The sequence below is a fragment of the Festucalex cinctus genome, chromosome 19, assembly GCF_051991245.1.
Source record: "Festucalex cinctus isolate MCC-2025b chromosome 19, RoL_Fcin_1.0, whole genome shotgun sequence".
NCBI lineage: Eukaryota > Metazoa > Chordata > Actinopteri > Syngnathiformes > Syngnathidae > Festucalex > Festucalex cinctus.
The window spans coordinates 11,010,338-11,218,118 of NC_135429.1; the positions used below are offsets into that span (position 1 = coordinate 11,010,338).

General features: G+C 38.0%; 11 protein-coding genes across 22 annotated transcripts in view; 7 read left to right on the top strand and 4 right to left on the bottom strand.

Annotated features, from left to right (window-relative positions):
* Nucleotides 1–18,957, top strand: part of calcr (calcitonin receptor) — a 40,260-nt gene extending 21,303 nt beyond the window's left edge. For both annotated transcript variants that reach the window (XM_077508043.1, XM_077508042.1), the window contains exons 4-22: nucleotides 19–120; nucleotides 472–557; nucleotides 645–780; nucleotides 866–973; nucleotides 1,046–1,158; nucleotides 1,625–1,697; nucleotides 1,790–1,900; nucleotides 2,561–2,673; nucleotides 4,421–4,580; nucleotides 4,668–4,778; nucleotides 4,852–4,964; nucleotides 5,294–5,385; nucleotides 7,411–7,537; nucleotides 10,712–10,865; nucleotides 11,190–11,250; nucleotides 11,359–11,425; nucleotides 11,553–11,771; nucleotides 12,642–12,683; nucleotides 15,384–18,957. In XM_077508043.1, the coding sequence (XP_077364169.1) occupies nucleotides 19–120; nucleotides 472–557; nucleotides 645–780; nucleotides 866–973; nucleotides 1,046–1,158; nucleotides 1,625–1,697; nucleotides 1,790–1,900; nucleotides 2,561–2,673; nucleotides 4,421–4,580; nucleotides 4,668–4,778; nucleotides 4,852–4,964; nucleotides 5,294–5,385; nucleotides 7,411–7,537; nucleotides 10,712–10,865; nucleotides 11,190–11,250; nucleotides 11,359–11,425; nucleotides 11,553–11,771; nucleotides 12,642–12,683; nucleotides 15,384–15,602 (2,207 nt within the window). In that variant the 3' untranslated portion in view covers nucleotides 15,603–18,957. The remainder of the gene's footprint in view (nucleotides 1–18; nucleotides 121–471; nucleotides 558–644; nucleotides 781–865; nucleotides 974–1,045; nucleotides 1,159–1,624; nucleotides 1,698–1,789; nucleotides 1,901–2,560; nucleotides 2,674–4,420; nucleotides 4,581–4,667; nucleotides 4,779–4,851; nucleotides 4,965–5,293; nucleotides 5,386–7,410; nucleotides 7,538–10,711; nucleotides 10,866–11,189; nucleotides 11,251–11,358; nucleotides 11,426–11,552; nucleotides 11,772–12,641; nucleotides 12,684–15,383) is intronic.
* The window catches only part of LOC144008010 (putative acyl-CoA dehydrogenase 6), an 81,869-nt gene extending 58,435 nt beyond the window's left edge, over nucleotides 1–23,434 (bottom strand). The window contains exons 1-4 of the mRNA XM_077508045.1: nucleotides 23,339–23,434; nucleotides 22,839–22,913; nucleotides 19,584–19,765; nucleotides 11,119–11,219 (exon numbers count right to left, since the gene is read on the bottom strand). Of these exons, the coding sequence (XP_077364171.1) occupies nucleotides 11,119–11,214 (96 nt within the window). The 5' untranslated portion in view covers nucleotides 11,215–11,219; nucleotides 19,584–19,765; nucleotides 22,839–22,913; nucleotides 23,339–23,434. The remainder of the gene's footprint in view (nucleotides 1–11,118; nucleotides 11,220–19,583; nucleotides 19,766–22,838; nucleotides 22,914–23,338) is intronic.
* A 4,524-nt stretch (nucleotides 23,435–27,958) lies between these two features.
* On the bottom strand, nucleotides 27,959–105,914 carry vps50 (VPS50 EARP/GARPII complex subunit). 2 transcript variants are annotated; one of them, XM_077507694.1, is made up of 29 exons: nucleotides 105,768–105,914; nucleotides 103,981–104,049; nucleotides 96,613–96,735; nucleotides 95,807–95,878; nucleotides 91,853–91,906; nucleotides 86,331–86,401; nucleotides 85,123–85,240; nucleotides 84,969–85,004; nucleotides 84,040–84,122; nucleotides 77,409–77,451; nucleotides 76,591–76,689; nucleotides 74,042–74,182; nucleotides 70,116–70,248; nucleotides 64,475–64,566; nucleotides 64,306–64,400; nucleotides 62,108–62,206; nucleotides 61,770–61,860; nucleotides 60,750–60,935; nucleotides 57,329–57,447; nucleotides 55,139–55,245; nucleotides 54,530–54,651; nucleotides 51,871–51,948; nucleotides 51,370–51,450; nucleotides 38,046–38,194; nucleotides 37,175–37,271; nucleotides 36,123–36,281; nucleotides 32,692–32,813; nucleotides 29,412–29,601; nucleotides 27,959–28,137 (listed from the first exon to the last, which is right to left on the bottom strand). In XM_077507694.1, the coding sequence occupies exons 1-29, from the start codon at nucleotides 105,798–105,800 to the stop codon at nucleotides 28,018–28,020; spliced, it is 2,982 nt and encodes a 993-aa protein (XP_077363820.1). In that variant the 5' UTR covers nucleotides 105,801–105,914; the 3' UTR covers nucleotides 27,959–28,017. The 2 variants fall into 2 exon arrangements, with proteins under 2 accessions (XP_077363820.1, XP_077363821.1); XM_077507695.1 differs by lacking the exon at nucleotides 51,871–51,948.
* A 1,449-nt stretch (nucleotides 105,915–107,363) lies between these two features.
* hepacam2 (HEPACAM family member 2) lies at nucleotides 107,364–133,071 on the bottom strand. Of its 6 annotated transcripts, none has more exons than XM_077507256.1 (13): nucleotides 132,478–133,070; nucleotides 129,448–129,531; nucleotides 126,069–126,166; nucleotides 118,524–118,606; nucleotides 118,271–118,341; nucleotides 112,847–113,206; nucleotides 112,475–112,762; nucleotides 110,521–110,820; nucleotides 108,615–108,740; nucleotides 108,495–108,516; nucleotides 108,390–108,424; nucleotides 108,208–108,281; nucleotides 107,364–108,134 (listed from the first exon to the last, which is right to left on the bottom strand). In XM_077507256.1, exons 5-13 carry the CDS (start codon nucleotides 118,326–118,328, stop codon nucleotides 108,024–108,026), a joined length of 1,374 nt encoding a protein of 457 aa, XP_077363382.1. In that variant the 5' UTR covers nucleotides 118,329–118,341; nucleotides 118,524–118,606; nucleotides 126,069–126,166; nucleotides 129,448–129,531; nucleotides 132,478–133,070; the 3' UTR covers nucleotides 107,364–108,023. The 6 variants fall into 6 exon arrangements, with proteins under 6 accessions (XP_077363382.1, XP_077363383.1, XP_077363386.1 ...); XM_077507257.1 differs by having other exon boundaries at nucleotides 126,069–126,193; XM_077507260.1 differs by lacking the exon at nucleotides 118,271–118,341 and having other exon boundaries at nucleotides 118,436–118,606; nucleotides 132,478–133,071.
* Nucleotides 132,549–163,542, top strand: cdk6 (cyclin dependent kinase 6). Of its 3 annotated transcripts, none has more exons than XM_077507262.1 (8): nucleotides 132,549–133,329; nucleotides 134,130–134,474; nucleotides 137,427–137,562; nucleotides 143,203–143,370; nucleotides 153,231–153,340; nucleotides 159,620–159,670; nucleotides 159,761–159,896; nucleotides 161,105–163,542. In XM_077507262.1, the coding sequence occupies exons 2-8, from the start codon at nucleotides 134,251–134,253 to the stop codon at nucleotides 161,255–161,257; spliced, it is 978 nt and encodes a 325-aa protein (XP_077363388.1). In that variant the 5' UTR covers nucleotides 132,549–133,329; nucleotides 134,130–134,250; the 3' UTR covers nucleotides 161,258–163,542. The 3 variants fall into 3 exon arrangements, with proteins under 3 accessions (XP_077363388.1, XP_077363391.1, XP_077363390.1); XM_077507265.1 differs by lacking the exon at nucleotides 132,549–133,329 and adding an exon at nucleotides 133,597–133,845; XM_077507264.1 differs by lacking the exon at nucleotides 132,549–133,329 and having other exon boundaries at nucleotides 133,887–134,474.
* A 645-nt stretch (nucleotides 163,543–164,187) lies between these two features.
* On the top strand, nucleotides 164,188–167,313 carry fam133b (family with sequence similarity 133 member B). 2 transcript variants are annotated; one of them, XM_077506904.1, is made up of 11 exons: nucleotides 164,188–164,355; nucleotides 165,031–165,128; nucleotides 165,325–165,403; nucleotides 165,486–165,605; nucleotides 165,685–165,714; nucleotides 165,846–165,920; nucleotides 166,072–166,170; nucleotides 166,265–166,306; nucleotides 166,424–166,495; nucleotides 166,751–166,801; nucleotides 166,878–167,313. In XM_077506904.1, exons 1-11 carry the CDS (start codon nucleotides 164,332–164,334, stop codon nucleotides 166,971–166,973), a joined length of 786 nt encoding a protein of 261 aa, XP_077363030.1. In that variant the 5' UTR covers nucleotides 164,188–164,331; the 3' UTR covers nucleotides 166,974–167,313. The 2 variants fall into 2 exon arrangements, with proteins under 2 accessions (XP_077363030.1, XP_077363031.1); XM_077506905.1 differs by having other exon boundaries at nucleotides 166,268–166,306.
* A 360-nt stretch (nucleotides 167,314–167,673) lies between these two features.
* On the top strand, nucleotides 167,674–169,045 carry LOC144007718 (progranulin-like). The gene is made up of 5 exons (XM_077507582.1): nucleotides 167,674–167,809; nucleotides 167,898–168,035; nucleotides 168,211–168,387; nucleotides 168,578–168,724; nucleotides 168,844–169,045. The coding sequence occupies exons 2-5, from the start codon at nucleotides 167,898–167,900 to the stop codon at nucleotides 168,976–168,978; spliced, it is 597 nt and encodes a 198-aa protein (XP_077363708.1). The 5' UTR covers nucleotides 167,674–167,809; the 3' UTR covers nucleotides 168,979–169,045.
* A 234-nt stretch (nucleotides 169,046–169,279) lies between these two features.
* LOC144007887 (uncharacterized) lies at nucleotides 169,280–172,576 on the top strand. Its single transcript, XM_077507830.1, has 7 exons — nucleotides 169,280–169,517; nucleotides 170,158–170,262; nucleotides 170,371–170,403; nucleotides 170,485–170,637; nucleotides 170,722–170,847; nucleotides 171,007–171,039; nucleotides 171,137–172,576. Exons 1-7 carry the CDS (start codon nucleotides 169,295–169,297, stop codon nucleotides 171,706–171,708), a joined length of 1,245 nt encoding a protein of 414 aa, XP_077363956.1. The 5' UTR covers nucleotides 169,280–169,294; the 3' UTR covers nucleotides 171,709–172,576.
* Nucleotides 172,577–172,921: 345 nt separating this feature from the next.
* LOC144007366 (serine/threonine-protein phosphatase 6 regulatory ankyrin repeat subunit A-like) lies at nucleotides 172,922–195,891 on the top strand. 2 transcript variants are annotated; one of them, XM_077506929.1, is made up of 29 exons: nucleotides 172,922–173,410; nucleotides 179,828–179,911; nucleotides 181,047–181,125; nucleotides 182,854–182,924; nucleotides 183,008–183,208; nucleotides 183,276–183,363; nucleotides 184,517–184,659; nucleotides 184,727–184,834; nucleotides 184,918–185,022; nucleotides 186,385–186,463; nucleotides 186,540–186,654; nucleotides 187,662–187,744; nucleotides 187,824–187,887; nucleotides 187,960–188,028; nucleotides 188,107–188,247; nucleotides 188,324–188,435; nucleotides 188,551–188,577; nucleotides 188,865–188,939; nucleotides 189,797–189,998; nucleotides 190,110–190,197; nucleotides 191,414–191,531; nucleotides 191,639–191,858; nucleotides 191,935–192,022; nucleotides 192,105–192,188; nucleotides 193,199–193,347; nucleotides 193,433–193,515; nucleotides 194,671–194,753; nucleotides 194,826–194,917; nucleotides 194,981–195,891. In XM_077506929.1, the coding sequence occupies exons 1-29, from the start codon at nucleotides 173,384–173,386 to the stop codon at nucleotides 195,277–195,279; spliced, it is 3,177 nt and encodes a 1,058-aa protein (XP_077363055.1). In that variant the 5' UTR covers nucleotides 172,922–173,383; the 3' UTR covers nucleotides 195,280–195,891. The 2 variants fall into 2 exon arrangements, with proteins under 2 accessions (XP_077363055.1, XP_077363054.1); XM_077506928.1 differs by lacking the exon at nucleotides 172,922–173,410 and adding an exon at nucleotides 176,407–177,299.
* Nucleotides 195,892–200,177, bottom strand: btd (biotinidase). The gene is given in 7 exon segments (XM_077506934.1): nucleotides 195,892–196,235; nucleotides 196,238–196,247; nucleotides 197,326–197,844; nucleotides 197,977–198,154; nucleotides 198,218–198,369; nucleotides 198,442–198,591; nucleotides 198,935–200,177. Coding segments are annotated over 7 exon segments (1,485 nt in total). The 5' UTR covers nucleotides 199,154–200,177; the 3' UTR covers nucleotides 195,892–195,978.
* On the top strand, nucleotides 197,983–200,414 carry LOC144007371 (distal membrane-arm assembly complex protein 1-like). Its single transcript, XM_077506955.1, has 3 exons — nucleotides 197,983–198,372; nucleotides 198,504–199,891; nucleotides 199,968–200,414. The coding sequence occupies exons 2-3, from the start codon at nucleotides 199,687–199,689 to the stop codon at nucleotides 200,030–200,032; spliced, it is 270 nt and encodes an 89-aa protein (XP_077363081.1). The 5' UTR covers nucleotides 197,983–198,372; nucleotides 198,504–199,686; the 3' UTR covers nucleotides 200,033–200,414.
* Nucleotides 200,415–207,781: the final 7,367 nt, after the last annotated feature.

The following is a 207,781-nucleotide window of genomic DNA, read 5'->3' on the forward strand; positions in this document are numbered from 1 at the left end:
TGTCATCTCTCTTTTTAGTGGGTACCTTCTGTGGAAATATGTGGGATGGCTTTTTGTGCTGGGAGGAAACACCAGCAGGTACATCTATAACACAGAGATGTCCCAGTCACGATACCGCGGGTAAGATTTCTCACATTGGTTCAAATGAACTGGAATTTATCGGAATAAAGTCAGTTTTCAACCAAGTAGCTGTGAAAGGCCAGTAGCTGATTTGTAAACCAACTTTAGATGTGCTTTAGTTGGTGTTCCAACTGCAGTGGTAAAAGGCGGAGTTGCACACTGCAGTCACTCCCTTGTTTATGAATGGTTGTTTAGGGCAAGATGGAAGTTTCTACTGATGTGTTCTGATGTTTATGCCATTGAATGTAAAACTTTAGAGAATCTCTTCATAATTTCGGAGAGTTTTTTTTTTGTTCATAAATCCTTGACTTCACTAAGTTTCACTAAGATACACCTATTATGTATTTGCAGGAAAAGTGACAAAATATTGTGACCAATGGGGTAAATGGCTTCAAACAGGACCCCCTTGCAGAGAAGCCTCAAAGGACATAACTGAGGTGTTTGTACATGAGTTGACATGGTTCAAAGTATTGAAAGAAGAAGCCGCTATCATCCTGTGACAACTGTTTTTTTTGTACCTGCAGGATATTGACAATGGTTTCAAGGACGTGAAAGACGAGCCAACGATTGAACATATCACAGACTTAGAGAAGAAAATACTTGAGAATAAAGATAAATGCTTGGTGAAAATGAAACAAGATCCACCTCAAAATATAACAGGCAATGTATTTGTAGTGCACTTCAAACAACTATGTAAACAATGCCTCCATAATATAGTTCTGACTTCAGCGTTTCAATGTGATAGGGTTGTTCTGCAGTCATATTTGGGATGGTTGGCTTTGTTGGGATGACACGCCAGTGCAAACCTATGCCACGCAGGACTGCCCCGAGTTTCTCCACTTTCAACCCTCAGGTGAACATTTTAAAATCTCATACTCAATGTTATGCAGATATGAAATGAACTAGGAAGGTTTTTCATCTGAAGGAAAGGCAAGTAAATACTGTGGAGAGGGCGGAGAGTGGTTTCGCCATCCAGAGAGCGGCAAATTCTGGACCAATTACACCCTCTGCACCAGCAACTATGAGAAGACGTCAAGGGTGATGTCTTGATCATATTATACTCTGCATTCATTCAAGGTCACCTCTGCTAATGCAACACCGTACAATGTCACTGTACAATGTGTGAGGACAGGACAGTTATAAAGTCCATTAAATATAAAGATACACTTGCTAGTAAGTCAAGGTCCATTTGGATTCTAAGCACGTAACAGAAATACAAAACGATTGCAGTGCAAATACATTTCCCATTCATTCCACAAGAAATAAAAGAGTTAAGACACCAAAGTTAGATAAAGATTTTTTCAATCGTTTTTGTGTTCATTGTTTGACTTTGACGTCATGGTTCCCGTCAGAGGCTATAATGTTAAGTCGAAGTGCACTTGCCTTTATCTGCACTTTTCCAGGGAGCTATTGATTGCCGAGCTTTGTAAAAGAACAAGAATAGCTCGAGAGGAATTCATCATACTTTATGAAAGATGTATACCTTTTGTTTTTAATCCAACAGAAGCAAAAGCTGCTTGAGAGTGAATACAAATGTCTTCTGAAAATGAGCCAAGACCTCGCCTTTAATGAATCAGGTAACAAGCTGCTGACGTGGCATGATGATTAATAAGTGTTTGTTATAATTTGAAGAGCACAAACTGCATGTTGGTTTTTATTGGTGCTGTAGGTCTGTACTGCAGTCGGAACTGGGACGGATGGCTGTGCTGGGATGATACTGCAGCAGGAACCTACGCCACCCAAAACTGTCCAGATTTCTTGTCGTATGCAGAACCCGCAGGTCAGTAGCAAGTTTTTCTTTTCCGTCAGTCCTTTAAATTTACAATTATTAATCTCTGATTACAAGTCCTCGTAATGTGTAATGGGGAGACTGAGCATTACAAGGGAACACTTTTTTTTTTTTTTTTTTCCTGAAGTCAAGAAACAGTTCCAAGCAGGTTAGAAAAGGTGAAAGTGTCAGGTGATTTATGTGATAGAAGATTCTCTGCTTGGACGAAGGCAGCCTTTGCAAGACAGACATTACCGCATCACTGAAGAGACGACAGGAGGCAGATTTGGATGTGAAGAAGATGAAAATGTTAAGGGTCTCTTTAGGATTGACCAGGAAGGATAAGATTAAAAAAAAGAACTCAGAGGGACAGCCAAGGTCAGACATCTTGGAGACAAAGTGAGAGAGACCAGACTTTGATGGTTTCAAGACATTCAGAGGTGAAATCGTGTCTATATTAGCACAAGTAAAACCCAGCGTTAATCTTTTGATTGCCCAACTGAGGCCACGCAAGATTTGCCAATTTTGAAACTTAAATCTGTAACAACTTTAGAGGCATATTTTCCCAAGAATGTTGGATGAATTCGGAATTATTTGACCTGAGGGCAATCCTTAATTTAGGGTTCCAGTTCGCTGTGTGACATGTTTAATGCATTATGGCGCTCTCTTTAGAAAAGGCGACCAAGTACTGTGGTGAGGACGGGCAATGGTATCGCCACCCAGTTTCCAACATCACATGGACCAACTTTACACTCTGTGCCATCGACCTTCAGGAAAAGCTGGAGGTGAACTATGTATAGGATGATTAGCATGCTTACTATAAGTTTGTAACTGATGTTCTCATGGCATTGAATCGATCGCAACTGGACTCCTCAGACTTCATCAGTTAAAGCAACAGGCTAGATAGAATAGCTCTACCCCAGGGGTCAGCAATTCCTGACCTCGATAGTCGCCGTCATGCCTATTTTAGAGGTTTCCCTCTTCTAACAAACTTCATTCAATGATCAGGATCGTTATCAGGCTACTACAGAGCTAACTGTTGAGCTAATCATTTGAATCAGGTGTGTTGGAGTAAAAAGGCATTTAAAGGTCTATACACCAATCCGACGTCGGGAGTCGCACAGCGTTGGGTCGACGGCATGCGCAGTCTGATCAGTGTATAAATTAAAGTCATAAAGTCGGACCGTTGACTTCGTCTCTTTGGTGCAACAGAGACCGGCATTGTATGATATTACCGTTAAAGAATATGCCGACAAAGGTATGAAAGCCAAACTATGGCATGACATGGGGACACGACTGGATATAGCAGGTAGGATTTACTTTTATATACACGATACTGTGCAGAAAATCAGAGGGTTTCATTCACGTGGGAGGACCTCGTGAGAGAAAAAGTATCCGGTATGCATTGTTTACATTTTTATAACCCGCCCCCGTAAAAAGGTTTTCAGTTGCCTTTAGGAATAATGACTACCGCCGCCGATGGTATGGAGGAGAATTACTTCTTCAGCATGTTCTGACTGTATGTAATTGCCTGGGTCGGTGCGGTGTGCATTTACGTCATTTTTCTACACGACGTGCCAATGTCTGGGCCGACGCCCCAGGGGGTAGGCCTACGGACTGGATTGGTGTATTTAGGCCTTAAAACAGGCCACAAAAGACAGCGCAAATGTATAGCAACTGAAAACGTAATCATAATAAGGGAGATAAAATTGTATAGCAACTACAAGCTAAAAGTGACTATAGAAAATAAGGGTGGCAAATACATATTTCACCATAAGGGACATAATACAAGACCATAACAACACAATGACCCCATGATCCAACCCAAAAACAGTTATAACAGACCCTCTGCCAACTACCGACAATCATTTGTGTTGAATTAGCCTTGTTGATTTTCCATTTTGTTATAAAAATGGTTGTGGAGGCACCTGAAGGCCAAACATTGCCGTTTGCTATTGTTATTTGTCAGAGGCTAATTATTGAGTCTCTTTGGAAGCGATGAAAGGATGGCATTGTACGTGGGAGATTGGCGGTGTCGTCAGCACTCTCCTCTGTCAACAGTTTCTCATCCTTTGATTGCCTCTCTCAATCATCTTTCACATCATCCACCTTCTCTTCCCGGAATATGTACATTTATGTCCAGAAAGAGTTCTGTTTCTCTTTGAGGACTCGTGGTGACATGCACAAGCTCAGTGGTAGTTTGGGTTTCCCACTTCACAACACAACAGATTGTCTTTCTGGGCATGGGGTGTCCAGTCTTTGGGGTGTACCAGTCTTTGTCTCAGGGTTGCTACCAGGTTTGAAGCATCCCAGAATATTATGTCAGCTAAAATATCTAACAAATAATTGGATAGTCTACAGGCATTAACTGAAACAGCTTCTAAGACAACTGGTCAAGTTACGATCGATTTAATTCCCTGAATGACGAATAAAATGATCTGGATGAATGAGAACATTGAGAACCATATCTGAGGTTATTAATACTGATTGGACGAACGTAGCCTTTGTGTATGATACTGGCTGACCACACAGGGGGCAAGTGCACAGCTCTCAGGGGACGTGGAGCAAGACTTTGCCAACGGGGCTACAGTGGTGGACGCAGAGGAGCAGGATCTTGGGAGGAATAAAATCCTTGACAGCCAGTATAAATGCTTTGAGAAAATGAAGAACGATCCTCCTTATAACAAATCACGTAATGACCTCGCTGCTCTCCATATCGGTAGCCTATAAATAACCTGTTTCAAGATTTATTTTTTTCCCCCTCTCTTTGGTGCGTCAGGAGTGTACTGCAGTCGCAACTGGGATGGCTGGTTGTGCTGGGGGGATACGCCGGCAGGAACCTACACCTCCCAAAATTGCCCCAATTATTTTATTGACTTTGACCCTACAGGTAAACAGTATGCCGGGATCAGTAATTGTAGTGGTAAGATTGTATGTCAAATATATTTTTTATATATGTGCAGAAAAGGCAACCAAGTACTGTGGGGAAGATGGGCAGTGGTTCCGACACCCTGACACCAACAGAACCTGGTCAAACTATACACTCTGCAATGAAAACACTAAAGCAAAGTTGAAGGTACCGCAATACGTGAACTTCTACTTATAAACTGTGCGCGAGTACTTTTGACACATCAAAAATTATGTCTCACACTCACAGTCAGACCTCCATATTAAAAAAAATAATAATTCAAGCTGGTGACAGTTCAATATCAAAATGAAATATATGGTAATATGAAGGACCTTCAAATCATTTTATTTAGCATGCCTTTCATTTTCATTTCAATTTATACAAATTGACGTGTTTGAAAATGACTACCAAAAATAGAGTCAATTGTACCTTTGGGAAAAAGCCTCTTTTTCAGTGCTGTAACATTCAATCATATTTGTTTGTGTGTTTGTTTGCAGTCAGCGTACATCCTGTTTTACATGGCTATTGTCGGTCATGCCTTATCGATAGCCTCCCTGCTCATCTCTTTGGCCATCTTCTTCTACTTCAGGTACCGTGACTCTCCTGACAACCCTCCAATATCAGATATCTTTTTGTGAATGTACCCTTTTTTTTATGAATGTACCGCTAGCTGTGGCACTATCAAGATGCAGTTTGTCATAATGTTGAGATGATAATGTGAGCTTTGACCTCGAATGCTTGCTTGTCACTTTCCTTGCAAGGATGTGACTTGTTGGTCGCCAGCGTCTTTTATATTCATAACCAAGTACCGTTAAATTATGTTGATGTCTAACAGGAGAGGTTAGGAATTGTTAATTTTAGCTGACCCACATCACATGATGCTTTACTGCCTGCGCTTTATTTTATTTAGCTACTTAATTTAATGGCAACTGGGGTTCCTTTTGTTGTTCAGTAATTCATTTGTAATCGCTCTCCATTGGCCCTGCTATTATTGAACTCTGCACTTATAAGCTGTTTGTTGACATTTTAAAAGCAGCGGTTATGGAGTCTGAGAATCCTGCACGACACCCTCAGTGCGCTGCAAAACATTCGACACCATCATTCACATCTTAGCAGATGCGGGATCACTAATCATCGGACCTGCTTAGGGAAAATGAATCAGCCTGACAAGTTGGAGCGAGGCTCGTTTCTGCTTTCTTCCAACTTCAGCTTTCTTTAGAACAGAATCCTTTCAAGTATCGGAGGCCTGATGTTAGGTTAGAGGATCCAGATGTGAGGCTTACGTAGGAATGTGGAGGGCTGAAGCTGAAGTTTGCTCAACATGTACATCAATGTCAAGTGTCTTAGGTGGACACATACAGTTTGTTAGTTACAATGCTAGTTACTTAAAATACATTTGGGCCCGTTGAAGGCTATTTGGCAAGAAATACATTAGAGATAGACCGACATTTTTTATTTTTTTTCCAGGGCCGATACCGATGCCAATTATTAGTAGCCAAAGAGGCGGATAACCGACATTTGAAGCCGATATTCATTTTCAATAAAAAAGGGGAAAAAAATATTGGCATCAAAATTTTTTAAAATACAAATGCCAATCTTGACTTTGTTGTAATGTCTTAAATCATTAATGCGTATTGAACATTTGTCAAATTTTTCAGAACGTAGATTTTTTTTTTTATCTTAGACCATAAAGTTCATTTTAAATTTCTAAAAAAATTAAATTTAAAAAAGTCCAGGGAGCTCCCAAGGTTATCAGTAGGTCTTAAATGTAAATTTAAATTTTTTTTTTTAAAAAATAAAAGGTTTCAGAAGGTTCCCAAGGGTCAGCAGCATCCCATAAAGTTAACTGAAAATGTAAGTAAATAGTTCCCTGAGATTAAAATAGTTTTAGCTTTTATCGGCCGTCAGATTTTGAAAAAAGGCTGATAGATATTCGTCAAAGTGCCCAATATTGGCGCCGATTATCGGTCTATCCCTAGAATACATTGAATAGGCTCATGTTTTGACGAGTTGCAGTTGTGAAAAATGATCAGAATCGGATTTATTGGCCAAGTATGTAAATGTAAACAGCCCGTCCGAGAACACGAAAAATAAGTGACCACCAGAGGGAGACAGAACCAGAAGCCTGGCAGTTCCCCATTTAGCGCTCCTAGTTTCTTAGATGGAACAAAAGTGACATGGGGGGGGGGGGGGGGGGGGGGGGGGGCAAGGCCCAATCTGTGCTCCTACATAATATAACGATATAAATGTAACTTTCTTTTTCTCTAACTTTCTTTTTCTCAAAGAAGTTAATTTGGGTTAGTTGTAACAGTTCGAGGACAGAAATTGTTGGTTATTTGTTTTTTCATGTTTAACTCAATACATAATGTGTGATAGTGTCATTTTGTAGTAAATATTATTCCACTCATAATCCATCAAGGGCAAATTCAAAGGTGAGCCAATTGACAGAATCGTGTCTTTGGCAGTTTAGCTCCAACGACATCCTTCAGTATTCACGCAATGCTCCAAGCTCAGATAAGATTGCATCCCTGTAAATATATGCTGCAACTGCATAATTCTGTCCTTAGATGTCATCATGCTGACATTATCAATCTTAATCACGCCATCAACGCAGGAGTCTGAGCTGCCAAAGGATCACGCTGCACAAGAACCTTTTCTGCTCCTTCGTACTCAATTCCGCCCTGACCATCATCTACCTAGTCGCTGTGGTCAACAATCCTCAAGTCGTGGGCAGAAATCCCGTGAGTTTCACCAGATATTGAATATTGTCACGCAGCACAACGAATGCCACTGTCGATAAGGAAGATTAGTTCCACCGTGGGAAATTAGGTGCAACGTATTCATTATTCATGCTGGAAAGAAAAATGATGCTGTACAAGCATCCGTGTATTTCCTGTTCTGCTAGTCCTCAATAGCGTTGTGGATAACTGGAGCCTATCCCAGCTGATTTGAGGCGAGGTAAATACTGGACTGGTCACTCGACAATTTAAAACATACACTTACGTTCACAAGAATGGTCAATTTTGAGTAAGAAAACAACAACAATAAAACTGGCATTTGAACGGGGGTGTAGACTTTTTATATACACTGATAATGATAAAAATGATTAAATTTTTATATGTTAAGGACAAATAATAGGATGAGTAGTTTTGGTTAATTGTTTCTCGCCTGTAAAGTGCAACGTTTTTGCTGTGTGTCATTGGATGTCCTTTTCGGAAAATCCCCGGATACTTTATGAGTTATCCAAATCTCCAAAGTACTTGACGATAAATCTGTCTTGCAGGAATGCTTCTCTACCAGGACAGAACATAAATAAAACCTTTTAGGAACTAATCCTCTTTGGAATAAGCAAACGACGTTAGCCAGCTCTCAAACTCATCTTCGCTTTTCTTTTTTCCTTTCAACTGAAATTAAAATTAAAAAACATGACTATAATCATAAATAATAGTAAAATTAAGTCCAATACTCGAATGCAGATGTGAGAGTCAGGGATTGAACCTTCGCAGAAAGCCCCACTGAATCTTTGGCCAGACAAAGACAAACAACTCGACAGCAGATGCATCTGGGTTTAAAACGAAAACCGGCCGCTACAATTTCATCATATCTTTAGCCACAATGTTTTTCGAAACAAACTTGAAGCACTTAGGATCACTTCTCGGCAGGAGAGGCTCCAGTTCAAGAAGCCTATTTGCATTTAGAAGCAAAAAAAAAATGAAATTAGGACGCCTTGTTTTCTCTTCTTGCGACTCGGAACTAGTGATTTGCGGCAGCGCACGTTTTCCTTCTCTCGCCTATGTTTTGCTGCGAGCGATCCGTCACAAATTTCCAAGCCAGCAGTCAGGACTCTGAGGACACGAGGAGAATAGATCGACATGATCCGCGGCGGCTTGATTTGCAAAGCGGAACATTGGTTGTGGCGGCAGACAAATCTTGCTCATCTGCAATTAAAAAAAAACGTTTCAGAAGGGAATATCTGCATTTTGTTTGAAGTCCACAGAAATGTGATAAAGTGAGGAGGACATTTGTGTAAAAGGTTGGCGTAGGTTGAGTAATTGTTGTCTATTTTGGACACACACACTCACACACACACACAAAAAGACCCTTGAGAGAAGCAATTAGTTGTGTTGTCAGAAAAAGCGGAATCAACCGTTGCTCAAAGTGGAGAGCAAAACATTCAACTATCCATTTTGTGAAGCACTTATCCTAACTGGTGTCTTGGGTGAGCTGGAGTCTTTCCCAGCTGACTTTCGGGCAAGTACATGCTCAACTGCTCGCCAGCCAATCACACGGCACATATCGAAAAACAACACTAAAATTCTAGCCATGGACAATTTATAGTTTTTAATTACATTAAGAAACAATGTGTAAACACACACAAGCACTGAGAGAACACATTTCCTAATTGAGGAAACCAGCAGGCTTCCCTTTGTAACTCCCTCTGTTGGTCATTTTTTTGGTGATATTCCATACTTGGCCAATAAATCTGATTCTGAACTGCACACTTGAACTCCCAACATTAGAGCTGTGGGGCAGATGTGCTAACGTACTGCGGCAATAAGAGCGCAAAAAAAACAAACAAATCATTACGTACGACAATTTAATGTGATCCAATCCAAGAAGTAATTTTTCATCGACAATATCAGAGTAGTGCTGTCAGTATCAAATATTATATTTTTAGAATTATTCAATTGATTAATTGACTAATTGGATTCATTTGAATTTTGCATTAAAATATATGACAAAAGCAGAATTTCCCCTGATTACTGATTAGATTTTTATTGAACATATGAACAAGCAAACAGCAGAAAAAAAAACAAATTAAAAGAAAAGAAAATCCCAATGAAATCATCAATCAATCATAGTTTACATGTTCAAAAGGGAGTAGGAAGAAGTTAAAAACTTAATCTCGTCCTACCCCTTTTACTTTATATATTTAAACTTGTTTCATTATTAATACTAATTTACTATTTTTTTTTAAATAAAATGTATAAACCTAGTTATACAAGTGCACTTAGACATGCGTGCATTTGCCAAAAACATATATACATGAATTTCCTAGACATATACCATAATGCCTATCTAAATCATATACACGTACTCAAACATACTATTTATTAACCGGTGGTTGGTGGTTATTTTGTACTTTGTATTTGTCCAGTGATTAAACAAGGGAGATTGATGTTGTACTATGTTACCAGTTTGGTTTAGTTTTCCAAAGTATAAACAGATGTGTGCAAATGTCTTGTTTTGATTAAACACAAGATAGTCTTCTTTCATGAAGCACTACAAAAATCAGTGAACAATTACTGTTGATATGCTGAGATCAGAAGATTTGGACAATTGAAAAAAAAAAAAAAGGCGCCAAGTGATTACTTAATTATTAAAATAGTCATCAATTAATTTACAAATCAATTACTTGATTAATTTGGACAGCTCTATATCAGAGGTGACAAATTAAAAATCCGTTTATTAGAGAGGTGTTCTTAATATTTTGGTCTTATTTAGCAGTTTTGCACCACTATAAATTGTCCTAGTTGAAAATATGTGTGATCATTCTCTCGGCTATCAGTAAAATCCACTTGATATGGATCAAACAGTAAATTGGAAAAATTCACAGAAATAATCCTCCGGTAGAGCGCAGTCAGATAAGACTGACGTGACAATATGCCACCAAACCATCAGACTTATAACGCTTCTTAGGAATAAATAGGAAATAAGTCTACACACCCCCAATTCAAATGCCAGGTTTTGGTGATGCAAAAGGCATTAGACAAAAATAAATTATTTCATTTCTCTCTTCCCCCAGCCATGTGAACTATTATATACAACTCAATTAAAGCACAGAAAACCAAAAGATATTCAAACTGAACTGCCCGACAAAATGCTTTACACGTCTGTGTGGGCCATCGTTGCAGGTCGGCTGCAAGGTGTTGCACTTCTTGCACATGTACATGCTGGGATGCAATTATTTCTGGATGCTGTGTGAAGGGATCTACCTGCACACGCTCATCGTGGTGGCCGTGTTTGCCGAGGAGCAGCATCTGCACTGGTACTACCTCCTCGGCTGGGGTGAGTCGACCTCTTGTCAGACTATATTACGTCGCCTAAGGATTTTTGTTTTGTTTTTAATAATATATCTTGTTGTCAAATTGCTCTCTTGTGGACTAAAAATGTTAACATTTTCCCTTGAGAGGAAACTGTGTAGCGTTGTTGGGTTTGGAACATTCAAAATAGAAATAAGATACTACTACTTTCTCAGGGTTGCTTCATTATTTCCGCAGAATGCATAAACACGTACAGTTGATGTATGAAAAGTACTTACTGCTGCCTTGATGACAAATGGAGCCATTTCACTTGAGCCCTCATGTGCCTGCCATCTTTTCATTCTCCAAGGTTTTCCTCTCGTGCCTGCATCCATCCATGCTGTAGCAAGAAAAACATTTTTTGATGACAAGTGAGTATGTTGCCAAACATGTCAACCTACAGTACACACTTCATGTATGCTTTGGACTTCAGACCTCAGTGACTGATTTTTTTTTTTTTTTCTTTACTCTTTCGGTAGCTGTTGGATGAGTGTGGAAACTCATCTACTTTATGCGGTCCACGGTCCTATAGTGGCAGCTCTCCTCGTAAGTCGACTGTTCTATTTATAGCCCCGCGTCGCAGTGCACTGTCAAAGAAACGCATGCTGGCTCCTGATGACAATTCATTTGCATTTTTTGTGATTCTCCGTAAATGTCCCCCTTTCTCGTGCAGGTGAATCTCTTCTTCTTGCTCAACATCATTAGAGTGCTGGTCACCAAGTTGAGAGACACGCACCGCGCTGAGTCCAACATGTACATGAAGGCTGTGAGGGCCACGCTGATCCTGGTGCCCCTTCTGGGAATACAATTTGTCATTTTTCCCTGGAGGCCAGAGAACAGGCTGGCGGGGGAGGTCTACGAGTACATCATGCACATACTCATGCACTACCAGGTATGTCGACCTCTAAATGATGATTAATTGGCTGAACAATCGCTAAGCGATATGCCTAAAAGGTGTGTAAATTAATCTTGAAACAATCCGTTACGCACTCAATGTCAAAAAGGGAGAAAATCAATGAAGTCGTCACGCCCTTTACATTCACTTAAGCAGGGTATCGATTTTGCTTACTACCAAGTGTGTTCAATTTTGATTTGGCTGAAAAAGTCCTTTTGGGGTGCTCGAAAAATGAGTTTGAATGTATGTCATGGTGCTCGAAAATATGCTTGAGACAAACGTGCTAAAAATATATGCCGTTTCCGTCCTTTACCATTACAAAACAGAATTGTGTATGTATAAATGGATTAAATTGTTATGATGGGGGTGTGATGGGTGGATCCAAAAGCGGAGAAACACGGCAGGGAGACAAACCGGAAGGACAATATAAGGAACTTTATTGACAAAGAGGGTGACGGACAGGACGGGAAGGAGCGTGTGACATGTGAGGTCCCCCAAGGGTCAATCCTTGGACCCCTTTTGTTCAGTCTGTAGACATTAAGTTCCAGAACATCAGTGTTGGCGATCATGGCTATGCAGATGACACACAGCTATATTTAACAGTGGCTCCAAATGACAGTAATGCAGTTCAATTAATGTGTCGAGAGCTAATTAACTAGATGAACCAAAATTTCCTTCACATAAAAGAAAATCAGAGGTAATTGTTTTTGTCAATAAAGAAAAACTAATTGCTATTTACCACAATTATAATGCACTGGAGAAAACTTTAGTTGTTTGTGTTAGTGTTGAGATGTTAACTTAATTAGAAAAACCTTGCATATTATGATTTGTAATGTAAAATATTAAACAACTGTAATTGTTTTGCAGGGTTTACTAGTGGCAACCATATTCTGCTTCTTCAACGGAGAGGTGAGTAATAGCCATCTGAGCAGGGTGTAAGGCTTCCATTAGATCAGTAAATGGAGGGGTAAAAAAAAAAAAAAAAAAAAGAATAAACTATACACGCCTAAAATGTAAGGAAGAAGCATACCCCCCAGTTTTGTTGATAAGCTCATAGAGGAAGGCAATAAACATTACCCAACATTAATGAACAGGACAAAATCCACATCCTGCCACCACTCAAATTAGGCCTTCTTTTTTTGTGTGTGTGTGTGACCACGTCTGCAATAAGTGTGGGGAAATTCCAGTTATCTCGAGAACATCAGCCCTAACAACTGCGGTCATAAACTAGTTCATACATATGATGACCTTTCAGTCAGGAAGTCAGTGGGTGCCATCTTCAAGCTTGACACATTTAGGAAGTTGAGATTTTGCATTTATTTGTTTATTTATGTTAGTTTTAGTTTTATTTTATTTATTTTTTTACCAGTTCTGCTGTAACTATTATAAAACTGTTACCAAACTATCAAATGTGACCTACTAATCCCCTCAAGTCACAATAAAAACAAAACAAAAAAACACAAAAACCAAAAAAACATCCAGCTACCAGTTTAGCACCTAGCGATGCTAAGCTAACATTAGTATTGCAAAGAGGCAGACGTTAGCCGTGACTGTTATGTCGCTAGCATGGCATGCAAGTTCGTGCTACCATAATACTGAATGTTATTGGCTTGAAGCTGTATTTTTTTTGGGGAAGGTATCATTAAATAAAAATCAAAGAGTCAAGCAGAAATGTGGCTAATTTCGTATCGCTTCTGATTAATTCCAGATGCCTGAATCTCTTTGCTAGTATTACGCAAAGTTGTTGACAAATGGGTCTATAAAAATATCTATATATTTTAAATATCTCAGGTGGATTTTAGTAGCACGCTGACTAAATGTATCTATTAAACCTGAGCACAAAGTGGTAATGACCTTTAAGGTCTGCACTAAGCGTCACATTGTAGGCTTCGTCAGCTGCTTTCAAAATCAAGGTTTCACTGTAAATTAAATGTGGTGAGGCTTACGGTAGTCACACGATCAGTCCGAGTATTTGAAAGTGAAATAGAGTTGTAAGAAAAGAATGCAAGGACATGGTAAATGTTCCGTGTAGACAACGATGCAGGGAGGTACGGATTTGAGTACGCATGTTCAATTAAACACAGAGTGGTCGTGCTCTTGTCTGAAATGAGGTCAGGTTCTCATCCACGCGTATAACAAAAGCCCCTCCTCTCATGAAACAGCTCGTGCGAACCAACGTTTGAGAGACGTGTCTCTAGAAGGTCGACCCTAAATGAGATTGATCTAACTCACCAACTGTCACCATGGAATCAAACTGTTTGCTTTAAATGACCAATTGTGACCTCTTAATCAGGACATGCCACTGTCTTTTATTTATTTATTATAATTTTTTTTATTATTATTATTTCAAGGCCAAACTGCATAACCAGCATTATGTCCACAATGGCGCCTTTGTGGTGCGAGGTCAGGCAGACAAACAGCGTTCACGCTGTTTTTGTGATGCCAAGCGCAATGCTCTACATGGACGTCCTTCTCACTCTTTTTGCTCATTATAACAATTAGTTTGGTCCTTTTTAGAATTAGATCGTGTTTGTTTGCAAGAGTATGTCCATGTGCCATCAGAGGATTAGGGTCAGTGAAGAAGAAGGAAAAAAAAAAAAAAAAAAAGGCTGTCAGGATTCTAACTTCTTTCTCAGAATTTTGACTTTAAAGTGAGAATTCTGACTTTAATCACAGAATTGTCACTTGAGAATTCTGTGATAATTGATTCTGTGATTCTCACTTGATAATTCTGACGTCAATCAAAGAATTCTGACTTTAAAGTGAGAATTCGGACTTTAATCACAGAATTCTCACTCGGGAATTCTGCGATTATTGATTCTGTGATTCTCACTTGATAATTCTGACTTTAATCAAATAATTCTGACTTTGAAGTGAGAATTGTGACTATTTTGACTTTAATCTCGGAATTCTGACTTCAAATTGAATAATTTTAAGTGAGAACTCTGACTTTAATGTCAGAATTCTCATTTTAAAGTCAGAATTCTGACATTAAGTAAGAATTGTCACCAAGTCAGAATTTTTCCTCCTTTTGCACTGGTCCTAATCCTCTTCCATAGAAATGACAGCACTGCAGATAATTAACATTTTGCTCATGGAGGATTGGCGATTCCTATCAGAAATGCAACTAAATGCATCTAAAATTTCAAATTATATTAATAAAATCATGGTCAAATGTTCAATTGCTCTGAAAAAAAGCAAAACAAAAAACAGATACCAGTATTAGTATACACATACACGTATCCAGAGATCTCATGAGATTCACTGAACCGTATGTTTTGTGGCTGGCCATATTAAACAAATAAACAAATACGTCTCCCATTTGAATAACGGCTGCATCTCTAGTGACTCATTTCCAACCCTCCTCACTCTTTAATGCTTTAAGCATAACCTAAAAGTGGTTCTCATACCGCTATATTATAGAGGATCTCAATTGTCTAAAGTACAAGAGTGAGGACGGAGGAGCTCTCATCAAAGAAACTCTCGAACTGAAGCTATATCATAGAAATGGCCATGACAAGTGGATTGGAAACAAAAAAGAATGTCACAAAATGATGGTTAAAATGTAACTTCTATAACTGTTCAACTAATGTGTACGTTTGTGCGCAGGTGCAGGCCGCTCTCAAGAGACAGTGGATGCAGTACAAGACCGAGTGGGGTCAAAGACGGAAGGACCACTGCTCGATGCGTTCCACGTCGTACACGGCCACCTCCATCACAGAGGTCCCTCCATATATGTACCATCAAGACGGCAACAGCGAACACTTGAACGAGCGCCACACGGACGACTCGGAACTGGTGGCGCTGAAAGTGGGCGAGATCCCCTGAGCGGTACCCCGGCTAAAGAACATACGCGACATGGTCGATGCGGAATCTCAGAGGCTAAATTTGTTCGGCGCTCTGGCCGGAATGTGGACGAGGTGTTCGGAGAGTGATTGAGTCACTTCTATCACTTTATTGCAGCTGCTTTGTGACAACGCCGATGCTAAGTTGTGAGACTTGTGTCACGCTGGTGGCGGGGAGACGGAAATAACTGTGATGACGATGTAATCTGTTAGGGAAGACGTGATGATGATTTTGAGGTGATCGTGACGATCGTTAACAGCAAGTGAGCGACGTGATTGTTTTTAATCTCACCTATTTAGACCAAATGGTACAGGATGCGGGTCAAAGACTCGATAGGGACGTTTTGTGTCCGAATGAGCGCATATGTGGTACCCTAACACACACAAACACACGCATACAGTGGGTATAAAAAGTCTACACACCCCTGTTCAAATGCCAGAATTTTGAGATATAACAAATGAGACCAAGGAAAATATATATATTTTTTTTTCACCATTGTGAGTGACCTATAAAATTTGTACTTAAATCTTTTGGAAGAAGTAAAAATAAGAAATAAATGTAGTTGCACAAGTGTGCACACCCGCCAAACTGGGTCTGTGTTCAGAATTAGCCAAATCACATTCAAACTCATGTTACATAGCAGTAAGCACACAATTTAAAGGGCCTCTGATTAACCCTAAATAAAATTCATATATTCTCATAGGCTTTTTGTTGACTTTTTGGGAGTAAAATATCTCCCAAATACACATGGGAAAATGTGTTTTAAGCCGATAAAACTATGATTGAACGTTTCGGCCGTGGTACAAACAACATTATGAGCAGTCACAAATAGCAGTCAGTGCGAGCACAAAACCTTCAGGCATCAGGTAGAAATAAGAAAAATGTCAGGAAAAGCCTACTGGTAACATCAAAACTCTATTTGAGGTTAATCAGAGCTACTTCAAATGGTGGCAGGTGCGTGATGACTCCCATTTAACATGACTGAATGTAACTTGTTAAATCTGAACACAGCCACATCCCCAGTTAGAGGGTGTGCACACTTATGCAATCACATTTCAGTGTTGTATTTTTATTTCCCCTTTGAAAAACATTTTTTTTTTATGAATTGAGACATACAAAGGAAAAGTGGGGAAAAAAAATATCTTGGGAGATTTGACAGGGGTGTGTAGACTTTTTATTCACAGTGCAAACAACACAAACAGGAACAATATACCAGCATTACCAGTCTGGTCACATGCCACGAAAAGTTACCAATTATCATCTGTGTTTGAAGCTCTGGAATTGTGTACATAGAAACTCGATTTAAAAATGAATATTTTTGCTTTCTATGAATATTTTATCATCATTTCTCATTGAGTGTAGTGCTCCACGGCTGCACACAAAACTGTTCCACTGTTTCGCGGACGCGCAACATCCCAGGCCTGAGAAGCAAGCAGACGCTTCATGTGCAAAAAGCATTTAATATATAAATATACTGTCCTCCAGGAGAACTGGAACAGTGAGGCCAATTTCTTTATTTTGGGAGTAGAGCGAGCATGTTTTGGTTTCGACTTGAAAAGATATTTATGAGGCAAAGTTCAACAGTTCAGCTTTTATTTCCAGGTATTTACATCTGGATCCCATGCACAACTTAATCGGAAGGCCAGGCTGGAATTTGATTTAAAAAAAAAAAAAAAAAAAGTACAGGGGCGAGCTTGTGGGACGTTTTATGGTCTGATGAGGTAATGATGAACGTTTACCGAAGGGATTGAAAGGCTAAGATGGGTAAACAAATTTAAAAAAATGATCTTAAACATATACAAGCTTAACTGTTAAAACTCAGTGGAGGTGATGTGTCATGGCTTGGACTTGATCTCACAAATCTCCACTGATGATTTAGAAATCTACAAGAAGTAAGAAAAGGACCCAAATCACACTACCAAAACAATAAATGTCAAAATGTCAAATGGTGGCAAAATGTCAAAAATTGTAGACTGGCTTTATCAATCTTCAGACTTAAACCCAATAGAACATGCTTTTTTTTTTCTTTTTTTTTTTACCTGCAAAGGCTAAGACTTGAGAGTAAACAGCCTAGTAAAGAATCACAAACGGTGAGCGATGTCAAAAGATGTGCAAGTCACATTGGCAGTTCTACGCTTCCGTAGTTTTCCGCCCAATAAAAAGACTTATCTTTTAAGTGTGTAAAATCCAGATTTATATGAAAGCTAAACTGTTGTTATTTTGTGTCATACTCGCCATTTAATAATGTAAAAGGCTACAGGAGATGTCCTTTAAAAATGCAGCGGTTAAAAAAAATATTTTAAAAGCTTTTTCATGGAAATGTTTGCTCTATTTCCAATACTCGTGTCTTTTGTTGCAGGTTAGAAAGAAAATAGTGACAATCAAATGACGTTCATTCTGTGATGATAAAGTACAGTACATTTACTAAAGTATTTATTTTAGTATATTCTCACTCATTTCTCAAATAAGGGTTCGTCCGAGATGAGCGCTTTTGTGTACATTCTCTGTATTTGTGGAAGTTGCCACGCTTTTTAGTAAATGCCAAAATGCATCAAGTATATGATTTCTGCACTGTGACACCAGTTTGGTGAATTCTTGTGGCTCGTTTTGTGTCCTTGTCTCCCTCGGCTTTGATTGACATTTTGCAAATGTGATGTTTAAAAAAATATTTTGTAAAAGCTTGACTGAGTGATGTTTTTCTGCCCCATGTATTTTGCAGAATGATATGACATTTGCATTTTTTTTTCAGTGCTGGTTTTCAGCCTTTGTCGAAGAGAGGAAAGAAGATAGACGTTATATTTGTCGTGTAAATTGAAGTGGTGATGATTAGAAGGGCTATTTTTCACTATTGGTCATTTTTCTACCACAGTACAGTGGTGCCTTCAGATAAGAGCTGAACCAGTATGATCTCAAATCATATTTCCCCATTGAAATAAATGGAAATGACATTAATCCGTCCCCCCCCCCCCCCCCTCCAAAAAGAAAAACAAAAAGTTTTTTAAAAGGAGAATGGCACTATAATTTTCTAATTTAACTAACTTTGTATTTTGACTTGATTTTCTGGTTCTTTGACTTGGCCACTGGGGGCAGTAGAATGCAGTCATAGACACAACATAAGATTTTCACAACTATTGCAACTGTTGTGAAATCGCTATATGAATGAAGTTGAGTTAATTATCACAGAGCATAAAGAATACACGCCTGTGAATATTGTTTTATTATGTTTGTGTCCAAATATTTGTTGCTTACTGCCACATAGATGTTATTCTTTAGCCTTTAAGCTAGCAGACTTTAATGCAAAGTTATGCGGATGTTTTAAACACACAATGTGTAAATTTCTGTCTTATGTTTAGTTTGACATTAAACTTCCAACAGAATTGTTGTGCTTGTGAAAACAAAAAAATAATTCAAAGACGGACGATGGCTCGTCACGCGTGTCTCAAGGCACCACTGTACTTCACTATTTATACTTTATTTGTAGTTCCAACCACCATCTGATGGCTAATACAGGTCAGAATTGACTGACATTTCTTCGAAGCACCTCAAGTCACAGTTGTTATCATACTTAGGGCGCCACATTCACTCCTTTTATGCCAATAATTTCTCCCTTGCTCGAGATGCCAGTGTAAAATATGCAATTTCAAGCTCTGCTGCATCCTAATGACGCCGCCCAAAAGAAGAAGACAAACCGTCCTCCTTTGAATTCATTCACTGGTGCAATGAGCTTGATGAGGTGATGATGATGATGATGGTGATAATGATGAAGTTTGACGCCTGTGGAGCTGCGTCTTCATTCCTCTGATAAATATTGTCCCTTAACTCTCAACATAACAAAAAATCCGGGAACAGATCTTATATAATAAAGTCAAAATGTATGCAAAGTGTTATGAGGGCTTAGATGGAGGACTTGTGCGACAATGAGGACACAACGAGGAGGAAATCTCCATAATTGCATGCACATACCCCTTCGTCGTGTTTTTTTTTCTGCTCAAGATGGATGGAGGAGCGGAATGGCATTCTGCAGGAAGTCACAGCTTGGAATAACCTCCGCGTTGTTGTGAGGCAGACTTGTGAAACTTCATTGAAATGTCAGCGCTCTGCAGCCATTTGATGGAGGCTCCTGATGGCTTCAGCGTGGCAGCAAACTGGAAGAAAATTGGCAATAAAAGTCAGCGTGAGTCGGTAAAACAAGTGCTTTGAAACAAGAAAAAAAAAAATAAAATTTTAGCAAGCAGTTCTGTATCTCACAAAAGTTTGTTTGCTAGTTTATTTTGGATCCCCATTAGCTATTATAAGCTTCATTAAATCAAAAATAAAACAAGCATTAAATTAATTCCATTAAATATGACACATTCTGGTACGCATATTACACATTTTTCAAAAAAATAAAAAATAAAATAAGAAAATAAAATAGAATACACAAGTGATTACACCCCTCACATTTTACCATATACGGTATTTAATCTTTTCATGGGAGAATTTAAGAAATGAAAAGTAGTCACTTACAGCATATTTAACAGGGTAAAAACAAGCAGACTAAGGAGATGGTCCTGGATTACTGAAACAATGTCCTGCGGTCTGATGAGACCAAGATAAACTTATTTGATTCAGATGTGGACTAACAGGTGAGGAAAAGAAAAACAAGTGTGTTTTGTGCAGTTCGTGATATCGACATTTTGGGAATTTTCACTTAGGGGTCTACCCACTTTTGTTGCTGACAAATGCAATCAATGTAAATATTTGGAGGAATTTGTTGTTTTGAGCACAACATAATAAAGATCTCATAAGCCAGCAAAATGGAAAGAAACAAGTTAATATGTAGAAAATATTTTTGGTCTAGTTTTTCTGAATAATGTACGTTTGTCCATTTTTATAAGTATTTTTACTAATTTTTGACATTAAAAAAAAAAATCAGAAAAACAAATCTGACAAAAAAATTACTATTTTTTCTGTTTTAGGAAAAAAAAATGTAAAAGTCAAAAGCAACAAAAATATTACAGGAAAAAAAAATCTAAAAAAGTACAGTACTTTTTGTGCCTCTCTTCTTTTCTGTTATTTGGAACATTAAAACAATTCTGAAAAACAATTTGTTTGGTTCAGATGGTGCCTAGCATGCATGGCGGCAAACAAGTGAGGAAAAGAAAAACAAGTGTGTCTTGTACAGTTTGTGATATTGACACTTTGGGCATTTTCACTTAAGTGTCTACTCACTTTTGTTGCCGACAAATGCAATCAATGTAAATATTTGGAGGAATTGGTTGTTTTGGGCACAACATAATAAACATCTAATAAGCCAGCAAAATGAAAAGAAACAAGTTAATATTAGCGGAAAATTAGCTTCTGGGTGCATAATTTGTGCCAACAAGCAAAATGACCTTTTCCAATATACTGCAGATCTAATTAGACACTGGATGGCCAAGAATTGAAATGAGGGCAGAGCACAAATGAGTTTATTTGGTTTCAAGTCAGCGTGTTGTGCCCACTAAAATGATACACTGCAATGTATAGATAACAATAACCGTGTCGCGTATAACATCTAAAATCATTTTAAGGACATTAAAGTCACAATAAAGATCCCTCACATATCTAAAGTCTCTAAAATAAAAAGATAATTTGTTGCTGGCGTAAATGCGCAGTGAGAGACGAGCTCCCCTGCTGGGTTCGGCGCAGCCGCTTCAAAGAACACAAAATCAAACCATCAAACTCTTCCCTCACTCGGCCGCTATCTGCTCGCGAGAGATAGTACGACTGAGTGTGCACTTAATCGTGGCTGGGCGCATTCAAATATAGTAGTATACTGTACTGGCCTCAGACAAGTGTATGAAATGCATTCAGTTTCCATGGGTGAATCATTACTTTGCGAGTGAATGTTACGTGAATTCATTTCTCGTTGCCAAAAGGCCAAATCCACAAAGCACACCACAATCAATATTTTTGTTGCATTTTTGAATTGAGCTTGACACGCTCATAAATAATCATCCTAAATGAGCATTGTGTGTCCAAACCCCCAATGTTGTCTCTATGATCATCATCTAAAGTTTATTATGATGCCCGCAAGCTGATTGCGGATCTGCCATATTCATCTTACTCTGCATTGAAGCAGACGAATCACACACCCGTGGCATTCTCACAGTCCCAAAGTGGATGTGGCAGAAATGAAGAAAAAGGCGCTTTTGCTCAAATGGGGATTTTTTCCAACTGTCTGAGGAGGAGAGCCGTGGCAGTGAAGTGTCAAGCGCATACAGCACAGCACCTTCAGGTTTAATGTGCCCGGCCGGCAGTGCAGACAATTTTCAGGGGGATGTTGCTAAAGGCCTGCGATTGGCTGGGAACTAGTCCAGGGTGTACCCTGCCTACTGCCCAGAGCCAGCTGAGATAGGCTCCAGCATCCCCCCCACGACCCTTGTGAGGAACAAGCAGTCAAGAAAATGGATGGATGGAGCTAAAGGCGGCTGTATTTGTCATGTGATGATGTCATTTAGTACTTATGTAGAACATATTGTAGTTTAGTTTTTCTGAATAATGTATTTTGTCTATTTTTCTCAATATTTTCTATTTTTTTCATATAAAAAAAAAAAAAAATCTGGAAAACAAAAATATTACAAAAAAACAAAACTGAAAAACAAATCTGAAATAAAAAAAAAATGAGTATCGTTTTTATCTGTTTTAGGAACATTTAAAAAAAAATCAGAAAAGCAAGAATTACAAACAGAAAAAACAAATCTGAAAAATAAAAAGTACAGTATTTTTAGTTCCTTTCTTCGTTTGTTATTTGGAACATTAAAAATTAAGAAAAACAAAAATATAAAAAAAAAAAAAATCTTTTGGAACAATAAAAAATAAATAAACAAACAAAGAAAAAAAAAAATTCCAAAAACAGGGGAAAAAAAATCCAAAACAGAAAGCAAGAGAAAAAACAAAAAAACAGAACTGTGTGAGGATTCATACATTTTCCTGTTCAGGTTTGGCTTTGTACATCATTGAGCAGATGAACTCCTCCATCACATCTTTCATTCAGCACTTTCTCCCTTGTTACAAGCTAATGAGATTTTCAAAGCAAAATGCTAATTATCTGGGCCTTGGAGCAGTGGCTTGTTGGTGAAGCTTTTCTATGAAACAATTTTAACTCACAACTTTCATTATAAAAAAAAAAAAAAAAAAACAGGCGAGTTTTTATTTCATGTACATGAAACATGATGGATGATACAGCTTTCTTACCTTCTTTTGTGTTGTTCACAAACTACACAGGCTAAAGTCGTCACCATGCCTAGCGCAGAATTTGAAGAGTCAGGCCTTTGAATAACAAGAAAGATACATGAATAAACTATATGAGGCCTACTTAAATAATGAAAAACAAAACAAGTTAACATGCTACAAAAGGCGCTATTGGTTCTCCAAATAGCTGAGGAATGACAACATATGGAGGTCCATTAGTCCAAGAGCCAAACTCTTTCTGAGCTGAGATTAAACCAGCAAAATCAATAGTAGCTATACTGCATAATGAAAGCTATTTTTAATCTAGTAGCATCAAGAACCATGAACATTTTGTCCTCCATTTTGAGCTGATGACATTAGTGAACACAGCAAATGTGCACATTAGTGGCACACATTGGAGCATCTTCAGGCTAGAATTATTTATTTTAAGTGTTTTTATTTTTAAAGCTTAATGTACAACTCTGTCTTTTGCTTACTGTATACAAAGATGTAAAATGGTGTACCTTCAAGCCTTTTGTGTTGTGGCCAAACGGTGTTCTGCTTCTCCTTCCTCACTTTCAGCAGCAGCAAACAGGTGTTCCTAATCACCTGCAGCATGTGTGCGTTTTGCCTCTTAACGAGTGCTATTGAATACATCCAGTGCAGCTCATCCTGGTCACTGGAGTGAAGAAATGTGTTTACAAAGCCAAGATTTTTTTTACAGTGGGAAAAAAAAGGAATAAATCCAGATAGTTATATATCCATATATTTGGATGGTCACATTTGCTTTATTTAAATATAGCATAGAGATGCATTCGTTATCTTCTGCAAAGTGTGACAGATTTTAACAACAGATTCTTGAGTTTTTCCTTGCTTCTGAACTGTCTATCACAGGGGTGTCCAAAGTTTTTCATTTGAGGGCCACATACAGAAAGTCAGAAGGACGCAAGGGCCACATAATGTTATGAAGAGAAATTGTGTTTAGTCCTAAAAATTGTACAAATCATTTATTTGTGCTTTTGCATATTTAGAAAAATGCTACAGAACATAAACCAATTTATTTGTAATATGGCAGTAGGGTTATTATAGTTTTGGAATTTTTCATTTTAGTTAGTTTTTATTAGTTTCCAGGGTGGTTCTGTTAGTTTTTATTAGTTTAGTTCTGTAAACAAAATAAAAAAAATAAAAAATGCTTTTAGTTAGGTTTGTTAGTTTCAGCATTAGTATTAGTTTTTGTTTTGTTTTTTAAACAAAAATGTGTATTACTTGTGCGCAATATTTAAAAAACACCATGGGAGCAACGTCATCTGAAGGTGCTTTTCTATTGGCTGCTGCTACATGACATCACTTCTGTGTGACATACTTTCAAACGTCATTATTCCGCTTTATATCAAAATAAATCTACTAAAAATTACATTTAAAATCATCCCCAAAGGCTCATGCATTAAATGAATTACCAGACATGTTTGCTATAATTATAGTTAGTTTCAGTTTGTTTTCGTTTTTTAAAAAGCATTTTCGTTATTATTTTATTTCAGTAATAGTTTTTTTTTTAGTTTTAGTTTTTTCATTAGTTTTAGTTAACTAAAGTAACCTTTTTTCGATACCCTCCTTTCTTACTTTGACCATCTCCAAACATTTATTTTTTTTTTTAACCGAGTCAAATGCCATTTTTAGCATATGTCAAGGGCCACTGAAAAATGAACGGCGGGCCGCAAATGCCCCCCGGGCCGTAGTTTGGACACCACTGGTCTATCAGGATGTTTGCGTTATACTGCCCCCAATTGTAAGTGCATTATAGTGACAATTTCTTAATTGGGGAAAAAAAAAAAAAAAAACTTGTGCAAAAAAGTACACTTTTCGGCATCAATATAAATCATGTTTGTCAAGTCATGTTTGTTTGTTTTTTATTTTATTTATTATGAATTACTGTATTATTTTTTCCCCTATATTTTTTTTTTTTTTTTTTTTTTTTTACAATTTAGGACTCAACAACCAGCGTAAGTTTTTGTCTTTTCAACTTTGAGATTGATTGTGTTGTTTGCACTCACAGTGGTGTTTTGTGATGTCTGAGAGACACCATGTTTCTCCCCAAAATTGGTTTAATCCACTTTCTTGGTCTCTAATGGAGAGAAGCCAAGATTGGTGATGGTAATTGTCAATTAAAGACAAGATGTCACAGTGGCAGGTGGGCTCAGATTGTGTTAAACCTTCAATTGACTTTCAGGCTTCTTTCAACAAAGTGCAGGTTGCAGCTTTAGCTTTTTAGCGGTAATGAAGCTAGAAATGCAAAACAGTACCCGCTCACTTTTCAAGGTTTCTCTTGGGTTCTCTGTAATTTCTAATTTATTAAAAGATATTAGATTTTTGTAATAACACGTGTGAGTGTGGCCATGAATCTATTGAGGACAAAAGAAAATAGATGTCAGGATGGGAACAAATGAACCACACAGCTATTTGTTGTCTCTATTATCCTGTTTGCAATGACGATGAGGGGTCACAACATTGACTATTATGTGGAATTATTATTTGTGAAGAATTGTGAATGGATTTGATTCGCCTGGTATGACCCACTTCCTGTTTTTCAAGAAAGTGGGTGTGGCTTGCCGGGCTAAAAATTATAATCATTACGGAAAAAGGAATACAAAAATGAGTCACCAGTTTACTAAAAAATTAAAAATTAAATAAAAAATGGCATAGCGTCGAGAATGTTATGATGGACCAAAATAAATAAATAAAAGCATTTTCAGTGACAGTTTCAAGGTGGGAAAACTTCCCAAATTACCAACCGTGAGGAATCTCTTCTCCAGTTGAACCTGGAGTGTTTTCTCGTGTTGTCAGCGTCGACTGCGCCGCTCTGCTCATGTCATCGAGCGCACACAACATTTGTTCCGCCCGAGCTCAGCTAGTCAGGCAGCAAATTAGCAGCGGCTTCTTGCTTGGAACAACGATCTCAAGGCGCTGTCTTCGCAGTTGAAGCGGCACATCCAATTAGCTGTCTTCATCTCTAATGTCAGTCAACAAGATAGGGAATTAGTACCGGAATTAGGTTATTGAAATACAACTAAATAATGTTTATTTCATTAACCAGAACTGTGTCTGTGTCTAACTTGAACTAGTGTATGAGGCAGTATACACGTCCTGAACTGCTTGTTTAGCGGATTCAGCTAAATGGATTTGCAAAATAAAAATAAAAAAAAGGCAGAAAATCTGGACCAAAATAGTTAATGCCTGATTTTGTGCGGTATGACACCACAGTGAAAATTAAATATCAAACGTTTTCTTCCAACTGCCATAAACAACTCCCAAATGTTTACAATGGGCTCGACGTGTTATTGCCAGTTATTGCTGTGAATGCGAAGAAGGCGCATAAGTCAGCCTTTATATTCTCCTGAACGTCGAGCGGTGACAAAGAGTTGGTGAAGTGCCGCGAGTGTCTGGAGATATATATTTGCTTGAGACTGAGTATAGATTGAAAGCGTGAGGGTCACAGGTGGCGACGTGGTGAGCCACTCAAGATGTGCGCCATGAATCATGCATGGCCTTCTCCGTCATAATGGATGTGATGACCTCTGCAAATTCTATGTGTGCCTCTTCCCGTTTTTCAGACTGATAAAAGCTTTGACTGTGCAAACAACTGGGAAATACAGTGTGGGTGGTGGAAGAAGAAAGTTGCCCATGTGATTAATCGCATACACGACGGAGGACCAAAAAGGCCAAAAATAATCAATCAATCAATCAATGAACATAAGAACAATTTCTTATATCGTGTACAACATGAACAGTGGTCCCGATAAAGGCACACACAAACAAAGGCCAATACAAGACAGTATAATTTTTTTAAAAATAAAATCGATTTTAGGACATTTTATATCGATTCATAGTAATTGAGAATTGTGATTCTTAAGAAAATCTTAGGAAAAAGTCATTTTTTGTCATTTTTACGTCTTTGGGATGAAACTGCAAGCAGTCCCAAAAATGTAAAAAACGTAAAAATTGAAAAAGGCCAAAGGTTATCTAAGCAAACAATTCAGTGCATTGTTTGTGCATTACTACTGTGTTTATTATGGTAGAATTATAATTCAACCATGATTGCAGCACTGACAAATTGTGTGATAGATAAGTACGATTTGCATTTGTTTTCATTTCATGAAATTCGTGATAATGAAACAGCAGCACACATCCTGGTTGTTACGTAAAACACAAAAAGCCAGAAATAAATACAGACATTGTTGAAAACATTCACATTTGCATGATTCTCCTCTGAAGATGATGCACGATCAGGAATACATACATTTATAGATTATTTTTTTCCTTCCATCTGCAGTGTTCCACTGCAAAGTCAAATCACATCATTCCTACATAATAATGAACACAATCAATTCTAAGTGGTACATATATACAATCTACAGTGTGTCAAAAAAGTGAGTACATCCCTCACATTTCTGCAGATATGTCATTTTCTCTTGGTCTCATCAGACCACATGGCATGGTTCCAGTAAGTCATGTTAGTAATGGACTCCTAGTTGTTTACATAGCTCACGTTAATAAAGTCATATGCGCCAGTCAGCCAATCATCATTGTACTTCATCACATGGGTTAAACAGCCAATCGGGTGCCAGCAATGTAAATACAGGTACCCGATTGGCTGAGACTTTGTAGCACTAACGAGTCACATGACACCGGGGAAGAAAATGACTAACTGTGCTTAATGTGGACATTTTTCACAAAGGGGTGTACTCACTTTTGTTGCCAGGTGTTTATCTCTTAATGGCTGAATTTTGAGTTATTTTGAGGGAACAAATTACAATTATATTAAAGATCCTTTCACAAAACAAACAAGAAGACAAGCAGGAGCCATTCGGGCACAAATATGTAGTTCTTATTAGTTGGAGTGCTTGTGTAGCAAGTAAAACTATTTTTTTTTAAAATCTGAGCCATCATGTATTTTATTACGCAGTGAATTCCAGTGATCCTGGTAGTGAACTGGAAAAACTGCAGTGAAGTGACACGATATTAAAAAAAAAAAAAAAAAAAAAAAAAAAGACAATGAGCTTAATGAGCGTTGTGGTACGGATATGAAATATACAGTAAGTTATACTACATCCATCATACAAAGCATTTGGTTAATGTCAGAGGATTCATTTGTTTGACTGTTTTTTTTTTACATCTCATCAAGCTGCTTGGTACGTTTGGATGTGGTCTATCTCTTGGGCCTGTCAATGTCATCAATGGTGGCCAGAAGTTTCTGGCGGGCCTTCTTGTTTATGTGGGAGCCCAGACAAACGTTCACCAGGTTCGCTAGCTGCTTCATGGAGTACTCCTAAAAAGAAAATAATTTTTTTTATTTATTTTTTTAGGCCAAGTCATTTGGAAATAAGATACAAAATAAATAAATAAGATGGCTAAAATGTATTTTTTTTTATAATAATAAAGGCATAGAATTAACAATAATTATTTATATTCATTTAAAATGTACAAAAGCATCTTGCATTCACTTGAAAAAAAAAATTCCGTTTATTAGTTTTTTTTGGGGGGGGGGGAGCTTTCTTTTAGCTTTTGTTTTTGTTTGTGTATTTTTTTAATTTTCTGTTTATATTTTTTTCTTGCCATAACAAAATTATTCAGAAAAACAGAAAAAAAATATTTGGAGAATTGGGGGAAAAAAAACAGAAAATATATTTCAAAAACAGAAAAAAATACTCAGAAAAACAGAAAGAAAAAAAAAGAAAATACAGGAAAATATATGCAGAAAATCAATGAAAATGTATTTTAAAAATCCTTAGAAAAATAACAAAATCTGAAAAAAAAACTGGAAAAAATATACTATACAGAAAATCAATGAAAAATATATTTAAAAATACTCAGAAACACATTAAAAAAATATTAAAGGGATCTTTTACTGATTTAGCCATTTTTGGCAAACATTAATATTTTGCCTATAATAAATTTTATATTTTTATTATTTTTCATGTACAATTAGTACCTTTAAAAACACATTTTGTAACTTGCTGTCGACTGAAAATGACATCACAAGGGCTCAGGTAACCAATCACAGCTCAGCTTGTGAATGTCACATGACCAAACCTAGAAAAAAGGTGAGCTGTGATTGGTTACCTGAGCCCTTGTGATGTCATTTTCAGTCGATAGCAAGTTGCAAAATATGTTTTTAAAAGTACTAATTAAAAGTGAAAAATAATGAAAGTATCAAATTAATTATAGACAAAATATTAACTTTTTATTGCTATAATGGGCTAAATAAGTGAAGTATCCATTTAAATAAAACAAAAAGACAAATACAAAAAAAAATAAATACTGAAAAAAAATGAGATTTGTTTTTTTTCCAAGTGAATGCAATATGATTTTGTAGAAATGGAATGTATATACATTTTTTGTTCGTTTGTTTGTTTTAAGTATTTTCTTATTCAATTAATAATTAAATGGAAAATAAAACAAAAGAACATTCACGCGCCATACTTAGCCTACCCCTGTACCATATAACTTTAGCATGAACCTATTCACAAGAGTGGTTGTCAGCAACATGCTTAAAATTGACAGCCAAAAATACATATTCAAGCATGAGTGCAGATGCGTCACCCTGTGGTTCTTGATGAACTGCTCCATATCATTCTCCGTCAGGTAGTAGGCCTTGATGTAGGTCTCGACAAACTCCTTATCTGGAATGGGCCTGAGGTCAGTCAGCTTCTCCAACTTCATCAAGAACTGTTGGAAGTCCAGCTGCATCAGCGCTCGGCCCTCGTTGCTGCATTTCTTCACGTTAGCGTAGCTACAAAACAGGACAGGAAATAGGAAATTCACCCGTCTGGCCGCTGGAGAACGTCATCCTCGACTCGGGCTCGCCAGCCGCATTTCGCGGCGCTCGCGTTGCCAGATGGCACGGCGCTGCTTTCATTTTCAAGCGGCAAATCGCAGACCCCCTTGTGCCATGGAGGCGCCACAAGCCAAATGGTGCTCGGAACTCGCGGCTGAATCTCATCAGAAGGCTGACATTAGCCAAACCTGGAATGGCTGCGCTTGACTGCAGAACAATTCCACTTGGTTCTTTTAATGTGGCAAATGCAGAGGATTTAAGGTTTAAAGGGCAAACGTTTGAGAAAGGTGAATGTTCTTTTAAAGTTTAACTTGACATTAGGAATCTATCTACTCATGTATATTCTATGCATATTATTGCAGGTACTATCCCAATTTTATTAAAGATTTAATTACCGTTTTATTTTTATTTTTTTAAATTATATATATATATATATATATATATATATATATATATATATATATATATATATATATATAGTTTTTTTTTTTTTTGTAAAATGTTCTATGTGGCCCCATCAGCCTAAATTTAGTATTCTGATTATTATTGTGTGAACATGAATTCAGCAGAAAAATCCACCAATTTTTAACCCGTTTTTAACAATCTCAGGGGGTGGCCAGCATACATTTTGATATATTTTCACTCATGGTGTGTAGTTTTTTTTTTTTTTTCTTCGTCCTATTAAAATCTTCAGTGGTCTCATTAGGGCATAAAAAAAGTTGTTTTTTTTAACTCATTCAATCCCAAAAACGTGTATAAACGTTTTTAAAACACGTTGTCCTTCCCTCCCAAAAACGTGTTTACACGTTTTATGTTTCGTTTTTGTATTTTTTATTTTATTTTTTTAATGCAAGAGCATACAGAAGGCTTTGATGTAGCTTCTGACATGAAGAGGTGGCTGAAAGCAATTGTAGTTATTATGGTCGGCCGGTGGCAGCAGAGTATAAGAGAACAGCCAGGGCCATGTTATAGCAAGCTCTTTTTGTCAGTGTTTTTACCAGGAATGTGAATATGGATGAAATTTAGCTATACTCTATTACTAATTGCTGCAAGACGGAAACAGATAGAAATGTACTTTTTTTCCTGGTGAAAACAGAGACTCTAATCTTTCTTTTGGTGTGTTCCGTGTTTTGATAGCAATAGAACAGAATATTCTGTGGGCCTTGCAAAATCAGCCAAAATCCAACAAAACAACAGGAAGCAAACGGGGTTGCTTCAGTGAAAATGGCTGGGAGTGAATGAGTTAAGATAGGTGGGGGATAAGGTACCATATTAGGGAGAAGAGGTTATAATTTCATGTTCACCGCTGCCGTATCTTTTCAAGTTAAAATAACTCGGGATGACTTTGACCTTGCTGCGAGCATCACCGGATGCTATCTTTGATCAGCATATGGCCTTTAACGCCTCTCAAGGAAGAGCTTTGATCAGCTTGAGGGGAAATGGAGCAAAATGGTTATCTGTTGCAGGAAAAAAAATAAATCATCTGCAGCATTTTTCTTTGCTAAGAGAAACATTTGAGCGTCAAAAACAGGAGGCAATGTGAATGCAAGCACACACTGACTGCCTCAAATGTGAATTTACTAGTATGGGTCCAATTTTCTAATGCAGACTTTTATGCCAATGACCCACTTTTGTTCTTTTGTTTTTTGTTTTTACCTTAACTTTTGAAAACACCCGTCACCATAGGAATAAAGCCCTTCGAAACTGAGGTTGGCTGCAGCCTCTCATCATCATCAACCTGGTATAGACTCAGAAATGTTGTGCCGTGAGACATGAGAGGGCTTCATCACACCTCCGATGTAACGAGCCACTCCACACATCCACTCAAACACGAGGACGCAGGTTGTGTGTGAAAATAAAAATAAAAAAAAACACGCAGACCTTTCCTGTCACCTATCAAAAGCCGTATCTGGTGCTTACGAGTGAAAAAGTGATGAAATGCAGAGCAAAAGGATGTGTCAAGAGCATTTTACAGTTAGCGCGAGTGGCCCGTGTCATGCAATTCCCGAATGAGTCTGGAAGAGACGGCATCCGAGCAAAGCAGAGGCGGGATGAATGTAGAGTTGTTTTGTGAAAGGAACCCTGCAGAGTGAGTCTGCACCACTCTCGTGTGGGATGGACGAATACTCTTATGCATTTGTGTTGGTGCGTGACAGCATTGTGTTTGGGAGGAATCTTGGATCTATGTCGCGTGGATGTTAATTGTTCTTTTGCCGAAATGGAGGAACAAAAATTCCAATAAATAACTAAATAAAGTGAAAATAAAAACAGATATAAAAAAAATAATTCAAAAATGAAATACAAGCAAATAAATATAAATGGAAATAAAAACAACGAAAAAAGAAATACATACAAGTAAAAATAAAAATAAAATTCCAAAAATAAAAATAAATAGAGAATTAAATGTGGACATAAATACATAAATAAATATATAACTACAATTAAATGTCAATCAAAAAATGTGACCAATTTGACCATATTGGTAAATGGAGTGCACTTAACTCATTGACGCACAGCCATTTTTACTGAATCCCCTTCACTCCTGGCTGTTTTACTAGATTTTGACTGCTTTTGCAAGGCCCACAGAATATTGTGCTCTTTTGCTATAAAAACACAACACCTAACAAAAGGAACATTGGAGTCTCTTTTTTTTCATCAGGAGAAAAGTACATTTGTATCTGTTTCCGTTTTTCCGCAATTTGCATTAGAATATAGCTAAGTTTCATTATAGCTAGGTCTGCTGCCACCTGCTGGCCGTGCTACCATGGCTTGAAGTGACCTTTTCAGGTCAGATGCTTTTCCGTATGCTCAAGCATAAAAAAACATAACAAAAAACAAAACAAAACAAAAACGTATTAATACGTCTTTGGGACCATGGCAATATTTAAAATAGAACGTGTGTATCCGTTTTTGGGAGTTGAAGGTACTAATGCAACATGAAAGATAATGAAGTTATCACACTATAACTACAGACTTCTTACTACTAAACATGCTAAATGACTCAAATATCTCTTTAATATGATACAAACGAAATGGCTGTCTTACCCCTCTACGAGAGTCCTGTTGGCCAAGCGGATGCAGTGCTCCCACAGTACGTTGGACACAGGCAGTGGGATGCGCACATGTCTGGAGACGTCACTGAGCCGCTTGTTGAACATCTCAAACTCCTTTCATGTAAGGATAAGAAAATAGACATCAAAACACAAAATACGCTAAAAAAACAAACAAAAAAAAACCCACTAAATGTAAAGGAAACCCCTTTTCCCTTTTGCGTAGTCTTATTAGAATAGAAAAGGGGCTTCTTGAAACTGTTCTCATTAATTAAAAGTGTCAGGTTTACCTGTTTGACATTTATTAATAACAGCAAAAAGGAGAGAAGACATCAAGTTCAAAGCTTGCAAGGAGAGAGGAGAGGAACTGACTAATACAATTCACTACTGCACTCTCTGAAAAAATCCCCTCCTCACCCTCTCTTTTTATTTGGTTTCCACACCCCTAGTTACATAGGTGTTCCAACAAAACATAGTTGGAACACGGTGTACTAGTCTATGTGAATGTGAGTGTGCAAAGCATTCTTCATTTGCAAGCAGAAGCATTTCTTCATTGCAGCAAATGTATGATACCATATTTACAATTATTCCTACAAGAAGATTTAATGTACAGTGTTTGCTGATGTAATTTGCTGAAAAACGCACATATTTGCGTGTTTTTTTTTTTGTCAAGTAAAAACATATTGAATTGAGTTGAGGAGCTTCATTTAGACATCATAATGCAATTATGAACGTTGAATGTGAGGTGTCAATTGCTCTCAGATTTTTGCTATTACGACGAATAGCACGATAAACTGCACTTTACTTCTTACACACATAGTAGCTTAACAGTTCAATACAGACTTTTTTTTTTCTCTAGCGAGAATATTTCCCCTTCAACCTTCTTTTCCAATTAAAGCAGTTTAATGGAAAAGCAGTTGGGTGCACGTTATGCCGTATTACAGCATTTACAGCAGGAGAATGCATTCACTTGCAAGAAAGAACCCCTGCTGTACATCCTCATCCATTTATTTATATATTCATAAATACATCTGGCAACCGCAATATTCTTCTTTTTAAGGCTTTAATATGAAAGCATGGCTGTGTAGATTGTCGGTCATTCAGTTGAATCATGGTTGTTTATGTTTTACCCTTAATCCAAAATGGCGGTCGCCAGCCAATCACAGGGCATGTATGGACAATCATTACATTCACATTCACACCTAAGGACAATTTAGTCTTCATTTAAGACACAGGACTTAGTCCACCAGAGCTGGATTCGAACCTGAGTCCACTACAGCACAACACAAACAATAGCAAGACGGAAATTTGACAGCTCGCAAAGCCAACTGTATTTAATTTGGCATCCTCAAATGATATGTTATTCACTCTTAAACAGCCTCACAATCCTTTCTTACTTCAGCATTTTCTCAATGAAGTAATTTGGAGGCTCCGGCATCTCCACGCCACTTTATATGCAAATCAATGTCATTGTTGAATGCTGGTGATAAACCTGAATTCATGAATAAAATATCTCTCTGCATGCAGTATAACAAAAAAAAAAAAAAAGTGGCACGCTCGTTTCAATCAACGCACACGGCGCAACGTGCATGCATTATGTGTATCTGACAAGTTGTTAGAGTGGGTTATTAGCGCCCGATGGGGAAAGCTACATGCTAGCTGTAATATGCACCTTGTCAGTCCATCAAGTGGACCATTTTGACACCGTAAGGGTTTAATCCCGGGGATTGCAATTTTGCTCATGAGCTCAATTAGTTTGGCTTAAGTGCAGCACTGCCAGACCCGGACAAAGATCTGTGAGCCATTCAAGAGGTGAGTTCAAGTTCTTTTCAGGGCAAAATACTTTTTTTCCTCTGAGTAGAATGTTTTATTATGTATGACTCCATTCATAAATACATAATCCATGGACATTTGGGTGGATATGTGATTTAACACGTTCCTGAACAGGGATGTGGGTTCTGTTCACGACTGCACACACTGCCGACCTTTTGTGACCTCTCAGTTGAACCCATTTCAATGCAAAATGCATGATGAGCATGCAGAGATGTATATTTAGTAGGATACTTTCACATACACAAAAAAAAATGGCAAAAACTTTAGAAGAGCTCTTTGTTCCAAATGGTTCAAAACGTTACAAATAATAGTAAATAAAAGTCAACTTGTATCGCACATTTTTGCTGACTTTTGTCCAAGTCGGCACATGAACAAAAACCGCGTGGGAAAAAAAACTTACATTTCATGAAAACATGTTTTTGTTTTTTTTATACTCGTATATTACAAAAAAAATAAAATAAAAATAAAAAAATAAAAAAAATAATAATAATCAAAGAAAGAAAGTGTTTGCTCAGCACCACAGATCAAATTTCCAAGTTTTTTCTGCCAGTGTGACAGAAAGAAGCTGAAGGAGGAGAATGGCTACATTACAGCAAACATAATAGCTAATGCACATTTGTTTAAGAAATAATAATAAATAGGGATGTTAGGTGGCTAAAATTTTCAATAGTAAACTCAAAATTAATCGCAAATGTTATAGCTGTTCTAAATGTACAATAAAATATTTTTCCAAGTTTCTTTCTCAACATAAACATAAATATATATACAACAAAAATAAAGAAATATTTTATCTTTTAGTCATTCATGCAGTAATTTCATAATAATTAATAAAATTGAGTTAAAATTAAAAAGATGTGTGATTTTGATTTGTGTTGAGGTCATTTTTTCGGCCACTAGATGGCATAATTGCATTTGTAAGATGCTGGTGACAGCTCAGTGCATTTTTCTTGTCATATTAAGAGCTATCTAATCTTTCACATGAAGTAACTTGTGAGATTCTGCATTTTTTAAATTGTAAAATACAACTTGACCCCAGTTTCCACAAATATATGCATTATTATGACATTTATTACTGCAAAATTTTGACGTGCTGCGTTGCGACAGGAATTCACCCAGTATAGGCTTTCCAATTAGGGCGCTCATTAATCACGTAAAAAAATTAATGGCATTAACGAAACTTTAAATTAACTCAAAATTAACGTACACATTTTGAAGAAAAAAAAAAGAGAGAGAGCAATGATGATATGTTGAATCGGTAAGACTACCAAGTGAACAATTCTGAGCTCTCTCTCTCTCAAAAAAAACAAAACAAAAAAAACCCTACAAATTTTGACCTCCCCCTAAAAAAAACAAAAAAAATCAACTATATTTTATATATTTCTTTTGGAATAATCAAATCTATGCTGAGGCTTTCCTGCTTTGCGTGTTTTATTTTGGTTTTCTGTCTTGGTCCCACATTTCAAAAACAAGCAACTTGGCGTCAATGGCCCTCCAAAATTAGCTGGGATAAATTCCAGCTCATTTGCGCCCATATTGAGGACACAGAAAATGGATGGAATCCACTGTGGGACACAATAATGTTCGGAGCATTACCTTTAAGAGCTCATCCACATATATGTTATGCTGGGACATGATCTCTTTAATGTCCCATTTAACGCCAGACATCAGGAGCAACATTTGCTCGTAGTCGATGGCCTTGGCTGCCACGATCCAGTAAATGGGCTTCCGCAGTTCACTGGCTGTAGACACAGTCTGGAAGAAGGAACAGAGAACTGTCAATATGTACGTGGTCAATTTAAATACAATCAAACTTTATTTATATAGCCCGTTTAATACATTCAAATGCAACTCAAAGTGCTGAACAATTAAAACATCTATAATATAATAAAAAGAAAAAGGGACCCCTCCCCCCCATTTCCCCATGATTGTACCCACAGACACACATGCAAATCACAACATGGTGGGGCACAGAAGAACCCTGTAAGGAAAGGCACCCAGGAGTAGTTACAATTTAATATACAATTTTAATGTATTTTTTTGCGACATTTTTTATTTTCTTTACAAAAATAAAAATAAAATGCTAATTTGAGAACCCCAAAATTAAGCAGCACAAAGCCATTTCTTTTCATGCAGGCAAAAGGTCTGTATGAACGCGATAACATTGTCATAACATGGCATTCAATCACGATTTAAACATCTCAAATGTCAAGTTCCTGCAACAGGAAGTGCCAGGAAAAGAGCAGCTGGCTGATTTTTGAATGACAGATCGTAGAAATTGGTTCCTTGGGAATTGCTGAAAATGAATTGAGTGCCTCGAGAATACTTCACGAGTAACTTCCAAGTACACCATGATAAGGGTTTTTAAAAATGGACCTAATCATCAAGATGTGATCTGTTTCATTGTTATGTATGGCACAAAAAAATTACAAAAGAACAGAAAATATCGTAAGGAATTATCACCTCATGTAACAATAACCTGCTTAGACATTTAAGTGTCGAATCTGTCACATTTGATCACGACTGGAGGTTTGGTTGGTCCCACTGTTGTTGCATAAGCGATTTGGATCACCTCATCTATTACTGACAGCGACAAATAACATTTCTGGTAATTAGACAAAAAAGGTGCAGGCTGTTTTGTGTTCTACCTGGGAATAAAACTGCTGCAGAAAGGGCTTCTTGGCAGCAGGCATCATCGTGTCCAAATGGGATTGAAGCGACTCAAACTGCTCAGCCAAAAACACACTGAGAAAGAAGACCGGAAATTTTATGAGAAACGCCAGTTGTCTCTCTAACTGAAAATGATTCATTCAAATTATTGATAATCACGTTCTGATTAATATTAATTTTGTGGAATATGAGTTATGAAGCAAAATCCAGCCGTTTAGCCACTTGCGAAGCTTCTCAGAAAACGACCTATCACAGCGCACCTGTTTTCTGAAGCTGAGCTGTGACTGGTTGTTACCTGAGCAACTGTGATGTCATTTTCAGTCGACAGCAAGTGGCAAAATGGCCGCACCAAGATGACTAAAAATGGCTGGATTTTGCTTCATAACTCATAGGGATGTCAGGTTGATTTCCATTTGTGCAGTTCTAGAACCCTCTAGTGGCTAGTTCATTAATGCAGTTTAATTTTCATTAGGGATGTTTTGGCCTTCTATGTTTAAAATCTATGCTAATTGTCAGATGAAAGGGAACCTAATTTGCTTGCGAAGCGATCAATGTGTGCTTGCATTAGCAAGTAAGTGCCTCAGTATTGTTATCAGAGATTGTAGGTTGTTTATATGCATTCCTGTTATGTACAAAAGCACAATATTGTGATTTTTTTTAGTATGAGCTCTTATTTTCTTACAATATTGTGATCTTTTTTAATAACGCTAACCACCCCACAATATCGTGATAATTATCGTATCGTGACGTTCATATCGTGATGTTTGGATTTCGTTACATCCCGAATAACTCATATTCCACAAATGTTCTTTAACATAGGTTGCTTACATATTTGGAGGGGATACTTACAGAGACTCAGTGGCGACCACTCTCTGTGCCAGCCCGTAAAGAGTGCCGCTGTTGGTGAGGACCACCATTTGGCTGAGGTGGGGGCTCGGCACCTTCTCCTTCCTGTCCTCTGTGGGACCGTGCATGCCAGTATTTTCACTGCCTGCCTCCTGCAAGACACAGAGATGGATGCACGGATTAGCATGCAGCCAAAAGTCAACATACGTTTTTTTTTTTAATGCTTTATTTTTGAGCTATTCAGTGAGATACATTATTTATTTGTACAGTATAAATTGTGCTATGGAACATCATCGTCTTATTTGACCAATGTGACAACAGTGCTAACTTTGCTAAATGTAGCTGCATAGTCATGAGCAAACATGTATTCAAAGTGCAAATAAAAAAATAAATAAAAAAAAATCCTAACCAAACCGAATCCCCTTTGGTTTCACTCTGCAAAAACTCATGAATACCATTACATTAAAAAAAATAAAATAAAAAAAGTCAACCCACCTGCTTCCTATTAACATACATTGGAATTATCCAGAGAAATACTGCCTAGGAACCCAGTGGGGTGATAGGCTGATCCCGTGTTTGTGAAGGATGAAAATGTTATAGAAAAAAAATATTTGATGAGAACATGGCAAGACATGTTAAGTCGCTTTCAATGTGTAGTGATGTGGCAGCGCCATCTACAGGGATGTATTATATTAGTCATTAAAGTGGTTCACAATCCTGAATTTCTTGGACGAGCCTCCACGCCTACCTAATGAAAAACATACTTTATGACCATACTTGTCGTGGTAGTTAGTGTTAATTTTGTCAACGAAAATTTTAAAAATAATCATTTAGATTTAGACTAGACTAAAACCCTCATTAATAAACAATAACTGGGACTAAATCAGTGTGGATTTTCATTGACTAATGAAGACAAGATAAAAATGTATTTCCTTTAATAAAAACTGGATCAAAATCTATGGACATTTTAGTTCATGAACAAAAACAAGACAGAAATTACTTGATTTTGTAAAATCTTGCCTCTGCTAATTTGTCACTGTGACACTGTCATGTGACACACAGCTAGCGAGTACAACATGCACAAACACATGAGACAGACAGGAAGTGGATTCACGGTGAAAGGTTTAAAAAAAAAAAAAAAAAAAAAGTAAATTATAGTTATAACGTAACATTAATCCAACGGCTATAATGTTCCAACAACAATGTTAATCTGACCGCTAACGAATGCTGGCTAACTTGCTAGCTCATAGCATTGAGCCATAGTAGCCACTTGTTGATATACTGTAACTGTGTGTCAAGATTTTTTTCATCATATAGATGAGAGAAAATTTTGTGTGAAATAATTTTAAGATTCAAAATGTTCAGCATAATCTGCTGACAAAAAAAAATAAATACAGGGGTTAAATGTTTAAAATGTTAAAACTGTCTTTAATAAAACTAGACTAAAATGTTGACAGTTTTTGTTGACTAAAATTAGACGAATAAAATTATGTTTTCTTGGACGAAAATAAAGACTAAAACTAACAAGCGGGATAGAAACTGGACGATAAGAGACTAAATTTAAAAATGCTGGATAAAATTAACACTAGTGGCAGTAAACTTTTCATCCATGAATTTATATTGAAAAATGGGGAAGAGGACGATCTCACAAGGGGAATTAGACCACACAGAACAGAAAGCTGACACAAGAGGGATTGAGGATGTCAGCCCTGTGGGAGGACCTGCCCATATAAAGACAGAAGAAAAAAAGAACATTGAACCCATGTACATTTTTTCCCCCGCTACGAACCTGAAACAGCCTCCGGCAGATCGATGTCAATCACGCAACTAATAAATGACTGTGAGCTCCGCTGCTATCGCTGTTCCATATCATCCTCTCACAAAGCGCACTCCGGGGCATTGCGGCTCTAATGCTTCGGACGGCCACTATGAATTCATAGTGGAAGGCTTTTCAAATAAGAAAGTGGACAAATGAACGGATGATTTCATTTTGTAAGATCATTTTGCAAACAGGAAACAGATTAGTATCGCAAGTGTTCAAAGTCACGACTCATCAGACACTAAAACTGGAGCTGAAACACAAAAGTAATTCCACATTTATGATTATTGCCTATACAAAAACATGGCTTTTTTTTTTATGGAGTATCACTTATAAAGACAATAAGCCAAAGTCTACTTGATTTATACGAGGCAGCTGCTGGAAATATCACATAACTTTAGTTCTTTGCTTTCCAAGTGACATTTTTTCTATAAAATATGTACATTTCCAATTTATTCAGATCCATCCCACTTACTTTGTGTGCGACTATGCTCAACATAAATACACCCCCTCTGGAAAGTTAAGTGTTTTATTCATTTCTCAGGGAAGAAGAGAAACATTCTCAGAATTATGATGATGATGACAACCACCTCCAGTTGAACCTTTGTGAATTTAAACAAATTTGCGGCAAAATGTGATTTTTAAATTAAATATTTTGTGTTAAGAATCTCATTAGAAGCTACAGAAAATATTGTGCTGATTTATTTTGAGCACAATATGTTGGAAAGATAAATATCCAAACTGAGGGAACAAAAATCTAAAAGTAACAATTACAACTGCACAGGAGACACGACAGAGTTAAGGAATGATTTAAGCATTCAGTTTCAGACACATCTATGCAATTATTGTAATTATGTAATCAGGACAGGGAGTAGCAGGGGATCATCACTGATAAGAAGAACAATGAAGAATAATCTTATTCTTATGTTGGAGTCTGCTCTCACTTGAACACTTTCACAGAAAGGAAATTTAATGTTTTTTTGTTGTGTTTTTTAAAATATAGTTGAAAATGGGAACAGTATGGGAGTGGGAGTAGTTTTCACTGGGCAGGATTTTTTTTTATGTATGTATTGTGGGAATGCTGAAGCAATATGTTATTGTCATTTTTATTCTTCACATTTTTTGCCGCGTAACAACTAACCACATAATACTTCCAATTTTCATTGTTCAAATTTCAACTAGCTTAAAAAATTCACGCCTCCCCAGATATATATCATCTGATTCCACAATACTTACAGTATTTGCACAATATCAATATCAACTTTTCCCCATTCATTTTCAATGGGACAGACATACTTTTTCTAAGTATCACGTTCCACGCCCACTTCCATACATATAACTGATCATCATTACCAGGTGTCTGATACTGCTCGGTGGCACAGTTGGTAAAGCACATTGTCCAGTAACCAGGAGGTTATAATTTCATAATTTATCTCTAAATTTACTTTATAAGCATTCCACATTCTTTCAAATTTTAGCATTCAGCTATTAGCATTCAGCTTTCAGCATTCCCACGCAATTTTCCCAGAAATTGCACTTAGTCTAGTTTATTTACGGTCTGGGACTAGGATGGGACAGCGAGATGGGACAGGTGTGAAAATCCACTCCCGTGTCACCCTCTAGCTTACATGCAAGTCAACAACTCTTTCAAAACCTGAATATCGCCAATATTCAAGTTTCTAAAAATGTAATCAGATCCTGGGGTCATATAAACGCGTATCAGTACCTCCTTTGAACGGAACTTTATTTTTGTGTTTTACACATGCTCTATTCGCACGGCATCGTGGTCTGAACTACCGGTACTTGTATGCGCGGCGGCCATCTTGCGTTGCCACTTGCTAAATGTGGCTAACTTGAATACATTAATTTCTCTGCAATTTTTTTTTTATGTTATTTTCTGTCTCTACGGTGGAAAATGCCACACTGTGTATCTATATAGTCTTCTGTAAAGAATTCTATATCTCATCTTGGAAGCGCTTGCCTGAATACCGCATCAATATTCTTGAAGACATTCATATTCAGTGGACGTACAAAAGGGAAAGTTGTTTTGTTTCTGTCTGTAGGTATTAATGCCACACACTTCTCCCATGTGGACCACCAGCACTGTAAAAGATGAGGCCATCAAAGCTTAGGAGCTTATCGACACTTGTGTAATGATTTCAAAATAAGGGATTGAATTCCCATTGGAAATAAAGGATACATATGGAAAATGTGCTGCTATCAATTTCAAAACGGGAATAAAGGACGGATATCAGACATGGGATCAGAGTGGATGCCTGTTTTTCTCTTAAACTGATCAAAAGATAAAGCAGGAGGATTTGCTCACTTGAAAATGATACTTTGAGTACAAATGTGCAATACAAGAAAGCAACAGCTTTCTGACGTGCTTTATGGTATCCGCTGGATTTGGATTCTCTTCCTCATATCGCTTTTGGTACGATAAAACAGGAAAGCCAGGATCAAGATGGACGTCATCAGCTATAATTCTGTATTCAATTCCAACTGCATTTTGATTTCACATGAGGTTGTTAATATTTCATACAACAGAACAAAGTTAGTGAGCGACAAATTCACGGATTTTACCAAATCAGCTTCTCAAATTTGGAGGAGTTTATGTGCTCAGCTACCGAGTGACGGGAAAAACCTGCTGCAGTCTTTTGTAAAAGTTTTTTTTTTTTTGTTTTGAAAATTTGCCATTTTATGTCGCCATTTTGTGAGCTTATTTCTCATAAATTTGCGAGATTTACGGAGAAATTTACAGGGAAATAAACTCGCAAAATGGCGACATTATAAAGTGGCAAATTTGCGAGAAATTTTTTTTTTATGAGAAATAAACTCGCAGATTTGCTTGAGTTTTTTTCTAGCAAATCTACAAGTTCATTTCTTGTAAATTTACAAGTTTTTTCCTCGCAAATTTTCCACTTTATAATGTCGCTATTTTGCATGGTTATTTCTCGGAAATTTACAATTTTTTTCCTTGCAAATTTGCTACTTTATTAAGTGGCAAATTTGTGAGTTTACTTCTCATAAATTTGTGAGTTTTTTCTCGGAATATTAACTCCCCTCAAAAAATATATATTTATACGAGGCCTTAATATGACATTGTAATATTAAGTTGTCCACAAAAAAAGCATTTATTTATTGAGTGAGTACTAACACTTGTAGCAGGTACCCGGCCTTATTTCAAGTTGTCGCTACTCGCGGCAGTGACTAACCTCGAGGCCGTTTTATGATCAAGAACTACAAATTAGAAATATAGAAATTTGCCGATTATTTTATGGAAAAATTTTACAGTACATTGGGCTATATAAGTCATTCTTTAAAATGATCTGTCACTGTGTTTTGGGGTTTGTTTTGCATATTACACGAATATTCTCATTCCTCAAGATAGTGAATTGTGAGTGCAAGCTTTAATCATCCAAAATATCAAATCAAAATATGAAATATTTCACACACACTTTGGGATTATCTCCCCACTGTAATGAATCAAACATAGCTGGTGAATGAGGGAACATGCAGAGAAGATGCTAGCAACTTCCACATGGACACTCACGTTTTTGCCATTTATTTCAAACAAAAATAAAACTATTAACTACATTCAAACTGCATCATCACTGCTGTAATAAATGAGGCTTTCAGTAGGGATTATAAACATGATTTTGGGTGAAGTGTCTCAATCTATCATGACTGACTGCTTATTCCTCTCCATTACATCCCATGGAGATTCGCGGTCAGCTCGAGTGGACTGGCTGCAAGGCAATTACTGTCAAGTGGATCTTTTTACACCTCTTTGTCACACAATTGCCCAAAAATTTTGTTCTCATTAGATGCATGTTAAATAGATGGCCTTCCTTTGTTTGGTTTTGACAACCACTTGGCCCTTCGGAGCCATCTGAGCTGACAGATATTTAATGGAATCATATGACGAAAATGACTTGTTTGAGATTGAGAGACAACCTTGATATCTGAACTGTCATACGTATGTTTGCCATGAATTCAGGTAACTGTTTCAAGAAGAGCAGAGCTGTCTCGGGATGAATAAATAGCGCGAGAGTTGAAAATATTTAAATTCCTGTGCATTTCTGCACAGCGGTATGTTCTTCCCACGGGAGCCGTGATGAGTCACCAGTGAATGAAAGAAACTGAGGGAACTGAAGAGACCGAAAGTGGCTCCAGGGGGATCAACTGTCTCCTTATCACAGCCAAGGAACATGACCTGCTGCTGAACCTTTCAGTCAGGACGCTTTGTGCTCTCCACTCAAAAAAAAAAAATGTCAATACTTGGATATTCTGACAAATGCAGTCGTACCGTAGAGCTTAATTATGATCCATAACTGCTGTCAAAAGCCGGCTGGTTGGATCATTTACTAGAAGCGAACGAGCAGGCCACAACAAAGACACCGATTTCGACAGTGATGCGCTCTGAAAGGCGACGATCCAATTACTGGGGGCAGAGTACAACCTGTGACCGAATACTTGTGTGTGTATATGTATCTACTCTATATAGTTTGTATTTGAAAAACAGGATGTGCTTTCTATGAGAGGCAGCTCACCATTCTGTCAACTGTATCGACCCACAAAATATTACTATCACAAAATAAAGACAATTCCACAAGACATTACAAGTAATGCTGCATAAGGTACTGAATACTTCCTATTTTATACTTCACTCTAAAATCAGTTGGGTCAAACAAACCAAATTGGGTCCAAAAAAGGACCGACCCAACTTTTTGAGGTAAAGAAAAGTTGTTTGGGTCAAATTACCCGTGAAGCAACCCGATTTTTGGGGGGTTGTTTTGCAGGTTATTCATTTGATCCAACTTTTTGTCTTACTTGAATAACCCAATTGAATTGGATCCAAAATAGAGCTGTCAAACGCTTATTTATTTTTTTAGCAGATTAATCACAATTTAGAATTTTGATTCGTCACGATTAATCACTTAATTAAAAAGGCTTTTTTAATCAACAATTTTTGCCCGCCAAATTTAAAGAGCATTTATGTTAATTTTTTCGACATTTAATGTTATGAGGATGTCTTCAATTTTTTTTTGTCTGTTAACTAATTGCATAATTTAAAATGGGGAAAAAAAGGACCCCAATAGTTTGATAGTTTGAACAAATAGTTTGATTGTCATACGCAAACATTTATTAAATACTTTAACCCAAAAATGTGGGTCAAATTAAATTAACAACCAACAAAGCAGCTCATTTTTTTAGGTTGCTTTGGTTATTCATTTGACCCAACCTTTTGGCTGAATTGAACAACCCAATTGAATTGGGTCAAAAATACCCCAAAGTTATTTAACCCAAAATGTTAGCTCAAATTCATTAATAACCCACAAAGCAATCCTTTTTTTGTGGGTTATTTATTTAACCCAAATTTTTGGGTTAACTCATTTGTATAATGTATAAATGTATAAATACATTCTATTTTAAATGTATTAAGTGTCCCAAAGACGTATTTATACGTTTTTTTTTACGCAAGAGCATACAGATGTCTTTGATGCAGCCGCTGAACTGAAGAGAACGGTTGAAGCAATGGCTGTTATTACAAAACGGCCAGCAGGTGGTAGCAGAGTATAGCAGATCAACCAGGGCCATGATGAAAACAAGCCGTTTCCTCACAGTTCTATGCAGATTTGTGAGTAATGATGAAACTTAGCTTCTAATGCTAATTGCTGCAAAACAGAAACAGATAAAAATATACTTTTTTCCCCCTGATGAAAGAAGAAACACTAATCTTTCTTTTGGTAGTTTTTAAAGCAATTGAACACAATTTTCTGTGGGCCTTGCAAAATCAGTCAAAATGCAGTAAAATCGGGAGCGAAGGGGGTTGCTTCAGTGAAAATGGGAGTGAAGGAGTTAATTGAATAACCTAAAAAGTTGCATTGGCCTTTTTTTGACCCAATTTAAGTTAATTTTGACCCAACTCTTTTTAGAGTGTTTGATTGAAAAAACAACAATTAATCAGAAGCTACTCAAGTTACTACAGTACGTAAGTATTCTTTGAATACTTACTCTCAATTACTATTTTTTTTTTTTTTAGCTATGAACTTTTTACTTATACTTAAGTTGTATTATTCAGCAGGCCTACTATTACTTGTGTACAATTTGTGGCTACTTTAGCCACCTCGAGACAGGACCAATGGTACAATAAATGTCATCTCAATTAATCACAAACTGCCTCACCCCAAATTGACTAGGGGAAAAAATGTGTACATGGCTCTCATAACCACAGTTCACTGACTCTATTACTTTAAAAAAAACTGCTGTGCCCAGCATAACTTGTTTTTTTTCGAAGCAGTATTATAGGACTTTACAATATGTGAAGTTGGTTTTACCGTAATTTGCATTCCAGTCTCTTTTGTGCTTGCTACACATTATTGTGTGCACCTTACTTTCACCCAGCAAGCCTGTCCAGCTTGTCTACATTCTTCTGTAATATATATTTAATCTCACCTAATAATAAAATAATACATGCTATGTAACCATATATTACCATATGAAAGCAATAAAAGGAAGACATGACAATAAGAAATAAGCAAGAAAAATGGTCACACTGATTGAATGGAGAAAAGGGAATACTGTCGTGCATTTGCGCTGTTCATTGAAAATCCAAGTGTGACATTTCTAAATGTTGCCTACAGCAACATCTGTCACAGCTGAACTTTCAACCAGGGACAGCCGTGGACACAGATGGGTCTCGGCCATCAACTTGATATGGTGCTGTCATCAAATCTTGTGAATGAAACAATTCACAATCTCTTTAAATGCAAAAGTGTTAAATAATAAAGATCTTAAATAGTGATAGACCGATATATTGTTTTTCAGGGCCGATGCCGATACCGATTATTCGTCGTCAAGGAGGCCGATAACCGATATTTCAAGCCGATATTCATTTGCAATAAAAGAGAAAATAATAGCATAAAAAAAATTCTTTGAATTTTAAACATATAAACAATAGACATGTTTAATTAAATTTTTTTTAAGAGAAATTGTAGAAATTGTAGGGAACTTCCAGGGTCATCAGCATGTGTTAAGCTAAATTCAAAACTAAGCAAGTAAATAAATAAACAGTTTTCTACTGTAAATAATGTTTTCCAAAATTTCAACATAATTTCGAAATTTATTCATTTTTTAATTATTTTTTTTATATATATATATAAATTAAAAAGTTGAGATGAAATGAGATGGTAGCTCGCCACCGCTCATGTGGGACTCGGAGTCATTACCAGCACGCTGGCTTTAGAATCAAACCGCTGCGACGTCAAATCAGGGGAGCACAACCGCAAGGATTTGACAGCTCGATTGAAATGCTGTGCATAATTAACTTTATAATCTGTTTATAAATGAGGTCCAGCCTGTCCAATCTCTGGAGGACGTGGTGTGTGCGTTTGCATGCAAGTGGGTGGAAGTAAAGTCACCTCGACGACAAAAGGACATTTTGTGTTTTTTATGCCAAAAAAAAACAATTAAAACAGGAATACTTTGTGATCACAAGATTTTTTTTTCTTCTCTCCAGGCATTTTATTATTTTACACAAAACCCACGATAGTTTGTTGCCATTTTCTTTCTTTTTTTTTTTTATATACTTCTACCTACTCTGGAATTGGCCACTAAGTGCACTAAGAAAACACACAAAAAAAAAATAAAAAATGTTTACTGCCTGTTGAGAGCTCACTCGCACTCAAAGAAATCTTTCCATCTCAGGCAATTACTTGCCATTCTCAGCACGGCGGCGTAATTCACAAACAGTACAGCGTTATTTGTATTCTAAATTGGTGAAGGAAGTTTTGCTGCTTGCTAGAAGCTTCGTGTTTTTCTGTAATTTGCGATAATAACTTGAAATGATTGAAACTTTGGTCAAAGCAGGCTCGTGCAACGAACACACAAATGAACCAGGCCTTCATTGTTCATTTAGATTGCTTAAAGGTGCTAAAAATGCTTGCCATAAATATATATATACTTTTTTGTCAAATACTATAGTTGTTATCTTACAGTTCTCGATAGTCTATAAATTTCAGCAGTCAGTTAATTACTGAGGTAAACATCTTGCATGTCTCGTGAGGAATGAAAGCATCTTCACGGTACGCTCTTGCTCTGTTTTATTTATTCAGCCAATTTAACTTTTCTTCTTTTTTTTTGTTTACAGCCTCCTCCTCAGGGCATCCCTGAAGATGTGAATATTCCAGCAAAGAAGTTCACATTGCTATCACAGCAAAATGCCATTGTGCTGCACTGTCAAATATGTTTGTTTGTTTGTTGTTTTTTAGGTTTTTTCTTTTTTATAGGTCACTCCACATTCTATACTTCAGCAGGCATGCATGGAATTTTAAAGCATTTTTTTTTCCTTTTGTATCTTTGTATTTCTTCATGTTGCACTTTAACCTTGTAATTGCAATGTTAAGCCCTTCAGACTCGCATTTTTTTTTTTATGTCGGGCAATTTAATTTATTCATTTATTTTTACTGATTTTGAATATTTTCCCACATAAGAATAACATGGAAAAAAAAAATTGTGGTGATCCAATCATGAACCAGAAGTGTTGACGTTATCCAAATTATGCGTTTTTAATGGTTTAGTCACGCAAATATGTCATGTCCACCGCAATCATCTATGAAATATGAACACTTCCAAGACTTTTTTTTTTTACATTACTAATATTAATTAAAACTGATAAAATGCACTCCAATAGATTTACAGCAGGTACAAAAAAAAATAAAAAATCCATATGATACGACACATAACGAAGTTTGACAGCTCTGACGAAAGCTGGAGTGACAACCGAAACTGATAGCAAGGTAAGAGGATTTTTTTCTCTCTTTACATGAAGAAATAATTTTAGTCTGGCAGAAAAAAGAAACTTTAAACTGTGAAAAAATGCTGAGAAAAAAAAAAATCAATTTTTAAAAATTGTCAAAACATATTCAAAATTTAAAGGTCGAGAGAGCACAATTTGCATAAACTTTTTTTTCCTAATTCAAGATTTGTATTTCATTCTTTAAAAAAAAATAAATGAAAGGGGACAGAAAGAAGTGAAACTTGTGATATCTGCCCCTGATAAAATAAATAAAGATGAAATAAAATAAAATGAGAATGAAACAATAATAATAATAATAATAATAATAATAATAATAATAATAGTATTAATAATCAACACAAAATAAATGACATTAAGCAGTCAAGATGCTATTATGGTAACCAACAAAATGTTTCAAGAGCACGACCTCCAATAATTGAGAATTTATACATTTTTTAAAAATACGAATGGATGAAGATTGCTCCACAGACTGTCGTTCTTTTTATTTTGTTCTGAATTTAGGTTTGAAAAAAATATGTTCCTCTTAATTTGTACTCACTTTCCCCTTTTCTTTTTTTGTTTTGTTTTTTTTTTTAAATTTGATTTGCATGTTAATTGGTAAAATTTAATGATGGGCTTTATACATTATTTTAAGGCAGTTAAAGTCATTAAATTTGAACGTTTTAGTTGTATAAATAATGGATTAGTGTGGTCTCTGCATCCACATCCAGACACGACATGAATAGTAGAGGTGTGCAAAATTTCCGATTCTTAGATTATTCACGATTCGGCCGTGGAACAATCGAGAACGATTCACAAACGTCCAAATTCCGATTATATAAATATGCCAAGGGAAGCGAAACTAAAGTGACCGGAGCGAAAAGTACGCGGAACTGAAACGCAGTAGCGCGCGCGGTCTTCGGGACGCTTAATGGGACGGACCGAGAGTACACATCCACAACTCACGCCTCGACATTCAAAACAACAACAAGCATGGCTGAGCTGACCAACCCACCTCTTCGTCAGATCAGACCTGCTCCGAAAAGGCAAACAACTTCAGGCGGAAGTATCAGCTAGCTGGCTGCAGTGCGTCGGTTAGCGTTCTACAGGGCGCCGCGCAGTGATACGAACGAATGAACAGAAAAGTAGTGGCTGGCGGTAATGGCGTCTGACTTTATTCAGAAAAGAGTGTGGTGGAAATGTATCACGCTTTTGAAAACAAAAAGTTTTTAGAAGAAAAACGCTTTATTTCCGAGACCCCAGCCAGCTTGGTGGACTATTTTCCTCTCGTCCAACGCCGAAGTCAGCGCTGATCGCACACACGGGAGGTGAGGATCAAATTGAGATTCATGTTAAAAAAGCCGAACGATCCCATTAATGTTTACACGTTCATGTTTACACAAGTTAAAAAGCAGAAAAGCACTTGAGTTTTTTTTTTTTTTTTTTTTGTACCTCTGAGAAACTTTAATGTTTACATGTTCATCTTTACACAACTTAAAAAGCAGGAAAGCACTTTTTTTTTTTTTAGGCATTTGTATTGAAGTAGTAGTTCACATTGTCTTTCATTTATACCTCAGTGCACTTTTGAGTGGATAAAAATAATATATTTTTGCTCAATGCTATGTTTTATTCTGTTGAAGACTGAATATACTTAAAAGCTGTTGTTACAGAATGAGGACTTGAGTATTTTATTTACTGTTTTGAACTGTTAACTTGATACTGAAATAGTAGTTTGTTTAGGCCTGAGAGGACTTTTGTACTATTTTTGTAACTAATGTACGAAACATTAAAAGCACCAAAATACATTGTTTTTTTTCTGCTGCCTGGGGGGGAAATCAATAATCGTTTTATAATCGAATCGTAGCCTCTGAATCGTAATCGCAATCGAATCGTGAGGTGCCCCAAGATTCCCACCTCTAATGAATAGCGCGTTTCTGTAAAAGAAAAATGGGATCAGTGTAGGTTTTGGCTGTGCACCACCACACTTCAATGCAATAGGTCAGGTATGGAACAATCAAAATTAGATTTGACATTTTATTTGCGCTTTCCATGTTAAATGTGCACCAATAATAATACCTAAAAGTTTTATTTAATTAGCCCTTTCTATTTCTATACCTTTTTTTCAGTATTGCTACATCATCTTACATCACTCAGGAGACCCTTTTTAGATTCACCCCAGAAAGGTCATCAAAAGTTTCTATTTTTCTGTGGGGAAACAAAACTTGAGCGGCAATACATCTCAGATTAAAACCCGGAAAAATGGAGCTAACTGAAAAGGAAAAGTGGAAAAAAAATGGCATTGGGATCATCATGGATCAGACGAGCCAGGGTGCAAGGGGGGGGGGGGGGGGGGGGGGAAGCTCTGGTATCATGAGAGTATGGACCGCATCAGACTAATTGTCATCATTGAAGCCCCTAATGGAACAGCACGTACGAATCCGGCCTGCTCTGGTCACTTAGAGAGAGCGAGATATGCGTGTGAGTGACCACTAGCCACATAATGACGACCCATAATGTATTTGGTGGCAACATAGGCTGCGGTCTCTCTCGGCATATGGACCGGATGCTGAGAGAGAATAGAGGGGGGAAAAAAAGCATTAAAAGGAGCGAAATGGAGAGGCCGTAGAGGCGAGAGCATGTTTGTGTCAGAAAATGAGATAATGAGCAATTGCAACGGAGAAAGAGGAGACGGCGCGCTGCGGTCGTACCATGTCAATGAGGCTCTCCTGGATCCGGTTCAGCGTGGTTCTCAGTCTGCTGCTGATAAGGCCCAGACCCGACGATTCGTACTGTGGAACGCACACATACATTCGCACGACGTTAGCGTCAGCAACACCTTCCTGTTTCAGAGCGCACACTTCAGGAAAGTGTGAAGGCATGCCACACGCATACACATCTGGGCTCATCTCACGTCGTCCGAGACGTGAGAGTCTTTGGGTTTCAAGCTGACCCTTTATTTCAACGAGGGGTAACTACAAGGGGCACACGTCAAAATGAAACATTCGCACAAACTATTGCAGAGGTAAAAAGAAGAGGGTGGAGAGGCTGGAAGCACTACCAAAAAAAAAAAAACGTCAAACACCTCTGAAGTTACTTTCAGATGCACTTGGGTGTCAGTTGAGGAAGCAGATCACGCACACCGTCAAATCACCATACAAGTGCTGACAAGGGCGTGGATTCGCAAAAGGCAGGCCTCATTCTACGCTTACCAAACAAGCAGGGCCCACCATGCGGGCCGTACCCGACTCTCTGCCACCATGAGTTGGCAAAGATGGGCTTGGGACCGGCTATAGATGACATATGGACCACAGAAATGGGGAAAAAAAAAGAGAGTAAAATTAAAACATTGAGGATGAAATCAGAACTGCAAAAAAATTCAATGGGTGTGCCTGAGAAATGGCAATCACAAAAAAAAAAAATACACTGTTGCCGTGGCGACACGCTGTTCACTATGAAAAATCACACTAAAAATATTTCCCTTTTTTACAAGCTGTCATTTAATATGACCCAACACAATCATTCATTGCCAAATTTACCAATAAATTGAAGCATAGGAGGACAAACACAAGAAAATCTTTAGCTGATCAAAAGTACAGCTGAAAATGGCAAAGGTAACACCAAAGCAAATAATGATTTGAATAAATAGAAAAGAACCATAACTACTAATATATTTTATGGAAATTCTGAACTTCATTTCAATTCTTAAGTGCTTGTATTCTGCAGCATTGTGGGATTCCCTAATTTGTCTATTTTAGTGACGCTTCCAAGTCTGAAATATGGCGTCCAAAACGGTCTTTCCACTAAGTCCAAACAGATGAACGCCTGATTATTTATGAAGCCTGTTCAGGGAAAAATAATGCATCTTTAGCGTATGTGTGACAGACTTACTTCAGCACTTTTTCCGAGCCAATATAAACACATAATGGGGTATTCACCCTTTTGAATATTAATATCCGCCTTGACTCTTCGACCGGAGAAGTCAAACGGATCCATCTTGGTTACGGCAGAGTAAAAAGAGTCATTCCTGGGTCAATATAGCAGCATATGTGCATAGCATAAGGGCTTTTTAAAGATTCATGGGATGATTAGCCTTTTACTGGAGGTGCCAATCTAAGTGAGACGAATAATGAAACGGGATAGATCATAAAATGGTGCTCAATGACAGCTGATAATGACGGAAACAATGCTTTGCAGTTGGTGGAAGATGGACAGAAGCTTAAAGATGCAACTAAGGTAGTAAGCTAGCTTCTTTTACCTCCACATGACACGCACATAGACGCGTTAATAATATGTATTAGAGTAACCCCTGTGGAGCGTTCATCTTCTATATCTCTTTCAACTCAATAGAAGTCATTTTCCTCTTGCTACCATTTCATTTTCCCTCAAGGGTGACAACACACAAATGTGTTTTCTTTCACTGCGAAGCACATTATATAAGACAAGGATACGCTGAATTGGGGGTAGACCAGGGGTCTGCAACCTACGGCTCTGGAGCCACATATGGCTCTTTAGCCCCTCTCTGGTGGCTCCCTGTGGATCTCTAAAAAAATATGTATATAATAATAAAAAAATTACATTAAATTAATTTAAAAATAAACCAAAAAGAAGAAAAAAAAATAAATTAATTAATATTTTTGATGTATATTTATTTTTATTTTTGAGATAAAATAGTCCTTAAATTACTTCCTGATTTTGATTTTAACTCATTCACTGCCATTGACGGAAAAAGACGTCAAATGATGCTTTTTTTTTTGCTGGTCTGGCAGTGAATGTGTTAAAAAATAACACATTTTTAAGTTGTCAGAAAAAAAGAGACACATTTTAATTACTTAAAAATGTCCAAAAAGAAAGTGGGAATGCAAAAAAAAACACACAAAAAACATAAAATGTCCATGAAATTGCCAAAAATGTCAGTGAATGTAATAATAATAAAAGAAGGTAGAAAAATAAACATTCAAAAAGCAACCATAAAATATCCAAAAACAGAAACAAGGCAGAAAATCACCATAAAATGTTTTTTGAACTGCCAAAAAAAAGTAAGAAAATTGATTTTAAAAAAGGTGGAAGAGAAAACGGTCAAAAAGTCAAACTATAAAATCTCCAAAAACAAAACGAAATCCTAAAAATTACCATAAAAGTCCACAAAATTGCCAATAACATCAGAAAATTGATAGCCATAAAGGTAGGAAAAAAAGCCATGAAATGTCCAAGATAAATCAGAAGGGAGGAAGAAAATGACCATAATATGTCCATAAAGGTATAAAAAAAAAAAAAATGTGAAAAATTACCAAAAAATCTGAAAAGTAGAAGAAATTGAATCTCTATGGATGCTGCATATTTTTGTGTTGTATTGAAGCTCGAATTAGCTCTCGGGCCCTGAGCACATAAGACTAACACACCGTTTCTTTCATCACAATCTTCAATTGTTTTGAGGCTCCAGACACATTTTTTATTTGGCCTAAAATGGCTCTTCTGACAGTAAAGGTTGCTGACCCCTCAGGTAGACTAACTTCATTCAGATAGAATTTGCAAAGAGAGAGACCGCCCTCCATTCATTTTTTTCTACTGAATATCCTCTTCAGGGTCACAAAATGCTGACTGGAGTCACCAGCTCCATTTAAGAGGGAGTAAGAGTTTTGGAATAAGGGAAACCTTCACCCATGAGATCATAAATCTACAATTCTCTCACTCCTGCAAGCATTCAACTCCCAGCGGGGCGACTGTTGCTGTTACCGCAAACTAATCTGTCAAATTGAGGGAGAGCCTTCAGGTTACTCTGGCACAATCTCAGCCAGTGGTGCGGAATATTCAGTTCACGCTACCCGACCACTCAAGTGTTTTTACAGAGGAGTCCTTATAACACTGTACCATGTCATTTCGTCCAAAGAAGGTGTAAACGGCGTAGAGGTAGTAGTCAAAGAGCTGTGACACACAGTGGATGACATCGAAGGCAATCGGCTTCAGGATGCTCATCATCTGCATGTATTTCCCTGACAGGACGAGACACAAAAGGAAAAGCAGTTTGAAAGTCTAGACATTATTACGACGAATGTTGCGGTGTCCCAATACTTTTGTCCAAATATTGCATCCCAATATCAAACAGGAGACATTTTCCAGGCAAGTCAGTCTCATAAATGAAAAGCTCCTGCTATTTAATACATTTTTCAGGAGCTTAAAAGTGTGAAATTACAATAAATGAAATCCCAGTCGAACCACGAGGACCGTCGCTGGATCACATTACATTTGCATACTGTACTAATGTCACGCGGACATCTAAGTACCTCTTTCGAAGTGCAAGGGCAGCGCTCAGGGCAAAGGCTAACCATTATTGCTGCTTCTCAGTCACACGCGCAGCAGAAGAGAGCACAACGTGCAGATGCGCAAAAGACTTAATTAGTGAGAATATCGAAAACCGCTGAAATAGATCTGTCGACACTCGTCCCAAGAGCACGCTAAACATATTACGCGCGGACTCACCAACAAGCCGGATGACGTTGAGAGTTGTGTTGGTAAGGATTGGGGCATTGGTCTTATTCAGGTTGTAATCTGACCTCTTCTTGCTTCTTATAGTCTCGCGAGACACACTGGGACAGAAGGGGACATGACAGGACAAAATAGATTCAAGTCAGCGGGGAGTGGAAATTGTTCTAACTGATCCATCAGAACCCATTACACAATGCCGGAAAGACAGAAAGACCCTTTGGGTGAGGTCTCTGAACTGGTAAGCATGAAGAACTCGACCCCATCATTGAGCTACATTAACCAGCAATCATTACATGGGGCGTTTAATTACCGGACGTGACCACACGAGCCGGTTCATAATGGACCATTAGATATTCCGGTTTAAAATAATGGGATATTAGCATTTTAGTGGCTTTGGGCCAATCGGGTTCAGCGATGATGAGCGCCTGAAGAGAACGGGAGTGTGTCGTGTGAAAGAATGAGATTCAACTCTGAGCGCATACATAATGGTGCAATTAACACATTCACCGCCAGCCCAGCAAAAAAAAAAATGCATCATTTGACGTCTTTTTCCGTCAATGGCAGTGAATGAGTTAATATGTGAGTTTACATTTCCTGACAGGACATTTTCAATGGAATATCCCATAACAATGCCTCTGAATACATAATACGATTCACATTTTATTCGCTGCAAGTCTGTTAAAACCAAGCAAAAATGTATATAAAATGACTGAACCCTAACATAAGAGCTGCTTTTGTAAATATACCATCAAAGCTAATTGTGGAATCTTTTAGTTCCTATGCGACTACGCACATACTGGACAAGGATCATAACAGTTTCAAAATCACCTCAAACATACTTTCAATTCCTATTTCAAAGAAAAATGAGGTAGAAATGTTGATTATAGAGGTTATGCTAGTTGACTATTCGCAACTAGTCGATCAGGTCCTATGTAAATTGCACCAGCAAGGAGCTGCTCTTAAATAACCATCATGAACTTGCAGCTTGAATCCGTTAAGATATGTGCCAATTACAAATAAAGACAATTAACTCTTTCACTGCCAAAAACGTTTAATAACGATTCGTAAAATCACGACGTATGCCGCCATAAACGTTAAATAACGTCAACTATTTTTTATTTATTTTTTTATTTTTTATTTTTTTATTTTAATCAATGGGCAGTGCAACATCTAAGTGCAGCGCTGCCTGGTCAATAGGTTGTGGAATCAATAACACTCACTAACTATGGCCAGTAGATGGCAGCATCTCTTTTCAATGGGCTGCCGGCGTATGAAATTACAATGAAACAAGACGAAATCTGATGAAATAGAACTTTTTCAAGGATGATGTGAATGATCAAAGCCTTTGTCATATTAAAGTTTTTTTTTTGATAACGTGTGGCAGTAAAAGAGTTAAGATGATAGTCTATTAAACTTTTATTCAAATTTATAGCTTGTACCAGCATGCCTGGCAGGTTTATAAATGATGGTGCAATTTAAATGTGTGCGACTTAACATTTATATCTGTACAATGAAACAAATACAAAAAGAAATACTGGTAAATGTATTTCATTCTCAGGCATCAAGTTTGTTTTATTTGATGTATTTTATTTGATTTGTTTATTTTTTGGAATGTAGAAGAAAGAAATCAGACAAAAAGGTACTGCGCTAATGGAAACTAAAATAAAGGCTTGCATTGGGTTTTATTTTATGTTTTTATTTAACCATTATTCATCCAACGTTAGTTCAACCAACGTGTGAAAACCTTTTCTTTTTCCCCCCCCCCCAATTTTGCTGACTTTTTGCGTGTAGGTATATCATATCATGGAAAGTCAAATTCCAAAATTTCAGATGGATCACATCAATGGTTTCTGAAATATCGCAGTTTGATTTTTTTGTTTTCCACTTTTTTTGTGAAATGCACTTTTGACAATAAGGGAATGCCCAACCTCAACAACATTATTGTAAAGAAACTTTTTATTATAGGGTTATTAAAAAGGAGTGGGTGATTTGATGACTTGAAATAACAACAAAACTTATCCTCATTACAGTCACGGCTGAGTTTAATCATTAGGTTTTTTTTTTCTTTTGAGTCTGTCAGCAAACGTCAAACAACTGGCAGCAGAAATGATGGACACCTGAACTTATTATGAAACTCCACTTGTGGCCCCCCGTGTGTCCAACGTGTCACCCAGCGCGACTGACCTCTTGAGGGGAACGTCTCCCGTCTGCTCGTCAACGTAGTCCTGCTTGAGCTCCTCGGGGACGTCGCTGTCGCTGTCGTAATCCTGATAAGCGCTCTTCTCCAGCTCGTCGGACTCGTACTTTCAAAACGCAAAAAGAATATGACGGGAATAAGATGAGAGAAAACGGGAGCAAGGGGAATAACACTTGTGAACTAGAATCACATTCATATAGATCTGGGGTGTCCAAACTTTTTTATTTGAGGGCCACATACAGAAAATCAGAGGGACGCAAGGGCCAAATAATGTTATGAAGAGAAATTGTGTTTAGTCCTAAAAAATGTACAAATAATTGATTTGTGCTTTTACATATTTAGGAAAATGCTACAGAACATAAACCAAATTATTTGTAATATGGCAGTAGGGTTATTATAGTTTTGGAATTTTTTGTTTCAGTTTTTATTTCATTTTGAGTTTTTTTTTAATTCAGTTAGTTTTAATTGGTTTTCAGGGTGGTTCTGTTAGTTTTTATTAGTTTTAGTTCTTTAATAAATGCTTAGTTTTAGTTTAGTTAGTTTCAGTATTAGTTTTAGTTTTTAAAAAAAATGTGTATTACTTGTGCGCAATATTTAAAAAACACCATTGGAGCGATGTCATCAGAAGGTGCTTTTCTATTGGCTGCTGCTAGATGACGTCACTTCTGTGTGACATACATTCAATAATCATTATTCCGGTTAATATAAAAATAAATCTACTAAAAATCACATTTAAAATCATCCCAAAATGCTCATGCATTAAATGAATTACCAAAGACTAAAACGAAGGACATGTTTGTTATAAATATAGTTAGTTTTGTAAACATAAAATGTAGTTTGTTAGTTTTCGTTCTTTAAAAAGCATTTTTGTTTTTATTGTGTTAACAAAATTCTTATTTCGTTAGTTTTCGTTAACTAAAATAACGTTTATAATGGCACCCGTGTTTTTCGACACACTCCCTTCTTACTTTGACCATTTCCAAACATTTTTATTTTGTTAATTTATTTGAACTGAGTCAAATGCCGGTTTTTAACATATGTTGCGGGCCACTGAAAAATGGACGGCGGGCTGCAAATGGCCCCCGGGCCGTAGTTTGACACAACTGATATAGATGACCATATTGTAAATAAATGGACATTTTCAGGGCTTTCTCTTCTGGCAGTAAAAGCATAATCAAAAACAATTTACTAAATGTGTCATTAGTAAAAATACAAATCATACATCCTGTTGGCATACGACAGCAAAAATGATAAGCTTCTGCTTTGAGAGGATAACCAAAAAAATGAAACACCTTCCAGATAAGAAATAGTTGAAGCTTACCGTACATAATTTGATACATTTATTTTTTTGTCCTCCTTAACTGTGAGCTCAGGCATCACAACAACTCGAGTATTACAGGCTTAAGCACAAGGAACGCTTGAGGCTTTGAAAGCCTGACACATTAGATAAGGCAATATGGCTTTAAAAGGATAATATAGCCATAGAAAAATAACCGGTGTAATAGAAAGAGAAATGGACTATCATTCACAAATAGACCTTGGCAGAACAACTGAATGCTTTTTTTTTTTTTTTTTTAAGGAGGCGGTAGAAAATTGTGACCACTAGACCTGTGTGGCTCTATTAGTGTGATATATGGCCGAGAGAGTGTACAGGGAACCAATCACTGATCAGTGTGCTCGGCTCTTTCGTGTAGCTGTCAGTTGTACACTGAAGGACAACTATCCTGTCCCTCCATCACATGAGAGTCAAAATAACCATAAAGTGTCTTTGGTGTCCTCATCACAATCACTCAGTCATAGTGAACATCTCTTAAAGGGGAAGTCAACCCATAAAAAAAGAAAAGAAAAATGGAGTGCATGCCAGATCCATCACACCAGCATCTATTGAAATTCAAACAGAATTTGCTTCTCGCTGAATCAGTGGTGTCTCACTCTGCTTCATCTCTCCTTCCCTCCTTCCTTTCTTTAGTTTTTCCTCTGGTCTCTTGAGATCTCCATAATCTGTTGGAATTTAGATGTTTCTGGGGTTGGTGTAAGATTCTGGTTTTGTAACCATGTGGGTGGCAAGTGGTGTTTAGTTGGGGCTGGATTTCACGGAGATTCATCTTTCTTTCCTTTGACCTTTCCTCTGGTCTCCTGACATTCACGACTCTGGCGAGACTCTGAAGTATATCCGGTTAAGTTGAAGGGTAATGGGATTTTTATTAGGTTTCAGGTGAACTAATGAGCACAAACCCACACCCACAAATGCGCACAAGGCTGTCGAATAAACAATTCTGAGCGCTCTAAAAAATAATAATAATAATAATAATAATAATAAATTGTGACAAAAATATGTCTACACAGCCCGACCAGTCCAAACACATTATCCCGGTTAATATTGCGTGTGAATATGAGTTAAGCAGTAAAATCCAGCCTTTATTATCATGTATCAGTATCAGAAGGCGGCCATTTTGCAACTTGCTGTCGAGTGAAAATGACACAGTTGCTAAGGGCTCAAGCAACAACCAATCACAGCTCAGCTTCTGAAAGCAGGTGAGCTGTGATTGGTCGTTGCCTAAGCCCCGAGCAACTGTGATGTCACCTTCGGTCGACAGCATGTGGCAAAATGGCCGCCCCCTGAGATGGATATAAATGGCTGGATTTTGCTGCACAAGTCCCTCAAATGTAATATTAATCAGAATGAATGAAATGATTTATTTTTTTAGATTCTAAATGAACTTTTTACACGGTTAACAAAATACAAAAAATGCACAGGAACTTCACTTGTATGCATTTCTACTTAACACAATCAACTTGAAGTTCAGTTCTCTCTCGATTTTTTAGATACCAAAGCTTGACATGCATGTCATTTAAAGTTTCAACAGTCTGATGCAAAGCCCCACAGTGATTGTGTGCCAATTAATCAACGTGTCTCTTTATCAACACTGTGGCGTATCTCAACAGGTAGCCTCATTAATTAGTCCTATCCATCTCACTGATGTTGATACTGAATTAGAAAGGGATGCTGTCAACACAAGATGAATATCTGTACAGTGTATACTGTACATAATGGATGATGAACAATCATATGATGTTTATATAAATCATGTACAGTATATCATTCTAACAGATTATTCTATCATAGAGGATTTGGGTTGAGCAACCCAGTGATATAGTCAATGAGCGGAGTGACGATCTAATTTGCACAATTTTGCATCTGGTTGGATTGTTGGGGGAAATAGAAAAACAAGCCACAGGAAACTAGACTTTGTTCACTTCAAAGTAAAGTTACTGTCAGAGGCCTTTTCAGAACCCTTTCAACTACAAAAGAAGAATTCATTGCTGTTTTGTTCCGAGACCACACATTGTTATTTCAGTGACCACTGCAGGGTTTCCTTACTTTTCTCAATCTCTTTTGGCACTTACCCCATTAGATGCCAGCACATCCTCCGTCTCCTCCTCTTTCTGCTCAATGTGCATCTCAAAAGGGTTTCCCTCTTGCAGGTATTGCTGGAACAGAGACAGTTGCTCTTGCATTTGGATGGCAGAGGACGCACCCTGTCTGCTCGGGGAAAGCGGAGGGGAGCGACACTGGTCCATAAACTTGAACTCCTGTTTTATTTGTGACATGGAAAAAATATAAGGATTGAAGAATTAAAAAAAAAAAAATAAATTATAAAAAAAAAAGTGAGGGGTGAATTAAAAATGAAATAAAAAAAATAAGGGGAAATACAAAGTACGAAATAAACACCAATTACTGGTTAACTCTTTTGCTGCCACATGTTATCAAAAAAATACATAAAAATAATATGACAAAGGCTTTGATCATTCACATCATCCTTGAAAAAGTTTTATTTCATCAGATTTCGTCATGTTTCATTGTAATTTCATACACCGGCAGTCCATTGAAAAGAGATACAATGCTGATACAATGACTGTTTTTGATTCCACAACCTATTGACCAGGCAGCGCTGCACTGCCGTAGTTGATGTCATTTAACGTATGGTGGCATATATCGTGATTTTATGAATCGTTATTAAACATTTTTGGCAGTCAAAGAGTGAATAAAGAGGAAAAATGCTTAGTTGATTAATCAACTAAATAATTGATATATTAATCAATTCTAAAAATAATCGACAGTGACAGCACTACAGTTGAAACTCGTACATCTGAGTAAATCTTGCAGGCATGCATTCCGGATTGCACTGCAGCTCATTCATATTCCCATACAGCAGGTGGCCTTGGCGATGTCCACATAGTGAACACGAAATTTGGCAGTTTGCAGCATTAGAAACTAGAAGCTCACTTTACTATTTTGACAGATGTAGTCGTACAGTACTTTTTTAAATGAGACATTTGACAGCCTTTAAATTCTATGACACATTGTTTACTGTGTTATGAATGAACCACACAACTGGGAACAAGCAAGGAAAGAGTTAAACTCACATGGAGCTGTGAGATATTGAAGTTAGATTTGACGGGGCAAAGTTCCCATGTTTCATTCTCCAGAAACATACGCAGCTCCTCCAGCCGTGCCCTACGAAATTGTAAAAAGAAAAAGGAATGAGTCACAGCTTTTCAAAAAGTTTTAACAGCCTACACAGTCAAAACAGATAATACAATGTCTGGGGCATGAATTTCAAAAGTTATTCAATTAGCGATTTTTCAGTTATCTCGAGGGGCTTTGAAGGAGAAGAAAGAAGAAATTTCTCAAAGGCTGAAAACATATGGACACAGAGTCCAAAAACATTTCTCATAACAGTAAGAAATCAGAATGATCTCACCTGTGATAGTTTTTAAAGTAGTTGACACTCTGGCGTTTAATTGACTCTTGTAAGACCTCCGATTTACTTCTACAGAACTCCTCGCCCACTTGTATCAGCCTTGGAGAGAATACAGAGTTATGGACAACAATAAGAGGTGGGAGGAATAGAAAACGAATTGTGAACTAGAATGAAAACATGAATTTGGTCATGTCACGATTGCGCATTGCAGCAAAAGGTCCAATTTAGGGTGACTGACAAAAGTGAAGATGCAGATGGATGCCCAACATTGTTTTGGTTTGAGTGAACCCGATCCTAGTGTGAGTGCCACATTCAGTGTAAAATAACAAATATTTGATGATGTACAATCGCAGAGGGAGCGAGTGCACGGCAGGATTTTGTGCTGATTGACAGGCTACAGACATGGGTGATATTTGCGAGCTGTCACTCATAAGACCGAGGAAATGGTACAAATACAGTGCTTCAGACTATATCAATTTTTTTTTTTGTATTCCTGTCATGTACACCATGCCATACATTACACATAATATGGCGTACATCAGATTAAATGCCAACTTTTTTTTCTCTATTTGTTCCAAAGCTACAAACATGAATTCATTGAATACAAAGCGTATTCCCAAGAATGCTGACTCCTTCCGCGCACTCATCTCATAACACGCTTGACCAATTTTTTAAAACACACAGCAGATGTGCCTATTTCTTTTCTGTATCAGTTAAAGCTAAATAAGGTTATGTAACAAATAATTACAAGGCTTGTATGGTTGGATTGTTGTTTGAATTTGGGCGCAAAGGTGTTGTGAATAAATAATAGTGGGAGTGAGGACCGGAACAAGAAAACTCACGAGGAAAAACAGCACAAGTGTGTAAGCATATAAATACTGTAAATGTTTTTTTAATTACTTTGAGTTAATATCTGACATACTGAAAGGGAGGTGGGCGGGTGGGGGGCTGTGTGTTTGCATTAGTCACATGACTATGATATAGAATGGAGGATCAAAACTGCCAAAATAAAAAATTAATTATTTATAAAGCATGGAATAAAATCAGTCGTGCGATAAAGACAGATAAAACAAAATAACACAAAATTAGTCAATAATGAATTAATAAATAGTACTTCAGTAATTAAGTAAATACAATTAATAAATTAACAACACAAGAAGTAGCAAGTAAATACAACAAGTATCAAGTAACTCATTCACTGCCATTCATTTTTTTAAATTTCTAAATTTTCAATAACCACAATATTGTGTTCAATAATTAGATATACACCTAATCTGGCAAATGACAGAATGAACCCTAACCTTTATGCTTTTTTTTTTCGTTCTTTTATAATCAACAGTAGAAAATGTAGATTGCACAAAGTTCAGCCATTACTCCCATGGACTCTCAAACTGTTCATTTTGTATAAAATGGGGCCATCTACTGGTGGTTGTGCATCAGTAAAGTTGTTTCCGAGTTTGACATTTACAGTGGAGCATAATCTGATTCTCTGGCCTAGTTGAAAAAAAAAATAGTAATTGACAAGTATATTTGTCAGTGGCAGTGATTACATAAAATACAGCAGACATAGAAACTGAATAATAACAACAATAATACATAAAAAATAAAATAAAAGTGACAATAAAAATGGATACATAAAAAAACCCTCATTTGAATAACATTTATGAATTTCATGTTGTCCATAGCATGAAGGAAATATTTCTTTATTTCACATTTATTTTTAATCTTTTTTTGTGTGTGTGTGTGTATTCATTTTTACTTCTATTTATGTATATATTTTTGTTGTTTTTATTTCCATATATATTAGTTTTTTGTATTTAATTTTTGAATTACATTTTTATACCAATTTTTATTTTGATTTCCATATATTAATTAATTAATTAACACATTCACTACCATAGACGGTTTTAGACGTGAAAGATTTTATTTTTTTTCCTGGACTGGCAGTGAATGAAGACTACAGATTGAAATTAGCATTTTGCTAAATCTGGTGCAGCCATCTTTTTAATGTTACTGCACACTGTCCTTTTAATAAACCAAACTCAAACTCAATGAGTTAATTAATTCATTCATTCATTCATTCATTTATTTATTTATTTTGGCAGTTTTGTTCCTCCATAGCATGGTAGGTTTCACTGATGAAATACAAATCGTCAGCAAGTAAGCGCTACCTGCACATGCATTTAATGAAACAATACCTGCTGATGACGTCCAACACCACGATAAAATCATCATATTTGAAATTCGACATGTCGGTCCCCAGGATATAGGCCTTCACCTTTAACTGGACATCCTGATAAAAAGAGGACAAAAAATGGCCATTTGTCGCAATAGAGATTAAAGGTTTGAAGAGATTCGTCAGCCAACCTGCCAGATCCGTGTCAGTCCGTGCTCCAGCTTCTTCTTTACATAGCTGCGATCTATCGCCAAGTCATCAGACTCTGCTGCTACAGCATCCTCTATGCATTGAAAAAGAGAACAGAGAAAGGCTGAGGAATAAAACACATTTCCTCTTTCCTATTGTTTGGTTATGTCTTTTCAGCATGACCGAATGAATTCACTATCATTCTTGGGCATTCAAGTATAAAGTCCTTTCAGATTGCAAAGGAGTCCCAATTTCAAGTTAAACTTTCACTGAAGGTAGCCGTCAATAATGGAGGGGAGCGAAGGATGAAATGTTCAACACTGGATGACAGTCACCTGTTTGTCAGGTGGTGCAATGAAACCAACTTCTTAGCTTTGCCCACCACCTCACGTCAGCTGAGTACACTCAGAATGGAGAGCAAGAAGCAAGTGATTGATGAGAGGATCTGGAGATGGGCCTGCCAAGGTCATTTTCAATAGGTAACTTGCAGACAAAAGAAAAAAAACTGATGAAACCTTGGTTCAGTAGCGATCAGTGAGTATGGATTTGTCAAAGCCCACAGGAAACCATCAGAGGCTACGAGGTTGTTCTTTTACGCCAAGACACACAAAAAAAATATCAATTGCACCACTAAGAAGCAGGTCATTGCTTATATTGTGTTGGAGAAATGCTCTATATACAGTATCAAGGACATAGGGAATAACCAAAATGATCTAAAAAACAAAACAAAACAAAAAACATAAAATAGAATACATTAAAGTAAAGCATTAAATACATGTTTACATATGACATTCAGAATATCATTCTTTCTTCTTTTTTTTCATTTTTAATTATCCAAGTAATTAACTGATTGCAAAATGAGGAGGATGAGAGTGTACAGTGGAAAAAAATAACATTAAATGTAGAAAGAATTAACACATAACAGGTGCTCTTCAAATGTGGTGGGCAAAAAATGTTGATAAAAAGCTGTTTTAATGAAGTGATTAATCATGATTAATGACATTTTTAACATGTGATTAATCTGATTAAAAAATATAATCATTTGACAGCTCTATTTTAAATTCAATTATGCGAAGGCAGTGACTTAGTTTATTTTTGTTGTTAAAAGTGACACGTGTGACTTGGGTTACACAAACTACTGACTTCAGCCAGGATGAGATGAAAATACTATTTTCATAATTGTAATGCAATAATTGGAAATAGATTCTGAATAGTTTTAAAGTGCAATAAGTTGGATCTCTCATAAATGTAAAAAAAAATACTTTTAAATTCCCTTTTAAATTGAACATTTCAAAACAATATTTAGGCTTTTTTTTTCTTTTTTTTTTCAAATTTATGGGAAAGAGACATTAAATAATCGATTTATGGCTTTAGGAATCATCCTAGTTCTAGAAATTAGAATGCAAAAAAAAAAAAAAAAATCAATTAATTTCATGGAATTTGAGGAAAAAAAAAACATTGATTGGTCGTTACCTACTTCCTCAGAACAGGTGATGTCATCATCAGTTGACAGCAAGTAGAAAAAATACTTTTTTAAGGTATTAATTGTACTGTACATGAAAAATAATGAAGTTACCACATTAATTATAGACATTTTTTTTTATTACTTTTTACTGCTGAAAATTGCTCAATGAGTCAAGTATCCCTTTAAGTTCAATCACACTATCAACTAATATGCACATCCGTAATCATTTCTCACAGAGAGTCCATCAAAGCAACTTCAACTTGCATGGGAAAAAATCTTCAAGGTTCTCTTGCTTCACATATGTTCACAGTGTGGTTTATCATGTATGAGCACACCCGTGCAATACCCGCCAGACCAGAGTTAATCTCTCTGTGAGGAATACAATTAACAGAAGGAAAGCTTTGCTGCGCCTTCCTATACATTTTACACCAAATTACCAAACTAAGCGAAGTACGGGAAGGGAGTCTCAAGAGGATTCAGTCTGGAATAAATGAAACTATTTAACATCAAGTCTGTCTAAATTATGCTATTCCATTTATCTCATCCTAATCCATACAAATCGAATTTGTCGGTTTCAGTTATTTACATTCATGTATCCATATAAGACGTTTTAGCCATTTTCTGTTTCATCATTCAACAATAACCTATGGCAGGGGTGTCCAAACTTTTTCATTTTGAGGGCCACAGAAAATCAGAAGGACGCAAGGGCCACATAATGTTATGAAGAGAAATTGTGGTTAGTCCTAAAAATTGTACAAATAATGTATTTGTGGTTTTGCATATTTAGAAATATGCTACAGTATATAAATCAATTTATTTGTAATATGGTAGTAGGGTTATTTTATTCATGGAATTTTTCATTTTAGTTAGTTTTTATTAGTTTAGGTCTTTGTTAGTTTCAGCATTAGTTAAAAAAAAAAAAAAAGTATTACTTGTGCACAATATTTAACACCATGGGCGCAACGTCATCTGTAGGTGCTTTTCTATTGGCTGCTGCGAGATGACTGACTTCTGTGTGACATATTTTCATGCATCATTATTCCAGTTTATATCAAAATAAATTTACTAAAAATCACATTTAAAATCATCCCCAAAGGCTCATGCATTAAATTAATTACTAAAACGAAGGACATGTTTGCTCTAATTATTCCTAGTTTTAGTTAGTTTTGTAAACATAAAATGTAGTTTCAGTTAGTTTTCCTTTTTTAAAAAGCATTTTCATTTTTATTTTGTTTCGGTAACAATGTTGGGGGTTTTTTCATTTTAGTTTTAGTTTATTTTATTAGTTTTAGTTCACTAAAATAACCTTTAATGGCACCTGTTTTTTGATACCCTCCCTTCTTACTTTGACCATCTCCAAACATTTTTGTTTTATTTTATTTGAACCGAGTCAAGTGCCATTTTTAGCATATGTTGCGGGCCACTGAAAAACGGACGGCGGGCCGCAAATGGCCCCGGGGCCGCAGTTTGGACACCACTGACCGATGGTTTTATAGCAGTATGTTTATATTTTAAATTTGCATCATTTTGCCTATTTTTATACTGAGCAACATATTTGAAGTTTAGGTTTATCTACTCGTAGCTTGGACTAATAATCAATTTCTTGTCCTCCACTTCTCAATCTATGATTGCAATCATGATAGAAACAAATGAGACGAGGAGTAATGTGTTTGTGTTTTTATTTAGGTCGGCCGTCACTCAGCATGTGCATGAATCAATTGCAAATTACAGATGTCCCCGTCTCTTCATGTTATCTGCACAGCCATTTATCATGCGTGGCAGTATTTATGCTAACGTGAAAGAAAGCTAATGACTATTTAAAAATGTTGATTATACATAACTAGTGTTGTTCCGATACCGTTTTTTGGCTCCCGATACCGATACCGATACCCAGCTTTGCAGCATCGGCCGATAACGATACCATACCGATACTTAAGGTTTTTTTTTCCTCACCATGAAAAAACTGTCTTGCCATTGGTTCAGAGCATTCAAGGGCCAATAGGCTATCTTAGATCGGCATGCAGTGAACATGTCACATACCAGTGAACGTCGTGCACCAGCAAGACACAAGATGCTGCATCCAAAATCCTATATTAGCGTTGGAATTAATGGTATCGGCATGTTACTTGTGAGTAGTCACCGATACGATACCACTGTTTTAATGCAGTATCGGCACCTCTGCCGATACCAGTATCGGTATCGGAACAACACTATACATAACGCAATATGTGATAGAACATCTTATGTAGATGGCAACTGTAAGGATTCAAAATAAAAACTCTGCATAACACATCGTAGGTGTGAAAATAATCACCCTGAGAGCTGCTCGACACTTTACTCCAACGCAGGTTTCAAGGCCCTTATCAATGGCCTGCAAAAGCAAACTGATCATTTTTATTTATTACTACACACACTTGACCTCTGCCCCTGATACCCTTCAGTGTGAATGAAACATGTCCAGGTATGAGCGACAGTAGGAAATCTATCCTGACGGGTAGAAAACAAATAATGATCCCGGCTAGAGTCACACATCCAGTGAAAACCTCTCCTTTCACAAGATTAATTAGCGAAACGTTACAGAGATCCATAGTAGGCTTGACTGTTACGACACAGGTGGCCTCTGGTGTCAGCTGGAGGTCAACGTCAACTCAAAATACTGTTGAACAAATGAGATTGCACATGCCCAGTAAATCACGACAGCGACAGACCGCGTACACATTAGGAGAGACTGTAATGCAAGACAAAGCTATGGCCAGGGACACCTTTACATAGAGGTGAAAGCCAATCAACTATTGAGATGATTGATGGCACTCTTGGTAGGAAACGAGGTGCATGTCCTTTACTTCACAGGCAAGATGGCATTTAATGAAATATCCAAAGGACTTACTATTCATCTAAATGGAATGTCGGTGGTTTGAATAACGAAATTGATCTTGTACTGTGCTTGCTAACTTGTACTAGATTTGTCCTGATATTGTCAACTTCATTTGTGAAATGATCTGCAAATCCTCTAACTTGGTGAGACATCATTTAAATCGTTAACTCATTAACTCCCAGCCATTTTCATTTGAGGCAACCTCAAAATCCAGTAAAACAGACTCACTCCCAAAGCCCACAGAACATGGTGTGTTCTATTGCTATAAAAACATGGAACCTACCAAAAGAAAGATTAGTCTCTTCATTCATCTGAGGGGGGAGAGTATATTTGTATCTGTTTCCGTTTTGCAGCAATTAACATTAGAAGATTCCTGGTGAAAACACTGACAAAAAGAGCTTGTTGCAACAAGGCCCTGGCTGATCTCTTATACTCTGCTGCCACTTGCTGGCCATTTTCTTTTCATAACTATCATTGTCCTAAGCCACCTCTTCATGTCAGAAGCCGCATCAAAGCCTTCTGTCTGCTTTTGCATAAAAAAATAATAATAACAAATATTAAAAAACGTGTAAACACGTTTTTGGGAGTGAAGAACAAAATATTAAAGACGTTTTTACACGTTTTGATTTGAATGAGTTAAAAACAAGATTGAGGTAGTCGAAAATATATCAATAGAACCATTTCTGGCTTAATATTTAACTCGGAAAAATAATTCAGTTTGGGATTCCTCAAAAGAGGGTCAAATGTTTGAAAATAAATAGTATAGTCATGCAAAAAGGACAGACTACAACAATGCTCAAACAATGAATGCATGTAAAATATCAGAATTGCAACTTTAATTGATCAATGACCTCTAAACTAAAAGGCAACAGCATAAACTACTGCAACTATATTGCAATGCCGTGTAAAAGCACACAAACAACAAATACACTTCAAATTGACCAAAATTGGCCGATTCTTCTGTGCAAGCTGCAGACCTGACCAAGCTGTGCATTATGCTGATATCAAACAGCCAGAAAAGATTAGCGCTCCGGAGCGTGCGGAAACCTGACCCCATTTTCACCAAACCTTTTAAGTCCCACTGATGCTGTGACTTATTTATTCATTTCAGAGTACTGAGAGCAGATTTACCTTTTTAACTCAACAAAAATAGTCAGAGCGAAGGGAAGTGACGAGATTAGTGTCTGAAAATGAGAAATATTGTGTGAGAAGGAAAAAAATGATGTGATGTCGCTTGTGTCCTTTGGCTTCAAATGCAGGACATAAAATTGAACATATGGTGACAAGGTATATAGTGCGGTACCTGCAGTGGGCGGGGTCGCTTGCTTGTCATGCTCCTCGTGCCACTGCATCGTGCGGTGGTAACTCAACATCACCTTCCACAATGCCTTGCAGAGATCCGTCAGACACGGAATGTAGCTGTCCAAGGTGATGTGCTGCAAACACAATTATTCAGAGTTCAATATAGAATGCAGGAAAATGAAGGAAAGACGAAAACAGAAATTTTAATAAAATTTTATTTTTTTCAATTTTTTTTTTTTATAAAATAAATATTATTATTATTATTAATTGTATTTAATAATTTTATTTTATTTTATTTTATTTTATTTTATTTTATTTTATTTTATTTTATTTTATATATTTTATTTTATCAAATAAAATAATTAAATAAAATTATTAATAATTGTAATAATAAATTACATAAATTAAAATGAAATAATTGAAAAATAATAATAAAAAATAATATATATTTATTTATTTATTTATTATTATTATTATTTTTTTATTTTATTTTTTATTGGAAACACATTTATTCAGAGTTCAATATAGCCTGCAGGAAAATGAGGAAAAGATGAAAACGGAAATTTAAATAAAATTACAACATAAGCCGCTTCATATCATATTCAATTAATGCTTAAGATGATTATTCAGACACTGTCGGGAAATATCTCATTTTTGTGTCGCAAGAAATGTACTGATGGAAGAGCTAATTAATGAATGAACTCCTTGGAAAAATTAATAATTGCCAGTAAAAAGAGTGCTCAATGAACCTTTGTCTAATTTGTCCTTTCTGTGGGCTAAGACACAATTAAGAGTTTCAAATGTGCTCTTTAATATAAATTTAATGAATGCATAATAACCCCCTTTTAATCTTCAGTGGATAAAAAAAAAAAACTACGATTCAACAATAAAGCAAATAACTCACAATTAGGCATCAATAGTAATTGAGTGTCAATCAAGATAACATCAGTGATTAGTCCAACATGGGGGGACAAACGTGAAAAAAATATTATACAGATGTAAACATCTTTTCCTTCCTTCTTCACTAGCTGTATTTCAATAACAGCTGGGATCAGCTCTTACCTTGCCCAACATAATGGACAGATACAATATTGGGACATTCCACATATAGACGCAAAATGTCATATGTAATATGCCATACGTTTGACACTCCATATTTTCCAAGTCAACCGTGTCAGCAGCATGTTGCCAAGCAACTGGGGCACAAGAAAGATTGGTGTGAGTGTAAATGGGTCTGTGGGTTTTTTTTTTTTTTTTGAGGAATGCAACCTCAGTTACACCTACGCACGAGTCCCTATGTGAGCAATTGGGAACATTTGTGGTCCTCTTGTTTTTATGCAAGTATGCTGACTGATAAAGCAAAGGAACCATGAGAGGAAGTGGGACTGAAAACCTATTTAGCTATCCAACAAAAACACAGAAGCCGCTATTTATTGTAAAAGTGTTTCGATTATTCAATAACCTGAAGCTTCGGTTCATCATCAAAGTGCTTCTGATGAAGCCGAAACCAGATTAGAGAATTGGCAAGGAGATGGGGATTTCCCATGGGAACGCAGTTTTGAACTCCCCGTTCAGTCTGGATTAGCCTTAATGTGCATCTTCTGAAAAACTAGCAGCATAACGGAAAGGTTCATAGAAGGTTCATCATTGTGAGATCCTTTAAAACAAAGACATCAATTTCCATCAACCTTTAAAGAAAAAAAAATGCTGATGTAGAAACAAACTCCACCTGGGGGCGGCATGGCTCAGTGGTAGAGTGGTGAATGGGTGAATGTGAGCGTCATATGGCGTAGATGAAGCACTATATCAAAAGCAGTCCATTTAGTCCATTTTGGAATAACTGTACTAGAGTAAGAAGTTCAAAATTTCCAGCCACTTCACTTCCAGTGACTAGAATGAACGAATTCCAACACAACAAGGGATTGATACCATACCGAGTCTGGCCAATAATAATGAGATGCTAATGTAAAATTAATACCGCCTTACTGTAATCCTAACTGACCTCTCAGGAGTTCCCGTTGCGCTTGAATTTTAAGTCACATAATTAAAAAGGTGAGTTCAGAGGGTCGAATGTGAGCTTTCACATCATTCAACCTTTTCTTATCGCAGGAACAGAGAATCAATGCATTCGCTCCGCCACATTTACTCTCCATTTTCAAGGTACAAAACTGCTCGCTTTGATTTGAGAGGTGCTAAAACAAGCAAGCAAGGCGTAAAAAGGGGGGTAGATCCTAAACTTCACATTATAGTAGACAAAATACGTGACAAGTAAACGCCTGTCACTGATTCAGTACATCATCATTGTCATGTCTGTGGATAAAAAAAAAAAACATGCCTTGACACAGAATCCTTTCAAAAAGCAGTGTAGAGTCTGAAAACATACTGCATGTAGAGGGAAACAAGTAAGCCTGGTGATGAAAAAAAAAAGACAGGAGCACTGAAGGGGGACAGGTGAATGGGAGAGCATGACAGCTGTGCAAGCCAAACAACAACAAGTCAACAAGCAAGTCGAGTGTGAAGAAGAAAACTATCAAAACTTGAATACAGTGTGAAAAAGGACAGAAGCAAATTGTCCACTCCACACAGGTAAAGGGAACCTTTACCAACAACCATCTTGGGGGACACTCAGCAATTCTCTCCAGTAAGTTCATGATAAATTGACCAAGCTCCAGCTTGTAAAACAGCTTGATGGGATTTATTTGAAAGTGGAACCAAAATGATTCAAGTTCAGATAAAAAGAAAACAAGAAACGGGAATTAAGGGGCCAGGTTGTACACTAACTCAGGGATGGGCAACTGGTGTCTCGGCCCGTGATTCCTTAATTAACTAATTTGCTCCCAATAACGTGTAAATACGTTTTTTTTAAAACGTTTTAAGTGTCCCAAAGACGTATTTATACGTTTTTGTTTGTTTTGTTTTTTTTATGCTAGAGCATACAGAAGGTTTTAATGCAGCCTCTCAACTGCAAAGAACGGTTGCAGAAATGGTAGTTATTACACAAACGGCCAGCAGATGGCAGCAGAGCAAAGGAGATCAACCAGGGCCATCTAGAAAAAAAAGCTAAATTACTTACAATTTTAAATAGATTTGTAAAAACTGATGAAACTTTGCTCTCTTCTAATGCTAATTGCTGCAAAACGGAAACAGATAGAAACATACTTTTTTTTCCTGATGAAAGAAGAGACTTTAATCTTTCTTTCATAAGTTCTATGCTTTTATAGCAATTGAACACAATATTCTGTGGGCTTTGCAAAATCAGTCAAATTCAGTAAAACAGCTGGGAGCAAACGGGATTGGGATCCTTGAAAAAACTGTGAAAAATCCAAAATGTGAAAAACTATTGCAAATATGTAAATTCATGGGTGCCAAACCGCGACTATGCAGTGGTCGAGTGTAGTTTTTAAGTTGTAATATTACCAAACACCACTAGATGGCAGACACGGCTTAGTTACGCTTATGCTACTGCCCCATACAACGTCAGAAGGCCTTTTTTTTTTTTTTTTTGTGGATTTGGAATGATATGCAGGACACACCTAGTACTGTACCTCAATAATATTAAAATTTTGAGTGAGTGGATTTTTGAGAAAAAAAAATGCACAAAATGTTTTGCAGTTATGTGCCGTCCTTAAAAGAGCCCTTTGCACTGTTTTTTTGTTGTTGTTGTTTTTCAGGTTATAATAGTGGATGCTTTATACATTGACCAATGTTTTTTCAAAAATGAAATATATTTATGTATACATATATGTACATATCTATAATACCATTTATGTCAAGTATAGAACAGTTTCCGAATTTAAACCTGCAGAATAGTTGACTTTGTGTAAACATCCAATTTACACTAAAAAAAAAAAAAAAAAAAAAAGCGAGTAAGAGAAACTACAAAATTCCCCACATTCCACAGTTGCTTTTGGGACATTACTCTCTTACCGTACACAGATCCTTATACTGCATTTTCTGGAACTTGGTATCAGCATTGCCAGCACAGAGCTCGACGTATCCCAGCACCACTTGGAACACGGTGTTGTGAATGGCTTGGGTGAAGTGCATGTGCAGCTGATCCATCGCAGTCTGCAGAGAAATACAAACACTCAGTTATGAAAAGGATAACATCAAGATGTCATTTTTCATCTGGGGAGAAAAAGACTCAAAGCAGATATTGCGATTCAAAGTCCTAAAACCACTTGGGTCTTTTGAAGGATTTGAAGATATATTAGGGTGAGTAAATAGATTAGATGTATGATGGGAAATGTTTTCAACAATGGAAATTCTAAATCTAAACTGTCCATTTCGGTTGCAAATTTCAAAGAAATAGCGACTAAATTGCGAGGTCATAAACACGGCATTTAATGCTCAGTATCTAAGGGACTACATGTAGTACATATTATATGTGGTCTCCTTGGAGATGGATAACATTTATGCATAGGGCTTGTGAAAATGTCGGTGAGAAAAGCGAGAAATGTTTTGAATCTCAGGGGTAAGCACTCATTTAACAAGCATTGGCATTTCAGTCAACGCCTAATGGCTTTTTCTCTGTGACAGAGAGATGCATTGTCGTCCAAGATCTATTAAAAAGTCATCAGTAAGCTACACTGTTGCTCTATGTGACATGTTCCTTCATTAAGATGAACATGGGCTCTGCAGTTTCGCCCCTCTCCTTCTCGTATACCATTGTAAATACTTAATAAGCTGAAAATAGTCCTCCACTTGCACATTTGCATCTCTTAAAATAAGGTCGCCGTGTGATAGGATTTGAGATTTTTTTTTTTTTTTTCCAAGAACTACATTAAGGGTAAGAGTTCATTACCCATTTTGAAACATTAATGTTTTTCATTACGCTGAGTGGGCTTGGGGGCTGTTTCCCACCCACGTGCTGCGGCGACAGCTGCAGCAGTTCAGTTTGACCGTCTTGCTTTGGTTTGTTATCAGCTCTATATGTGGCGGAATCCTCTAAAAAAAAAACAGTATTCTGTTAATATTGTGTTAGAGGAAAATTAATTAAGCAGTCTAAATCCAGCCATTTTTATCAATATCATTTTGCCATTTGCTATTGAGTGAAAATGACGTCACAGTTGCTGTGATTGGTCGTTGCCTTAGCCACTGTGATGTCATCTTCAGTCGACAGCGTGTGTCAAAATGGTCACTTGCCTTCGGTGCCGGTTGGCGTGGGTTCGCTTCCCCGCCTGGGAGACCACGTTTGTCTGTGTGCGTGTTTTGTGTATGTGACAAAAGAACAAAACAAAAAATAAATAAATAAATAAAAATAAATAAATGGGTGCCCCCTGAAATAGATCAAAACGGCTGGATTTTGCTTCATAACTCATATTGCACAAATGTAATATTAATCAGAATGTCATGTTTAGACTCATGATGTCACATACATTGTCGGGAAATTTTCAAGGTTGACTTCCCCTTGTAAGAATTACTTGTTTATTCTGATGTGTATGACTCATATTACTAGGGATGTAACGATAATCGTGATATCGTGATATTAAGACAATGTCATCGTTGTCATGTTCACAATATTTAAAAGGAAAACATCTGTTAAAAAAAAGTAAGGTTGATTTCCATTTGTGCAGTTCTAGCACCCTCTTGTGGCTAGTTTATTAGTGCAATTTAATTTTCATTAGGCATGTTTTGGATTTCTATTTTTAAAATCTATGCTAATTGTCAGATGAAGGGGAACCCAATTTGCTTGTGAAGCGATCACTGTGTGCTTGCATTAGGAAGTAAGTGCCTCAATATTGTTATTAGAGATTGTAGGTGGTTTATATGCTTTGCTGTTATGTACCAAAGCACAATATTGTGCTTTTTTTTTTTTTAGTAGGAGCTCTTTTTTTTTTTATTCTATTTTTTTTTTATTTACAACGTTGTAATCTTTTTTTTAAATATCGCCAACCCCCCCAATATCGTGAGAATTATCGTATCATGACCTTCATATTGTGATAATATCATATTGTGATGTTTGGATATCGTTACATCCCTACATATTACCATTCAAACATGTGTTCCTATGTAAATATGTTTCTCAAATGCCCTTCGCAGATCAAGCTCACACCAAAAATACATCTCATCAATTTAATCCGAGCTTGAGTAAATGCTCTGTATTTCATTTTGGTCGAAAGGCAATCAGATTTTTAACAGTATTTTGATCAAATATTGACATAATTAAGTGAACTAATTCAGCTGAGACCTCTGGGAGCTGCGTGCATTAAATTGTGCATGCAAGTAAATATTTATTTGGAAGATAGGAACATTGGTAACGATATATTGGATGATTATAAGCTACGAATTAGCACAACCTTGCGAGTGTCATTCAGCTCCTAAATTACATGCATGACATTCACCCTTATTCAAATGAAAGAGAGTAAATGTTGGGCAAAGGCTTGACAAAGAAACAAGGATTAAGCCAAGAGGAAACACGCATTTCTTGGCGTTGGATCATTTCCGCGACCTTGAACAAGATTGCAACAACTCACCTGTGTCTTCCCCAGGAGTGTGTACGCCAGCTGGACCTTGGTATAGTGTGCAACATCAAAGTGTTTGCAAGTCTTTGACAGGGCAACGTCAAGCTGTTCCTGGAGGCGGGAGCAGATGGGTGACAAAAGGTGGGGAAAGAAACACGGGGATTATCAACGTTAAGACCAGGGATGTGCAAATGCATGGCTCATACACAAAAGCAGACGGTGCGGTAATTGGATGTGAATGAAAGGATGTTTTTGACAAAGATGTGAAGTTCAAGGATACTTTACGACCTTGTGATACTGAATCGACCTTGGAGGTAAAATGTTCACTTACTACATGGTACACAAAGCCATCATCTCCTTGCGCTTTGTACAAAGTGATTAGTAAAATGAGTTTAGAGGATTCTCTTTTGTTTATCACCGAAGCTGACAGGTAAACAAGCAAGCACATCCACCGATGGCTTTGCAATATTTGTGTGCACGCGTGCATGCCTTTTTCTTGTGTACAGACAAAACGAAAGTAATTAATCTATTCAAGCGCAGGGGCGGCGGCGCAGAGAAAATTGCTTTGCATACCTTTTATCACGCCATAATATCGCAACAGAGCTGGAGATGAAACTGATATGATTTACATCCGTTCGCACTCGTAATAATGACTTTTCAGAATGTCAATATTTGGACAGAGGCGGAATTAAACAGTCAAACTTCTGCTTTTGGAAAATTAATGCGCAGAGCCAAACAATATATAAGATTAAAAGTATTTTCACATATAGTGGTTCTCAATAACTCAATTACAGATAAGGCAGCGAGTGAGAGAGCGTGAGCGAGAGTACCTCTATTTGCTCCAGAGTGTCTTGCAGTTTGGAATTCAATTCACTGTGGAGAGAAAAAAAAAAAGTTGAATATTGTGTTTAAATTCGTTTATTAGAAACTTAAAAAAATAAAAAATACTCAGCCACCAGGTATGTTTATATTTTCAATAGTCTTGCACAAGGATCACCAACTTGGGTGTTTGAGAACCCTTTTCCTGCATGTTTTAGATGCTTCCCTGGATTCAAATAATCACGGTCATTATCAGGCTTGAGCAGAGCTTGCTGATGAGCTGATCATTAGAATCAGGTGTGTTGGAGGAGGGAATCATTTAAAACGTGGGTCTCAAACTCCAGTCCTCAAGGACCGCATAAATGTTTCCCTCCTCCAACACACCTGATCCAAATAGAGTCGTATCAGGCTTTAGCAGACCTTGCTGATGAGCTCATCATTGAAGCAGGTGTGTCGGAGGAGGGAATCTAAAAACAGCGGTGTCCAAATGCGGCTCTTGAGGATTGGAGTTTGAGAAAACTCGGTCCTCGAGGGCCGGAGTCCTGCTCAGTATCGTTATCAGGCTTATGCAGAGCTTTTTGATGAGCTTCAGGTGTGTTGGAGAAGAGAAACATTCAAAACTTGCAGGACTCAGGCCCTCGAGGACCAAGTTTTCTCAAACTCCAATCCTCAAGGCCCGCATCAAGATTCCCTCCTCCAAAACACTTGATTGAAATAATCAGGGTCATTATCAGGATTCAACTGAGCTTGCTGATGAGATGATAATTTGAATCAGATGTGTTGGAGGAGGGAAACATCGAAAACATAGGTCTCAAACTCCAGTCCATCAAAGCTCCCCTCCTCCAACACACTTGATTCAAATAATCAGGGTCATTATCAGGTTTAAAAGGAGCTTGCTGATGAGCTGATCATTTGAATCAGTTGTGTTGAAAGAGGGAAACATGGAAAACATTGGTCTCAAACTCCAGTCCTCAAGGGCAGCATAGATGCTTCCCTCCTCCAACACACCTGATTCAAATAGTCAGGGTCATTATCAGGCTTTAACAGAGCTTGGTGATGAGATGATCATTTGAATCAGGTGTGTTGGAGGAGGGAAACATCTAAAACGTAGGTCTCAAACTCCAGTCCTCAAGCACCACATGGATGATTCCGTCCTCCAACACACCTGATCCATATAATCAGGGTAATTATCAGGCTTTAGCAGCTTGCTGATGGGATGGTCATTTGAATCAGGTGTGTTGGAGGAGGGAATAATGTAAAACATAGGTCTTAAAACTCAGGTCCTTGAGGGCCGCAGTCAAACATGTTTGAGATGTTTTCCTCTTCCAACACCCCTGATTCAAATGATCAGTCTTCAACAGAGCTTGCTGATGAGCTGCTCATTTGAATCAGGTGTGTTGGAGGAGGAAAAAATCTAAAACATGCAGGACTGTGGCCCTGGAGGACTAAAGTAAAAACAAAACAAAACTCAGTGATAGAATTGTCAAGTAAATAAAACAGGACAAAACGCCCACACAACCTTGAAGCATCTTAAGATGCGATCTCATGCCAAGCAACAACAGGATTCACATCTTATTTTGCCCATCCCAGGACACCCTTACGATTCCCTTGGGCTACAGCTGCGCAGCACCCAACCGTAATTCATCCTTTGTTCCATCGTCTCCCTGCTTCTGTCCCAGCTTTGTTTGGGGTCTTTATCGGGTCAGCCCGTTCTTGAGTTGAGCCTTGTGAGACAGCAAGTTGCCCAAAGGGAGAACGTGTCCTTAATAAAATTGCTAATTAAGCATCCTTGCTTGGTGCGGAAGGAGAATGTGGAGAAGTGCTTAAGAGAAGCTGCAGCTGGAGATGTGGTCCCCGCAGGTTGCTCGTATAGAAAAACCATAAACGAGAACAGTCTCAAACTTAGTTGACGATAAACCTTGATAGGGCAAAAACAGTTTGACAGTTTGAAGAAACTTGGAAGTTGTCAGCTATCCTGTTGACGCTACAAGGACACTCATGAACCTCAAGTAATTAGCAGTCAGTCCAACGCCAGAGCGACATTGGCTGCCAAAAATCCAGACACTGCGGTCAAGGTTAACGAGCGGTTACGTAACACGCAACGATGCAGGAAGTTTTGCTTCAAGTACAGACCTGATCTATATAACCGGTTCTGCAGATTGAAGAAGTACATCCTAGCGTCCGCGCTCAACACCCGGGAGAATGCTTAAATCAACAGCTTTCAGTTCAGGCGGTCCAACTGAAAGTGAACAGAGGCCAACTGGATAAATGCCCAGCTCGTTTTTATATCATTTTAACACGCCCACGCTGTCATGTGGTAACAGAAAAACTCAACAGAACTGGTTACCTTGAATTTCACTATAGCAAAACACGATGGCCAGTATTTGTACTATGTTTGAGTGTGGAATCAGATGCCTGCTTGCATACTGGCACCCTTCCGTGATCAGACAGAATACATAAATAACAAATGAGGAGGAAAACCTAATTAACAACCTGTTCCCTGTTGGGAACTCAAGGATTGAAATGTGGTTAGCAGGGAATCTGAGAGTTTTTTTTTAACACCTTATTTTCAATTAGAAGTGACAATAGGTGCCCACGGGGCCTTGAGCAAAGTCCCTCCACAGCAGACTGCTGACTGGATAAACAGGCTATGCGTGCCTTAAGGGTCTGGCCCGGAAGCGCAGATTCAGTTGGAATGCTGTCTTTTGCTATTTTTTCTTTTTGTTGTGGTCATGAAAGCCACTGTTACGCAGCAGGCAGAGAGGCAACAAAGTGGCTATGCAGCTCAAGGGAAGATTTTTGTTTATTTGGGTGTGTTTGTTTTGCAGACTAAATCCGATGTAAAACTTTCACATAGCACTAAAGAAAAACAATAGTTTATTCTTTGGAACTGGTGAGATTAATAGTAACACACTACTGAAATAGAACCTAATAAAATGACACAAACACTGTGCACAAAATACAAAATATTTTCTTTTAGTGCATTGAACTCTCGCTGAACCATCGTTGAGTCTTCCATCCTGACTGGGCTTTGAACCCTGACCTCTGAGTCAAAAGTCACCACTGAATCAACAAGCCACTAGCGATTGCTGTTACATTAAATTTTAAAGATGTTTGATACCACTTTTTTTTTTCTCAGAACGATACCAACCAATAGAAGTACTCAACTCTTGAGTAGTCACCAATACTGAAATCAACTATCAACTGTACCAATGCCACTTGTACTTTTGTTGCAAAATCCCCCCCCCCCAAAAAAAAAAAATGGCAGATAGAAAGAAAACACATATCTATCCGAAAATAGCATTTTTTACTTAAAATTACATGAAATAAACCATTCAATCCCAAAGACGTATTTATATGTTTTTCCAGAGGTCAGACATTCAGTCACAGGTAGTTATTTATATTTGTTAAAAAAAAAAAAAAAAAAAAAAAGTAAAAAAAAAAAAATCAAATGCTAGTGTCAATTTTCTATTCTCCTAAATCTAATTCCTAGTTGATGATTATAAACTGGCCACAAGATAATGATATCAGCCACTATACCTTGAAATAAGGCTGAATATTGTCGAATGGGAAATATAATGACCAGTTCAGCATCTTTAACCCAATCTGCAGGGGTGAAAATATTAAACCCAACCTTGGGTAAAAACAACCCAATCTCACATTTGGAGTTGTGCAAATATTTTGGGGGGAATTGATTCTGTGTTATTTGCTGGTTCAAAGCGATAATAGTAAGGATGGGCGAGTACCAATACCAGCCTTATTTTAATGTATCAGTACTCATGGCGATCCACCATGTAGTGGCCCGTTTTACAGTCAGAAACTAGAAGTTAGAAATTAGAGGAATAGAAAATTGCCATTAATTTCATGTATTTTGAAGGGAAACTACTATATTGGGATTTACAGGTCTTAATTTTAAAATTACCTGTCATTTTTTTTTTTTTTTTTTTTTTTTTTTGGGAGGGTGGTGGGGCATTTTATGTACTACAGTAGTGGTATCGGTATCTGGTATCTGTTTATCAGTGACTACTCAAGAATTGAGTATCGGTATCGGTCTGAAAAAAAGTGGCATCGAAGGTGGAATCTTGGTATTTAAGTGAGTTGAGGCGCTTCATTTATACACAATTTAGTCAGTTGACACCATATTGTGGCATCTATATGCAATTATAACACAGTGTTAACATTTTGAGGAGGTGTCAATTACTCATGCACTTTCGTGGCAGCACTCCGTTCAAACCTGCTCAAATAGCGGAGATTGAATGTAGACTAAATCCAGCAAACCTGATATTAATTGACATGCACCAATTAGGATCCCTCGCAAACCCGCATTTATTGCCGAACACAACAGAGTTCACAGCGTGCAAAGGGAGCTCTCGAGCTGCCTTATAGCCACCGATGTGAGCCACTTGATGAAAATGCATCGAGACAGAGCAGGGGGGCTTTGGAACAGTGTTCTTCAAATAACAATATTGACTTTTAAAAGGCAAGGGACGCGAACAAGCGGGGAGGCGTGAAACCAAAACCCCCCCCACGTAGGGCATTCAGTGGCGCATGGCAAACTGTCGCTACAAGGTTAAATCAAAGTGCATCCGGCCGACAACAAGCTGCTGAGAGTGGGCGACGCCGTCAGGGCCAAAGCGCTTGAGGAAAACGTGCATGATAATGGTCGTTCGCAAGAGTGTCGCCGATGTGCTCGTGTTGAAAGCTACTATGGAGTGTTATTGCGACAGCATATTGAGCAAAACATGGAGATGGAGATGGCCAAGGGCACATATTTCTCCTTGGTTCACCATCACACTCACTGAAAGCTACCTTGAATTAAGACGCATTATAGGTGTTACAGAATAGTCAACCTGTTAACTTTACTACTCGACTAGTTGACTTTAACTTGAGAAGAAGGCAGAGCTGCCTACAGCAACGGATGTGTGCACTGAATGAAATGAGTCCGTCACCTTAATTGATTTAAATTGTGCTCTACCGCTGAGCAGCTTTGGTAAATTATGGAGGACCAAAAACGCCAAATTAATAAATACAAATATAAAAAAATATAATTCAAAAATGGAATACAAAAAAATAAATATAAACGGAAATAAAAACAACAAAAATATATACACATAAACAAATAAATACAAGCATAAATAATTACAAAAATAAAAAACGAGATTCAAAAAATAAAAATATAAAAATAAATGTGGAAATAAAGATATAAATAGAATTGAATTAAATAACAATGTGGTAACGCAATATTTTTTTTATTTTTTTTTTATTTAGCATCCTTACTTAGCGACTGAACTTGATTTCAGGACGAATATTGTGTTGTTGACGTCGGTGGTGACAGTTTATGAAGCGCCGCAACTGCATTGACTCAAAAAATTAGTCAAGTCAGTCTTTACGCCGCAACACGCTTGCAGAAGCAAATTCAAAATAAAAGCATAGAAAGGCACATTTGTCAATATATTACACATAGTTGGAAATATTTTATTTTGAAGTTGGCCTCACCACGTTGGCTGCATGTTACATCATTGATCATATGAACAACTGTTGCTGCTGCTAGAACAAGGAAAACGAGCTATTATATTCGATAAATTTTTAACATTAGACATGAATTATCAGGTTGGATTCAAAGTATAAAGCCTTTTTAATACAATATCTTCTTGGTCCCGGTAAATCCGTGTATAATACAGTGGAACTATTTGGGATATTTATATGGAAGAAATGCAACTTATACAAGTGATTTTATGGTACAGAAAATATTATTGCTTTGATTATTATTATTTTTTTTTAATTAGAACACCAAATTAAAATATCAGTGACTTAAATCAGCCACAAGTCGGTGTCAGACATAACTGGTGGCCAATAATGTACCGGACTGTTTAGTATGCAGCCACCTCTATATCATACATTTTCCTAGCATATTCCCCATATGCATTCAATGCCAATAATGACAAATTAATGTCAGAGTGAAGACAAGTGATATCCAAGCAAATTATGAGCAGATGCAAGGGGCGGAGTAAGAAGGAGTGTTCAGCATTGTAATTTCCAGCGTATAATGTGGTGCTTACTGATCATCAGTCATCCTGTCACAACCGGAGTTTTCAGCGTCAAAGAGTTTGGTGAGCCGCTCTGCTGATTGTTGTGAGTGGGAGTCAAATGCGTCAATTTTGCAATTATGTGAATTCAGTGGAAGAACGATGCTAGTTTTTGTGCATCCAGAGTTATATTTATAACATATAAAAATACGTTTGCTGTGTGTATGACAGGACTTTTGACACCTTGAGTTCAAACATAGCTGATAAGGGATTTAGCTGGAGGATTTTTGAAAACGTCACCTGATGAACAGCACGGACCAGGAATTAGCCTTCACAATGGAAGACATGAAATACAAATTTCAATGGCAGCTGCATTTAAACGAAATCCTGGCCCTTTGTCAGAAATCTTTAAAAATAAAAATAAAGAAAATCACCATCTTGGAAAATATGACTGATAAATGAGCAGTGGGCAAATACTAGTAAGAGCTTTTTCAATGAGGATTCCCCAAATGGATTAATAGAATTCCATCACAGAAGCTTAATGAAGAGGAAGTCAATGCTTTCAATTTTACGGCAGCCAATTTCACTGCAGCATTACCACGTCCAAGTGCCTTACCTGATGCAGCTATAGTGTTTGAATGTGCTGGCAGCCTTCTGACATTCCAGACAGAGTTGTATAGCACCAGGATAGTCTTCCTCCTGGAGAAATAACGCAATGTCAGTAATTACACAAATCACAAATGTATATCTGTTGTAAATGCACAATAAAATGTAAAAAAAATTTCTAGGTTTCATAAACTTGTTAGCAACATGGAAAAAATGTTAAACTAATAGAAATATTGCTGCATTTTTTAGCCATTCTTACAGTGATTTCATAATAATTCATAAAATTGAGTTAAAATTAAAAAGATGTACTGTATTGTAAAAAATGTGTGATATGGATTTGTGTTGGTCATTTTTCTGCCACTAGATGGCATAATTTCATTTGGAAGACTTTGGTGACAGCTCAGTGCATTTTTCTTTTCATATTAAGAGCTATTTAATCTTTAACATAAAGTAACTTGTGAAATTCTGCACATTTTAAAAATTGTAAAATACAACTTAACCCCAGTCTCCACAAATATGTGCATTATTATTACATTTATTACTGTCTGCTGTGTTGCAACTGGAATTCCCCAGTACAGGCTTTCCAAGTAAGGGGCGGTTATTAATCTGGCATTAAAAAAATAAAATAAAAATAGTGGCATTGAAGGAACTTTAAATTAACTAAAAATTAACACACTAATTTTGAAACAGAATAAACGTCTCTGTTGTAAATTGCAATTTCATTTTCACAGTCACGTTTTGATTAGCTGTGTTCTGTAAGATAGTTGTTCGATCCTCTCTAGATGGGCATTAAATTCAATGTCAGGCATCGTGATTATGTTTGCTCCAGTGGATTTACAAAAAAGAGAAGTATTTGTTAGTGAGTTTAGCTTTCAATGCAGAATAATATTTGACCTTTCAATTCAGTCATCAGCTTGTATGTCAAATGTGTGCACATACCTCGAGCATTTCGCTGAGTCGGACATCTGTTCTTTGCTGTGAAGGGAAGGGCAACATTTGAACACTATACCATTATTTGTTATGATAGCTTATATTTTTTTTCTTTTTCAAAGCAACCTTAGCGGTGCCAAAATTAAAATTCAAGAAGCTTCACCAGTGTCTTGATGGTCCGAAGAGACTTGAGCAGGCCTGTTAGGAGCTGTCGCCTTCTCTGATTGGCTAATAAGCCCAAGCTGGCTTCTGTGAATCCCTCCTTTGACACACACAGTTGCCTGAGCAGAGCAAATTACCAAAAAAGAAATGATCGTGGTGCTCAGATTAATTTTAAAACTAACTCATTTACTCCGAGCCATTTTCACTGAAGCAACCTCCTTATTGGATTTTGACTGATTTTGCAAGGTCCACAGAATATTCTGTTCTATTTCTATAAAAACATGGAACCTACCAAAAGAAAAATTATAGTCTCTTCTTTGATCAGGAAAAAAAGTATGTTTCTGTTTCTGTTTTGCAGCAATTAGCATTAGAATATACCTAGTTTCATAATTATTCACAAACCTGTTGAAAACACTGGCAAAAAAAGCTTGTTGCAACATGGCCCTGGGTGTTCTCTTATACTCTGGTGCCACCTGCTGGCCGTTTTTTTGTAATAACTACCATTGCTTTAAGCGACCTCTTCATGTCAGAAGCTGTATCAAAGCCTTCTGTACGCTATGGCATAAAAAAAAAAAAAAAAGTATAAATACGTTTTTTGGGCATGAATGACAAAGTATTAAAAAAAACAATTATGCGTTTTGGGTTTGAATGAGGTAAAGTCTATGTATATCCCAGTTTCTTTCTGGGTGAATGAATGTTCTAGAGTAGGAACTGGTCATTTAAAAAGTACCACTAGGCAGGCTGTGTGAAAAATATGTTGTAAAATGAAAGAATAAAGGCTATATTTGCATATCAGATAGAATTTTGGCCCTGAACATCCCGTTACAGCTCTAAGCCAGAGGTCCTTAATTGTATGGCTAATTGCGTGGGAACAAAGAGAGTTGTTTTCTTTTGCGCTAAACATACTGTTTGTAATTAGCATTTATATTTGCCTTACAAAAAAAACAGTATCTCCGGCTCAAGACTGTAGTTCATCATTCCACCCTGAAGCAAAGCAGGAATCGCCTATAACAGTTTATTTCCTATTCAATTGCAGTAACTAATGTATTTAACAAATCTGTTGTGTGCTGCTTTACTACATTAACGCACGGGGTCAATAAAGGATTATCTTAAATTTAGCTTTGTGAATCAATTAGACACGATAAAGAAGCACGTGACCGTGCGTTAGTCCATGAAAAGCATCAAGAATATGAAGATTAAACGCTGTACCTTCTTGCATTTGTGCATATGACAGCAGCCAGCTGCAGGTTGGTCTGCAACGCCGTCACTCTCTCCAGTTCCTGAAGACATAAACCGAGGCACTTCACAGTTAAATTTCTCCTAAGTGTTAAAAAGGAGCCTGAGGCAAAAATTGATTTCTCTGATGCGGCCATTTATCAAACAAATCGCTCCTTCAACTCTGAATCGCATACACATCAACTGCAATGTAAGCACACATTAGCGCGAGATGGCTCCTGCTGCGGGTGTGTTAAGAAAGTAGAGATTTGACGCCATCAGAATAAATAAACTCTGGATTGTTTCTTTAGAGCATTTTCATTTAAAGCAATGCCCAATGACTCCTTTATTTTTATTTTATTTTATTTTTATTAATTTTTTTTTATGTCATGCCATTACAATAACCACTGAAGGGAAGAAACTGAGCTAAAGCTGGAAAAAAAATGAACCTCGCAGCCCTACTTTTTTATTTAATAATAATAATAATAATAATAATAATAAAGACGTAGTGGAAAAAAAAAATTCAATTTCAAAGTGCACTGAGATAAGGAATAAGGTGCCTGTAACTGGACACCAAACTTTTTCTTAAGATGGAACCCAAAGGTACAGTAGCAGATACAATGAGGAACAGTAGACGCCCCAGAATTGAACCCTGTGGAACACCATATGACACTGGGGTAGTTTGGCACTCAGAGTAACCAGAGTACACATTGTGCACATAGCTGACCCAAGACTTCAAGACACCATCATCTATTCATATATCTCAACTGTGAAATATTTAAAGAAATGGCTGCCATGGTCATGGCTAGCTATGCTAACTCTGTACAATCGAAACGAATGACCTGTACGTCCTCTAAACAGAAACCGAGGAAAGGTAAGCCGCACTATTAACAATACAAACCAACTCCAACTATGTCCACAAACAAGCACTGGGAAAGCAGCAGTAGCAAGTAAAGGTCAAGCAAAAACTTAAGTTTTTTCTCTCTCCATGACTCGTTATTCATATATTCATCAGAGGTCTTCACGCTGACCCTCCAACATATTGATGATGCACATGCTCCTTTTACTAACTAGCTGTATGCCTATATATTACCGTATAGTGCCGTTTGGGTCAGTCTGCTTCACTGTGAAGGAAATGTAATGAAACAAAGATGAATGGCATTTACGATCCAAAGGGCGCAGATCCCTGCAGTTGACATTTCGTATGAATCCAGATGCAAACACGGTTAGTTGATATTAGGCATCTATTTACTGACAGATCTACTTCCTGTCAGTTTATAATCTCCTTCGCGAAACAGCCTTGAGACCTCAATTGCAATTGGCAGGTCTGACTGACCACCGAGGTTGAATAAAGCTCCCTCTTCAAATGCGGCAACTAGGGAGCACAATGAAAGTAAGTCTAATGAATGTGTTTCCAGTGGAAAAATAATTGAGTCCCTGCCACAGTTCATTCCTTTTTGATTGTGTTTAGCGACCTGGTGAAAGTTCCTCCATGGAAATTCATTACATCTTGGAATACCAAGACTACAGAGCTCCTTAAATGAATCTGAATTTACAGAGTAATCTGCACCTATTTTCTGAGAATAAATACTGTTTTGTTTAGGGTGACCAGATGTCCCATTTAAATGAGGCGGTTTTGAGTCTTGTGTTCCGAGTCCTGGTGGATTTCGTCAGCCCCATTGTCGCACTTTAACGCAGGTACCGTCCCGGCGTCTCAGTATTGTTTTTCAATATTGTCCACTCAGCAAGCCAATTGTATGAATGTCAATAATCATACAATTGTCTTAGCGATTTACATTCACATTCACATTTGCGTCATACTGGAACGAGAACTGCTTCCTGCTTCTGTGTCTAAAAATCACAAGAAATGTAGTCAGACTAAACGTGAGCTGATGGTGGCGAATTTTCAATGTTACAATGTGGGACTGAGCAAAAAAGGTTGGCTAATGGTGAGAGCATTGACTTGTTTAGTGTCAACGTAGATAGCATTTAGCATTAGCTAAAGTATAACAACCACTGGACCCCAGATTGAATAGCAATTAAATCTGTAAGAATGTATTGTATATTTGATTTTTAGCGAAATTGTAGTGTCCCAGTTTTTAATTTTGAAAATCTGGTCAACCTAGTTGTCTTACGTTTTACTTTTATTTATCATTTGGGGTAATGAGCCTTTTTCTTTCTCAAACGTTTAGCCGAAAAGCCCGTATCCCACTGAGCGGCGAATATTTGTGTTTACGAAAGAGTTCGTTCAAGGACGCAGACGTTCGCCAACAGTTAAAGGTACAGCAACATGAAAAATAAACATTTTGGAGCTTTTAGCCGTGTTAAAATGCTGAAACTGAACGAATAGTATAGTGGTTAGTGTGCTCGCTCTGTAAGCAGCAAGTCCCAGGTTCAAAACCAGCTCAGGTTTGTTTTTTTTTCCTCCTCCTTCATTCCTCCCTCTTCTTCCCTCTTCTCCACTCCTCTTCCACAAATTATTGCAGCAAGGAGCCATTTTGTTTGAAATGTTTATTGAAGAATTGGCTTACGTCAAGTTGCGTGGCAGTTCAGAAGAGTGCTCAAACGCAGAGCGCATAGGTAAACAAACAGCAGACTGCAGTCGGCTCGCCAGGGGCGCGGCAATCACACGGGGAGAGGCGGGGTTTTACTTCTGCGTGACAAAACTAACCAGCAAAACACCTAATATTTCATTTTAAAACAATGACATGATGTTAAGGTAAGATTTAATCATTATATGCCTATAGTTAACTAAACGCGGTGGTGTAATCCCTTTAACGGACGCAAACAGTTTTTCTTGTCTCCAAGAAATTTTTAATATGTTCAAAACGTCTTGGCGACCATTTAAACTGTCTGCAAACGTCTGGCCAACATCTTTGCGAAAAAGCAACATCCGCTATCCTCGCAAACCTTCGCCGCTCAGGAGGATACAGACTTTAGTTTCATCAGCCCATAAAAATTGTCCCAGAAATATTGAGGCTCTGTCATTTTTGGCAAATGCCAAAACGCCCATCCTATTCTCCTTGCTAATTGGATGTCTGTACTTTTCAATCAACTCACCTTTGAAATATCTTACATGAGTGCAAGTGAAAGTCAAACACTGGAAGCAGATCAATGACAATAGCTCTGACCTTCATGCAACCTTCCATCCCTTTCTGAGTGCAAGAGGAGGCCATGTGTGGCTAGCGGGTGTCAACAGTGATCAGACGCAAGCTCCGGCAGAAGGCTACTCCCGCTATTGCTATGAATCACATTAGATGCTTACCAGACCATCATTTTTAAGCTCCGAGCTTGGGGTTTATATGTCTGCACAAATTATGTTTCCACTACACGGAACGCGAGCACCGGCAAGAGGAAGCATTGTGGCCGGGGGCTACCTGTTTCGCAGCAATATGCATTTCTGTTTACAGCGTAAAAATGATCATCGAGAGCAGATAATGGAAGAGAAGAGAGAAGAGATGGAATGGAAGAGGTGGAGGTAGTGCAGGCAGAAATGATACAGGACTGCGAACACAAATGCAAAGTGAGGATAAAATGTCGATGGGAACTGCCTTTTCTGTCATTCAAGACAGCGCCCCATACGAAATCATGAAAAATGAATCTCTGTTTGACTCATTATGGCCAAAATGGAGGGGATATAAAAAGTGCCCTCTGAACTCCAGAGGGCATTTCGCAGGGCGACTTGGCCGAGATGGGTGGAGACGAATGCCCCTGCGAATAAGTCCCGCTGTCCTGTGGACGCGGCAGAGTCACCGGGAGGGTCACAGAAATAATGACCCGCTTACTATTCACAGACTGACCATCAGATGGCTTAACATCAGATTGCATTTACGCAATCTGCCACATATTTCCAGCAACAAATGTATCACAGAGATTATTGATGAAACCAATTTGTTCTAATTTAAGGGTAAAAACAACATGAAAAACATGCAGAGAGACTTTGATGGAAGACTGATGGCAACATTGAAAAATGTGCTCAAGAAATATAGTGATGTTAAGCCTGGTCAATCTTCTATACAGTCAAAAAATATTGCTCTTGCTGCAGAACAAGGTTATTTTAGTTAACGAAAACTGACGGGAAAAAAAAATAATCTGTTAACGAAATTAAACAAAAATGAAAATACTTTTTAAAAACTAAAATTAACTGAAACTACATTTTATGTTTACAAAACTATAATTGCAGCGAAAATATCGGTAATTACTATAATTTTACTCCGGAATGTGATGCTATGTAAGAAATGCGTTACTTTTTCATTTTACCATGGTGTTTACTAAATATTGCACACAACTAATACACATTTTTTAAACGAAAAACTAATACTGAAACTAACTAAAACAAAACTAAAACTAAGCATTTATTTCAATAACTAATAAATAACTTTCAATAAACTAATGACACACAGAACCGCTCTGAAAACTAATTAAAACTAAAAAAAAAAAAAAAAAAAAGAAACTCAAAACGTAGTAAACACAAACTAAAATGAAAATTCCAAAACTATAATAACTAGGGATGTAACGATAACGGCAATTAAAAAACGATATTAAAAGCAGCACCGTTGTTAAAAAGTCTGTTTGATTTCCATTTGTGTAGTTCTAACACCCTCTGGTGGCTAGTTTTTTTTTAGTGCAGTTTAATTTTAACAAGGCATGTTTTGGCCCTCCTATTTTTAAAATCCAGATGAAGGGGAACGTAAGTGTCTCAATATTGTTATTAAAGATTGTGTGTGGTTTATATGCATTGCTGCTATGTACAAAAGCACAATATTATTTTTAGTATGAGCACGTTTTTTTGTTTTTTTACAATATTATGACTTTTTTTATATCACCAACCTCCCCACAATATTGTGATAATTATCATATCGTGACCTTCATATTGTGATAATATTGTATCGTGATGTTTGGATATCGTTACATCCCCCAAAACTAAAACTAAGCATTTATTTCAATAACTAATAAATAACTTTCAATAAACAAATAAAAAAAACACAGAACCGCTCTGAAAACTAATTAAAACTAAAAAAAAAAAAAAAACTCCAAACGTAATAAACACAAACTAAAATGAAAATTCCAAAACTATAATAACTTAGGGATGTAACGATACTACCTTGATGAACCTTGCTACAGAATGAGCAGACTGAGATCAGATGATGAAGACATAAGCCAAAGACTCTTATTATTTTACCACATTTACTTCTTTTCACACTAAAATGAAATCTCTTACGCGCATTTCAGGTTGTTGCACCATCAGAGGATAAAGGAGGGAATTTTCCGGGATTAAGTTTTAATTTAATTCAGGATGATATTTTGAATAAAATCAAGCTTGTATTTCCTCTCCAGTCGTTCCGATTGCTATAATTTCACAAGGTCAACCAAGAGGACATCTGACACAGTATGATTGCAATTTTAATGGCTAACTTAGAAATTAAAAACACAGAAATGATGAAGAATGATTTTCATGAATTTCATTCAATTAAATAACAACAAAAAAGCAGCATTTTTTTTTTTTTTTTTTTTACCTTGACATAAGCAGGCTGCTTCTCCAGAATGAGATCAGCAACCTTTTTAGAAACCTACCAAGAAAGAGAAAGAGCAGAGATGAGAATTGTTGTGTTAACTTTGCCCAAATGTCACCGCATAAAACAGCTTGGGTGGCGTCATCGTCTGATTTCAATGTGAAAATCAACCCAATTGTGGCATCCATTTTAAAGCACTATGGTGTAATTTACTGATTCAGCGGTTCACGCGTTCATATAATGAGTTATATGCTCCCTAAAATTGTACATTTGGTGTTAAAGCACTTGACTGCCCCTCACGCACTCATACCAAGTGAGAATTTAAGCAACCAGACGGGGTTTAAGCAAAGCTATCAGGAATTTTCAGCGACATGAGAGGAACATCAGCTTTTCCAGCATATTAATATCGTGGCCTCTTCTGGTATTCTGGAGGACTAAAACTGCCAACATTCGAAATACTGTAAATAAATGACTAATAAAAAAAAATAAATGACTAAAAGTGAAAATAAAAATGAAGATAAAAAAATATAATTCGAAAATTCTATCTAAAAAAAAAATAAATCTAAATTGAAATAAATCCGTTTTTATTTTAACTTTTTGTCATTTATTTATTTATTTAGACATTTATTTATTTATTTATTTATTTATTTATTTAGTAATGTATTTATCTATTTATTTAGTCATTTATTTATTAATTTCGTCATTTATTTATTTATATTGAATTTTGGCAGTTTTGGGCCGTACAGCCGAAATGTTATCCAAATGAGGGGGCGGTCCTACGCGTGTCTTGGGTTGGACTCCCCCGTTGCAAACTACTGCCTACAACGGCGGAGTCCAACCCAAGACACGCTTTAGGACCGCCCCCTCATTTGAATAACATTTCGACTTGGCTGTATGGCCCAAAACTGCCAAAATTCAAAACAATTAAATAAACAAAAAAATAAATAAATAAATAAATAAATGACTAAATAAAAAAATAAATAGATAAATTACTAAATAAATAGATAAATAAATGACTAAATAATTAAATAAATGTCTAAATAAATAAATGACTAAAAGTGAAAATAAAAACTGATTTATTCCCATCTATATTTATTTGTTTAGATATAATTTTGGAATTATATTTTTTTTTTTATATTCATTTTTATTTTCACTTTTAGACATTATTTATTTATTTCGACTTTTGGCAGTTTTGGTCCTCCATAGCTTATGACCTCAGCTAGCGCTTGCTTCTGTGGAGGAAGTCAAAGAGCATCTTCGGATTACGCCAGTTTTTGCTGCGCCTGAGGTCTCACAAAGGCAATTAGCTGGGAGATGAACCTCTGCCGGGAGCGAGTCAGAGATGCCAATTAAGCTCAGACGCGGTGGCGGACAGACAAGGCAGATGTTCGCTCCCCAAAATAACACAAAATGGCTACTGGACCAAGGTAAAGCGGGTAATACGTACAGGTCATGCCTCTGTGTCATCTCATGACGAACCTGAAATAATTGCATCTCAGTTCTGACAAATAGTTAAGCCAGTCATATTGCTCATGTTTATGACGTCACCTCACAATAACGCCTTTCCTTATATGGCTTCTCCAAAGTAATCATTCAATGATTTGCTCGCCGGTAAAATCATGTTTAACTCATTTGCTCCCAAAAATGTATAAATACTAGGGGTGTGCCAAAAAAAATCGATTCATAAAAGAATCGAGATTCTCATTTATTAATCGAATCGAAATTAATATCCAAAAATAAATTTAATTTAAATTAGAAATGAAGAAGAAGGCAGTTGTAGCACACATGCTGTTTTTGTGGAAAAAGGCACTTACAATACAAAATTAATAAATGTTTAAAAAAAAAAAAAAAAGACACCTTAATGTCTCTATTTGTCATTTTGTCTTGCAAAGCAAACTGGAGTAGATCATGACAATGTTGTGCATATCTGTCAATTGAAGCAGAAGTCATATTTCAATCAAATAATTTTGAATTGAAAATCGTTTCAATCGAGAATCCAAAATCGATTCTGAATCAAATCATAGACCCAAAAATCGTAATCGAATCGAATCGTGAGACAGTCAAAGATTTCCAGCCCTATTAAATATATTACAAAATAAATGAATACATTTTAGTGAAGAAATAAAATGTAATTAATTAGATAAAATAATTTTATTAATAAAATAAATTCAAGAATTAAACTATTATTAAGTAAATGCAGAAATAAAATAAATACACAAATATTTTTAATTTAATTGAAATGAATAAAAATAAATAAGTACATTAATTAGAATAAAAAAATAAAAAAATAGATTTAATAAATTATTATTAACATTAGATATAAAAAATGAAATTATACAGATAATTTAATTATTTATTATATATAAAATAAAATAATACAAATAAATTAAAAATTTAAATATATTTAAAATTAAATACATGAATTACTATTAATAAGTAATTACACATAAAATAAAACATTACAATACATAAATACATTTATTAAATGAACGAATACATTAGTTAAATATTTGTAAATGAAATTAATTCAAGAATTAAATCCATCCATCCATCCATTTTCTTGACCGCTTATTTCTCACAAGGTGGGGTGCTGGAGCCTATCCCAACCCTGAACTGGTTATTTAATAACTGGATATTTAATACATAATTAAATAAATTAATGACTATTAATATGTAAATAAATATATAAAATACAATTAAAAACAAAATAAGAAATTAAATTACATTCAATAATAAATAAATATGAATTTATTATTCAATCATTGAAATGATCAAAGCCCATCTGTTCATGGCAGGATGAAAACGAAGAGCCATTTCTTGGACCTTTTTCACATATTGCCTTTCAATTCGATTCCTGAGGTGCTTCCAGAAGCTCACTGCACGTCGCCTGGCGCGAGCATCCAATTCAAGTCCAAGAAGAGGCTTGCTTTTTTTTTTTTTTATGAATCCCATGACGAATTTTCTTATTTTCCTTGCATGAGGTCCCCTCATTCGATTGTTTCCGAAACTTCAGAGACTCAAAACAAGCAACTGCTTGAGGTTTTGTGACGACATTTTTCTCCAATGTTCACTTAGCGAGATTTCTTTCAGATGCCGCGAGACACTGAACTGGCTAACTGTCGGAGATAGAACACGACGGCAGTGTTTTGGCCTGACCGGTCAGTGGAACAGTTGCCATGGCTACTCCCCTGAGGTGCCTGCAAGCTCGGTCTGACATTAGGGGAAGGCTACCGGATGTACTCCAAGTGTTTACAAACACATGGCGCTCACGCCAGAGGCCACAGAAAGTCTGCGTTTCCTCAATTTAGCGGCCGCTTGGCAGTTAACGCGAGGGAAGAGGGGCTATGTTCAAAGGTGTTACTTTTATCAGCCATTTTTGAAATTAGTCTCAGTTTTAGTCCATTTTCAATCATGCTTGTTAGGTTTTAACTCATTCACTGGCAGCCATTTTCAAGGAAGAAAACCTCCTTCGCTCCCGGCTGTTTTCCTGGATTTTAACTGATTTTTCAAAGGCTCACAGAATATTGTTATGAAAACATGGAACCTATCAAAAGAAAGATTAGAATCTCTTCTTTCGTCAGGAAAAAAAAGTATATTTCTATCTGTTTCCGTTTTGCAGCAATTAGCATAAGAATATAGTTCATCATTATTCACAAATCTGTTTAGAATTGTGGGGAAATTAGCTAGTTTTCAACATGACCCTGGTTGATCTCTTATACTCTGCTGCCACCTGCTGGCCGTTTTTGTAATTACTACTATTGATTCACCCGTTCTTTGCAGTTGAGAGGCTGTCTGTATGCTCTAGCATTAAAAAAACAAAAAAACAAAAAAACGTATAAATACGTCTTTGGGACACTTAAGACATTTAAAAAAGAACGTATTTTTACGTTTTTGGGAGCAAATGAGGTAATCACATGTCATCAACCTCATCCCAGTTTTGATTTCAATTAAACTTACAGCTGCCTGTTGTCTCTTCAGTCTGTTCCGGTACTCTTCCAACTTCAGCAGGTCCAACTCGGTTGGGAGTTTCTAAACAAACACAACAACAACAACAGAGTTGATTTGTAATGCAGCCAGCGACAGACGCCTCACGGTGTTGCGTATCCTGCTGCTTAAAAACAGATCCTCATTAGAAAAAGTTCCAACTGGGGAGAGGCGAGATATCTTGGCACTGAGGAGAAGAGGAGGTATTTACTGCTAAGTATCTTAATTTCAAATATCTTCCGTGAAGCATTCAGGGGAGTTCAAGATTGTCTCACTGATCTGACTTGCTCAATGAAATGTAAATAATTACCTCAATTCATGGATTTTATAAGATCATATGAGGGATGGGACAAGAAGGCAGAGGACATTATTTAGTAAACAGCAAACAAACTCAGCTGGGTAAAGAAGATATTACAATTCCACGCCCCAAAGGATGATCGGTAATTACTTTCCCCTTGATTGAGAGTCTCATTTCAGGTGGTGTGGTGAGACCGAGATAAATCTAATGAGATTTCACACCCTCCTTCTGTTCACTGGATACAATCCATCAGTCTGGATGTCAATGGAACGAGAAGAGGAAGTGGCAGCAGGAAGTGCAGGAAACCATCACGCTTTCACAAGGATCGCAAATATCGTATTGCTATCGTCCGCGCTGGCTTTGATGGGATTACGGGGGGGATCCGTGAGGCGGTCTTCTCATCAATCAATTTTACAGGAGAGTGACTTGTCAATCATTCAGGCAGTCAAGCGCTTGAAAACTGAGAGTATTTTCACACAACCTCCAGTTCATGATGCACCATGTCAAAGGAGTCGTTGGAGAAGTAGATCTCCTCGATGCTGTCGATGATCTCCTGCTCGGCCTGAGGGTCGATGGGCTGCTCCCTCAGCTCCCGCAACTCCTCCTGAAACACCCACACACATTTCTTTTCCGTTCAGAAACATCCAGCAGAGCTAAACATACAAACTAGGGGTGCAACGATTAATCGATAAGTAATAGGTTAGCAAATTTAATGAATAATTATTTTTGACAATTGATTAATCTTTTATGTCAATTTTATTTAAAATTGTACAAATGCTCAGAATTTTGTCAATTTTTATTTTTGATAATTGATTAATCATTTAGCTATCTATTTTATTTAAAATTGTCCAAATGCTCATAATTTCAGCAATAATTTATCGATTAACTGACAACTAATCGATTTTCAAATTAATTGATTATTATTTTTGATAATCAAGTAATCGTTTAAATATCTTTTTTAATTTAAAAAATGCTCAATGCTCCAATGCTGATAATTTCGGCAATGATTTATTGATTAATCGACAACTAATCTAATTTCCAATTATTGAATAATCGTTTAGATATTGATTTTATTTAAAATTGTACGAATGCTCAGAATTTTTTCTATATTTATTGATTATCAAATGAATTGTTAGTTATTTTTGATAATCGATTAATCATTTAGATATTTAATTTATTTAAAATTGTCGAAATGCTCATAATTTCAACAATGATTTATCAATTAATCAACAACTAACTGATTTCCAAATTAATCAATACTTATTTTTGATCATCAATTAATCGTTTAGCTATCTTTTTTTAAATTTAAAGTTGTCCAAATGTTCATAATTTCAACAATGATTTATCAATTAATCAACAACTAATCAAGTCTCAAATGAATTGATTGTTTTTGATAATCAATTCATCGTTTAGATATCTTTTTAAATTTAAATTTGTCCAGATGCTCAGAATTTCAGCTCCTCAACAGTAAGTTAAACGTTATCTGCTTTCATTTTCTGTAGCACTCCATAATAAAGGAATGATTATCTTTGTTTTGAACCAAAATAACATTTTGTGCAGATTTTGCTCATGTTACATAGCAAACCAGTAACTGAATCTGTTTGTATACTGTCGATTTGAAGTACTGTCCTATTTTTGAAGAAAATAAAAAATAAAAATCAGATTGAATCGATTACTGAAATAATCATTACCCTAATACAATCACATAAGGAAATTTAAAAACAATTAACAAAACCTTGACAAATATTTATCAAAGCAGTATAATTCGCAATATATCAGATAATGGATGAATGGAACAAGAGAGCCAGAGGAGTTTCAACACACGAGCAGGGCTAAAGGAAAGTGAGAAAGGGGTTGAATGAAAATTAGACAGATAACAAGGGGCAGAGAGAAGGAAAGAAGAGGGAATCGGAAAGTGGTTAGGGAGAAGATTACATGTTATTTCATTGGACTACTCTCATGGGGGATATTGGTAGAGGTTGGGAGGAACAAAGCGAGGAAATGAATGAAAAAAAATACCAAAGGAGATTCACTTCCCTTTAGAGCATGTGTGAGAACCGTTATTGATTAACATTCTGTGCAGCCGCCAATTCTTATTGCTGCAAAATCGTTCAGATTTTGAAACCCTATCTACTGACGTTGTTTGCGATTTTAAACAAGTTCAAACTGGTTCACAATTGCTTACAGTATAAAAAAATTACGAGTATAACAGTATAACAATTTATGATAAGGATTTTTTTTTTAGGCCGATGCCGAAATTTGGCAGATAGAGATGACCTATGAATCGCCCATTGCGTGGTGCAACGTGTTTAATTAATGACGTTAATAATGTTGAAGGACCATAATTGGCCAATTTAATTGGCTGGCCGATTAATCGGTTGGGCCTTAATAATAAAGGTCCATTCCAGCTTGCATAAAAATCCCCTCATATGCATAATATGGACCTACAGGACTGGACGGGAACAGTATAATAATTTATAACATCTACATGTAAACTTATATAAAAGTTTGGGGCCTCAAAAACTCCACCAAAAAAAATGTAATTTCACACCAATCAGAATCATTCAATCTAACTGACCAGTGAGGTTGAAAAGTACTACAATTGAAAACAAGCACAAAAGACCACTTGGCACTGGAGGAGAGGTCAAGTTATTGACCAAATCATTTGGATTCATCCTGTAAACTCTCAGGCTGTCCGTGCCCGTGGCAATTTATCACACAACTGTCACTAAAAGTCAAAAATGTCAGCTTGCTGATGAGATGCGTGAAGTCGTGAAGCACAAACAGAAACAGACACATCTGAATTCATGTGCTTTAAATACAGTACATACATACTGTATTTGAGTGCACCTATAAATAAAACATGTCATGTAGCGGAAGGTAATGCTGACCGTGACTTCTTTTATGCGTAGAATCAATACATTGAGGCATCAGCACATTCAAATCTTCTACGACTAAAAATAGGATGGATGTGGAACTACTGGATAAATAGCAGGTAGGTACTTCCATTAAGGAATGTAAAGAGAAAACCGAAATTTCCGACGCCGTGAAAGTACCCTGAATGCACCATTTTGCCTGCGTAGCATTAGCAACTAGCAAGTGTGTAGCGTACGTTATTCTGTTGTGCCTAAGCATCCTTTAAGTTGTTTAATGACACCGCAGTTGGAGTTAACTTGAAAACTAAATACACAACTTTAAGAATTAAAATTAAAATTAAATAATATCCACTGAATATTTAAATACATACGTTTCGTTTTTAAAACATTGTGCTAGCGCTAACAGGAGGTTAGCAAATACTAACAGGAAGCTAGCATCGACTTTGGGAGTGTTTTTCCTTCAAATAACGAACGCAAATCTTGTGGGAACACAACCCACACAAAGGCAAAGGCACAAATTCATCCCAATGTGTGAAAAACAAGTTATTTTAATAGAATTCAATCACATCTTTCTTCTCGACTCACATTGTATGTATGCCATGGAAGCACGGCACCACACTGCCCCCAAGAGGCCAAAAACGCAAAAGGCATGCATGGAGTTCACACTTACAATGAGAGAAGAAAGTTGCTATTGAGCTCTACAAATGTAGGTCATTTTTTTTCACCAATTGAGAAGAAAATGTGCCTTAGAATTTAGTTATCTTAACATCTGTGTGTTTCCACAGCATTTGTGTGTGACTATTAGTTATTTGAACGAATATCACTCCTAAAGTGCATGCTAATTTCCCGTTAGCATTTGAATGAGATGCGCTATTTACTTTAGCATTAGCGCTAGCGATGATTTTTATTGAAATATACAGTGTGAGTAATTCTTCTTGCTGTCCATTTAGTCGATTAAAATTCCAAGTGTCATGAAATCGCTAAAAGGACTATTAACTCATTTGCTCCCAATAACGTGTAAATACGTTTTTTAACTTTTACTGCCACACCTTATTAAAAAAAAAAAAAAAAAACAGTGCCATTTGGCCAATTACGAGCATTCATCAGATTCCGTCACATTTCATTGTAATTCCATACATCAGCAGCCCATTGAAAAGAGACAAAATGCTGCCATCTGCTGGCCATAGTTAGTGGTGTTTTTGATTCCACAACCCATTGACCAGGCAGCGCTGCACTTAAGACATTGTTGATTATATGTATATAATGTGGTAGAAGAACATTCATATAACGTGATTGGAGTATGTGACTGAAGCACCGCACGCAATTTGACTCAGGTGAAAGAGAGCAGGGGGCCCCAGGGGAAATGTGTGGGCGGAGTGCGTCGAGATTGGAAACGAGGGGTGAAGGCACAGCGCAAGGGGGGGGGATCACGGTCCGCCGTAAGATAGGTGGGTGGGCGGGAAATCAACTCAAATGAGAGGGGAAAGTGAGAGGAGGCGGCAGGAGGGGGGAGGAAGACGGGCGGGGGAGTTGAATGACTCATTGCTGGTGGAAGTTGGAGTGGAAGGACCGGCAGACACAAAAGTGTCTCTTGCGTGCCCTCCCCGCATCGAAAACTGAATGAGTCAGTGAGAGGATATTTCGAGGCTGCACGTGCGACGACGCTTTGATCCAAATTCCACTTTGAACGAGGCAGGACAAAAAAAAAAAAAAAAAAAAAATCAATGACATTCACATCTCTGTTTTGTGTTGCGGAAATTACAAATCTATTTGCATTCCAATTGCAGGACACTGAACGGACGCTATCAAAGAATCAAAGGGAATATCAAAGTCTCGATTGCTCGCTGATTGTTGACGGTCACGAGCAAGATAAAAATGGACAACCAGGAGGATGGTGAAAACAAAAGACTTGCAAACAATAGAAAATCCTGTGACATCGAGATGAAGGTTCGGTTAGCAAATTGAGGGAGATTATTTACAGGCTAACTTTGACCACAATATTAAGTAACTCGGGCCTGAACTGTAAGGCACTAATTACTATTTCATCATACATAGTATTCAAGCGTCCAAATTATATATATAAAAAATACTATTTTAATTTCTATTATACAGTACACAAAGCCTTTCAACTAGACTAGCCGTTGTGCATAAAGCAAGAGGGCCCCCTGCTGGTGGAAGAGTGTAAATGCAGATTACATCCATTTCTTTTGCTCTATGACTAAATTTGTCAAAAATATTACATGTAAATGAATTCATTTAAAAAAAATAATTAAATAGATTGCATATCCTGATGGACTCATTCACTCTTTTACTGGATTTTGACTGATTTTGCAAGGCTCTCAGAATATTGTGTTCTATTGCTATAAAAACATGGAACCTATGAAAAGAAAGATTAAAGTCTCTTCTTTCATCAGGGAAAAAAAGTATATTTCTCTCTGTTTCCATTTTGCAGCAATTAGCATTAGAATATAGCTAAGTTTAATCAATTTTCACAAATCTATTTAGAATTGTGAGTAATTGAACTTTTTTTTAACATGGCCCTGGTTGCTCTGCTGCCACCTGCTGGTCGTTTGTGTAATAACTACCATTTCTGCAACTGTTCTTTGCAGTTGAGAGACTGCATCAAAGCCTTCTGTATGCTCTAGCATTAAAAAAAATAAAATAAAAAAATAAAAAACGTATAAATACGTCTTTGGGACACTTAAAACATAAAAAAACATATTTATATGCTTTTGGGAGCAAATAAGTCAACATTTTCATTTTTTTGTGTACAGGTCACATTAATTGTGGAAAAACTTTTCAAATGACTTATTTGGCATTTAAACAGGGGTGTGTAGACTTTTGATATCCCAAAGCTTTTCCCATGACTACACCTTTTTCTACACCTTTTTCTACAAACCCTCACATTCCCTGCTTAAACTTGCAAGTCATGTTCTATGAGGATGATGCAGCATCATGCATCGACCCAGCAGCGAGCCAGATGTTGCGCTCGACTCCTGGCGGAAGTCAAATGATTTGAATCATGACTCATGATCGGTAAATGATGCCAAGCAGAGAGAGTAGTGAAAAATAAAGGACGGTGTGCAAACATATGGTCCAGCGATGAGTCAGGAGAATAAGTTGGAAATACATGTTAGAAACTAGACTAAGTGCAATTTTTGGAGAAATGGCGTGGGAATGCTGAAAGCTGAATGTTGAGTTTTGAATGCCTATGAAGTAAATTGAGAGACAAAATATCAAATTATGACTTCCTGATTACTGGACAATGCACTTTACCAACTGTGCCACCGAGCAGTGTAAGACACCTGGTAATGATGATAAGTTACATATATGAAAGTGGGCGTGGAAAGTAATACTTAGAAAAAGTTCAATGTCTGTCCCATTGAAAATGAATGGTTGATATTGCAAGTTAAATTGCGCAAATACTGTAAGTAATGTGGAATCAGACAATATATACGAGGGATGTAACGATATCCAAACATCACGATACGATATTATCACGATATGAAGGTCACGATACGATAATTATCACGATATTGTGGGGGCATTGGTGATATTTAAAAACGATCACAATCACAATATAGTAAAAAAAAGAGCTCTAGTAAAAGCTAGCTATAGTTAAAAAAAAAAAAAAGCACAATATTGTGCTTTTTTTTAGTATGAGCAAGCAAATTAGGTTCCCCTTCATCTGACAATTAGCATAGATTTTAAACATAGAAGGCCAAAACATCCCTAATGAAAATTAAATTGCACTAATAAAGTAGCCACTAGAGGATGCTAGAACTGCACAAATGGAAATCAACCTAACTTTTTTAACAGATGTGTTCCTTTTAAATATTCACGATATCACGCTTATCGTTACATCCCTAATATATCACCCCGGGAGGCGTGAATTTTTGCAGCTAGTTGAAATTTGAACAGTGTAAATTGGATGCAATATGTGGGAGTTGTTACATGGCAAAAAAGTGTGGAGAATAAAAATCACAATAACATATGTGGGAATGCGTATTTTAAATGTTACATATAACATGATGTAGCTTTGTTTTTGTTTTGTTTTTTCGGTCTTTTTTGCAAACTAGTGCACAAAAGTTGGGATTTTCGTTTCTTAATATAACCACCCTTTCTTTGTAATATTTTGTAATTTTACATTTTCAATACTTTTTAACAAGACAAAACACATGTATATTTGTTAGCTTTTAACACAGCTTCAGACAGTTCCCTTATTTTGGTGTCTTATTTGTTTTTGACTTCGTTATTTTTTTTAAACATATAAATCATATTATGTTAAATTGCTATATATTTCATTTGTATATATGTACAGCACAATAAAATTGAGATGTTTTTTTAATCTTATTGTATCACTATTTTCTTATTACATACTTTTTTCTTTTCAGTGTGTCTATAATATAATTTTGTGATATGACTGCGAGCAGTTCTGTCCATTGAGAACACTTGGAAAGTGTTCCACAATAAAAGTAGGGTATTTAATTACTGGCTGTGCTGTCAGTGCATGCTGTTATAAAAAAAAAAAAAAAGTGCAATGGAGAAGGCATGCATTCAGTGAGCGGATATCAGTTTACTGTCATCCTCCAATTACATCTACAGAATCAAGTGATCCATATCACATGAGAGTTCCTGTTTGTTTTGTGCAAAACAGGTTGGGCATGTAGCTGGTATTAAAGGAGTGATTTTTGCTTCCAATTGATTTTGATGAGTCCATGTACCGGTACTATATTTAGTTACACAATTACAATTTAGCATGTGTTCCTTTAAAAAAAATAAAAAAATAAAAAAATAATAATAATATTTTGTCAAAAGATGTGCTTTCATTATATTTCATTTCATTGCTATTAAGTGCAGAAATCTAAGTTTTGTTGTACAATTAAAATATTAAAAATATATATAAGACAGGTAGCAACATTATAAGATATCCATATTATGATATTGATCTCAAGAAGACTGGTTGAATTTACCTTGCTTGGGATCTTTAGGTTCTCCACAGGACTGAGGTCTGTCATGCTCTCCTGAGGGCTTTTTAGACCCTGTTAGAAATACATATTTGAAAAATTAATTTAAAAAAAAAAAAAAAAAAGCATAGTAAGTGGTCCCGACTTAGCAACTTTCTTACCCCCACTAGTGATTTTTTTTTTTTTTAATGTGACAAGTTGATTACCGCTAAGAAATTTTTCATATGACATTGAAGGCAGTCCTGTGTTTCCAATTTAAGCTACATGTTCAAAATAGTTCTGCTCGTCCAAATACTCTTATCTCAAATCATCTTCTCCATTAAAATAAATGGGTCTGCCACTATTCCGTTACATTTAGTAATGTGAAATGTGTTGTTGTTGTTGTTTTTAATAAGGAAACTAGCACTCTTCAATATTCCACTTAATGAAAACAAAGCAATAATATAATAAAATAGGATGTAAAGAATTTGTGCTTGTGGCACTGGGGGACACAAACAAAGAAGAATTTCAAAACTACTGCAAATTACTCAGTACAGTAATCTGCATTAATATTTGGTCGTTTTTTCCAGAGAAGAACAAATATATACCTGTGAGCATTATTACATGGTCTGTCTACTTTGAACAGTCAAAATTAATTGTTTAATCGACATGTAAATCGATTATCAAATTAGCAACATGTAGTTGTTCGCTGATGTCTGTAATCCTTCATGCAAGACTGATTATCTTCTGTGTTCAATCAATATAAGATATTTGCATACCTCTGTTTTTACTTTGGAAAACAATGGCTGAAACAGTAACGTAGTATGACATCTAGCCACCCTTTTTTTTTTTTTAATTACTATACAAATACGAAGTATGAAAAATAAACACCAATCACTGGTTAATAAACAGTAATCAGAGGGGGGAAATGCTTTAATAACACACTTAAGTGCAAAATTAAAATGAATCTGATTAGTCGATTAACCAATTGAATTAGGGCTGCACAATATATCGAAAAAATATCGATATCGCGATATTGGCCCTTGCAATATGCATATCGCAAAGGCATGCAATAAGTTTTATATGGAATTTTATGCTTTTTATATGAATTTGACCAGTCAGATGCTCACTAAAATGTGCATCGCCATTCAATAGTTGAAAATTATCAAGATATAATTACAATTAATTAACTAAGATAACATTAAGGTTGCTTATTTTGCCACATGAAAAATGTTTTTCTTTCATTAGGTAATAAAAATGTAATTTCTTTCGGTACATGTTAAAAATCGCAATAATATCGATATCGCTATGTTCAGCAAGTATATCGCAGATCGCATGTTTTTCCAATATCTTGCAGCCCTAAATTGAATAATCAATAGTTTAGTCTAAAAATATTCAATAGTGACAGCACTACTGTTTACGTTTGTTACTACACTGTATTCAAATAATTTCCCACTATCATGTACTTATAAAGGCGATCATGGAGGTGATGTAACTCATAATTCTGAATTTTGTGAAAATGTTAGGGGCATGTCATCTACCCTGAGACGAAAAGTATTGTGTCAACATGTCATGCAAATTTATTGTTTCACTCTGCCCCCGTTTGATTGTCATCGACCACAGATTAAACAAACAAATTCAACGAATTTGTGTTTTAATGCCAAAACAATTGTTGCACGGACAAATCGTGTGCTTAGTGGGTTACACGATTGACACCTGTCAAATTAGCACCAGAGCCGTCATGCTAGCAAGTTCCCTAGCTATGCCTGCGAATACGCCAAGTAGCTCATTTTACATAGATTCACTTCACTCACCGGCCGGGTCATAAGAGACTTGATCTTCTGCATCGTAGCGTTAAAATATGTCCAATGAGCGTATGAATGGCGATTGTTACAGCAATGTTGTCATCCTAGCGATACGCCTACTGCAATACGATGAGGGACGCCATAGTTGGTGGTCACGTGACCTGCGGAGAAGGCGGTGTCTTGCCTGACACGCTCCGAAGCATCATGGGAAACGTATTTTTTAAATTTATTTTAATTTATTGCCTAATATAAATAAATAAATAAATACATAAATAAATAAATACATTTAAAAAGGATTTTCTTGATGTAAGCGTTAAACATCAACAATTGAAATTAAATTTTAACATTATGTAATATTTTAAGAATCTCTTCCTTATCTGTCTGCTTGATCGGGTGATAAATTTGAACACAGTTTATCTCTTCCCCTAAAATCAAATAATGCATTATTTTAGGTACACAAGGCAGTTTGATATTATAATTTATATTTGCGCGGCTACCTCAATTCAAACTGTCATCAGAGCAAGATAACAACCTCCTGAATGAACTCTTTTGGTGTTTATTCATTAGTTTAAAAAAAACAAAAAAAAACAAAAAACTTACTCTTCTGAATTGATCAAATAGGATCGTTTGTTTGTGCCAAACAAATCATGCGAATGACTTGCTGCAGCGACCTCTGGTGGAGAAATATGAAACAACAACAACAACTGGCTTTCCCAACACACAAGTCAAGTTAATAAAGACCCGAATTTTTCCGTCGGTGCAATGGTTGTTAGTAATGCAGTATATAATGTTGAATATTTCAACTAGACTCGGATTTAATAGCAAATACCACCGCACTGCAAGAGCCACTATAGCAACCTTGTAAATTACCCCCTTAGACCTTTTTTTTTTTTTCTTTAGCTATAGTTCCTGGTTAATGAAGCCCCAAGTTATTTCCCAGTCAAATGAAGGTGAGCAAACTCTCTATAGCCTCCATTCAAGCACAGCCTATGTTGCTAATGGAACAGATTACATTAATATAATATCCCTGTAAAGTGAAAATAAACATGTCTTGTAAATTTAACACAACACAGAGCAGATTTTTGATAATAATGCTGTCAGATTTCAATGATTGAAAAATTGTCATGTATGTAGGGATATATCTATCCATTTGTCTATCTCAGGGATATTCAGTACAGCAGGTTTTTACATGTCACGACAACGAGGCGCTCTAATGGAACCACGTTAGCGTTAAGCCCTTGTCATTTTCTGGCTGTCACGTTATAACAAAAATAATTTCTATCTTGCTCTTAAACCTCTAACCTTAGAATATATTTTGGTAGTCTGAGATACTGTATCCACCAACAACAGGCACTTCATTTTTCATCTTCTCATGACAAGGTGCCAGCAGAGGCAGGTGGAGTGCGCTCAGCATGTCGAAGCATCCGCCTGCTCCCGCCTGTGTCTCACCATCACAGCATCACAGCAGCATATCAATGCAGGATGTCTAGAGCCAAGCAGACTAGTCTGAAGCGATTCCAAGTTTTTCACAAGTGACAGAACAAGCGACAGCAGAATTCTATTCCATTGGAATTCTGGGCTTCAATCATCATGGGGGGAAAAAAGTCAAATTGTCATCTTTATTCAAATAAAAAACAAAGTAGGAAATACAAACTGTACATGAATTAAAAAATAATAATAATAATTTCCCTTATTCAGCATTCATCTTTATCCATGCAGACAAATGCTACATTTAACAGTCTCAAATAGGCATGAATAGATCCGAAGGAAACATCCTAATCAGAATAAAGCATTATAGAATCATATTTCAATTGAATCTCAGTATAATCTATGTACAATATTTACAGTTTTTCATCTTACTCCCTAATTTACAAAAAATACTTAATAAAACCTTAGTGTCATAAAACTCACTGTCTTTTGGAAACAACATTAAATTGACTTTTTTTTAAATAAAATATATTAATATTTTATCTCACACACACATTTTCCCTCCTACACATATTTACCGTAGAAATTGAGTTCAGGAAATCACCTTGTGTATCTTCATCTTGAATTAAGTGATTACAATAAAATTACCTTAATCAAATAAATGATCTGTCCTAGACTGTGGACGACAACAGTGCAAAATACGATTGTGTGCTCGCACAAGTCTCGATCAGCTCTTGTGTAAACAGTGAGTCACTAAAAACAGTGCCTTGGGCTTTGACAGGAGTCTAAAAACATACACAAATAGCATTTTTTTTTTTTAAGTTGAGGACTTAAAAGTCACTTGAGCAAACTCTGCCCAGGGGTTTCAGGAACATGTCTGATCACATCGTAGATTGTGGTGTGCATATCCTGAAGTGACTCCAGGCGAGCCAGAGATCTGCAGGATGCCTGCGGGACCGGAGAAAAACATCCATTTAACAGCTCTTTTTCTGATCAAATAAATGTGTAGTTAAAAATATACCTGTGTGGATTCCATTTTCCCAGGGATGGAGACGAATTCATAGATACCAAAGTCTTCAGTTGCATCCTCATGTCCTGTTAATGAACATATTCTATTAAAACTAAGTCTTTGTCCATATGTTGTTTCATATACAGAAAAGATAATTACTCATTTGGAAAGAAGCGTTGTGTGCCAAGTCTTACCTGATCGATGTGGCCGTTTCTGATCAGAGATGGGTCTGCCAAAAAGTAGTTCTGGTTAGTAAAATATTATACAGAATTTGCAGAGTAATTTGTTTGCCTTCTTACCTTTTATAAATTCTCATGAGCACTGCAGACAGGATGGGCAGAGGGAAATGGAAAAATGAAGTACTAGCAGAAAATGTAGAATGATGTGCCATAAATGAGTAGCAAAAAAGATATTCGAACCTCTCTTTGGGTGACAGTCTTTCCGAAAAAAGACGAGCAGCATGCCGCCGATGATGAACAGAGAACACACGGTTATAACAGCCAGTGGGGAAACAGAATTATTATCTTGGGTGTGCTTCTCTTTTCCTGCAAACAAACACAGGACGGATATATTTGTGTTAACCTTTACATTGCATTTGGAGTGCGGTAGCTAATCTGTAAGGAGTTTGGAACTACTGAAAGGACACACAAACACAATAAATACATCCAATAAATAAATACAAGTGAAAATAAAAATGGATATAAAATATAATTAAAAAATTAATAAAAAATCTAAACATAAACAGAAATAAACACACATTTTAATCACAAAAAATTCTGACAGTACACAGATCAATCATACTATTAATTTTGACCACAGATGATCCTGTCCAGCAGACAGCTGATGGTTACGTTAGAGGTAGCACAACTACATGCATTAAAGTAAAGCATTTAATAAATGTTTGTGTATGACATTCAGAATATTTGTTCATATCAGGGTCATTTTTTTAAATTATGCAAGTAATTAACTGATTAGAAATAGAAGAAGTTGAGCGTATACAGAGGATAAAAAAAAAATGTTGACGACATCCTCATAACATTAAATGTCGAAAGAATTAACACAGAACAGGTGCCCTTCAAATTTGGCAGGCAGAAAATGTTGATAAAACGCCTTTTTAATAAAGCAATTAATCAAAATTCTAAGATGTGATTAATCTGATTAAAAAAATTAAAGGGATAGTTGACTCATTGAGCCATTTTCAGCAGCAAAAAGTTACTATTTTGACCAGTATTAATTTGGTAACGTCATAATCTTTCATGTACAATTAATACCTTAAAATACTTTTTTTTTTCTAAAAAAAATTATATATATATATATATATATATATATATATATATATATATATATATATATATATATATATATATATTTAAGTTAGTAGGGATGTAACGATATCCAAACATGACGATACGATATTATCACGATATGAAGGTCACGATACAATAATTATCACGATATTGTTGGGAGGTTGGTAATACAAAAATAGATCACAATATTGTAAAAAAAAAATTAGTTCATACTAAAAAAAATAAATAAATAAATAAATAAATAATATTGTGATTTTGTACATCACAGCAAAGGAAAAAAATAATAAAAAAATTAGATATAAAATATATATTTAATATAATATGTATATTGAGGCACTTAGCCTACTTGCTAATGTAGGCACACATTGAGTTCCTCATATTGACTCTTATGTTCCCCTTCATCTGACCATTAATGTTGATTTGAAACATAGAAGGGCCAAAACATGCCTTCTGAAAATAAACTGCACTAAATAATAGCCACCAGAGGGTGCTAAAACTGCACAAATGAAAATCAACTTGCCTTTTTTTTTTAACAGATGTGCTGCTTTTCATATCGTGACATGACGACGACGATATACTGTGACAGTTTTAATATCGCCATATCACAATATTGCAGTTACCGTTACATCCCTATTAGTTAGTCACTGTTGAAAAAAAACAAAAAAATACTAAAGAAAATGAAGTCACCACGGCTTTTGTAGACTAGTTAAACCCTAACCAGTAATCAGCAGGAGCCATCTCTGTGCCTTTTCTTTACATCACCGTGACAACATATCAATGTTCCACACCGAATCCCGACATGCTATAAAACCTTGTCAACAAATACAACAGCTGTTATGCTCTGTTTGCTTTCCCACATGCTGAACTTTAATACAGACTGCAGGCAGGGGAACCTAGCAACAGAGATTTAAAAAAAAAAAAAAATGTACTGTTCCTGTTTCATGGTAGTCATAATCAAGTTTCACTTCCCGGCTGAGCATAGAATCGGTAGCTCTACGCTTTTGCTTTTCCCACCCACCTGTTCCCAGGCTGGCGACCACCAAGGTGAACTGGGTCTCGTCTTGCTTTTGAGTCACGTTGTTGAAGGCACGGCACAGGTACTCCTCCGCCTGGGCCAGTCTGTAGGAGAGAACCTCCAACCGCGGGCCCTCGGTGATGACCTGCGTGGCGTTGCGCCGCTTGGAGATCCACACGTAGCTGTTGGGCGGGTTGGAATCAGCCTGGCAGTTGAAGAAGACCAGTTCTCCAGGGTTGATGGTGAACACCTCGCCCGTGCGGAGGCCTTGGTCTGAGTTTACCTCTAAGTTGTACGGGCCATCTGGGGAGGACAGAAATTGGTCAGGGAAAGCAAGAAAACTGGAAATTAAATGTTATGTGAGATGGGAAAAATCTTTCTGCTAATTTTTAGAATCCAAGAAATAAAATTAATTTAATGTCAACTATAGAAAGATTAAATGCATAAAACAGAGGCTAAATATTAGGGGTAAATAGGACCTACAATTGGGAATGTTAAAATGATTCTACAGAGTTTTTTAATGGTGACAGTTTGAGCCTGGATTAGTGCAAATCCCACTTAGATTCAACCTGTGGAGGAAAATGTGTTTTGAAATATTTGTAAATTAACTAGAAGCTAGAACCAGATTGGGTTTGATTCTACTAATAGGCCTATGAAACACTACCAAATCATTGGACAAAATGACTTTCTTTTTATGAAATAGAGCAGTTATTTATTTATTGAATATGAATGAAACAGCAAAATTCCCATGTTTTTATTTATCATGGGGGCGGCCATTTTGCCACACTTGCTATTGACTGAAAATGACATCACAGTGGGGCTCAGCTCAAACAGGTGAGCCGTCTATCTATCTGTCTATCTATCTATCTATCTTCTATCTATCCATCTATCTGTCCATCTATCCATCATCAATCTATCCATCTATCTGTCCATCTATCCATCATCAATCTATCCATCTATCCGTCCATCTATCTATCTATCCGTCCATCTATCTATCTATCTATCTATCTATCCGTATATCCATCTGTCTATCCATCTATCCATCTATCCATCTGTCTATCCATCTATCCATCTATCCATCTGTCTATCCATCTATCCATCTATCTATCTATCATCAATCTATCCATCTATCCATCTATCCGTCTATCCATCATCAATCTATCCATCTATCTGTCCATCTATCCATCATCAATCTATCCATCTATCTGTCCATCTATCCATCATCAATCTATCCATCTATCCGTCCATCTATCTATCTATCCGTCCATCTATCTATCTATCTATCTATCTATCCGTATATCCATCTGTCTATCCATCTATCCATCTATCCATCTGTCTATCCATCTATCCATCTATCTATCTATCATCAATCTATCCATCTATCCATCTATCCGTCTATCCATCTATCCATCTATCCATCTGTCTATCCATCTATCCATCTATCTATCTATCATCAATCTATCCATCTATCCGTCTATCCATCTATCCATCTATCCATCTGTCAATCCATCTATCCATCTGTCTATCCATCTATCCATCTATCCATCTGTCTATCCATCTATCTATCTATCTATCTATCATCAATCTATCCATCTATCCGTCTATCCGTCTATCTAGCTATCCGTCTATCCATCCATCCATCCATCTATCTATCTATCCATCTATCTATCATCAATCTATACATCTATCCGTCTATCCGTCTATCTAGCTATCCGTCTATCCATCCATCCATCCATCTATCTATCTATCTATCCATCTATCTATCATCAATCTATACATCTATCCGTCTATCCGTCTATCTAGCTATCCGTCTATCCATCCATCCATCCATCCATCTAGTCAACCGTGCTGCCCTCTATCTTCTGAATACGTTGCAATTAACATTGGACTGTGTGATACTGCACTTACACATGACTCCCAAAACGAGGGGCATGGAAGTGAAAGATGTTCCACTCACAGTAAACAGTGAGCTCCACGGCCGTTCGGCATCTCTCCTGGCTGACAGGGTTGCTCGCCACACAGCGGTAACTTCCCTTGTCTTCCTTTTTCACAGGACTGATCAGCAGCGTGGATTTGTCCTTAGCAAAGTGATATCTGTCATTGACACCCACAAGGATATTGTCTCTGTACCACTGAAACACAACTCGTGTTCCCCTCTCCACCGAACATGTCCACGTAACGTTGGCCTTGTCCTCAACTACGGCCTCAGATGGACTCTTCTCAAGTACTGGCGTGGACACGGGAACTAAGAAGCAAATGCAAAGGTGTGCATTTAGAGATTGCTACAATAAGTGACATGAATGGTTGCATCAAACAAGCGCTGACTCACCATCCACAGTCACACGCACTGTTCTCTCCTCTTTGAAAACCTGCCCCGACTTGTTCAGAAACTCTATGTTGAGGTTGAGGTGATAATCTCCCTCATCTCGCTGGTTTAATTTCCGTATCAGCAAAGACATATTGGGCTCTTTGAAAATGATGTGGTTGCGGTGCATCATGTCAGTGATGGTGGACTCTTTGGTAAATGAAACCAAAGTGGTCCTGATGCCACTCATGGTGGTGTGCGACCACGTTCCCTGGATCTCCGCCTCGTCCAGCTGGAAGTACATCTCAACGGGCAGACGTAGGGACTTGCCCTCGATGCCGTGGCGGGTCGATGAAGAAACGTGGATGAAATTTGCACTGACATCTGTGAGTGGTAAAGAAGAGATTTTAGTACATAAAGTTGCTGAGCACTGTCTAGAGTAGAGATGAATAATTTGGAAAAATAATGTAATATATTTTTTTTCCCTTCAAATACTGTATACATTTACTTTTTCAAGGTCTTCTTCCCCTGTTTTTTTTTTTTTGTAGCAACAATAAGCAATAAATTAATCTGTACTACATAAATAATGTAATTTAGTTAACGAAATAACTAAAACTAAAATTCAAAAAACATTTTCATTAGTGAAATAAAATAAAAACAAAAAATATTTTTATAAAAAACAAAAACTAACTGAAATTACATTTTATGTTGATAAAACTAACTAAAACTAACTATAATTATCGAGAAAATATCCTTCGTTGTAGTCTTTGGTAATTGCTCTAATTTTACTCAGCCGAAATTCAACTCTCAGTAAGTAATGTGTTTTAATTTTACCATTATTATATATTGCACACAACAAATAAATTTTTTTTTAATGAAAACTAACACTGAAACTAACTAAAACAAAACTAAAACTAAGCATTTTAAAATAACTAAAACTAATAAAAACTAAAAGAACCGCCCTGAAAAATAATTAAAACTAACTAAATTTAAAAAACAAAACTCAAAATGAAATAAAAACTAACTGAAATGAAAATTCCAAAATTCCAATAACCCTGCTCATGACCCGGTTCACCAATCAGATGGCTCAGTCAAATTTATACAAATATTTTGCGAGTCCAATGGCCGAGTCCAAGTCAAATGCCAAAGAGTCCAAGTAAACACCGAGACATCAACAAAAAAAAAAATCATGTCGAGTCTGGATTCAAGTACGACCGCCCTGATTTTAAAGAGAATGAGGGGAGCTGCTTCAATTGACCGAGAGTTGGCTGCATTCCATCACACTATTGCGCAGAATCCAATTTTCTATCTGCGCTAGTCAAGCATGTTACTACATTGTGAAATTGAATTTGATTAACTCTAACCCACCCAAAAGTCAGCTGGGCTGTGACCCGAATGAGAAAAGCTTATTTTATATGGACATTATTACAGAAATATTTGATGTAAACTGGGCATGACATACTGTGAACGACTCATCTCTTCACCTGAATTAGCTTTTCCAGTTAACGAGAAGCAACAAAACAACTGTATCAATATAAAGTTCTGCATTACTGTACACTACTTCTCCAACAATGTTAATCAGAGCTGAACATTCTGACTATTGTAAAGAAAACATTTGCAATTCAGATGTCAATATCATTGAATTGTGATTTGCTCATGTTAAAGAATTAATCTGCCCTCTTGGTCTCAGAGGTTATTTCGACTATCTGCATCCTTTTCACCAAGTTGTCCAGATCCTCAAACTGTAATGAGTTAATATTGACACAGCTCACCGCTGCCATTGTTGTTTGACGAGGACAAGACCTGTCTTTCAACCTTACGCCGCACAAAACAAACACGCCGGCTGTCTAAATTCGCTGGATAACTGTTGATTTGTAGCGCCACGCTGTCGCCACGGAAGCTTGTCTGCAGGTAACCCAACGCTTAGCAACATATCACATCAACAACTGATGTTTCTAACCGTGCATATATTGTGAGTTCAGCACAATAAATAGGAGCCGATTATTAGTTTTGCTGTTTTTTCTATCCTTTATTATGTTACATAAGCACCATTAATAATTCATCTGAGCTGGCTGGTGTCTTTTGGCAGGAGACTGTTCGCAACTACTGATTGCTTTCCCCGCACATTTTTCGTCTCGTAAGTTGGGAAAGTGGAATAAAGTCGTTTTTTTGTTTCTGTTTGGACGCCAGGCGGAGAGCAGCATGTGAGGGGGTGGTGGTACTGTGAGGCACTAACTTGTAAAGAGACTCTCACTTGTTTGCTCACATTGGGATCTTTCGAACTATCCTTTTCCCAGTTCTCATTCCACTCCAATGTATAAAATAAAATATGTATAAATCTCTCTTTATGTACTCTGCTCTACATAAAAAATATGTAGTTGATCTACAGTTGAATACAATAAATGGAGTAAACTTATTTGAATATATTTATGTTGAGCAGCTTTACATATTTGTATTTTTTCTTATTATCTGCTAAATAAAATTGTTAATTAATTGTATAAGGTCACTTGAGTAATACATATGCGTGTGTGTGAGTGTGTGGTGTGTATTTTAATTTAATTACAGTATATCATCATATTTACACTTACACAGCTTAAATGATATTCATCGAATTGTATGTGTAGTTTGATGAGGTTAAAGGAGAAGTCGACCCCAAAATTGTCTTTATAATGTTCTATGCACCCCCATTAGTGTAAATACAGCATTCTGATTAAGTCATTTGCTCCCAAAAAAACGCATAAAGACGTTCTACTTTCAATTACCAGTGTCCCAAAGACGTATTTATACGTTTTTCATGTTAGTTTGTTTTTCATATATACATATATATATATATATATATATATATATATATATATATGCTAGAGCAGAAAGAAGGCCTTGATGCAGCCACTGAACTGAAGAAAATAGTTGAAGCAATGGTAGTTATTACAATAACTGCCAGCAGGTGGCAATAGAGTATAAGAGATCAACCAGGGCCACATTGCAACAAGCCGGTGTCCTCATAATTTTAAGCAGATACACCTGTTTTCCCCCCATCTCAGTGGGCAGCCATTTTGCCACTTGCTGTTGACTGAAAAATGACATCATAGTCAAAATGGCCGCCAAATGAAATGGGGGAAAAAAAGGTCAGTTTTGCTGCTTAATTCAGTTTCCAAAATGCAATATTAATCAGAATCTTGTGGCTGACCATAATGAGTGTAATAATTTTTTTGGGGTTGACTTCCCCTATCATGGTTAAATAGCAATAACTTGAAACCTTTCTGAAATTCAAAATATATTTGTCAACAGTACACAGTTGCAAAGTGAAGGTCCTTACTGGCTAATATTAGCCAAAAATGTCCACACTGTCAACAAGCTCATCTTTGCATGTATTTCTGCATGCTGTTTACTTCTTAGGAAATATGCCGTTACATTTTGGCGATAATCCAAACCTTTTAATTAACAAAAAATAAATAAAAATAAAATAATTATTTCCGTCATTCTTGCACAAACAAAATGTGCTACTAGTGGATGAGACGGGGGCCATCATCATTATCATTATTTATCAATACTTAATTCAGGTCTAATGCAAATGGTAGGAGTTTCAATTTGACATGGAAAATCCTATTTGCATGTTCAGTTTATCTGTCTTACAAATCTAATCAGATCAGGTTGGTGCGTTCATAGTGAGGATCAACAACTAAAATTAGGCTTGAATTTATGCAGCTCCAAAATTTCGAAATGCTGTCATGAAATGATTATTTAACTTTAACAATGTCATAGTAACAAAACGCAAAAGATGCTTTCTTCTACTTTCTGCTCCTTGTCAAATTCCACTTGATGATGTCAACTTATTCCAACTTACTTGTTTTGGTTCTCATTTTGATGAGCATCATAATACAGGGGCGGATTTTTTCGAAGGGTTCATGGGGCTGCTGACCACCCCAAAATTTGCTTATACCGGTAATTATTTTTTAAAACAAATTATCAACAATATGACATTGCTTGGAGGATTAGTATTATTTTGTTCATAAATTAAAGGTATGAAAGAATTCTGAAAGACCCCTTTATGTTCTTCAATTTTTCTGTTTGCAGCCCTCCAAACGTTTGGACTTGACGTTAGCCATGTCCCGTATTAACTCATTCCAACCCAAAAACGTGTAAATACGTTTTTGGGAGTGAAGGACAAAGTATTAAAAACGTATTTGCACGTTTTTGGGTTGGAGTAAGTTAATTAACTGAAAAATGTAATATGGTCTGAAATGTAGTAAGTAAAGTATGTTTGACACCTTTCTGACCAAATGCTACTTCCTCCTACGCATGTTTCCACGCTGCTTATCACAATAGCCTAGCTACTCTACTGGCAGTTATGTACTAAATAATAGATGCAGCACCCACACCCTTGCAACACGTTGCACTCTCCCAGGCCTGCAGGCGAGTTTGCGTGTGCGCGCGTTGTCACTTGCAGGCGTGCGCCTTCGTTTACACCAGCTGGGACACATTGAAAAGACCAAATGAGGAGAAGTGTGCCGAGCCCGCCGCTTAACTGTTGTCCCCAAACAAAGTGGTCATTGTTGTGGTCATACTGCTGCTGCAAGTGATGGTGGGGAGTGTACCACACATGCACGCATGCACTTTCAAACAATTACAAGTGAAGGCCCATACATACACACACCTGCTTCTTATCACCTTCACAGCCATGTAAGCTGTTTGGACACTAAATAAAGTCAGCCGGTGCGTGTCGAAATGCAACCCACCTTGCTCACAGATAAGACAAACACATCTCCTTAAGGATGTACATGTTTTCCTTAATTTTAAATCAACAATTAACATTTTTAGATATGTTTGTATAAGGTTTCAAATGAGTCAGAGTGCAGTGGTGCTCACTTCTTCTTTCCAGTGACTTTTTAAAATGATTGTGAGATGGCGACGTTCAAAAGGCGAAGTTACACAGTGAGGATTATGGAAATCATGTGTCAATAGACTAGATAAAAGCCACACAATTTTGTTTTTGTTTTTTTGTTGTAAATATTTAGACGTTCTATTTACATTTTTCTTTTGACTAGTTTTTATTTTTGAAAAGTGTCTTTGAGTCTTCTGAAAAGCACTATACGAATAAAATGTATTATTATTATGATTATTAGTATTACAATTTACTTAAAACATATTCCAATGTGATCTTAATACTTTTTGAGTACAATAACAAACCACTTAAGCTGAATTTTCATGGTGAGAGGAAGTACTTTTGAGTTACTTTTGGTTCTAAATGTTCTTACACGTTTAATGTTATACGTGTATTTTGATTTTTAACTAAACTTGAAAAAAAAAAAAAGACCAAAATTAATAACTCAGGTGTGTTTAATTACTGAAGACCAATTCCTAACTTAACATTAAAAAAGAGAAAATCAACAAAACTTCCGTCATGTCAACATTCTACATCAATCACATCATCCCATCAGCAGCGCTCACCTGTTATGAGGACCAAAATCAAGCATACGCAAACCACCAGTCCCCCCGTGGCCTCCATGGCATCTTCTCCTCTTGGGACGTGAGGAATGAGGGATGAAGGAAGGGAGGTGGTAGAGTGGTGACAGAGGAGGGAGGAGAGAAGTGTGACTGGTTGTGGTGACTTACATTTGCCAGGGAAATGAGAGGAGCTAGCTTCGGCAGCGAGGCCCCTCCCATGTGACATCAGGTGGGGGGGAAAGAAGAAGAAGTCCACCTGGTTGAGTGACGGGACAGTATGGGCCGCACACGCACAAATAGTCCTGCCCCAAGGCTGAGGGTTTCATTCCGTCATAGAATCTGAGACATAAATGTGTAAATGAATAGTTCAGATACTAGAATGAAAGCTGTATCTATGTCAAGCCCTTGAGGTGTGTAGGGAGAAAACAGAAAAAAAACCAATTAGGGACAACATTTGGTTTCGTTACAGAGTATACAGTGGTCATATTGCACTCAAGTTTCAGACCCTCATCAGGAAGTGAAAAATATCAAAAGACAGAAGCATAAGAAGAGAAGATATTTGTTGGAGCATTGAATATGTGATGAAACTTGGCACGTATTTAATGAATTAAGCCATTGTTGGCAGTGTAAATGAATGCTTCATTTGGTGATGGCACCATGGAAAGAAAACGAACAATCAGGAGTGTGGGTTCATGTAACACGCACACTTGCACAGTACACACAGAAATGTAGGAATACAAACAATATGGAGCGGATGCCATATTTTATAAGGGGTTGTTGAGTTGTTGTTTTACTTTTCAGGTCATCATAAATCCTTCATTTAAGTTGCATTTTGACATCCTTAAAGTCCCTGTAAAGTGTAAATAAACATTTCTTCTAAATTTGACACACTAAAAATTATAACAACCCTGCCTACATTTAATGATGAACAAAAATAGGCAATTACTGTATATAAAATGAGGCTTTAAAATGATGAAACCATCATGCCATTTTCTCTGCTCTCAAGCGCTGTGGGCGTGTCCGCCGAATTCGTTGAAACTACGCCCCACTCAACTGTCATCTGCCCATCAAATAGCACGTGGAAAAAGGAACACTACTTTTTCTAGCATCTTTCTAGCCATGTAAATATATTGGCTGAAATATAACCAACCAGGTCATCACAGTGCTCTTCCATGGCGCTACAATGAGGCACTCTAAAGTGGCCATGCCAGAGAAAAGTCCACACAGGGGCTGTAAAGTTGAACTTTTTCCATTTTCTTCCCATCATCCGAGGTCGGGTGACAGGGTGCTATATAATCAAAACTTCTCAATCTCGAACACCAGTTCAGTTTTTTTTTTTTTGCTGCCACAGAGATGACATTTCAAGACTTTGTAAAGTCAGATTTACCACCTGTGGATATTTGACTTAGGAGGTTCCAATTTCCATAACTGCAGGATATATATATAGGCTAAGTTATTTAAATATTTATTATCGGACCATTTCAATACAATTCAGTGGACCTCGTGAATTCTATAAACTTAAATAAAACTGTGTTGGGGGAAAAAAAACAAAAAACTCATAGATACAGAGTGACTTTCCAAACACATTGTCTAACAAATCTAGACAATACCAAAAGTAGTTATGGTCCAGTGGCGTAATAGTAATTTTGGGTGCAATTTTATGCTTTTGATTCAAAGTTGCATGTGTACCTTATGTAATGTCTAGTGGATGTCTATTATATTGTTTACCTTATAAGGGGTTAACCATACATTTCCCTATTCAAGCAATACCTATATTACTTTATGTGGCTTTACTTTATGTATTTTTAAAATGTTTTCTGACATTATTCGTACATTTGATCAATTACAAGCATAACCGTTCAGAGCAGTTTTGGCTTCATTGTTCTGTTTTTAAATGCAAGTTGCAATTTAACCAATAGATGGAGGCATTGCATCATTCCCATCATGCATAAAAAGTCACCAAATCATCATTGCAGCACTTTCGTGTTAGTTTATTCAACATCTTTTAAGATACTTTTTATGACACCGCTTCCCAAGCCAATCGGTTATGAGGCAAACTGAAGTAATGGTTGGCTTTATTTTTTATTTTTTTTTCCCCCCAAGTTGTGACTTCAGTGTTAACAGCTCTGAATAGTTCAGCATTTACAACAATAGATTGGAAAATAAATATTGTTTATCGTTTCCTGATCTTGTGATGCCTTGAGACTAGATATAAAAGGCATGTGGTGGACGATCTCTATTTGCTTTTTTCTTTTTTTTTATGATCATGTGACTATAAGATCCACCTGATATTCTTGAGGGTTATTTGTCATTCTTTTCAGCTAATTTCAAGATGTTGTAAAGATGCATGATTCAAATCAGGAGTATTTTTTTTTTCTTGATTATTTTGTTGAACCTACAAGAATGGCTCATACTGTTGACTATACAAAACAGCTGAAGATTCATCATTGCAGTGCTGTAGAAGAAACAAAATGTACAGCACACCCGGTCCATAGAATGTGATCTGTGCAGTATGTTTAGTTCTTATTCAACAAGAAGGAAGGATTTTGAGGAACACAAATGGAACCTAATTCTGTGACCTTTTGACTTGGTCAGTGACACCCTAAGAAGCAGAACAATCCCACTATATGGTCAATATCATATAGTTTTAAAAAAATCATCGTTTCAATATGATGAATTGAATGAATGCATCAATTCACCCTAAACTATCTTAAGACTGAAATAACCACTCGATGCGTCTATGACTCTGATCAATACACTCAAATCGATTAACACGCATACGAAACTCTTGTGCGTTTTATCAGATGTAACACAACGTGACCTGGCGTGACAGCTCTCCAAGAAGCAGGGCGCCAAAGCTGAGTCACGCACACGCGACACAACCTCAAATGGGGGGGCCCTCTTGCAGCACTTGAAAATGTCACTTTTTCCATTTCTGCTGCCACATTTCGCCACTGCTCCACTTGACTGGACTGCATCGTGCTCTTCATCTTCATTCTCATCATCCTGTCATGTCCGTATGTACTTGTGGTACAATGTTTTCTTTGACGTGCGTGAATGGCACATTTATTTCCCTCAGTCTTTATAGGAAGCACTATTTGTTTATTAAAGGGTTTTTGTAAAAGCATCCAAACCAATTTCCACAACTTTGCGGCGTGGCGGTGCTTGGGCCAAGGAAGGGCTCTGTTGCATAAGGTCAAGGTACCCACTATTTTCAGTCACATAATTTACAGCATGAGCAGCGTGGACTAATTAGTGGCTAGCACTCACTCTATTCAATGTTTGTTCATGTGTACTTAATGTTTTAGCCAGTCAGCATATATGCAATAGTAGGTATGTGCGAGTCAGCTCCCCTGAAAGGTCAATTTTACTTAACTCTCGAATTGCCGTGCGCTGGTAATTCAAGTTTTTAAAACTATCCAATGTTTCGCTAATGGCTAACAGGGTTTAAACCGATTAGCCAACTAGCCGACTACACAATAATGTGTCAACTTCAACTTGACGACTCTACATCGACGTTTAAAGGTTGACGTCGACTAATCGCTAATCAGGTTTTGAGTCTCAATACATTTACACGGGTCTGAGACAGGGATCATTTCGTTGACGACAAATTTTCAGCATATTTTTCGTCACAAATTTTTCTTGCGACACAAATAAAACTAAAACTAAAATTGAAGCCATTCATTGAGACAATGGCAATAACTTAAATTGACAATTTCATCAATGACTAAAAGAAAAACAACACAGTAACGAAAACTCACAAAATCCATTCAGAAGAAGGAATGTTACGCGGGTGGGAGAAAATTCATAAACTGTTCACTGCACTTTATTTAATGTTCAACCAGATTCAAAGGTGGTAAATCCAGGTCTAGAAAGCCACAGTTAGGCTTTAGTCCCAGATGCTAGCTAGCTCGGGTGCTCGTTTACCTGGTAGGGAGCTAGCTAGCTAGCTAGCTAGCACAAGTGGCTAAAGCCAAACTGTGGCAGGTGTTATAATTTTCTGCATAAAAGTTGAAATGTATGCTGAAGGAAAAAATTGTCAATTTAGTCGACTAAAATTTGCTCTTTATTTCTGTCGACTGAACAAATGACAAAATTATGACCAAAACGTTAATTTTAATCAAAAGACTATAACTAAAAGTAAATAAATATCTCGTCAAAATTAACACTGGTCCGAGAAATTAAGCTAGCTGTGGATGACAATAGAGGCTAGCCATGCTAGCTCTGGTTATTCAACAAAGAATGAGGGCAGCGGTATGAAGTAAAGCTCCATGTCTAATTATGTGTGGGCAAGAACTGCACTTAAAAAAATAAATACATAAATAAGTAAATAAAATAAAAAATAAAACTTTCAAAGAACTTAAAAAAAATAAATAAATCATGAAATAACTTCTATTCTACATACTTCGATGGTTTTCTCTCAAAGTATGAATCGATTTGACTCGACTTCAACCCCAATAAGAATCTAGCAACTAAAACCTTTTTCTCTTTTGTGGATACTTCTCCCTCGCCATCATTCCTGCTCACTGGAAGCCTTTGGCCTCCATCTGCAGACACTCAAAGCAGACACAGCACAGCAGCCCACATCAAGGCCACACCATTGGCACGTGATGTGTCTGTATGTGGTGCAGTCATTACAGTGGGGCCACATGGGGTGTCATTGGCCCACGGTTATACAGACTCACATATCTTTCTCATTCTCTCTCTGACAAGTGGTATATAAGAAGATAAATACAGCTGTATATTTTTAACAAATGGACTTAGATTCTGCCTGAAAGGACGCGCACATTTACAAGCACCTCACATAGGCACTATTGAATGAAAACGGATGTTGATGAGTGGATGTCACACTTCTGATTATGACTTTAAATGCTTTTTGGCTTTCCTTACACAAATGTTACTCTACTCGAAAGACAGAGCGATTTAATAACAGAAGTAGCTAGGCAGCAAAGAAAAGGGGTGAGGATATTTGCATGCTATGTGAGTGATTTGATTGGATGGCAAAGTTCCATTCACACGCTAAGATTTATAACAGAAGGAAACTGGGAATGCTGGATGCACATGTTGTGCAGCGTGCGTGTGTGTGTGGGTGTATTCACGTACATGCTATGCACTTAAGTTTGCACAAGAATGACACTTTGTTGACCGCCGCACCATTGAACCTTTGTATCGCTCTCAGGGGAGGCGGCTCCCTTTGCTCTCTTGAACCGAGTGCCTGACAGGAACTGAACTGAACTTCATTCATAACAATCTGGAAGTTTGAAGTGTGAGTGTGTCAACATGCAGTGAATGTAAGAACAAATGCAGATGTTGCTTAGTTTCACTTCTTTCTTGAATACAACGCACACATGCACCCAGCTGTTAGGTTTTTTTGTGTTTGTGTGCATGTGACACTGTCTGGTAGAAGGAGCCTAACCCTTTTAACGCATTCCTTTATCTAGCGCGGTAGCGCCCACGCACTCACCATGTGACCCGCAGTCAATGACAGGAAGTAAGCCAATGTCAAATCCTGCTGTCTGTAACCCAGATCCTCTTCTGTCACCAGTCAAACATGCACTTGAAAATATAAATCTTATTGTCTATTAAAAGCCAAGTCGATGAAGCACGCGCGACTCTTAAAGGGGAAGTCAATCCCAAAATTTTCTTGAAGATAAACTAGATCAAAAATGGCATTCTGATTAATAGTGCGCTTGTGCTTGTGCTAAGCAGCAAAACCCGCCTTTTTCCTATTCAAAGGGGGCGGCTTTTTTGCCACTTGCTGTTGACTTAAAATGGCATACTTGCTCAGGATATAGCGTAGGGATGTTAGGATAAGGGCGTGATTATTGTGATATTAAAACTGCCACAATATCGTCGTCGTCATGTTCACAATATTTAAAAGGAACACATCTGTTAAAAAAAAAAAAGTCAGGTTGATTTCCATTTGTGCAGTTCTATCACCCTCTAGTGGCTAGTTTGTTAGTGCAATTTAATTTTCATGAGGTTTATTTTGGCCTTTTATGTTTAAAATCTATGCTAATTGTCAGATGTAAGGGAACCTAATTTGCTTGTGAAGCAATCAATGTGTGCTTGCATTAGCAAGTAAGTGCCTCAATATTGTTATTAGAGATTGTAGGTGGTTTATATGCATTGCTGTTATGTACAAAAGCACACACAATATCGTGAGAATTATCATATCGTGACCTTCATATCGTGATAATATTGTATCGTGATGTTTAGATATCGTTACATCCCTAGTACAACGGCCAATCACGGCTCACCTGTATTCTGAAGCTAAGCCGTGATTGGTTGTTACCTGTGATGTCATTTTCAGTTGACAGTAAGTGACAAAATGGCTGAGAGTTGGGCAAGATGGGTAAAAACTGTACACAAATGCAATATTAATCAGAATACCGTGTTTAGGCTTGTGAGAACAAATTGTTTATAGAAATTTGGGGGTTCATTTATTTTATTTTTTTAATAATAATATGTTCTATGAACTGCGATTGGTTGGCAACCAGTCCAGTGTGTACCCCGCCTACTGCCCAAAGTCAGCTGAGATAGGCTCCAGCACTCCCCACCACCCTTGTGAGGAATAAGCAGTCAAGAAAAAGGATGGATGGATGGATGGATGTTCTATGAAGCCCCACTAGTCTAAATATGGTATTCTGGTTAATATTGTGTTAGTGGAATATGAGTAAGCAGCAAAATCCATCCGTTTTTATCCATCTAACAAATGATGACATCAGTGTTTCTCAGATCTCATGTAACAACCAATCACAGTGCAGCTTCAGCAAACAGGTGAGTTCTGATTGGTTGTTGCCCTGAGCAACATTGATGTCATCTTCAGGCGACAGCAAGTAACAAAATGGCTGCCCCCTGGATAAAAACGGCTGGATTTTGCTTCATAACTCATATTCCAAAAATGTAATATTAATCAGAATGTCATGTTTAGACGAGTGAGGTCACATATAACATATTATTGTCAAGAAATGTTGAAGGTTGACTTCCACTTTAACAGGAATTGGCACCGATGAAATGTTTTCTAGTTGACACTCACTCACTTAGGCTTGGCTCGGTTCTGTGCAAAAACAAATGTCCTCACATAGAGCAGGTGTAGCACTCAATCTCTTATTGTGCGAAATGTGGAGCAAATGAGGAAAATTTGTCAACTCCAGTCGCGCTGGTGTAGAATGTCTTAGTTAACATTTACCACGGGCATAGAAATGAAAGTGAACATTTATTCCATCGCAGCATGAACTCTTTAATTTCCCTGAAGTGAGAAACGCAAAATGCCTTTCATCCAACACACACATTTGAAAAATTTGATGTTTACCTCAGTGCAAACGCCACAAACTCGACTGGTGTCTGAGGGCATGTGTTTGTGTGGCTGGTTGCACGTGCATGCATAAAGAGTTGAATGGACACAGCCACCTCTATGTTCGCTCCTGCAATAAACTGGCTGCTAAGACACGCTGCCATCACAGGATGAAAATCAGTCCTCCCTTTGCTCAGGTCTGTGCTTGTCCTTTATGCTTCACACCATCGTAAAACACGGGATAAGGGAAAACAACACTGTACTTGCCACCAATAAGAGGTAAAACGGGGCATTAATATTACTTGCCAACTTTCAAGTAAAGCAAAACCAGCATGCATGAAGTCAGACGCACATAAAAACACGCTTAAAAGGAACTGCATTGCCTATTTTTTTTTTTTTTTTTTTTTTTTTTTTTTTTTTTAAGTCATGGAACACGCTACAGGTTTTCATCACTCAACATGAACTTCCGGGCGCTCGTGTGCAAATAGTGTGCAAGGTACTCACTTCAGTGTAATGCCCAGTTTCCCACAACCTCCTTTCCGAGGCCTAACATCACATCTGGAGGTCTGCCCGCATGTGTCTTAGTGGTTCCCACCAGCACACTGTACAGATAAGAGATACCATAGTTCCTGTAAGAAAAGAGATGAGTGGATAAGAGTATCTCATTGCGATATCGTAAGACAGAGGTATTCCTTGTTTTGAATGTAAAGGCCACAAGCAGCTGATGCAATCAGTGAGAGGTGTGAAGAAAATCAAACAAACAATGCTGACCTAATGGTTGATTGACTATGAAATATGGTTGATACAATCGTTGATAAATTCCTTAAAGGAGTCATCGCGATTTAAGTTAGATATCAAATGTCTTAATAATAACATGACTGTGACGTGTAGAAGCGACAAGCCCCATAAAGACAATAATATAATTTTAACTCATTGAAGTAGCAGTTCATATTACGTGAGTAGACTCGCCAGATTCCAGACAACCAAGTAAATTCTCAAAGGGACATTTCAGAATGTAGTTCTGGGTGGCAGACACGAGTGACTATTGTTCACCTGAATTGAAACAATGAAAAAAATGTATTGTGTTTTGACAGATTGTCTTCGAGTACAAAATAATGGATAGCCTGTTAGCTAACGTTAGCTATACACTGTGCTACCCTTTACATCCAGAGAGAATGTTTGTGTCTGTGCCATTAATCTAAGCAAAATACATCTCAAGTGATCAAAGGAAACATAACATCATCAATATCTTAAAAATATCGGAAGTCAAACACTAATAGTCAGCAAAAGAACACATTACAACAAATTATGGTAGCATGCTAGCTAGCCTTTAAGCCAGATCTACCATGACTCACGCATTTCTTTTATTTCTGTCCCATGAATTAAGAATTTCCATCAAGCCCTTTTTTTTCTTATTATTATTTAATAAATTTACTTGTTAGGTTAAAAGAAATTTGACATGTCACTCATTCATACGCCGGTGACAGAGAACAACACTAAAACGTGATTGTGAATTTCACGTCAACACGTTAATTAATCACAAAACAAATAATCTCTTCTATCGCCTACTTGTTGCCTCATTGTTTACCGGCATCTGTAGGTAATTGAACAAGCAAACAGTGAGCAGCAGCTGTCACTTAAACACATGAATAGAGTTCAGTATGTGGCCCAGAGGCATCGAAGTGGATCAGGCAGAGGAAGGACAGCTGGACCCGAGGGGACAATAGCATTCTCAGTTAATCATTAATACTCTTAATGAACAGCAGCTAGGCCCTAGAGGTTCTTTTGCCAGTCCTTCCAGAATATTCCGCCTGGATCAAGAGGACGCCAGCCAGCAGCCTCCGCTTATTATAACCGACACTTGTTGATTGAGTTAATGGGGATGCAGGAGATTTAGACTACTGAGTAATGAATGACATTAATTCCTTTTTCACGCTTAACAAAAACCCAAACACACATTTAACATCTGTTCTTTGTATTCAGCTGGAGAGGATGTAATTATCATTTATTTCTGAGGTCAAACAGTTCACATTGTTTACTTAGACAGGATCCTGGTTTTGTTTAAATAATTAAAGACACACACTATAACCACAACTTTAGGCACACATGCATACATAAGACCACACTGAACCTCTGCGGACATCTGGATTTTCTCAGTAATTCCAGTGTACATTCAGACTGAAGAACATTTAGGGTGGGTTTGCTCGAAATTGGGCAAATCGCAGTTTAAGTAACCCATTAATAACCAAGCAAGAAATTTGACTGAATGAGATTAATGTTATGACAATAATGAGTGCATACAGGAGATGAACGATTATGAATATTGGTCTGGACTATTGTTTATTCTTAGGTTAAATTTACACTGTTTTATAATATACTATTTTTAGGGGTGTCAGGTGATTAAAGTGTTGAATCGTAATTAATCGCATGGCTTCAATAGTTAACTCACAATAAAGCGCTAATTTTAGATCTATTCTAAATGTACAATAAAAACTATAATAATATATTTTGTCTAAGTTTTCATACTAATGTTAACATAATAGTGGGAAAAAAACGGTAAACTAATAGAATTATGGCTGCATCTTTTTGTCATTGATGCAGTAATATCATAATAATTCATTAATTTAAGTTCAAATTAAAAAGATGGACTGTAAAAAACGAGTGTGATCTTGATTTGTGGTGAGGTCATTTTGCTGCCAGTAGATGGCATAATTGCATTTGTAAGACGCTGGTGACAACTCAGTGCATTTTTTTTTTTTCCATATTAAGAGTTATCTAATCTTTAACATGAACTTGTGAAATTCTGCATTTTTATTTGTAGTTTGCTGTGGTTCAAAACTGCACATCATACTAAGAGATGTTGCCAATGTTTTTATCATTTGGCAACCAAACAATGCATTCATTATCTGTACCTAATGAAGTGGCCAGTAAATGTTGTGAGACATTTCTAACACGGTTACCAAGTGGGAAACCCAGAAGGATTTGGGGTTACTACATTGGTTACCATGGCGATTTAGCCTGCTGAAAAGTAAAACACTTACTTGACACCACTACACTATCCCCCAAATACTTTGCTGTCATGAAATCATGTCTCTTTTGACCACAATTTGTAAGTATTCAACTCGAGACAAGAAAAACTGCCATGCCACAATTATTTCACCTAATGAAGGCTGAACCTGTCCAACCTGATCTATATTTGATAATTACGACTTCCACACCCTTCAATTATATTATTCCATGAGCGTTGCCAGCTCATTAGAAATAAAGTCTTACTGTACATCTTCTTTTGTCTCTAACTTTGTGAGCTTGTACAGTCCTAAAGATGTGTGTGAGACCATAGTGACCACATGGATTTGTGTGTCCAGATCTGGCCCTCCCCATCTCTGGAGGCGGCAGGTGTTCCTGTGTCCCCGCAAAAGAGCAGGTTTTTATGTCGCCTCCTCAAGCTAGTGGCTTGGTTGTCATAGCGATGGCCCAACAGAAAGAGGCTTGTGTCTGGGGGCCTGTGCCGGGGAGAAGAGAGGGACAAGAGCCGGGGCTTTACGTGCGCCGCACACTCGGGACTAGACAAGAAAGCGGAAGAGAGGAAATCAAGTGAGAGAGACGCATTATAAAGTCCGGATGGTCAGCTGGCATGATGTGGGATTTTGTGCTCAAATTTGAGATGGCGACATAAAAAGCTGATTCAGTGATTCTTATCAACCAGTGACGTGATAGATTCCCCCCGCAGATGTGACAGATGTCTGCTTATAGAGACTAGCTTTTCACTCTACCTGTTGCCGACCCTATTAAGTGGTAGACAGGCCCACAATCAATCTCATCTGTTGTCTGTATACATGTGTGTGCGTGTGTGTAAGGAGATCTGGGAGCGACTGCGAGTCACCTGCCCCTTGTTGGCTTCTCTGGTCCCACATGGGAGGCTGTAATTCTCTCTTGGCTGAGCTGATGAACAGCTGCCACACGCACGCTACAAAAAAAACAAAAAACAACAACAACAACGATGGATTGCAAAGGAATACAAAATACTTCAGTTTACTTGGAGACTTTTTGATCATTGTGATTGGTCCAAATGAAGATTTACAGCCAGCTGTTTACATGTGACGTGATCTATTTTGGTCTGCTGTTTACATGTTCCACTATTGGTTCATCAGATCAGCCGTGGGACATGCAGAGATCGATGTAAACATTACATAATTCATCAAGACATAGTTCATTCATCTATTTAGCAAAATACTAATTGTGATAGCTTTGACAATTTTATTCAAACAATCTCTTAACTCATTCACTCCTCGCCATTTTCACTGACGCAACCCCCTTTGCTCCCGGCTGTTTTATTTGATTTTGATTGATTTTGCAAGGTCCATGGAATATTCTGTTCTATTGCTATAAAAACGTGGAACCAAACAAAAGAAAGATTAGAGTCTCTTCTTTCATCAGGAAAAAAAAAGTACATTTGTTTCTGTTTCCATTTTGCACAGCTTGTTGCAACATGGCCCTGGCTGATCTCTTACACTCTGCTGCCACCTTCTGGCGTTTTTTGTAATACTACCATTGCTTTAAGCGACCTCTTCATGTCAGAAGCTGTATCAAAGCCTTCTGTATGATCTAGCATTAAACAATAAGAAAATAATGTATAAATATGTTTTTTGGGAATGCAGGACAAAGTATTAAAACCCATCCATCCATTTTCTGAACCGCTTGTTCCTCACAAGGGTTGCTGAAGCCTATCTCAGCTGACTATGGTCAGCAGGCGGGGTACACCCTGAACTGGTTGCCAGCCAATCGCAGGGCACACAGAGACGAACAACCATCCATACGCCCAATTAACCTGCCATGCATGTCTTTGGAATGTGGGAGGAGACCGGAGTACCCGGAGAAGACCCACGCAGGCAAGGGGAGAACATGCAAACTCCACCCAGGAAGGCCAGAGCCTGGATTCGAACCGGAGTCCTCAGAAATGGGAGGCGGACGTGCTAACCAGTCATCCACTGTGCTGCCCAATATTAAAACCCATATTTATTTATTTATGTTTTGGGTTTGAATGAGTTTAATAATAATAATAATTTTAAAAAGTTCTAAGTACAAGTTCTCCCATCACAGACTAGCTGTTGGTAAGACACTTCCTAGTATATTAGTCTTTGCATTGACATTTGGATTTTTGCCTCTTTTATTGCCACTTCTCTTCTCTCCTCCACCCCTTTTATCCCCCCCAAAAATAATGAAATCAGTCTGCTTTAAGATGATGAAGAAGGGGGTCACAAAATTCCATGAAGGATGAATGCTTCGAGGATTGACACCCAAGCAAGCTGCACATTCGCAAAACTTTTTTGTTTTTAAATCTGAATCCTTTTTAATATGTTTTAATCTTTACTGGAGATCTCAGCAATCCAAAGTATCCAATGATACTTAATAATGTTGCTGCGAAAATGTGCACTCAGCACATTTTTAAAATGACATTAATATAAAACCTAAAGGAGTGGCTCCGTCAAGCAGCATTCCTCCACATGAGGGACGCCAGTGGCAGATTCTCACAACACGCGGCTGATGAGGCCTTGCAGCGACTTGCATTGTGATTCATAACTGTGGATGGGAATGCTTTAGATTTATGACATTTTGACTGACCATACACATTTTCACCTTCACTCGAATGACTTTCCCTTCGTTCAGATTGCAACCGCTGTCAAGTCTTGTTATGGTGATTTATGTGCATGATTATCTGTGAGTTTGTGGTTTGGTTTGTTCTGTCCACTTAAAACAAGGCAGACGCGATATATCATTCGCAAGAAATCGCCAATTCGAAGAGTTTCACACGATGAATGATGACGATAAAGAAGACAGTGTGCTCCCCAAACGGCTGTCTCGTTCCTCCCTCTTCTCCAGAAAGTGATTCCCTTTCACAAGATAAACACAGACTGTGGAAAGTTGATACAAAAATATATTACTTTGTCAAACACTGACGTGGTAGTTGATGTGGGTTATAATATCCAACACTCACTTTTAAGAATGTGTTTGCATAAACGTTTTAAGGTCTCTTTACCACACACAGCGAATATAATTGGTTTGTTTTGCAGCCCAAGAAAAGAAGTAATCATGCTAATATATTCTACCCGGGGGATGGCTTTCAAAGAGGATTTCACACAAACAATGATGACAAAAACATGTAAATGTCCACATTTACAGTAATTGGCACATTGTTTGCGTCTTTTTTAAATGCAAATTCATTAAGTTTGCCTAAAAATTTGGGAATCGAAACGGTTATGTGAATAACTGAGCACAAGAAAATCAACCAATCAAGTGACTTGCTTGTCCTCATGTGTCTTTCCTGGTTATCTTCTCATACAGTAAATGCTTCCATATATAGTTATGATAATGCACCTTACACGCTTGTCGCTGGCTTTTTAAATTGAGATAATCTGACATCAGGCCTCGTCATGTCTCAGCTTTGTCCAGCATGAGAAGAAAATGTTGGACAAGCCTACAATATAAATGATGAATCTTTAATTTAATTTCAAATATGTTTGTTTACATACTTGTGACAAAAGTATTCATGACCAACATTTTTTTTAAAGTTTTCACATATTAGGAAGGAGGAAATTGTTGAGTTGTATTACTTGTTCTTATATAGTGATTTCATCTTGGGTTATCATAACCGTAAACAATAGAATGTCACAGCAGAAATAGCTAGCCATGATTTAACAGGGGCCCTGGAAAATAATATTTACAATTTGCATTGAAGCCCATGTGTGGTATTTTTTTATATGGTCCCCCAAATCCTATGTGGCAGCCATTGCAGCAAACTATCAATTGAAATCAATACTTCACAGACAGTGTAATTTTTAAGTAAAGGAGAATGATTACTTGAAGCAGTGCGTGTTTGTGTATAGTGCTTACAGGCTACTGTTGCAGTACTTACTGTAGTCCAAATGACCACCGGAGCAGAGTCCCCATGTCACAGATCAAGCCCAGGGCCTTGAACCTGACCCCTATGGGACCATCCAGGTTGAGCTCTCCACATTGCACCCCCCGCTGGCGCATTATTGCCGCGGGAGCTCCTCAATGGCTGCGAGGGGAGATAGATAGTGTGGCCGTCCATCCAATAAACCTCCACTCTCCCCTCCCCGACCCCTGCGGCGCTCCCGAGTTTGACACGAGAGACAAAACCCGCCGGCGAGGAGCACTATGAATGGTAAAGCAACGAGGAGGCCGAGGGGAGAGCAAAGAGGAGGCGGTGAGCCTTTGTAGTCGGGGAGGAATGCGGAAATGTCCCCGCTCCGTGTCAAACCTCTCTGAAGGGGGTCAGGCCACATTCAGCCGGCGTGGGAAAGCCAGGCGGAGACGGAGCTCACACGGCCGAGCGAGGCTGCTGGTGCATGGGCCTGTTTGGGGGGATATATGGTAGGAAAAAAAAGGGGGAATCTAAAGAGGAGCGTGGCTTTGGAGGGCTTGTATCACGCGTTTGCCTTTGTCCTGCGGACCCCCCCACCCAGTTGTCGGCAGTGTGTGTATGTGTAGCTTTCGAACAACCCTCCGCCTCCACTGCCGCCTCCTCCTCCCCCCGTTTGAGTGTCCCTGCCTGAGCTAGAGCAGTTTGAGGGATGGGGGGTTAGAGCATGCACCGTCCAACAGCTACCTGTGTGGCCCCCGCATGGAGGACAGTGGACAGGGATGCGTTTGAGCGACCCATTTTTTTGTCGGAGACCCGAGTGCCTCCTCACTTTATCGGACATGCCGACGTTGCGACATATTGTTGACAACATAAAACGAGGTAAACACGAAAAGTTGGGTTGAATGTGATGTCATAAGTGTGTGTATATGTTGCACTGGTGTCAATTTGAATTTAGCAGGCAAAAAGGAGCATTTCAACCACGCGGTTGAATTTATATTAATTTATAATAAATTAAAATGTGTTAAAAATAGCCGTATCCGTTATTGAGAATGAAAGTGATATTAAAACATCGCCAATGCAATTCTTGTGGAAATAATGCGAGGCGATGTGTGAAAGTTGAATTTTTTAGTGTTTTAAAAGGACTCGAAGCTGTTGAAGTTTAGACAATGCAGCCAGGAGACAGCCACGTGCTCGCTACATTTGTGTGGCCTCAGTGACAAACTTTTAGTTCTTAACAAACTTAGCTAAATATGGACATGGGGGAAGCAACTAGAAACCGCACTCAAAACGAGTTAGCGAGTAAGGCCAGGACTGCATTTTTGCTTGTTCTCTTTAAATTCTATTCAATTTCCTTAAACACAAAACAGCCCGTGTCTTGGAACATCTGCATGTACGGTGAGTCTTTGAACGCACCAGACAGCGTGTTTAACATAGAGCTAGCATGAAAACGCTGACGTTAAAGTTATGTTTTTTTGTGTTTTAACTTTGTTTTAAGAGGAGGACATGAGTTGTTAAGCGTAACAGGGGGAGGAGGAGTGCAAGTTGGGAGACAGCGAGGCTGCTGTAGTGATAGTCGGAATAAAACATGATGACAATCCTATAATTGCTACCTGGGGCACATTTGGACCAACTCTGACAAAGATGGTGTCCACCTCCATCCGTGTCTCCCTGTCATCTAGGCATTGCACGTGCCCACTTTTTCCTGTGAATATGTCTTGGTGAGAAAGTCTGGCTCGTCAGCCTCGCCGGGAATCCCCGCACTATTTTCAACAAGAGACCAGGAGGGGAAAATAAGCAAAAATGGACAAAGAAACGATTGGTACGCAGTATGAGCCCGTGGCCGAGATTGGGGAAGGCGCCTATGGAAAAGTGTACAAAGCCAGAGATCTGAAGAACGGGGGACGGTTTGTTGCCCTAAAACGAGTTCGTGTCCAGACGGAGGAAGAAGGGATGCCTCTCTCAACCATCCGCGAGGTGGCAGTACTGAGGCAGCTTGAAGCGTTTGAGCATCCAAATGTTGTCAGGTAAGTGTGGGAGAGAAAAGGTGTGTGTTTGTGTGGCCTAACCACAAAAGAAATAATATGCTCTAATATGTGCACAATTATGTAACCCTCACCGTCGCCTAAATGTTCCAAGTACCAGTGTGGCCCCGTGGTGGACCGCTGACAGTATAGTTCACCATGACGTCACACCTTATAGTCGACAACTGTTGTTTGAATGTGTGACGTGTCAGTGGAAAAGTTGAAATTGCTTTGAACTGAGACAATTTACATTGCAGCGGGTATGTTGATTAAAAACTGGTTGAGGTGCTAATCCAGATAACCTAATAATGGAGAACTAGCTAATTAATTGACTTTTCTGTTTAAATTAATAGAATGGGAGTGATGTTTTGTTTTTGTTTTTTTTAAATAAAATAATGACATTTTCTTACAACTATTCACAAATTTGTCTCATGCAGTTGCATCACCTCTGGTAGTTTTTGATTAACTCCATTGTCAACTGCTTTCTGAGGCCATTGTGTTTCGCTGTTGTTTTAAATAATCACCAGTCAGTCTGTGCCTGTATTATGCATCGGGGAAGTCTTCAACGGACGTGACAGAAGCTTTACAGTCATATTCTTGCCTCTAACAATAATTCCTCAATGAATAATGAGGTATAATGCCTTTTGTCCCAGCACAATCACAATAGATTATTTTTAACTTAACCGCAAAAATGCCTCATTTAAAACATTTCCCAGGTTTGTCCAGTTTCCTGGCTCAATCTTACAAAAAACAATTTTTGAAATGGTGCAGGGAGCCACCAGTTTAGCCAAACGATATAACCAAGCGTCTCAAGCCAGGAAGGGTTGCATTGTGGACCTTCTGTGTGACTCCCGGCAACCCCTGGATGTTGGTAATGAGCTCCATTATTCATTCCATATGTTCAGTGTCTACTGAGAGCCCCCATTGTAGGCCCGACAATCGAGCTGTGAGGGGCGTTTAACCTCAACGCTTCAAGAGGAGCGGTCATCAATTCTTTGACAATACTTTGAACGAATGAACGACAAGCACTGTGTTTATTAATCTGACACATAGAATCATCTTATTTCCCTTGACTTGCCTGTCATGTTTTGGTGCACTGAACTAATATTTGACATTGATTTAAAAAGACTATACCGGATATACTTTATGAGGTCATGTGATGCCAGTAACCAATCAGATGGCCACTGGGTTTTCATTACGCCTCCAGTGCTAAAGCAATGGAAAACGATGCCCATGCCGCAGTTCCCTTCAACATGCCAGAGAGCATCAGGAGTTGTCATAGCGCCGCTTCAGGAATGCCGCTTGTGTTCCTCGGCTCTTTGAAGAGGACACACTGCGTAGATGTTGTTGGAGCTTTTCACCAAAAGCGTGCTTTGGCAAGCTCGCTGACATAATCTGGATTCTTGGCTTTTGCTTGTTGCCTTGTTTGGCACAACCAGAGCCGCTCATGTTTAGCATTTAGTAGTCTTTAACGGATAAAAGATTTGTTTTTACAAGGCTAAATTGGTAAGAAATGACAACATATTATTAGGATTGGGTATCGATTCTAATTTCCTGAATTGATTAGATTTCTATTCACATTTTCCCAATATTGATCAATTATGGAACAAAAAGTCTTCTTAAATATCAGGGGCATGATAAAAACTCCACAAACATTAAATTGCACATTAAATTTTGTGGAGGCATCAACTGGTTAAAAGATTGTTTATTAATGAAAGTAACACGTTTTATAATCCCTTACGTGTAGTCTAGGTTTAAAAAATAATTGATATCGAATCGAATTTCCTTTTTGAGCCATAGATTTATAAAACCATGAATTGATATTAATATCTTTTTTTCCCCATAAATTCACAAGAAAATAGAAATTTAAAGGCTCAAGTTTTTTATTTTTTTACTGTTCTTCTCGAAATTTACTGTTCACATGAATTTAAAAGTATTTTCGTATGAGATGAAAATATTTTCATAATTCTAATTAAAAAATTGTAAATGTAAAGTAAAAAGATTCTGAATTGTCCTAAAGTACAATAAGTCATTTATTTCATGAATGTAAGGAAATACCTTTAAATTCATGTGTACAGTAAATTTCAAGAAAACGGCAAGATTAAAAAAAAGCTTCAAAATATAATTTTCTTACTAATTTATGGGGAAAAAATAGATATTAAAATAATCGATTCATAGTTTAATGAATCAATGTGAGGCTTGAAAAGGAAAATTGTTTCAATATTGATTTTTTTTTTTTTAAACGAGCCCTACATATTAGTTTCCCCACCTTCTTTTTTATGATGATTAAATTAACCTCCAATACAGTAATTTTCCAATAACTTTCAACGAATATGCACATGGCAGAACCAAGCTGTTAGAGCGGTCCAAATTATTTTATCCTTCCGGCTCGTACACCTGACGATGTTCTAACTAGTCACGGCTCACCTGTTTTCTGAGTTTGGTCATGTGATGTTTGTAAGCGGAGCCCTTAGGCATTTGGATGTCATTTTCTGTCGACAGCAAGTGGCAGTAAAAGCCAAAATGGCCGCCCCCTGAGGTAAAACCTTTTAAAGCCAAATTGTATGTACATATATACACAGTATTTTTTTCATATATAATTTTAAAAATCACTTTTATGCTTGCATTTCATCAGTTTGTGTTTTAGGGTGTACTTTGTAGTGCTTTTAAAATTAAATTAGCATACAAGCTGTTAAATGAAGACAACACTGTCTCTGATTTTTTTTTTTTTTTTTTGACAATTTTTATTACTTATCACTTCAAGCTGCTCAGTGACACTGGTTGACTTCTAAAGTTATTCTAATAGAAAAAAAATATCTCATTTGTGCTGTTAAATCTTTAGATGCTCAGCAAGATGAAGTCTCACAAGATTTGTCATGTGTGATGTCAAACATAATGTTTTCAACTTGTGAGCACAATCGGCTGTATTGATCGCTGCTTTTCCTCCTCTTCCAGACTCTTTGATGTGTGTACAGTGTCCCGGACTAACCGCGAAACCAAGCTCACCCTGGTCTTCGAGCACGTGGATCAAGACCTGACCACCTACCTAGAGAAAGCCCCTGACCCCGGCGTGCCGCCAGAAACCATCAAGGTAACGACTAGCGACGACTAGTTTACAAAAGAGTTGACGACCAGATTCAATTCTGAGTTATTACTTGAGATTCTGTTTTAGAGATATTTGCTAATACGTCATGTCTCTCTGGTAGTGACTGAGTGAGGGTAGACTGCAGTTCTACCAGGACGGTTTTTTTTTTAAAGGCCAGCACATGTGGCAGACGGGCTCCAAATTAAAGGCTCCTTTTTTTCACTTGGCTTTCTCTTTGCAAAATTCAAGTCTGTGTTCAGAAAACAAGTGTTTCAATTAAGCAATCAAATTTAAATGTTTTTTTTTTTTTTTGCTTTTTACCCACACATTTTATATTTGACTTTAATATTTAGACTGTGTGGGGCCATTATGAGCCAAAGGAAGTCCTAAAATCCTCTGAGTGTTCACTTACAATTTGCCCAAAGGTCGGAACTGGACGCGCCATTAACCCTTCCTCTATGACTGCCTTTTTTATTTGAATCATTCCCACAAACCTCTCTCTCTCTCTTTTTTTTTTTTAAGAACTCTTAATCGTGTTTCACCCCTAGGTCCCGTGATTTAACGCGCACAATACTGGGTAGTTATGGCTCCATTTTGGGGCCTCTGAGTTTAAGTGTCAGTTTTGAAATGGAGAACTTGCGGAAGCTAGAGTATCCGCCGTTTTTTCCTCCCCAGGGCCAAGATTACGTGTGAATGTTTTGTGTCGAGCTGTAATATTGATGATAAACTGTGTAAGCATAGACGAAACAGGTGGATCTGACCTGAGGCCTTTATCAGGGGTTTAGCTAAAGACGATGTAGTGTCTAGCGCTGTAATTTCTTCCCTGTCTCATATCCTCCCTATTCAGTTTTTTAAATCAACAAAATATTGTTACACACCCCAAATAATTTGTAAATATGGAACCTACAAAAAGAAAGATTATCGTCTCGTCTTCTCAGCAGGAAAAAAACATATTTCTATTTCCGTTTTGCAGAAATTATTAGAATCTCGCTAAGATTCATCATTATTCACAAATCTGCTAAGGAAGTAGGTAACGACCAATCATGGCTTAGTTTGCTGACCAAACCCAGGAAACAGGTGAGCCATGATTGGTCGTTACCTACTTCCTGCAACACAGGTGATGTCATCATCAGTCAACAGCAAATAGAAAAATTACTTTTTAAAAGCTATCCATTGTACATGAAAAATAATGAAGCAATCAAATTCATTCTGGACAAAATATTAACTTTTCACTGCTGAAAATGAGTCAAAGTGTCCCTTTAAGTGCAAATTTGATTACATTTTTAGGCTTTGTTACATTTCTTTAGGAAATAATTGCATTAGGGCTGTCCAATTAATTGAAATTCAGTTATTATTTCTATTATTAAACTCCACAATTACAAAATCGGCACAATCGTAAAAATAAATAAATAAATAAAAGATTATTAATACATATTTGTGTTGTTTAATTTGATATATTTGCACCTTTTTTTTTTTTTTTTAAATGACTAATTTAATAAATCTTGTTTGGTCCAAAAGGAACTTGCATAATTGTAGTGTTTCAAATAATTTAAAATGTTTGGTTTTTTTGTACTAAAAAAAAATTGTTTGAATAATCATGATTTCAATTGTTACCAAAATAATCGGGATATTTTTTTCCATAAACAAGCATTAAATAATAATAATAATAATAATAATAAGAATAATAAGAATAATAAGAATAATCATCATCATCATTATCATTATTATTATTATTATTATTATTTTTCGAGACCAAATTGTTGATTGCGAGTGACATCATCAGCAGTTGACAATTTCCCCTGCTTGACAGCTATGCTGTTAATTCCATCGTCAGATCTGTGAAGGTTGAGCCACCTGTTGAGTTGGTCTGGGGCACCTCGTCGCCCCCTCTGCTTTCCCTTAACATCCATGCAGCCGGAGCCATTTGAGAACAAAAGGACAGTGATGGATTGACAATATGACGCTGTCTCCATCCCCTGTTATTTCTAGAACAGTGGACACTACCTAGTTACTCCAAACCCTAAAATGGCCGCACTAGACAGCAAATTAATCGGATTGAATCAAAATTGCGGTTTCGGTCAGATTTGATACAAATTTGCGATGTTAAGAAAGCTCATATACAGCTGAGATTAAACCAGCATAAAACCAGGCACCCCACCACTCCTTGCCACCCTGTAACCCGCCCCCCCAAGACCCACCACATGCTCATTGATGAAAGAGGCCCTCCTCCAGGAATTAAATGAGCTGGAAGGACATCAAGCGGCCGAGCCACCCCAAGCTCGGCGCGCCTCGGCCGGGCCAGCGCTTGGGTGTCACCCGCCCTTCTCCGCTGCCGTCATCCAGGCTACCACAGCTCTATTCTCTGAGCCTATAAAGAGGGAGGTTAATGAAGCATGGGGAGGGAATTACACCAACGCTAACCGGCAGATGTCCCATATTGTGCCTCGCTACAATAAACAATATGGCTGCCTTTGGTGCAATTTGCATTAGAAAAGGAAGCATACCCAGAAAGCCATGTTGTGGCTGCATCTCGCAGAGGGCTTACTACTTATTTTTTCTGTTTTGGGGAGGTCAAACCTGGTTGCCTTTTTGTGTGATTATTGTCTCTTCCAAGCCAAGTTGGCCCAAGGACTTTTCCGAATTCTAACGCCCATTCATTGACTTTCTTCCAAACAACTTAAAATCTAAATATAAAATATTAAACTTTGCCCCACTGTTATAACGGGTTATATTTTGATGGCTGTATTGTTTGCCATTACTCACCATTAGTGGAAATTGATATATCAGAGAGGAAGGTGCTGAGGCCAAGGGGGCCGTCATTGTTGGTGTGTTTGTCCAAGAGTCACCCTTCTGAGGTAATTAGTGTTTACTAGCAAATCCTGCTGAAAGGAAGCACGGTGAAATGGTTATTTAAAGCAGAGAGGAACTGACTGGGGGGGTGCTATTGTGTCAGCGCGCACACACCGACGCGCGCGCACACGTCAAATAACCAACTGCCTCCCTCTGTTCTATGACCCTGTCTGTCTGCTGCCCTCCTCGCTGGGTCATGGCTGGATGGAGATGTAGAAAGGAAGGTCTGTTTATGCATCCTGCCTGCCCTTGGTCAGGACCTCCGTGCAACCCCTCCTACCACACACATACACACTAACATTTTCACACACGCACGGTTGGGTCAAAAATAACCCAAATTGGGTCAAAAATAGACTGGCCTTTTTTTAATTATTGTTAAATTAACATTAAATTCAATTAATAATCGACAAAGCTACATTTTTTTGCCTTGTTTTGTGGGTTATTCATTTGACCCAACTTTTGGGGTTAATTGAATAACCCAACAGAATTTGATCAAAAGTGAACTGGCCCAATGTTTTGAGATATTTAATCCAAAACGTTGGGTCAAATTAAATAACTCACAACTTTTGTGGGTTATTCATTTGAGCCAACTTTTTGGGTCAATTGAATAACCCAATTGAATTGGGTAGAAGAAAATGACCTGACCCAACCTTTTGAAATTTTACCCCAAAAATTGGGTAAAATTAAATTTAGAACCCACAAAGCAACCCAATATTTGGGTTGTTTTGTGGGTTATTCATTTGACCCAACTTTTGGGATTAATTTAATAAAGCACAATTTGGTCAAAAGTGAACTGACCCAATGTTTTTTAAGTTATTTAATCCAAAACGTTGGGTCAAATTAAATAACTCACAACTTTTGTGGGTCAATTGAATAACCCAATTGAATTGGGTCACTAATGAACCGACCCAACTTTCTGAATTATTTACCCCAATAATTGGGTAAAATTAAATTTATAAGCCACAAAGCAACCCAATATTTGGGTTGTTTTGTGGGTTATTAATTTGACCCAAATTTTGGGTTAATTGAATAACCCAAACACTTGAGTTGGTCCCTCTTTGACCCAATTTGGGTTATTTTTGACCCGTTTTTTCGAGTGACCCAAACTTTGAACCCCAACAAGCTGACGTGCACACAAATAGGAATGCTGTGTTTGCGTGAACACAGGTCCGGGGAGCACGCAGTTTGTGTGTATACAAACGTGCACACTCTCGGCCCCTCGGGTCCATAGTACACGGTGGGGTGTCCCATCTCCTGCAAAGCACAACAGCCAGCCCCGCGCCACTTGCTAATGTTTTCTGCTTGAGTGTGCAGGCCTCTTTGACTCACTCACCAGCTGGTCAGCCAGTGAATAGAGCTGTGGGCTAAGCTCCATGTCACTTGTGAGGTCTTGGCTGGGGACTTTTTTTTTGGGGGGGGGGGCTAAGGGGCATGTGTGTATTTACAGGAGAGAGTGTGTATGTACAGGCTGGGATAAGATGCACCAAACCACCCCAAAATGTGTGTGTGTGTTTTTTTTAGTGGCTTTCATAAACAGTATACATCCAACTGTTCCCCTTCTGAATTTGGATGTCAGCTGGTGTTTTATTGGAATTCCATAAACGATCCAAAACCGAAGCTCTGCCCTCGTGGGCTGAGCTTTATTCTCGCACCAAAGCCACCACTTTCTTTATCAATGGCTCGTTACTTGTTTACAGGTGAAAGACCTGTTCTGGGAGCATTTCAGTTTGGAAGGAACAAGTCCAAGCTGGTTCGACATAGTTGCTTTCTCCCCGCGCTAGTTTACTTTAGCTCAAGCGTTATTGATGCAGTGCCTTTGGCCATTTCTGAGGTCAGCCCGTGGTCATAAAATGAGAGGGAACGCCAATTAACTCCAGCGGAGCAGCTGCTATGAAACAGAGCTCCGGGCTTGTATAGAGCGGGGCCTCCCTCTATCATTTGTGTGTGTGTGTGTGTCAGTTATCAAACATCTGCCACAGTCGACAAGAAAAGACACAGGCCTCCTCCGTTAACTCCTTTGCTACCAGACGGTCTGCCGTTTCGCTTGTGACATTCAGGTTATTTGAGGCCAATGTGATGCGGCAATTGTTCATTCATTTTTAAAATGATCTTTTCATAAGATGGACAGATTTTCAACGTTATAAATTAATTTTAAAAAAAAATCAATTATGCGATCAATTTTGACCAGGCAGTATTCGCATCCCTAATTTCTATGTGGTACTGTGTGAGTTTGAACGCACCTTGAGTCAACTGCCAAATGTGAAGCACTTGCTTTCTTTTGCTCCTCTGAACAGATAATAGTCGCCTCGCGTTTGGTCTGACTACGTTTCCCATGATTCTTAATCACAGAAGGAAGTAGTTCTACTTTCGGTAAAAGTGAATGTAAAATTCAAGACTGTCCCTGTGAATTGGGACGTCCGGTCACCTTGTCTTTTAATATACTGAGTACTGTTTACAATGAGCACAAGCTAGCTAGCTAGCTTTGAAACCAGTTTATATACACTGTCTGTTTATACTACAATGCTATTTTTCTTAATAACTAATGTAGCGAAAAATTGCGGTACTTTTTGGATAGGCTGGAACTGATAAATGGCATTTAAATTAATGCAATAGAGAAACAATATTTGATAAATAAGTGTCTCGTTATGGTCTTGGTCATGGAACACATTAAATGTGCAAGTAAAGGTAGCACTGTATCCTGAATAACCTACTTTTGTGTACTATTGTGATTACAGTGAAATTATTTTTCAAATAAATTCTTAACAAAAAAATAATGTATTGACTTCTTTCTTCCAGGATATGATGTATCAGCTGCTCCAGGGGCTGGACTTCCTGCACTCGCACCGTGTAGTTCACCGTGACCTCAAACCCCAGAATATCCTGGTCACCAGCGGAGGACAGATAAAACTAGCCGACTTTGGTCTCGCCCGCATCTACAGCTTCCAGATGGCGCTCACCTCTGTGGTGAGTCCATATCGCATGCCAAATAATGAAGCAATTTGTGATTCCTAGTTATTAGCTTTTCAGTTTTTGGTTTTTTTTTCAATCAAATACAACAAGTAAAATAGCGAGCCTCGTTTCGGTTTTCATGATCAATGAATGAAATCCCGTCCCAGTTACGTGAAAAGGGATGTAAAATGATGGAGCCGGCGCTCACAGGACATGAATGAGTTTCCCAGTGTAAAGTGAGAGCCAAGGGCCCCTGTGGCCCTTCTTCGGAATCCCTCAGTGGAAATAGCGGACAGGGATGGAACAGATGAGGAGACACGGGCACTCCTCCCTTTCCCGCTGTCGGTACTTTGATGTCCCGCTGCTGAGCTTGTGAGCTCTGATGACCAGATAAAATGGAGACTGAAGGACTCTTTGGAAGTCATTGAATTCGGGAGAGATGAGACGTTAAAGATGCTTTTTTTTTGTCCTATCTAGCAATGTTTTAAGGGCATCTGAAAAGTAGCAGGATTATTTGTGTATTTTTTTTTCCTGATTTACGTAACGCCTCCCCCCCACACAATGTTCTGTACGGCGCGGGTTTTGTTCTGGCCATTGCTGAATCTCTTATGACTGGCAAGGGGACGATTTCTGAGGTTGCATTCTAATAAGGTACTTCACCTTCAGGTATGAGTGACACATATAGCGACCTGTAAATCATTAGTGCGCACAAAGACATTTCACTTCAGAGCCGGTTTGCACACACATACTCATTTCCTTCCTTGATTTTTTTTTTTTTTTTTTTTTTTTTTTTTTTTTTTTTTTTAACAGCAAAGGCCACAATAATACAATTGTGAGGTAGCACGAGTCGTCGGTTCCATATGAATGTTCCTGTGTCTAAAATTCTCCTCTGTCAAACAAACACAATCGCACACCACCTTCATTGAGCCATTTTGCGCTTCCGCTGGCTAATAGAAGCTATAAACTACAAGACTAGTGGTTTGCATGTACGCCATTTAAGAGGATCTTCCCCCTTGCCCAACACAGCAGCAGTTATTTAGTCACCGAGTGCCACCGTTATTGGCAGACAGCTGGGCTATGCTGTTGCTTAAGGGAACAAGACACTTCTTCCTCACTGATTCATTTTGCACTTCAAAAATGACACTTATGTCTGATGTGGCCATTTGCATAAAGCTGTTAAGAAGTCCCCAGCTCCACATTTTGTCTCACTCTTACAAAATGAAACTTGTACTGTGCTCTCTCTTACGAGAATAGTGTTAACATCTTCACGCTAATCAACCTTTTGCATACACACGTTCTATTTCGTGGACTTTGGTGTATTAGTGTAGCACTGAAGGGATTTGTATCCACTTGAAATGACAAAGATGGCTTCTGAGTTAAGATTCTCGTGATCTGACTGTGACTGGTAGTTGTAAATCGATGGTTAAACAGAAAACCTATGTTAAAACCTCTGAGGTTCATCAGTGCCGCTACGGTAGCTTTGGTTATTATGACAAAAATGCCGATTGAAAGTAGATGTGCATCCATGTCACCGTTTTACCGTGTTTGACATATTTTGGCCCTCCCTGGGAGAGAGAGAGCAAGGGAGACCACCCATTGGGTTGGTAAAGAGGCCTCGATTAGGCTGCCTCTGGTCGTCCCTGGGGGGCAGTTGCTTTGTTAATGGCATTTTAATGACCCAGTCTGGCTATGGCTTGAGTGGCAGGCAGATGGGTAAAGCTGATGGGTTAATCTGAAATGTTAGAGGAAGGAGGTGGGCCTTTTTTTTTTTTTTTTTTTTGTAACCAAGATGGCTTCCCAAGTGCATTGGGTGAAACATGTTTGTTTCATCTGGATCACAATGCAAGCTTTTGCTTGATTAAAGAGAATTTGCTTATTTAAATCCAATCAATCCGAACCACTGGATTTTTGGTTCATCAATTCTGGTCACACAGATCAGTTTTGGTATCTTGTAAACACTTTGTGAAGACCAAAACAGACTCTCATAGTTACGTCGCCACCTGTTGGTGTGGCATACATATAACAGCTTTTTTAGCAGGGCTATTTCTGCTTGTTTATAATGTAAAGTTACTTTTGATGTCACACATTGGCTCATAGGGTACATATCTCAAGAGTTGCACTTTCACTAAACATTCCAACATCAAAATCGATGATCCCAATTTTGTGTTTTGTTTTGAAGGTGACCTCATGTTGGTGTTATATTCATTTTCGCTATTCACATATTTTACAAAACATAAAGAAATTAGCTTGCTCTCTCGCACATGTCATGTGGATGTCGTTGCTTCTCAAATTGGATTCAAAGAAAATACCACCAGACTTATCGCTTGTTAACAGACTTTACTGTTTTTCTGCTTTGAGCCCGATTCCAAAATATCTTGAGGGTCACTATATTTAACAAGACCAGTATTTGCAGCAAACATGATTTTGTCAAGTGTATCTTTGTACGATATGAACAAAGCATTAAACTTATTAATTGGAATGGGCGATTCGATTACCCAATATCAGGTATCGCCTTATGGCTGTTTTACGATCAGGAAATAGAAATTAGAAGAATAGAAGATAGCCATTAATTTCACGTATTAAGGAAAAATGCTATATTCTTTCAAATTTTGTCATTGTTTTTTATGGGAATTTTATGTCCTAGTGCAATTGGTGTTTGGTATCGGTGACTACTCAAGAATTGAATACTCGTACAGGTATGAGTCTAAAAAAAAATGTGGTATTGAACATCCCTACACGCTGCAGTCACCTTCATCGCTTCTCGGGAAAGCGGAGGAATCATTTTTTTTCCTTATTCGCTCGGAGCCATTTTCACTGAAGCGACCCCCTTTGCGCCCGGATGTTTTACTGGATTTTCACTGATCTTGTAAGGTCCACAGAATATTGTTCTATTGCTGTAAAAAAAACAAAAGAAAGATTAGAGTCTCTTCTTTCATCAGGAAAAAAAAAGTATATTTCTAGGTGTTTCCGTTTTGCAGCAATTAGCATTATAATTTTCATCATTATTCTCAAACCTGTTGAAAACACTGGGGAAAAGAGCTTGTTGCAACATGGACCTGGCTGATCTCTTATATTGTGCTGCCACATGCTGGCCGTTTTTTGTAATAACTACCATTGCTTTAAGCGACCTCCTCAGGTTAGAACCTGCATTAAAGCCTTCTGTATGTGCTAGCATAAAAAAAAAACATATTACGTTTTTGGGACCATGGCAATATTAAAATAGAATGTGTTTCTACGTTTTTGGAAGTAAAGGAGTTAAAGGCCTTTTCCCAATTAAGCCATCCCTCTGCAATGACAAAAATAGAAGCATATCCCCGGCGACATAAACAAATTAAATCCATGTTTCCTGCACTGAAAACAGAAGAATGGTTCTAAATGTGTTTTCATGAACACAGTCGACAGCTATGATCTAAAATCTCTACCATATGAGCCATTTTATATATCCGGTAGCACATTAAGAAGACTTGCACACGAATATCTGCTTGTGGTTTTTAATAAGAAACTGGTCAGCGCCGTATTCTATGAATTGATCCTTTTTATTTTTTATTTTTTTTGCTTGGATGCATTTCTGCTATTTGTAAACGGAAACAATGAAGACCAGGCAGGCACCAGGGAGGAAGGGGGGGTCAACGCAGGCGAGCACGTGTAGCACACACTGGGATTGTTTAGATATCTCCTCAAACAGCCCCCACATGGGAAAAAAAAGGAAAAGCCTCTATGCCTTGACCGCGGCCAAGAGCGAAGGAGCTGTCCCACGACTTTAGCTAGCACGTTTAGTTTGGTACATTCACACACAGATATGCTGAGTAGGTTCAAATGCAGGTAAATTACTTTTGCTTTCCCTCTTTATATTTATTTACCTTTCACCCTCACGTGCACTGTGCTTCTTTTTGTGTATGTATGCACACACATAGCATCATACTCGAGCCCGTCCGAAACTATATTGTCACCAGTGTTTGGAGTTGCTCCAGGTGGCCAAGTGGGGATTCTAAACAGCGGGAGTCGTGCATGCGCACACACAAAAGTGCAACGGGATATGGAAGCTGTGTCCGTAGCAGGAAGAAGTGGGGGGGGGGGGAGAAAAAATGACGGCATATATCTGGAATTTTCCAGCTAATGATGTGCGGATGTGGTAGCACAGGGGAGAGAGAGCCACTGACTGTGCTGTCTTTGTTTCACTCGCTGAGGGCCCCATGCTGCATTCCTGTATGTTGTGCATACTTTGGCAACGCTCTCTTTTACTGTATACAGTTTGTCTGTTGCTCGAGCACTTTTCACTCCAGCCATATATCAATATCTCCTTTAATCTCTCTTTTATGTCCTTTCTTGGCCAGGTGCGGTGCGATTGTTGCGACTGTAAATTGCAGAACAAGAGGGGAAAGTAGTGAGTCATGAAATATTGTCGTTACAAGACTGAATGGAGCCTGTTTGCACTCTCAGGCTAAGAACACTGTAGACTGTGTTTTTTATCAGCTGCAAGGTCCCGATTGGTTTTCTTTTAATATTCTCCACGAAGAATCAGATTTTTGAGGGGAGAGGCATCAAATTTTGTATTTCAAAATTCATTCTTAACAAAAACTTTTGAAGTATTGTACGCTTCACCAAAGGCCACAAAAATTATGTACAACAAAAGTCTTGCTGCACGATGATGGATAAAATAATAATCACAATTATTTTGGCAATAATTGAAATCGCCATTATTCAAATGATTATTTTTTTGGTACAAAACAAGAAAATGTTTTAGCATTTAAAAATATTAAGATAAAAATAAAAATAATAAAAATAGTAACATTATAATTATGCAAGTTCCTTTTGCACCAAACAATATATAATAATATTTATTTATTTATTTATTTATTTATTTATTTATTTATTTAGGCAAAAACTTGGAGTGCAGCTTGTGCACTGTCATTTATTTTTTGGTCCAAAACAAAAAAAAATTTAAACCTAAAAAAATAAAAAATAAATAAATATTAAGACAAATCAAATTCTTTGAAACACTAAAATTATGCAAGTTCCTTTTGGATGAAACAATTTCTTAAATTAGTTATTTTAAAAGTTAAAAAAGGTGCACATGTATAAATTTAAACAACTCAAAAATTAGTATAAATCTTTTTTTTTTATGATTATGCTGATTTTGTAATTGTGGAGTGTAATGATTGAAATTTTAACTGAATTTTGATTAATTGCACAGCCATGCTAAACCTAACAAAGTCCCCCTATTTTGATTTTTGGTGGAATTTATCACTGTGTTTTTTTTTTTGGACACTTTTATAGAGGTGATATTTTAAGCGAACTCCTCCAACATGATTTATCCGATTGTCTTCAAACTTTTCTATCATGAGAAGTTTAATATGAAACGTTATCAATCTTTTTAGTTCATCACAAACTGTTGCCGTGGCGATGCACTGTTTGCAAAGAAAAATAATGCTGTTTTTGAGCTTCTAAAAATAGTGAAAACTCATAAAACTGCACACATATTGAACTGTCATAAAGATCAATATTTTACAGATTTCTAGTGCGATTTTCAATAAATGGCTCAATAGCGCCCTCTATACATTTTTAATGAAGCACTCCTTCATTTTTGACAATTGGGAGGAATATCTATCGCATACAAAGTAGTAGTTGTAGCTATATTCTAAACCGCAACATATGTCAGCCATTTTGAATTTATTTGGAGAATTGCGCAGGTCATATTTGACTGAATACTCATGAAACATAAGGCCTGGCAAAAACGCTTGTATTTGAGAGGGTTCTTGACGTGCAAGTACCCCAACGTGGCCAGGCTTGCGAGGGCCCATTATAGCTGCTCGCAACTCCTAGTATTATAATTATTTCTATATCCTTTGCTCTTCCCATATGCGGCTTGCCTACGCATCCTGAACCTTTTATCCCCTTTCCTCTGAGATTCACTTTGGCGGACTTTAATTTGTGCTGAATTGCTCTCAGGAATGTAATCACATTCTGACCTAAGACTGATAATGTGTACAAGCTGAGAAACGGCACAACACCAAACTGCACTTTTTTTCCTGCACTAAATGATTAATTGCAATCTCTTAACTATATTCTGTATTTATTAGCATGCGGACACTCTATTTACAATGCGCGTTCCATAAATCAGTGCCACACACATTCAACTGATCTTTTCTATCAACGATCTTGAGTATGTTTAATGTTAAATTACCCACAGGGATGATAGATAATAAACTGCAATTAGGCTTTAAAACATCAGACACGTTTTAGATAACTGGCGTTCATTTGGAGCCACACACGCACTCTCACAAACACATTTGGCACTGTTCACCCAGGCGAACGCAGGTGCTCGCTCAAGTCACGTGCGACCACTCCCACGTCGACAAACGAACGCCCACGCGCTGGCACGCACGCAGCCCATTGTCCCCTTCCGCTGCGCTAGCACAGACCGCCGATGGCACGGGTCCAGGCTCCGAAAGTCGCGCGGCCGCGGAGGTCTGACCCAGGAGGTCCACTGGGGCAGAGAGCTCGGCAGTGAGAGTGGAGGACAGTGTTGGCGGCGGTGAGGGGGAGGATGCTCTCAGCCGAAAGGAATTCTCAGAATGTTGTCCTTTTAATCTGGAGTCAGCCTCGTACACCACACACATGCTAACTTTTTAGGTTTTTCTTCTTCAGCTTTTTTTTTTCTGACCCCACTCTGCTGTTTATGGAGGATCAAACCTGCCAAAATTCAAAATATATAAATGACTTAATAAATAAATGAATAAATGACTAAAAGTGAAAATAAAAATGAATATAAAAAATATAATTCAAAAATTACATGTAAAAAAAATAAATATAAATGAAAATACAGTGGTACCTCCCCTTATGAAATTAATTGCTTCTGGAAGGAAGTTCTTAAGTAGAAATGTAAGTAGAGACGCATTTTCCATGTAAATGCCCTAATCCGTTCCAAGCCTCCCAAAATTCAGACGAAAATGTTTTATATCGCATAAAAATGCATCAAAACATGTAACAAATATATGTTACAATTAGATTATTGCACAATAAATGAGAGCTGTGCATAATGTAAAAAACAAAGAATCGAGTAAAGACTAAAAATGGTCATTTACCTTTTTAACTGCTGTCTTCTTCGTTTTTTTGCCCTCTTTTTTGTTCATGTTCATGTATTTATCTATTTATTTAGTCATTTATTTATTTTGTAATTTATTTATCTATTTATTTATCTATGTATTTATCTATTTATTTATTTATTCATCTATTTAGTCATATATCTATTTATTTAGTCATTTATTATTTTATTTAAAAATGACCAAATAAATAAATAAATGACAAAAAGTGAAAATAAAATTTTCATTTATATTTATTTTTTTTATGATATAATTTTCAAATTATATTTGTTACATTCATTTTTAGTTTCACTTTTAGTCATTTATTTAGTCATTTATTTATTTTGAATTTTGCCAGTTTTGGTCCTCCATAGGTGTTTACCATGTGGATGAAGGGAAGAAAACAAAACTAACTTCCTTCTTCCTGTCTTAAATATACTTACCATTTATTCATGCAACATTCACTGATGAAGCACAGAAAGAGGAGACCAAATTACAAAGAGACTCAAACAATAATGGGGAGAAAAAAACCCCAGCAGAAACCCCCAGAAATTACGGGGGGGGAGACGACGACTCCTAATTGAAGAATGATGTGCCTTTTTTGAAAGTGACAAATGGTGTGTGAAAATGGTTTGGGTTATGCCTTCGACACTGTCACATTACATTTCCTCTTCTACTCAAATGTGTGCAGATTCATGTACAGTAAAAATTCACTTGAACAAACGTAATAGTTTGGGGTCTTACCTAGGAAGCGCTGACAATAGAAACTATTAAACTTTCTTTTTTCTATTTATTTATTTATGATGCAGTTCAGAATCATAATGAGAGCCCACCAAAGAGTGACTGCTACAAAAATGCTATCCAAGAGCTCGTCAATGTCAGTCACCCCATCTTTCTTCCGGTGCGTGTTTACACGTGTGCGGTATCTGCGCTTGTGGCTGGATTTTAGGTTTTCGAATAACTGAATTGCACTGCAGCGGATATACTGCAAGCTCCAGGTCTGTGGTTCTTCTTAGAAGGCTCCACGTGCACGCATGTGCTCGTACTACTTTTAAAATCTGCAAGGCTGCATACTTACTGCAGTGAGTGGACGAAAACCATATACATTTTAAGTTTGCTCATTGCAACAATAGTCAAGCTAATTCGAGCATTTGGGCAGTGTTATAATTAATTATGTGTTTTTAAATACTATATTTATACATAATGTTTCAAAACTAACATTATGCTAATAGTGCTGTCACTATCGGATGGATATATATATATATATATATATATATATATATATATATATATAAAATCATTTTAATTTTACTTTAAAATGTGTGACAAAAGCATTTTATGGGTGTTTGGTGTTTATTTCGTACTTCGTGTAGTGATTAAAAAAAGAAAAGAAAAAAAGGTTAAAGTCAAAAAAGGCGTTTGCAAATGTATTATTTTGATTAAACAGAAGCTAATATCATTGAACAATAACTGTTGATAGGTTGGAAATCAGAAGATTTTGACAGTTTTAAATTTAAAAAAATGGCTCCAAACGACCTTGATTTTTTTAAATAGTTGTCCATTCATTTCATAATCAATTACTTGTCTATTAATCGATTTTGACAGCGCTACATGCTAAATCATTGGCGTTGAAGTAATCTGTTCCAAAGTACAAATTTTGCCATCTTAAAGGTAAAGCTCTCTGTGGCCATCACAAAATGTTTGTTTTAAAATTCTTAACTTTCATACAAATGTGAAAAGTTATACCATTGCATAGCAAAACATTCAAATGTACTCACTATTAACTCTAGCTAGATTAACTGTATTAACATACCTGTACACGGTTATTAGTGGTCCCTGGAGATGTGGGTAAACAATAAATTTGCACGTTTTGTTTTTTTCTTTTTAAGTAAGAAAAACGTCCTTACAAAAGGTGACCTGTAAGAAAAATCAATCATTTGTACTTGCTCACAATAATAAAATGATGACTTGATGTATTTATTTTGTAAAATCTATTTATCATGAGACAAGTATACAGTATAAAGTTGCAAAACAGTATTTGGTCAACAATGCGGAAAGATCGAACCAACAAAATGTATTATAGCGCAGAGTGCTTCCATTGAGCTAAAACCTCGGGCCACCGTGACAGCTCAGGACGAGGAATTAGAATGATTATTTTCTTTGGCATGACCACGCCCTACTCGGCCTCTGATTGGCCCATCAAAGAACATGTTCTGTAGAGGTACACTGAGCTGAAGTTATCAGTGCATGTATTTAGTCACAAGCTTTTCAAAGTCAGGACCTTCAGCGCCAACTTGCCCCAACTTCCTCCCTCATTTCCACTTAAGCAGGAAACAGGAGATGAGAGTATCTCACATCTGCAAAACACAACCCTCAAGTCTATTAATAGTGTTAGTTTAAAAGTAGAAACGTGACTGTTATGGTTGATTGGCCTAATCAGCCAAATGCAGGTATGCTAACTTGCTCCCTAAATTGAGTGAAAAGACCACATCCACTGCCCTCGCCTTGCTTGCTGGTCCTCACATTTTCGATTTGGATCAGCGTGTGCCTGAGGAGGTGGAACAAAAAGCAACAGGTTGATGATAAATCCTGGCTTTTAGGAAAGCACCTGGAACCGTTCCATTGTAGCGAGGAGGTCACCGAGTTGCATCTGGAGGCTTTCCCCTTCTGCCGCTGATAACAATGTCGCTGCTTTTGTGCACACTGGAACGGACAAAGGAACCTGAAACAGTGAAGTGACTGTGACAAGCACATTTTTCCATTCTGACAAATGTTCTCTATGAATTTGTGTAGGTGGTGACGCTGTGGTACCGAGCCCCAGAGGTGTTGCTGCAGTCCAGCTACGCTACCCCGGTGGACCTGTGGAGCGTCGGCTGCATCTTTGCTGAGATGTTCAGGAGAAGGTGAGGCGAAACGTCAAATGTGTTCACGGAAGTTCGTTCTGCACACGCTCTTTACAGGGGAAGTGCTGCTCGATTATGGAAAAAATTATAATCGCGATTATTTTGGCAATAATTGAAGTCACGATTATTTTTTGGGTGCAAAACAAGAAAATGTTTAAGCATTTAAAAATATTAAGACTAATTAAAAAACAAAAAACACTACAATTATGTAAATTCCTTTTGGACCAAATCGAATTTATTTATTTATTTATTTATTTATTTATTTATTTATTTATTTATTTATTTATTTTTTCTGTATGTTTTTTATGTGCAGCAAGATGATCGTTTATTTTTTGGCACAAAACAAGAAAATGTTTAAATGTAAAAAAAAATAATAATAAATATTCAGACAAATAAAATTCTTTTAAATACTATAATTTTTATTATTATTTATAATTATAAATATATTTAAAATAAATAAAATTATTATTTACAAGTTTCTTTTGGATGAAACAAAATTTAATTTAAATTTATGTTTTAATAAATTATTTTTTATTTATTGTATTTATGTACCGGTATTTATTTGATTTTATTATTTATTTATTAGTTATTTTTAGTTATTTGTGTTTTTATTTATTTACATATATAAAATTTACAAAAGGTGCAAATGTATAATTTTAAAGAACTAAAAAATTTGTATTAAGCTTTTTTTTTTTTTTTTTTTTTTTTTTTTAAACTAATATTATAGGGGAAGTCAACCTTAAACATTTATTGACAATATGTTATATATGAGTCTAAACATGACATTTTGATTAATATTATATTTATGGAATATGAGTTATGCAGCAAAATCCAGCTATTTTTTATCCATCTCAGGTGGCTGCCATTTTGCCACTTGCAGACTGAAGATGACATCACAGTCGCTCACGAGGCAACAACCAATCACAGTACCTGTTTTTTGTTGTGTTTTGTTTTTTTAGCTGAGATATAATTGGTTGTTGCCAGAGCAACCGTGATGTCATTTTCACTCGACAGTAAGTGAAAAATGGCTGCCATTTGATATTGATAAAAACAGATGCATTTTGCTGCTTGACTCGTATGCCACCAACGCAATATTAAGCAAAATACGTTTATTTAGACAAGTGGGGCTGCATAAATTATTGTGAAGAATTTTTTTTTTTTTTAAGTGTTGACTTCCTCTTTAAGTTAATTAACACACTGTACCAGGTGCAAAACCTCAAATGGAGGAAGTACTGTTATAAATTGCTGTCAGACAGTTACAGTGTTTCCGAAAATAGCAGTTTCCCCGCTAGTAGACCCCGTGCCCCAGTTAGTCTCCAGGTAGCCAATGTTGTCATCCACATTGACAAATTCTCTACTGAGCCCAGATGCTAACCAAAACAGCAGCACCTCGACTATAATATTAAATATTCACCCCAATGGATGCCTTCCAGCTATTGTTTTTAGGTAGAGGTCTGCATTCAAGTCATCTAGTTGTATAATTGCAGCCATGTTGAGTATTGAAGTTCTAAATTGTTTTACAGGCAAATATAGTTCTCATCAATTCTTCCACTAATTGGTTGTGTGCGCGTGTCACAAAGTGACAACCGTCTGCTGTGTTTTGAGCTGTGAGGGTCGTGTCACTACAGTTGGCTTATCAAACCATTCCAGTAATGACTGGCAACTCGCTGTGGTTGCAGCACCCGAGCCGAGACGCTGCTTCTTGATATATAGTAGGTGTTTTGTCAGTTTGTGGTCTAACTGACGAAAGCCCATCCCGAGCTAATAGCGCAATTTTCCATGAAACGTATTCAAGAGCTGAAAGCTGTTTCAGGATCACCATTTTCATTTTAGCATGTCGAATATTAAGCATGCTAAAATGTTTGTGAACCAACAGACTGTAATGGTCTGTTATAGTGTAGATAAGTATTGTGGCAATTTATACTTCCTTCCCCAACTGTCACACCACACACACACACACACACACTGACCCGCAATGTGCTCAGGGAGATGCAGTGGAAAGGCAAAATGTGACCGAGTGAACAAGTAAGCCCCGGGAAAGAGAAATCTGAATGAATGAACGCTTTTGACAGAGATTTAGTCGCTCCTCTTGGTCTTTTGTGTTCCAGCGTAATTCAAACGGCAGCTGTTGTCACACATATTAGACGTTCGGATTCATTAGTAGTCCACTAATATCTTGTACAACTCCTTTGTTTGATGGCCAGAATACTTTTATCAAATTGTCTGAGGTCCAACAAGTCGCGTAACCAACACGTCACTTTTTATATCGCTCTATACTGTCCAACTGTGCCTATAAGGACTGAACGCTAGGCCGAGAACACTGTAATGGACACGCGCTGCACACTCCCTTTTTTTTTAAAAGGCCACCTGTTGGAGATTAAAGGGCACCTGGGAGACGCTGTAAAAAGAGTAAGGCAGAACAATGGAAGCGGAAGCTATTGTTTGCAGTCTTCCTGCCGCAAATGAAAGATTTCAGTCAGAAAATTCAAGTAGAATGACGAAAGATCACCTCTGATTATTTTATTTGGTCGTCAGAATAGGTGCTACATGAATTGTTTGTATGAATCAGATTGCCTCTTGATTGACAGCCAGGTTGAGGTTGTCACATACTGCCTGTTTACCATAATGTCGTTTAAAGTGGAAGTCAACCAAAAATTGTATTTACAATATATTGTATGCTACATCTAACTAGTCTAAACATGGCATTCTGATTGATATTGCTTTTATGGAATGTGAATTAAGCAGCAAAATCCACCCATTTTTATACATCTCATGGGGCGGCCATTTTGCCACTTGCTGTTGATCGAAAATGACATAGTTGCTCGGGTACGACTGTTTTCGGAGTTTGGTCATGTGACGTTCACAAGCTGAGCCGTGTTTGGTCGTTATCTGTGCCCTGAGCAACTGTGATGTCATTTTCAGTCGACACAGAAAGTGGCAAAATGGCCGCCCCCTCAGATGAATAAAAACGGGTGGCGTTTGATGCTTAATTTATATTCCACAAACATCACAATACTGTGTTTAGATGTGTGTGGGCGCATGCAACATATTATTGTCAAGAAATTTTGCCGTTTGCTTCCCCTGTAAGAGAAATTAGACTTTTTTTTGTTTTGTTTTTGTTTTTTGTTTTTTTTAAACCACATTAAATAAGAGATAGGAAGAAAGGAAAAATCTCACAACTTAATGTTCCTTTAAATTTCCTTAATTTGAACATGTGTATTGGTTATTTTTAAGATGACTTGTCTTGACTTAACTTGATGCTTCAAGCAGGCTATTTCTCCATTACTGTACTCTGTCAACATTGCTTTATTGTGTAGTTAAAAAAAAAAAAGGGGGGTGTCACGTGATTAATTTTTTTTCCCATGACTTTAATAGTTACGATTAATCGCAAATTTTATCTGTTCTACATGTACAATAATATATATTTTTTCTAAATTTTAATACTAATACATAAAAGTGGAAAAAATGTTAAACTAATAAAAATATGGCTGCATCTTTTAATCATTGATACATGTTCATAATAATTCATAAAATTGAGATAATGATTTATGTTGAGGCCATTTTCCTGCCACTAGATGGCATAATTGCAATTATAAGACATTGGTGACAACTCGGTGCATTTTTCTTTTCATATTTAGAGCTATCTAATCTTTAACATGAAGTAACTTGTGTAATTCAGCACATTTTTTAAATACAACTTGACCCCAGTTTCCACAAATATATGCGTTATTATTAAATTTATTACTGCTATATTTTGACGTGGACGTGTCTGCTGTGTTGCCACTGGAATACCCCAGTACAGATTTGCAAATAAGGGGCGGTCATCAATCGCGCATTAAGAAAATTATTTTATTTAAGGAACTTTAACTTAAAATTAACGCACTAATTTTGACACCCCTAAAAAAAACATCAAAATTGGAAATTGTCAGTCCTTTTTCCTGACGTTTTACGGTGCAGCGCAAGCCGCATGCTCAATCTGTGCGATGCAGATCTAACTTAAAAGTAAATGTGGAGGCCTTTTCATCGTCCAACGTACTAATGCCTACAATGACTACATTGTTGACTACTGTAATGACTAGATTGTTGTGAAAGGAATTTGAGCAAATATCATACAAGTCCGCATTTGCATGGCTAGGATAGTGTCAGAGTGAGTCATGGATGGAAGTGAATGAGAAAAAGAAAGCCGCCTGCTTGTTGACATTCCTCTAATCTTAAAAGGTCGACCGTGTTGTGTTAATGGTCCGGCAGAAGCCTCACATCCATGTTGACTTTCTCACAGTCTGTTACGCCAGAGGCTTTTCTGTTGATAAATATCCACCAACACCTCATGCGCACGTGTATGTTTTACTGTTTAAAATTAGGTGGTTGGGGAAAAAAAAAAATTGCATCACCACATCAAACATTCTTTTTCTCTCCATTTCCCACCCAACTTGACACTCGCATGCAACCACGCACACGCACATGTACGTACACACACACAGGCATTCCAGAGGTTGCTGCAGGGGAATGTGGGACAAAAAAATATTGGCACTGAGGAAGCATGACTCAGCTGACTCTCCCAGCCCAGCATATGCCTGTGTGTGTATATAAGAGTTGGGGGAGGGCGGGGGGGGGGGGTCATTCGTACTGTACAGTATAGCCTCATGCAGGGAAATAATTCCAGCGTGAATATGCGAGCACGACGTCTGCAAATGTGGACCGGACTCTTTGCCTGTGTGTGTGCATGCCTGTGGCCATCACTAAAACCACAGCAGGTTTAAAAATGGACCTCTCGGAATTATCAGCCCTACTTGTTTTGGCATGATGGCTTTGCTGTAGGTGAATCTTCAGAACAGGTTTGGTATGATCTTATTAAATGGCTTAGAAACTGTTGAGAGGCCTGCATAGTTTGAAGAAGCCATAAAAGAAACATATAAAGTCTCGTTAATTAAGGATGGCGGTTATGAATAGCTGCAACAAATTCCGTATTAATTTAATGAACACTTTGATTCATGTGATGATTACTGTAGCAAGTGCCAAGAAACAGTCTGCCTGGTCTAACTGCTTACCTATGGCGGACCAAAACTGCCAAAATTAAAAATAAATAAATGACTAAATAAATAAAATAAATAAATTACTAAATTAGTTAGTTAATCAATTAATTAGTAAATTACTAAATAAATGACTAAAATTGGAAATAAAAACAGATATAAAAAATAATGCAAAAATTAAATACAAAAATGAATATAAATAAGCCCCCTCATTGGAATAACGTGTCGTCTTGACAGAGCGTCTGAAGCATGAAATCAATAAATGTGAGAGCAGAGCATTTTTATTTTGTTGATTGATATTTAATGTTATTTATTTATTTATTTATTTCAACATTTATTTTTGTATTTTTTTTATCTCGTTTTTTATTTTTGTATATATTTTTACTTGGACTGTATTTATTTATGTTTGGATATATTATTATTATTATTATTTCTATTTTTTTTTTTTTTGCTTAATTTTTTATTTATTTTTTTTTATATCCGTTTTTATTTTCACTTTTAGTCATTTTATTAATTTAGTAATGCATTTCTTTTTAATTTTGGCAGTTTTGGTCCTCCATACCATACTTAGCTTCCTCGAAGCATCATTATTACTTTTGCAAAGATGAACAGCAATGGGAGAAGTAGCATTGCTAGAAAAACTTCCCTTTTCAACTGGTTTGAGGCATCTTCTGTTACCGACTAAAAATAAAACATGTTTACATATTTTCAGAAGCAACACATTTGTTGGGCACAAAGGGTATTGTTCAAATTAAGCCTTTGACATCAACACCTCCTTGTTTCCTTCAGCAGGAAGGTCCAGTTCCCATGCTTCTTTCTCTGTTCGGATAATCACATGTTGCTTTCACACGCCTCTCCCTCCTATTTTATGGCTTACATTCACGAAGAAAGCGAGTAAGCGCGCTGAGGCTTTTTCCGTCCCGTGCTACCGACGGCAAACTTGGTCTGATGCTGACTACTGGAATTTGCGCGGGTGCCAAAGCAGGCATGGACGCCCACGGGCTCCCAAAGACGGGCCAAAGCCACAGGAACCACCAGCAGTCTCTCCTCCCTTTTTCACTCGCGTTACCAACACAAGTCCACGGTGCTGAATGCACGAGATGGAGATGTAAGATATTTAGTTCATTTACAGTCAAAACTAGGTCAAGAACGAAGCTTTGTATGAGCTCCATGAAATCTGTGTGAAAACGTGAACACTCACAATTGAGCAGGAGCGTGTGCCAATCAAATGTCCCCTTCTCCTTTGCAGACCTCTATTTCGCGGTAACTCAGATGTTGATCAGCTGGGAAAAATTTTCGAGTGAGTATTTGCATAACGGTATGGATGACCGCTCGCTTCCTTTGGAGTGAATGAACAGGAGGTTTATCATATCCGCTGTCATCCCCGCAGTGTTGTTGGGGTACCTTCAGCAGAGGACTGGCCACAGGAGGTGGCTCTACCACAGAGTGCCTTCACCCCACAGCCTGCAAAGCCAATAGAAGACTTGGTTCCTGACATAGATGAACAAGGGCGGGCCCTCTTATTGGTACGGATTTACAAAGTCATTTTGAACACGTTCGGCGGTACTTGACTTACAAATTCAATTCATTTTGGTAACTCGATTTATTCGTATACGAAATCAATTTTTTTGCACATTTAGAGTCTGTGTCACAGAAATAGACGAGTACAATCCAATGATTAGGACGGGTCTGCAACCTGCGTCTCTGGAGCCACATGTCCCTCTCCTGTGGCTCCTTGTGGAAAGTAAAAAAAAAGAAAAAAAAAGGAGAAATCAATCTAATCTAAAAAATAAATAAATTTATGTATATATATATATATATATATATATATATATATATATATATACATACATTTTTTATTTTTTACCATATTTTTGGGGGGATAAAATATTATTTGAATGAATTAACAATTTAGGTTAAAAACAAATCATTAAATATTCAAAAAATGTCAGTCCAAATTTACAAGTTGTCAGAAAAAGAGAGGTGAAAGGTATTGGAAAAAGTTATTTAAAAGTGTCCAAAAAATAGAAAATATCAAATATTCAAAAGTAAAAATAAATAAATAAATAAATAAAAATAGAATGTCCAAAAACAAAAGAAGGCAGAAAATTACCGTAGAATATACACAAAATTCAAGAAATTAAAAAAGGCAGAAAAGAAAATGTTTAAAATATAAAAATAAAATGTCCAAAAAAAGCAAAAGAATTCCCCCAAATTACCATCAAATGTCCAAAAATGTCAGAAAATTGATTGCAAAAAAAGTTAAAAAAAAAAAAAAGTCATAAAATGTCCAAAAAAGGAAGCAAGGCATAAAATTACCATATGTGCATAAAATTGCCCAAAATGTCAAAAATTTTACAGAAAGGCAGGCAAGTCTAAAAATGTATGAAAACGAAGTCTATTAATATTACATTACTACCAAGAATAAAAAGTCCAAAACCAGAAGAAGAAATAAATCTTATACTGCAAATATCTATATTGTATCTTTTATTGTCACCAATTTCCTCTTTGTATTATTATAATTGTAGCTATACCAGCCAATGTAATCTACTGCTCACTTAACAATAAATCATCACAGTAAACATTTTTTTTTTTTTTTGGTAGCTTGTGTACAAAATCCTTGTCATGTTTGTGCCATCGCCATCTATTGGCCTGGCATGCATATTACGCCTGCTTGGTGATCATTCTGATGTCAATGATGATTTTTATTTATTTTTTCTCGTCCTCTATACAGCAATTTCTCGCCTTCAATCCCTCCAGGAGGATCTCTGCATTTGCAGCACTAACCCACCCTTATTTCCAAAGTGTGGACAGCCTCAGTAGAAGTGTGTATGCGGCTCAGCCTATCCCCAGCAACAAGCCCACTGTTGAAGAAAGGACTGCCTGAGAGTCCTCCTTGTCCTTTCACCATGTCCGTAAAAAAAAAAAAAAGTATTCACCCAACTGCTCCATCTTGATTGTTCAACCAAACTGATATAAATGATCACTCCTAGCGCAGTGAAAACTAGCTATCAAGTGGATTGAATTGAAGTATGTAACACAAAAATGATGCAAGATATTCATCCAGAAGATACCTACCTTAAATTTAATCCGCTGTAATTCATCGTGGTATATCAGAGCAAAGCATGAACGATCAGGTGGTGGGTGCAGTATACTTAAACCCTTTCCAGGAGAGTACTCAGAAGGAGGTAAAAGCTAGGAATGAGGACATCCCATGAACTGATGGATTGAAATCGCTGCTTTTAGGTTCTAAAATGTTGATGATTGACTACGTTATCAATGCAAAGACGATTCTTATGACTGGGACTAATCAATCAGTGGACGGACTGCAGCAGCCACTGTGTGACCAGTGTTGAGGGCCCCTTTCATTCTTCCCGGTGCCTAAAATGGATTTTTCTTCTACTTTATGGACTTGTGAAGCGCAAGCATGGTCGCGTTTACGTGTGCACTGATGCTCCTGTAGACGCCAAACAAAAACGAGTCATGACTTAAACTGCCGCCATCATCGCAGGCCTCGCAAACGTTATACTGCCATCCAGAGGTTGCCCCGAGCAACTGCAGACCAGTAGCAGGATTCTAATGGTCGTTGCAACTTTGGGGGGAGGGTCAAGCACACTTAATGGGCTGATACTGGTGCTGCGGCAATGATTAAAAAAAAAAAAAGAAATGTTCTTGCCACTTCCTTGATGTTTCTGACAGTGATAGTTAGCCATCAAGGTTTCTTGTAACCGTTTTTTTTATTTTTTGAATATTCAAGTGACACAGTAACGCACACGCTTGCAATAGGTGGCTTTAATCCCACCAGCACGATTCATCAATACATTTGGCATAGAATTACTCGACCAATATTCTGTATTTAATTTTAATGTTATTGCTAAGTCTTATATGCATGTTGTGTACTTGATTTTGAAGATGCTGGGGCATAAAGTCATCTTACACAAACTCTAGAGGATTACTGAACCTGTGTACGGATGAATTGACGATGTACGGAATGTATAAATGGATAGATGACTGTATTGTACTGTTTGTAGTGCAGCAGTCATTATAGAAAATGTTTGATATTTGCGTTGTCAGCCCGTAGAAGTGTCACAAAAGCGGATCAGGTAGCATAGTGAGGGTCAGTGGAATGTTGTACGGCGAGAGTATTTTGTTGAAAATGTCTGGCGGGTTCTGCGGGTGCTTGTTGAATTTCCTTCAATTATTTGCATTGTTTTTTTGTTTTTTTTTAAATGCACAAATATCTTAACTTTTTTTTTTTCCGATTATGTCCCGTAATGTTCAATTTTTATTTTTTACCAGCAAGGAAAAAAAAAGAAGCAAGTTTTGCAAAGATGTATTTTTCTATATCGTAGTTCTCGCAGAACAGTAACATACTTTTAACACTGGTGTACTTTTTTCTCTAAACTGGTCGTGCTGCTAGCACATACACACACATACTTTCACACAGACACACACAGACACACAAACTCAGTCTTTCTCAGGTTTTTTTTTTTTTTTGGTATGGATGTCCAAAACCTTTGGCACAGTTTTGCACATCCTCCGGCTACTAACTGACCACATTGCAACTCCTTCAGGTTCTCTTTAAACTGTCCAATGATCATATCCTACTGTCAGTCCTATTTATCATGTTATGTTACTGTAGTCATTACTGTCTGAATATAACTGCCTGTATGAACTGTGTTGCCGCAAAAGCAACCTTTTATTGTTAATTGGAGAACGCAATCCACAAATCATTATCAGCTTGACTAAGCACTGTGTGAACATTCTGTTTTGTAATGACTCATAACTGTCGTGATGTACTCGTACAATGCAATGAAAGCTCAAAATATATAGATTTTATAGAAGCTTTGGTAATGACTGCTTTAGTCTTTTAAACTTGATACAATCACTGTAGATTTTTTTTTATTTTTTTTTAGCCAGTCACAGTATCACATTTCAAACATGAGAAAAACTGAATTCCGCAATTGAGCTTTTTTTTTTTTTTTTTTTTTAAAGAGGTTTCGCTGTTTTGAAACTTAAAAGCTTGATCCAGCTTGCAACTTAAATCACACACGTTCCAGCGTCACATTTTCGGGACCCGGAACAAAACAATCAAGGTATTATTGAATGAATTCAAGAATTGGTGTCTTATTGTTGTTTACCAGCTGAATAAAAAGCCGCTTTTTATGAAAATGGTGTTGGATTTTAATTATATATGGCATACATTTTGTCTGCAAATAAAGGGATATAATGACTGGGGTGTAGGTGTCATTTGGAAGTTTTGCAAATAACAGGAGATGACACAGCAGAGTTATAGGAAGCAAGAGCTGCAAAAAGTTACAAACTGGCATGTCTGACAGACACCTACAAAAAAGGGGGCAAGGTTGGCTGCATGTAGTTGCTCAATGCGGAATGTATGCAAGGATGCTACTCCACGAGCTGTGTCTGCATTTCTATAGATAATGCTCATTTTGACCGTATCACATGTCAGTTACGTGCTTTTGGTTAGCAGTGATGGGAAAACTACAATAACAGGTGTCTCTAATAAAGTGTTCAGATGGCGGTTATGGGAGTAAAGCTATCATAATGACGTTTTTTGTGTAATCAAAATGTATATAATTGACAGGTGGGAAGGCTTATTTTGCCTTCGTAAGTAAATTATAGTCTACAATTGATTTTTTTTTCAATTATTACGGTAGACTTAAGTTCACAGTGTATTTTTGCCCCTTACAGATGGTGGATACCAAATTTAAAACAAAAACAAACAAACGACCGTTTTAGTCCAATCTACATGCAATCTAAAAATGGCCAGATGGTGGCAGCAGCGCCTCGGATTTACTTGGCCCGACTTACTTTTAAACGCTGAAGGAGACAAAGCGCCTAGCAAGAGAAGCGGCTTTGATGTGGTCACTATCCAATATCGAGAAGAAATCACAAATGTTTTTGCTCTTTGCTAGATTCCTCCCCTATATATAGGTCAATATGGGCAAGAGAGACAATCGAGTGGTGAGTTACTGTGTCATGTTTTCACGTAAATCCGACAAATGGCTTGTCAGCACAACAGAGCGTTAATGATAGGCCTGCATTACTGCATATTAAACCAAAGTAAATATTTAGCCAACATCAGCTATTGAAGTGAAGCTATTTATTATGGTATTAATTCCACGCCGCTTGCGTTAGCACTGTTGCGCGTAGCTGCAGAAAATTCTAACATTAGCTCATTATTTTTTTGTACTGTATGTTATTGTGTCTATCGCTGGTTGCTAGCACGATTTAAATGTCGTTCCATGTCATCAAAGCAATACTGAAAAGGTGTGGCCTTGAAAATAAATTCGGCTAGAGATTTTAATTTTTGTTCAATGTATTTGTTACTGTTGACAAAGCTTCTGTCATGAGATGGGGTAATCGGATCATCGAAGCGATCTCAGGTTGCGCAGCGGCATAAAAATATTTTGTCACGTGGCACCAAAGTTTATCTTTGATTATATTTATGAACGCGAAGAGCTTTTCATCCAAATATTTAAACTAATTATGACATTACTACTATAATGTTTATGTGTTAACAACAATGCTGCTCAAATAATTTAATTTCATGCACGGTATAACTAAACTATCTTAATCTATGTTTATATTTTTGTTTACATGAGATTTGTTAACTGTGCAGTGTATTTAACATTCTAGGCCTACGTAAATCCAATCGCTGCTGCACGATCCAGGGGGCCGGTACAGACCTCAGGACCGACCATACAGGATTATTTAGGTAGACCTCGACCGACATGGTGGGTATAAGAGAGAAACACTGTGGAACCTACAAGATCAAATACAATATCATGTTTGGATTTGTAGCCAAAAGTTTCCATAACAAGTCATGGGAATTGCTTTTTGATAATGTAATGGTATTCCAATGTTTCATATTGATGTTCATCAGTTTCCTATCTTCTTAAATCATTGCTAATAATTGTTGTGTATCATCAGGGAAGAGATAAAGGAACAGCTGGAGAAGAAGAAGAAAGGCTCACGAGCCTTGGCTGACTTTGAAGACAAAATGAATGAGGTGTGAAAATTTACTTTTCTTTTATTCAAAAACATTGTCGGTATTTGTCATGTGGACTCTTGTTGAAATTTTTTGGACACAGAGATGGAAGAAAGAGCTGGCAAAGAACCGGGAAAAGCTGCTGGGTGCAAGCGACAAGGACAAAGAAAAAGACAAAAAGGGAGCAGAGCGAGAAAAAGAGGAGAAGAAAGATAAGAAGGAGGTGCAGTATACGTACATTAGAAAATTAACTTGCTTACCTATGCTTAATATCTTATGCTGACCTTTCAATCTGTGTCCAGAAAAAGGAGAAGAAGAAGAAATCCAGCAGGGTGAGGGGAGACCTCCAGTTTCAACTGTTCACCACACGTCTTGTCGTTATATTTAGTCAAGTTATTGTTTGTTCAAACAAGCGCGTTCCCTCAAATCTAACGAACCCCGCTTTTATTGTGTTCTGCTCAAGCATTCTTCATCTTCTTCCTCCTCCTCATCAAGTTCTGATTCCTCCAGCAGCTCCTCCTCAGAATCTGAAGATGAGGTAAGTCACAAACGGATGCTTTTAAACTGGTGGCCTCAAACGAGGATTTTATTGAATGGATGATATTATTATTATTTTTTTTTTAATGGGATTTATTAGTAGTGAACTGTGACCATTTCCTCTGAACTTCTGTGTGTCTGTCTGTGTACAGCTCGAAAAGAAGACTGTGAAGAAAAAGCGTAAAAGAAAGAAGTCGTCAGCCAGGAGAGCGTCGGACGACTCGGATGCGGATGCAGATGCGGAAAGAAAGGTCTTCTTTTTTTTTTTTCTTCCTTCCAATTAACTGTGAGACTCTGATGTGATTTTGATAACATCCCAACATTGAATGCTCCTTTTGCCCCAAGAAGAAGAAGAAAAGAATCAAGGAAGAAGGCGACAACAATAAGGTGATTTCAAGCTTGTTCAAATGTTGAATGCACTGACCTGTACTTGGAAGTTGTGCATGCTTAATTATTTTATATTCAATTTGAATCTTGATTAAGGTACTAAATGTTGTCGTTTAGGATGATAAAAGTCGTCGAAGGAAAATAAAGAGTGAGGCAAAGTCGTCTGATGAGTCAGATGGAGATGATATGGTAAGTATTAAAGAGCCATGTCAAAATATATATATTTCTTTTTTTTTTTTTTTTTTTTACTGCTAATGAATATTGACTTGAAATATTGGTCTCCTTGACTACTAATAAACGGTATCAGGGCTTGTTGTTAGGGCCACTCGATTGCAGTCAGAAAGTCCATCCTTGTGAAACGGCTATTTTGTATTTTAACAGTGGGTTTATTGCAAGACTTCCTTTGTTTCTATGGTTTTTATTTTGTTTCCTTCTTCCTCCCAGGCTGACACCAAGAAGAAAAAGAGAAGTAGTGAGGAAAAAGAGAAAATCACAGTAAGAGTACATTATCAACACTTTGAAACAAACTTATTTTAGCTGACAGAAATACAAAATGTATTTTTCAACATAGGACAAATCGAAGAAAAAGCGGAAAAAGAAGCACAAGAAGCACAGCAGGAAAAAGAAAAGGAAGGCGCCGTCTCAGTCGGACTCTGAGCTGGACTAGCTGAAACTCGACTGTTCACTACTCGTGCTATTTTCGCTTTTTTTATTTTATTTTTCTGTTTGACCACCAGAAGCGTCCAGCTCAGATTTGGACAATTGCAGTGCTGTGCTGAGGTTGTGAAGCCTTTTCCAGTGCGACTGAGCTCTCCCTTTGAGGAGTTATCTGCTTATCATTCGTGCATGTTGGAGCAGAACTCTTGACGGCATGCCAGCCTCATATTGAAGTTGGACCTGTACGATAAAACACATTATTTGTTCATTGCTGCACAACAATGCATATGTATGAACTGGAATTTCATGAATAAAGTCACGTTCTAGCCGTCATTGCGGTTACTTAAGGATGACGTTTTGAAGGGTTATCTTTACTACCTCCATCCATCATTTGCTTTTACTGTTACCTGCTATGTTTTATTTTTATTAAACTGTTGAACAGACAACCACCCTGTGGAAGTATGGAAATTGAGGGGTGTTAATTACATTTGTAAATTTGCCATTTACGCAGCAACTAGTAAAAGTATCCATACTCTCAGATATTCATTGATTAGTTAACTTTCAATGAATAGTCAACTTTCAATGGGCCATCCCATGTTTCAGAATTTCATTTCTACACAGTTGGTGTTTACACCACTGTAAACTAAAGTCCATTTTAATAATTGTGTGCTACATTGGGGGGGGGGGGGGGGGGGGGGAACTGACTGTATTGCAATCTGAAAGTCACATGATGTAGTGGGTGTGATGTCAAAGTTGGTTTCAGTTTTCAATGAAGAGAAGTGAGAGTTAACCTGACACAAGTGTGCGGATTCGCCTTCAGGAAGCTGTGGGGAAACTTCAGACAAAGTAAGTCAACACATTTTATGCTATTTTGCTGACAAAAAGCTTCAGAGTAGTGTTTTAGTATCTGTATTTTGGCTGTTGTGTACTCCAGATGTTGAGACTCAGTGTGTGGCTGGCATTCGGGGTGGTTGTGACGTGTAACGTTACATGTCCCGACGAAACTATCTGCCCTGACTACACAACCTGCTGCCAGACCAAGCATGGATACAGTTGCTGCGGATACCCCAATGTGAGTTCACACACAAATTATATATATTTTTTTGTGTTGTTAAGAGGCAAATAGAAGTTTTATGTCTTTCTACCCCTTTCAATTATTATTTTTTTAAAGAATGAATACGAATTTTGAATTGAATTGAAAAGTGTGTTAAATGCTGGTGTCATTTGCATTTCCTGGGATTGTCCAGGCTGTGTGCTGCCCCGACTTGGCCCATTGTTGCCCTCCAGGGTTTCGCTGTAACTTGGCCTCCCAGATGTGCGAGAGAGTCACCAAGTCATGGATGGACTCTCAGTTTCTGCTAAAAAGAGCTGCTGGTGAACCTCCCGTCACCCCGCTTCAACCAATGTTGGGCAACATTGAAAATGTGAGTGGAAGTTGTATTGCAAACTATATGTTGGCAAATTACAACCACCATAATTATCGTGTTCACGTCTTTGCAATACACAAAATGGTGTGTCATGGATATTATTTTATTTGGTGATCTTTAATTATTTCAAGTAAGTCTTCATAACATGTCACAATATGTTTGACATTGATTTATTATATTATTACAGACACATGTTCAAGCTGAAGTAGATGCCAGTGGTAGCGAGCGTGCGTTTGGAGTCATTCGTTGCAGTTCTGAGTTCTTCTGCCCACAAGGCACATCTTGCTGCAAAGGATCATCATCGGAATCCTGGAATTGCTGTCCCTATCCACTGGTATGGATCAGGAATTAACTTTCAGTTTGTTCACAAAATGGACAGAAAAATATCTGGTGTCAACCTGTTATATAGCTGAAACAATGTTGTTCTAACAGCAGACTGCCATTGCTTTTCAGGGCGAGTGTTGTGCAGATGGTCAGCACTGCTGTGAATATGGATACACATGTAACATCTCCCCGTTATCATGTAGCAGAAGAAACACGAGTCCAACCACAAGACGGATACGGGAGCATGTTCAAAATGGCCAATGACACTATTTTTGTTTCAATTTTTGTTACCATTCTCATTCTCAAATAGAATGTACTTTTCGATGATCTACAGTATGCATTATAACTTTCAGAAGAATCATACAAGTGTGAATTGTCTCCTTTCTTATTTATTAAAAATGTACAACGTTAGCGTAATTTCCCACTGACGTAAGAAAACTTAAAAAATAAAAAAAAAGAAGAAATAATTAAAAAAAAAACAACTCGTGATCGTGGGAAAAAGTACCGTCGTCGCTAGTTTTATTTTGTAAGAAAGGAACGGAAATGCTATGTCACTAGTCTGGAGTAATTACTTCCTGTGATGGACGGCCACGATTACGCTGTGTGTGGAAATATGGGACAACTAAAAGATCTTAAAGCATTTATCTCCGAGCGACTTCAGGCTGTCGCTTCTGAAATATTGGGTGCCGTTGACAAAACGGTTACCGAATACGAAGAGCAAGCACGCCGCTTGAAGGAAGAAAACACTCGACTCTGTTCGATTCTGGATCTTCTCATTAAAGGCAATAAGTTGCCACTGAAAGGTGGGCCAACCTTACGTGGAGATTAAACGTAACATGCAACAATGCCGTCGTAAATTCCAGTTCAGTACATTACATTTTGAATGAAAAACAAATGCAGTTTCGTAAATTTAGCCAGACGTCTTTGATCTGGCATTCTTGAGTAATGTATTATAAAATAGCTTACTTTTTGTATGTGTTTTCTTTCATTTACTTTCTATTATAGGCTGAATATATAATGCGCGTAATATGTTGCCAGAAGTGTTTTTCCTGCTCTTGTATGCAGCGAATGTGGTGTCAGTCACGAGGCCTGTCGTCGTACCAACACTGACTGACCTGTGGGTGGCAGCATAGTCCCACTGACCAGCCTGAGTGTTTCTTCTTCGTCTTCTTCTTCTTATCGTAGTTTTATGGCGGTTGGCAAACATTTACATGCATTACTGCCACGTACTGGTACAGAGTGCGCCCTCCATGTTTAATAAAAACTTTAAAATACTATATATTTTCCCACTACTGTCCCACTACTTCATATTTACATGGTAGAAACGATCTTATTTTGATAAAGTAAGGAGTTGAAAGTACAGACATCAACAGTTCATTAACATCTAAGCATGATTTAAAGTCTTCAATTAACCTAACATGCATGTTTTTGGAATGTGGCCAGTAGTCGGAATAACTGAAGAAACCCCACACAAGCGCAGGGATAGCCTGCAAACTCCACACGGGAAGGCCGCAGTCCAGATTCAAACCACCGACTCTCAGAACTGTGGTGAGGATGTACTAATAACTCGACAATGTATTGAATGACACTATGCAACAAAACTATTTTTGTTCCAAAACATTCAAGCAATTTTTTTTCGTGTTGTCTTCTCTCCAGCTGGTCCTGACCCTAATGTATCAAGTCCTCCACGTAATGTTATCAACACATTTAGTTAATCGTTGCGAGACAGCGTTTTCTCATTCATTAACTTGAAGCTCTTTTTATGTACAGACGTGGAAGGTACCTTCACCTCCTACACAGAATTTCTGAACTTTGCATTAGGTGACAACTGTCCCTACTGCATAAAGCCCACACCGGCCACAAAGTTACACTTGACGAAAAAGCATTATTCCTCTGCTATTCATTTCACTGACAACGGAATAGGTAACCATCAACACAGGCATTTATTTACATTATTCTGCCATGATGAAATGTTCATGATGTCTGATCTGTTACTTTTTTTTTCAGGGAGGTTCATTATTCCATGTGCGTGCAAAGATTTTATCCAGAACAGATGTCACTATCATTGTCCTTACTGCGAGAGGATTTTAACTCGGAGATTGAACTTTGTGGGACACATTTCTAAGAAGCATGGTAAGCAATTTGAATTGAAAAAGTAGTTTTGATTGAAAATAGGTCAGTGCATTGAATAAAATATTTCCTTGTTAAGATGTAGTATATCAAGATATGTATGTAAAAACCCATTTATCACTACTTAAAAAAAAAAATCTTATGTACATTTTTACTTTACAGGGTTCCCGATACATCATCCAAACCAAAACGCAGGTACGTCTCCAGCAGTGTTTCCCAACATTGTACAAAGCTATTAATTTGCTTCCTTCTTTCGAAATGAATAATATGCCATTCATCCCTATTTCTGAAGCGGATGTTGCACCCACTCCTGATGCCTGGGGCCAGCAGGAGTTTGTCTTCGAGGATCAAAAGTTCTCACTCCTTCCAGTTAAAATTGCAGCGCCCCAGCATAGTGAACAACAAAGTCAGGGAACACACAGGGCCCAGGGCCAAGACTCTGCCTCAAGTCTTCTCTACATGGACACGTCTACCCAGCAATTGAACGAAATAGAAGTCCCTTCTTCAGGTTTGAAACCACTCCAGTCAAAGACGACGACAACGACGACGACAAATACAAAGCAGCTCAGGAAAAAATCTTTAACTTTAAACAGAAAACTTAAACCTGACATTCAGAGTGACACAGGCATTCATAGATGTCATGTATGTGGAAAAACTTTCCATTACGCCTACATACTGAAATCGCACGTGTGGACTCACTCGAGAAACAAGTCGCTTTGCGGGATTTGCGGCAAACGGACGAAGGAGGCCGAGAGTTTAGCGCAACATCTGGAAAGCCACACGGTGAGGAAGAAATGTGGATTGTGTGGCAAGCAGTTTTCTAGCGCCGCCCGGTTGAAAGATCATTGGAGATCTCACAGATGAAATCCTCGGGATGTCGTGCCGTTATCTTAGAACACAATCCTTTTTCGAAACTGCCTCTCATGAAGGTCATTGGTTGAGGTTCGCCGCTAATCACGGCACTAATAAACACCCATCTATACAAATTCATTCATTGGACTATTTAGTCGTCAATGAAGCTGACATGTTTTGGGTATGTGGGAGAAAGTCCACGCAAACTCCACACAAGAAAGTCAGTTAAGATTCAAACCCTAAACCTCAGAACGTTTTGAGGTAGACGTTCTAAGCAATACACCACGCAAACACTTTTCAGGTTGGTTCTGATAGTTTGTTTGAGTTTTAGTTTTTAAAAGAAATGTGTTTTGTTTGTTAAGAGCGACGTCATCTGAAGGTGCTTTTCTATTGGCTACTGCTAGAGGACGTCATTTCTGTTAATATCAACATAAATCTACTTAAACTCATAATTAAAATCACCCCTCAAAGGCTAAACAATTACCAAAGACTAAAATTAATGACATTTTTTTCCTATAATTATAGTTAGTTTTAGTTTATTAAACATAAAATGTAGTTTCAGTTAGTTTCCGTTTTTTAGAAGGCTTTTTTTTTCGTTAACATTGTTTTTTTGTTTTTTTTTTGTTTTCGTCACTATTAGTTAACTAAAATAACCTTGATTGTGACTTAAAATGTTAGTTGTAAATAATTCATATTTGTAATGTTGCTGATACAATTATGAATCCTCTGTATGCAAAACATTTAGGTTATTTTTTGTGTTTGGGGGAACAACTAGTGTGGCTTTGAGTTGAAAAGCATTGTAAAGAAGAATTTAAGACATGAGATTTTTGTTTATCATGCATCATTATAACTTTGTTTTTTAAATAAATACAAAAACTTCCATGCCTCCATGATGTTTTACCAGGGATGGGCAAATGTTTTTAAATGGACAGAGAGGCTAGCCATTCATAGATGAGTGCAATTTCTTGGCATACGTATATATTTTTTATTTATTTTTTTATGGAATGGCTTGTTTTACTACAGAAAAAAAAATACAACAATACGCAACTGGAAATAGATTATATTCAGTATAATGAAAGCATAAATTTCGCTAGCCAGTTGGCTGTAACCTGGTTTGTTTTGCCCAACCAATCAGAAGGCTGGAATTACTAACGAGCCTGTGAGGCGAATCTGAAACCTGATTGGTTAAAAGATAAGGTACGCCAGAGAGCGTTACTGATTCAGGAGACCTTGGAATCTGGACAGATTAGATTGACATGCGGGAATGGCTGAAAATATGATTCGAGAAAAAGTGCAGTGCAGTGCAGTCGAAAGAACGCTACATAATTAAGAGAATGTAGTTTTGGCTAAAAACAAAATACATTAAATTTGTTAGAATAGTACAAAATTATGTAAGTAGGTCCGTGCTTAACATAATATTGTGCCTGATTTACACCGTAGATATTATATACAAGTGGTCCGTTTGACATAATTTAAATACTTAAAAAGTGAACTTCATAAAATTCATAAACCAAGTAATACAGTTTTTGTTTTGTGCCTTGGAGTGGTAGTCGGTCCGTGGCAGGAAGGAAGTTGGGGTAGGGGCGTGTGTGCGAGGAGGCTCCGAGTTCATTCAGTTTTTTCCCCGGTTAGTATTGGGCAATTACCGGGCAGATTTACAAGATTCCTTTCGTCTAACACTGGGATCATGGCTGTGATGAAGATACAAGACCAGGTACTGTCACGTTATTGCTATTTAGACACGCCTTGTTGTACTTTTCCTAGAAGTTCAGACCTCCTAGCTTGGTTTGTATGCAAGCTCCTGCGGCGAATAATTAAATTAACGTGAATCAGCTCGCTGCACAAATGTGGTTAATAATATTCCATTTACAAAAAAACGTAGACATGAAACATAGACAGATGTACATCTGTGGGAGCACACGAGAGCTAGCTTGAAGAGCTAAAGGCTAACGGTAAACAAATCAGTGAACAGATACTAACAAAGGAGCATATCTACGCCAGGCTGCCTGTTGCATTGTGACACTTCAAACAGTGAAAACTTAAATTCACTTCAGTTTATTTCAAACACGTCATTCATTCAGGCTGCTGAGGCTTTTTTTTTTCTATCGATGGCCCCTTTGTCAATGAAAACTGCTGGAATGGCAACCGGCTAACTTCTTAACGCTAGTTTGTTAGCCTCCACTTCAACAGCTTTACGACCTAAAAAGGCTCAAAGAAAGATTAAGTTAATATATGAAAGAATTTCTGGTCTGTCTTCCCACGAGGGTTATACTTTGTGTCAGCTGTCTGTCTTTATGTGGCAGCTGGTGGGAGTCGTTCTCGTTAACAATGGTGTGAAGTAACTAACTACAAAAACAGGACTGCAGGTATATAAATTCCCCATGAGTATTTTTATTATGTTTTACTCCTTATATTTACAAACGGAGCATTTCATTGTTCAGCCTGCCACTATACGTCACTGGCATAGATAGAAGAACAAATTTGTATGTAGTCATTAAATCATGTTCAATTGATTGACAATGGATAATTTCAGCACACTGGTTGGGAATCACATAGCTAGATTTTACACGCTTATCTAGTAACTAGGAAGTACAAATACTTTGTGTCAAAATATGCTTGATACTTTTTATTTTTTAGATGACATGATTCTTTATTTATTTTTTATTTATTTTTTGTTTTTAAAAAAAAGCTTAAATGAGGAGAAATAAAGGCAAACTTGGTTGAGAATTTTTTTTGGTAGAGGCTAGACAAAAAAAAATCACAGGCCTACGCACACTGTAAATTAATAGAAGAGGGAAAATATGTGTTGATTTTTTTCCCCCCTTTTGTGTACGTTATGTTAACGTATTGTGTCTATAATTGGCAATAAAAATTGATTTCTAATAGGGGTGTGAATTGCCTAGTACCTGACGATTCGATTCGTATCACGATAAACAGGTCACGATTCGATTCGATACCGATTAATCCCGATACGAATGGTCACGATTCGATACCGATTAATCCCGATACGAATTTATAAGTCGATTGTTGCGATTTTTTTCCATTCAAATTTAGAAAATACTATCAGTAAATTTGTACATGTACACTGTAAGATTTGTATGAATATATTTATCTAAAACTTGAGGCTTATAACCGTGAGCCACTGTACACAAACAGTTTGCAATCTGTTTCACATTTGAACAGCATTAAAATAAAAATATTAAGGCTTAATGTGCCGTTCATATAACATTCTTCCATGCTCAAGGTGTGAATCCTAAAAAAAAAAATAGATTCTGCCGATTATTGAATCGATTCGAGAATCGCGCGATGTAGTATCGCGATATATCGCCGAATCGATTTTTTTTAACACCCCTAATTTCTAATGTACATCTCAATTAACGCTTAAAGTTTACTTTTAATAGTCTTTAAGGCTCCGTACAGACTGTTGGTACTTTTGCCACCACTATGAGACAATTAGAATGATCTCCATCTTAGCTCTGGGACACGACTCACAACATCATAGCAGCTGTTGTCCACGGATCAAAGACAACTGTCACACAAGTGTTGTATTTTTTTACAGTAGTCACCCGCCTATGTATTGATTTATAAGTAGGTTGAAATTATTGAACAGCTGGTTTAGATATAACAGCATTATTTGTTGTGTATTTATTACAATATCTAGTGACGGCTTGTAACAATTGAACAACATTTTTGTTGTGATTAGTATCATACATCAGATTAAAGAAAAACTTGTCCATGTCTGATGCTTCCTTCAGCTGGTATGTGCTCAAGAGGCGGATGAGTGCGTGACTAATTTCCCCGGCTTTATTCTGCATTGTTCTCTGTGGTGTTTACTGACTGAAAACCGGACAAAGAGTTGGGAATAGACATTGGAAGGACGGGAACTGACTCGGGGGTGAATGTCACTGTCACAATGGGTTTATGTTTGTCCTCTAGAGGGCGACATGGACTTTTGTTTCCTTGAGATCATAGTCTGAGGAGGATTAAAGAGAAAGAGAGTAAAGAACATACACAAAAAAACAGAATACAGTATTCTGAACAATTTGGAGCTTGCGCATCACCAAGCTGCACATCCGTTTTGTGTTGATAATGGCGGGTAGCCAGAGAGCCTCCTAGCGAAGTGTGAAATCCTGTTTGTTTGGCCACAATTGTATTTACTCACAGGCTTGTTCATTCTGCGGTGAAAATCTGTGGGCTCTGTTAGAGCAGTATTTCTCAAATACTAGTCACAACAGTCCCCAAGTGGTCCTTGAGTAACTTAGTAGTTTAATTTTGCAACATTTTTAAAAATCTAATGTTGCTGTTACAAAAATTCTGCAATCTGCATGTTTGTCTGTGTCTTCATCATTGCGCAATATGCTTGCCTTTGAGGATTCCCAGCTCGGATCACATTACCCACAGTGCATGTTGGCACAGGGTCAGAGCAGAGGTCATTGCATACTGTTAGCCAAACGTCTTTTCAGAACTCCCGTGTTGTGCTCACGTGTAATCATTTTGCCATCACCGGCTCTTTATTCTTCGCGTGTTTATTAGTGCCCGAGGGCGAATCCATTCCACTCATAATTTGGGACTACTGTGTTTGTCTCATCTGCACTCCCTCTCTGAGTTAATGGGCTTGTGCGGCTTGGCAGGGTTGCTCCTTTCAGGATGTGTGTTGAATATGAGGCGGGGTGACGCACGCAGACAACAAACACGCACAGACTGGTCTTGTTAGCTGCCCTCGCAGACTCTCACAGAGCCTGTTTGTTCCATTTTGATAATGAGGAGACTTTGGAAGCAATGCCGCTGATAATTCTCCCAAAGGGGATGCTAGGATGTACAGAATGTGTTGATCTGGGATTCATTAACTCTGCTTTGCAGATTTATGTATTCCATTGTGATACCTGGAACTTATAATGACGAAGCAAAAATGTATTTGGATGTTTACATAAGGCTAATGATTCAACTGGTTTCCTTTCTCTACTCATCTTCAGGATTCATGGTTGATTGTAGCGCTCTAGGTAACTGACCACAATTATTCCCCCCACTTAGTGCCTCTCTCACCCCCTTAGTCTCCTCTCCGGAAAGAGCTGGCTTCAGCAGTCTGGCTGAAAGGCGCATTGCATCCCCACACATGCACCGGCGCTCGTTTGTGAGCGCGCCTGCACAACAGCAGCAAGGACCCGCACCTTTGTGTCGGCCGCTAGGCAGCGCCGTCATTCTGCCGCATGCTGCCTGCCGACACCATTACGCAGAGGAATTCCCTGCTGTGTCGGCTGCTTGTGTTTACAGCGTCGGAGAGCGAGAAGGAGAGGGGGGCGCGCTGCAGAGCTCTTGGATTTCACATCAGGATGTGCGCTGGTTGTTTCCAAGGAAGTGGGTGACCCCCGTGCTCCCCAGTGGGCACATATGTAAGAGGGAACGTTGTGCTTTTTATGCGAGAGAGGGTTCGCTGCTTCCTGATGCGATCAGAGCGGGCTAGTCGTGTTTGCATCGTGGTGCTGGAGGAGGAGGAGGAGGAAGAGGATGAGCCCTCCTTTTCACCCCCACCTCCTCAGCCCAAATCGACCCCAGACCGCAGATCACATCATGCGCCGAGAAGGACTGCCGCCTTGGAGGACAAGGTGAGGTGGTCTCATCTTTTTGGTTGCTTTCCCGACTGAGTTTGTGAATGGAAGTGCTCGTTGAGATTTCAAGTCCACTTGGGTGTCACTGTCATATCTGACTCGCAAGTGAAAACGTGACATCAGTTGCGTAAGTAGACCCACTGTCTGACGCTTGTATAAAAATACAGTGTACTTCCTCACATGCTAATTTTAGCAGCAGTTTAATGAATGCTGGTTTGTAGTGATTATCACTAAAGCCAAAGCCATTGTAGTTTCTAAAGCAAGCAATGAAATGTTGCTATGCAGCTAGAAAAAGGACTGACAGGATGTAACATCACGCAAGCTTTGTTCCACTTGTCATCTGTGTAACTAGCATGCGACAATCATCAACATGCCTCGCTTATTTTTAGCTGGGGCAGAATGAGAGTTGAATTGGGAGAAAAGTCCATTTAAGAAGCCAGGATTCACCTTTAGAAGAGCAAGTGTGCCAATGTGCTGTTGACTCACTTGTGAGTGATAATTACTTGGAGGATGTTAATGATGGCTTTTCACCTCATCATCTACCATTTTCAGTCAAATCACAGCACATAAAACAATACTTAAAGTACACTTTTTATTAATGAGGAAGGAAGTAAAGTCAAAAATATTATTTACAATATGTTCTATGCATCTCCACTAGTGTAAACAACACAGCCTTAATAGTATGTTTTTCTCCCATGTCAGGGGGCGGCCATTTTGCCACTTGCTGTCGACTGAAAATGACATCACAGTTATTTTGGGCTCACGTAACGACCAATCACGGCTTACCTGTTTTCTGAGTTGGGTCGTGTTAGATTTGCAAGCTGAGGTGTGATTGGTCGTTACCTGATCAACTGTGATGTCATTCTCAGTCAATAGCAAGTGGCAAAATGGCCGCCCCCCAGAGATGTTGAAAAACTAGTGTATTTTGCTCCTGAACTCACATTCCAAATATTGTGTTTAGACTAATGGGGCTGCACCAATGACCTGAATATATGACTGGATAGCCGATAGGCCAAGACTTTTGAAGTCGCGGCATCGAAATTGGAGAACATTTGAGACAGCACTTAGTAGAAACAGAATGATTTTTGATGTTTTGAATTTGTTAAAAACATAAACAAGAGACATTTTACAACTTGCCTTAAATACATGTATAAATGATATGCTTAATGATTTTTTACAGGAGGAAACTTGGATATTTTTTAATTATAGAATTATAACTGTAATTCAACAAAATGTGCCTCTGCCAAATCTAATATTGGGGTCTAAGGAAATGAGCGACAAAAGAAAAAGTGGGTCTTCAAACCAGCACATACTAGCACTTATTTTTTTTACTTGTTAAAAATACAAATGTATGGCTGCCAATGGAACTCGTTCCCTTGTATTTATTCATGATGTGTCAGTAGGATGAATTCCAAAGTGTTCGGGCTGTATTTTCTGCTTGTATTCAGCCAAATGCTTCGGAACTCATTGGACGGCACTTCACAGTGCAGCTGGAAAATGACCCAAAGCATACCGGTACCATTTTCTTGATGGGTTTTGCGTTTAAATCGGACATTTATTTTTCCATTAGTCAGTGCTACGTGTCAATTAGTATGCAATAATTCAGATTTTAGTAGAAGCCAAATGTTGACATCCTTAACTCAGTTGCACCCAATAACGTCTAAATACGTTTTTTTATGTTCTAAGTGGCCCAAAGACGTGTTTATACATGTTTTTTTAATTTTTTTTATTATTATTATTTTTTAATATGCCAGAGCATACAGAAGGCTTTGATGCAGCCTCTCAACTGCAAAGAACGGCTGCAGAAATGGTAGTTATTACACAAACGGCCAGCAGGTGGCAGCAGAGCAAAGGAGATCAACCAGGGCCGTCTAGAAAAAAAGCACAATTACTTACAATTTTTAATAGATTTTTTAAAACTGATGAAACTTAGCTCTCTTCTAATGTTAATTGCTGCAAAACGGAAACAGATAGAAACATACTTTTTTTTTTTTTCCTGATGAAAGAAGAGACTTTAATCTTTCTTTTGATAGGTTCCATGCTTTTATAGCAATAGAACACAATATTCTGTGGGCCTTGCAAAATCAGTCAAAATCCAGTAAAACAGCTGGGAGGGAACGGGACTGCTTTTGTGAAAATGGCTGGGAGTGAATGAGTTAAATGCACCCTCACACATTCTCTTGACTTTTGCACTTTTCTCCATTTGAGGACATTAGTCTCACATGCAGCATAAATCTATTCCTAAATAGAAAGGCATCGGACTACATTGTGAAGTCACGTTGACCTGGCCCCTCGTGGTCGCAGTGCACAGCTTCACCCGGTCAGTTTATGGGAGAAGGTTTGCTTGCTACATTGTGCTGCAGCTGCTCTGTCATTAACAAACCTGGCATGTGCAACCATTGGCGACCTACCACCTGGAATTTTTTTGTGCTACTTGCACACAGATGCCTCTTGTGTAACGCTCACAGACAACAGTAACGACGGTAAATAACAGTTTGGAAATAACGATGTTGTTCTTGTTGTAGCCATCCTTGCTCAGAGCCATCTTCAATGTGGATCCAGATGAAGTTCGCTCCCTCATATTCAAGAAAGAGGATGTCAACATTCAGGTAGGTCTTTCTCTCCTCGACTCTTTTGCACTTCCCCAATCTTCGTCTTACAGCAGGGGTGTCAAACTCATGCTAGCTCAGGGGCCGCATGGAGGAAAATATATTATCAAGTGGGCCGAATCGGGAAAATAACGGTATATTATTTAAAAACAATTGCCATAATTGATACGCATATTTTCGTGGACCAGCCCTAAATTACGGAGCTCATCTGTAATCATATTGTTCCGAAAAATAAGACGGATGCAAATGGAATGTGGCAACACTTTGCATACATTCCGGACGTGTTAAATTGACCTGTTTTCAATATATGTTTCATGTATGTATATGTTTCAATATATATTGTTCCCAGAATGCATTGCATGGGTGTTAATAATGTTATAAGCACGTTAATCCTTGTCATATCTATTTGTGTTACCAGTAATTTAACACATTTATGTCTGTGTATGATTTAAAAAAAAAAAAAAAAAAAAGTTTAAGTTGAGTGCAAAATAAAGACATCCAGGATGACGATTCCCCGTTCAAGTTGCATTACTCATCTGAGGACAAATTTGTATGTTTCGATTGTGGCCGGCTGATTAATTAGTCATTACATTCTTTTTATTTATTTTTTTTAACTTTACAAAATCAACTCGCGGGCCGGATTAAACCCACATGCGGGCCTGATCCGGCCCGCGGGCCGTATGTTTGACACCCCTGTCTTACAGGATATATTAGCCCCCTAATTCAGCTCTTGGCTTTGTTTTCTCTGCGATGGTTAATATTGCTGGGGTCAGCAACCTATTGCAGTCACATGACACTTGTTTATAGCCCCACTCTGATGATTGCCCTCTGCTGCACTGAAATACAGAAGCAGCAGGGTGCAATGATGGAGGGGAGCAACGGCTAAGTGAATTGAGAATGTTTACAGTGCTGTTTATGGACCGGAGTTCATTTTAGATGCTGTAGCAGAGAAACGAAGTCCACCTGCAGAAAGCTAAAGACCCAATACAAAAATGCACTGCATCATATTGTAATATTTTGGCTACCTTATAACCAAAACTTGGGCGGTGGGGGGACTAAAAGAAAATATTAATGACAATATATAATATGCAGTTGTTCACAATGCATGTTTACCTGTGTGTGGATTGCGCAACAGGATACAGAAAAGCGGACACCACTACATGCTGCTGCCTACCTGGGCGACACTGAGATCATTGAGTTGCTCATTCTCTCAGGTAAACTAAACGTCTCTCTCGTTGCCAGTATTTCAAAGCAAGCGGTTCCAGGGTTAAGTCATTAAATGGATTTTGCTAAAATCAAGGCCTTTCCAAGCATTGAATTATGAGGTCTCGAGTCATGAAAACTTAACTTTAGCTATCATATGATTGTTGATTCTTTATTTCACATCCAGCGTTGTGCAGGGTTCACTATAACACAATTTAGCAATAACAAATGCAATTTAGAAAAATATATGTTTAACGCAGGTTCATCTTTCGCGGCCTCGCTGTTTCGTGGATTTTTTATAGCGTGCTTTTTTTTGGGGGGGGGTCTTTGTGTGGCCGTAACTGTTGAACCCTACATCCAACCGGCAACATACAGGCATCTGGTGATTCGTCCCGATGAGACCTTTCAAACGATATTTGTCCCGTTGCGCCACGATATTGCGCAACATACCTTTTAATGGGGAAAAAAATTACTCTAAATGGGAAAAATCAAATGAGAAATGGAAAAGCACTAATAAATTAAAAAGCGTGCCAAATGAAAATCATAATAATAAATGGGAAAAATATATACTGTGCTGTATACTGTAATAAAAAAAAAAACTTTTAATTGGAAAAATGAATGTCAATGAAAAGAGAACATATATGATGAATGAAAATCATTTATAATAAAGTAAAAATCATACCAAAACGAGAAAACATATATAATAAACAAAATAATAGATATAACTAACGGGAATTTACTTAAAAAAAAAAAATAAAATTAACGCGGATTAACATTATCGTAGTTTTTGGAACGTAACACACGTGATAAACGAGGTAACACTATTTGTGTTGAATGGCTTTAATTTACAATAAACAAAATAGCCTGGGGTGACACTACATTTGCTGATAAGCTGCAGAAACCTTGCGTTCAGTCAAAGTTTCATTCATGTTCGACTGCAAAATAATCTGTCACTGTAAAAAAAATAAAATGTCATATCAACATGAGGATCTGTCAGTTGGCCTTGAGAGATTCAGCTGCTATGCTGAGACGATCCATGAAAATGGGATTAAGCCACGTAATTTAATATTTAACAAATCCCTTTTGTGGAATGTCCTGTTTTTTCATCTTTTATGGTCACATGCTCCACTGCTATGTCTACTCATTACCTTGTGACAAGACGTCACAGTGTCCAATAGCAACGAGTGACGCTGTTAGTGATTTCGAAATCATCTGAGAGGGTCTGTCGTCTGCCCATCTTGGCTTTCTGTAAATCAGATGCACACGTTGGGACTTGGTGTCAGTACTGGCGCAACACTAGAGCCGCGTGTGTGCTGACTGCTGACCTGTTCCTTAATATTGGGAAGAGCAAGTAACAGGTGCAGTTTTGGGGCTATTTTAACCCCCAACGAGGATCAAGGGAGTTTTAAATCCTCCAGGCACCATTGGCTTATTAGACCCTGCCCATTGTTGGTCTGCGATTCAGTTCTTTTGACATTGAAATTTGACATTTTAAATTTAAAAGAGAAGTCGTTAAACTTTTTTTCTTTAAAAAAAACAAAAACAAAACAATAGTATGTTCTATATGCTCCTACTAGTCTGGTTAAAAAAAAAAATCCACCCATTATTATTATTCTCAGGCAGTGGATATTTGACATTTGCTGTCTACTGACACGGGCTGAGTTTGTCATGTGACATTTTTTCCTTCTGCTTTCATGAAGGTAGTCTAATTTGTCTCCTATCTCCTATTTTCATCCAAGGAGCCAGAGTTAATGCCAAAGATAACAAATGGTTGACCCCTCTTCACCGTGCGGTGGCTTCATGCAGCGAGGTAACACGCTTTCGGTTGGACTCACCTCGAGCCATGTCTCGTCTTCGTCTCTGTTTGACCTCCCCCAATCGCTGTCTGTGCAGGACGCAGTGACCGTGCTGCTGAAGCACAGCGCCGACGTCAACGCCAGGGACAAGAACTGGCAGACGCCGCTCCACGTGGCGGCAAGCAACAAGGCCGTGCGCTGCGCCGAGGCGCTAGTCCCGCTGCTTAGCAATGTCAACGTGTCTGACCGGGCCGGACGCACCGCTCTGCACCACGCTGCCTTCAGTGGTCACATGGAGGTCGGCTTCTTGTACAGTATACAGGCCTTCCATATGTGGGATATATTTGTTGACTTTTTGGTTGCAGATGGTCAAGTTGCTGCTGTCCAGAGGAGCTAACATCAATGCATTTGACAAGAAGGATAGGAGGGCCATCCACTGGGCTGCCTACATGGGTAAGATTACACCAGGGTTTCTTGCCGATAACAATACATCTTCATTATGTTCTGGGTTCATTTATGCGCCTGTAAATCATTTCCATGTGTGAATCTGAAACACTTAACGATCCTAGCATGGTAGCGGAGTCATGAAATACACACAACATATTTATTGGGGGGGGGGGGGGGGGGGAAACATTCCTGTTACTCAGCACAGGACATGTGATATTTGTTGCATTAATGTCGCTATTTTCCCACTAAAATCACATAAATAAAATCTATGATTAAGTTGTTTGTTCATTTATATAATACAAAATATTTGACTTCTAATAAATGTTTCAATAAAATTATTTGTAAAATAAGCAATTTTGCATATATAGTAGCAGAATGTTTTATTGATTTTAATAAAATTGTGTAATTTTAATGTGCACTCCTGTGTAATTTTTATTCATTCTAATTAAATTATAGTTATTAATTACAAATTAAACAAAAGTGATTTATTTCACTTAGCTAAAAAAATATGTTAATTTGTTTATTCATTTATCTAATAAAAAATGTTTGATTTATAGCAATTGTTTCAATAAAAACATTTATTAATTGGGCAATTTTACATGTATGTTTTATCGATTTTAATAAATACTACCTAATATTCATGTGCAATCGTGTAATTTTAATTTATTTTAATTAATTAATTACAAAGTAAACAAAAGTGATTGATTTCATTTATTAAATCTTTTATTAAGTTGTTCATTTATCTAATAAAAAATGGTTGATTTATAGTAATTGTTTCAATGAAAATATTTGTAAAATAAGCAATTCTACATATATAGTAGCCACAGTGACAGAATGTTTTATTGATGTTAATAAATACTACATAATGTTAATGTGTGTCCATGTGTAATTTTAATTTATTCTAATTAAATTGTAAACAAATGTAATTCATTTCAGATATTATAAAAGTGTGGTAATATGAAAATGTATTAAATCATATACAGTGTTACAGTATGTAATTTATCGTTTTAAATTAACAATTTTACCAAACATATTTGAACTTTGTTTTTTAACCTATGTAAAATTGACCTGGCCCGTCTCTCAATTTTAAAAACCAAATGTGACCCTTTTGCACAAAGGTCCGCCCACCCTTGCTCTCCTTTTGTTCACGTTGCCGCAGGTCACCTGGAGGTCGTTAAGCTACTGGTGAGCAGTGGAGCTGAGGTGGACTGTAAAGACAAGAAGGCCTACACCCCACTGCATGCAGCTGCCTCCAGCGGGATGAGTAGTACTGTCCACTACTTGCTGGGCTTGGGGGTCCAGGTCAGCACTCGAAATTGTTCCCGCCGAGCAATGACGTTGAAAAGATATTCAAATGTCTTTTTCTTAGGTAAATGTGGTGAATGCCTACGGCAACACTCCACTCCATTTGGCGTGTTACAACGGGCAGGATGTGGTGGTCAGTGAGCTCATCAAGGCGGGGGCTTGTGTCAACCAGGTTTGTGTTTGTGTTCATGTGTGTTCAAAATTAAACCTACTAAATATGTGTTTAGAATTCCGGGTTTTGTTCCTTTCGTCTAGGTCAACGAGAGGGGGTTCTCTGCCCTCCATTTTGCCTCCTCCTCACGCCAAGGGGCACTCTGCCAAGAGCTACTGTTGGCCCATGGAGCACACATCAACATGCGGGTGGGCATTGTTATTACAGGATCTTACACTGCACAACTTAATATAAACCTTTTTGAGAGGACAGTAAATTCCTATGGAGGTTGTACATTATCTCCAAACTCTAATGGTTATATATTATCCACTCAGTAGAAACAGCAAAGACACACAAGTAGTACTGATAGAAACTGATATGAGGACACATGGCGCCTCAAGATCCACCACCATATGCAATGTGGTGGTGGTGGTGGTTGGGGTGGGGGGGTTTGCACTGTTCCCCAAGGCTGCTGGCAACTAGGGGAATATACTATAAGCGTGAGTGATATTCACAGATTTTAATTTTCCACAAAAGTAGATTTTTTTTTCCATAAAGTAATATTTAAATTAATGACTAAATACAAAATGAATAATTAAATACTCAAAAAAATGTCAACATTTTTAAGTTGTCAGGAAGAGAGGCAAAGGTAGATTATTTTTATGTTTTATTTTTTTTTGTCTAAAAAGAAACCATAAAATGTCAAAAGGGGAAGAGGAAAAGCAGAGAATTACAATCGTAAAATGTCCACAAAATTGCCAAAAATGTCCGAAAATTGACTGCAAAAAAGGCAGAAAAATAGCCCAAAAAATGAGAGGTAGAAAATTACCATATGTCCATAAAATTGCCAACAATGTCAGAAATTTGACAAATGCAGGAAAGGCTAAAAATGTATGAAAAATAATAAAAGAAAATGTAGAAACTTGATAGCAAAAAGGCAGAAAAAAAATAGCCATAAAATGTCCAAAAAAAGGAGAGGCACAAAATTACCATATGTCCAAAAAATTGCCAACAATGTCAGAAATTAGAGAGAAAGGCAGAAAAGTGGATGGAAAATTACCAAAACAAAATGTCAGACACTTGATCGCAAAAAGGCAAGGGCAAAAAAAAATGTCCATAAAAGGAAGAAGAGAGGCACAAAACTGCCAACAATATCAGAAATTTGACAGAAGGGCAGAAAAGTCTAAAAAATATATGGGAAATTACCCAAACATGCTTTAATTGTTTTTTTTGTTTGTTTGTTTTATTGTTTTGTTTTTTTAAATCCAAAAACAGAAGATGGTTAGAAGAAATTGAATCTCAAAGTATTGGATACTGCATAGTTCTCTGTTTTGGTGTAGCTCTAATTACCTCATACATTAGACCAACACACTGTTTCATCCATCACAAAGTTCAAGACAGATCTGTGGTTATTTATTTGACATAAATAGCTCTTTTGACATGAAAGGCTGCTGACCCCTGCCGTAGTAATATCTGAGCCGGTTGCGCTGAACCTCTACATGCACCGCAACACTGATGCTATCCTGAGATTTCATATCTATGCCCACAAATGCTGTCGTCCATCTGTGCAGAGTAAGGACGGAAAGACTCCCCTGCATGTGGCAGCTACCCATGGCAGGTTCTCCTGCTCTCAGGCCCTCATTCAAAATGGTAAGCGCAAGCGGGGAGCTGAAGGATAAGTTGTGTTGTAATGGGAGCAATGTATCTTACATTAATGTGTCTATAGGAGCCGAGATTGATTGTGTGGACAGGGACAGAAACACCGCCCTCCACATTGCCGCACGCTACGGCCATGAGCTCATCATCACGGCGCTCGTCAAACACAGAGCCTGCCTTGCCAAGTTAGTCAGAGAAAACTTCATATGTGTGATCAAGGGTGTGACCTAAATACAAAATAATTATCGATAGACATTTTGAACTAGGGCTCAACCGATTGATAGGCAATTATAATCGGGTGATTATTGGCTTTCAAACATCGACCAAAACAGTCGGCCAATTGGGCCAAATGGCCAATTATTTTTCCCTTAAAACTTCATCAAAGAAAAATTACGTTTCTGATGCTGTGAAAGTACCCTGAATGCACCATTTTGCTTGCATAGCATTAGCATCTAGCAAGTGTGTAGCATGTTATTCTGTTGTCCCAAAGCATCCTTCAAGCTTTTTAATGACATCGCAGTTGGAGCCAACTGTAAAACTAAACACATGCCGTTAAGAATTACATCCACTGCATATTTAAATACAAAACATGCTTTGTTTTTAAACATTGCTAGCCTAGCGCTAGCAAATTTCAGTTGCTATTTTTTTTAGTTTGTCCTATTCGTATTTCACTTTTTTTTATTGTTTTATTTTGTTATTGCCCTTTCAAGTTTTATTATATTATAAAGTTGATCTTTCAAGGATTCAAAGGGTTACTTTTCTCAAAATTCAAGGGTGCAAAATCCAAGTCGAGCAGCCCAGTAAGTCCCAAGCCTTGTGAAAATAATAAGATAAAAATCTATAAAAGAAAAGGTTCACGCTTTACAGCAGTTGTGAACAAGTAAGAATGGTTTTATTGTTGACACATATATACAATAAGATTGCACAACCCATTAATTTTTTTTATAAGGGCATACTACGCACTAGTCACTCAAAGCAGAGAGAAAGTTTGTGCGTAAGTGGCACCCATCTATGCATTTTTAAATAATCTGCTACCGATATTTTTTTCTGCCAAAAACAGGTAGTGGCATCGCCCTCAAAAAAAAGCAAATTGGTCAGGGTCTATTTTGAACTATTATAAAAACCCAATGTACCAGGTGTCTTTCTACCATCTACCTTGCGACAACTTGTCGTTTTCTTTTGATCACGCCAGGAGAGGTATTCACGGGATGTTCCCGCTGCACCTGGCGGCTCTCACCGGCTTCCCTGATTGCTGCAGGAAGCTTCTGTCCTCAGGTGCGTTAATGACACCTTTCTCGGGCACCCAAATCACCTGGCTGACAGTACGTTGATTGCGGTCCCGCTTTTGTCTCAGGATTTGACATTGACACTCCCGATGATTACGGAAGGACGTGCCTACATGCTGCTGCGGCAGGAGGGTGAGTCCTTATTCCATCCATCATATTTGCATCTTTTTTTTTTTTTGAATGTGTGTTTTTTTAACCGCTCAGGAACTTGGAGTGCCTGAATCTGTTGCTTAACATAGGAGCAGACTTTAACAAAAAAGACAACTATGGAAGGTAAGCAACGGCCGCAACAGTGCCAAAGACCAAATCTCAACTTGCTTGGAATATAAATGATCCCTCTCACCATCAAAGGACCCCACTTCATTATGCATCAGCCAACTGTAATTACCACTGTGTGTTTGCCCTGGTGGGCTCTGGGGCAAGCGTCAATGAGCTGGACCAGAGAGGCTGCGGTCCGCTGCACTATGCTGCTGCAGCCGACACGGATGGGAAGTATGGCATCTCATTGAAGCCTCACACATCTTCAGTGCCAGATTGCTTGGTAAACATTCTTGTTTGATTGTCGCAGATGCGTGGAGTACCTTCTGAGGAACAATGCTGAGCCAGGAGTAAGGGACCAACAGGGGTACAGCGCAGTCCACTATGCCTCAGCCTATGGGCGCACACTCTCTCTGGAACTGGTGTGTACCTCAGTCATAGTGTAGATGTAAATTCTGAACTGCCTCCTGCCTCTTATGAGTTGTTGAACTGAATTACCAAACATAGTAAACACTCTTTGTTTGTGTTTTCATTTAGATGGCAAGTGAAACGCCCCTTGACGTGGTAAGAATATTTGATCAAGTACTTGAGGTCGTGAATGGGACTCTTAGTGAAAGTAGTGCCCCCTGTTGGACAGTTGAGGCATTGCTCAAAGTGTTGTTAACTGAAAATTAATACCGCAACAAAATGAAGTACAGTACTGTTGAACAAAATCTAATCAAGACTCCGCTATGTAGTTGCGGTTTTTAAATGGCCGCAAATGTAAATTTAATCAGGCTTGTGGCGTATCATTGGAATGCAACCCTAAAATGGTGTGAATTATATTCCATTATACCATCTGTCTTTTCCAGCTAATGGAGTCATCAGGAACAGACTTCCCGAGTGACTCAGAGTGCCACGGGCACATCAGTCCACTCCACTTAGCGGTGAGTGCAAGGATTTTTTTGTATTTTTTTGGTGTTTTAATTTTTTTTTTAATTCTCAACCAAGGCTTGGCCGACTAATATTATCAGCATTTAAAATTGGCATTTAAAAAAAAAAAAAAATCTGATAATTTTTGCTGATTATTTTTTTTATTTTTTGTACCAATTAATTCTAACAAGGCAAAAAAAAAAACCCCAATTCACTTCTATTTTAAAATCGGCATTAAGAGATCACAAGGCAAAAAACCCCCTAATTTTCTATTAAAAAAAATGCGTTGAGTAGAAGTTTTTTTTTTTTTTAAATCTGCAACTAAGGCTTAACTGACAAATATTAATTTTTAAAATTTGGCATTAAAAAAAGATGATTTTTGCAGATTTTTTTTTTTTTTTTTACATAATTCATTTGAACTTAAGGTCCCCCCCCAAAAAACAAACAAACTTTACTCTCTTGTAAAGCTAATCAAATGCTACACGACAAATTATTATGAAAGGGTCAAATACTCTACCTATAATTCATATCTTTATTGCAGTTAATGTTGGCTATGTGACCAAAAAAGAAGTCATCACATTTATTAAATATTTTTTTAAATGTCAAGTTTATCCTAAAACTGTTTTAGAATCAGTATACATTGTTGTACGAACATTTTGCACAGAAATTATTTTTGAACAAATGAAACCTTCAAATTAATGTTTGCCGGGCTCATCAGATGAAAATTGTAATTGTCTTGAACGACTGGGGAAAAAATAAACCGAAATCTAATATTTTCTGGCTATATCACCCAGACCTACCTCAACATAATCTTCCCAAATCCTTCCTTCCACACCAAAGTGTGCACATGCATGCCCTTCATTTTATCCAGGCTTATCACGGACACTGCGGGGCCTTAGAAATCCTCTTGTCCTCCATGCCGGACGTGGATGTCCGCAACCCGCAAGGCCGCACCCCTCTCAGCCTGGCGTGTTCCAGAGGCCACCAGGAGTGTGTCTCCCTCCTGCTACATCGCGGCGCCTCACCCATGGCCTGTGATTACGCCCGCAAAATGACGGCTCTACACGTTGCAGGTAAAAATAAGTCTGCTTCATATCAGGCGTAGACTTGAGTTGTTTACACAAAGCTCAATAAATTTTCTACCGCGGCGAAGTGAATCTTTTGTCACTTTTTGTGCGTCACAGTTACAAACGGCCACTCATCGTGCCTGCGTCTCCTCATGAGCAACAATGACCAGCACATCAATTTGGATGCACTCGATGTCAACAAGCAGTGAGTTGTGGAAGGCAGACTTCATCATGCTGGTAGATTTATGCTAATTAACTCATTCACTCAGGCATTTTCACTGAAGCAACTCCCTTCGCTCCCGGCTGTTTTACTGGATTTTGGCTGATATTGCAAGGTCTACAGAATATTATGTTCTATTGTTATAAAAAAATGGAACCTACCAAAAGAAATTTAGTCTTCTTTTTTTTCCCCCATCAGGGGGAAAGGGAAAAAGTATTTGTATGATCTGTTTCCGTTTTGCAGCAGTTATTATTAGAATATATCTAACTTCCTTCATTATTCACAAACCTGTTGAAAACGCTGGCAAAAAGAGCTTGTTGCAACATGCCCCTGGCCGATCTCTTATACTCTGCGGCCGCCTGCTGGCCTTTTTTTTTTTTTTTTTTTGCAATAACTACCATTGCTTTAAGCAACCTCTTCAGATCAGAAGCTGTGCCAAGTGTTCTGTATGCTCAAGCATAAAAAAAAACGCATACAGTGTTTCCTAGTTATGGGTGCTACACTCCAAAAGCTACCCGCGATAATGGAAATCCACGTTAATCTGTTTAAAGAAAAATCCGGTAATTATATATATTTTTTCATGTTGGTATTATTTTTACTTTGTTATAAATGTTTTTTCATTCGTCATGTTCTTTTTTCATTTACGTTCATTTCTTTCCATTAGTAATATGTATTTTTCAAATGTACTCATTACAGTATATAGCATGATAATTTTTTTTCCATTTATCTTATATTGTTGCTTTGGTATGATTTTTAGTTCATTATGAATGTTTTTTTTTTTCATTCGTTTTTTTTCCCCCCATTTACAGTATTTTTCCCATTGAAAGTATGTTTTTTTCTTTTTTTTTTCGTTATAAATTTTCTATCTCTGGAATGCAATGTCACGGAGTGATGGGACAGACACTGTTGGAAAGGTCTCGCCGAGACAAATCCGCGGATGCCCGTATGCCCCTGGCCGGATGCAGGGTTCGAGATATACGGCCACTCAAAGACCAACAACAATAAACAAAGCAAAAAAAAAAAAAAAAGTACGCTGCAAAAAAAATCCACGAAACAGCAAGGTAGTGAAAGATGAACCTGCGATAAACGAGGGAACACTGTAAATACGTATTTGGAAATGAAGGACAAATGACAAAAAACGTATTTATACGTTTTTGGGTTTGAACGAGTCAATAGATGTGTTGTGTTTTGGTGTGTGTAGGACCCCGCTGATGCTGGCTGTGCTGAATGGGCACACAGAGTGTGTGTATTCCCTGCTGAGCCAAGGAGCCAGCGTGCAGGTTCAAGACTGCTGGGGCAGGACGGCCCTCCACCGAGGGGTGAGATGAATCACATCAGTGGGTGTGGAATCATCATAACATAATGCGTTGCCGTATTACGGTGTATCGCCAAAGTTTCTCATTCAAACTATGTAATGTCCACACAGGCGGTGACAGGCCAGGATGAATGTGTGGAGGCTCTCCTTCAGCGAGGGGCCAGCGCGTGCGTGAAGGACATTCGCGGTCTGTCCCCACTTCACTTGGCGTCCGCCTGCGGCCGTGTGAGCGTCCTCGGTGCCATGCTGCAGGCGCCCGGCACCGCAAATGCTCTCTTGGAGCTCACGGACAACAAAGGCTACACGCCGCTGCACTGGGCCTGCTACAGCGGTACTCCAGTTAAATGTGAAAGTGGATACCTGAAACAACAGTTTACGTCTTACTCAGTGTTTTTTTTCCTATTCAGGATGTGACGCTTGCGTGGAGTTGTTGTTGGAGCAGGAAGTCTTCCGGAAGATAAAAGGCAACACATTCAGCCCATTGCACTGTGCAGTGTAAGCAAATCCGTTTATTTATGCGCATGAATGCCAGATGCGGCCACAGGTACGAGTGACCGTGGGTTTTATTGTGTTTCAGTATGAGCGACAATGAAGGTGTGGCAGAGCTGTTAATCGAGTCCCTCGGCGCAAATATCATCGACCTCACCGACTCCAAGGGCAGGTGAGAGGCACAAAGTGATGAAATCGGCACTTTGAGCAACATGTATGATTAAATTGCTTTTCAGCATTGCTAAAAAAAAAAAAAAAAATCCAGATTTTCAATCTTGAGGCAATACAATGCAGCTCAGTTCCCGCAGAACGAAACAAGAGTTTTACAACACCTTGTTGTTTTTCCTAGGGCCAATACCGTTACCGGTTACTATTAATCAAGGAGGTTGATATTCAATATTTAAATATCCATTTACAGTAAAAGAGAAAGTATTACTGCCAAAAATAAAACTGTTGAAAGGCTAAGCAATTTTGTTTAGCCAACGTTTCAACATTTTTAAAGATTTTCCTTTATTATTTAAAAATTACAACAAAAATCGTACGGACCTTCCAGGGTCATCAGCGTGTGCTAAGCTAAATTAAAATCTGGAGTAAATAGCTCCCCAAAATTTCATACTGCAAACAAAGTTTTAAAAAATCTCAGCACAACTGAAATGCTTAACATTTACTTGCTTATGCTTTATTCCTTAATCTTTTCATTTTTACAAACAAGCATACTGTTGCCGCTATGTGGAAAACACCGGCAAGGCCATTTTATTTGTGTGTTTTTCCTTTTTAATTGTTTTTGGATGTTTGCATTCAGTTTTATCCCAAAAACAAAAAAAAAAAAACTAAATGCTTTATCACATGGAGGCGATGACATATAAACTGAAAACTGAGATTTAAAATAAAAACAACAATGAAAAGTTGGCTTTATCTCACTGAGTGACAAATGCATGCGAATGTAGCTTCGCAGAGGGTGGAAAAATTGTCTTAACATGTTCAAAATTTCTTTGCGACAAGAAATATTACAAACCCCGACGAAAACCCCAATTTCGCTATGTTCGCAAGCATTCGCCGCTCAGTGAATGACAGTTTCACCAGCCTTCAGATTTGCAAAAAAAAAAGGCGACATTTGTCTATCCCTATTCTAAATTAATTCATCCATGAGAACGGATTCTCACTACGTTTGCACCGACGCAGGTCCCCGCTTCACGCCGCCGCCTTTGCCGACCGTGTCGAATGCATTTCCCTGCTGCTCAGCCACGGAGCGCAAGCAAACATTGCGGACACGCGCGCACGTAGGACGCCGCTGATGATGGCATCGCTCAACGGGCAAACCAACGCCGTGGGTCAGTTACCGGCACGATGTTCACCTTTTTTTTGACTTTGTGAGCCGTGTTATGTAACTCCTCCTACTGCGTTGATGTGTTGCAGAGGTGTTGGTGAGCAGCAGCAAAGCCGACTTCACTCTGCAGGACACCGACAGGAACACAGCTTTACATTTAGCTTGTAGTAAGGTAACACATTTTAGATGTTGCACCCAAACCTGACCGATTTATTGGCATTCAAACGTCAGCCAATTATTTCTCCCGCAAAACGTTATCCAGGAAACCAAAGTTTCCAAAGCTGCGAAAGTACCCTGAATGCACCATTTTGCCTACGTAGCATTTAGCCACTAGCTAGTGTGTAGTGTATTCTATTGTCTCAAGCGCCTTTCAATTGGAGACAACTGTACAACTAACCACACGGCATCAAGAATTATATCAACTGCATATTTAAATCTAAAACACGTTTTGTTCTTAAGACATTGACACCCTAGCGCCAATGTTAAATGCCAAAGGAGGATCCCATTCAAATACTAACAGGAAGTTAGCATTGACTTGGGGAGTTTCCCTTCCTCAAGTAATGAATATTCATACATAAATGCTGTGGGAACACATAACCACAGGTGATATAGCACTACGCAAAGGCACAATTCTTCCCAATGTGGGAAACATGAGTTATTTTAACATGTTTATATTGCAAGCTGACTCTGTACTCAGTTGAAGTGTGCATGCCATGGAAGCATGGCACCACACTGCCCCCAATAGGCCAAAACGCATAGGAACAGCCAGTATTCTTTTCTTTTTTTTTTTGTTGCTATTTTAGTTTATTCTATTCATTCAATTTCCCACCATTTTTTGTCAATGTCCTTTCGAGTTAGATTTGTAGTTGATATTCCAAGGATTCAAAGATGTTTTTTTTCCTCAAAATTAAAGGGTGCAAACATCCGTTTATTTTTTTAAAAATTTTTTTTTGGCGTCTCAACACACGCATTCATCCACTTTCTGGACCGCTTACGACACACAAGAAACAAACCCCAGTGGGAACAGATTGGTTAGCCCAGTAAGTCCCAAGGCTTGTGAAAAATACCACAAGTTATATAAAAGAACTGGCTTATGCTTTACAGCAGTTGCACACAAGCAAAAATGGTTTTATTATTGACGCATAAATCTATATAGCCTTTTATGTTTCATTTTTTGATGAGTTGGACTTGGCATTCAAAGCAGAGAATCTTAACAGCGAAAGTTTGTATGTGAAGCCGATAAAAAAGGAATTATGGAGGGGGGGGGGGGGATGGGATTGGCCCTACTTTTATGTTCTGCTTTTCTAACTAAACCATTTCGTTTTAGGGTCACGAGACGTGTGCCTTGTTGATCCTGGAGAAAATCCGAGATAAAAATCTCATCAACTGCACCAACGCCTCTCTGCGCACGTACGACATCATTTTAGCTCACAGGCAGGCGCTCTTCTTCACTTCTCCACTCATTTTAATCCTCCTCCGCAGGCCACTCCACGTTGCAGCCAAAAACGGCTTAACCGTCGTCGTCCAAGAACTTCTGGGAAAAGGAGCAAGTGTTCAAGCCGTGGATGAGAATGGTGAGCACACTCACGTTTGAAGCAAACATCTCCTCCGTCTTTCACGCCCTCTCCCGACTTCAGGTTACACGCCCGCTTTGGCCTGCGCCCCCACGCGTGACGTGGCCGACTGCCTGGCGCTCATCCTCAACTCCATGATGCCCGCCTCGCCCATGGTCACAGTCGCGACCCTGCCCGCGTTCCCGTCGCCTCACGCGGTCACCAACCATCACCCCGTGTCCAACCACGTGGCGAAGGGCGTGGCCTTTGAAGCCCTTCCTCCGCTGAGGCCGGACCGCGCCTCCTACTGTAGACCCGAGCGCCCGCTGTCCTGCGTCACTACTGACGAAGAAATGAACGACTCGGATTCGGAGACCTACTGAGGGCTGTCTACAGTGCCCTCTAGTGTTGAAGGCCAGTGTGCCACTCAGGAGCCTTAACAGATCACTGGCACTTAGAAATGAGATGTATTTCTTTTTCGTAGGCCTTTAAATATTAACTAATACAATCCTTAACTCTGTCACAAATACAGTCCACTACATTTCCTCGAGACATTCTCCCCCCTAACCAGCGGTGCGCATTTGGTACCTGGTCTTTCATTGGGGCCTTACCTGACTTAATATTGCCACTATCACATTGCAAGCATAGAACTCGTCAATATTATAAGTTTTAGTGACACTCAGAGGACTAAGGGACCAGCTGGATGATGAGCCAAGTGATGTCAAAGAGCCACTAGACGGGTGCGGTGAACTTGAATCGAGAGGAACCAGAATGCTTGGAAATGTGAGTGGATGAAACTTCTTTTTTTTGTATGAAGGATTGTAGTGGTACCAGCAGCCCAACTACTTGATGTTTGAGTGAGTAAATGCATGCGTGTGTAATGGTGACAGCAAATATCGCCTTTCCAGGAATAAGCACCTGTCCTGCAGGGGATGAAAACGTTGAGGTGCAAAGTTTGTAAAGAAGAAGAAAAAAAATAATAATAAATAAATGAATAAATATATTTGTTTTTATTAACTCATCTTTGTATCAGTCAAGTGTACATTTAATATTTTGTTTCCTGACAGACTCGCAGCAGGTCATTAGTTATCCAGGTGATAGGCGCGTCCGTACAAGCACGCGGTGACCAGCCCGCCTGCCGTGTTCGAATGTTTCATGGTCACCCTTCCATCTGTGCTTTTCTCCACATGGTCTGGCTGCTCCAGAACGTAATGGCTCACCAGAACAGACGGGTACACGTATTTGGTCCCAAACTCTCCCTCCAGGACAAAGTCTAATCTAGTCTCCGCTTCTTCCACTTCCTGTCCGCAGGAGCCGGCACTGGATCCCGCACACCGGCCACCGCGCACACCTGCAAGCACAGTTCAGTGTTAGTTATCTTCAGATATGTGAGTGTCTTACACTTTGATATCTCTTCTTAACAGGCTGGACTGTGTAAGAGCATTTGGCCTTCTTCAAACATTTTTCCAATGGGGGAGGGGGGCAACAAACATTCTATTACTGGTTATGGATAAGAACTTCATTGCATGGGCGGCATAAAAATTATATTTGCTTCAAAACTGAGATGGTTTAATTTTTTTGTCTTGAGGCTAGCAAAGGGGTCTGCAACCTATTGTTCCGGAGCCATTTGTGGCTCTTTAGTCTCTCTCCTGTGGACCTCTTTAGGGGAAAGCAAAAGCGTTTTTGGGGAAAGCATTCTCTAATTAATCAATAAATGAGTGGATCATACATGAATAATAATATTTTTTAAAAATCCGGGGGGGGCAAATTTAGGTAGGTAAAGTAGCTGGAATGGGGAAAAGGCCCAAGAGGGGAAATAGAAAATTGCTATAAAATGTCCACAAAAATTTCAGAGCATTGCTAACAATAAAGGCAGGGGGAAAACCGTGGCAGAAAATAGCCATGTGTAATGTCAGAATGGCGGCAAAGTATAAAAATGTGCGGAAAATAAAAAAAATCTAAAAGTAGAAGAAAATGAATCTCAAAGCATTGGATAGTATACTGCATATTTTTGTGCTATGGTCCAGCTCTAATTAGCTCTTCGTCCCAGAGTACATTGGACTGCGCACTGTTTTGTCCATCACAGCATTCAAATGTTTTGTGCTTTTTTTGCCCTAAAATGGCCCTTTGAACAGGAAAGGTCACCGACACCTGGTCTAGTAGCCATATTTAATTTACTAGAATTAGGCAGATTTTCCAGTTTTGTTGGCTGATCAGATTTACAATTCCCTACAGAGACTATGTGTTGGAGGCAACGTACCACTTTAGGTTCTCAATTGACTCCAACATAGTTGTTACCTTTACATTTGTGTGTTGGCCTGCGTGTAAAATAAAAAAAAAAAATCAGCAGATCACTTTACTTCAATTTCTATTGCCCTCACTTATTTAGATGCACTTGTTTTTGTGTAATCCCATCTCCAGCAATGTACCTGTACAGCGTAACGCCCGTTAACAGTGTGAATTCCAGCAAAAGCTCCCAAAGCGTAGAGCTCATCACTTTGTCGAGAGCGCTGGAACTGAAGACTGCAGCAAAAAGCGCCGTCGCACACCTTCAAGTTGCCTCCTGTGCCGTTGAGGATGGCGAATCTAAACGGATCATGCATCATGGTGGAGGTGAATGTGGGGGAGGGCGGCGTAGAGGCCGGACAGTCGTCACGGCGACAGCATTCTGGCTCTGCGGTGGCGACTCCACCAAATTCTGCGCCCAATACGGGGACCCTGGCCACTATAAGGCGGCCCTCCTCGGGCTCGCCACTCCGCGCGTGGTGGTAGGTGGCTGCAAAAGGAGTGTATATGCCACTTCCTGTCATGATGAGTCGGTCGTTGCGAATGTTGGCGGCGAGGAGTGTGGCGTGAGCGCCCAGGCTGAACGCCCGCTGGAACTGGATGGTGTCCAGGAGGGGCAGTTGGTTCATCCAGGCTGTGGGGAAGATCAGCTGATGCACACCCTGGGAAATGTAATTCAAGGATGAAAGGGCTAAAGATACAAACAATATTTTATGTTTTCTAATCTTTGGGTTTGCAAGTTTTCAAAATCGTTTCCAGGGTACATTTCAACAGCCTAAGCGACATCTTCTCACCCTCTCCAACAGAGTGGCTTTGGGCTCATAGAAGAGGATGTCAAAGCAGGTGATGAGTCCAAACCTTCCAGCAAAAGGCGTCTCAAAGCTGATGATCTCAAGCTGTGGCGGTGTGTCAAAAGCGTCCTCAAAATAAAGATTCTGCTTATGGTAGCGCGCCACCAGCAGTCCGTCGGACCTGCGGCAGGATATCTTTTGTAGCCTATGCACAGTTTGGAAAGGATTGGCGATGATTTGCAACCTGAAAACCACGTTGGTGTTGAACTGCCAGCGGCCATTTGTGGGACAGGAAGATAGAGGGTCTGTTTTCAGAGGGCATTGCTGTACGTCAGCCATGTTGGCCACCACGTAAAGGTTGTGGCGGCGAGCCATGCAGCTCAACTGCTGCTGGATCTGGTAAGCACAGAGCACATGGCAAAGTGAATGTCATATGAAGACATTGTATGAAAGACAACAGTTTTGCACCTCTGTATGATTAAACCTTCCTGGTTCGGCGCATGGGTTCCACGTCTCCTCTTGGGGGTCAGGAATGGTCTCTAGGTAGGCAGAAATTGACAAGCGGCTGAAGTTGAAACCCTGAAGACCATCTTCTGGAAAGACGATGATCTGGGCGCCCTGATACAGAGAGAGGTTAGTGGAGTACCCATCCACCAGATGCTAATGATAATCATTCTGGGTTTCATATAGCACATAGATAAGTAGCGTGAGTCCTAGTTAGCTAAAGTTCAATTGTTAACTATTTGCACAAAGTGTGAGGCAGAAAAGCAACAAAGGAAAGAAGCCTTGGCGTTTTTTTTTTTAACACCCCAAACACATTTACTGTACAGTCCACAGCATTTTTTGCCACCACCGCCTGCATTGTGTGTTGCGCAACGCAAACGAGTGTTAATTAAATTGTCCATTGAGGAACTACAACATACATACAGGTACAAACAAACGCTTATATAAAACGCAGTACTTGTTGGGCAGCCAGGGCGGCTTGCTCTTCGTATATGGCCAGGTTCTTGCGCACGTGCCGGAGGGCATCCAGCCGAGAAAGAGGAATCTGGGGATTCGGGTTGAGAATCACACGATGTTCGTAAACAGCAGCGACATATGTGGAGTCAGAAGTAATCTCGGTTTGACCGAAGCCATGCGCGAACGACAAAGCGAGCAATAAGGCAACGTCCAGCAACATGGTTATAGGTTGTTCATTTAATTCACACCGGCAACGGTCGAGAGGACTCCTGACCTCCCACAGATTTAAGGTTAATGTTTGAAGTTGTGCGCGTGATGAATACGTGGTGCCATTTCACCTTTAAATGTAAACAAACACTTTTAAGTTGGAAAGGTCGCAGAGGAAAGGCTCCTAATGTAATCCGGAAGTACATCTCACACTCTAAAGCTGGCAACTGCAATTGCAAATTTTTAGCTAAAAGATAATGTAGGGGGGGCGGGAAAAATTGCTCATATGCATTTTAAATTAAAAAACTGGCTGATTGACAATGTATAAATTAGAAACGAGGAATTTCGCAAACATTGCCACTTCCTGCAGCAGAAACTACTTCCGGGTTACCCCACAAACTTCGAGGTTTTGCTCCCTGGGATTCCGGGGGAGAAAGAAAGTAATCGCACATTGTCAACGGCGGAGCAAATATGCTTCGATCTTAGTTGTCACCTGTATTTGATGCTCCCTCGAGCAGATATTAGCTTTTAGCACAGCACAGCAAGATGGCAACACCCGTGACATCGACAGAAGACAAGACACCAGTGTCGAAGCCCGTGCAGCTTCTGAAGAGCTGCTGGAGCTGCAGACTCATCTGCGGAAGCGGGCTGATCCTGTCCGGCGCCTACGTGTTCAACGCCGCCCGCGGCGTGATGCGCCTCGGCCACCCGCCCTCACCGGGGAAGGTCGTCCAGCTTACTTTTGCTGCAAGTGAGTCGGGCGCGGCGGGGGGCTGGCATGAAAACGTGTTCAAAACTGACAGTTGTTTTTTTCTCCTAATGGCCAGGTTTGGCTGCGTGGGGAGTGGTGGTCATCGCTGATCCTGTGGGGAAAGCGCAAAGAAAGACGTGACTTGAGGAAGATTAGGCATGGACTGCGAAAGACTGTTGGGACAATGAAGGACACACTTAGAAAGTTACTGTTATCAACATAGCTGGCACAGGCACCTGGGGCTTCATTAGGGATCAATCTACATTCTTGGGGGGAAAAAAAAAAAAAAACAGCACTTAAGCACGCTACAGCTGACAATTAGAAATCTAAACCGTTAGTCCCTCAGTTTATGCACAACTGCGCCGGTGTTTGCTACTGACCCTGAAGGCCTTAGGCAGACCATTGACACGGAGACGGTCTGATCGACTACAACAGAAACACTCGACGGAAGCAAGCAACGCAGCCAAGATGTCTTGAATGTGAGCATTGTTGGGAATAAATAAAAAAAAGTATATGAACATCGCATTGTTCTGCCTCTTTTTGGCGGCGGCCCCAACGTGGCTGTTGGGGAAATGTCAATGCGAATATTCTTTTTCAGACCTGCCATTGTATAGTAGCTACCAACGAAAGCAACTATACCCTTCTGGTTCAATGGCGTTTTTTTGGTGCAATAGCGCCACCCGGCGGCCTGTCACGATAACCGCTTTGGTTACCACATCAACTGTCAACGGGACCATTTGCATTTGAAGACATAAGATTTTCATTATACATTATTACTGTTTCTTTACATTTTTTTTTGCAGACTGGCGCTAGCAATTCTTTTCCGCGCGTGCAATTTGGGGAAGCGCAATCAATTACTGGTTTGCTTCTGCGGCGTGCTTTGGCAGGCCACTGGGCGGCGTCAGGCGAAGTCTGCAGCTCAATCGGCGACAGGTGCGGCAAGGCGGTGAGCGCATGAGCAAACGTTTGTGTTGTCGCTGTTTCCCATCAGAGGGCCACACTGTACACAGGTATTTCCTTTTTTTTTTTGCTTATGCAATTTCTTTCCCGAGGACCACGTGCTGTTTTGAGAAAGAAGTCAGTGTTGGCTACCTGGCTGGGCCCGTTGCTCAACTGGCGACGTGTGCAGAATGGCAGGTAATGGAAGTGGGTTTTACAAGTGCGGCAAGATGGCAGCTGTTAGCCTGTGTGAGTCACTTTCCCTTTCAACGGGCCGAAGGCTTCAGAGTGGCGGTGGAGCGATATGGAACGAGGAGATACCAAGAAGTACCGGATGAAGGCAACCACCTGAAAGGCATGTGCCAGCCAAGGGCAACAACAAAAGGCTGGTGTTGGTTTAGCGTGGCATGACAGCTAAAAACTTCGGCGCAGGCATTAAAGTGTTGTTTGCCAAGTATTTGAATTGATTCCAAGTGTTTTTTTTCGGTAAGTACTTTAAGTGGGGTTTTCTTTTTGGCAAGTATTTGTAGTGGGTTTTTTAGACAAGTATTTGACGGGGGTTTTTTTTTTGACAAGTATGCGAAGTGATGCCAAGTGTTTCTTGACAAGCACTTGTGTCTTTTGTTTTTTTTTGATAAGTTTTTGAAGTGATTCAAAGTGTTTCTTTGGCAAGTATTTGGAGGGATTTCAAGTGTTTTTCTGACAAGTATTCGAAGTGGGGTTTTTTTTTGATAAGCATTTGAAGTGATTCCAAGTGCTTTTTCGATAAGTATTTGAAGTGATTCCAAGTGTTTGTGTTTTTTTATAAGTATTTGAAGTGATTTTTTGTCAAGTATTTGAAGCGACCCCAAGTGTTTTTTGATAAGTATCTGAATTGACTATTAGTGTTTTTCGGCCAAGTATTTGGAGTGGTCCAAAGTGTTTTTTGACAAGTATTTGAAGGGATTCCAAGTGCTTTTCCGACAAGTATTTAAAGTGGGTTTTTAAGACAAGTATTCGGCTTGGTTTTTTTTCCCCCCACAAGTATTTGAAGTGACTCCAAGTGTTTTTTGGACAAGTATCTGAATTGGCCCCTAGTGTTTTTTTCTGCCAAGCATTTGAAGTGGGGTTTTTTAAGACAAGTATTTGGCTTGGGTTTTTTTTCTTTTTCCGACAAGTATTTGAAGTGATTCCAAGTGTTTTTTTGACAAGTATCTGAATTGGCTCCTAGCGTTTTTTCTGCCAAGCATTTGAAGCGGGTTTTTTTTTGGCAAGTATTTGAAGTGATTCCAAGCGTTTTTTGACAAGTATTTGAAGAGGTGGTTTTTTTTGTAGAAAAGTATTTGGCTTGGGTTTTGTTTTTTCGATAAGTATTTGAAGCGATTCCAAGTGTTTTTTTTGAGAAGCATTTGGACTGGGTTTTTTTTTTTTGGACAAGCATCTGAAGCGATTCAAAGTGTTTTTTTGGCAAGTATTGGAAGTGTTTCGAAGTGTTTTTTTGGCAAGCTTTAGAAAAAATTTTTTTACAAGCATTTGAAGAGATTCCAAGAGTTTTTTTGGATAAGAATTTGGATTGGTTTTTTTTTTTACAAGTATTTGGAGTGATTCCAAGCGTTTTTTGTCAAGCATCTGAAGTGATCCCAAGCGTTTTTTTGGCAAGTTTTTGAATGGCGTTTTTTTTTTTTCCCCGGCAAGCACCTGAAGCGACTCCAAGTGTTTTTTTGGCAAGCATTTTGAAGTGGTTCCAAGTGTTTTTTTGAGAAGCATTGGAAGTGTTTTTTTGGCAAGCTTTTGAATCTGGTTTTTTTTTCTTGCAAGTATTTGAAGAGATTCCAAGAGTTTTTTTGGATAAGAATTTGGATTGGGTTTTTTTTGGCAAGTATTTGAAGTGATGCCAAGTGTTTTTTTGACAAGCATTTGGATTGGGTTTTTATTTTTGACAAGTATTTGAAGTTATTCGAAGTGTTTTTTGACCAGCATTTGAAGTGATTCCAAGGGTTTTTTGTCAAGTATTTGCAGTGATTCCAAGCGTTTTTTTGTCAAGTATTTGTGCTGATTCCAAGTGTCTTTTGCAAAGTATTTGTAGTGATTCCAAGTGTCTTTTGCAAAGTATTTGTTGTGATTCCAAGTGTTTTTTGTTAAGTATTTGTGCTGATTCCAAGTGTCTTTTGCAAAGTATTTGCAGTGATTCCAAGTGTTTTCTGTCAAGTTTTTGTAGCGATTCCAAGGGTTTTTTGCCAAGTACCTGTAGTGGTTCCAAGTGTCTTTTGGCAAGTACTTGTAGTGATTCCAAGTGGTTTTTTTGTCAAGTATTTGTAGTGACTCCAAGTATTTTTTTGTCAAGCATTTGTAGTGATTCCAAGTGTCCTTTGCTTAGGGTTTGTGCTGATTCCAAGTGTCTTTTAGGCAAGTTTTTGGAGTGGCTCCAAGTGTATTTTGTTTAGGGTTTGTGCTGATCCCAAGTGTCTTTTGTCCAGTTTTTGTAGTGGTTCCAAATGTCTTTTGGCAAGTATTTGTAGTGGTTCCAAGTGGCTTTTGCTTAGGGTTTGTGCTGATTCCAAGTGTCTTTTTGTCCAGTTTTTGTAGTGGTTCCAAGCGTCTTTTGGCAAGTATTTGTAGTGGTTCCAAGCATCCTTTGCTTAGGGTTTGTGCTGATTCCAAGTGTCTTTTTGTCAAGCATTTGTAGTGATTCCAAGTGTCCTTTGCTTAGGGTTTGTGCTGATTCCAAGTGTCTTTTAGGCAAGTTTTTGTAGTGGTTCCAAGCGTCTTTTGGCAAGTATTTGTAGTGGTTCCAAGCATCCTTTGCTTAGGGTTTGTGCTGATTCCAAGTGTCTTTTTGTCAAGTTTTTGTAGTGGTTCCAAGTGTCTTTTGTTTACGGTTTGTGCTGACTACAAGTGTCTTTTCCAAGGTTTTGCAGTGGGCCCAAGTGTCTTTTGCTCAGGGTTTGTGCTGATTCCAAGTGTCTTCTGCCCAGCTTTCGTAGTGGTTCCAAGTGGCCTTTGCTCAGGGTTTGTGATGATTCCAAGTGTCCTTTGGCCAGTTTTTGTAGTGGTTCCAAGTGCCTTTTGCCAAATATCTGCAGTGGTTCCAAGGGTTTTTTTTGTTAAGCATTTGGGTTGGGGGGGTTCTTTTCCGAAAAGTTTTTGTAGTGGTTCCAAGTGTCTTTTGCTTAGGGTCTGTGCTGATTCCAAGTGTCTTTTCCAAGTTTTTTGCAGTGGCTCCAAGTGTCTTTTGGCAAGCATTTGCAGTGGCTCCAAAGGTTTTTTTGGTAAGTATTTGAAGTGATTCCAAGTGGGTTTTTTGTTAAGAATTGGGTTGGGTTTTTTTCTTTTGAAAAGTATTTGTAGTGGTCCCAAGTGTCTTTTGCTGATTCCAAGTGCCTTTTGTCAAGTTTTTTTGTAGTGGTTCCAAGTGTCTTTTGGCAAGTATTTGTAGTGGTTCCAAGTGTCTTTTGGCAAGCATTTGTAGTGATTCCAAGTGCCTTTTGGCAAGTTTTTTGTAGTGGTTCCAAGTGTCTTTTGGCAAGTATTTGCAGTGGTCCCAAGTGTCTTTCTGTCAAGCATTTGTAGCGGTTCCAAGTGTCTTTGGCTCAGGGTTTGTGCTGATTCCAAGCGTCTTCTGTCCAGCTTCCGTAGTGGTCCCAAGTGTCCTTTGCTCAGGGTTTGTGCTGATTCCAAGTGTCTTTTGACCAGTTTTTGTAGTGGCTCCAAGCGCCTTTTGCTGTTCCCAAGTGCCTTTTGCCAAACATCTGCAGTGGTTCCAAGGGTTTTTTTTGTTAAGAATTTGGATTGGGGGGGGGGGGGGGGGGGGTTCCCGAAAAGTTTTTGTAGTGGTTCCAAGTGTCTTTTGCTTAGGGTCTGTTCTGATTCCAAGTGTCTTTTTGCCCAAGTTCTTTGTAGTGGTTCCAAGTGTCTTTTGGCAAGCATTTGCAGTGGCTCCAAGGGTTTTTTTGATAAGTATTTGAAGTGATTCTAAGTGGGGTTTTTTCTTTTGAAAAGTATTTGTAGTGGCCCCAAGCGTCTTTTGCTGATTCCAAGCGCCTTTTGTCAAGTTTTCTGTAGTGGTTCCAAGTGTCTTTTGGCAAGTATTTGTAGTGGTTCCAAGTGTCTTTTGGCAAGCATTTGTAGAGATTCCAAGTGCCTTTTGGCAAGTTTTTTGTAGTGGTTCCAAGTGTCTTTTGGCAAGTATTTGTAGTGGTTCCAAGTGTCTTTTGCAAAGTGTTCGAAGTATTTGTTGTGATTCCAAGTGTTTTTTGTTAAGTATTTGTGCTGATTCCAAGTGTCTTTTGCAAAGTATTTGCAGCGATTCCAAGTGTTCTTTGTTAAGTTTTTGTAGCGATTACAAGGGTTTTTTGCCAAGTACCTGTAGTGGTTCTAAGTGTCTTTTGCTTAGGGTTTGTGCTGATTCCAAGCGTCTTTTGGCCAGTTTTTTGTAGTGGTTCCAAGTGTCTTTTGTCCAGTTTTTGTAGTGGGTCCAAGTGTCCTTTGCTTAGGGTCTGTGCTGATTCTAAGTGTCTTCCTGTCAAGCATTTGCAGTGATTCCAAGTGTCTTTTGCTCAGGGCTTGTGCTGATTCCAAGTGTCTTTTAGTCACGTTTTTGGAGTGGCTCCAAGTGTCTTTTGCCTAGGGTTTGTGATGATCCCAAGTGTCTTTTGGCCAGTTTTTTGCAGTGGTTCCAAGTGTCTTTTTGTCAAGCTTTTTGTAGTGGTTCCAAGTGTCTTTTGCAAAGTGGTTGAAGTATTTGAAGTGATTGGAAGTGGGTTTTTGTCAAGCATTTGGATTGGGTGTTTTTTTTTTTGAAAAGTATTTGTAGTGGTTCCAAGTGTCTTTTGCTTAGGGTTTTGTGCTGATTCCAAGCGTCTTTTTTGTCAAGTATTTGCAGTGGTTCCAAGGGCTTTTTTTGATAAGTATTTGAAGTGGTTCCAAGTGTTTTTTTGTCAAGCATTTGGATTGGGTGTTTTTTTTTCTCGAAAAGTATTTGCAGTGGTTCCAAGGGTCTTTTTTGTCAAGTCTTTGTTGGGGTTCCAAGTGCCTTTTGTTTAGGGTTTGTGCTGATTCCAAGTGTCTTTTGTTCAGTCTTTTTGTAGTGGTTCCAAGTGTCTTTTGCTTAGGGTTTGTGCTGATTCCAAGTGTCTTTTTGGCCAGTTTTTGTAGTGGTTCCAAGTGTCTTATTGCAAAGCATTCGCAGTGTTTCCAAGCGGGGTTTTTTTTCTTGACAAGTATTCGAATGGGTTTTCTTTTTTTTTTTTTTTACAAGTATTTGTAGCGATTCCAAGTGTTTTTTTGAGAAGTATTTGGATGGGGGGGGGGGGGGGGGGGGGGGGGGGGGGGTTGGGCAAGTGCTTGAAGTGACCAAGTATGTTTTTGTCAAGCATTTGCAGCGGTTCCAAGCGTCTTTTGGCCAGTTTTTTGTAGTGGTTCCAAGTGTCTTTTGCTCAGGGTTTGTGCTGATTCCAAGCACCTTTTGCCAAGCATCTGCAGTGGTTCCAAGGGCTTTTTTTTGATAAGTATTTGAAGTGATTCCAAGTGTTTTTTTGTCAAGCATTTGGATTGGGGTTTTTTTTTCGAAAAGCATTTGTAGTGGTTCCAAGTGTCTTTTGCTTAGGGTTTGTGCTGATTCCAAGTGTCTTATTGTAAAGCATTTGCAGTGATTCCAAGCGGGGGGTTTCTTGACAATTATTTGGAGTGATCCCAAGCGTTTTTCCGACAAGCATTTGAATGGGTTTTTTTTTTTGACAAGCATTCGCAGCGATTCCAAGTGGGTTTTTTTTTCTTGACAAGCATTTGAAGCGACCCCAAGTGTTTTTTTGACAAGTGCTTGAAGTGACTCCAAGTATCTTTTTTTGGCAAGCATTTGCAGTGGATCCAAGTGTCTTTTGCTTAGGGTTTGTGCTGATTCCAAGTGTCTTTTTGTCAAGTTTCTTTGTAGTGGTTACAAGTATCTTTTGCTTAGGGTTTGTGCTGATTCCAAGTGTCTTTTTTTGGCCAGTTTTTTTGGTAGTGGTTCCAAGTGTCTTTTGCTTAGGGTTTGTGCTGATTCCAAGTGTCTTATTGCAAAGCATTTGCAGTGATCCCAAGCGGGGTTTTTCTCTTGACAAGTATTTGAATGTTTTTTTACAAGCAGCTGTAGTGATTCCAAGTGGGCTTTTTTTCTTGACAAGTACCTGAAGCGACCCCAAGTGTTTCTTGGACAAGCATTTGGGTCGGGGTTTTTTTTTTAGCAAGTGCTTGAAGTGACTCCAAGTATCTTTTTGTCAAGCATTTGTAGTGGTCCCAAGTGTCTTTTGCTTAGGGCTTGTGCTGATTCCAAGCGTCTTTTGGGCAGTTTTTTGTAGTGGTTCCAAGTGTCTTTTGTCCAGTTTTTGTAGTGGTTTCAAGTGTCCTTTGCTCAGGGTTTGTGCTGATTCCAAGTGTCTTTTTGGCAAGTTTTTGCAGTGGCTCTAAGCATCTTTTGCTTAGGGTTTGTGCTGATTCCAAGTGTCTTTTTGGCAAGTTTTTGCAGTGGTTCTAAGTGTCTTCCGCTTAGGGTTTGTGCTGATTCCAAGTGTCTTTTGGCCAGTTTTTTGTAGCGGCTCCAAGTATCTTTTGCTTAGGGTTTGTGCTGATTCCAAGTGTCTTTTTGTCAAGCATTTGCAGTGGTTCCAAGGGCTTTTTTTGATAAGTATTTGAAGTGATTCCAAGTGGGTTTTTTGTCAAGCATTTGGATTGGGCGGGTTTTTTTTTGAAAAGTATTTGTAGTGGTTCCAAGCGTCTTTTTTGTTAAGTTTCTGTTGGGGTTCCAAGTGCCTTTTGTTTAGGGTTTGTGCTGATCCCAAGTGCCTTTTGTCAAGCATTTGCAGTGGCTCCAAGGGCTTTTTTTGATAAGTATTTGAAGTGATTCCAAGTGGGTTTTTTGTCAAGCATTTGGATTGGGCGGGGTTTTTTTTGAAAAGTATTTGTAGTGGTTCCAAGTGTCTTTTTTGGTAAGTTTTT

Excerpts from the sequence above, each read along its gene's own strand:
- vps50 (XM_077507694.1), bottom strand. The coding sequence starts at position 105,800 with ATGCAGAAGATCAAGTCTCTTATGACCCGGCCG. Across the intron at positions 76,690-77,408 it reads ACACTCTGGAGCAAATAGAG|GAACAGCTTGACGTTGCCCT; the intron begins GTACTCTCGCTC and ends TCCCGCCTCCAG. Across the intron at positions 64,401-64,474 it reads GACTGACACGGATCTGGCAG|GATGTCCAGTTAAAGGTGAA; the intron begins GTTGGCTGACGA and ends TCTTTTTATCAG.
- hepacam2 (XM_077507260.1), bottom strand. The coding sequence starts at position 118,493 with ATGTCACATGGGAGGGGCCTCGCTGCCGAAGCTAGCTCCTCTCATTTC. Across the intron at positions 113,207-118,435 it reads CTCTCATTTCCCTGGCAAAT|ATGTCAGTGCAAATTTCATC; the intron begins GTAAGTCACCAC and ends TACCACTCACAG. Across the intron at positions 108,741-110,520 it reads GGTCGCCAGCCTGGGAACAG|GAAAAGAGAAGCACACCCAA; the intron begins GTGGGTGGGAAA and ends GTTTGTTTGCAG.
- cdk6 (XM_077507262.1), top strand. The coding sequence starts at position 134,251 with ATGGACAAAGAAACGATTGGTACGCAGTATGAGCCCGTGGCCGAGATT. Across the intron at positions 159,671-159,760 it reads CAGCTGGGAAAAATTTTCGA|TGTTGTTGGGGTACCTTCAG; the intron begins GTGAGTATTTGC and ends TCATCCCCGCAG. Across the intron at positions 159,897-161,104 it reads AAGGGCGGGCCCTCTTATTG|CAATTTCTCGCCTTCAATCC; the intron begins GTACGGATTTAC and ends TCCTCTATACAG.
- fam133b (XM_077506904.1), top strand. The coding sequence starts at position 164,332 with ATGGGCAAGAGAGACAATCGAGTG. Across the intron at positions 165,715-165,845 it reads AGAAGAAGAAATCCAGCAGG|CATTCTTCATCTTCTTCCTC; the intron begins GTGAGGGGAGAC and ends GTTCTGCTCAAG. Across the intron at positions 166,496-166,750 it reads AGTCAGATGGAGATGATATG|GCTGACACCAAGAAGAAAAA; the intron begins GTAAGTATTAAA and ends TCTTCCTCCCAG.
- LOC144007718 (XM_077507582.1), top strand. The coding sequence starts at position 167,898 with ATGTTGAGACTCAGTGTGTGGCTGGCATTCGGGGTGGTTGTGACGTGT. Across the intron at positions 168,036-168,210 it reads GTTGCTGCGGATACCCCAAT|GCTGTGTGCTGCCCCGACTT; the intron begins GTGAGTTCACAC and ends GGGATTGTCCAG. Across the intron at positions 168,388-168,577 it reads TGTTGGGCAACATTGAAAAT|ACACATGTTCAAGCTGAAGT; the intron begins GTGAGTGGAAGT and ends ATATTATTACAG.
- LOC144007887 (XM_077507830.1), top strand. The coding sequence starts at position 169,295 with ATGGACGGCCACGATTACGCTGTGTGTGGAAATATGGGACAACTAAAA. Across the intron at positions 170,263-170,370 it reads CACCGACTCTCAGAACTGTG|CTGGTCCTGACCCTAATGTA; the intron begins GTGAGGATGTAC and ends TCTTCTCTCCAG. Across the intron at positions 170,848-171,006 it reads ACACATTTCTAAGAAGCATG|GGTTCCCGATACATCATCCA; the intron begins GTAAGCAATTTG and ends TTTACTTTACAG.
- LOC144007366 (XM_077506928.1), top strand. The coding sequence starts at position 177,111 with ATGCGAGAGAGGGTTCGCTGCTTCCTGATGCGATCAGAGCGGGCTAGT. Across the intron at positions 179,912-181,046 it reads AAGAGGATGTCAACATTCAG|GATACAGAAAAGCGGACACC; the intron begins GTAGGTCTTTCT and ends ATTGCGCAACAG. Across the intron at positions 182,925-183,007 it reads CGGTGGCTTCATGCAGCGAG|GACGCAGTGACCGTGCTGCT; the intron begins GTAACACGCTTT and ends CTGTCTGTGCAG.
- LOC144007371 (XM_077506955.1), top strand. The coding sequence starts at position 199,687 with ATGGCAACACCCGTGACATCGACAGAAGACAAGACACCAGTGTCGAAG. Across the intron at positions 199,892-199,967 it reads CCAGCTTACTTTTGCTGCAA|GTTTGGCTGCGTGGGGAGTG; the intron begins GTGAGTCGGGCG and ends CCTAATGGCCAG.